This window comes from Nipponia nippon, unplaced genomic scaffold (assembly GCF_047370975.1).
Source record: "Nipponia nippon isolate SJK-2023a ecotype South Korea unplaced genomic scaffold, ASM4737097v1 scaffold_3, whole genome shotgun sequence".
In the NCBI taxonomy this organism is placed as follows: domain Eukaryota; kingdom Metazoa; phylum Chordata; class Aves; order Pelecaniformes; family Threskiornithidae; genus Nipponia; species Nipponia nippon.
In genome coordinates, this window is record NW_028262347.1 from 52529131 (window position 1) to 52772923 (window position 243793).

Below are 243793 nucleotides of genomic sequence, written 5' to 3' on the forward strand. Positions count from 1 at the left end.
TGGCCTATAAGAATGAAAAATTTTAATACATCTCTATTACAATACACTATCCTAATTGGTATTGATCTTCCCTGTGGTACCTGAAATGCAAGAAATTATTTCAGCAAGATTTGAGCTAACACAAATGGGAAATGGAGAGAAAGATTGACACCGAAGAAGGTGGTGGGGAGGGGTAGGTGCTGGCAGAATGTATGGCTTCAGCAGCAAATAAAGAAAATGCTTTTTACAAGGGAGGCAAGTATAAAACAGTCTGAGATTGAAACTGTAATAATAAATAGCTTTAATAGGAGAGAAATAATAGAATAAAATATGGAGTAAGGAAAAAAAAATTAAGAGTCTCTAAAGAGGAAGGACATCTTTTCAGTGAGCTAGCTAGGTGGACAAGCTTCAGGAATGGATTTAGTTGGGAATGTAGTTCATGTCCAGCAAGATCGGATGAGGTGCGACAACTCCCTATTGGCAGGTCAGAGGCTCAGAAAAGCAGCCAATGCCAGAACCCTGCCAAGAAATGCTTCTGCAGGTGGCAGTGTCCTACAAAGAGGTAGGATTAAAGGAATTCTTGAGCTTAGTTGAAGCACATATGTCTTGGGATTTTTCTTTAGTTTGTGTTGCATCCCCTTCAGTTTACGAAGTTCAAATTATCCTAAACTCCATTGTGCCAAACAAGCAGAGACGCTCTCCTCTAATGCAAGCGGTGCTTGACAGCCCAATGGACTGCATACAAGATAATGTTGTTTGCTAATAATACAACCCCAAATGTATTAATCTTACAACAGAGCACCAGGTAAGTAATTAATTAAAAAGTTGATACATACAGCTCTCTTGAGAGAACAGCATTAGTTCTGAAACATAAGATTTGTTATTTAGTGAAGATATTCAATGTTCTGTGGAAAGCCTGGTTAATCACAGTTTTTCAAAAGTCTAGTCCCATCGTCGTAAACAGAGTAATAATGAGGCTCTCTGTCACTGTGTCATAATGGAGCAAAGAGGGCAAAACTTCATTACACTCTTTTGACTCACCTTCCATCAATGTGAGCGAGATAAACACAGGGACCCAAAATAGTCCATCAGTTTCCGGATGTGTAATTTAGTTCCTTGGTTGAAAGTTCTTCATTCTTCTTCAGCAATTGAGGGAGAAACCACTGAGACAGTATAACCCTCAAACCCAAGCAAACTCGGCTGTATATAATTTTTCACAAAGTGTTATGCAACTTTGAAGTGCAGGTCTTAAACAACTTGAACATGATGCACTTTTTTTGCCTGATTAACCTTATTTGCATGTATTCATCCACATTCTTCTGCAGTTGTGCAGCTGCATTGGAGATGGTGCTCCAGCTAGAATACAGGTGCTGAGTTTTGTCTCTGAAACCTTCCTGAGCTGAATTTGGGCACAGCCCAAAGTGACATAGAATAAATTCAGTTCTCAGCCTTCATTCAGTATTCAACAGCATTAGGACATGAAAGGTCTGAATTATTTCTCTTCTTTGCCAGGTAAACTTCAAACTCTCTAAATTATTTCTAACTGGTGTGAATGTAAAGGAAGGGAAAGCAATTTTGGCATGCACACTCAAAAAGGAGAAATCGTGTTTTGCAAAGAGTTCAAAATGATACGGCTCACTTTTTGTGATATTCCCAGGCTGCAAGCAGTGAAGGTGCTTATTCAGGACCTAATTTTCATTTACAAGACAACTGTAACACTGTATTTTGGGATGTCATCTGGGCTCTAACTCTACCAGAGCTTCCCCTCCCCCCAGAAAAATCAATGCAATCCCTGGCTTTGCACGTCCTTGTTTGGGGACGCTGACATCCAGCCAACAGAGGGAGCACTAGTTTAATTAGCAAACCCAATTTCCAGCATTGCCAATGTTGCTGCTGGCTGCACAGATAAGGAGGTCATTATAGAAAAGCTATGCAAGCCTTTTCCCCTAAGAACTGGAGAAAGACAAAACGATTGACAGTTGTACAAAAAGGAAATCTAGTGAGGAATCATTTTCAAGCCATTGTGTGGATTTGACAGAAAAAAAAAGAAGGACGGGGGGGAACAAAAATCTGAAGCATTACCCATTAAAACAAAAGGCACCTCCCAGGGTGCAGCCCAGTCCTGGGGTTCAGCTGCTACCCGTGAACAAGCAGAGCCCCCTGAGCCAGTACAACCTTGTATTGAATCTGGGGCCATCTGTCACCTCATTTATTAGAACTGGTTAAAAAAAGATGGAATTCTTTGCAAAGAGTCCTGCTGGTGAATTTTGGCATTTTTTTCAATGAGGACTTAATTGCAAATCTTATTTATCCAGTCTACAGATCTGTGACTCTCTTTCTACATGGTAATATGGCAGTACACTGCTACTGTGAACTGGAAAACCAAACCAAGCCAAATAAAGTTTTGTATGCTTCTTTGTTTTCTTCTTTCTAAAAAAGGTCTCTGGCATTGTTTTGACAGGGAGTTGTACTCAAAGATTTCATCTCCCGTAATATTTTTTCATGTTCAGGGTTTACTTGCCTGCGTCTTTAAACTCAGGTTTATGCTTTCCATAGCTCTGAAGAAGAAATTAAATAGAACAAATCTGTACTTAAATATATATATATATATATATATATCCTAAGAACTGTGGTTGCATGAAATCAAGAACTTTTAACAAGGCAAACTCTCTGGTCCTGAATCCTACTGTGGAAATGAATACAGAAACTTTTCACAGAAGAGCCCCAGCACTGCAGAGAGAGAAACACGCTTATGTCAAAAGAGCCCTGCGGACACTCATCTCTGCTTGCCTGGCTTTTTTTGTGGTGTAGGCCACTGCACAAAATAACCTGAGTAGGAGAATAAGACCCTGAGATAATAAGACAACTGCAAATGGCCAGCCCTGAGGAAAAGTTAGGTTTTATTTGGATTTTCAGTCTTTCAGAAAAACCTTCCCTCCTGCTGATTAAAGGCTTATATCTCTGGCTTCTCTAGTGTGCCTTTTCCAGTCTTTCCTGGCTGTAAAGGCTGGTAGAACCCTTAAAAATACCTGGATAACACAAAATGAGAAGGAAAAATGGGGGAGTTGCAAACAGACTTCGGTAATGTAGGAAGCAACACCTAAGAACAATGAAAATAACAGAGGAAGCCATGGATGAATTAAAAAGATAAAGTAGTCATCACATTAAATTTTTATTTCTTTTTATCATTTACTTCTTCAAATTGATTCCCTTTCTCTTGTGTTTTGATTACATCCATGTTTAGTCCTGTTGTCTGATCCAACTTATAGCTTCTCTGGCTTGATTGTCTAGAAATATGATCAAAGGACAGAAGTTTGTAACTCCAGAAAGTTTCCTTCCACACAAGTTTATTGCTCTCCTTGGAGGCCAAGGACACAGGAAATGCAGGCTACGTCCAAGCTCACTTTATCACCAAAGGATTTCTAAGAACTGCACGCGCTCAGAAACAAGATTTAGCTGAACTCTTGACTGACAGGCTGGAGCTGCTGTTTGATATCAGTGTATCCAGTTTCCTGCTGATAAACCTGAGCTCTAATGTGGTGCTCTGAAACATCAATATAGGTGTGCTTTTAAATTTTTATTTTATTTTATTCTTAAAGTCTTCTCTTACTCCATTTCTCACCTTACCTTTATTCCACAACAGTTTTGGGCAACAACATACATGAACGAGCAAGCTGTGGCTGCTGTTTATGTAAACTTCTTACACCTTCCCCAGAAGGGATTTTCCAGCATACTTTCTGGGTAGCATGTTCAGTTTGAAATAGCTAAATGTAATGCATGTGAAAATATTTTTGTGACTCTGTAAACATGTAAGTAGAAATCTGTATTCCCAAGGGAAAAAAAAAAAAGGCAGGATTGTTGGGTGGAAGAAGTTTTTTGTAAGGTGCTTTTTATATTCCTGGATCTAAGCATACTTTAGAGGTCCATTTTAAGTCATGCTTCACCAGCATATGGAGGACTGGGTTGCTGAGGGTGTCTACTCCATTATGCTGTACTTAGGAAATGGTCAAAACCAAGGAAGGTCAAGGTTGTGTACCTGGTCTTTCAGTTTTATGCACCAAGCCAATAGAAAGTAAGAACATCAGAAACCAAGACTAGACGTGAACAAGCACTGCTGCTGCAGTGGGGGCAAATGTGAAAAGACACACTTTTGTGCCAGCCATCCTTATCTCCCATCATTTCCTACTGCCAAACTTTTAGTACTTTCTTTGTAGGAAAGCAAAAGAATGCGAGTGTGGAGCTCAGAATGAGTGCTAAGAAAGACTTTACAAAATCCAGTCATAGCCTGCAAACATCTCAGATACAGAAAAGCCTCTGTATTTGAAAAGGTTGTACAGTTACATGGAAATTATTTGATATCTTGGAATTTGAAGACTGCAGGGTTCTTAAAAACACATGACATCGATGTATTATTTAGGAAGCAGTCCATTCCCTAGAGCACCCACCAGCTAACTTCCTAATATGTCTGAAAAACATTGTGAAGGAGTACCCCAGCCCTTCACCCAAGGGACTAGCTTCTCGCCGAACATGAACTTTCCAAGCTGCTTTCAGCTTGCATTGTTGCAATCATATCTAACTAGCCTCGTGATTTTTCCTTCTGTAAGGCTGCTTCATGAATCCTCTCTGTACCACATAAATGGCTAGTGCGAGGGGTTAGCACTCACATATGCTGTTTTGTTCTTTGCCACCTTGTCTGAACTCTGCCATTTCAATGGGCAGCCAGCAGTAGAAAGTTTTTGATCAAACTGAAAATCCCTGCATTTAAGTAGAGCCTGTTTTGTGAAAGCTGAGGGAATAGGCTGAGGAGTTAATACACCCACTCATCATCTAATCTTGACAGTGGTTCATACAAAAGTACAAGTGAATAAAACTGCATCATTTTCTGCTGCTTTCTGGAGGTTTTGAGATCACGGGTCTTGGGATTCACTTTGACACTCTGGCTGTCACTAGCATACTTGTGTAATTATTGTACATATTATCGATTTTGAGAGATTCATATTCTCTGCTTTTTTTATTGATCAGTAAGGGGTGATTTTATTGAAGACAGAACAAGTACCTCAAGCTACTGGAGGAACACGAAAATTAATGCAACTATGGGTACAGGAAGTCTACTGGGTCCTTTATGATAAAGTTGTAGACAGTCAAACCTGGTAGAGAAGGAACTTTCCTTCCAGACTCTGAAGGTAATGAGAAAATCAGCTAATGATTTCAGGCAATTCTTGAAAGCCTTGGAGCTTCTAAAGGTAGAAATATTGTGAAAGATGCACTGACTCTTCTTTCTTTTGCTTGCTTGATCTTTAACTTGATGAGCCCCAAATATGTTCAGGTTAATGAAATTCTGCCCTTGGAACATACATTGTACAATGCAAAGTCAAAATTGCTAATGGTAGTGTAGAAATGAGGTGTTCAGTCTAGCTGCCTGTAAGCTTAATTTCATTTCACAGGTGATTACTGCTAGTCTGCTCTCTGGTTTCTGAGACAGAAGTAGTCACCCATTCATTTAGCTTATAATAATAAGCAAAGTTTATATTTGATGTTATTCAAAATTTGCTTTGAACTGTTAAACGGTCAACAGTTACCATGCAACTGAAAGGCGATAACTTCCCTGTGATTCTTGTTTTAAAGGAAGAGAAATTCTTTGGTTTTAACTTAGTGATGCTGTTTGTGAAACATTCAGCTAAAGGTGTGAGCTATGAAATTCCCTCCCCTGCTGAGGACAAAGAGTCAACAAACACTGCAACCACACAGCCTCTTTCAGTCACGTGTGAAACAAAGCCTCTCTGGCTCTGTCAAGAGGATGTGTTCACTGTTCAAAATAGGTTAAAATAGGAGAAAGAGTTCATCTCATTTTTGGTAGTTCTTGCAGTGGAGCTTAGCATCATGCAATGATGCAGGAAGAGACCAGCAACATGAGAAAAAATATATCTGAAGAGAATTCATGTCTTCAGGCAAGCTCACTGCCAAGAAATGAAAGCAGGCATGTGCACTTTGTGAAGGTCCGGAGGGCCCTTTTTGAAGAATGAATAATGGGGTGACATCAAAAGTAGATTCCTGGAAATTATGGAACACCTGATTCAGGTTCCTGAATTTTGGAGATTTCATTATATTCAAGAGAGATTTTGTATGAAAAGTGAGTTGACACCATATTCATAACTCACCAGCGATGACCTGTGTTCTACTGAGCAAACGCACTGAAGCTAGCGGGCCCTCAGGTCGCCATCAAATTTGCTCATTGGCAGATCACAGAATTACAGAATGGTTCGGGTTGGAAGGGACCCTCAAGGATAATCTAGTCCAACCCCCCTGCCATGGGCAGGGACATCTTTCACCAGATCAGGTTGCTCAAAGCCCTGTCCAGCCTGGCTTTGCCTTCCAGGGATGAGGGATCCACAGCTTCTCTGGGACACCTACTCCAGTGTCTCATCACCCTCATTATAAAAAAATTTTTGCTTATATCCAATCTAAATCTACCATCTTTCAGTTTAAAACTGTTGCTCCTTGTCCAGTCGCTACAGGTCCTGGTCAAAAACCTTTCTCCATGTTTTCTATAAGCCCCCTACATATACTGAAAGGCAGCAATAAGGTCTCCCTGGAGCCTTCTCTTCTCCAGGCCGAACAACCCCAATTCTCTCAGCCTTTCTTCATGGGAGAGGTGTTCCAGGCCTCTGATCATTTTCGTGGCCCTCCTCTGGACCCACTCTAACAGATCCATGTCTGTCTTGTGCTGGGGACCCCAGAGCTGGATGCAATACTCCAGCTGGGGTCTCACCAGAGCAGAGTAGAGGGGCAGAATCACCTCCTTCAACCTGCTGGCCACACTTCTTTTGATGCAGCCCAGAGTACAGTTGGCTTTCTAGGCTGCAAGTGCACTTTGCTGGCTTATACCAGCAACATTAACAGTGGAGAAGGTGTCGTGAAGCTGTGATTCTTTTTAATGAGCTTTGAATGGGCATATTCTCTGAAATTATTTTCTCTGATACTTTCTTTTCTCCCCTCCTTCGAATCTTGCTGCATTTCTACCTCTGCTTTTTCCTCTCCATTCATCACCTCTCCAACAACCTGGTCCCCTTTAAAGAATGGGGTCTCATTTCTTCTGCTTTTAAGGTGTAGCAGCATTTTGTGGTTGTAAGGGAAGCATTTCCCTGCAATGGAAAGTTGACAGATACAAGTAGACTGAGCTGCAGACATACACGGATACGGCTGTTCCTCGTCCTAGTGGCTTGACAGCCACGTGATAGCTCTGTGATTATGTATCACTGGGGCTTTTTGGCAAGACGATGACTTTATCACAATGATGCCATTCCTCTACTTGTGCTTTAAGTCCTTTGTCTCATCCAAGATATGGGGGAAACAGGGTGGACCTATGACTAGAGATCCACCACAAGTATTGCCATAGAGATTAAAGGTTACCACCGTTTTGCTAAAAGGCAGTCCCTTGAGGTTAACTGTAGTTTTAGCTGTGTTCTGGACTTGATGGCTGGGTAATAGTGACAGTGAAATTCTCTGGGAGTCCATCACTGGATTCTTGAGACCTCCTAGAAGTTGCTCAGTCACCCATGCAACCTTGAACGAGGAGGAAAACTCAGTTCATCTAGCAAAGTCACATAGTATGAATGTGGTAAGGCATGCAGTAGGGCCTAGCAGGGAGCCTTCAGCTTTTGAAGTGCTACTGAAAAGCCAAGTCAATCTTATCTGTCCACAGGTAGATATGCCTTGTCTCACATGGAGCTTCTCATCTTTTTCTTTGGAGTGTACTAGGTAGGCCTTAGAAATGGTCTTTGAAAAGTTCCCAGGATGTGGTGACTATCTCCAAGGGAGTATCTCAGATTCAATGACTCAGATGAATTCACCTGCTTGTCTTGGGGGGGGGGGGGGGCGGGGGGGGCGGAGGAAAAGTATTCTGAAAACCCCAAATAAAATGTCTCTGAAAAGACAGTGTACAAGTATGGAAAAAGAAATAAGAACACACCAAAGCTGAGGCTGGATACAAAACCAGTCAAGGGGAGTCAGAAGGGCCTGTCTCTCTATGCCAGCAGAGCAGAAAGGGTTGACAGCGGGGCACATGGTCCTTCCAGGGCAACACCACTGATGGGGAAGAAATGTAATTACTACTCCAAGTTTATTACAGACCTAGTCTTCTCTCCTCCTAGGTATGTCAACACCGCAAAATGGCAAGGGGAAGTACTGGAAACTGCATTGTTTTATTAAGATATTTCACCCAGCTTGATAGACTCTGTTTTTTAGAAGTAAATGAATGGTTCCAGCCAAAATTTTCCGTTTTGCACAAGTAAGTACACTGGCATTCACAAGCATAAGATTCATTTGCACGGGTTAGCTGGCAACATTCATGCTCCTGGTGATTAAATCTTAGCTGTAAAACCCCTACCATTGTAATACACTGTAGCTCGTAATTGTGTCTGGGTGCGTGTGTCAAGAGCAGTCTCAGGCATGTCCATGTACTTTTCATCCTTTTATTGATTCCTTTGCACCTAAAAAGTCACAGCTGCTTCCATTTCAGGAGATGTACTATAGTTCTTCTTTTAAAACAGTATGACACAGTTCAGTAGCTGGAATGTGCCACAGAGCTGGGACTGCTAGATAGCTTGTTTTTAATTTTCTCCACAGGAAAGAGTAATGTGTAACTTCTCAGCAGAGTAACTGTCACAAAGAAAGAGGATAGAATAAAAGGCATATTTTGGCTCATGTCAAGATAAAACTGAACCAAAAAAAAAAAAAAATTCTTTCTCGCAGTTCTGTCTTTATAACTCTGAAACAGAATTTATATCAAGATTTCTGGTTCGAATGAGAAATCAGCCTCAGACACTCATTGGAGACATTGAGACAATTAGAACTTTCCAAGACTTTCAGTCTGTTGGTTTCGAGTATTTTGATTCAAACAGATCTCTAATTAATACTGTAAAAAATTCCTGTAAAGAAACCACTAGCAGCAGAGAGTGCTGATGCAAGCATAGGGAAGAATAGTTAATTGGGGAAAAACTTCATTACACTTTCACATCTTGCAAACTGCCTTTCACAAATACCTAGGTAGCAATCTTAGCACTTGTGAGCAATGGCTAGGGGGGCACTCTGAAGCAATAGGAACTTGACCTCAGTGCTTTTATTTGCTAAAAATGTTTAACAACTGCTTTTAGATATTCTGCTAGCATTGGAAGTAGTGATTTCTTCTTAATTAAAATCTCCTAAAAACTGATGTGACAGGGTTCTCGGAAAAAAGAAAAAAAAAAAAAAAGAAAAAAAAAAAAAGAACTGGCAAATTAATTAACTAAACTAGAAGGTCAGTTTTAAAATCCTACTGCAGACTAATTAAATCCTAGACACTGACATTTTTGGCTAAAAATTGCAACCATAGTAATTAGTGTTGCAGGAAATTTCCATATGCCATTGTGCCAAATAAATGAGAGTATTTCATAATTGTTCCTGTAGGACTTCTTGCAAATAGCTGGGAGGGACATGATCCTATTGTAGGAAGTATGCAAAGGCATTGTAGTACTTTCATTCCAGTAATAGTAGCTCCCCAGGTCAGTTGTGTGAAGGAGGGAGAAGTCTGACCAATGTTAGGAATATTATAAATTACTATTATAGCAGTCTCTCCTTCTTGTTGCCTAAAACTTTTATAAATATTGCTATTTAAAGAAACAACCACTACTTAAATAAATAGGGCAAGCTGTTAGTCAAAAGACTGTGGATAAATACATGCTGAATATGCAATTAAAAATCATCATAGTGAACAATTTTATATGATAAAACAAAAGGTGATGCTAATTATTTTATTTTATTTGCATATATTTAAGTTAACTATGCAGAGAGATTTCTTTTTTTTTAATCATTAACTTTTTCAGGACTGCTAAGGATTTGTTAAATGTCAGGCAGTAAAATTAAAATGTCAGTATATGACATAAGGGTCAAGTAGACTTAATAAACCTGAACTACATCATTCCATATTTATTTCCATATTTTCTTTTTCTACTGGAAAATGCGGTAAAAATGTGAAATGTTTTTTTACAGCCCATGTGCTTTTTGGATACAATAGACTGAGTTATTCAGACCTTTTTCTTTTCAGAACATTGTGCAAACTTCGCTCAAAGGGAAAAAGACTGCTCCTATCTCGAGGGGCATTGATACAAGATGGTGATTTGGGTAGCTTTTTCTTCAATAAATCTGTCTCTTCAAAGAAAATTAAAATGCCAGAATAAGAAAATGACCAATTTACCCAATAATTAAAATGAGTAAAAGATAAATGACTGTTTCAGATGAGAAGCTGAAAGAGATAGTGCTGCTGTGCTGAAGGACCAGCCTGAAGGACTGGGCAGCCTGGGCTCATATACCTTGCATGTGTGCCTGAAATGGTGCTCTCAGATGGGCCAGCTTCATCCTCTTGTTCCAGGGGACTGCTCGTTCCTATTATGTCCCTCTTTTATTCTCCACAAAAGTGTCATGATTAGCACTTGGAAAAATAGTTGACAGTCTCCTCTGTGGCCAGCTAAACTGCAAAATGCTCAGCAGTGCCGCACGATATGAGCGGGGAGAGAAACTTTCAGAGTGTCTCCAAGCCCTGCTGGCCTAATGTCCTCAAGTCTCTGCAGTTAGTCTGCAGTTTCTTCTTTCAAAGACTAATCTGATGGTCTGTGACTGACTGCAGCAATCAAAGAGCATTCAGGTGCATGTAGAGAACAATTTTCTGGTTGATGTGTTCTTTCAAGTGAACTCATTCAGTAAAATGACATTTCATACTTCTCTTAGAAAATTTCAGTATTTTTTATTACAGGTGGAGAATATATGTCTTTCAAGCTATTGTTTCAGGCTCTATGCAAACTTAAGTCCTCTCATGGTAAAACTCGGGGTGAGAATGAATAACAGGGGGATATAATCCAGGCTCTTAATGGCAGAACTTCAGACACATGCAGTCTTATAAAACTGGTCACCTGCAGTGACCAGAGAGCAAGGCTGTTCCAAATCCTGAGTGCCCCGAGTTTTGCACAGGAACTTGAATTCTTGGGGGATTCACACAAAGCCTGCTCCACGGGGTTGTCCAGTCTATCCACTGAACATCAGAGTGCGTTGGCTTTGGGGATGCGCCTGCTAAAGTGATGGGCTTCCTTTGCATTGCAGAAATGTAGTTTGGGGTAAAAAAAAAAAAAAGTGTGTTCCAGTGCTAAATACTGTACAAACATACATACATACAAACAAACATAAAGTAGGAATAAAGATAGAAACATATGATTAAAATACTTTTTTGGGCCCCTCCCGAACAATGTGACAAGCCTGGACAGGTTTTACAAATATGATGGTACCTATTTTTTCTGGGTGCCTCAGCATTGATTTTCACTTGGGGGAACTTACTTCAGCAACGACCTCCCCCAACACCCATGACACACATGTCCATCACATCCTCTGCTAGGTCAGTGGGACATTATCCTTCCACAAAGGAAAAGAAACACTAAATTGTAAGGAAATTTCAAGTGTATTGCTGTAAGGATTTCAAAATCTGAACAAAAAGGGGTTTGTGATCTGCAGGGGCACAGGAGTCCTGTATTCAAGACCAAACTTGTAATAACAGGCATTTGTCGAGTGGCAAATATTGCTGTTAACTTGATTTAGCTGTCTGTGTAGACATCATCACTGGAATGCATTTGTGTCAGCCATTTAGGAATATTTGATTAGGACACAGAGCAAGGAATTTTTTTATAGATCTGCTGCAGAACACTAGGATAGGTACCTCACATCTCTGGGGTTTATTTCCTCAACCCTAAATGGCAATACTGATGCTAAGCCATCCCTGCAACATAAATGGTATGTGTATGATGAGGGTACCTATACTGTTTTCACAGGTTTTGAAGTTTGGGAGGAGAAGACCATGGGAGGGCTTTGTCATGCACAATTTGTCCTTTTGCAGCTTTCAGAGCACAACAGTATATTTTCACAAATGACCTGTTGTCATTTGTGTCCAAAAACATTTTCAGCACAAGTGTATATCTAACATAGGCATGGTGGTATAGCCTCTGGATTTTGAATGCATATTTAAAATTGAAATGGCCTTTCAATATCTTCAAATAGCAGCAGGGTGCTGGATAATTTACATTGTGCCTCATGCAGGCAGGCATATAATCCAGCACCCTGAATTTGTGCATGCCACACACCGAGTACTAAGAAGTTACTTGTGCTCGTAGCATGTTTGAGAGGAGAGACTGGTAAACTCAGCGCTTTTCTCAAGGCAGAATTCATCCTTTCTAAAGGCTTTGGAGCGGATGAAGCTGAGCTAATCATCAAGAAACCCTCTAATCTCTATCATTACTTAGGTTTTCATGTTAGGCATTGTGACAGCTTTTCCCCCTTGTCATCAGGAGGAGAAAGCAGTGGTTGGTGTTCTCCGGCGAGACTGGAGCCATTTATGGCAGGCTGTTTTTCCAAGTTAGTATTCAGGAGTCATACGCAGTCGGTGAATGGAAAGACGATCTCAAAAAGGTGTCGAGAAGGGCCTGGCACAATGGGGGAGCTTACGTCACGTTCCTCTCAGCTGATTGTCAAACAAAGGTAGAACCAGCCATTACCGAAAGGTATTAATTGGTGGAGAAATACAAAAATAAACTGGCTACTTAGGGCACTAACTGTTACAGGCAGAGAAATAATACCATAAATCACTGAAATGAAGAAATGTGGCAAGAGGCACTGAAAACTGATATTTTGTCACTAAATTGCAGCATTAATACTGTTTTGAAGCTTCACATTTAAATTGCCTATTTCTGACATTCAAAATGCACATTAGGAAAATGATGCTTATTTTATAGTTACTCATTAAAAGGAAGGGGATAAATAAGATGGAGTTTTAAACTATAAATCTCTTTCATAACAAACAACCAATAAGAAAGTGTGGGGCAGCCACATAAATGGATAGTGAAAGAATGATTTTTAAAATGCTTCTGTAATCTGGGGTATAAATGAGTAACTGTCTCATTTGATCTAGGATGAGTCATTTTTTGAAGATCTGAGTATGATCCCGAAGGCGGGAGATATTCATATGTTACTTGATAACGAAGAAGAACTAGAAATAATAGAAAAGGTTATTTCTTTTCTGTTGCAATAATTCAAGCATTGTCCAATTATACTATTTGCCTCTTCTTTACATGATTGCAATTCTACATGTATTTCCCCACCTACAGATACATCTTTCCCCAACTAACAAGGCATAACTTCAGATTACCTCATATAGCCTGTATGACAAATTCAAGGGAAAAATCAGAAGGAACTTATACATCACCGTGGCATTTAGTCTTACTGGAAAGGTCTTTCATGATCACCTGTGTAACTTTCCAGCACTCGTTAATGGCTGCTCAGTAGCCTGCTGCTGATCGACTATTTGCATAGCATCTGCATTTCTCTAATCTTTATTTATTTTTTAAAGACTGCAGAGTTACAGCTCATTTGCAGTGCTTCAGGATTTGAGTATTAAACAAAAATGCAAATACAGCAGTAAGCCCTTAATGAGATGTATCCAGCTCATTTTTTTCAGCATTAACTCCATTCTTTATCTTGTTTGAGCATCCACAGTATAAACTATTCATCACCTCCAAAACTTCTTTTTATTATATCATCAGCTGCTGCCATATATTTTACAAGTTTAAATTCTAATTTTATCCACAATAGGAATAATAATGATGTTTCAAACTGGCATTTATAGTCCAAAGGAAAATAGTTGAAAAACTGTAAGAAACCATCTTTTCTTCTGCACCTTGGAGAATTACCAAGCCAAAATGCAAGGATATGCACTCCTGGCTTGGTGGTACTTGATTGCTACTTTGCACTGACTTGAAAGATGATGAAGTCACAAGGTAAGGGAGATGCTAGCTCCACACACTTGTGGCTATAAAAGGAGGTCTGCTTGAGGCAATTTAGATGCCCTGAGGGAAGTTCCTGCCTTTGGAAGTGTGTGAGCATACACCACATTTTAGCTCCTAATTTTAATCTTCTGAGCAAATAGTATAAAACAAACTTTTGCCTCCAAGAAAAGGGACACAGTTCTCTGCTTAATACTGCGGTGTGGACAAAACCCTCAGGTCCAGGCCACTGGATCTCTTGTGTTCCTGTGTCAAAAGCTGTGTCTCACCCCTGGAGCTCTGCTTAGCTTCCAGGTGTGCAGCAGCCCTTCCCCAGAGCCCTCAGAGACCTCCTTCACCTCCTTCACTTTTCAGCTGGATTACCAGGGGTAAGGAGAAGGGATGAAAGGGAACATGGCTTCCTCTCTCTTCAATACTAATATTTATTTTTTGTCACTCCTGAGATATTAACTGTCCTAGAGAGAACAGCCTGCAGTTCAGGTCACCCATAAATATGATTTGTCAGTATCATTAGGGGGCCAGTATCTCCCCAGCCCTGCCAACAGCACCCATCTTTTTTCAGCCCCTTGAGAGCTGTGTGAGAGTCATGGCACTCATAAGGCAGTTTGCTGCCACTGCTGCAGAGTCACCCATGCCCAGAAGGACAACAACAAGTCTTTCATGTCTGGCTTTCTCAGCATTTCCTCTGTGATGATGTGGCCTGCAACAAGGACCATCAATCTCTCCACCAGCTTTGGGACATCAGGTCTGTCTCTGACCATATTGATGGTCCTTATTCTGCTGCTTTTTCCCCCCAAATCGAAAATGAAAAACAAACTTCAGAGCTAAATATACCTGAGTGTTTCATGAATGCTTCTATTGCAGCAATGATGCCAGTAAGCTTCCATGCCAAAGTGAACTCCACTGTGAGCTACAGAAACCCTTATTTTTTCCTCAGAAACTGTGCCCACATTCATTAGGGTTCAGTTTTATCTTTAATTTTTTAAAGACTCCATCCCCATTCTTCCTGTTGCCTCTATGTCTTCTGCTTTAATCTGTGGGTTTGTACATACTGCAGTTTTGATGAACAGGCTACAAGGTCCAGTGTGCATATTGCTCTGCATGCCTCATACCAAATTTCTATTCACATTCATTACAAGCAAAGGCTATAAGGCTCTATAGGTTTTTCTTGCAATTTTAAAAGATTTTCATGTGAGTTACTGAATTTTATGCCCAGGTTGGCTTTTATTGTTAATGGGTTTATTTGGGCAACAGAGGCCAAAACTTTGTCACTGTGACAACTCTTATAGCATCTTTGGTATCTTGCTTGGGAAAGAACAAGGTTTTGCAATAGCGGGTTGTTGGTCTTAAAATCCTCAAGACAAAGACTTCATCAGTGCATCAACTATAAAGCTGATACTATAATATATATGGTAATATAATAATACAATAAATATTGTAACATAAGTAATAAAATAAAGATGGTAATCTAATACAATTCTGGGGGTTTTAATCTTCTACATTTTCTTTGGATGTTACAATGTTTCGGAATTTTCACAGTGGAAAATTTTATAAGTGGCTTGTCTTTATTGTTAGTTCATTTGCACTAAAGAATTATCAGCTTCACAAACTTCTTTGTAGCTCCCAGTGGAACTACTGCAATTATAAAGTTGTGCCAATTTGGCTTCTTAGCAGAAGGTATCTATTGGAAGAAAACAAATCTCTACATTAGATTCCATCATGAACAAACAAATCGTTTTAATTGGCTGCGTAATGAGATGGCCTTTCGTAAAGCACATACTTAGAAAGTTGACTGTTAAAGTGGATCTCAAGTTCTGCACAGGATGAGCGTTACAGCAAAACTAATTGTATGAAGTACAGCATGGCTATGTTTCAGCTTTTGAAATGTAGATCATTCATGTATTGCTTTTTATTATCTGTTTAGCTAATTTTAATAATTTAGCAGGCTCTGAAATTCCACTATTTTACAACATTATGTACTTGGTTTTTATTTTTTTAAGAGAAAATGGTGAAGTGTTATACTGTAGTTATATGTCAGCTTCATTTTAAAAGGACGTTATATTTCATTGATTCTTAAAACATAACTAATTTTAAACAGATAACTTCAGAGTTTCTAAGACATTATGTTTAGACTGCTTATTTCTACTGCAACCTTTTCTTTCTGTAGATGACTTTACTAATTGTGCAAACCGGTATCTTTCTGGTCGCGGAGCAGGGGCAGCTCTTACCTTTGAGATTATGGAATTCATCCACACAATAACTTCATAACCCTTTGTAATATCTTTCTTACTCCCCCCTTGTGGTGAGCATGGCTGATGCCCATGTCAGCATCCAGCTCACAACACAACACAGCAGATGTGGCAGCACACCCACAGTGGCAAACTCCCTGGCTATCCCCAGGGTCACAGATGTGGGCATGTGCAGCTTGGGCTGAATGAAAGGAGGCTTTTAGGATATAATTAGAAGGTCCCAAAACCCCATCTGTCCTGTGATTTTGTTGGTGAGGTAAGTGGTAAGTATTTCTTGTATAACTGAGTCCTTCAGCTGTCAGTGAAGCTGAACAAAGTAGATTAGCTTTGTGTTGGAAAACAAGTTCAATAAACGTATTGCAGAGCTCTTGTGCATTTGTGTGCCTGTGTGGTAGGTAGCCTTTATTGGGCATTTTCTTGGCTGTCCCCAACCTCATAGAGAGGGCCTGTGGCAACTTGGCTGGAGCTTGCAAAGGGGTCACAGAAGAAAGTTAGAAGGGTCTTTACAGGATGTAAAGGAACATTTTGTCCGTTTTCCAAAGTCTAACCACTAGATATTTTTGTCTTGATAGGGTTATCATTCTAATTAAAAACTCTACTGTTGTTTTGTACAACTTATGCCCGTGAACTTTGGTTGTGTAAAGCATATGCACATGCTCACAAACATCTATTACTGTTGAGATCCCCACCAGCTAAAACGTATCAGCACCAGCACTGTGGTGGATAAGCATGGTCTCAGAAGACACAACCACAAAATCTTTCTGAGGTAAAGGCTTAGAAATGTCTAAATAATGAGAATGTGTCAAGGGAATTAAAAATGGAGTTGTACTTTTAATGCAAGTACTTCCATCCAGCTTTTAAAACATTTTCATAAGGTATCTTAAGATATGACGTTTCTCTTTTCATTATGAACAATGTATCAGAAATTTTTAAACTTCTGCTTTACTATATATTTTTTGCTACTTTTCTATATTCAGTTTTAATACTTAGAAGACATTGTCCCTGCTTGGGCTTTTTTGCCTTCTTAAGGAGGTGCTGCAGAACATAAAAGCAGAAAGTGGGAAAGCCATATTTGAAAACAAGGTCTTTAAGGCAGATATCTCAGTCAAGTCCTGATCCACTGAGACACTCAAACACATATATCTGTAAGCGCATGAACGGTCCCATTAACACCAAAGAGCATATGTGTGTGCTTAAGCTTAGTTTGAAGCTTTGCTGGTTCAGAAGCAGGTGGTGTTCGGGTTTGGGTTTTCAGCTGTAGCCTAAGTTGATGTCAACAACAAATTGTTATTTTTCTGTGAATATTTTAGTGCTGTGTCAGAAATGGGATTGCTTGCTTCATATCATTGCAGAAATTGGCTTGCAAAATAAACCCCACTACCACAATCTGCATTAGTTAGTGCCTTTTTAGTAGAAAAGTCAAAAATTAGATGGGCCATAGAAATGAGGAACTTTTATGCCTTCAAAGTTGCTCCAGGTCAGCTGGCAGCACACTGCTGGGTTGGCCTGGCTGCTACCTTTGCTGTATTCAGCTGGCACCTTTGGTGCATTTGTTCTGGGGGGGGGGGGGGCGGGGGGAAGAAGTCAGTTTCCATTGCAGTGTCTTTCAAAAGCATTGTGTTCACCAACATTCAAGATCTCTCTATTTTATTTCAAAAGTACCTGTTCCTGTGGTAACTAAATGCAATACCCATCATCATACTTAGCATTCAGCAGATGCTTGCCTTGACCTCACCTCTCCAAGCATCCAAGGTTCATTCTTCTCCTTTGTATCCACCACACATCTCATAACCTTTTGCAAAACCCCAGCTAAGCTTCTTGCTTGACAAACGCATCCTTTTCCCTTCAGTAGTGGTTAGATACAGGTATGAAGTTTGCATTAAAACTGAAAGATTGTTTGAGCCATACTAATATTGAGTTGCTGTATTGCTGCCAAAGCCAAGGTTGCACCCTGCCTGATGCTGGCACAGAGGTGTCTGGGCCACCAGGACACTTCTTGGCCCTGAAAGTTCCCAGTGAAGCAGCAGTCCCTGTTGCAGCCCCAGGGCTTCAGAAGAGGCAGAAATCTAGAAACTGGTAACCCAATCTCCATTTTGTATGAAATTACTTCTACAGGGCGTTTGGATGTGTTTTCATGAATCAGATATGTTTGAATTATTTACACAATGTGCTAGCTTCAAAGAACCTAATTAGAGTAGAGTAGCATGTTTTAGGACCTAAAAAAGCAAGCTCTGCTCCTGTAAGTAATTACTGCTCTAATGAACAAACTCAGCAGACTGAAATGCATAAACAGATTCTGTGGGATCAGGGCACAGAACATATTTTCAAGTCCAAGGAGTTTGCCAGCGTAATATCTATGAAATGTTACAAATATTTGAGGCAAAAGAAATAACAGTACTAAAACTTTATAGTGCAATATAGTCTATTCAACATCAAAGAGGCAAGAATCTTTTTTCAGTATGAATTAATACAAACCCAGTGTTTACTCACCTAAAATGGAATTCAAATATTTGCAGAAAATACTATATTTGAATTTTACATCAAAATGGATTATATTTAGCCTCTGTGCTGCTGACACACCTGTTATCTCAAGTTCTTTGTCTTCATTTCAGCAGTCACAAACTCTACCGTAAACCTTAAGGACTTTCATATTCCATAATTCAATTTATAGCAGCTTCAGTTACCATAAGAAGTGTCCTTATAAAAATGACATCCAAACATTCCCTACATATTTCTGCACCATAAATTCCATATGAAATTCACTTGGTTTTAAAGTCAATTCAAGATTCTTTGATCAGGAGTGGAGATTCAGCCTGGTAGCTTCGAGTTAAACTGCGTTATTTCTGTACTTTATGTATCATTGCTGACTATAAAATTGTAGAATAAGAACTTAACTGGAAATTCTCCAGGGAAGTGTTTGAGACAGAATGCAGTATGTTCATGTGTAGCTATATTGCCTCTACTCTGGTGACAGAAAGAAAAATATGTTTTTTTCAGTGAACTGAATGCATATCTCTCAAAAGTCTCACAGGGAATGGGTATTTATAACACCAACTTGCCATTTTAAGATGGGTACCTTTTTTTGGTTTTTGACTGCCACCAATAATAAGGATTCCAGGCAGCAAATCAGATCGCATAATGAATATTTTACCACTTTCGTTCTTGTCAGTGTTTTAGAACGTAATCTTGAACTTCTGTTGAAATACTAAGGCTGAAATTTGGACCAGTTCTCGTCGTTAAAAACCCCTGGTCCTAAACATAAGAGGTCTGTAAAATACTGCTATATTAGCGATCAAAAAACCCTCACCTGTGGACAGCTGTAAACCTATTTACTTATTACTGTTCTTAAATCCCTGCAGGGTGAAAGAGAAATGAAAGATGTCATAGCTCTCCCCTTTGTTTTATTTGTGGCATATCTGACCTGTACCTCAGCCCTTCAGTTATGATTTTACTGTGCACTATTTACTAAGCACAGGTAACAGCAGCCTACCTTGTATACTCCCAATCAAAATCAAAGGACCTTCTGTATGTCAGGGATATTCTGTTATTAAACCCCAACGTTATTAGTTTTTCTTTCCTTTTGACAACAGATATAGAAACATGTCAGTGAGAGAAACTCTTCAATTATCTGGATTTTTTTTAAGGGCAGATCTGAGCCTTCTGAACCTTATCCTATTTTTAACAGAGTTTGCTACAAATAGGGAAGAAGTGGCCTGGCTGCTTGCCAAATCCTCCAGATCCAACTGAAACACCCCTTCCCTCTCACTGGCTTTGTCTAGACTAGGATCTGTAGGGGGTTCGTTTGCAAATGTTTGCTAACCCCTTCTAATCTGTGTGAAAATTCAGGCACTTTTAAGGCAAATTGCCTTTAACGATTACTGATCTGATCTGATCTAGCTAAAACTTCCCAGACATCCGTGGCCATGGTCAGCCACTGAAGCAGTGGCTGTGAGGGCATCAGGCATTACTGCCTGGCAGCTGCTTGTTCCTATGCTGCTGAAAACATCACATCAGTGGATTTTTCTCCCTCCGGGTGCAACATCAGCTCAAGGTACCACTAAATGCTGTTCAAAATAAGCCAGCAGATATTGCACTGAGGCAGATGAGAAGCATGGACATTGACTGCACATGACTCAACCAGCAAAAAAGTCTTTGTGTGGTGGCTGTTTGATTAGCCTTGCAAAATCCATAGATCTCAGTGAGGGTTCTCTCTGAGGCAGAACTGCAGGACTGTACCTGAACCAAATATTTGGGAAAAGAAAGCCCTCAAAGAACATGGTGAGACACACGTGTAGCCGGGGAGGAGATTCAGAAAAAGCACACGTGATGCTCTGTCTTGCAATGTGCATGATCCTTGGGGATTCATTTAGGCACCCTTCACGCAGAGCCAGACTGTGGGTCTCCTGAAGGTCATATTCAAAGCCTGCAGGTACCTAGCTTACAGAAACTGTAAATGTTGAGCTGAAGGTCAGTTTCCATGTTTTACTGCGAGTTTCTGTATTTCTCTTGAAAACATGGCCTCGTTATTAAATTCTTATCACAGGTACTTGTTCCTAAACATTAGGGGATGTTTATAGTCTCTGTCCACTACCATTGCCCTTAGGATCCCAGTATATAGAAACAGGCTTTGTCAGGATGGTGTATAAGGTTTTTCTTCCTTATGAAGAATCTCACTGATGTGAGTGGGGAGATGTTTATCACTGCCATGCAGAAACCCTCCTGCCAAAGAGAAAATTGCTCGCTGATTACCAAAGCCGGAGGAACAGGGAGAGATGGATCTATGGAGGAGTGAAGAAAGGGAAAGGGAGATGCCAGCCCCGAGACAGATGTTGTTCTTTTCCATTGTGAAAGACACACTCGTTATTTTTGGAGTCCAAACAGTTACATAGCAGGACATTCTCTTGATCAGCTTTTACCTCATTTTTAAAATACAACTTTGATTACGTGTTAGAGCTCATACAATATTCATAAACACAAGTGTCTGCATTGCTTCCCCTCTGACCTAACCTTCAAGCTGCTGAAGTGGAAATTAGGTTTTGTTCTTGTTGCTGTTTTTAACTTGGCATAATGTTTGCAAATGATACTTTCTGGATTTGCTGAGGTGCAGAAGACTGGCTCTGCGGATCACACCTTCGCTCCAGAATGGAAAGGATGGGCCAAACAAAAGCGGGGCACAGGAAACCTTTGTTTCTCTAACAGACATAATTGTCACTCCAGCATGAAATTTTGGCTCATCCTCTACTTTGAACAAGTGGACAGATTCTTTGAATCCCTGCTGAGAAAAAAACTTACATGATTCTGACTCCTTACCTTGAATTAATTAAGAGTTTTTAAAAATGTTGGAACATATTGAGTTGCTAACTAAGACACATGGTTAAGACTTCAAATATTACACTTTTCTGCTTTGCAAATATATCTGAAAGGTTAGCACTCAGTGAAGCATGCAGGGTCATCTTATAAAAACAAAATCTTAGGTGCATCCATAGAGATTTTTGGCCAAACTAAGACCTGATGTTTAAGCAGGTGCAGCTTCCCCATTTTGTGGATAGCATTTGCCATAAACTGCAGCCTAGAGTTATTGACATTAAAAAGCAGGTGGAATAAGTTTATCCTGGTTTAATTGGACTATAATATTCTCTCATTAGAAAACAAAGCAGCCACCTTGGCATCACAGGCACAGAAATCATCACGACTTTCTGCTGCCCAGAAAGGCTAGAAAGGTGCTGCTTTTTTCTTTTCTTGTCTTTTGATCAGGTATTTAGAACAAAAAGCACATATTATGGTTCTTTCTCTCACAGACCTGGTGACTTTTAATACAATTTTTCCATGGGCTGTGAAGCCTGAGCTCTTTTCTGGAAGAAAAGAGTAACCATTGTCCCTTGGTGACTATTGAGGCATGTCTGCAGATTGTGTTGCTGTACCCAAATTACCTTGACCTGAGATACTGGGCAAATTCTTGAAATACCATGTACTCATTCTCTGAATTAAGAATCCACTGGTGGTGTTTAATTTATGTAGGTGTTTTTTTATGTACAGATATTTATACTTTCTTATACTGATGATATCTGAAAGGCGAGAAATGGTTTGAGTGTGAAGAATATGACTGAGACTCAGGGGATCTGTGTCCTCCTCCTCCCCCCCGCTACTCATTTCTCATCTGACTTTTGAGCAAGTCATTTACATCTCTTTGCATCAGTTTCCCAGTGCACGTAAAGGAGGTTTTACTGCTGCTTCAGAATAATTCATTAATAACACTAATATTATTTCCTATCTTCACCTATATTGTTCCATTGGGATACAGACTCTGTGCCTACACAGTAACTGGCAGGAGAAACCCGGTTGTAATTGGGGCTCTTTAAGTGTTTGTAAGTATCCAATTAGTAAAAGCTGGTTTGCCCAAACTACCCTGCCACATACGCAGATGTGGCACATGATCTGGCAATGAGACACCTCAGAAAGATGGCGATTCTCCAACGTTGCTCATCATTCGTCTGCCTCTGTTCCACTTTCAACCTCCCTTCCAGTGGTAAGCAGGGAGACAACCCCTCCCATTTATAGCAAGTACAGGCTACAGACACAGAGTGCACACATTTCCAGTTTCCATGCTACAACAACTGTAATGAACAACCACTTCTGACCTCCTACAGTGCTGTGTGCTCTCTGCTCCACATGAGGATGGAGAAAACTCAGTGTTTCTGTGGAGTCCTTCAACACCTTTCAGGTTTGTCCCCTTGGCAATTAATGGATGGCTTGAAAGCTTGCTAGAAAATGTGGTTCTTTAGCACTGCAGCAGTTCTTCATTTAGTACTTTGCAAGTGAGTTGTAAAAATTTGCCCTGGAGACAGGGAAATGCAAATATAAATTAGATGGAGCACTAATAACATTACATTACAGAACAATGCAAACCGTTTTGGACACCCCACAGAGAAGAAATCCATGCATTCCTTTCTGAATCATCTTTATGGAAATTTCTGTAAACGTGCTGTTATTAAAACAGAGTAGCAATTATTTCCTTCTTTGGTTCATCAGTTGCAGGGAGGGGGAGAATCGGCAGGGGAATTAATTTTGTTTTCTTCCCTCTTCTTCTCTTTTTCTTCCATGTGCTTGTCGGAGAGCTCTCACACAACAGGAACCGACAGCGCAGAAGCCTCCACTGGTAGAAGGGAGCAAGAAGGACAGAAGAAGTGGTCAACATCGTTACAGATGGGGCTCCGTAGGTGGAAGTAGTTAAAAGAGTAGCAGAAGCAGACAAGGTTGCAGCTAACAAGGCTACTCAGGAAGCCAAAGCCATTAAGATATGTTGACATAACATTTGCAAGCTTCACAGGGGCCATCATTATAAATTAGATTTAGTATTGATCAGACAGTTCAGCATTGGGGCTGCCACAAAACTGGACACAGAGTTCTTTACAAAATTGGCACTTCAGATTCTGCCTTCTGATTAACAAAGAAGAGCAGAAACCCCCCATCTCCTCACTGACCTCAAATGGTGTGACTGCTGTCCTCTTCCTGGGGGCAGTCAGAAAGTTGCAGTCATTTGGAGTCAGTATAATCTTTCAAAATTGCAGTTGCAGTCATAACAAGGACATTTAAAACGTGCCTGTAAGATACAAGTTACATCCAACACGTCTGCAAATGCTAGCAACTCCTTGCTAATGAGGCCTACTGGAGATTTTGCAAGCGTATCATTCAGCATGAAAACCAGCTGGCTGTGTGTTAGAAGGTGTACAGGGGTAGGGATCTGGTGATTTAACGCACAGGGAGAAAGCAGCTTGCGAGGCTTGTTAGATCAATGGGGATTCCAGTCTTATACCTCAAATTATATGCCCTCTCTTCTAACACTCACCTTTTGCTGTGCAATGCCCACGCCTTCCTCTTTTTTTCTCTTTTCTCTTTTTTTTGTCTTCTTTTGTTCCAGCACTGTATTTTCATGCCTTTCCAGTAAGCACCACCAGAGCAGAAAATACCCGAGGTTTATAAGGAAGCCACAGGTAATTCACTGCAGCAGAAAGTTTCTTTGTCCAAAATGAAGGTTTCGTTGCTCTCTATATCACTAGGCAGTGTTGAAATTCCCAAAGAAAATTGCTGCCAACAGCTTGACAAGCTGCTCCGCACCAGCCTCCCGCCCGGGCCCTGCAGCACACAGGGACTGAGTACTCTCACCGTAACGAGCCCTGCATGAAATGCAGCTGGCACGGGGAGATGATGGTGATCCACATCACCCTGCTCTCATCACCCAGTGGCCAAATACCCCTCCTGTGGTGCTCGAGACTGGTTCAGACTTTTTCCCCTGCCCAGCTGACTGGAGTTCAAGCCCCAGATTTCTGAGGTGTGTGCAGGAGTGCAATCATACACCCTCCACTTGCTTCTTCTTCATGAAAGAAAACAGCGACATTGTCCCAGGTGAGAGCACCATGGCAACCCCCTGTCTGCGACGTTTCTGGGTGGTTGGCCTTGGCATCTCACCATCAGACTGTAGGTCTTGTTGGTTCCATTTCTAACACTCAAAGCACGGTTTGTTTGGGGATCCCAAACCACGCTGGCTGTGTAGGGGTTGCATGTTGTGTTCATGGTTGCATGTGCGTCCAGCCCTCCATGGCTTGCTCTTCCCACCTCTTCCCATTCCCAGAGGTGGCACAGGGCATTTCTGGCCCTGAGCAGGTGTTCGTGGTCCCCTGGGCAGGACTGGCGCTGGCTTTTCCTTATGCCTCTCCCCTCACCCTTCTGGACTGCTCCCTCCACACAAACATCCCGTGTTTTAAAACACTTCATGTCCATTGGCAGCCAAGAGTCAGTGTTTGCTCTTAGGCAACTGTGAGCTGCTACTGGGTCCTTGGAAGCAGCTGCTGTTAAAACGGAGAAACCCCAGATGCCATGTCAGCATTTAGCGATTAATACTTAATGAAGTATAACCTCCCTTTTCCTTGCTGGTGAGGAGAGATGAAGCTCTGTGGACAGTGAGTCTTAGCCCCGGTTCCTGGGGATCTTGCCAGGCCACTGGAGCTGACTTTCATCTGCTCCTCCAACCTCTGCTTGCAGGAGAAAGCATCTTCCCAGAGTCGCTTCCCACCTCTCAGGTCTCTGGTGGGGAAGGGAAAGTGGGAAATGCCCTTTTGAAGACACACAGAGGAAACCAGGGCTGCTCTGGGGACCTGAGGGGTGGCTCAAAAGTAAATTAAACCCTTTAATTAGGAGGGACTAACTCTCTGCCGATCCCTACCGCATCAGGCTTCAATAAACCTTATGGGGTATTTTTTAACATCCCCTTGGCTTCAGAGAAGTGCAGGATGCATGGCCAGCATGCTGGCGGCCGTGGCCTGGAGCCGGGGAGGGGGCCAGCACCGGGGCATGGGGTGGCCACCTCCCTGGGGAGCCGGGGAGCACACGCAGTTTCTCCAGAAGTGGAGGAGATCATCTCCCTCCGCCTGCGAGCCAAGGCGATGAATTATAGCTGAGCGGCATGGGGAAGCAGCAGGCAAGCAGGGGACAAAGGCTGGCGGCGGGAGAGGGGCCGCCAGCATCCTCCCACCGCTGCATTGTGGTGGTGCGAACGGGGGCTCGAGTGCCTGACCGCAGAGAGGGCTGGGAGAAAGAGGGTCTTTAAGTGAGACTATTCAAGCCTTTATGTCTTGTCTCTTCACCTGCAGTGCCCCAGTAAGGAGCAGAGACTGCCCATAAATTGCAGTTTAAATCCATAATACCCCTGCACTAAACTGTCATCAAATGGTTACAGGTAAAATAACGAGACAAAAATGAAGGCTGGAGAAGGATTTTTATTGCTTTTAAAAGGTCTTTCTTGCAAGATGCTTGCCTTTTATTTCAAAGATGGTGCTGAAGAGTATTAAGAAGGCGGGGGGAAATAAAGCCCCCATGTTTGAAGTGGGGAAAAAACAATACTTTAATCACCACTCCTATTTATAACGTAATCTTTCCTACATTGTGTTTCAGGGTGTTTTATTCAGTACATCTTTCGTAACGATTTCTCTTTCGACTTTCTGGAAGATTATGCTAAATGTCAAAATGTCTCTTTGGGCTCATAAAATGATGCCATAATAAAGCATCATTTTAACTTAGAATGGGTAAAACAACCTATAAAATAAAATGGAACATTTTGACATTAATTGAAAAAGTTACCTGCTTTTCTAGTTCCAGGAGATTCATGTCAGCATTAAAAAAAATAAATTAGGTTACAGTTTATTACAACATGCGATGACCTTTAAGTAATTTTATAGCACTTTATGGTTCTGTTGCAGTCTTCTAATCAGCATTGTGTCTGAAGGAAATGATAAGCAGACTTTTTCCTTCCTCCAAAGTTCTGTTAATTTTAATCCTTATGCACAGAACAGGATTCCTGCTGCAGCCAGGTGAGTCAGTTTATTTTACAGTTATTTGAGCCTTATAATGTCCTCCTGATGACTTTTTTTTTTTACATTTGTTAACTTTTGAGAGTTTCAGAGCTGTTTTATTGCCAACTAAATGTGAGTAAAAACCAAATGTGGCCACTACAGCATTCAGACCTGTTCCTCTAAATTTGGACACCAGTAAATAGTTCTGCTAGAAACTGTGCATAATTTTCCATCGGAAGACTTCCTTGTACTAGCTGCCATTTATACAATGAATGTACCCTCGAGGTAAATTTATACTGGCAGTCTTGACGCATGTTTACAAAATGCACAACACCACACAAGCACATACACAGAAACACACACTAGGAGGGTGTTTTAATAAGGCTACAAAATTATTTTAGAAAGTCTCTGCAGAAAGACACCCTGCAAGTTTTCCTAAGCGGGTTTTGCAAATTATATTTTTTAAAAAAGGAAAGAAAAATACATTAACCAAATGCTTGTAGTTTAAATTAAAATCTCCATGATACATTGCTTGAGGATAATAAATTTACCCCTTCTGTTTTTCCTGTGATCTAGTTATAACTGTCTTAGAATATAACAGAAGAGACATGATTGAAATTAAAGAGGTCAGAATTGTACATTTTGGATAGTTCAATAAAAAGAAAAATAAAGCGATGATGAAAAACAGCAAAGCAAAGAAACCAGCAACCAAAAAGCCAGCAAGGGTGCTTCTGCCACCTTCTTGGTACAGGCTGGTAGCAGCTCCTAAGCCAAGGGAAACTTCAGCTTACTGCTTAGATCAGTTTTCTTCCCAGCATATCTCTCATCATTTCTGTTCATGTGTTAGATCTATTATTATAAAGCATTGTAATTTCCAGTCATACGACTAAGAGAAAATATTTCTAAAGCTTAGCAGTATGAACACATAATAGTTTAGATTCTATTGTCGTCTTTAATCTGCTGAAGCATTTAATTCCTTTTGTTATAATGAAAATACTATATTTCTGTTATCGTGTCCAGAGAATTCTGGTGGAAATTATAAGTTTTCTCAGACAAAGTTGTGTTTGACTATTTCTCTGACGAGGTGAAAGGTCAATTTGCTTATAGTTTCCATGCTTCATTAAAATTCAGCTTCTGTGCTGTGTAATGTGGGTAATATTAATTTTCTAAACATTGATGTACAGCAGCTGCTAACTAATTTCCATAATGGTTGTTCTATTCTAAGGGCATTAAACCTGAAACAAGGTGGATCCAAATGGAAAAAAATGTAGATGATTACTGGCCATCTGCCAAAAAGACGCTTGGGAATGTGAAATTTCTGGAATCACTGAAGGTTCATTTTGATCAAATATTCATATTCCGAGCCATGTGTCAACAATTTTACTATTTAAAGACAAGGAGGTTGTGGAGGGGAATATTGACACCATCCTTCATGTGGGAGTTTGCTTTCAGACTTCTTATATAAAGGAGAATATGTTGCTAAAGAAGAATAGAGTCAACATTAAAAACATCAAGATGTGTTCAAAGGAAGGTGCAAAAGTAACGGAGACACGAATTTCTTCCCTTGGGAAAATGGAGTGTGGGAGGAGACAGGTCATAGTAATGCACTCAGCTTTGAAGTCAAGCATAACCATATGCATGACCATTTGGGAAATGCTTCATGTATTTTCATTTCCACAGATTCATTATACTAATGCCAGTAGACAGGACTATGTTTTTTAACTGAGGGAGCCACAGTCCTACATTAATAGACTCACATGCCCAGGTGGAGTCCCAGGCTTGGGGGCCTAAACTGGTAAACCAGCCAGCACCTTCTGATTGCATCTACTCTGTAATACTTTACTGCGCTGCTCCCAAAAGGCACCTCCTTCTGGGAAAAATGGCCTACTCCGGCCCATTCAGTCCCATTTTGCTTATTGCCAAACAGTTTACCAAGCTCCATCTGCAATCAGCAATGAGATTTTCCAGCAGACTATTTTTCTATTCCTGAGCATTTCACAAACCACCCCTCATTTTCTCAAGTGTATTTGATAAGCAATGTTACTCAAATATACATCAGCTCACGAGCTATGCATAGTGCGGTTATGCGATTCGTCTTCATTACTGCTCCAGTTTGACTGCACATCTTGGTTATGTGACACCGCACATGACGGAGCGTTTTCTTCTTGGTAAGCTGAGCCAAAATGTTATAATCCAGGGAAGCTCTGTACGCAAATGAAATGGTGATGAGGGCTGTTCTGCCAGCAGAGGATTGATTAGTGCTCCACCTATGCTAGCCCTGCTTTCTTATCACTTCCATGTCCTCAACGTATGTGCTATGAATATAAAAGTGTGAAAAATTTAATAAAAAGACAGCTACAGATGAAAGAATTCCTACCACTGGGAGATCCCTCTGGGCTTACCAAATACCAGTCTAAGTGTTGATTTCTTTGCTGGGAGCAATGGGAACCAAGACAGGGTTAGGCATTTGGGGCTATCCCTAGAAGAGGGTGATGGCATTCCCAGGGCTTATTAGCTTGGATTCATCACAGAGATAACCCACCTTCCACATCAGACCATGGGCAGAAATGCGGTTTTATACCTGCTCCTGACTGTGCAGACCTGTTCTAAACTGCCAGGGGTTTGCATGTGGGAAATGTCAAATACAGGTTGGTAGTGGTTTAATTTTTACCTTTAGTTTCCCTGCTGTCTAGGCTCCCTTGATTTCAGCCTTGCTCCCCCTCCCTTATCCCCATCCCAGCAATGATTAAGTCAGCCATGGTTAGGATTCAGCTGTGTGTAACCCATGATGAGAAAGGTTTAATGAACATCAGGAACAACTACCCAGCCTGTCTGGGAGCTGCACTCACCACTTCTGAATCTTTCTGTGGCCTTCTAACTCACTTGTCAAGACCTTTCCCTGCACATGTGCAGACCTAATGAGAAGTTTCTCCATTGCCCATCTTCTTCTCTAACCTAGACAGAGCTGTGTGTTGCAGTGTGAAACACAGACTTGATACTCTGGGCCTTTAATGGTGTGCCTAGCAGCAACAACCCGGCTCTTCTGACGCAATACATGCCAATGACATCCCCATGACAAATACTTTTAAAAGGTGGGTTTGGTTCCTTGTGCTCTGGTCTTATAAAATAAAAATGCCAAGCTGCATCCCATGGTGCATCTAGACAAGCTCCGTCTGGTCCAAAGCAAGATTAAATCAAGGCAATAACCAAGTGATATTTCAGTTTCCAGTTGTCTTAGTGACTTAGCTTAGCCAAAAACTGAATTAACACCTTTGTGATTAACAGTCCTTGATGGATGTTTCTTTTGTTAATTTATCTAACTGCCTTTTCAACTGCTTTATACTTGGGTCCCAGTGAAATGAAATGGGAAATGAAGACTGTCTTTGCTAATGAGAATCTTCACTCTCTTATTTTTTTATATTGATATCATTTAAACACAAGTGTAACACTTTTTTTAAAAATCTTTCAGAATAGCTCATTTCTGAAATTAGGAGAAACATCACAATTCCCAGCCAAAAAAGTAGTATTTTAGGAAACTGCATGTTGGTGTAAATAAGGGCTTGGAACAAGAGGGAAAAAAAGTATTCTTAGCTTTAAATATAGCACTGTAATGAAAGATTATCACGTAGACAATTAATGACTGCATTTTACCAAGCTGAACTGACTCTCACCTTCTACCCTCAGAGTGGCCATTTGATTTTAATCCTACTAAGAGCACCACATAAATAATTAAAGCTACCTGTTGGGATGAGCCTGAGGAAAGGGCAATGGGCAGGCAGGGCTGGGGACACTGCTCCCGCCCTGTAGGGCTACATCCCCACTGCTCTCTCCAGATATGAAGGGCTTGGGGACTGCTCCCCATCAGCCCTTAATCTACCTCCTCTCCCTCCAGGGTGAGACAGGTCCGGAAATAATATCCTCATTTCAGGTAGGGAAAACTGAGTTTTCAATGTTTCTCACAGGAAAATAAGGAGGAGCCGCGCAGGCATTACTTCGGCAGAAAATTAACAAGCTGGGAATGCCAGCACCCGTTGTGAAAGTTGTGCTCATGATCTACTCAAAATAAAGGTGTTATGAAAGGAGAGGGAGAACATGGTTTTGTGTTCTCCATTAAAAGTGTTGTTATGGTGCTCCCTGTTCTGTTACACATTTTATTAGGATAATAATTTCAGTAAACTACATCTGGCTTTCCTGAGGGCTGTACCCTCAGGTTAAACAGGCTGTCTAAAAATATCTCCCTTTTTTTTTTAATGTTCCTCCTTTTTATCTTTCTTTTGATGGCTTTTCATTTGAATTATTTCTCTTTTTTTTAAGATTACATTAGCACGTTTTCCCCCTTAATTCTATAATCTTTTCAACTCTAGGATCCTTTGTACTTTGTGCTTTTGTACCCTTTTCTTCTCAAGTCCTTTTCATGTTTCCTCCCTTTTGTTTTTCCCTGGGAGCCTTTATTGTCATTTTATCCTTTATTTTTAGTCTTGAGCTGTACAGTAGGAAGTAATGCTAAGAAAATTGAAAAGGAAAAAGCTGCATAAGCCAATGTAGTAAAGAACAGTCATATACTGAGCCATAGGAGAACTTACAAATGAAGGCACAGTGGTGAAGCCCATATACTTTTGGTCTCTGTAGTGCAATGCCCATGAAAAATAAAACAGTGACATTTCCCTTAAAAGCAAAAAAGGCAAGCCAATAAACAAATAAAAATCCCACACCTGTGTGTGTCTATGACTTTGCTATAAAAATGGCCTGGAAATGGACCTCTTTGCGATGAAAATCTGAGCTAAATCCCCCACGCGTTGAGATAAAACTATTTTTAAGGCACAGATGTGAGCGATTTTGTCTGGAGACTCCTACCAAGTGAGCAGAACCTGACAGTGACCGGTTTTGGCTTGTGTTGGAAGCTGACTTACTGTTTTATGAGTTGACAACTTATTGTTTAAATACTTTAATGCTGATTTATGCCAAGATTGCCTGCTTTGTATAAAGAGGTATAAAACCAGCTATCTTTTATATAAATCACATTCCTGATAAAGTCTCTTTTCAACTGAGGAGATAAATGTGGCCAATTAATATCGGGAATTTAACAGATTGTTGCCACCATTAAACTGAACTATCTCTGCGTGCTTCAAATCCCTTCCTCCTATTTTACTTTTCCATGCTGCAACTAAAATTGAAGAAAAATAGAAGTTAAAAAGGGGAGACGCCGAGCAGCAGCTCTCATGGATGAGCTCTGTGTGTACGGTGCTGAGTATTTGTGCAGGCTCCCACCCTCACCTGCCATGCAGACGCAAAGAGAAGCTGAGGGCACCCAGCGCCTGGCCAGAGCACGGGGACTGGTCTCTTGCTAGCTCTGATCTCACCAAGGCTAACAGAAAGACCTTGTTTTCTTTCTTGCTTATTGTTTTTGTGCCCCTCCTTGTGAATTGCGACATTGGTGCTGTTGGTTCCCACCAAGCCCAGAGACGTGGGCGGGTCCAGCCTCCACTCCCCTTGGCAGAGCTATTCCTTTACTCCTGTAGTCTGTGAAGGCCTTTGTATCAGAGCTTATTTTTAAGTATTTGATAATACTAAGTATTGTTATAATATATATGAAAATTTTCTCACTGTTTCAGTATGACTGGGTGCGAAATTATTAGCTGAAACTATGAACTGTGAGGAAAAAACAGAATTGGGTTGTGTGGTAAAGTCAATTCAAGTGTTTTCTCATCAGTGTTTCAGCCATAAAGACCAGCCAGGTTCTAGATATATTTAAAGCAATAGGCAGGGAGTCTGGACTGGGATTCAGCTTCCAGTGTCTAGAAAGAGTCACTCACCAGCCACAGTACTGGCATTTGTAGCCAGCAGGGCAATGTCAAGGTAGAGCCAGTGTCCCATCCACAGGCTTGAGCTGGAGCTCAGGCTCAGGCTTGTAACCGCTCCACTGCTCATCCCTTTTTGCACCAGGCCACTGTGGGAGGCAGGAGGCACAAAATGTCCAAAAAAAAGTCTAAATGTCTGATGCTATGGATGTGTGGGGATGATGTGATTAGCCACCTGCATCCAACTGTTCTACAAATATTTCCCCCCCACCACCTAAAAATCATAAATAACCATCTAAGTTAAAGTCTTCAGTCAGAAGCCCTGGCAAAATGATGCTGTCATAAATTTTTATGGAGACATAACCAGGGATGATGCGTTCTTGTGATGTTTATTAAAGTGTTTATTGGAACCTTGTGGTACAGTAACAAATGATATCATAAAACAAATTGCGCTGTTTCTAATCAGCAAAACAACACAAAACTGGGATATCTGAGGCAGACGCATTTCTTTTTTTCTTTCAATTTCCATTCCATTAAAAATTACTGATATCTTTCTGAAATCTTTTCGATAACGTGGAATTTAGAGCAGTGTACTAGCAAGAATGTTCTTTCTCCTATCCTATATATTTCACCACCTATTCTGTAATTATCTTGGTCTGCTTCAGAGGTGACACATCCCTGCAGACAATCCCTCTGTCTCTGTTTTGAAAGCCTAAAATTTTTAATAGTCATAGCTTATAAACCCAGAGGGGACCACTGTGGATATTTAATATGTCTTAATATTTTATTCAGACTGTAATGTCCTAAATTATTTTTCATTTGAGCTAGGTGTTTAGAGAGTTAAATTCAACCTTTTCGAGGATCACATGGTCTATCATAAAATCTTGGTAACCCTGCTCTCTGTGAGTGATGGTCTCCTAGCCATACCCTGTTCTTTTTGTGATGCAGGTCCATCTTAGCACATCTAGCTCTGAAGACATTACCGATGTCCTCTGTGTTGGGCTGTCATATTTCTTCTCTCTGCTTTCCTGTTTCCCTTCTCACAAGCCTCTGCTCATCCTGTCTGCTGAGACTGTAAATTCTTTGTCGCAGTGGCTTTCATGGCCAGAGCTTTTGTCAGCTTTGCACGGCTGGCATCACGGTGCTGTGGGGCTGCTGCACAGCTGACGACTTTGGTTTGCTCCCCTTGGCCTTGTAGCGAGAGCTCGGGGTGGCAGCAGCTGTGCCAGTGCACGGGCAGAGCTAAGACACAGGGGATCAGAGAAAAGGAGTACTTTGCTCAGAGTTCAGGAATGTTTATGTCAAGTGCATAGGTAGAGGCATGCAAACCCAGAGTGAAAAGGGACAACTGGGTGCAGCGTAGGGATTGTGGGGAAAGGTATGTGCCAGCTGGGGAAGAGAGGTATCAGGGACCAGGAATGGGAAATGCCTGGGGAGAAGGGAGAGAAGGAAGAAGCCTGAGTGGTGCAGTGGGTTGGAACGTTTCAGTAGTTTGGGGAGGTTAGGGGAGACTACGAAAGACTTTTGGTGGTGCTAGGTGCCAGTATAGGTCTGTTCCCTCTCCTCCCTTCTCCCTGTGAAGCTGTGCCCTCGCACAAATGGCATGGGGAAGAGGGGAAAGGTAAAGACATGGAGATTGGCAGTGCAACGAGCCTGTCCCTCTCTTCCAACCCTGGAGAAATCCCCCCTCCAGCACCACACCCTGACCCCAACCACAGGGCAGTGGCACATCCAGCTATGTAGGGAGAGAGAGATGTCCGCTCTGAGGTGGCTCGGGTGGCTCAGGCAGCCAGTCCCCATCCCTTCCAGGAGAAAGAACAGGCAAAAGCAGGCAAAAGAGCCAAAGTTGCCACAGCCAGGGCTGATCATAATTTTACAGCCACTGACAGTTAGCCATCCAAGGCAGCTACCTGCTCTGCCTGTGCCTGAGCTTTGCCCCAGCTGATCTCAAGGTGAAAGGATGATTCAAAATGATAAATTGTGTATGTGTATCTACTCGTAATAAGGGATATCTTTTAGTTTTGGAGACTGATGAGTGAGCTGAGGAAAATAACTTTAGATAACATGAGATGTGGAAGCATATTTTATCTATTTATCAGCATTTAATCTAAACCTACTTATATCTATTTCTGAATAGCTACAGATGCAGAATTGAGGCTTAGAAGGAGTGGTGGTTTAGGTTGAGCCTATTTGTCCTAAAACACCTCATCTTCACCACAAACAATCCCTTCAAAATGTAAATCTGTGGAAAGAAGGTTCATGCTCACCCCAGCATGAACAAATGCTGAAGCTGCTGTCACACACACTGTCACATCTCCAGCCACAGTCTTGCACCGGTACACAGTGCTCATTTTTCAGCCACAACTTTTACAATTTCCTGCCTAACACAAGCTGTGAAAGGGAATATCTTCCTTTGACATGCAGATTTTCTGTTTACATAGGTAACTTTTAACTTGGAGACCAGGGGGGTCCATCCCCATCAGAATTTTATAAATCTTGCTAAGATTTTTGCATTACCTTTCTGCCTTAATAGTAATATAAATAATGCCATGGAGGTAACTACAAGCTTCATTCAAACTTGTTGCAACAGGTAACAGTTTACAGCATGTAATAACTATTATAACATATAACAAAACTTCCATAGTTTTCCTTTTCCCTTTTCATTTTTAAGAGGCTGGAAGGTGTTAGTGAGTTCTCATGAGTTTGTGCACTGGCACAGTAGTCTTCAGTGGGGATTTTGCTGGTTAATCCTTGCAGAGATTAACATGTGGTGACAGGGGCTGAGCATGAAAAGGAGCACATTGGAGAAAGTTAAGATGCTAAAGGCCTTTTTTTTTTTCTCCTCACATATAACAATTTAATATGTAACCTGTAGAGAATGGCTTTTCTTGCACTCTGTGCCAGAGCTCTCTTGAATATCCCTTGAGTTCAACATGCAGACACACAAACACATCAAAATTTTCAGTTGCAATCCCTACCAGCTAAATGTTGTCTGTCTATGAGTCTGCTCTAGTGTGAAGTGAAGAAGATTTACAAAACTCAGGTTGAAACTTGGCTAGAAGGCAGCACCTTGTAACTGAGCAGAGAGGCCAATGCCAGCAACCTCTCTGTGGAGAGAGATGTTTGATTTTTCTTAACTTGGACAACACGTTAGTCAACCAGGAGGCTCAGGGCTGGCCCAGAGATACCATGTGAATATGTCATTAAAAGACAAACTTTTGATAACACTTGTTTTTAGCACTGCAGATAGAAAGACTTGGGAAATCATAGCAATATTGGTACATGTTATTCTCTAAATATTTCCTCACTACCACAATACAGTCGTACCTGTAATTTAATGCCCTCTCCAACAAAAGACAAGGCTGGTCTTTTTTCACAAAATGAGGGCAGGGGATGGAAGGCAGGGACATAGCTTACAAAAATAGAGAAAGGAGAAAGTTGTACGTCGAGTCCAAGACACAAGGCAAGAGCTTGCAGAGGCAATTAAGAGCTGGGGGTTGCAGCATGGGGCTCCCCCGTGGAGGTGGCATGGGGAGAGGCATGGGTGAGCCAGACAGGACTAAACAGCTACATTTGAGATGGTCCAGAGGGGAAGGAGTGTAATCACTGTTAATTAATTACACTGTGTTTATTTTTACTCTGTTATTTGGTGCCCCAGGTGCTTTACTGGTGGAGAGGGAGGGCACACTAATAAATTGGTATTGCTGCTTATTATTATGTACTAATTTGTAGCAGCAGTTTGTGGGCTTTTTTTTTAAAGCAAGTCAATAAAGATAATATTCCTCAAAGGTGATTTCTAGATAAGAAGGCAGTTTATCAGTACTCCCAAATTTCAGCCAGCTGTCATTAAGTGTGTCTCCTCAGCTTGTGAAGGGCTTTGTAGCTGGGTCAGGGCTGCTGGAGCCGGCTGCAAGGTTGCTAAGGGAACCGCTCTGTCCTGAGATTCTTCTTATGCATCAAACTTTCATCTTGCAAAATTTCTGTAGGCAAATCACTGTGAGATGAATGCTAATATGCTGCACAACTGGGACAAGTGGGCTGAGGTAGCTAGAAGGACTGAGTCACATTTGTTTGATTTCATTTTTGTACTAGGTGTGTGCACAGATGCATACCTGAGAGGACATAAATATGTGGTATTACACATGCATTTGTGCTTCTGCTATACTGTACTACAGGGATTGTCATCAATATTGGGTTTGGGGGGACACACCTAGTGTTTTTTCGAAGCTGCTGCACCAAAAAAAATCAATATAAAGGTTACAAGAACAACCTTAATTTTGATGGGCTTTGGATCAGGCTGAAGCGCAGGCAGTCTCACTGGAACATTTCTGTCTCTAAAACAGGAGGCAAGTGACACAGATTGAACTGCACAACTCTTGAATCTGAAAAATTTTGGCCAAGAATTTGAAACAAACTTACCCTTAAGAAAAAGGCAATAAGCCCTTTAATGTGTGCAGAGAGTAGATCACATGTCTCTTTTTCAGGTCTCACCTTATCAGAGTGGTCCATAGATAGTCTAGCACACTGCACACCATTTATCTACCTCAAAAAGTGGAAGGGTTGAGTCAGCCCTGCTGGGATTTAAACCTTTGTTTCCAGGGTGTCTGGATATTTCAAAGGTGATACTTAGACTACTAAGCCAACCCCTCTGGCTTAGTTCATTATACAGTGGAGCAGCTTATAGTGAACTCTGACCTATAGTGAAACTGTTGAAAGTGAAAATCCGGAATAGTTCCAATGATGGTGCTGGCTTCCAGCAAGAGTATAATTGGCTTATAAACAACTACTGAAGTTACAGAATTTAGTGTACTTTAACTATTGCTTGTTGCAATCCTTCTTTAATGCAATATTTGAATTTTACATAAGCCTTCATCTTAAATTAGTCTTACATTGAAATGACATGTTTATGACATGGGACACAGTCCATCAAGAGAGGACTGTGATTCGGTTTTGGCCCCAGAATTTCTGCTGTATTTCCAGCAACTAGCCAATGGGCTGATTTAAGATCAGTAAAAAATTAAAAATTAAATGTTTGAAAAGATTTCTTGTCAACCAAGATCACTAGCCCTAAAGAATACTGGCTTGACAGACCATCTGACTATTATAAATTGCCCAGCTCTGCAATTTCCAGGAGCACAGAAGTCTGCTACAACATAGTCTTGTTTGTGTTTGTACTGACGAGTCTGAGATTGATGCAGTTCATAAAGACAAACAGATAACTTTCAATGGCTGACTTCTTACATCAGCCTTCAGCAGACTGTAAGAGGTAAGTTTTGACCTATATCAGGATTAAGACCTGCAGCATTCCAAATTAGAGTAAATTAAACTTTTGTCATATCATCTGACTCCACTAGAAAATTCAGTTTACAGGCAGAGTCCTCCATATAGGGAAATGGGTGGTAGTGGAAGAGAGGATTATGAATTTTTCTTTGAAAACATGGTTCTTTGAAATTATGTAATTCAGAAAAGTGTCATTGTTGTTGTAGCATGATAATCTATGGATATAAATGAGGCAAGATTTGTGGGGGGAGATAATATCTTTTATTAGACCCAGCAGATTGTTAGAAAAAAACAGCCTTTCAGCTACAAGAGCCATTTTTCAAGGCTGAAATAAAAGCAGCATCTTTGGTGTTAAAGGCAACTGAACAGTTGGTCTAAGTTTAACTTGATTATGTTAAATAGTTAGACTATCTGGGTGAGAAAGTGGTTGGTTCCTGTGGAGCATGAGTGGTGTGAGCAAGGAAAAAGTTGATAAGGTCATTAGCTCCTATCGGGCAAAAAGAAAGACAGGTAATTCATTGTCTGTGAAAGATGAAGGGGCTTGGGGAAGGAATTACAATGTGCCATAAAGCCAATGTCCCTATTTAGTCTGTAAGTTTTAGTGTCCAGCAGGGGTGTGCATTTTAGTTCCCACACTCTTCTTCTGAAGGTGCTTTGTACACCTCCCTGGAGGGTTATGCCTGAGCAGTTGCAGATATAGTGGCTATTTCGTGAAAAAACCTTCTGCTAACCGAGAGCTTCTGTCCTTTACTGATGATCTCTGTGAGTTTTTCCAGCGTGTGGTTATTGTTATTTTACTGCCATGGAAACTGTGTGGTATCTATCTCACTGGCCAGTACATAGCGTATTCTGGGATGTGCTTGTGCAGGAGCCAGAAGTTTTGATGTTTCTGTAGCGGTGTATTTATCATGGTGGTCATGGAGACATGTTGGCAAGTCTTGCATGTCTTGCTCAGATGCAGTATGGTTCACAGAGCCACTGAAATTTTGATTGGAAGAGTGCTCACTTAGTTCAGAGTCCTGCTTAAGCAGGTCTATTGCAAACACTAAATCAGACTTTGTGGCTCTGTCTAGCCAAGCAAGTATGGAAAACTTGCAAAGGCAGAGATTCACCACCTTTCTGGGAAGCCTGTTCCACTGTTGCCCTATGCTCTTAGTCAATAAGTCATTCCTGATGTCCACTCTGAACCTTCAAAGCTGTGATTTGCAGTCATTGCACGTTTTTATACCATCTGCTGTCTACTAGAAGACTTTGGCTCTGTTGGCTTTGTAACTCTTCTTTAAGCTGTTGTAGGCTGCTCTTAGATTTTCCCCTTATGGATCCTCTTTATCAGACTAAACAAACCCAGCTCCTTCAGTCCCTCTTCATTGGCCATATGCCCCAAGCTCAAGACTGTCATGGTGCACTCCACCAAACCTTCCACAGCTTTTTGAAGGTGCATTTTGTGTCATGACCCATGTTGCTGATGAAGATATTGGACAGTATCAGCCTTGTTATCAAACCCTTGGGCACTCTGCTGCTGGCTGCTGCCTTGACCTTGAGCCATTGATTACTGTCTTTTCAGCCTGGTGGCCCAGACAATTTTCAGTTCTTCTAGGAGTCCATTTGTCAAGCTCATACTTCTTCAGTTTCCAGACAAGAATGATACAAGCCTATATTCACCACCATCCCCTCATCCATGCTGTCAGTCCTTTCACCACAGAAAGGAATCAGATTTTCTGAACACAGAATGAGAAAAACATTGAAAGGTTTCAGTTGGAAGTGAATTCAAGGTCATATAGTCGAAACTGCTGCTCAAAGCAGGGCTAACTTCAAAACTGAGATTAGATTGGTCAGAGGTTTTGGTCCAACTGTGCTTTGAATATTTCTGGTCATTCCAGTGACCAAAATTGCCTCTACTATAGCACCTACTTTTGCTACCTGTCTGTCTCTGCCTTCTCTATACTTTCCCATTAGGCAGTAGAAATCAACAATCAGACCTCCCTGTAGCTTTCTCTTCTCCAGGTTGAACTAGCTGTGCTCCTCCCAGTCATTCTGGTGACCCTCCCCAAGGCTCACTTTAATATATCAGTATTTTCTTTATAGTGAGGACATAGGGGAGAAACGTGGTGGTCAAACTGGTGTTCCAGATGTGGCCTCACAAGTGGCAAATAGAGGGAAACAATCAGCACCCCACCTCAATCTGCTGGCTGTGATCATTTAATGCAGCCCAGTACTCAGTCCAACTTCATCTCCATAAATGTGATTTGCTTTGATAAATCTGTTGACTGCTCCTAATTATCACCTGTCCTTCATGTGTTCAGAAATGGATGTGCTCTGCTATTTTTCTAAGGACTGAAGCGGGGCTGATCAGCCTACAGTTCCCTAGATCCTCCTTCTGGCCTTTCTTATAGTTGGGTGTAACATCAGCTCAGTCATCAGGGACCTCCCCCAAACCTCACGATTTTTCACAAATTATGGCAACCTCACAAGCATATCAGCCATATCTTTCAGCACCTGCTGAGGAGTCCCATCCAGCCCTACGGATTTCCTCCTTCCCATATAGCACTGGTGTGTGCAGAGATCTGGGAACAGGTTTTTCTGAGACAAAAAGTCATTGAGTACTTCAGCCTTTTCCATACTGTCCATCACTAGGTTTTTTCTCATTCAGAAATGGGCATGCCTTTTCTCTGAGTTTCCTTTCACTTCTGTCATGCTTGTAAAATCACATCTTGTTACCTTTTATGTTTCTCTCCAGTTTTAGCTCCAACTGGGCTTTGGTCTTTCTGGTTTTGTCCCAACATGTCTGAGCAGTACTTTTATATTTTTCCTTTGTTGTCTGCCCTTGTTTCCACTTCTTATGTGGTTTGCATTTTAGTTCATTAAGAAGCTCCTTGCTTAGCCAAGTGGGCCTCTGTCCAAAAGTCCCAGTCTTCCTGAACAATGCTGTGAACAAGTGGTGCATGTTGATCTCCAGGAAACTTGCTTTGGGCAATAAACTTAGGGAGACTGGAGGGGGTGGAGGTGTGGGAGGGAATGTGCTGCCAATTTATTTTCCAAGGAAGGAAATAAATTCCAACTTTCTTCCAGTATGGATGATAATTCAGTATTATTTTCAAGGCTGGGGTGTTACCCAGGCAGCTGCATACATTTGGCGTGACTTTTTAAATTAAGAGAGTTTGTATATGGCAGTGTGGTGGTTTGGTTAAACATGGGGGTCTATTTTCACAGAATTGCCTCACAGGTGATGATCCTGTTTTGGTAGCTCTGAGGCGATTTGGGTAGATATTGTGAGATTTCCTCAAAGCTCATACACCGGTGTTTCAGGATCTGAGTGTATACCCCAATCTTTGTGTTTTATTTTAAATGATTGATTGGTGATTAAATGATTGCAGATGTAGGTGCACTGGTCTTGGTTCTGGATGTATTCTAGCTATTTTTTATGTTGCTGGTTGTGACTAGGAGATTAGTGTTTGTACAGAAAGTGATTAATGAAGCTGTGGTGGAAATCAATAGGGATTCTAGGTTTTCAGTCCAAATGATGAAACTTTCTTAGGTTTGTTGGTAGTTATTTAGAATCTCTTTTTCATGGTGACTTCTACAGCATATTGTGGGGGCACATTGTTCTTCTACCTGTGAAAATGTCTGAAGAAAGTGATTGTTATTGAAGGCAGAGTTTGGGAGGCTAACAGTAAAATGCATGAGCTGGTCTTGGTGTTGAAGTGCTCTTTCCATCCTACAAATGCTTCTCTGTTCTAGTCTAGGATTCTTCCTTGCTCTGAAAGTACCTACTACCTTTTTCCACTGCTAAATATAAACATGAAATTTAGAGCAATTGTTCTCTACTTGTTTTCTGTTTTGAAGAGCACTACTTCTCTTTCAAACCTAATAAATGATATATCTGTTTTTCTCTTCCAGCTGTAGCAGTTGATCTAGTAAAATGTATTACTTCTCTCTGCAATCCTCCTCTTCCTCTGGCTCAAAGAACGTAGTGGAATGGATTTGAATAGCTGCTCAAATCTGCTCCTTCCTTTGTATCTCCTCTCATTTAGCCACTTCCAGGACAAGAATAGCAAAATCACAGAATCGCAGCATACTTTAGGTTGGGGGATTTCTTGAGGTCATCTGTTCCAATCAATTACTCAAAGCAGACCTAACTCAGGTTAGCTAAAGACCTTGTCCAGTTGTTTTAAATATCTCTCATTTTCTCCATGTTCCACAACTTTCTGAGCAACCTGTCCCATGTCTTATTACTCTCACTGTAGATTTTTTCCCTAATAGCCAGTCAGAATTTGCATTACTGCAACTCATGTCTATTGCTTCTCGCCTGCAGCTAAACACCTCTGAGAAATCTGGTCCGTCTTCTCTGTACACTTCCCCTAGGTAGATGAAGGCTGCACTAAGATCACAAGGTAGCCTTCTTGTCTTCAAAATTGACAAATGCATTTCTCTTAGCTTGTCATACATCATGTGCTCTAGTACCCAATCATCTTGGCAATCCTTCTCTGTCACAGTCTTTCTCGTACTGGAGATTCCAAAACTGGATACAGTACTGCAAATATGGTCTCACTGGTACTAAGTATGGGGAGACAATGGCTTCACTTTCGAGTCTTGCTAGCTACACTCTTGCTAGTACAGCCTGTATGTGATTGGTGTTTCAGGGCTCACTGCTGACTCATGTTCAACTTCTTGTTCACCAAAGCCCACAAGTCCTTTCCTGCAAAGTTGCTTTTTGTCCATTTGGTCCCCAGCCAGTACAGGACTTGTGCAAGGGATTATTCACTCCCAGATGCAGGACTTTGCACTTACCTACATTGAAATTCATGAGGTTCCCCTCAGTCCATTTCTCCAGCCTGTCCAGGTCTCTGAGCAGCAGCCCTGCTCCCCAGCATATCAACCACCCTCCTGCTCCCCATTTGTCATCTATAAACTTGCTGAGGATGCACTCCATCCTAGTGACCAGGTTGTTAATGAAGACATTAAACGGTCTTAGCACCAGTATCAATTTCTGTGGGACTCCACCAGTAAGAGACCACTATTTGGACTTTGTACTGTTGATCACAACTCTCTAAGCCCAGCAGTCCAGTCAATTTTTTATTCACTGTACTGTGCACTTATCCCATCTGTTTTTCACCGATTTGGCTGTAAGGATACTATGGGAGACAACGTAAACAACCTCCACTGCTTTCAGCTCATCCATAGATCTATTCATGTCTTCATAAAAAAAAAAATCAGGTTGGTTAGGCACAGTTTTCCCTCAGTGAATCCCTGCTGTTCTCAGTCACCTTCTCATCTTGCCTGTGCTCAGAAATGACAGAATCCTTCCAGGAGAATTTGCTTCATAATCTTCCCAGGGACTGAGGTGAGGCTGCCTGGCCTCTAGTTAAATGGATCCCCCTTGCCCTTCTTGAAGACAGGTGTGACATTGGACAGTCATTAAGAAGTCCCTCTGATCAAAGCCTTTGAAGGGTGATGGAGTCAGACATCAGACAGACTTCTTGGCACCTTCACTTGCATCCCATCTGGCCATATACCTGGAAAATCACTTCTGAGCATGCTTGTATCTTCAGCTAAATATAAGCAGAATTGAGACAAGTCACTGAAAACAGTCCCTGAGACAATTCACAGGATGATAATGTAGATGTCTCATTGCACACACACATGAAAGATTGCTTTGTCTTAAAGAAGTGAGAACAGTTCTCTGTTATAAACCAAACTACTTTTATTTATATTCTTTAGCAATTTGTAAACTCTAACTGTGGCACTGGGATTTGGAGGGAGAGAGAGAAGGGGTGTTGTTGTTTTGTTTTTTTTTTTTAAGTTAATAATTCAGTGTCTCTTCTATTTTAAAGGAAACCCTATAAGGGAATTTCAGCTCAGGCTAAAAAAGCTAACAGCCAAAAGGAGAAACCTGTGACATGGGTCTGAGGATCATTGTAGCTCATGTTAGCATATAGAGACCCCTGGCATAACACGAGCCTGGATTTTATTTCAGTCTGCATTATCAATATGTTTCTATGTCCACCACTTTTCTGTCTTCTTGACTTTGTGATGTCCTTTCCTTACTGCTAACCACCTCCTCCAGTTTGAGGGCTGCATGAATCTGCCCAGTCCTGCCATGAGGATGCCACAGGTAGAAATGAATGTCCTCTCACTGCGTGCTAAAGCACAAAGTTGTTTTCTCTCCATTGCACCTACACTGCTTTGGAACAGAGTAGAAACCTTTCATCAAGTATTTCAAGGTTAAGCAAGCGGTGGTCTGCTGGCAAGACATTTAAGCTCAGATTTCCATGACCATTTCCTTTTTGGTTCGGCTGCCAAAATTATAACAAAGCCAAAAACTTTGAAGAGGCAAGCCAGATGGCATATGGGCTTACAGACTTCTGCTATGATGCTGGTCATAGCTGATGCCAAATGGTTGTGCCTTAATTGTCTGAAGTGGCTACCTTGCAGAGAGTGTATATGCTCAGTTCCAAACCTTGATAGGAACCAGAAATGAAGGAAATGTATCTCCTGAATCAGAAGCCATCTGGCTTTATTTTGCATTCTGCAATTAGCACTTCAGTGTCTGTCATCCCAAGTTTGGAGGATGACTTCGTCCCATTAAAGGGTCTTCAAGCAGCTAGCTGCAAGATATGGCTGGCACCAGCTGAAAAGTCCCTGGAATCAACTAATTGCTTGACTGTGGAAATGGGATATTCAGTCCCTTGCTGTGAGCTCTATGGTTTGTCCTGCTTCCCATGCCACCCATCCACCTTTGGTCTTGCAAGCCTCAGCGTGCTCACCTGCTCTGATGCCAGGAGGTCAGTGTGGACAGATGTCCTCATTCAGCACCATAGTCATTCATTCAAGGCTGCATAAGACTGTTACAGGTAAGCGTATTGCAGACCACTTACAGACAGGACAAATGCAAGAAGGTCCTTGCTAGCAGTGATGTAAGTGGTTCTGGGATAGATATGAGACTTGTTGGAAGCCCAGATGGCTTGCAGCATGAATACCGATGAGGTACCCCAGAGGCACTGCAGGCCTGCAGGAAGAGCATGAATGATCATCTCCAGTGTGCTGTGTTGGCCATCAAAAGTAATCTCACAGGTGCCTTGGTACCCACACACAAAAATGTCTGCCTGAAAGCACCACCACATACACAAGTGTCCCAAAAAACTGTCAGTGCCTCCATTTTAAGTCAGAATTACCTGAGTATCTAAGCAAAAGCTTACAAATGTACTAAAAGAACATCATGTGTCAAGAGAAATAAACGTCCACTCCAGGTTCATTGCACTTCTGAAATAATTCATCTTTACTCCTCAAGAAGGCTGCAGCAGATTAGCTGTGGTAACACTCCAGGTTCATTTGAACTATGGTGAGTTCAATTAAATTCACAGCTGTGTCCACCTTTGCCATAGTGGCTGGTGCTGGGCAACTCCCCATCTGGAGCACAGGAGAGCTCCCAGGCAGGAGCCCAGGTTGTGCACTGCTCCCCTGGAGAAATTCTCTTCAGAGGACATTAGGAGCCACCTCAGTTCCCATTCAGCCGAAAAGCTCTCTCTGATAGCTTCTCTTGGGGCTGTGCACTCAAGACTTGTTCAGTCCATTTGGTGCTCCTTCTCTCTGCTTCATCCTTTTCCAGCCGTCACTGCTTCTCGCTTCTTCCTCTGCTTCTCATGCAGAGACCATTGCAGCATGGAAGGCTGCAAATCCCTCTTGCCTTACACACGAAGCACGTGCTTTTGTTCTGGCTGATGCCATGTGTTGATGTTTGCAGCAGAGGCTGATGGTATTTTTCAGGCCCTGGGTATGCAGGACAGCTTAGCTGTTCCTTACAATTATCCTCAGTGAAGGCTAATGGTTAAGCCCATGTAATAATATTAAGCAATGACAGTTCTGCAGTTCTGTCTCTTCTCACTTCTGGTTTTAAAAAATAAATAAATAAAATCAAGTAAATGGAATGCAAAAAATTTCCCTGCAGTGTAAGATTGTGCAGTTAAGTTCTCCAAAAAGGCAGAATTTAACTTTCCAGGTTGACTGAGCCCTGCTACACATCTATGTTTCCTGCTTTTTCTAGTACTCAGTAAATATATTTTGTAACATCTACATATGTTTAATACTTCTCTATTAAAATTTTAAGAAATGCCCATGCATTTAAGCATCACAGTTCACCAAGTTATTGCTTATCTACCCACAGCTGCAGTACAGAACATATCAAAATGGTACAGTAAATAAAAAATGGTAATAAATTATCAGTCCCACTGCCACAAATTTAATCCTAAATTCTGACTACATGTGCTCCTCTCTAAAAGTTTATCATATATTCAATCCACAGTCAGACTGCTGTGCCTTTCTGGTTAAATTAAAGCAAAGAAAGATAGTTCATTTCCATCTATAAATTAATATACAAGGCAAATCAGAAGGTAGGATAATGCTTTCTGTTAAAGACCTTGTAGATATAAGAAGCAACAACATATTGAACAACCTGGCTAAAATTCTGTGTGTTTGCCTTCAAAAAGAAGCAAAAAATAATGTAAATAGCTCTCAGTTAAAAGAATAATAGTGTTTGTCATTTATAGTTGTATAATTACCCAGTTTTCTCCAACTTGGGCCATTCTCTAACTGTCTTTCATTGTTTGGCATGACTGACACATTGGATATTGATAGAACAGTATCTCCTGGAAAATCGCTTTAATTGTTCCACAGGTAATGTAAACACATGCCAGATTTTGAGATCATTTACTTGGTTTTCACTAATTTGGTTTCTTTTAAATAGGATTTTTAAAACCCACATCAGAATACATTAATGAAGGAAATCCAAAATTGCTTCTCAAGCTTGTATGTCATTCTGGGCAAGAGATAATTGCTTTCTACATATATTTTAAAGAGCACTGCAAAGCGACAGTGACTGGAAGTTCAGAAAAACTATCTATCTTAAACACACAGACGAATGAAAACCAACGAGACGCCAGTGGCACTCGTAGGGACTGAGTGGTGAAGTAGTGTCCTCCAGGCCCAGCTCTCTTGGATGCTCTCAGAGAAGAATACTGGGGGAAAACATTGAACTGAAAAAGTGATTTACAACCTCATTCTCATAAAATGACTGTCATTGTTCTTGCAGGCTAAAAAACTAGAGCAAGCACAATGGGCCACTGAGCTAAAAATGCAGTACAAATGAATTTCCATAATCACAGCCAGAAAAATCCTGCAGCTGGGAATATCTAACTTAGTCTTGCAAAGTATTAGGCTACCTTTGATATAGATATCATGTATCCATTGAATGAAATGGTACTTCAAAAATAACTTTTTAATGTAGAGAAACCACAGGCAGGACTTGGAGATAAGGGAAAACATTAGAATTAATTTTGTTTGGACTTTCTCTGCCATTCTTCTCCTTCTCAATGACTTGGGCACTACAAACCAGTGTAGTAATTTAGACTATTTTGGTATGGTTTCCATAGATTTTTTCTCCCCTCTATAATCTGCATGTCTCACAGACAACGCCTGAATCCCAAGCCTTTCCTCTCAACAGCATAGTTTGAAAACAAACCATCAAACAAAACAATTACTTCAGTATTGCTTTATTGTATGTGTCAATATGTTTAATCCACTGCCACCCATTGAACTGCTGAATCTGGGCTTGGAAAAAAATTATAAGATTATCTGGTGTAAAACATATGAACCAAACAGTAACGATAACAAAAAAAGAGCATCAAAACCACCCCAAACCAAATATTTCCTTGTGGTCCCTATGGAGCTTCTGCTCCTCAAGCTTCACCAGAGATTTTTTCTTTGCATCATTCCTGCAGCCTATCCCAGTTTACTGTTTCAGTTCTTTCATATAACACAGCTATTCACATTGCTTCAGATCCTGCTGATTTCTTATTAGTGCACCTGCAGATCTTTAAATCTGCCATCACAGAGACCCAATGAGCAACTGATTGCTTTGCAGATTCGTAGATAGATTTTTATTTTAGGTGCCTAAAAATGCAGATGGGTATCTAGTGGGATTTTCAAATGCCCATTGTCACCTAGCTCCCATAGCTGTTATAATTTCTTCTGTATTTTCAGAAGACAGTTTTATTTCTTTGGCAGGCCTCCAAGGTCAAGCTGGTACACAAATTAAAAACACAGGGGGAAATTAAAATCCATTTCTGCAAAGCTGATGATATTTGAACTTTGGAGCTTCTATTTAGGCACGGTTAAAAATGGAAATGCCCTACTTCTATTAAGCCATATTGTTTGCCTAATAAATAATATGCAACTTCTGGTTTTAGAAGAAATTCCAATTTTCTTACAGTTTCTCATAATATCTGACTTTCTGCAGAGCTGCTGCATTGTTCATCCAAACACAAAACCCACATAAAGCAGCAAAAGAAAACATAAATACATGAATAATCAGAACTGCGCTTATTAAATCACTAGAAATTGTCCATCTGCTGATGACAAAGAGTTGATGTAACTTGGAGGGTTGCACTTTGGCATATATCATGAGAAGCCTATGTTCTGCAAATGTGTAACTGGAACTTCTTACAACAATAGAAAAAAATCCATGAATAAATTTCTGCAGATTAGGACCATATAAAATGTATAAAATGCACAGGTTTTTGTGAAGTCTTACAAAGGGACGTAACTAGCTTGTACTGCAGTCTCTCAGCTACTGAAGTAGGCAGAAGGTTGAACATGCTTTGGACCACCAGACCTTTACAACAATTACTGCTCTTTTTGTAGCATGTCAGGATGGTACCTGGCAAACCCTGGTACTTAACTAATGAATAGCAACCACCCCATTTAATTTTGTATAGAATCCCTGAAACATTGTGTTAGGTCCTGGGCACAGTTTCAGCTGACAGGTCTTTCCTTTGACATCTCTGGGTGTCAGCTCCTTTTTCCTCTCCAGCCAGTCAGTGAGGAAACTGTTGAGCTTGGTAGTAATTGAGCACTGAATGAAAGAGATTAATACAATCAAGCATGAAATATCAATGCAATTGAACAGAGTGGTCTAATTTCACTCCTGCCTTCAAACATACCAAGAATATGCAATATTTAAGTCTGAAATTCTTCTTTTTAGCTTGGTTTTCCCAGGAAATGAAGCTTCTGCAAATACACTACATCTTCAAATACATTTCCTCCTCTCTCTCTCCAAACAATGTTGAATCCCATAGGCTAAATTTACTTAATAATAATCATATCTAATAGAAAGATAGTGATCTCAAAACATTCAGCTTTGGTAAGAAGAAAGACTCCACTATCAACTCTCTGGGGAAGGACTGCAGTGAACCTGCTTCTCCCTATGGACGGGGGCAATCCCATGCCTGTGGCAATCCCATGCCTGTGGTTCTTTCCCTGGTCCTCTGCCAACGTGCCACTGGGCCAAAGTTTACCTGGAAACCTCTCCTCTCCAATGGGTTTGGATCACCAATAGTTAAGGAGAAAGATTTTCCTCAGACCTACCATAGGAGTTTTCTTTTCAATTGGCAATTTCATTTTCTGGAAATTTCAAACGAGTGAAAAGATCAGTATTGGACTATTTTCTGCCAAAGGAATGCAGAGAATGTAAGCAAAACAATTCAGACAGGGTAGAAAATACTGCTATGTTAGGCACATTACTCCCAGGCTTCCAGGAGCATTAATTTATTTTAAACATGGTATTGCAAAATAAGTGTACAGGAGCTCATTCCTAATGTTTCTTTTGCCTCTTGGCTTGACTGCTCCTTGCGTTGTCCTTCAGTTTCCTTGCACCATCACAAGACGGAGTGCAGCAAATTACATCCACCAACAGACAGTCAATTCCAGATGCTAACAGCTACTAATTAGTAAGGGAGAAAGGGAGAATGCTGTTTTGCTACCTGTTGCCATAGTATTTAATAGACTCTGCTCCCTCGAACCCCACAGTTTTCCATCCCTCCTGCTCCCCAGGTGCCATTAGTGGAGAATAATGGTTCCCAAACTGAGGTCTGCAGATCACAGATGGGCTGCAAAGCCACACTTTGAAAGGTTTCCTAATTGGTAGCACACACATCTTTTCCTGGCTGCAGCAGAGTATTGATGCTCCCTCCCCGGCTGGGTGAAAGCAGGTATATTCTCCAGCATGTGAAAGGCCCACGTTAGGTCCAGCTGTTACTTACTGGTCTGGAGAACTAACAACAGAGGAGTTCAATAGATGAATTTCTTGTTGAGCAGTAATATGTTGCTGCAATACAAAGTTGTATCTAGAGGCAGTACTTCAAAAGTTTCCCAGTTCCTGTTATAAGCTTTCAAAACTATCAAACCAGGACAAAATATTTATGTTGTCACATACTTTTAAAACACACTCAGCATTTCTGAAACATACAACTACTGTTTGTTCGTGCGTTTGGGTTTTGACTTTGTGTCTGTGTTTGCTGAACATCCATTTGTACCCCGGGAAAGTGATATTTATTTGAAGAAAGCTTATTGCTGAAAGTCAAGGTAAACCTGCCAGATGGTGAGACTTCAAAACAGAAAGACGTAGCTATTACTGCCATGTCCAGCGACACCATGAAATCTTTCTTCTACAGAATTGGTTTACATGGAAAAGATTAATTCAGTTATGTGTTAGGAAATTCAAAGGCTGGCCTGTTTTCCGTATTTATTCACTGGCACTAGTCCCTGCTACTGTTTTCTATACAGAAGATGGAACATACCTGTTTCAAAATGCTTACCTTAATTGCATTTGCACGGTAGCAAGAATTTTGTGAGAAATACTAGCCACAAAGTAATACTAAAAAAGACCAGGAAATCCTTAACAACTTTTATCACCAGGAAAAAATGGACAGCATGTAACTTTATCTAATAAACCTGTTTTATTATTCTGAAGACATATCTATTATAAATATAACTGCTATAAATGGAGTGCATTATATTCATCACTTTGCATGAAGCGATTTGCTTCTCTAATTTTTCAGTGCATCAAATGCCTAACTTTTCAGACTATATTTTTATATTGCTGTGACCAGGTAAAATTTGCACCACTTCAAAAGAATATTTTAAAGAAAAGTTGTTGATCGAGACAGTATCATCCTCTAAAATCCCGCACAAATTTTCCTTCTATATTAAATGGGTAATTAGGGCAAGAAATGGCCTTCTTCCTCCAGTCCCTACAACACAGTTTGGATATGTAACTGCAGCTTTCCCTGTTACTGCAGACGCAGCAGTGTTTTTGGCAGTCACAGCAGAGGACAGAAGGATTTCCATCTTTTCCCATCCATTCTCTATTCTGCTTTTATGTCTCCAGTTCCCACTTTGTTGCATGATAATTTCATCCACTCCCCTTTGTCTTACTATAACCATTCATTCTCTCATTCTTTTCCCTTTCTCCTGTTCCTCTTCACCTGCGTGCACCTTCATTCACTTACCTTCTTTTTTTATCATAAACCTGTGGGCCCTGGGCGGTCCAAGCTCCTCTCATGCCCTCTGTGGCTTCTCTGGTCTCTCGGCACATGTTCGTGCAACATTGAGGGCACAAACAGTCACCACACATTGCGGGAAGCTGAGGCACATAAGCACAGGAATAAACAACTTCATGACACTGATTTTAAGAGTCAGCTGATAACAACAACTGCTTGCCTTCCCCAAATCTCAGACCCAAGTGCCAGCTGTGATAATTCTGGTTTTTAATCAGCTAACTTTGCTGAAAAGGTTAGCTGAGTCCAAGACAGTTGTTCAGGAGAAAAGGATACCAGTGCTACCTATCTTAACATCGGAGCTGACAAGAAAACACTGGAGTTTCAGGAGATGCCTAGGCTATTACAAGTGAAAACAAGCCCCACTCATCGCAGCAGTGAAATCCATTAAGGAAAATCTTATGCTATAGCTTTTCACTGTGTTGCAAATCTCTTATAAACATTATGGGGTAGGCTGATGACCTGTGAAGAAAGAAGGAAACAGTGTCAAATTTGGATCATGTCTCCAAATTCCTGTCTGCTGGGAAGCTTTTCAAGATGATGACAAATGGCCACTCTGCACGGAAAACTAGCCTCAGCCAGTATCTCACACCCAGGTTTGGGACAAGGCACGACAAGAAAGAAAAAACATCACCTCCATAAAGTTCAAGAGCCCTCTTTTACCCACTAAATGCCTGCATTCCTGCTGAAGGGTGTGGGTGCAAAATGGTGCTGGCTGACTTGGGCATCAGCCCCGTGGGTTTTCATCCCTAGTGAGCAGCAATACAATACGGCTGGAAACATCTAGCAATTCAGAAGGCAAGAGCTTTTTACCAAATCTCTTCATGTAGGTTCCAGGACATTAATCTCTTGGAGTCCTTCCTTTCAGTAAAGCAACACCCACTCCCACCTGACGGGACGCTGCAGAAGGCCATCTCCTAAAGCCGCAATCAGGCAGTCAGCAGTCATCCAGTTTCACAGGGCTGTGTTTCAATCAATGTAATTACCCTTCTCACGCCAGGAGCTCCCACTGCATCGAGTAGTTTAAATCTAGGGGCCAGCCTCCTGTGTTGCAGGTGTTGTGCTGCCATCCCACGCCCTGAGGTTCAAAAAGAAGGTAAACATCCAAAGTTGAGAAAAAAAAATTTCTAGAGCATTGTGAGTGGATGTTATACACTGAGGAACAAAAATCAAGTCACATTCTCAGAGAAGAGGAGAACACTTTTCATCATCTGCTGATGCAAAGGAAACATTTTCTGCTCCCTGTCTTTTTTTTTTCTTATGCCAAATATACGATCTCAGTTTTCAATTAAAATGTTTCACTTATTTCTGCTCACTGCTTAGAAATAAAAGCAATGCATTGTATCAATTTAAAGGGGGAAAAAAAAACAATGCTTGACAAGCACAGGACTGTCGAAATTAGTTCATTAGGCTCCATTCAAATGATGTTTCTTGCTATGCTGAGCAACCAAAGTGGTTTAAGGCTTTTGAAATAAAATTGTTAATTGTTTGCTTCCCCCCCCCCCCCCCCTTCTGATACATTTTTGCTTTGATAGTTTGGGAACACGATGCTAATTGAAAACTTTACAGAGGAACTCAATTCTACTCTATAGTCTGCGAAGCTGAGACAGACATTTAAACAAAGTGAAATGGAACACATCCAGTTGGGGAAAGGCTGTTATTCATTACAGCAGGGACTTCAAGCACCACATGACCACCCATCTCCAAAATCCTCATTATCTGCCTGAAGTATCTGACAAAGTATGTTTTCTCTATACAAGTTACTAGGAAAGGAAATCACAGGGACTAATCACATACTGTTGTTGTTGCAAAATTCTCAATAGAACAGATAGAAAGGAGAAATTATTCAAGAAGCGGGTAAAAAGAAAAAAAGGAAAGGAATAAGTACCTGGAGACTATTGTTTAGGAGTTACAGAAAAAGGCAGAGCAGAACACTAAAGCTGAAAGGCATAACCAGGATGGTGGTGATGGCAACAAAGCGATGCACACAGAAAGTATAAAGTGTTCAGTGTTTTGTTGGGGGAGCAAAAGAGGAGAGATAATGTTTGGAAGAACATATAAAAGTGTGCTTCATAAAAAGCATTATGGGTTCTTAGAATTAAAGACTATTGACTCTTTCCAGGGGCTAAAAGGCTGAGTTGCTTCTCTGCAGTGTAGGTCCAACAGTTAGGGTTGGGATACATAAGAGACTTTCAAAGGTGAAAATTTGGAGCAGCAATACTGAAAACATAGAAAAACTCTTGCTTTTTTAACAACTGTGTGCACCCATCGTGGCGCTGTGCATCTACCTTGTGTATAAAATAACCCAACATGCAAGGGCAGAGAGTGTCTGTGCATAATGAGGGAGCGGGGAGAGCATAGAGACAAAATATCTGTGATTCCTTCCCAGCTCTGGAAGCACAAACATATTCACTCCATTGCATAGCACCAGAAGCACCAAACCTGGCCATTCTGACTCCGAAAGCATCCTGGAATTACAAAAAGAAAAGAAAAAAAAGTAAATTGTGTATAGAAGGAAATCTTTTTTTAATTGTTTCAGTTTTAATTATTTCCAGTTGCTGTGACTAACCCAAGCAAATGCAATTTAGAAACATTTTCCCCTTTAACACAGTGTTTAATGTTAATCTGCTATTCTCGTCACTATATGGTGTTAATGGATACACCATCTAGTGTGTTTTATGGTACATTTAAAGCAGACATCTGGAGAAATAGCCATCAGAGTACTTATCTCTAACACCTATTGTAAAAACAGACTTAATAAAATGAGAACAAATAACAGTGCTGGCAATTACCCTTATCGTGTGTATTCTGGCAAGAAAGGTCAAAAGGTTGTTGGTCTGTATATATATGAACTGATTTTCTCTAATACAGTTTCTCACCTGATTTCCCATAGGTTTTTAGAGGCTTTTTGTTTGAGGGGAAAGAGGGAGGGAAAGTTGGGTTAAGCTACAATATGCTAGACAATAATCGTGTAACTAATATGAGAATCTGGTCCCCCTACCAAGTAGTCATTTATGTTAACAAAGAGAGAAAGAACCTGTCAGAGTCTCAGAAGATAAAAGATTCAGCAATTTCATGGATTTCACAGATATGTACAGTTGTGGACAGGGAAGTCACAGTCTCAGCTGCCATGCACTACTATCACACCAAACTTCAGCTATGATTTTAATATTATTTTTTGTTATAGAACTGTTCCAGGGAACATAATTTTATTGTTTTCACTTATTTTTTTTCTAATGGGTTCAGTGCAGAGCTTATGTCTGTTGTATGCAGCTCCAAGCATCCTGATGCTCAGTAACTCCAGAAGTATAACCAGATAGGAACTGAAGTAGTAAATACAAGGAAGTAAGTTTAAATCAGTACACGGGTAGTTTTCCTTTTCTCACAGTTCAGACCCAGGTTTAGAGGAACTACTATGAAGTCCTTTTCCTAAAACCAAAAAGAATGTTTTTTTCCAGGATGCCTATAAGGAAATGAATCTGGATTAAATTCAGGCATGAGCAGAATGTGGAACAAGTTTGCGAGACTATTTCCCTTATGTATACACTCTAATTCTGCAATAAGAATGCCCTTTTTCTGTTTGATATTAACCCAGCATCTGTGTGGAGAATTAATCCAGAATAGCTATCGTAGTTAGTTTCCCCTGGTAGACATGTCCCAAACAAAAGAAATTATCTTTTCTTATAAATTGCACGTAAAGAGAGAAAGAATAGATCCTTTTTCCATATATTATATCTTAGAAAACTTAAGCCCTCCATCTAATTCAAGTTTATTTCTCTCTAGAACCCATCTAGAATACAAATACTTCTCTGCATTCATGCTAATACTTCTTTACCTTTGTTTTTAAAACAATACTATGAACATCACAGCGCATCCTCATATTGCACGGGCTAAGAAATATCTTACGGCCCCAGGAAAATAGAAACTAGTTCTTAAATAAATATTCCAGCAGACTAGCCTACAGGTACACAAGGTTTAATTGCAAGTTTGATGAATATGTTGGTGAACTAAAAAAGAAAGCAAAGCAAAAAGCTCTTATCAGATGAACTTTGTCTAGCATTTACACTACTCTGAACTTAGTGCCTAAAATGGTCCGGAATTTCACCAATGGATTTTTGAAAGTTATAATCTATTTTAATATCCCTTTATACAAACCAACCCAAACCAGGATGTTATTACACAGCAGCCTTATTCAGATGATGTTCATGTTTCCTGAATTTTTTTTTCCTTGATTTTACAGAAAAGAAGCAAAAGAACTAGATTAAATTTGGGGAGAATTCTCATTGTTGCGAGGAAACATCCTGGAGGACGAATGAGCTATTGACATTCTCTCCTCAAGCAAGAAGCTGTCCCAGGAGATCCATAAGAAACAAGAAATAACAACAAAGACTGAAAAACAAATTGATGAAACCAGAGATGGCTGCAGACCTGTAAATAGCTTTTCACACTGTCGCAGTTACTGTTTGAATTGAATAGTTTAGATTTGCAAATTGATGGAGAAATCCACTCACTTCTTAAAAAAAAATCCTTGTGAAGAACAGATTTCACATTAAATCCAATTATAAAACAAATACCAATGCTTACATTTAGTCTGCAAAATCATACCTAGTGTAATATTAAGGAGTGTTGAGAGGACAAACCATGGCAGAATTTGAAACATTGTTTTTAATACTTCAGCTGGGATTCATTGTTTCAGTGTTCATAAGTTTGGTTTCCAATGTTTTGTATAGGATTAGACTGTAAATCACTCACGCATGTTAATTAGCTTCTCCTCTAACCTGCCTTACATCTATTCCATGTATCAATACTCTTTGGCTTGGTTTATTAACCTCGCATCAGTCCTATTTACAACAGCGAAAAGTCTAATTCATTACACAGAGGATCAGCGACATTAAAGATCATTATACATACAGATGTATTTAAACATACATACCATTATAGCAAATTTGGGAAATCAAAGAGCATGTAACTATTGAAGCCTTTAGCAGACATTAAAAATGCAAATATTTCATGAAAATTATTTAAAACTGAGCAGTGATTAAACTATATCAGGATTTGTCCTTGGTGAAGCCTGCTGTCGCAAGCACCCCCCTTTAATTCTTTGTTGCTCTCCTCACTGCAGGCTGCTGTCGATGTGCAGGTTCAAGTCATAAGCTTCAGCATCACTATGAATATTTCCCTCCTCACAAAGGACACCTTCACGTAAGAAATCTTCTCAACATTCCAAAATATTACAAAGACACAATAATTATGGCTAATTACTCACTCCCAGTACACTTATTTGTGGTCTACAATTTCAAAAGAGTGAATAGAAGACAGGTGCATAAAATAAGCTTAATGAGAACACTAGAAAATAGTTGCTTTAGCTGTAAATTACTACTTTTACATGCTGCATTTTATTTTTAAAAGTGAATGTGTTGCTCATAAAAGATATAAAATTAGTAGGGCTAGAAACTGAGTTCTTTTATTTCACCCCAGAAAAGGCATAACAGTGGTACTGAAAGCTTGCTAATGACATAATATTAATATTCACTAATACCTGGTGGGGTAAATTAATATTGATTGGCATCAGCTGTAACAAGCACTGAGTCCCACTGTCTCTCTTAAAGAGTTTCATTCACCTTCTACATTTAGTGCTTTCTGTTATGGTGCAAACTACACTGTTTCTCCCACTATGATTATTTTTCCTTCCCTAACTGAGAAACTCTTTCTTGGTCTGTCTTTCCTTTTGGTCTTATATTCTAAGCAGGGATACCACTCTCTTCTGCTTTTTCCTTCCAAGGAAATCCTTCATTCAAGATTACATTTCTGCCTTTCTCCTGGCTCAGATGGTCCCTTCCTTCACAATATATAATTTGACTTCCTATTCTGTGGCCCCTATAAATACTGGACTTTTTCACAAGGCTCCCACCTTCAGGCTCTTCCTCTTTTACCTAGCAAGGGACAAAGCCTTCAGACCGCATGCTCATGCCTTCCTCTCCTCCCTGGCACTGAGTGTAAGCTACCGATGTAGAGGGAAGCGATTCCCCTTTGCCTCCTGGCTTTGTTATGCCTCATTTTGAAGGGTGTCTCTGACTGTCAGCTAGATGCTAGATCAGACAACATGAGATGAGAGACAGCAGCTGAAAGCAAAAAAGCTTTAACCTGTGTTGGGAGGCTTGCCTTTTAGCTGCAGATAATTCCTCCTTGCCTTCCTCGTTCTCCTGTTTGAGCACTTCTGCAGCCTCAGGTCAGATCTGTAGATGCAAAAACCTAACCTTCGTCATCGAGCAAAGGCCTGAGACAAAAACATTCTCTTGCCTTCTGAGGATAAAAATGTATTTTGACCACTGTTAATCTGAGCCAGACTCAAAAACTCTTCCCAAAAGACAGAAGACTCTTCAATTTTATCAGCTATACTGAAACTCTCTTAACTTTTTCTTTTTTGCTTATGTAGTTACTAATAAGATAGATTAACTTTGTCCCCCTTTTGGGGGAAGGTGCTAACATCTCCTGAAATCATCATGAAAACATTGCATAGCTGAGTGCCTACTTAGTGAGCTGGAGATCCCAAGGATATCCCCGGCTCCCAGCCAAGGATGAAGGATCCTAAGATGTAGGAACTACTGCCTGAAATTCCCTGCTTATGGTCCTGGTGTTGGCCTGGGTGACCAGAAAAACACTACACTGGTCCCCAGGTTTATGCAGGTAGGTAACAGTCCTTGATTAAAAAGAAGCAATGAATTACCAGGAAAATTATGAAGACTGCAGCCTGGTTTAGTACCTCCAGCTGTGTCCCATGCACTCCTGGTTACTTGATGTGGCTGCAAGTCTTCCCCATTAATGTTGATGATGGATTATCTTTAAAGCTTCCTGTATTTTATGTATATATGTATAAGTATGTATCTGTGTCTGTTACTTTTTCCCTAAACTAGATTCTCTCTCAGAACAGTAAGCACTTGAGGTTTAGTTTTATTACAACACTCATCACATAATACCTCTGAACTTTGTTAGGCAACCAGTTAGATTTAGGATTCACTTTTCTCTCTCTGCCATACAGACCTGGCATTGCTTCTTCAACATTTCTATCCCTCAGCAAAAGTAGCAATGACTTATGTCCTCTTAAGTATAAGTAACCTTTCTTAAATTTTTATACATAATTCAAAATTCTAGTCTCTTTTAAATTGTAGTCTGTCTGGATATTTAATTGGTCCTAGATTTTAAAGAGTTTATCTTCAACATTGGATATTTGATAGATCCCAAGAGTCTTGTTGTTGGCAGCAAGAACTCTTTGCCTTGTGTATACTCAGGCTTAAATAATATCTTTCTAATTGTTTTTTTCCTTTAACTTAACTTCTATTGAAGAAAGTCTGTGGCGTAATTTGGAAAATAATTTCCTATCTTAATTCCTTATGGCCAGCCTCTTGCAGCTTACAGATTAGTGGTTGTGGTGGGTTGACCTTGGCTGGATGCCAGGTGCCCACCAAGCTGCTCTATCACTCCTCTCCTCAGCAAGACAGGGGCAGGGAGAAAATAAGATGGGAAAAACTTGTGGGTCAAGATAAAGGCAGTTTAAGAAAGCAAAAGCAAAGGCCGCGCATGGAAGCTAAGGAAAACAAAAGATTTATTCTCTACTTCCCATCAGCAGGTGATGTCCAGCCACTTGCTGGGAAGTAGGGCTTCAATACGTGTAGCGGTTGCTCTGGAAGACAAGTGTCATAATAACAAATGTCCCCCACCCCCCCTTTCTCTTTTATTGCTGAGCAGATGTCATATGGTATCGAATATCCCTTTGGTCAGTTTGGGTCAACTGTCCTGGCTATGTCCCCTCCCAAGATCTTGCCCACCCCCAGCCTACTGGTTGAGGCAGGGGGAGTGTTGGAGAGACAGCCTTAATGCTGTGCGAGCACTGCTCAGCAGTAGCCAAAACACTGGTATGTCATCAACACCTTTTCTAGCTACCAGTACAAAGCACAGCACTATGAGGGCTGCTATGGGAAAAATTAACTCCATCTCAGCCAGCCCCAATACAGTGGTTGAGCAATAGTTTGAATGTGTTAGAAATTCTCAATACAATGAATAAGGAAAACAGAAACAAATACTGTGTTCCCAGCTGTTTCCTAGATTAATCTGGGAAAAAAGTGTAATGTCAATATATTTTATGGTAGTTGTATAAGTCTATCTGAAACAGATCCTAGAGGATGAAAAACATCATGTAGGTGCAAGTACTGACAACATTTCAGCAAAATTCTCTTAGTTTAGGTACTATATAGCTGTTCTAGACCTCTAATACACTCCTTGCCATAATATCTCATTACTAAATACATACCCTCTCTCAGTTTCCCTTGCAAAAGCAAGCCAAATACAAATTCTTCTGGAGTTCATTTCAGAATGCATTTTCCAGATGTCATTGTCACATGCTCCTCGTTTCTTCTATCAGCCATTGCAGATAAGAGGGAAGTCTGTCCTGTCCTGAAGGTTTCTGCATGACTGGAAAAGGATACCAGAGGCCCCCAGGCTTATAAAGGTACGTATGACTAGTCTGAAGCATGGGGATTGTCCCAGTATGCTCCAGAGGACCAGTTAACACAGATGTAAATACTCGGGAGGGTGTATCGGGATCTCAGCCCAAGTGGCATCAAGTTTGTGCAGGGCGTCCTCAGCAGTCTTGGCTTCCCTGCACGCTGCTGAGGTGCAGCCAGTCAGGACCTGATTATCTGGAACATCTTCTTTCATGGCATCATGTTTCACTGTCTGATTTACTTTACTGTGCTAAGGACATTTCTTATTTTTTTCTATTTTTAGTACCGATATGACCATCAGGAGGGAGAGTTTCCTATAAGGAAGGATAAAGGTTATAGGTCCGATAAAAATTAACTCCAAATGCTGCACGAGGCTCTCTGATTTGTCCTTATGTATGTTGTGACCTATTAAATGTCACTCCAGTAGCTTGTAAAAAGCTCATAGACTCTAGCTTTACATATCCCACAGAAAGCCATACTGTGGGTCACAGAGGGGAGCGGCTGAGATTTCCCGGCTACCCAGGACTGACAAGAGCAAGGATGGATTCAGAGAAAAGCCCTCATAGCCACAGCTAAGCCAAGCCCTAGGCTGTAAAGAGAGGGTCCTCCACTCCTCCAGCCTCCCCAGAATACTCCTTCCCAGGCTTGACCTGGCCATTGCAGCCACCCAGATGAGCGGGCGGGCGTCTGGAGGGAGGCTGTGCACGCCTGCAAAGCAGCAGCCCCTCCATTTGGGTCCTGCCTCCAGCACGGCAGGGTGAATAATGAGCCATGCTTCACTGCAAAGGCACACCAGAAACCAAAGAACAAAAATATTTAAAGAATTCAAATGTAGCCCAAGAGGAAAATTTCCTTATTTACCTTGCAGGTGAGCATCTGAACATAAGCTTTTCAAAATTATTTTTGCCTGCACGTGGAGCTGTAAGCACCGGTGCCTCAAAGGGAGGGGAGAAACAGAGGGTCATGTATCCCCAGGTCCCAAGGCCAGGAATAAATAACCAGCCCACTTCTGTTCCTTCATAAAAAAATCAGAGCCAGGCATTTTAAAATTTGGGATTTTAAAATCAGATGATCAATTTTAAACAGCAGCTTGAGCTCGAGGTAGTCATGTATAGGAAAAAAAGGGAATTCATTTCTTTCTTCCTCCTCCATGTGCCACTCAGGAGTTGTTTCAAATAGGATTATTTTGTCATTCAAGTTTCAAGGTTAATATTTGCTCCTATTTATGACTGCAACTCTAAAATCCTTCAAAACAGTAAACTATCACAGTAATTCCAGAAACAAAGGATGCATAATGAAAAAACTGAACTGAGAATTGAGAATCCTGTGGGCCACAAGAAGTGGAATATATTAACATTCACCTCTAAACGCTTTCCTTGGTTGCTTATATATTAAAAATATAATAATAAAAAAAAATCCTTGAAGCATCTATGAGATTGCGTGTCTCCTTGTGAGAAACACAAATTACTCTCTATATTTCTTCTCTGTGAGGGTTTGCAGCAGAACAAAGGCCCAGTAAACAGTGATGAATGGCTCTTCCTTCTCCCTGGGGGAGCAGCTTTGGAGAGCCCACATGCTAATCCTGCCCTTACCTGGCTGAAAGATAAATCGCGGGGTGAAATTCTCTGACTTTCAACCCTACCAACCTCCTCTGGCTGCATGAGCCGCTTCTGTTCACATGTGAGTTGTTAAAGCATTTTGTTTTCCTCTTTCATTTTTTTGCCTTTGAAGAGGGAGTAAATTGCAACTACCCATGCCTATTATTAAGACCTGAAGAGAAAATGTTTAAATTAAAGATTGTACAAACATTCAAGAAGCAGTGTAATAAGCTCCATTTGGGAGGCAATGTAGCAAATTCTGTATTTTTTATTTGGTTCATTACTTAAAACTAAATAACAATTGCTAGTTTTATTGCTGCCATTTAACAGTGCTGGGATTTTCTCTGTTGGTGTTGAAACATAGTATGATTTCAAATTTTTTTGTCCTTGACATTTTACTCTACTAGTTTAATATTGATCAGCAGATACATATTGTAATCCTTGCTTTCTGCAAGCTGTAACAAAGCAAGAAAACACAAAAAAATACCCTCTAGAGGAAGCCTAACCACATTGTTCTTTATTGTAAAATAAGGCTTACATCTGAGACTACTATATCCCTCAGGCTTTATCTCACTTGTTACCTTGAGTGAATTACTTAATGATGGGAGGCAAACCTTTGCTAAAAGGTAATGTGGTGATTAAATAGTTGGACCAAAATTCTAGCAAACTGCACTTATTATTTCTGAAAAGGACTGTAAAAGGAAGTGCCATCTTCCAAAGCTGCTATTTTGAAATATGTTAGAAACAGATCAGAGTAAAAGACCAATTTTATCATCCACCCATTTGTCTGTCTATACATTTCTGTCTGTCTGTTTACTTCTCAGAAGTAAACATTCATTCATTCTAGTTCTCAGAAAGAAAATAACATTTGTTCACTTAGAAATGTTTTTCTTGCACCAAACACTTGCCATGATCCCAAACATTTAAACAGAGACACTGACAGAGATGCAGGATTACCTTGGCTCGGGTTATGAAATGGAGTGCTGTGAACGGCTACCTGGAATAGCCCCTCTTTCATGCAAGATGCTGCAGGTGACCCAAGGGCGGTTTGTGCCTGCAGTGACTCTCTGAGACCTCCAGAGTCAGCAGCAATTTTATTACTTTCATGGATATTGTATAGATGGAAAAGTGAAACTTCAGCACAATGCAAGCTAGCTAGGGGATTGGGACAAACTAAAATATTTCTGGGTCTCTTTCTTGCTTTCTTTTTTGCTAGGACCATAGGCAAGACACTAGGTGTGCGTGGCAAAGCTGGGGGATGTTTGAGTGCAGCACCCAGCAGGAGAGCCAGAAGGAGGGATGGTGCCAGGAGGTGTGGACTGGGTGCTCAGAAGTAGCACTCATTTAATGTAAATTACTTAGCAGGAAGGAGATGGTTCTTTTGGGGTAGTTTGTTCAGAAGTCAGAATTCCTGAAACCTTGCAACTTCGGGCAAATATTCTAGAAGGCTCGTGGAGTCCTTCTTACCATTTTAACCTGCTTGTTGAAATATCAGTGCTGGTAATACCAGAAATCATCTGAGACAAAGTCAGTTTGTTTTTCCAAAACTTTTGTTCAAATATAGCACTACCAAAATTTCTCAGAACACATTCTCTTCCTGAAGCCTTCAGTGGAAACCACCGTAGAAAGCACTGTTTGATGTGGTACAAGAGACAGTGGTTTGGGAACTACTAGAATAAGTGATTTAATTTTAGGCAAAGAGGGAATGAATGAACAATGGCCATAACTAAGAACTTGTTGTTCTAGTTAGAAGGCAGGCAGGCTGAGAGAGACCTAGTGCTCCTCTGCCCTAAGAACAGCAAAGTCATTCCTTGCAGGACTTCTCTGGACTGTAAATCGTTTTATAAACACAAAATGCCTCGGCGCATTCCCAGAACAGAACAATTCTCACTACGAGGAGCTATCAACTTGCTTTGCAAAGAAGAACTTGACATCTGGGATAGTCTATAAACACCAAGAAGAACAAGCTGGGAGTGCAACCAAAAGCACAAACCCATTCTTGCGAAGTACAGATGGGGCCTACAGAAATATCAAAGCAGAAGGATTGAATAAGTAAGTTACTCCTCTCTGTCACCCTCTCCCCCTCTATCTGTCTCTGTTTTTAACAATCCTGAGCTTTAGAAATGCCAGCTTTTTTAATCTATAAAACCATCTGTGTAGCTTTTCTCAGTGGTATCCTTTCACTTACAGCCTGTGTCATTGGTGTGTCTGTCTCTCTTGATGTTGATAATGTTGTTGGCAGCTTCTCTTGAAGTTTCCTATGAGCATACTTTGAATGACAAAGGGGGGGGGACAGGCAATGCAAAGTGAGTACAGAGCTGATTTTTATAGCCTTGTGCATATAGAATAGGTTTAGTTCTGTCTTGGTCCATTTTTCTTCAGCAGCAAAATTTTTAAACCACAGAAAATTTTGCAAGAATGGGCAGCTTCCCCCCAGCCACTTCCCCTCTGCCCTGCAGCAGGCTCCTTGGGGAGGACCTCGAAGCGCTGCAGAAGTCTGGTTATTGTGATACCATTGTCGGTTGTGTGATTATTTGACAAGTAAGTCTCCACGATGCTTTCACAAGCTTTGTAAGAAGAGGGCCCTTTGCTAACCACCTGAGGCAGGGGATGCTCTTAAAATCAGGGCGGTTTCTTTTAAATAACAAATTAACTGTTTAGTTGGCATGTAATCCTGACATTTAAATAATACTTCCTGAGCTACCCCTCTATATGTCAAGTCTTTCTTTTTGCACAGACTAAGTGCCCCAAAGCCACTTAACTTTAGCCTGAAGTCTAAGGGGGCTAAAATCCCTTTATTTCCCCCACCCTGCCAGGAATTCACACTAGCACTTTTCTTAAAATCACTCATTTTGCTGTTTATGTCTCTCTGGTGCAGAAACTGTGCTGGTTGTGTGAGGCGTAGTTAATTCCACAGTTAACCTCTCTTGCTCTTTCTGCCACAGCAGAGGAGTCGGCCTCAAGATCAGGAGGCCAGGGAATAGGATGGTGAAGCAGCTATCAGCTTTAAAAATATACTGTTCTGTTCAGTTCTGTTCTGTTCTCTTCACACCATGCCATTTCCATGCCATCCAGTCTGTATCATCAGCCCGGTGACTTAACCCTTCCTGATCAATCTCCCTTTAGCCCTTGGCAAAATTAGTAAGTCAGACAACTGCAGTCGGTCCAGCAACTGTGTCATGGCTGGGCAGCCTCATCCACAGAGAGGCAATAAAACAGGAATAGTGAAGCTGTCCAGAAGAATAGCTGGGCATCTTTATCACTGATAATCCCTGTTTCAAAGAATAATAGAGGACAAGACCCCTTTGCTGTCTCTCATCCCAGCACTGGGAGGTCTGTGCACCCCTGGAGCAGGACTGAGCTGCCTGGGGCACCGGCCACAGACAGGCAGCTGATGGCAGGTGTCCTGCCCAGCGCCAAGCCTACAGGCAGTCCCTCCACTTACTCTCCTGTCCCTGCAGCACCAGCGTCTAGGACAGATGTTCACTGCTGGACATGGACATTGCTCCAAGCCCATCTCCTTGCTGCTCCTGGCACATGTGGAGTGTGTCTTACTGTGTCTCAGCCTGCATTTTCCCTGCCAAGAAACAGACACTTCTTTGAGGAAATAATAAAATACCTGCTTTCTGTGTCTTCAGCTGGCTACATGTACATGAAAACATAGACAGACAAGAAAAGATTCGGCCAGTGTTTTCTCTGTCTTGGGTATCTCCCAGTCTCCTGCAATGTTCATGCTGGCTGTAAGGAGTCTGAGACTGGACAGATAGGCAGAAAGACTCCTCACTCTCCCTCCATCTTTACGGTTCTCTCCCTATTTTTTCCCTGAGTTTTATAATAAACTTAGGAAACTGTTTCTACTTCATTGGCTAGGAAATAAGATCATTCTCATGGGAATGACCTACCACAAGGTCTTCAAACTCAGCAACCCAGGAAAGTCAAGATTGGCTTTCAACAGCAGGGACTCACAAAGGGTTTTCTGAGTCCCCTTCTGCAATGGCAGAAACTTGGGAAGTCACTCGGGAAGTGATTTGGGGATCCTCATCCGTCCCCCTGCACAGTTGCTCGTGGCCAAGAGCATGAAGGAAAGGAGGGTCTCTGTGGGGTGCCTATAATTCACAGAAAAAAACACTTTGCTTGTCGCACATATCCACAAATTCAGAAAGCTCAGGAACTGTTCTCCAACACGCAACAACAACAATAGCATGGCTGAAGGTTATTCAAAGCCGCTGTGCTGTCCTGAAGGATAGGTCTCCTGATGGACAATTGCACATTAGCCTACACCACAGGAGGCAGACTGGTGGGATGTATTGCACACATCTTATCCATGCATTGCCAAATGATCTACCAAAAGAGATCGGCAAAAGAGTTTTGGCAAATGAACAGTTATACTCCTTGTTTTTTATCTCAGAAATTGCCATACAACAGGGCAATTTCAAAGGGTAAGAAGAATCTGGTCTTTTTCCCTGAAGAAGTCTAAAAATAGGCAACTATTCCTCATCCTTGCATGTCCCAAAGTAAAAAGTAAAAAAAAGGTAATTCAAATAATGCCACAGCAATCCTGAGTTATTCTCTGAGGCAACAGATGCCACCTTCTTATGCCCTAACATTTAGGAACATCTCCTAAAATACAGTGTTCCTCTTTGTCCTCAGCTGGAGCAATCTGTACACTTAACAACTTGCTTCCTAAGAAATCTTATCCAAACAAGATAGTTTAAAGTTGCAATTATTGCACACAGGGGCTGATGCTCTGTCTCCACAGTATTCCATAATGGGAACACACCCTCTTTTTCTAGACCTAGGGACAAAACTAAGGCCCTGAAACCTTGCTGTCCTGGCATATTTAGAGTCCTTGCAACCCTCCGCTGTCAGAAGTCCATGGCCTTTTTCCTTGGTTCCCATTCACCCCCACAGTCTAGGTTTTGCAGTGAAAAGATCCAGCTGTCCTCACAGGCATCACAGAGTGCAGAATTTCAACCCTCACGTTGCCTTCGTGCTGTGTCTTCAAACACCTGTCTGATCTTTCCTGGCAATACTGTTGTTACAAGTCTCCAGTCGTGTAGTTATCAGCCATGTATTTAATTAGAACGTGCTGGTTTAAATTCAGCTTCTATCTGCATGCCTGCCATTGTACTTCCACAACTAATTGTGAACACAAATACTGCTGCTCAGCAGTTAACAAAACTGATTGCACCAGCACAAATTCATTTTAAAATTCATTAAAAATCAGGATCATTAATGTGTTGCATATTTTTACACAGCCTGGAAACCTCCTGCTGGCACAACGTTGTGCTGGGCAAAACAAACCCCATGCAACAGCTTCTGTAACTTTGCTGACTGGTCCTTCCCTCCCCCTGCAAAACTGTACTCCTAGCTCTGATGCGATGTCCTTCAACAAGAAGAGCAGATGAGATATCTCATATTTGTGGGTGCAGAAGGGAGGGAGATGGAGGGTTTTCCTGTAAAAGGCAGATATTTGCAGTTGGTTCTTGACAATGATTTCAGCAATAGTTTTCTGGCAATAATTTGTCTAGTCAAAAAAAGCTGAAAAAAAGAAGTGCAGAAAAGCAAAAGTGTCTGGCCTGCCCATCTGTAGATAAGCAGCAAAACTCATCCTGGTTTCAGCAGTGCAAACTCACCCTAATATTACTGATTGTAGGATACAGGCTCTCCTCCACTGACAGAGTCCAAACTCGGAGCTCTTGCTTCCCCAAAATGGTATTTTATCTGCTAAATTGAAATTCCTCCCATTTGAAAGAATTGCTCCAGCTTAATGTGACATTGCGTGTCACTCCCACAATGCTGTGGGATCCAGTTAATCCAGTTAATTCCCTTCTTCGGTGGAGAAGGATGGAGGCAGATGGACAATGAAATCCAAGGAAGCAGGGTAGGGCTGTGGTTTTCCAAAAACTATGTTGCTTAATGATAATCTGAGAAATGAGCCAGGTCTTACGTGTCATAGTAGAAGGTAAATACCCTGTTCTTCAGGCAAGTAACCAAAAAGAAAAAAAGGGGATAGAGAGTCTCCCCTTGGGCACAGTGACAGTACAGGGATGGCCTCAGAAGCACAGGACAGAGTTAAGCACAGGCCAGAGGCCACAGTTTAAAATAGCTTTGACTCATCTTCTCATCATTCCCATTTTGAGCTTTCCAAAAGCCAGAGGGACTTACCTGGGGTGCCATGGTGAGACCCCAGTATGATCCCTGCTGCATCACGGGCTCCCAAGCACTGCAGCCCCATGCCACCATGTCCAGCCTGGACACTTCACCCCTGAGCAACTTGCATCCACCACTCTTTGGTCATCTCAGAAGCAACGCCAACTGCTTCGCTAAACAACACCCGGCTCCTTGAGCCCAGCTGGACTCACGCAGGGGAGGCAGTGGCAGGCACAATGCAAACTTATGGGTAGCCATAAAGGAGCTGTCGGGACCTCAGTGTACTCTAAGCCCAAAGAGGCTTTTGAGGTCAGTGCCTGTGACCAGAGTGCTGCTGACAGGCTCATCAGTCAATAAACTACGTGAAGGGCAAAAGCTGTTATCATTCTGCAAAAATAAGGCTCCTAAAAATTAATGATCATGCTAGGAAGATAAGAGATGTTGTGTCAGGATCTGGTCTTCCTGCCTTGCGTTTGCAGCCTGTATTGCTCACCGTCTTCAGACCCAAGGGTCTAGTCTGCCTTTTTAACTTGTAATTCCCTAATATACATACAGCTCAATGAATATTTGAGATCTCCTATCAGAATTTAGTGATGTTATCCTACTGATGTCTAAACGTTGCTATAACTTGTATATGTTCATCTGCAGGAGGTAAAAGCATACAGGCACTTAGCAGTGAGAGACACTTGGATTTGAGAGCATCTCAACAGTTCTCTGCATTGAAATCTCAGAGCTGCAATCCAAACTAAGGTTTTAAAGTACTGAACAACTTTATTATTCTTCAGTTTGTTTCATTAGCAGGAAAATGCAAGTTCTTTCATGTAGAGTTACTGATAACAAAAGCTGGCTAGTGCCGAATGCCCCGCTGAATTCACAGTGGGGTTTGTGGAACGGGATTGTATAGCAACAAATGCCAACTGCTTAATGTCTCACTGAATTATGGATTTTGGAAGACTGTTTAATAAGAAGGAAAACAGTTAAGATCGTTTCCACTGAATTTTACACATGTATAAAAAGTATGGGACTGGCATTGACAATATATCTCAGGAGGATTAAATTATTGTTTCACACTTTGTAAATTTGAGCCCTTACTGATACACACATTACCCCCACTTAGATTATGTATAAAGATACAATTAATATACAAAACATCTGGCAGGTCACTTTTTTAAAAGGCCTAACACCGTTTTTTTTCATAGGCAAATGATTTTTTTTTTCTCCATGTCTCATGATTTTTCCTCCAAAGGTGTTACCACGTTTCCAAAAGAGGAATGACTGCAGTGAGTTCCTTCACTTTGTACTAAAGATGTTTGTATGATTCTGTGTTTACCATTTAAATTCAATTAATTTGAATTAGGCCACAACATGAAGCTTTAAGCCATTCTGCATTGGTGAAACATGAGGAGGTCCCAGCTCGTTCAGGATCCCATCCATCACTGGGGTGGGAGTCACCTTCTGCCGCAGTAGGTATGCTCAGCACGGTGCACAATTAATGCCATGGTATTCCTCTGGATTTATGCAGCATTGCCTTTTGATGGGTTCTGCTCTCACTGGATGAAAACTTACACCAATTTTATACAAACTCCTGCCGTTTCCATCCGCTCAGGATTAAAGCAAACTGTCTGCAAGATTAAGCTCTACAGAAAAGAACAAGTAAAATAAATGAGAGGGCATCCAGCGTTGTGCTAATTATTGTACTTGTGTATGCACACGTAGTCTGTGTGTGGGTGCATACATGCGTGTATATGCCTTCTTATTAGCAGCAAGGCCACTACAAGAACTACTCAATAGTAAAGTCATCCAGGATTTCCCTGCTTCATCTTGCTAACAATTTTGCTAGACTTTAACCTGTTGGGCTGAAGTCTTCTAGGCAGATTTCCCTGCAGGCTATATACTTAGGGAAAGATCCAACTCCACACTGTTCATGTTTTTTCTAAGAACAAGTTTAAGGAAAAATACATACCCTGGCCTTGTCTTCTTGAAAGGTTAACAGGTCATTTGCTACTCCTGTGCAAATCAACCCAAATTTGCCTTCCTAAGATCACAGTCAGAGCACACTTAGCACAGGAAAGCAGTTAAATTCCTCAGTCTGTGCTCTCTGGGCATGGTCCCCTCTGGAGTGCCTCGGTATCGCCCAGCAGCTGCTGCCCAAGGCTGCTGCCACCCAGCTGGGGACAGTCACCAGGGCTGGCAGCAGAGTCCCTGCTTGGCTTCCTTTCGGTGGCACAGGGATGAAACTGCCCTCTTCAGCTGCAGGCAAGGGTGGGAGTGGGGGAGCCGGCTGCCCACAGATCACTGTGCTGTGGAAGGGACCAGCAGACAACCCTGTGTCTGTCTACAGCACATGTGCCTCAAAGGGTTTGGGAGGTGCTCAGGGCTCCACTGCCTCCCCTATCAGCAAATAGCTGGGACAGGCGCTCATGAGGCTTTGTTAGCACTGGACCATATAAAGGCTATCAGCTTTCCAGAAGGGAAATTAGCAGAGATCTTTGGTGGCTGAAATTAGTGGAACCTCTGGACTTTAATCTTCCTGCGTCTTTTTGTTCCACCTGAAAAATGAAGATAACAATGTCCTCTCATCTCAGAGACAGAAAACAGAATTCACCGCTATTCGCAAGCCACTTGAAAACAATAGCAGTGACTGCCACCAAAAAGCTGCTGATGAAATTAATAATTATGTATCCAGAGCACAGCTTGAATAGAATGCAATACCCGAGACATGGGGCCACGTGCTGAACTATGAAGATAAAACAGAATATTGAAAAGCTGCCCAGCAAGTGATCCTAATCCATCCCAGGCACCTGTGGGTAAAAAAACATGTAGCTGTACAATCAAACACTCATCGTAATGCAAAACCAGAACAGAACTCAATTAAACATGCACAGGCAAACTTGATTCTGGCATTTCCTAAGTTTTAAGAGCTTGATTTTGTAAACAATCATATCTTTTCAACACATATTTTTGAGCATGATATATGTAGAGGTTTTGTGTTGTGTAAGCACACTTACTTCTCTGATTTGGCTTCTACCTCATTCTGGAAAAAAATATTGCCTACAAGTTATTCCTATGAGAGAGACAGAGAGAGAGAGAGACACAGAGAGAGAGAGAAAGGAAGGAAGGAAGGGAAACAAAGAAAGAAAGAACGAAAGAAAAAGAAAGAACGAAAGAATGAAAGAACAAAGAAAGAAAGAAAGAAAGAAAGAAAGAAAGAAAGAAAGAGAGAAAGAAAGAAAGAGAAGAAAGAAAGAAGGAAGGAAGGAGTAGACGGTACTACTCGACCTATTAAAGTGAACAGTACAGCTAGTGATCTCCAGTGCTTTAAACAAAGTAAGGGATTAACAAGAGTGCTTATTTGCATGTTCAGCCTCCTTCCAAAGCCAGACATATTACGTGCCTGGGCATATACTTACTAACCTGATTATCATAGCAATCTCAAAATCTTGATCACACACTAAATTGGTGCAACTGTCATGAATATCCTTGGGTGCACAGTTGCTTATGCCAGTAATTCTGAAGTTCAGCACATCTTTAATTTCAGTACACTGAAGACCACCAGGACAATCACTTTCAGCTGTAGAGACAGTTCATCCTGTCCAATTGAAACCATCTCAGTAGATTGTGTTTGCAGCCCTCCTAAAAATTCCCCAAATTGGGGTGCTTGTTTTAGCTACTTGCAAAATCAGTCTTGGGAGAAATTGAACTCTTCTCTGGGTTTTGCTGCAGGGCAGCAGTGGCAGATTAGCCATCTGCAGCAGAAAATTGCTGGCTATTGTAGCTAAGGCAGCAGTAACACAAAGAGAGAGAGTTTGAAGGAAGAGTCCAAGTGTGCCTGCAGGGGTCCTGAAGTATGTAGATCCACTGACTAAAAATCAGTAAAGCATTCGCTATTCACAGTCACTGCCACAGTGGTTTTGCTGGGTTTCACAAGTTGCAGAGGAGGGATTTATTCTTGACTTGACCCCACTTCTGTCAACTCTGCAGAATCCTGGTTAATGTATCCTGGCTACGTATCTCATTAGTGACCACCCCAAACACTATGGGGACATCCTTGGTCTGCTGCCCACAGTGTATTTGTGGAAGAGGACACCTACAAACATACACCAACCTAAAGGACCACACCTGTGGGAACTGAGAAAATACCATCCTAACACAACTTTTTCCTTGTCAGAATCCTCTAACTGGCTGTAAATGAAACTGTATTAAGGAAAATGGACCAAAATAAAAATTCAAAGTAATTATTTTGAACATTTTAATCATTTAGGATTACTAAGAAATTTGGACAAGATGAGTTCATTGGAGGCAGTAAGTTAAATGCAGTTTTCTACTACTGAAGCAAGCCAAACCTTTTGGTCAGGAAGAATTCACAAATACCCATAGCAACTACATACTGCCTTGCAATCCTGATGTTCTCTACAGTACTGAAATATCTAGCACTTGAAGCAGAAGTGACATGGCAGTGCTGTCCTTGCTGAAAATTACTGCCTGGGTAGGTTTGTCCAAAGATTCCCAGTGAAACTGCTGACCATCCTATAATCCAAATATGTTTGCATTAAATCCTAAAGCCGCCTTCATTATTGGAAAAAGAAGAAATCCTTCCTTTTTCTTTTAGACAGGAATTAAAGCTTACCTTGTAAACACCACTGAGGATTTATTATCTAAATGAGTTCTACTGTGGTGAACTTCTCAATGACCTGCCTGTCAATACTAATGAAATCAACCCATCTTTCTAGTTTTGAGCAGTGGCTTTAAATTCCTAATGGAGTCCTTACGGCCATGTACCATGCCTGACCAGTCAAAGCTCCTCTCTCTAATGAGTTTAGACCATTTCAAACTTTGAAAAGGGGTACAGTAGCTACCTCTGAACTTGGTGAAGGCAATAAAGTTGAAAAAAAATCTAAAATAAATCTGGTTATTTTACCTGCCTGAAACGATTCTTGATATTCCTAGCATGAATGTCACAGATATTTCAAAGGTAAAATATAGACAAATCATTGCAAGATTCCTTATCAGGAAGCTAATACTCCATGCTAAACAATGGAGCAATTTTTACACCTGAATAATGAAAGTGGGTAGTGAGAACACTTACAAATCAAGAATATTTTCTTAAGCAGACGTCTTCTGATAAGGTAGAGATTACACTAGTTTCTGGCTTCACTCACTATACCTAAGTATAAATGTAATGTGAGGGTATCTGATTTACAGTTATTTGGGTCTATAATTGACACCCCCTCCAGAGAAGGATTAATATATCAGAAGAAAATGAAAAGACTCTATTGGTTTGTAAGTCGTTTGAAATATAATGATTTTTCCAAGTTGCCCAACTCCTTATTCCATATGTTGCTATTACAAAAGCATGTATAATGTGAATTAGAGAAAGAAAAAGAGGGTTGTATTCACATCCAGACTTCTAACTGCTACCATTTAAAAGAACCATGAGGTACCTGTAGGTACAACTCATTCTTTTTCCACCAGTGCATTTAGCAGTTTATTCATCTTGGGGAGAGTTTATTTGTTATTTTGCAGGCTGGACTACACTGGAACTTTGCAGGTTGCTATTCTGAGTGGAGTTTGATTTCCTGCTGTCTCTTTTCATCACCTCTGTCCTTTTGTATATTCCCCTGCCATTCTCCCGCTTGTACCTCTGAACAGTGGGCATGCTTTTCATTTTAAAAATTACTCCTACTGTGAGCTCACTTAACGGGATTGAACATTTGTGATTTCACTCTTCAGAAGGTCTTTCCGCTTTTGAAGAAGAGTTCAGGGCTAGCCACTGTGTTCTGGCCATTGCTGCTTCCCTCCAAAATGAACTTCATTTACACTTTTTTCCCCTGCTGCCTCCTTGTCTCATCGGTTTTGAGAAATGCCAATGTTTCTGGTAGGCTGTACATGCAGGTATTTGTTTTGCCTTTTAATTCTGACTCTCTACCCAAGAGACCCCCTGTTCGTGGCAGACACCTGCTGGGCCTGGTAGCCAGCAGCACGGGGACATCACATCGGCAGTCCTGTGCAGTGGAGCCTTTCCAGGCTTAGGACTGCTATGGAGACAATGATGTAACTAGTTTTGGGTTTTCTCACCGCAGCACCTGGGTGCTCCCACTGCGAGGGAGCGTGGTTCTGACAACCCCTGGCGTGGCACTTCTTGCCAGGTATTGTACTGTAATCCTGCTGTACAAATGTACTTTGATGCCCTAAAAAACCATGTACTGCTGCTCTTAAGAAGCAGTATCACTTCTCAAATGACAGTTTGTGGTCATTCCTCGTTGAATGCAGTATTAGGCAGTGAGAGCTGGCAAAATTGCTACTGTTTGCTCTACCTACTGGACTACCACTCAGTGCCATACTGGTGGTAAATACAGCCTGGTAAAGCACCTTAGTCCTCTGTGAATAACTTTTATTCTGCTCTTTTGGTCCTTCCTTCATTCACTGTAAAGTTTAGCACATTCCTTAGTCAATGCTCAGTTGTCCTCCTCAGCCTAACATGCTTACATAGGATGAAGTTTTTGATGTGCTGCATCTCTTGAAAGAAATATCGGAGCCTTGGAGCAGAGATATTATCCTTTCACCGCACCTTTTACTTATTGCATTGCAATGCTATTTCCATGGGGGTATTGCAGTGTTCTTTAAAATTCAGAAATGTGGGTTTCCTTTCGGACCTTTCAGAGTCAGGAACATGCTCCTGGGAAAGCAGAGGTCTCACAGGGAGTGCAATGCACAGGGAGCACTGTGATTAGGCAGGTTTCAATCCCAGGTATAGAGAGCTCTGAACTGTTATGCCCAAGTCCTGAATAGGAAATTAAAATTATGGTAGCACTATGCCAAGTGGAACAATTTAATTCTCTTAAATATCCTCCTACTGTACCTGTGCATTTCCCTTCTTTATGAAACAGAAACCTTTCCTAACAGGAAGGTGAAGAAAAATTAGAATGTGGAAGATGAAGGATAACAGAAGAAATCTCAAATAATAGTTTATCCCTTTTCATCCTCATGGAGTGATGTGTTCCCTCATGATGAAGGCGAGGGACTGTTATTGCCCTCGTTTGCACGAACGTAGGTGGAATAGCATGGGTAAAGTCCTCTTCCACAGCCGTAGTGAGGCATGAGTTCGGGGGGTTCTGAACTATATTTAGACAGCACCTCTCCTAAATAATGTTCGTTATGGGAAGAGAGTTGTCAGCTACCTTATCAAGTACCACATAGTACAGTGGAAAGAAATAAACTGGGAACTGTGAATTACATGTTACTTGTCACCTCCAGGCCACATATTCAGGCAGTTCTTTAGCTTACCAAGCGGTTTCTGAAAGGTCAAAATTAAGCTGGATGTTTCCACCCCTTTTACAGCAATATTACAAACTTCAGTGCAATTTAAGGGGATCTAGCCCTGCTCTCTGCAGGCTTAGGATGTAAAATTACAATATTTTGACTTTTATATGCCACTTACATTAAGAGTAACATTGGGGTACTGACACTATTTTTGAAACCTTCTACTGGAAGGTCTACAGCCTCAGTCATCAGGCTTTTACATTACCCAGGAGAAAGTAACTACAAATGCAGAGGTATGAGTTGTGTTAGGGACAAGATCAGAAGAAAAGCCTCTGCTCTTCACTGCATTCTCAGCTGCTGACTTTAAGCAGCACCTATGCTAAGGGATTGCTCCCTGGGGCTCCCTGGCATGTGGGAGCAAGAAAGATGTCTGAGGATACACACTTCAGAGAAACAGCAAGGAGGGGTTTGGGACTGCAAATATAATGAGCTGAACTTGCCTTTGTTACACCAGTACAACTTCCTCGGTTGCACAAGTGTAACAGGAAGCTGAGCACTGCACTTTGCACGTTAGCAGTGAAATTTGTTGCTCCAAAAGGAACTTGTAGGAAGAGAGGATTGGACAAGGTATAAAGCTTATTTTGAAAAGAGAGGGATTTTTGAAAGCTAGGCTAGAGGTTACCACAAATAAGAGCGGTATCGAGACGCAATAGCTATAGAAAGATAAAGAAAAGCTGAAGATGTGATAAAAGAAGATAGATGTACAGTAGAAAGCTGACTCCTAGCACAGTGCCACATGAGGAGGCTAAGAATATTTTACCGCACAATTAAAGTTACAAAGGATAAGGCAAAAGTAGTTTAGTGTGCTTCAAGTCAAAGCTAAAGATGGTGTCCATGATCACAAATGATATCACTCCTCCTCGGAAATAAGATTTAGGGGAGACTTTTAATAGGTCTGCTCTGGAGCATTCTGCTAAAATAAGCACAGAAAAATCAGGTTGTCCTGTTTTTTTCAGAGGTGCTCTTGTCTTTTTACAGAAAAGCACTCCTTGTCCTTCCTCAAATTGTTATTGTCTGTCATTGGCCACTGCCATTTAAAAAGCAGAGTGTTTCTCTTAAGTGCTCTTTGTTCCCAGAGCACCTTGAACCTAAAAGAAACAGAGGCCTTTAGAAAGCTAATGGAAGTTTCAGGTGCTCAACACCTGTGAAGAGAAGGCTCTGGTTTTCTAGTTTCTCTCAACTCCCCTTTAAGCTATATTTTTAATAAAAACATAATGTTGAATTGTTCACACTAATGTACACACACAGCATCCCTGGTTCAGCCATGATTCTTGTCTTTTGTTTCTGATGTTTGTGATACAGCCCTTTATTTCTGTTTCAGAAAGCTGAGGGGCAAGAGTGAGACTTTCTGTAACAACACAGAAAAGACAGGAATGTTAAAAGCTGTACAACAGATTCAAAATAGACAGTCACCTGATGCCTGTTCCATTCCTGAATTTATGCTGAAATATGAGGAAGAGTGCCAATGCATTTGTTGAATGCATAAAATCTGTGAGGCTGTCTGTCAGGTGGGAATCAGTCAGGAAGCCTGGAGCAAGGATACCCATAATTATGCCGTCAAAAGGCTTGCAATAAGCAGCAGAATATTTTATTTGCTGTCAATCCTACAAAAAGTCTTTTATAACATCTGTGTCAGCAGATTCCAGGTCCCAAGAGGTGCCACTTTTTGAAAGCAGCAGAGAGCTCAGTAAGGGTTTGTGGTGTGTTTGCCAAGTACATTCAGTGGAAAACCTCACTGGTTTAATGAAGTTACAGGTGGCAGAGGATATCTCAGTTTTTGCCTGCATTTGAGGCATTAATTGTTTCTCAAGGTGAGCTGGACTTTCACATTGATTGATACTCAGTTAATTTTCATTGTTAGTGACTCCTGTTATCTATTACTTGTGCTTCAATAGCAGCTAAACCCTTTGGTCAACCCCCTCTCACCCCAGTGCTCTGCAGTGTGCAAACACCTAAGAAAAGACACCTCAAAGCTTGAGAAAGAACATGCTAGCGGGGCACTGCACCATATGGTCATTTCCCCCAGCTAGCAGAGTCCTGAGCCAAAACCTCCACATGGGGATGCTGTCTATATTTACCAGCTAAGATTATTTCCGTGATCTGCAGCATGGCCTACCTACATCACCTCTGGGTGCAAGGTGGCTCGCATATGATGAGCGTGCATCCCTCTGTATGCCACATCCTTCTGCATGTCCAGTGCTGGAGATAGCCCAAAGGAAGGCAGTATTTCCAAATTAGCCATGCCTGCTGAGATGCTTTGCCAGAGTAGAGTGCTCTAGCATAGGCACCATGAAATAGCCTGAAAGTCCAGTTACCAGCACTATTTACCAGAACATTGGTTTTGGCACACAAGACCGTTTGTTGCCCTTTCTCTGTCTGGTACTGCAAGGTGCATCTGCATTAGTAAATAGGGATTGTTCTCTGGCCCTGAGGTCCACTGGCACAGTACCGCTCTGATCCATATGGCTAAACTGCTTTTCAAAACAGGGGGCCACATCTGGCCTGCAGTCGGGCAGGTCCTTAGCTTGTGCTAACCCTTGGGCTGTGTCTGAAACCTGGGGGGGACGCTAACTGCCCAAAACCATGTCAGGGACCTTGCGATGCAACTTCCAGTATGGATGATCCCAGGCCAACACACAGACCCATGCCCTGGCCTGGTCTGCTACTGTAAACAAAGCCATATAATGTCACTTGGTGAACCTTCTGGCTCTGCTGTGCTCATGCACAACAGGAGCTTGAAAATCTGGACCTTCCACTTTGGTGACTGTAAATCAAAGCATCCCACCTGATCTTGAAGAAGTTGAAAAGAAGTTGAAAACCACAGCTTACCGTTTGCATTCAGAGTACTCGTATCTCTCTTAATTTATTTTTCCTGCCTTGATAAACCACTCTGGGGTCAATAGTATCTAATTCAGCTAAATTGTGTTATAAAACGTCTCTTATGACAATTTGTAGTTACGATGCAATTATCTTAATTTTGTATCTGATGAGTCTCTTTCACCAATTGAGATTTTGATCGACTGTATCCATGCCTAAAAAGAAAAAAAACGCAGCCATGCCTTGCTGAAGCTTTTTTCACTGGCTGTTTCATATGGTGCCTGCTCACTGGAGCTCTGTAAGTGATATGTGAAGCAAAAGATTCTGCTTGTCAGCCTGCTTCACAAATCCACTGAAAATAAACACATCAGATGCTGAGCTGAGCTAATGGCACACTTGCTTCTGGTTGCTCATTTTTGTTTCGGGTTAATGTCATGCCCCTGCATGTACCATCTGGAAAGGGGAAAGAAAGATTTAATCAAAAATAAAAATCGCTGGTTTAGGTTTAAGTTTTTCTTTTGTACTATGAAGTGCAGTAAGGGAAAATGAAAGGGTGTCATTTGCTGTGACCACTGAATAGAATAAGAGCTGTGAATGCCAGCAGGTCTGCTTCTCACCCATGAATCCAGCACTTCATTTGTTTGTGGGAAAAAGCACCACACATCTTTCCACTGAACCTCAGCAGTGCTTCTCGGTATAAACAATAGCTCATATTGTTGAGGAGGCTTACCGAGAAAGTTATGTCAGTAATGATGGGGATTTTCAGCTGGCATTCCCCGGGATTTGTGAAGCATTTGCTGCCCGTAAGTGTGCTGTTAAGCTGTTCGCTGATTAGAATATTCTATCTGCAGAGCAATTGGGCTCCTGTTTCTCTGACATGTCTCCTCTGTGTCTTAAAAATACCACTAGCACATCAACAGCTTATCACAAGAAGCTATATGAATTCAGAACATGATTCTTTTGCAAGATCATTCAGGTTAGGTGTCAGCATAGACCGAAAAAACAAGGCGCTAGCAAGAGGTGAACATAACAAGCATATCCATAATCTTTCAGTGTTCTAGCTCTCATTCCCTCATTCCTGTGCGTTTTGAATATTTGTAGCCTTCGCTATCCTGGTGTCTGCTTTTGACTGTAGGCTCCTCAGGGCAAGTGTGTCTTTGTGTCAGTAATACACTCTACCCACTAATGGCACCGCATGAGCAGTGATGAGTGAGGCCACTACAAGCAGCTGCAAATACAAGTAATAGCAATAGTCCGGATGCTCTGCTCAGTATCTAGATGCTTAAAACAGGAAATGAATCACCTGATTGCTCATCTGAATAATCACACGGAGGACCTGTATGTTTAACAAGTCTAACGCAAATCCACGAGCAGTCGTGCAGGAGACTCTCCCCTCCTGATGATGGTGTCTAATGACAGAAGAGCTCTGAATGACTGCAGAGATGACTCCCGCAGGGAAAGCTGCCGTGCCTAAAATAATCATCACTGTCTGAGTTCACTGGGACGTTGTGGTGGACACTGCTGGGCTCTTGAAAACTTCACTGCTTCTTTTTTTTGTAGGTGTGGAGAAGGCCAAGGAGAAAAGGATGTGCACACCAACACACCCTCAGCACTTGTCGATGTCTTTTTCAGTTGCAAAGATAAAACGTTCCCAGTGTTGAAGCCCTCGTCTCAGTAGCTAATAGCTGCTCGCTGTTAGGGCTTTCATTCCCTCTTTTAAAATTGGTAGAATTTTGCTTCAGAATTGAAACTGTCATAATATCTTTGTCAAGCGAGGGGCAGCGTCTAGCAACCAAGCTTTCCTGTGTTGTCTTCACAGCAAATGTCTTCTTGTACAAATCTAGTTAAAATACATTGAAAACACTCATTTTAACCACATGTATGTTTAAAAACTCTGCATTTGCCATGTGTGTGTACAGAAAAACAGATTGGCCCAGCCAGATACCTAAGGTTCCATTTTATCTGCTGTATTTTATCTGCTATATTTATATTTTATATAATTCCTGCAATTTTGGGTATATCCAGGTTCTCTGGAGCCTGTAGGGTGAGGATTTACCTCACCCTTTACCTCTGAGGGCACTGAAGTCCTAACTTGGATATGTGGAATAGCCATGGGGTCATGTTGTAACTCAGATAACCTCAGTTCAGTTCCCTCTTTGTCTTTTCCTTCAAGCAGAGGGACCTTGGGCCAGCCCTGGAAGCAGTGAAGAGGATTTCCCGTGCCAGACCAGCAGGGATAGCTGCCTTGTAGCAGCAATACAGAGCGAATTCCCTTCTCTTCCCAGCCCCTGTGCAGAGCCCTGATGAGAGAGCTGCCTTCCTCCAGCCAGTTATATGAGGGACTGAGAGAGGAAGAAACACCCTGATATGAAGAGCCCACACAACAGAGGAAGAGATACCCTATTTCTTTCTCAGTATAAGCTGAAATTTCTTCAGTATTTTTTTTTTCCTCAGACTGCTCAGGCCAGAATTTCCGTGAATTGCAATATGAATTTTTATTGTATAAAATACTAAGGGCCTGTCTCATCACTATTTTTATGCCCATTAAAGCACTTGTACAGGAAAAACATTTAAGATGGTATCTCAAAACTACTTTTAAATTATTGGTTCTGTTTTTGAAACGCTTTTAAATAGGCTCTGTTTTAGTGTCATGAAGACAAAAACCTTTGAAGAAGTTTTTTTTCTGTGAAAAGTGTGTTTCATTTAGCTAAGGAAACCTTAGAGCTTCATTTATTAGCGTACTTGTTAATGGCAAGCGCAAGCACCTGTACCTGCAGCAGAGCTATCATGAACAACAGCATTGATATACCCTAAAGCAATTTAGTTCAGCTGAAGTGGAGTGGGGGAGGAAAAGTCATCTCTGACTGATACGTAGACTTCTTTTGTGAGAATGAAATTAGGACGCCTTGACTGCACAAGGAACAAGACTGGCTCCCTGTGTTAAACCTTTTTACCTACTCAGTGGCTGTAAGAAGAATTTAGGCTGTTCCCTATGCTCTTTTCTCATCTTGCCTGAGGTCTTGGGAACTTCTGCCCGGAGTGGAAGTGGCCCAGGTATAAATGAGATGCTTAACCATCAAACCCTTTCTTCTTCCCTTTGTTTGTAGCTGTAAGATCAAGGTAATCTTTCCATTAATGAGTTACCCCTGCATTGGAACAAAAAAATCCTTTTATTTTCCAGAAAGCAGAGGGATAGATCTATACAAGCACTGAAATCCTGCTTCCAAAACTCAGGTCTTTGTAAACCCCGTTCCTTTTACTCCAGAAGCACCTGAAGGCCGTAGCTTTTACGGTTTGAACATCACCTTTTTCTAGTCCAGTATCTGACTCTGCCTCTTCCCAGAGAAGCCTCTCTCCCAGCCCTGGTGAGCAGCTCAGCTCTGTCTCAGACAGGGGTGCAGTTGGAACCCCCAAACTAGGGGCTGCACTTTTCTGCAGGGCTTGCTGCAGTGGAGGTTCCCAGGAGTGTTTTTTCTAGCAGCACCAGTGCCCTGTTTCAGGGATTCAGCTGGGTTGTTGCCATCACTCACCTGTACCAGAAGGGATTAACTCATCACACTGCCCAAAAACCCTGAGGCAGCCCTAACCACAGGCAGTTTGGACTAACTAACTCTGCTCTGGGCAAGTTGTGCTCTGCACAGAATAATCAAATACTTGTTGGAAATGGGAGAGGTGGTCTGAGGTCCCAGTTAGGGACATAGTATTTTATAGTCAGTATCCAAGAAGAGCCTGGGAGCAAGCCATCCTGCTATTTAGTAGCTTGAATGCAGGTTTCACGAACAGGGGAGACTCGACAGCCTCTCTCCAGAAAGTAAGAGCCTTCCTGAATGCTCAAGTTCAAGGGAGGAACAAAATTTAGACATGTGCACTATTTGTTAGCATTTGCTGTTGCCTATCTTCATCTTCTCACAGCAGAGCAGCCCCTCGGACTCCATCTCGAGGCAAGCACTTCTATGCATGTGCTGTATAGGGAGTCTTACACAGATCTAGAGGATGCTACAAGGTGACTAGGAGCAAGGCAATACAGTACTTGCGCTGTGATTCCCAAGTACGCCTTTTGGCACCAGAAGTACTTATAGTGTTTTGAAAGCTTGTCCATGTTATGTGCATTTTCACAGTTTCCTCAACCTCAGTAAATGCTGGATGACATTTTTATATTTCATTTTTCCTGTCTATATGAGAAGGTGATAATTTCTAGACCCACATGATCATCAGTATATATTGTTAGATTAATATTCATGCAATATGCATTCAACGAAGCAGTTATCTGAGCTCTGAAATATTACCATGCACGCAGCAATCATTTTTAAAAGAATAGAGGGCTTTTAGCTTGAATCTCACTGAATCAAAATTACTTATCTGCAAAACTGGATACTATTTTTCAGAAAATGTAATTGCAATTGCAAAACTATTTACAAAAAATTAGAACTGGGTTTATTTTTCACAATGACTACATGACTTTAGCTCTTGTTTTGTGAATTGTTGGCAAACAACATACAAGTTTTTCACCTCAATGTAATTCACTGCTAGAATTCATTTGTCATATAATTTAAGCATATATTCTTGATTTATAGTTTGTTCAAGAGAAATTTACTGCAGCATTCAACATTCTTTGTTGAGCTGTGTTAGTTAATATTGATTGATAGTGCATATCAGATGACAGTTTTCTGTTCCCTGATTAGATGACATTCTTATAGTAAGAGTTTTCCAATGCCAACTCTAATGCTTTTTAATTCCAAAATTACTTTTGATGAGAATTCTCTTGTAATCATTCAAAATGTCACTTGTTTCCCCTGTCACTCTTGCTAGCTAATATATATCATAGAGTATTCAAACAAGGAAAATAAAAAGGGAGCAAGCACATCTGAAACATGCTAATGGAATTTGCTGCATTTTTCACCTCTACTGAAAAAAACCACTCCACTTATTCACATCAGTGTACACATTCATAAGGTTTCAGAATTCTGGATTTAATGTCCTCCCAAAAAACCTCTACGTGGAGAAGAACAATTTCCCCTTCAACTCTTTAAGAAAGGAGTACTTACTTATAAGGGGAATTACTCATGAGCATAAAGAAGTTCATATAAACCAGAGATAGCAGTTTTCACCCAAGAGGGCATGAGTTGGGTGTGAAGAGTCCCTGAATCTTAAATGCCTGATCAAACCCTAAACTAGGAGGGGGGGGAGAATTCTGGCTCTGGTCTGAGCACAGCTGAAAACCCAGTGAAAGGAGGATGCTGCATGTGAAGTTTTAGCCCAGCTTGGCAGTAATCGCATGAGAGAAGCTGATGCAAGTGCAAGCTGATGCAAGGCGAAACATCTTGCAAAACAGCACTGTAAAGCCACCGATCCCTAAATCCCACGCAGATCACGCCCGAGCCTCTTCCCTGTACGTCTCCCCAACTTCGGAGGGAGAACACCATGGATGCGCTAGGCTCCCCGCTGAGGACCGGGAAGGGAGCTGGGTTTCACGGGGATGAGTGCTGTCGCATTACCTCAGCAGGTCGTTTCAGTGATCTGGGGGTTTTGCTTCATTTTTTTATCCATCCCCCCCCTTTCCGGAGGTACGGCACCGGCGCTGCTCGGCCCCGGCCGCTGCGGGCAGCGCCGCCGGCTGCGGGCGGGGCCGGGCGCGGCGGCCGGGCGGGCAGCGCCCCCTGCTGCCCAGCGGCCCCGCCGCAGCAGCGCCGCCCCCGGCCCCGCCGCCCCGCCGCTCACGGCGCCCGCGCAGGTCCGGCTCCCATCAAAGCCCGTTCCCTTTTGTCCTCTACAAACGCCTCTTCCTGGCGAACGGGTGCGTAGGGCTGAGGTGCGACAGATTCAGCCGAGGTTCCTCAGCTCCTCCGGGCTTTTTGCGGTGGGGAGTACCACACAGAAACAAATTGTTTCAGCTTGTTTAGGCTTTGTAGTTTTGCTTGCGTTGCTGGTTTCAGTTTGTGGTAATGAATGGGTTTTTAACTGCCAGCTGTGCACAGTCCCACATCGATCTTTTCTGAATGAGAGCCTCATATGGCCATGATAAACTTGACTCCAAAAGGTGATTTAATAACTAACCTGTTCTGCATGTTTGCCAGCCTAGAAGGCAATTTTAAATAAACAGAGTCTTTACAAACAGAGTGGAGGTGGTTTTGGAAAACCGTGGTCCCATCATGCAACCTAATAACCTGATCGTATTGAGTCCTGAGCAGCTCATCCCACCTCTGGAGCTGGGATGGAAACAGAGTCAGGGCTGATGAGGGCCATGAAGCTACAGAAGGCAGCACAGCCCTGCAGAACCGCTGTGTGTGTCCGTCCGTCCCCTTTTTACCCTCTGTGCAGAGTATTGCAATCTGCATTGCTACAGGCAGCAGTGGGTGCACAGGACTGGACCAGCCTGGCAGAGGGTAGCTTCTGCCGTGACAGTCACATGGAAAATCATCATTCAGGGACAAATGGCATAGGAGCCCTGCCACAGGAACACAATGCCATTTCTCCTCAGGGCTGGAGATGAGCCTGCCTGAGATGGTCCAGATGCTGGACTTTGTCAGCTAATGATGCCAGACCGAGAGTGGGGCATCAAAAAGCGAAGCATGGAAGGAAAGTGGCCTGTGAAAGGGCAGTCATTTGTTGGTCAATCAGGCAGCTGAGAAGAGGGAGACGAAAGACTGCTGGAAGTTAGCGTGTAGGCAGATGTTTCACATGTTATTTGTACAGCTGAACCATTGATTTGCTGCTGCTGTTGTTGTTTTTCCCTAAATTAATGTTCCTTTCCTCCTCCTGTTAAAATTGTCTTTGTTTCAAACACAGGCTTATCATTCGCAAAGGGGAAAGTGTTTCTCAAGGGACACCAAAGAAGATACTTGTTTTTCCCAGTGTCAGAATTTGGACGTCAGGCTGAAGACAACTGTTAACTTTCTGAGGCCAGCTCTACACTGCTGCTGCGTGGGTTACCCTTGTCATTCAGCCAGGGTCATCCTCCTAGAGGATGGGCTTCTGCAGCAGATCCCTCCAAAAGGCCTGATGGGCTGTAGAAAAATTGCCAATATCCAAGGACATCCATGTGCTGTGCTGAAGCCATATGCTGTGGTTGTCTCCATGCAACAGTTCACTGCCCCTTTATAGCCCTTTGTGCTTAAGAAACCTGTTGTCATGGGTTTCCTCTCACAACCATCCTGAGCTTTCTGCCAAAGTTGTCCTTGTTCTTGACTCTAGGCCATGGCTTTTTGCCCATCTAGCAAACTCCTTAAACAGCTCCCAGTTTTCAGGCATTTTTTTCTGCCTTTTATCCACCCTCTGGTCAAATTCTCTTAATACACCTTAATGATGTGAAGTTCAGTTCTGTGAAGCTCCAAATATAAATATTACTAGTTAGGACTGTCCTTTGTTTGTCCATAATGAACCTAACCATAAGCCTTAGGCAATCAACAACTCATAGTCCCAGAATTAACCTATTATTATCTGTTAGAATGAGTCTCCAAATAGATAGCTGTCAAGTGCAATCTCCTTTTGTGGAGATAAAACAAAAGGAAAAAAAAAAGATTTAAATCTCTGAAACTCATAATGGTTTACTACCAGCTGCATGAGATCTTCTAAACTTAAGTTCCCTACAATAATGCACTTTTCACTCTACAGTGCAGACAGATGCTTTAGGAGTAATTCATCCTACTTTCTGGTTTGATTCAGTGTTTTGTAGCAGACATCATCTCTTCATTCCCCTTCACTCCCTCAGCATCCCTTCTGGAGTTTATCATTTGCATGTCTTCACAGTCCTCCAGCTACTGATCACTTTAAAAGGGGGTAGTGCAGGGTGCCATCCCTCCCCCTCAGTCCTACCTACAAGAACTATACCCTGAGATGTGAACATTTTGCTCACATGAATGACCCTGTTAATGCTCTGCAATGACAGTTACATCAGACCTCCTCTCGTCAACGAGTCCTTTTGCACAACAACTATCCAGCTAGTATTAACGCATGAACTATTCAATTTCTTCCCTTCCCAGCCAGCCCCATCACTGTTCAATACAAACGTGACTTCCTGAGACTGAACTACATTTTTCTTCCTAGTATCCTTCATCTTTCACGCCCTCCTAGTTGCTTCCCTGGTTAGACTATCCCTTTCCCCTTTCTTGCTATATTTTCTTGTCTGGGGAGGGAAAGTAGCACTGCAGTGCTGAGGCATGATAGCTGCTGTGGGAGAGCAGCTCTATAGCTGGCGGGGAAGGGTTGCCCATGTCCCCACTTGTAGATTTTGGGAGGCTACCCGACAGCAAAGCTAGTGAATACTCTCTTTTGTCAGCGCAGGGCAAAGCTAATAGCTGTGCTTTCCTGCTGAGGCTGAATGTTGTGCGTGGCACACATGGTATGCTGGGCTACTCCACTGAGAGTAAAGCTGTGAGAGTGCAGTGTGGTTATCTGTATCTTTGGGAGAGCCTCCAGTCCCAGAGCTCAGACTCTTCCTTTCGTTAGGCAGTGCATGGGAGGAAAGGGAAAGTGCAGCAGCTCGTCCGTTGCGCCCCAGGACCCCGAGTCTGCTCTGCCACTCTGGGCTGTCAGCAGCTCCCTCCGAGGCTGCCGACACCAGCTCTCTGCTCTACTTCCAGTCTTTGTAGTTTCTGCTCAGGAGGCCATGGGGGAATTAATGCCATTCCTGATACAGCACTGCCCAGGGCTAAGCAGCCTCTTGCAACATGATGCAAAATTATCAATTTGCAAATATACATTCAACTATAAACCGCTTGTGGTTAGAGGAGTCCCCTGAGAAACTGTGGAAAGTGTGTAATGCCTTACATCCTGCATAAGCAGGCAATGGGGGAGCTTGTAGGGAGCCTCAAGGCAGCTGTGTAGAGAGGGATCAGGGACTCATCATGAGAAGGGAAAGATGGTGGGACAGACCTGTGGGGAAGACCATGGGATTCAGTCCACCAGCCCCCTTTTGGGAGAAAAGGGCTTTCCTTTCCTCCCCTCCTTGCCACCTCTGATGCTCCCTGCGCAAAAGAGAGCAGAAAGGCTGCCTCCTCAGCAGAGGCACATCGAACCTATGGCAATTACATCTTCCCGTCGGAGGATCCCAAAGGGTGAGTGACATTTAGCCTGAGCAGCACAGAGCAAGACTAAACATGGCAGATGACAAGTCGTTTTCTCTACACACAGCTTCTCTGCTGCTGGGGTAAACAGGGTCTATTTGGCTTCCTAGGAATCCGAGTCCTTCTGAGATCCCCAGAAAATAATGTTTTGGAGGTTCCTGGGTAGGCTATTGTGCCCTCAAAAAGGCAATTCTTCAAAGTGATACCCATGTCTGTTTCCTTGGCTTTTAGTAGCCGGTACTCTATAGATAGGGTATGACCAAGACATAGCTAGTGCCTGAGGGACATTACTGTTTGAGCTGCAGTGGTGGCAGCACAGACTCTTGGATTGAGTTTGACACTTTGCATCCTCAATATGATCTATTATATTCAGAAAAACTTCCTTGAACTATTCAGTAGTATTTTAAAGTTTAGTTTAAAGGTTTATTTTAGACTTCCATTGAAAATATTTCACCATGCAGGAAAGAGAAATTCAGAATTCATTCATTTTCCCTGTCCTGGCTGTAAGTCAGCTCTTCTGCAGTGGGATTTTCAGAGCCTTATTATGTTTCCCTGTCCTCTTCTCTGTGGTCACTTAACTGAAGCAGCTCCCTAGCTTCACATTTACATTTTTCACCTCTTTAAATAGAGTTCCATTTGCCTTTAATTAGCTTCATGGAAACACTGCAGTCTTCTGTGAATGTACACAAGCAATGATATCTAGTAACCCCTCAGAAATCTCCAAGAGAAATGAGCAAAGAGGACAATTTAGATAATCCAGACTGTGGATTTAAGGCCATGATGGATGAACGCACTACAGTTGGCGGTGTAGTAAATCCTCCAGCCTACCATCAAATTGTTTTGTATCCTATAATGGTTTTAGTTTCTGACAATCTGGGTGTCCAGAAGCTTGTTATTATGAAAAGAAGATATCTTCATTTGGTGCAAGTGTCGATACTTCTTGAAAGCTTCCCAGTGAAGCAAATGAAGGCCCTAACCTTCTCTACAGGCAGTTTTATTTATTCAGCTATTGTTTTCTGTGGTGTCTGACTTGGAAGAGCTGAGAGGACTTCAGCAGCTAACGTCTCCTGAGATTTCTGAATGGATGAAAGCATAGTTTTGTATCAATAGAGACTAGAGAGCTGGGACTCCTGGGCCCCACTTCTTCCTGAGGGAGGTGAAGCATAGGGGTCGAACAGGGAATCAACATTATGCTTTATTTTTACATCTGACAACAGTCTGGATCTGTTGATCTGAGTGACTTTGTAGCTGGTCACCCTTCTTTTCTGGGCATCAGATAATGGCAATAATAAAGACACTTCAGAGGACGTGTTAATTAGCACCTACTCATCTTCCAGCAAAGCAACCTCTTATGACTTCTGCTTTGGAAGCTGAATTCTGCCCCACATCTTCATGAGATGCAGCAGCTCTCAGGATGGTCCACGTAAGCATTTGGATTTCAGATCACTTTCAGAAGTTGGCTGTTAACAGGCTACTCTCAGACTTAAGTGTGGAGCTGTTTGTTACTGCCCTGCTGCAGGACTAAAGCTTTAAATAATGAATGTACAACAAAACACACACATGTCCTTGGGTATATGCAAAATAAATACAGAAAATATCTGACATTTTCATGGTAATAGGACGTACGTGAATACCACTCCACAATAAGATGACTGCTGCTGGTTAAAACATGCATTTTTTCCCATAATATTTTCCTAGCGTTTGATAATTCATTTTAAGAGAAAAATATGTCAAGTGAATTTGGATATGTTGGAAATTTGCATTTGAGCACCATTCTACATAAAAGTCCTTCCAAAGCCCTTGAATATAAATGAACCTAAGTTATTTCCATAACACGTTGAACCATTATGCCAATGAATGAAAAGCTCCTCCTAATGCTGTCAATTTATGTTCCAGATTGTGTAACAGGAGAGTAATCATACTGCAAAAGTTTCTGAAGCAGGAATACCCACATACACAGTGCTGTATGTTAGCCTAGTTTAAAATGGATTTTACTTATTCTTGTGCTGATAAAACTGCACCTCGCTGTAAATATTTCTGCAGTGATGGAGAATTTCTGTTAACCACTTTATGATCAGTCACATAAGATTCGGAAGATAGACTATTTCTGATTTTTCCCATCCAAAACAATAATCCTATCAGGCTTATCAGTAAATATTTTGAACATTTTTTTTTTTTTCAGAAATTCCCTGTGACACCTGAAGTATGTTCTCACGTATAAGAAGCAATAATATTGTCACTAGAAGCAACTTATTAATAGTGCTTCATGTAATGCAGAGTTATATTTATTACAATTTTGTGATACTCTCCTATCCATTAGTCTAAAAGTAAAATCAGGAAAGGTATTTAAAATATATCTTTAGCTGAAATAATCTGCATCCTGAATTATTAAATGCAGTTTTCTGAATAACAATGCTAAGTCCAAGCTTGTTTTATAGCCTCTGGGGCTATTCTGTCAGAAGTTCAGCTCTGGTAAATCAGCTTAGCCTACTTGTAGGTCCCAGGGATGAAGAAAATATAGGGAACTTTGTTTAAGTCTGCCAGCACAAGACCAGATATACTATCTTGTCCTGCAACCTCAGCTCTACTATACAGCTTAAGAAGCTGGGATTAGGACTTTGTGTTAGGAGACTTGGGGAAATGGCAACTTTCTAAACGTTTATTGATTAGTTCACTTTAACCTTCCTTCCTGCAGATTCTGTTTATGTTCCCAATAAATTTCTTTTCTCCATTAAATCTGGTTCTCTGCTGAGACATCATTTCTCTTCAGAGATTTATTTCACTTATTTGACTGTCATTAACTTTGTTGTTCATTCACTTTATTACACTGTTTTCCAGTTTTTTCTATTACCATTAAGTCCGCAAAGCCTAACACTCCAAATCCATCTTCAAAGACTCATTCCTGAGGCAAATGACAAATCCTATGGTCTGGAAAGTCATTTGATCAGGACACCGAGAGCCATTCCAAATTTACCACTTGAAAAAGATGCGATATACTCTTCCACCAAGTGGCTAAGGAAATTATTACCTCCAGATGCCCCCTTTGCGGGATCTGGTAGCATGGTCTAGCATGGTCTCTTTGACCATCTATGATTTACCCATTTTTCATAATTACCATAACAAGTGAGGTTACTAACTTTTTAAATAATCACTGCTGGACCCCAAGAGGACTTCTTGGGCAAAGTGAGGAGGGTGAGAGGCTGAGGGCTAATGAATCCAGCAAGGATTCTGCACCAGAGCTTTCCCATACCAGTTTTGGAGGCAGCTGCCCATCAGCCAAAAGGCCAGTTCTTGTCTCTCACTTCTGGATGCAGGGTCAGCTGTCTCAGCAATGCTGCCCTCAGGGTTTGACCATGATTCTGCTCTTCACTACAAGACTGCAAGTGGGAGGCTCTGTTGACTCTCTCCTGTCACCATTCTCCATTTCCTGCCTGACCAGGAAGACACCCATCCCCAAATCTCTCCTCTTTTCCCTTTAGGACAACACCAATGAAACAAGACTACAACCAGCCTGTCTTCCCAAAGGGCATATGAGGAAACTCAGTTCTGCTGTCACAAAAAAGCCTCCAGTAGCCAGTATTTTACCAAGAAGAGTCTTCTCCTTCAGTCTGAGATTTGTATAATCTTCTTACTTATCTTTGTACACATAAATCTTTTGGCATAAATCTATTTGTATGGAATCTATCTTCCATGGGCCAGATGGCCTTTGTGTGTATTTTAGCACTAGTGCCAACAATCTCGGGAACTGGACAGAAATGAAACTCCTTTTCACAACTCCTATCAGTGCATTTTAATGATGTAAAGCTTCTAAAAAGCATCTATGATCAGACGGAACAAGGTTGGTTGGAGTTTTCTGAAGAAAAAAAGAGCATATGCATGAAGAGGAGGAAGGTACATGACACCCAGACTGTGCACCATCTATCATTGCTTCTGGTACACTTTCAGAAAGGAAATTGAAAATGGGCTTACTTTTGCATAAAGATTTTTCAGCCAGCATCATGCATTAGTCCCCAGGCTAGATCATCATCAAAAAACCTGACTATCAACTGTAATAAATGTCTTAAATTAGGATAAAAATATCTTCAAGAATATTTGGTTTTCCTAAGCTTTAATATGTCTGAAAGGGGCAGGTAGCAATTCTGATGGGTGCAGAAAAAACGATGAAATCAGAGAACAGAACTGAATTAAAGCCTTGACTACCTGAAAAAAAAAACCCAACCCTACAGTACCCCAGGGTCTGATTTGTTAAAACCATTTCAGTTTAACACTAAATTTCCTAGATTTTAAAAAGGCAATACAAATAAGATACGATCAAGAATAACAGGAAGAATATGTTTGTTTCGGATATTAATGTAGACATTTCCTGCAATTCAGCGATTTGTGAGCAACAAAATAGGTCCCATTTGCATTGAGCTTCTGACCTGCAATATAGCTATAAAGATACCTTTGAGATTTGTCTGTTCTCCTGGAGCTAATCTGCTGGCTTGATTCCTGAAGTTTGTTAAGGAACATGATATGTATTGCATGATAAACACCACATAGAGGGTTTCCTGAGAAAGCTCTGTCTCAAAAATAAAATAGTGACATTTTAAATGCCAAGGATTATCAACAGGTGGGAAATAATAAGTTAAGATATCACTCTGTTTGGATTTCTTTAGTGCCTTTAATCCAGCAATGAAAATTCAGGACAGAGGTATATGGTTGGGTAAAAAAGGAGAAGCCTGATTCTTTAGCAAAAAATCTAGGTGAATCCTTTCTACATGCCATTCTTCTTGAAGAATGTTTAATATCCATTTACTTGATGTGCAGAGAAATCCTAAAGTACCTGGGGAAAAAAAAGGTTCTTATTTCTAACCTGATCGGAATTGGAATTACTAGGAATGCTATGAGAGAGCTTGTACTCAGGAGATCTGTGGACTAATGTCTTACCTGAAGAGGTCCAGAGAAGAGAATTAGGATTAGCCATACACCTTCTGAACACCTGCCCAAATAAACCTCCAAACGTTTGGAGATTTGTCTATTCCTGTTCAAATATGACAAGACCTGCAATGGAAAGACATATATCAAGGCAAAAAAAAAGTCACAATTAATACTAATTAACATCACGTTTAGTTATCTGAGCAGATTCATTAGAATCTGACTAATCTTGGAGAATGAATTAACTTTTCACACCAAGCATTCTTAGTCTGTCCAGTTTTGAGAAGCTTTCAGACCCCTGCACTTCACTCATTCTTGGTCTGGACTAAAGGACTTCAGACTGCAGGGTGATTGCCTGGTTCCACCAAAACTGGTGGCAAAGCTCTCACCGATTTCTGTGGAGCCAGAATTTCAGACTAGGGATCTCTATCACCATTTATGCACAGCATACTGCTGCTTACTTACATTTACAGACACGCACACATGCACGCGCGCACGTAGACGCGCACACACAGCTGCACTGACTTTGTACAAAGGTGTACTACAGATTGGAACATTACTGGCCAAACAGAAAAAACCCTGGGTTTCTAAGGCAGCAAATTTCCTGAAGTCCAGCAAAAACAAAATACTGGCATCCTGAAACTGTTGCTTTTGATTTGTGTTTCAGCCAAAGCTAGGAGCTGCCTTGTTTCCTGGTTAGCTTTTAAAATGGGAAGCTTGAAGGGCAACAGTATGTCTGCATAAGAACCCAAGGCAGGGCTTGTCACAGTAAGGATGAGAGTCCTTCTGCCCTGCGACAATTTCCCACATCAGTCAGTGCTCTGACTTCAGAGATCAGCCCCATTAGCATGCATACCACCTGTACACGTTTTATTTGTAGAAGTAATGTAGAAGCAGAAAATGCATAGGTTCTCTGGTTGGGGAAAGGAGGGGGTGTGCTCTTCAATGCATTCAAATTATACTGCCTGTATGGACAGAAGTCCTACTTGTGTGATAAAAGGCAGGGCATTTATCAATGTTCCTCTTTCCTATTGCTATTCAATCCTTTATGAAACTCAGCCTGGAAACATCTGCTGAAACTTTCTCCCTTTTGCAATTTACCTGTTTTAACTAAAAAGAACTTTGGATAGAGCTAAACCATTTTCTTCTTTCATTGTTAATACTGACTTTGCTTTCCAATTGCTGAAATCTGCAGCTCACTGCTTTCCTTTCTGAACATCTAGTTCCAAGACCTCCTTTTTTAACCAAAGAAGATTCACCTGGGGACTGTCTCCTAGGAGATTTAGATGAAGATTTAAGCAGAACATCACATTTTAATCAGATTTCTGCACTTTGCATACAAATAAATTGTCATGTAACAATGAAGGTCTTTCTATTAATAAGAAAATCTATTAATGTTAAAATGGAAAATACTAGCACAAGAGGCTGGCAGACATTTAGATCTTATTAAAAATTAAAGCAATCAACAAGTTCACAGTTATTCCAGAGTGGGAATCTGATTTAAATCGAGTTTTGATCTAATGCAATACCACTAATGTCATTATGTGCAAAATAAGCCAATGAGTAGTATTTATAAGAGAGTCCTGTATGCAACACTTTGGCCAGGTAAATACAAAAGAAACTAATTGAACTAAACTTAATATTCCTGGTTATTTAGTGTTTTTATTGTATTTGCTGGGTTTTATTTCATTTTCCATTTGACAAAAAATTCTGTTAGTTAAGTAAAAGACTCTGCTGATGGAAAAAATATTAAAATAGCACATATCTGTGAAAAGGGTTTTAAAAGACGCTGGAGGTTTTGTTAGTATGAGGGTAATGAAGTTGCCGTTATAGCTTTTTTACCTGTTTTTTTATGATCTGCTCATAGCTACAGTTGGATTAAAAAGGGATTTTGCTTTGAATTGCCTGTTTTTCCCTCTGCAAAATTGGCTCCCTATGCCTCTGCAGTCTGAAACAAAACCCCTTCTGAACAGGAATTCCAAATCTTCCAAATCACATTAGGAAGGAAGAACTTGGTATCAAAAGGCCAAGCTGCCACTATTTCTTCCTGATGACTCTCATTTAACAGCCATTAAAATGCAAATAGAACTATGATTTTCAGATCACAAAATTAACATTAACAGCTGGAATGATTGATTAAAGGTCATGGCAAACTGTATAACTTAATTTCTTATATAATTGTGTTCAGTTTTCTGCAGATTGTTTGGATTTGTGAATTAATTTTAGCTGTTGCTGAACACTGACAGGTGCATTTATTGGTCTCTCATTTTTGTTAATATCTTCCTGTGTGAATGATTCCCTTCTTTCCAGGAACCAGAAGAGTACCCAGAGGGGACACTCCAGAATTACTATCTATCTTCAACTAACAGGTTTTGCAGCGTATTAGCAGATCTCTCAGAAGTTTTTTATTGACCCAGACAAGACCAAAATGACAATTCATGTGTAGCTAACAAGTTACTCCTCCAGGAGCTTTCTCATGCATGTGTTTACAGAACTGAATAAAAATGGCACATAAGTTCCCAAGAGGCTTTGAGCTAATGGCTCAGATCCTATCTGAGCAGACCATCTTAGATCTGGCTTGATTTAATGGATTAAATAAGCCACAGGTAGACCAACTTTCATATTACTTTTAAGTCAAGACATCGATAGGATGAGAAAGGAAAGATTTCCAGCAGCACCTGGCTGTACTGTTCCTTAGATGTGCAAAAATGAAACTCAGCTGTAATTCTTATTCTACAGCAAGAGTCAGAGTCATTTTTCAAAAGCTCTCAGAGCAAGATCTGCAAATACTCACCACCCACAAATGCGGCCAGAATTTCAGAATAATCCAGCCCAAGAGGTTGAGCTTTTTTGAAATCTACCTGCTTATTTCAGTGCTCAACTGGAAGCACATCTAAAAAATCAGATCCCAGTGACAGGTGCTAAGCATTTACAAAAATATGACCCTAGTGAATATGACTTGAGGCCAGAGAGAGTCTAAGCTAGCATAACTTGTACCTGATCTGACTCCCACACCCCAGCAAGAACAGGACATCGGATCCAACGCCCGCACCTCTCCCCAGTGAGAGCTCCGTTCACCCCCTTCGGTTGCTCAGTCCCAAGTCTGCCTGCTAAGACATGCAGTTGTTGTGTCTGTTGGGAGCTAGAAGAGATTACCAAAATATTTCAGCATTTGAAAAGATACGGAGAGTGTGTCAGTCTGAAATCAGGGCAAGACAAAGTGGTGCGGAGATAAAACATGACATATTTTATTTTTTATTTCCCTTGGTATCGCTGGGGACAGACCTATTTCAGGAGCATTCAGACATTCTCGCCTGACAAACTCCTTGGTTTTGGAAACAAGCAAGGCAATGCTGATGCGCCCGCTCCCTTCCTGGGGCAAAGAGTAGCTTCGGAGGCTTCTGCTCTTTCTACTGAAGCTTGCTATAGAGTATTGGAGAAGGATTATAGAGCGCAGGGGAGGCAAAGACCCCGGGCAGTGTGTGCGCCTGCAGGTGACTTCTGATCCCATACTGGGCTTTTTTAGTCTTACGTCTTCCTGACAAACTCCCTCTCACACCCTGTCCTTTCAGAAGGAGAAAAAGCAAATCTAGAACATCTGCATCAGGGCAGGGAGTGTTGCAACAGCAGTAAGCTAAGCAATCCCCCAGACAGGGGAAGATGCTGGATAGCTTTTATTTTTGTAGGCTTCCGCAGCCCTTCAAGTATGCAGGTTTAGCTGTAAAAATCCAAGCCGCTTCAGCAATGCCCAAAGGTCTAATTGTTGTTAAAATCAGGAAACGGAGAGCCTGAAATTACCCTGTTCAGGCAAATGAGAGCAAACAGGAATTAGAACGGTTAGTTTTCCACAGGCAGACAAAAGGACTGAAATGAAATTAGCCTTTAAAGTTTTGTCACAGACAGCAGGATAATGAGTCCTTTTCTGTTTAAATGAACTGAGTGTTCTCACAGCAAAAGTCTCGTCTCAAAGCCACATCACTGCTCTCATAGTCATTATTCTCTGCTACACACCTTCTGAGATGGCTCATACATGAGGGAGAACAGAGTATCTTGACACGTATGAGAAGAGGATTTTACCTTGTGGGTTTACAACTAGCACATGTAAAAACCTGAACTTTTGCCCTTGAAATTCTTTGTTTGTCAGTCAAATACAGATTGCATGAGGAGCATGGCAAAAGCAGTCCCGTAGCCATTGTCCACGTAGCATTATCCCAGTACAGAAGGACTGTCTCTAGTGAGGAGAAGGTAATTATTTTCAGGCACACTAAGTCTTGACTTCTATAGCAAAATTGCCAAAGGGGGGCATCAATATAGCTTATAATGGGCTTGATGGCTCCCACATCCCATCTTTTACGTATGCTATTCAACAGCTGTCAGATGGGATCCTTTTGGGTTATACAACATTATCATGGATAAACCAGCCTCTCTTCACGTGAAATTCAAATAAATCAGTCACATTTTTCAGGAGTTCATTAACATATAGAAAATTCCACCCTTTTACAAAATTAAATGTTATTGTTGTACATACTTTTCATTATGCAGCTGTCAGAGAATGTTAGTGAAGTACCATAGTGGCTTTAGCTCACATCAATGTAGTTTCACAGACATATCTCACATTACACCTTTTATATATATATATAAATTGGATTTTTAAAATTATTTTTAAATTAATTTTTAAAATATCAATTATTAATATATAGGGAGAATTGATCTGGATAAAAATAGCTTTGAATTTTTACAGTACTGCAATTAGTGGACAAAAGGACGTGTGCTTTTGCCTGCATGGAAATACTTGGCAAAAATACACTTGTGAAAAATGTGCTTACTGGCCCAAGAATATTTTGTGTGTAGCAAGCAAAAGACAGTGAGAGCACCTAAAAACATGCCTGAAAAGAGATGGTTCAGCAACACAGAAAAACTTAAAGAAAACTGTCATTTCAGGATATGAGATCAGTACTGGATAACATAGAATTTTCTCTAAGTGCAGAGCAATGCTTTGCTCAATATCAGTACGATTGTAAAATACAGTTTTAAGAATCATCCCAATTCAATGAAAATGTCCTTTTGGCTTAATCCGTCTGAGTAAATGATTCCTCATTTGCAAAAATGGTAAGGCTAAAATTATGCAAAAAGGTGCAGTTATATATACATATTAGAACAACTGCAAGGATTAATTAGCTGTTAGTAGAGCACTCTTGTGGAGCCAGAAATATGGATGATTCAGACTCAGAAAGGGAAGTTTTTAATATCCTAATATGAAATCCAATAACCTTTTGATACGCATGTTGACAATGCTCCTTTTTCTTCAGCCACAATTTTGCTAAGCTGCACTAGCACTGAGCCCTTGGCAAAAATGTTTCCTTCGTTATGTAAGTGATAAGTAGTCATATTATTATTCATTGAGATTCCCCAAATGGTTTTATTTTTGCAAGCACCTGCTTGCTTTGAAATATGCTTCTCCCTTTGTTTTGCCAATATATTCAGTACCTGTGGGTTTTCTGTGTATGTGGGGGAAAGTTTTCATATGGCAAGCATTTGGGCTGTTTGGATGTTTTATTGCTTTTCTTTGGTACTCTTACATATTTCATCTACACTCCTGCAATATCTCTCTCTCTAATTGAATCTATAAGTCGGAAGTTTAAGTGCATTTATAGTACACTTTATACATATCATCATCTTGCTGCTACTTGCTTTCAATTAAGACAAAAAGCCCATATCTTTGTGTTGTTGGTATTGGTTCATGTTTCTGGAATTGTACATATTTTCATTTAAGGTTTTGACACTCTTCTGAAACACTAACTGAAGCCTCACAACCATTCCAGAAAGAAATGAAGACTATAAAGTAGAAATACCTTGCCCAAATTTACAGACTTGAGATTAGATGCCCTGGTTTCAGTCCCATGCCACCGAAGCCTGCAGATGACCTGCCATTGATTTCCTTCGGCTTTTGACCAGGCTTTGTATCATCTGTCTCTTCTCACTCTGATTTCATATGGTTCATTACTGTAATCTTGCTAGGTGTTATGAACTTCACTCTTTTCTAACATTGCAGTTAGTGCATGCCTGTGTTATGAGTCTTCAACTACTGGGTAAAAAGAAAAAAATTTTTAAAAATTTAAACTGGTCCTTGCATGGATGGAAACAACCCTGGCTTAAATGGAGGGTACCACAACCACACCAGGTAATGTAGGAGTGTGCATTTTACTAGCCACTGCTAGCGAAGGCTGTTGAAGCTTTCTTTGCTGGTAATTCTGAAGCTGATCCCACCTCTGAGCACCAAACTATTCTTGCAAGTGGAGAAGATATATATAATTTTTTCCCTAGTTATTATTTGACTATGGATTTCTTGAATGTATGCATCATTTCAAATGCTATATACACTTCCTCAAAAATAACTCCCTGTCTGCAGTTTATGCTTGAGTAATCCATAGAAGGGATTCACTGTTTGAAATGTCATGTTCTAACTCTTTGGAATGAGCATATAGTTTTCTTGGCATGATTTTATGCCCTGATTACATATTATAATTTTTAGACTAGTATTTCTACTTTAAAAGCTCACACTTTTTAAATCCAGTATTTTTTTTACTTATGAATTTATTTGTCAATTTATGAAAATTGACTTAAAATATGAGCTTTCAATAAGCAATCTTGAAGGAACGTTCAGTGGCCAAAGTTTCAATTTTGAATGATTATTCCGGCTGTAAGGTTTTAAACAGAGACTAAGGAGTTGAATAGTAAGGTTGCTAATACACATCAAAAAGTTTTAGGGACATTTACTCAACCCTCTTAGCTATATAACGTACCAAAACCACTATTAGAGATGATAGATTTCCATGCTGGCTCTAAGAGAGAGGACTTTTTTTTTTGCAGCAGATCCCTCTGCAGAATGAATTATAGAAGTGTATTAGAAATAGAACTGAATCTTTTGACATCACAGAAATGCGATCAGAGTGATTTGATTCCTCTCTTCTGTCTAAAACAAAGCACTTGTAGAAGTCAGAGAAACTAAAAGCTTTATGCAGCCCTATCTTGGGGAATATATAGTGGTAACATTAAATCAGTTTTTTCATAGTGGTTCTTATAATTGGGAAAAGAGAGTATTTCTGTGTGAGAGAGACAGGAGACAGGGAGAAAGGAGGGAAATTCTGCAAACATTTGTTCCAAAGCCAGTAAACCCCCCGTGTTTCATGCTTATATTGTAACTTCTTTGAAGTTCAGACTATCACTTAGTTGTATGTTTTCACGATATTTTGAACGCTGAAAGAATATTAATACAGTCACACAATGAGTTATTATTAACAATAATAAGCAAACCCAAATTTGATTCATATGATTTGCCAATCTGACATCTTTGCTGTCAGTAAATATTCATGCAGTCAAGCTTCACTTCCACTGATGTTCAAAACATTGATTTTCACCTTTGCATTCTGAGATATTCAGAAAACGAACAAAAACCCTACATGTAAGTTTGATGATTGTCAATTTTCATTGACATGGTTGATTACCTAAGTCACTCAATCAGAGAGCAGACACTATGCATGTGACCTACATAATTAACACCAGGCTGGATAGTAGTAAATGTTTGTGACACCTCTTTGTAAGCTAGTCCAACACAGAAAAGATTTTGGGAAGAAATTCTTAACTATTAGAAACACATGAAAAGTAGACCCCACTTACTCCCTTTTGTTCTCTGATCTTTCTCTGGATTAACAGAAATGCTGGTAAAGCTAGCCATGAAGTAGTCAATCACCCTTCTAATTTGCTTCAAATTTTTAAAACAACAGGGTTTCTCCACATTGCTTAATAAAGACTGAGCTCCCAAAGGACCCTGTATCTCAACCTTGCAATTGGCAGGGGCTAGGAGCCACTAAAGCTGTTTGAAAAGAGGCAGCTGCTGGCATCACATAACCTGCCATGACCAGCTGCTTCCATTATGCAAACAAGAGTGTCCCTTGGCAAAGCAATCCAACAGGCTCCAGAGTGTATGGCTGTATTTCAGCTGGTAGCTTTGAATGAAAAAAAAAAAAAAAAAAAAAGTTGTTGAAAGGAAAAGGTGCTGTGTATAAGTAGTTTTCACCTATACTCTCTCCAGTGTTGGCGGGTGAATGTGGCTCCAACCTTTTGCTGGAAAAGAGAGCTATTAATTACAGGCATCAAAGGGTTGTCCTGCAAAGCCAGCATGGACCACACGCTGGTCTGAGGAGTGAACCATCTTTGGAGCACCTTATCTGTGACTGTAGTCACAGTGATCTGTTAATTTTCTCATGAAAAATACCTTAAAACCATTTCTCTCTCCTGTGAGGCTCTTACAGAATTGCTAACGAGAAGTGTGAATGTGTGATGATCAACCTTCCCCAGACCCACCAAACTCCAGACAAGCTGATATAAAGGCAACATTTTAGTGGGGCAATAAGACACCCACTGATCCCCCTTCTCAGTTTCCAGCATACAAATTAAGCAAATACTGAAAGTCATGGTGGCAATAAACAGTGTAGTTTGAATGGAAAACTGAGAAATACAGGAAAAGGAAAAGCAAAAGCAAGATGTAGTAGAGGTCTGGACTCACTGAACAAGATTGGTTTTTTCCTGCCTAGAATAATCTAATTTTTTAAATGATATTTCCCTAACAATCCCCTAACCCCACAAGTACGATTACTAGAGCTGCCCTAGAGAGTTATCCAGGCAATCCCCAGTGGCTTCAACAGTCCTGTTGGCAAATCCATCATCAGCATAATTTTGTACAAAAAGATTGAGTTGCTATCAAGAACCAAGGTGCAAATTCCTTACACAGAGTAGGGCTAATCAATAGAAGCTTTTCCCTCTTGATGCTTTGCCTTAGACCACTCCTCAGACAGGCTAATGCTGGTAATGCAAAAGAAAACTCGTTCTAGCATTTCAGTGTTATCAACATGCATTGTTACCTCTCGCTGTCCTGATCAGTGAAGGTGTTTTGTTTGTTTATGCAGCACGACAGGCATGTGGCACCTCACAGAACAGAAAAATAGAATCAAAAGATCGAGATTCCTGCTGATGGAGCATTCAGGAACCACTGGAGCACTATCCTCTAGCTCTCCCAGGGCATCAATTCAAATTCTGTTGCCACTTAAGCATCCCAAACCAGGCTGTGTTTGTGTACACTGAGTATGTCTAACACTAGGTTCTCCAAAGAGTGTATCCTCTTTGGTTTAAGAAAAAAAAAAATACTGACTATTCTGTTATGAAAATAACCAGGTGTATTCTAACACACACATTTCTTAGACATGATATAGTAATTTTCCCTTCGTTCATATGAGAAATAGTTCCTCAGATCCAAAATAAAGCCTTCCTAAATATATGAACCTCTTTGCTTGTTCTTTCATCTCTCATCATCATTCATAAGTCATAATGTAACAGATGCTGTTCCCTGTAGCTCCAGACTTAAAGATGTTTTCCACTTTCACAACAATTTTTTAAATTCTGAAAATGCTGAAGCTGGTGATTTTAAATCTCCCACTTTCAAAGTTGCTGAGGCTGCAGAATCAATCTCTACAATGGTTACCTTCTTCAAGTCTCTCCCATTTTTCAGCAGAACAGGTATACAGTCTTCTCTTTAGTCTGTTGAGTCTGGAATTAAGGTGGAAATTAGGCTTTCTTTATAGATTTACAGCTAAAGTCTTTTTCAAGATGTTGTCAAACAAAGCTAAGAAAGAGTAAAATTCCACTGGGTGTTTAGAGAAGCCATTTATTGTATTAAAATTTAAGGGATTGTTTTAAAAAACATGAACTGCTAAGTGGTATCACAGCTAGAGATTATGCCACTGCTGGAGATATACTACAGCAAAACAGACAGCAACTAGAAATCTTCTCTACTCTGAAAACTGGATGCAAATCCAAAATCACTGGTATAAGCAGGAGAACAGCAGTGAGAGAGGAGACGCAACCATTTAGTGTTTGATTCTCTGACACTTTTCAGAGAAACTGCTTGAGCCACCTTCTCTTTATAAACCTGACAGAGGTCCTCTGCCAAAAAAACATTTTTGTAGGTTCATTTTGCAAAACTGTGTGTGAACCAATATCATGAAAGCAGGAAACAGCAAAATAAAGGACAGTTTAATGGACACTGTTGCAAGGATGTAAAAAGAAATGGATGAAAGCATTTTGCTAGGAAATGAAGATGCATAAAATAGCTGTGAATGTTTTTGTTTTCTAGTAAAACACACAGTTTCTGCTGACAAAATAACCAAATCCAACAATATTCCCTTTCAGCTTTCAAGACATTTGGTCTTTGGCTTACAAAACCCAAAAACATCCTCTCCATTTTAAAAGTTTTCTAAGGAATCCTTCTCTTTTTTCTTTCCCATGGGGAAAACCAAGCTTCTGCCAAGGCATAAAATATTTGATATTTCCCACGTTTAATTTGCAGTGCAACTAAGAAAACAAAAAGCCAGCTTCCTTGTGAATGCTTTCAAGCTTCCAGCTCTCTCTGCCTCCCATTCTTGGTGCAGAAGGACTGGCCTCATGGGATTTCCTGGGAAATTTGCCTCTGACCTCAGTGTGCACAAGGTTTCACATTCCATCTCTTTTGCTCCTCTGTTCACAAGAATTTTTGTCTTCCCCATCTCCTTGCGAGGTGATCTTCTTGTTCCTCTCACAGCTGTCACAAGGCAGGGAAGGGACGTATTTCTGACATGTTCTCATTGCCCACAGCCTCCCTTTCTGGTCAAAGAGAAGAAAAGCTGCAGAAAGACTTGTCTGTCTGCATCAGTTTGACACTGAGTGGTGGATGGGACAGAGCGCCTTGTGGTGGGTGGCATCACGCATGGGATGAAGGTGTGGGGCAGACCAGAGGGCCCAGCGGAGGAACCACTGCTGCCCAGCTTTGAAGAATCATAGTCTGGAGTCCTGCTGACACCTTCCAGCCCTTCCTCAGCCTCAAAGCAAGGGAGCTGGGCTGGCATTTGCTAATGACAATTCCCTTCAGTCAGCTCTTCCATTAAAAGGTCTTTGTAGAAGATACTGGTGTCAACATCCCTGACACCCAGAGGTGTCACACTTTGAGGAGAGAAGCACCATTTTCCTAAAGCAGCCTGGAGGGGAAACACCCATCCTGCATTAAAGAGGATAACTCTTTTCTAATCTCAATCTTTGTGCAGAGCTGATGAGCCAACAGCTGATGAAGCAAAGGAAGACCTTTGTCTAGAAGGTCAGTCACTCCCTGATTATCACATTTCTTGAAGCTTCCCTCAAAGCCTCAGGCATGGAGTAGCTGTCAGGTCCTGGAACAGCTGAGTCTCCATCTTGGCAGTCCTTCTGTCCACCCAGCTCTACAAGCACACAGCACTAAACAGTATCCTAGGTCTTATGTGTCCTCCCGTGCAGTCTTGTTCTTCGTTCTTCTTTTCCCATTATTTGATGAGCTCTTGGATTTGACAACTATTATCCCTAAACAGATGTCAGTACACAGAAAATTAACAAATCCAATGTGGAGAAAGTATCAGGATATTGTCATATTCGATAGGAAAAAATTCAATCTCTCAAGTCACTTTGATGTCATTAATATTGGCAAAAAATGTTAATGGTGACAATTTATATGATGATTTCACTGCATTTTCAAATCTGTCTATCTCCCCTACATCTAGTTGACTTCATAGCACAATAAAATTACTACACTGAAAAATTCCAGTCTCGTTTTACGTACTGCTTTACAGTGCCTCTGGACCACTTCTGTGTTTGGTGACGATGTACTACAGAAGGTTTCCCTCTAAGAAACTCTGAGTACTGCCTCTTAGAATATTTATACCGCGACATTAATTTCCCAAAGTTGTTTTGATTTTTGTAATTCCACAGGAAATACAGTGCTTATATCCAGAAGCTTGTCATAAGTGAGTAGAAATGTTTTCCAGATATGTTATTTTAAGTGCCCTCCTTCTAAATCACCCCCAAGTTTTACTTCTGGAAGTATTGTTCTTCATTGTTCTCTGTGTTTCCTTAATTTCATTTTCTTGCTGAGAGCTGATTATGTGCTGCTGCAGGGAGGGTATTTTAGAAATGTATTCTTTAATGACAGGAGAAAATTACCAGTTTGTTTGCCTTACTACAAATAGTGGGAAAAGTCTTACGCTCTTTATTCAGGAAAAGTCCTGATGACTTCAGTAAGAGGTTTGCTAAAATGTGAAATTGAAGGTACCATATTTTGGAAGTCTGCCTAATCTGAGCCCACCACAACATACTGAAAGAACTCCACTGTTGACATATAAGCTTGATGCTGAAGACTTAAATCTGCATGATTAGCTTCAAGCATATGCATAGTTAATTCAGGAACTATTCAATACTTGAAGGGATACACCGGGACAACTCTCACTGTGATTTGTACCCACATGTGTCAATATGCAGTCTGTCCTGATTTAAGGTCCCAAAATAAAATATTCCATTTTGATCCAGAGAGGCAAACTTTGATATTTTTGCAAAAGAAAAAAAATTACTTAAATCTTTTGTTATTTCAGTAGCACAAAGTATTCCCCTTTCCCTGCCAAAGAAGTCCTATCTGATTTTGGGCAGGGCATTTAGACTAAAATGTTAATAAATGATCACTATTTGTGTGTTCCACATAGACAGAGTGTGTAATCTGAATTCCTGGGGCCACATCTGCATGCATAGCTGCAGCTTTATATTAGACCTATGGCTTGAACTCACTCATTTCAATAAAATCATACACTTAAAAAAGTCAGGCCCTGGGTATTTTGAGCAGGTTATGCAAATGGCTGTTGAGTGCTGTTGAGACTTACCCTTTCTGTATGACTGACGTACTGCATCAGCCAAGAACCTGAGCTCCTAGGCCATCAACAGATGCTTGTTAACAAAACCCTCTTTATGATATACCCTGTAAAACATATTTGGGTAAAGTGTTCAGAGTTTTAATAATCTGCTTTAATTGCATGAACACTTAAAATTATTTTTAAAATATTTCCTTTTTTAAATAATTGACTTAAATATATGCAAGCTGATGAAAGTCCTGTCAAAACAAATATTCACACTCAGATTACTAACACCTGAAGCAATAGTTCCTTAGAGAAATGGTGAACTTATTAATGAATTTCAGTGACGCAAATGGTATGACTATGCTACTGCTAGGACTAGGTTACATCATTTTCTCAGCAAGGGCTAGGGATTGTAAGTCTAATTTATTTTCTGCCTTACTGCCTGGCCGTACCTCAGTTTTGTGTTATAACAGTTTATGTACTTTTGTAGCATGTCATCATTCATGATTAAAAAAGGTGGAAGTGCCAAGTTTGAAATGGCTTGATCAAATACAGATTCACCTTCTGAATTTAGCTCTACACAGCAGCAAAGAAAAAGAAGTGATGCACTTCCTAGACACAAGTTTGTGTACAGCATGAGAATGCCTGTCAGTATCAGAAAAGTAAAATACAAGAGCACTTTAATTCTCTAAGAGAGCTATTACAAAGTTAGGGAACACATTGTAAGACTAAACTGAGAATGCTTGAAAGTGGAAATGATGTTCAGGTGTAGTTCTAACCTTAGCTCTCTTCCACAGCAACACTAGGCTTTCAGTCCTCTCTCTGTGTACCTTTTTATCTGTTACACAAAATCTGCTAGGAGCATTCTCTATGATCCTTAGAAGTAAAGCAGAGGATTCAAAGGCTGTGCCAATATAGGAATGAGATTGGATTTTTCCCATATAGAGCAATTCGGAATTCTCTGAGGACAGGTATGAAAAGCTTGTTGCTCAAAACCAGTGGCAGAGTAGGAAACGTATCCATTCCTGAATGACTGCAGCATCGAGAAGTATCTCAAGAGACGATTCTCCTCCAAAGGAGTCAGTTTCCTCAGACCCGGTGAACACCATATTAAATTGGCCCAGATAGGAAGGAACGTACTGTAAACATGATTACCACAATTACTACTGAAACCTGGACTGAAACAAGAAACAAAGATTTATGAATAATTTCCTTTGAACAGTGATCTTCTGTTTTCTAGCCTGGTATATGCCATACCTGTCAGGTATGTGCTGGCCGGCAATAGATAATAAAAGTAGATGTATGGCAAGAAAGGAGACTTTTGTAACATGGTAAGTGAAGCAAACTAAATAATATCATCAGTGATTTTTAGTGTTTTGCTTTTTCACAATAAATACTTCTAATGATCAGGATTCTTCAACTTTCTGATTTCATATTGCCTCCCAAAGTGTTACACTTTTCTTTTCAAAAGAAAAAAAAAAGTGGATGGATATGCCACCTTAGTTCTCTAAGCATTCAGCATTTTCTTTTTGAGCCATGTTGGTCAGCTGTAATTTGCCAGCCAAGTCACCCGATTTGTGCTGTGCTTGTTTCCTAGCCGAATCCAGGTGTGAGCGCTCTCAGCATGAATACTGACAGATGAGTGTAAAAAATTGCTTCCTGAGAATACCTGCACCTGTCACTGTGTTACTTGTCACTAGGTTTTCATTTTCTGAAAACGTTCAGAAATGTTAGGTGAATTTCCACTGCAGGCAAACATAAGGAAAGAAGGGTGAATTCAGCTGGAGGACCTTCACTTCCCATTTTACCTGAGCCTTTCAGCCCCAGCACATGATGTCCTCGGGGTCTTGAATTTCACAGAAAGTTTCACAGAGGAGACACGGCAAAGCGTGGCAAAATAAGTTAAAACATATTTTAACACCTGAGTGTCCATAGACCTGAACCAAATGGATACCTTGCCTAACTTATCTGAAATGTGAACAAAACATCTCTCTTTGCTACTCGTTGTGGGCCCAATATGTGAAAGAGGAATGGTCTTTACTGAGAATTTCAGAGGTGAGGCCAAGATTGAGTTTATAATGAAAAATAAGTTTCGACCTTAGCTACGCAGAGCCAGTAGCCTCTCCATAATACAACTGTCAGTTCAATTTTTGTCACTGATATAAACACGGAATTGAAATAAGTGTTAGACTAGGATCTGGATGAAAGTTTTAATCAGACGAGCACCTGCACTCAAAATTTTATTAAACCGTTGAGACTGAAATTGTGTGTGAAACATTGCCATCCAGTGGCTGCTCATACAATTTCCAACCCTACCAAAAAACATTTGTGGAAGAGAAAAACGTTACAGATTATGGCATTTCTCCTCTTCTCTTTTATGAACCCACAGTGGTCCCTGCATTAGCACCACAATTCTAGCCAGAAAGTTCAAATACCGAGGGTCTGCAGTTCTTTCAAGTTGTGCACTTTTAAATTAAACATTCATTTCTTATAGCAAAGCACTGTATTGACATTTAGGTCTCAGAAAAAATTTTTCACTTCTGCATCTACACTGTATCCCTCAAAAGAGGAGTCTGCAACTGAGGGGTGAAAGCCCAGAGGAATGAAGTGGCCAGCCAAAGGCCATGCAGCCCAGATCGTGAAATCACAACAAAACATCGTTTTTCTATCTGAATGTCATTGCTCACTCGCCTTTATCCCATCCTGCCAGTTCTGTGCCTTGGGTCCCCTGGAGTTTCCTCCTTCCTGAAAGCTCCACCACTGATTTTTCCCTCTTATAAGGGATTGAAACTTTTGAAAGCTCCACACGCTGCCCCTGGGAACTAACTCTTCTGCTTTACCAAAGGACATCTACAGCATGGGCAGATAGTGACTTTCCTTCTGCCACCTTGTCACCCACACTCAGCACTAATCTGGAGGGACCACATTTGGTCTTTGTCTCTAATAAGGCCTCTGTCCCTCTGTGGAGCTACCCTGGGATTTTCATATGGCCAGAGGGAGTTAGAGGCACAGCTCCAGAAATTCAACCAAGGGCTTAATTTCTGTGGAGCACACTGCTGGTTGTTAATAAAAGCATCAGTAGCAGTAGCCACATCTCTGCAATGGAAGCGCTAATCCATAGGAAATGAGATTGAGAATAGCTGTGTTAGTTATTACTATGACTCAGTTCCTTTGCGTCATGGCCCACATTGGGTGGAAATTAAGAAGCTCTGCTCTTCTCCCAGGTCCATAAACCACCTGGTTCTACTTTCTGCTTATCATCACATTCATCTGTGTAGATCTGTTTTCTCATTGCACACCGACAGTCATCATGTTGCTATTTCTGGTATCCCATGACAATGAAGTCCTGATCCCCATTAAGGAAAACTGATGCCCACAAGTACAGCCATCAAAGCAGTCCTTGTAGCATAAGATTAAAGCTTGTTCCTCAGCTCTATAGAGTTGCAGTATTTGGACTGGATGGTACATATCCCAAGGGACACAAGACCTTTGAGGGTAAATATTCACTTTGTCTGTGGTATCAGGCTGGACTGTATATGGCAGCTAAGTTAAAGGTCACACTTATTACTAAAGATAAAAGGGTTAGTACAAAAATGTAGTTTATTTTGTTAAAAATAAAAGTAACTATAGGATTGCAATACTCAGGCAAGTAAAACAAAGAAATTAAAAGCTTTGAAATAGGCCTATACTCCCAAACTTTTTCAAGTTTTTCCTTTTGGAGATCTGCCCTGGCTAAGCCAAACTCAGGAGCAGTCTGACAGTCCTACTAAATGTTATGTTCATGGAATAAATCAAAAGGACACTAAATAACATGTAGCTCTGGGACTGATTCATGAAGCATTACCCTGTCTTATAAGTACGCCTTACAGATTATTCAGCTATGCATCTAAAGAGTCAAAATCACCAAGCAATAACCCATCCCCTACATTCTGCCATAAAGAAGAGGGATCCATGAGTCTCGCTGTAAATCTGCAGAACATCAGAGGATTATAGTATTTAAACAAATCATCAGAGCCTTTGTAGGCTCTCTGCTTTCTTTGCTTTGCTAATTAACTTTTATGTAACTCATTGTATTACCTAGCTGCAACAGGGAGCTGGCACACTAATCCATCTGCAAGGTGACCCCTGTTGTGTGCTATGCAGATTGGGATATTGATATGCTGTTGTGGACCGCAAGACATATCTCTCTCTGTCCCTTGCCTGTCATTTGTAGATACAAAGCGGGGAATGGTTGAGAGTCTAACAAGAGAGCTTGATCCTACCATATCTCTAGACTAATGCAGGGAACAATGAGACTGGGATAACCATCCTCACTTAGACATTATGGTGATTGGCTTCGTTACCGTGCCTATGATTGATCTGTACTTTGAGAGATTTAGTCAAATCAAAGCTCTAAATAGATACAGCTTTTGTGATTGTTAATTTTAAGGCAGGATTCAGTGCTTTTTAGCTCCTGGGCTTATCTTGCTCTCTCTGCATTTGAATCTATATAATCAAAGCCCCTTTGGGAGCTGTGACTTATTGCAGTCAGACTCGCTGCAGTTACGGAGGCCCACAGAAAAGATCAACACTTTTTCTTAAGTCCCCTGGACTTATTGTAAAGGCATCTGAAATGATGATCACTATAAATATTTTTCAGCAGGATTTACTCTGCTGTGAAAAAAAGGCAGGTGTTAAAGTTATTGGAAGTACGTCAAAAGTTTGCCACTTAATACCAGCCTAGACGTATGTTTACCAATGATAACACCAAAAATGAGAAAAAAGTTCTACAGGAATTAGGATTTGTCAGGTTATTTCAGAAAGTTTGGGATCATTTTGGGAAAACCAATTTTTAGAAGAGAAGGCTGTATGAAAGCAGCATTTCAGCAATCAGGCTCTCTAAATCCAAAATGTAGGAAACCTTTCTTGCATGAAATAGTGTGTTTCAGTTTCTAGCGATATCTTTTAAAGAGTCAGTCAAAGATTATAGAGTTTACTTGCCCTGGGATCCCCAGGTGACAGCAGAAGTGTGGACAATGACTTTTAAAAAGTCATCTTTCACCTGCACAGAGCCCCTGCAGCACCAAGACTTTCCTGCCATTTCCAACACACCAGTTAGAATATGCATCTGAACCTCCTCCTTGCTCGTACAGCACCCTGCATGCTTTTATGCCTGCCAAAGAAACACGAGTAATAACAGATTTGAGAGCCTGTTTGTCATTACATACAAATTATTCCCATATATATTATGTCCCATCAAAACAGTACTGCATATTCTTCTGTCCCCAGGCCAAAAAAAAAAAGTGTATTAATTCAAAAAGAGCTATGCGCAGATTTCTAGTGGTGTTAAGTTTTTCTGCTGCGATTGCTACAGCAGTCTTTTGAGCAGCCCAAATTTTGTAACCAGTTGCAGGAGGAGGAGGTTAAAAGCCAGAGAGATGTAAATTAATTGTCTGGAAAGTTCCTCAGTGGGTTTTTGAGTGTAGATTTCCAAGAATGTGCTCTTTTAGAGAAAGAAGTGATTTTTGCTGAGAGCACCGAGTGTTACTGATTTACTAAAGTTGATATTGGCTAGCTGCCTGGTTACAGTCCCAGGCACAGAATTATTTGCCTTCCAGGCTGCCAGCATTAAGTCCTTCAGCTCATCTCTATTTACTTCAGACACAGCCCAGGAGGTAGGAAAATAGATGCAGGCTTTCAAAAAGGAGTCAGGCCGCAGACAAGCTGGGGAAACAATGGTTACATTCACTGGCAGCCCCAGTTTTCACAGATTTGTTCCAGCTCCTGCAAGTCCATGTCCTGATCCTATGGAAGAGAATACAGGGGAGTATTGCTGTGTCTCAGAGGGAAGTGGGGTGTGATGCAAGCAGCTCTTTTTAGGTTGTGTTTATCATGGGAACTAACCTGGTAGTCTGAAAAACCTTCACAACCACCAAGGATATTAAAACTTCATAACATGAAGGTATTCCTGCACACTGCAGTGGCCCATATCAAGATGAGGACCTGATAACACCATGCACTGATGAAGATTCAGAGTTTGAAGAGGCTTTTGTCGCAGAGGTAACCCTGCAGTTCTTACTGACGTTCCTACTGTAGGCTTGGAAAGGATCTGATGACATTCCCTACAGCCTCCTGTCATGAAGAGGCACGCATTTATATACCCTACTCTGAAAAATTTTGGTAGACGACATAACATCCCTCGATAGCCTGTTCCAGAATATTAACACCTTTATAGCTGATATTTTTTCCTAATATTTAGCCAAAGTAGCGTTTGCTGAAACTTCAGCTGCTATTTTCCTTGGTCTGTGCTGATGAGCACAGAGAATGATTGATCACTGTCCTCTTTATAACAATCTTTTAAATTTTACAGGGTTGAAATGTTATCAGCATTGCCTCTCCCCAATCACAGTCATCTCTTTTCTGAAAGCAACAAATCCTTTCCTCTTTCATTTCTCACAGGTAATGATTTGTAAATGCCTCTGACTATTCTCATTGCTTTTTGGCAATGTCTTCCTTTTAACCTGTGGTGCTTTGACCTCTCCAAACGATGTCACACCAGCACTGCAAAGAGTAAATTCTGTTCGGTTCAGTGACACTCTTGCTAATACATCCCAGAGGGAGACTGATTTTCTATGCAGCAGTATCTCACTGACTGATTTTTTTTCAGTTTGTGATCCAGTATAAGCCCCAGACCATGTTCTGCATCTCTTCTATCTCACCAGGAATTGGCCATTTTGTGCTTGATTTCGCCTTATTATCATCTTCTACATTTACTTCTACTAAACTTCACTTTGTTGACTTTAGATCTTGAGTTTCTTCACTCAGGCTGGTTCTCCAGTTGGTACAAAGCCACCAATTACAGTTGCAGGCACTGTTTTTACCTGTAGAGACTGCTGGTCAGCAAGTGTCCCAGCAAAGTAGGACCAAGACTGGAGTGGAGCTCTCCAGGGTTAGGGCCCCTCATTAAGGAAGGCCCCCCAGAAGCATGCAGAGGAGAAACAGCAATAATGTTACAGATGCAAGACTTTCTATCAATGTATTATTTCCTTTTGTTGCACCTCTAACAGCAAAAAAAGAAAAAAACCGCAAACCCCACCTTCTTTCTTCTGCTGGTAACATCCCTCAAGTGCTTTGGTCTTTCAAGTATTAGCATCTGCCTACAAACAAAGGGCTGGGTCCCATGCATGCTCAGTAAGTCACAGCTGAACTGATCCCTTTTAACTGGCAGCCTTCTGAAAGCAGTTCTCACGCTAATGCAAAAGAATGTCATAGACCAGGAAAGTCTTTGTAACTCGATGCACCTATCAACTCTTGAAAGCACACTTTATTGCACTCATGAGTGGAACGGGCTGCTTTTAAAATATGACTGTTGTTAAGACCTGTAGATACCAAATTAGAGTTAATGTACAATGCTTTTCAAAAGGGTATAAACCAGCAGATGCATAAATTAAAAATAATATTGATGCATGTATTCAGCAGATCTTTGGATTCTAGGAGAATGGAGCTTCCATCAAAGAGCAACAGTAGAGAAAAGATATTCTTGGACTTTGTGAAAAGACACAAGTTGAATAATATTACAGTCATAGGCAGGAATCAGCCTAGATTACTGTCCCAGTGGCCAAGTGATGATGCTTAATAAAATGCCTGCATAGATACCATGTCGTAGCAGATGACATGAATATTTCACAGTGCCGAATGTTCTCTGTTTCCACCCCACACCAAAAAAAGATACTGCTTACTTAGGTACTTATTACATTTGAACTACGCTCACTCAAGACTAAAGGAAAGCCTTTTTCCTCTTCTGACTCATCCTAACCTCCTTGTATTGTCTTTAATAATAGCTACCTTCAGGCATGTCCTGTACATAAGTACTTGAGCCAAGTGCGTTTGACCAAGTGGGCAGAGTATTCATTTTGTGAAGAAAATTCATAAATAAAAAGTTATGCATATGTTTCCTTTAATTTATAAAATGTGCCACAATTTAGTCTTTTAGGACTGTGTTACACTGGCCTAAGATTCTACAAAGTGAAAAACTATCCAGAACTGCATTTTACTTTATCACAGAGAATATACCTGGTATAAGGAGGGGATTTCCAACACTATCTCTGTTCCTCATGACTTCCTTTCATTCACTGTCTAGGATAGACAGGAAAGTATCCACGCATAGTACTGCTCTACTTTTAATTTTCTATAGCATGCTTTGGAGTCTGACTTTTGTTTGGATCATAGACTGAGTTCTCTGCATCTGGTAGCAACTGAAATTCCAGTGCAGCCAGAGGAGAATACCTGCTTTTGCACCAGACAGGGGCTTGATATGCCCCATGAAACAAGGACTCAGACACTTCTTGATATGCATGCTCTGCACACACACCATCACTCCTTCTAGTTAGAATGTGTATTAAGAATGGCATGAATTTTATTTTATGGATCAATCGTTATTAAAAATAATTACACAGCATTAGGCAGCAGCCACTTTCAAAAATGTCATTATCACAACTGCTGGATTCATCTAAAAAGGAATACCAAAGTGATTCATTTACATTATGGAGGAATAGGCTGCAAGCTTTGATTTCAAAAATCAATTTTTTTATACAGAGAAATAAAACAAATGTATTAAAGTGCAGTGGCTTGTTACAAAACAGTTTCAGACAGTTCTGATGACACATCATTAACACAGATGAGAAGAGCCTGGTCTGTGGTCCGTTCCAGCCATCAGTACCCATGCAGGCAGTACTCTGGGACCAGCAGCAGTGGCAAACGTTTTCCGAAAAATCATTGTGCAGATTCAAATACGCCAAAGGGCTCTGATTTGCAATTTATGAGGAGTTTCGGTCTCACAGATCTCCATCCCATAACCTTCTGGAAGATTCTTTCCCACAGGTGAGACAACAGAAGCAGCTGTGTGATGGCTCTCAGCCATTGCACTTCAGACTCTGGTATAGCAGCTTAAACTATTCCTATCATTTAACTAAAACTGTGCAAACTGATGTATTAGGCCATGAACCACATCAGCTGGGAAGCCATAACATACCATATCCTGAGCTACACTGTGCCCACTGATCTGAAACAACTGCAACAGCTATGTCTGCCACAGCACCGGTATCACTTCATGCTTTACAGTCTTGTGCTATTATGGTGGTAAGGGGTGGCAAAAGCTACAGGATGGATATAACAGAAGTCAGATTAAAGGTGAGCTAAATCAGTGTAGTTATCTCCTTACCTGTAGGGGATTAGCAGTATAGTATGAAACACCATTTTTCCTGTGAAAGCACATAGACTCAAACCACATACAACTGTACGCTGCAGACATTTGAATGCTGTCTAGTTTTGATTCATAGGCCAAATATATTACAACATGCACAGAATCTGTTATACAATACCTGAGACAGAACTGTTAAATTTTACACATTCCTTTCAGTATAAATGTGCAAGACACAAAGAAAGCCATTCCCTAATTTTAGTGGGACATAAGATATACCTAAAGATACATTTGGGCCATGACTGTGCAAAATAAGTCTATTTTCTGTTGCAAATGTGATTAGATATGTGTTTAAAACGTGGATATTGATAGATATGCTCTGTATGTCACTAAGTCGGGCAAAAACAGACTATCAGAGAAGCTACTGTTCCCTGCAACTGGAAGAATTTTTGTTTCATTGCAGTTTGGTCTGGTTTCACGTTTGTTTTTCTAGCCCCTATGGTTGCCCTTCTTGCCTTGGCAAAAGACCACCTGCGGATTACTCTTATTTCGTCTCATAATGAAATATACAATATCTCACGCTGAGGAGAGAAATGTATACAACCTGCTCTAGAAGCAAACTGTGCAGACTGAAACAAAATGGTTTAAGATATAGACATTGGAAGAAGAAACTAAAAACAGTCCTGGAATTTAAATTATTTCTCATCATTGAGAAAAATACACATGGTTTTGGGGAGCCTACTGAATTATAAACAGAGAGGACTAGAACTGAAATAAGGCCAAAGGGCTTGTTAGTGGGAGAATCTTTCCACCTGCAAAATAAGCAAAAAGATTCTAATTTTAAAAATCCAACTCAAAGCTTAATATTCAAAGATCAAAGACAAACCAAGAAGAAGTTGCATTTCAGTATTATATGAAGAGTTCTAACAGTAGAAAATGGGTATAATATTAAAAAACCTGAAACAGGAAATAGAAGAAAATGCAGCCATAAAACAAAATTGCCCATGTTCATGTACGCATACCAGTATTAAAGGCAAATCTTGTTTGTCTCCCTTAAGCTAGTTCTGTTTACTGAAACTGAGTCCTGGATGGAAGTAGGCTGAGCAGAAATTTTCTTTTCATTGGTATTATTGTGCATATTTTTCCAGACATTAATAACAGCTCCTACTTCTTCAGCAGCTGAGCTACATCTGTACAGAATTCTAAAGAAATGTTCAAGTTATTTTAAGCTGCAAGGCTGAAGATTTCAAGGTGGTCTCTCAGGCAGCAGAAATCTCCATCAGAAGACTCGCTTCTGATTTCTGTCCACAATTCTCAGCTGCACAATGCAGCAGGAGCTGGACATGCTGCTAAGGGCACATCATGTCAGCAAAACTCATGACCACTAAGTATATTACTGGTGTTACTGTAGTTACTTCTGCCCCACTGTGGTAGTGCCTGTAGCCTCGGGATCTCATTGCGTTAGGTATTGTATAAGAATATGAAAATTAGATGGACAGGTGTTTACATCATGTTATTACAGGTGGTGACACAGGGGAGTGCAAGGAAACAGTTAGATGGTAGTACTCACTGAAATAAAAGGTGTCCATAGTACAGTGGATGTCTGCCCAATCTTAGGATTTGCAGCAAAGAGCTTAAGACAGGATTGTGGGGTAGAATTTTAAACAAAATGCCTTTGGACAACAAATGACCTAATGTAGCATCATCCCAACAAATTTATCTCTATTATATTGAGCTGATATATCAAAATAAATGTCTGATTGCAGTGATTAAAACAGTCAAGTGTGCATCTGCTTACTCCATGTATAGAATTCAATTGAGATAAAACACAAGGCTCTGCATTTCTTCCATATTTGTTTTTGTCTGATCCATAAAAAGCAGACTTTACCAAGTTCAGTCAGCATGTCCTTCATGTGACTGATCTCACCTTTCTACACTAGACTGTCAAAATGTGGCAGCTGATCATTCTTAATCTATTTTTGGAAACAGATATAAAATCGATAAAAAACAGCCTCATTGTGGTAGACTTTGCACAAACACAATGCAGATACTCCTGGACCCAAAAGGGCATATGAAGAATGGAGAGAAAGCATACAGACAGTTAAGTGCAGGTTTAGCTAATACCTTTTAAAGCACAGAGCAGGGCTTTCTGTTACCTGCCCCTAGAAAAGCCCAGCATGCTTTTCACTGCTGTTCCTTCATTTTGCTCTTTTCCTCCATCCTTCTCTTTTCCCTTTGGACATGTTTACCCAGTGGATTTTGAGGATTTGCTGTATTTGTTTTCGATTTCCATGTGTCAGGGTAGACAGAACTGGTGGGACATTGTTGCACATGGTCCAAAAGGAAAGCTGTGAGTAGAAATCTTAGTGATTTCCCATAGTATGAGTGTACTGTGCCGGTCCCTGTGCAACGTCTGTGCAGCACATGTTCAGTGTGTCTGACATGAGTAGCAATGGTACCTGCAAACCTCTTTCTGCAGAGGACATCCCAGGCAGACACACGACAGTCCCATCCCTGATAAATTGTTGCTTTTTTCTTCCTGTTCCTGACGCTGCCAAGTGCCCGGAGCATGTTGGTGTGGGGACAGCAGGCCGAACGCAGAAGACTGGTGACACCATTAGCTCTGATGGGACTTTGCAGGCAGGCAGCCTCGGGGGCTCACTGCGCGGGCCACCAAACGGCACTGTTTTCAGTGTGGCCCAGTGCCTCCTGCCCCCGGTTACCCCTGCAGCACCTGAATGGGGCCGTTCAGCCTGGTCCCCTTTCGGCCTGGCCCCGTTCAGCTCGGTGCCCTGCAAGGCCAGCCTGGGTAAAGGCTGTGTGACCACGCCGCAGGCCCTCTTCTCGGTTCACAGTCATAATCCCACTAATTAGACTGCGATTATTGAATGCTAACAGCGTCCAGCTCCAGAGGCTTTGTCCCACTGCCCTGCCCCGGTTACATTTTCAGGGCAGGTTTTTATCCCTGCGTCCTGATGCGAGCTGCAGGACTGCCTGCTTCCTCGCTGACACAAAACGCCCCCCACACGGAGCAATTTTGTTCAGGCTGATGGCTGCGGCTCCCAGGTGTACGTCAAGGAGCGAATAAATCCCTGTCAATGAACAGTGATCGCAGAAACGCAATTTTTCAGAAGCCCTGGGCACCTGCAGCTCCCTGACCTCAGCTGGGAACACGGATTCCCAGCTCGCTTCCCTGCCAGCCTCGCTTCACCAAGCGGACACCAGCGCCAGCTGACTGGAGGCTGCTCCTCTCTGTCAAATGTGGCTGAGCGCATTTGGGGGCTTCCCAGTTGCCAGGCAGGGCCCCGGCGAGTGTCTCGCTCGCCGGAGGACGCGGAGGGTTGCCAGCCTGCTGGGAGAGGGCGAGTTTTCCGCGCTGACCACAAGATGTCCTCCCTACCCCAACACAAGCCCTGCAACACCGCGCCAGAACGCCGGCCTGAAAGGGGTTTTCACGCAGAGGCGGGGAGCTCTCAAAATCGTCTTAGAGCTGGACTAACTCTTCAGTTTAATATTTTTGATGATTTTTTTTTTCTCTACTGTAGTCCAATCTGGGTTTTCGTATGCTGAAGACACGGGTAGCCTCTAGCTGGCGGGTTGCAGGCCCGGTTGCCGGTACTGCATGCTCCCTAGAGTACCTCAGGTGCTGTCGCTCACTTAAACAGTGTTGCATGGCTTTGAACATCTAATCAAATAACAGAAAGACTTTATACTAAAAATAATAAACAGATAGAGAGCAAATAGTATATTTGCAGTACTAACATTTTGGCAAAATGTTAATCGTGTTATTAATTAACTCTGATATCCATTCATCTCCAGAGTTTGCCAATAAGGCTGGTAAGCACCGTGCACGCTGTCTCCCTTCCCATTCCTCCACGCTGACTGTCAGCACCGGCCCTAGCCACAAAGGTGAAAATTTCAGTATAAAACCAGAGACAACCTGTGACAGGCAGAGGGGACAGCACAAAACCAAGAAACACAACCACTCTGTACATTGGGTCATCTCACAACTACCACATAAGAGTGACAAGAAAAGTAATGAGAGCGTGCTGAAGGTCAGTGTCAACGCAGGCCACCATCTGTTTTAAATTCCAGTTTTAAGTTAACACTGCTTGGCTTCTGTGCTCAGCAACCAGACTTTTCTGTCCCCGCAGGCAGATACAAGTAGGTGGAGGAAAGTACGTCAGTTATTTTTGGATATGGTCCAGTGAGTTCAAGCCCAAAATGGATGACGTCCGCTGACTGTGAACTGATCAATTTTATATATTCAAACAAAAAAAAAAAGGTAGTTCTGCCTAACCTTTTTAGATGATTCTCCCACATCTACGGAAATGCCACCGCATTACATTTAGCTCCAGTGCAGAGATCACATGTCGTTACATGACATTCACAGCATTGGCTTTCTTTGAAAAACTTATTTGCATTCAAGGATAGAAAAGGGAAGATAGGTGATACTTAAATAGTAAAATATGCCCAACTGTTTTATAATTTGGGAGTCAAATATCATTCACTACTGAGGAAAATGCAGAAATATAGTTCCGTTATCCCAAATTTAAATGCAAATTTGAATACGACTGACAATATGTCAGCTGTAAAAGCCCAGTAGTAACAACACTTACACAGATGTAGGAGTATCATGGGCAATATGAAAATGAATCATTTAATTACTAGAAAGATAGAAAGGGGAGTTATAAAATTTAAATTCACCTTTGAACTTTAAAGGGCTTCATTCTAGCTCCTGCTATGCCAGTATTAAATTCCACATATAATTAACCTTTAAGGACCTAATAAGATATTTTCTGAATAAGTACTTTCCAAAATCCTGGTTGAGAGAAGAACCTCATGGTCTGACATGGACTATGGAAATTTTGATTCCTATTAAAGAAGCAGAATCTAGACCAAAAGTGAAGAACCACTATATACTCTTCCGCTTCTCCAAACAGGCTTCTAGGTTCATGAAAAGATAGGAACACTGCTCATTTTAAACACCAATACCATGCAAACTCTGTCTTTAGACATTCATAAACTTCGGATTATCAGAAGCCAGGATCATGTACTGGGAACTACAGTTCTTCATGTGCACTTTTATCACATTCCTTCCCAATTTGCCACTGTACAAACCAGCATTTTTTGGCTAATCAAGAATGAAAATTCATATGTTATTTCCCAGCATACTTCAAGGAATGGCTGATAATCATGGCAGGCTTTTCAGTATGACTGTGTGGTGTTTGGGAAAGCAATATGAAATTAGAGTAAACCAATGGCCAGCAGCCTCAGGAAAGTGAGCGGCCCCCTTTTGATACTTGTTGCTCCTCTTCTGAGGTTACCCACTACAGTCTGCCTCCTGGCACTTTACAGGATGTAAAGGACCAGGTCCTGAAGCATCTTGAATATAGACACCAAGACAGCAGACTGGGCTGAACACTATGGAAAGTGCTTGTAGGGACAGGAGGACAAGTCTGAGAGGAGGCACTGGTCCATTCTGTATCAATCAAATTTTCACTCTTTACTGATCAGAGTACCTAAATACTGAAAGTTTCAAGTCCTAGCAAACACAATACTGTAGTCTAGCCAAGCCTTACATCATCATGTTGCTTTAAAAGAGATATAGAGCTGCAGGGGAAAAAAAGAAGATACTCATCCTGGGTGAGTTATACAAGTATTATCTTAGTGGTATAATTATACTAGTGTAATTATGTAGACAAGTACTTAGGTTGCCTTTGTCAGTGTCTCTTTTCTTTTATATAACTCCTCCCTATAAAACACTATTCAAATCAATGCTTTATATTTTCAGAGTATGTTGAATAGTAGGAGGTTGTGGTTTGGCTGCCAAGCAAATTAGAGAGATGAGTACTCTCCCTGGGTAAGAACAAAGGAGTCAGTTCAATAGCAAGCTTGTTCAGGGAACTGAGAGTAGTTATTTCACAGCTTCTGACCCTAGATCTTTAGAGTCACTGTTCAGGGGAACAGAGCAGATGCTCTGTTTGTGCTTTGTCCAAAAGCAAATACAACAAGGTGAAACTGCAAGTCTTAAATGCAGCAACCCAGAGCTGGAAAGAGTGGGACAGGGGTGTGTATGTACCCCAAAATTCCCAAGAATGGCATCTACTAATGCATGCATTCTTAGATTCCTTTCATAAAGCAGTGTAACTGCAATGTGGGATTTCTATTTGGCTAGTTCATACCATGCTGCTGCCTTAGCATTTTCCCTTGGTGACTGCTGCTGTGTGTCTCAGAACCTGTATTTCCATGTTTGAAACAGGTAGCATTTAAGAAGCCCTGTGGAGACAGCTTAGGAAATGAGAAGCTAATGTTGTATACATACATTTGCAGGTATTATTGTCTAGAGACAGGAATTTTTCTGCTGAGAGAATGTAGAAAAGCCTCTTCTCTTTCAGACTAAAAACTCAAGTTGTCACAGCAAAGAAATTCTGAAATCATGGTTTTCAAAAGTACAGATCTCTCTGTATTTTTATCTTTCCACAAAGTTCCCTTATGCTTCCTAAGACTTTCTACACCAATGTCTAGGGCTGAACACTGAGGGTTTCCCCATTGCTGGCTCCTGGCAGCCCTGAGGTGAGATACTTAAAAACTGAGAACAGAAAAGCTGAGTTTGCAAGGAGCTACAAGCCTGGCTCCAGGGCTGCGTGCTCTCAACTTGCCATTGCCCCTTGCTTAGTCAAACTGGCAGGTTCTCACACATGCCTCCTCAGCAGACAGCTCTATTCAATTTTTGCTAAAACATCTTCCCACAAAACACTTCAGTTTTGATAAGTCAGCACTTTCAGATGAAAAATAGTTCTACCTAAAAATAAACAACTAGCTTCAGCTTTGAGAGATGTAGATTAGTTAATTGTATCAGCGAGTGCTGACTTTGAAGCTTAGATATAAACACATCCTTAATACCCAACCAAGCTCTGCTAAGAAGAAAGGATGATTTATAGAGCTATGCAGAAGCTGGCAGAGCCTGAGGCTTGAGATTAAGCCCTAGCTTAATACTTGTTGATATTACTGCATCCTACGCCTCCCCGAAAGGATGATACAATACAGCAGAGAGGGACTAGCTTTTAGTCATGTTGTTTTCTGTTCCTGTTAATTATCTCCCAGGTCAAGGTGTTCGTACTCCTCACATGTGTCTGCTAATGACAAAGGATCTGTTACAGTCACACTAAAAACATTTAGCAACCTGTCCTGAGTAATAAGCTAGAGAAATGTTTTGTCTTTTTTCCCGAAGAATGTGCTTCAGTTCAGGCTCACTTTACAAATTACATTCTAAATGTTTTTATCACACTGTTTTGATCCCTAAAAGTGAACTCTAAAATTCATAGCTGTTTTCCTCTCCCATTTCAACTAAAATGCTTTCTTCATATGCCTTCTTTGTATGCTGTCTTTGAGCAGGTTTCATGGGAAACCGTGACAAGCTATTTGTATTAGAAACAGTTAAAAGAACACCTGGAAGGTTTAAAGTTCATGCCACCTGGCCACCGTGTGGATTTTATTCTTAACATCATGAACGTAAGGTAGGGAAAATGCATCAAGAGCAGCTGAATATCTGATCCAGATTCCCCCCGGTTTTATGCAACCCTGCACAGAACAGGGAGCACAGTCAAAGCCACTGCAGCCCTTCGCTCCAACAGACACCAGTGCCGAGAGTATGTGAAACTGCATTGGCATCATATTGGCTCAAAAATTGGAGGTTAGGCATATATAGCCCTATGACTGTGAACATAGAGAGAGTGCTACTAGGGCAGGGGTTGGAATATAGATTTATAAACTCTGGAATATTTCTGTCAACTGCTCTGATCCCATAACTGCAAGTTGTGCAGCTAACTGGCTACATGTCCAAGTGCTGGCATTTTCTGCTTGGATAGTAAGCAAAAGTCAACTTTTCCTAATCATCCAACATTTTCAACTGTTTTTAATTTCAAAATAAATACAATTAAAATTGAATTTGGCAATATCATATAAGGTTGTCTTAATCAAATGCAACATCTATTATATACATTATTCAATGTGCGTAATCTCTCAGAGTCCACAAGCAGCATACCAGAATCTCCATATTGCAAACAGCAACCCCCATGACAGCTGAAGAGAAGAGACATCCAGCACCAGTCCATAGACAGGTGGTTACAGTAGATACACAAGGTTCCACCGCTTCCTTCTCCCAGTTGAGGCTGGATTAGACAGACAGCCAAATCCTTCTGTGGCCCAGGATTGTCTGTCCCACCATATTGCTCCAGTGGCTGAGGGTTCAGGTCACCACACAGACTCATTGCCAGTGCTACCCCATAACTCGCCACAAGACATAGCAGCAGCAGAGCAACTTCACTTCAATAGCTCATGAGCTGCCCAAGGCTCAAAAATCACATTTGGACAGTCTGGACAGAGGATGTGCATTATGAGAAGTTTGGGAGCTTAAGCTGGTGTTAGTACTCACTAACAAGCAATTTCCCAGCTGAACACTAGGCAAAGGACAGAAGGAGAAATTTTCTGTCCCAAAGCATCCTGTAGTTCAGCCTACCCACAGAAACTGAGCCAGTCTAAAGGCTGGAGTAGTCACTTTGGTGACATTATTTCTTTAGAAAAATCTCAAGGAAATTTGATAAGCCTCTCTGGCTGCCATCATCCTCAAGTTTGTCACAAGACTATCTTCTTCCAATCCCTGTAAGCTATGGCAAGGCAGTGTGTGCTGCTTAGGTGACACTCATATGCCAAGGCCCTTTGGGACTGTGCACAGTAGCCTATCTTATCCTCATTGCACAGCAAAGCTACATCACTTGCTGCACCTGCTGCAATCAAAGAACAGCTTGCCCTGAAGCATACTTTGATCTCTGTTGCTATTTTTTCTTTCTTTATTCAGAAATTTGTTTTTCTTTCTCCCAGATTGCAAATCTCTCCTAACTACTGTCTGCAAGTGTAACTACTGAACAATTTAACTATCCCTCTGCAACATTTTTGAAGCTATTAAAGAACGCAGAGATTCAGAAAAGGGAAGAAAATCTGGTCCAGGAAATGGGAGGACTGTTGGAATTACAGTGTCATATTTTGAAATTCTCCTTGGAGAAAATACATTGTTGAGAACCGCAAATATATGTGCTAGTTATTTAAGAACTCCCCCCTTACATATCTTTCCCCCTGCCAGTTAATACACTCAAGTTTAATTAGATTCTTATTAAACATTGCTACTTTCTTGCCCAAATCATATTAAAACTTAATTGGCAATGCTTCTTTCCTACATATTTTTATTTATCCTATTTTTCTCTTCCTCCAGGCCAGCTGGGTTTAGCCATAGAGCCCCATTACCCTAACCTCAAAACCAACCAATTCCTTTTTACGTCTTCATTTTTTCCTGTTATTATGCACTTTTATCCTGTTGTGTTTTTATTCCTCTCCAGCTACGTGCAATTTTTCCTGAGCACCAGCATTACACGGGCTTGATTCTTGACAGAAATGTAATAACTCCAGAGAGTTTGTACATGCAGATCTGTGTTCTGAGGCTTTAATCTAGAAATGAGCACCAAATTTAGAACAAATAGATTACACAAATCAGCTGTTCATATAACCTTTTCCTAGTATCCTGAGACAGTGGTGCCATATGCAATCAGTAGAAGCCAGTTATCTCTCTGACACTCGCTGCAGGTGAATAAAAAACAGGAGAAACACACTGAGATCTCATTTTCTCCTCCTCATCATCCATGTCAGTGGCGAAGAACTGGTTATAATTAGAACCCTTAGATCTTCTGAATGTAAGTGTTGAAAGACTCTTTAGAGCTTTGGAAGGAGTTGTCTGGAAGGATTTGAGAAAGAGCTGGGGAATAGTCCTTCCTCCCTATAGCTTGTTAACTACTACCACTACAGAGGGAATGCATTCCATGCTGGTAAAGATCTATATGTACCTTCTGATCTCCCCAGATGCCTGGGTGAATATTGAAATCCTGACTCAGCCACACAGGGGAATTGTGAAATTCTTAAAACATGTCTGAAGCCACTGGTACCTGAGGAATTAAAGGCTTTTTCCTGACCAGAACCAAAAGTAATTACTTTAGTAAAACATTATATAAAAAATATAATATATAAAAAATAATTAAATGCAAAACCTTAAGACATATTTATGATAGAAAGCAGGGACCCACATCCCTGTACATAGGTGACATTATTAAGTTTCCTTGTTAAAACTGCAGTTTGGTTCAATCCAAGTTATTTGGGTCTTTCAGTCTACAGATCTTGATTACAAAGCACTTTTCACCAAAGAATGCCTGACAGTGCTTGATCATTTTTTTGCCTTCCAATAATCTTCAAGGTCAAATGAAGAGCTATCTGTTTCCCTAAGTTAAAAATCAAAATTGTTCAGTCTTGGTTCAGAGTAGAATATTATTGATCTATCATGTCACGAGAAAGATGCTGCATGACCTCAAACCCCTCATAACTTGGATCAGATGAAAGGGTTTTGGAAGTTGACCCAAATACCCACCAATAAGTATATGTAGGCTGAATGTATACTTGGATTCGTAATGGCTGAACATGGATTGGCTTCCTTATAATTTGTCTTTCTATCATTTCCATTAACATTTTCTGTTTGTCAGGTACAGCATTCGCATATAGTGCCCTGTAACACATTTGCAATATAATGAGGCTAATGTACACCGAAGTACTTTAGCAACTTCATCTATTGTGCTTTCACCCTTTGACAGCTAATTGCCATAATGGAGCACTTTACCATTTTGATCTTGTAAAGCATGAAGTTCCATTACAATTGTACACTAATCAGGGCTGTCTATCAGTCCTTGCTCACATGAATAGCTGTTTACAGACTCTGTTCCAAAATACTTTGACCCATGCTTTCTCTTCCTGTGGTTTCTGCTACTTCCGCCTCCCTTTTCGTAATCATAAGATTTTAATGTGATTTACTGAAATGAAACATTAGTTTCTTCCTATGCCGTACCTCTCTTCTCACCCCCCTTAAACAGTCTTCAAGTCACCCAAGGAGGGCAGGGGAGAGGAAAGTTTTCAGAAATAACTTCACAGGATCAGAGGATAATGCAGATTGGAAGGGACCTTCAGAAGCTCTCTAGTGCAACCTCCTCATCAAACAAGGGGCAGCTGTGAGATCAGACCAGGTTGCTCAGGGGTTTATTCAGTCAGGTTTTGAAAACCTTCAAGGATAATGACTGCACAGCCTCTCTGGGCTCCTGTCCCACTTGGCTGTTTTCACAGGGAAAATAGCTTTCCTTACGTTCAGTCTGAACCTCTCTTGTTTCAATTGACAGCCCTTGTCTCCTGGCTTTCCACCATCCACTGCTATGAAGATCCTGGCTCCACCTCCTTAATCACGTCCTTGTAGGGAAGGCTGCTTTTAAGTCCCCTGAACCCATCTCTTCTCCAGGCTGAACAAGCCCCATTCCTTCAGCTTCAACTCACAGGGCAGGTCCTCCAGCCTGACCGCCATGGTGGCATTTTGCTGAACTTGCTTGAGTTTATCAATGTCTTTTGTTTTGAAGAGCCCAAAACATGTACTATCTAGGTGTGATCTGGTAGAAAGAGATAAACACTCTTCAGTCTGCAAGCTGTGCTCCTGTTAATACAGCTCAGGATGCTTTCTCTGGTGTTAGGGCTCATGTTCAGCTTTCTGACTGCCAGTACCTTCAGGTCCTTCTTGCACAGAGTTCCTCCCAGCCTGTCAGTCCCCAGCTTGCATTGTTGCCCGTGGTTTGTCCTTCCCAGATGCAGGACTTTGCACTTGTCCTTGTTGAGGTTCACAAGGTTCCTTTTGGTCCATCCCTCCAGCCCGTCAGAACAGCGGCCCAGCTCTCAAGTGTACTGAACAGCCCCCTCGGTCTGGTGTGATCTGCAAACTTGATGAGGATGCAGTCTGTCCCCTCTACAACTCTGAAACGCAATCTGAGGACATGGCTGGAAATGAGTACGGAAAGATACTGCTGGGAAAGGTCTGAAGAAAAGCCATGAGACTGAGAGAAGATTTTAGACTTTGGGATATTTATATCTAATTATTATGTTCGGGACTCCTAAGGACTACATATACAAGGGGGCATGGCAGGATGATGCAGCTGTTTTTCTGAGGACTAACATATTTTGCTATGTTTTTCTGGAGATTTATAGCACTGTAAGTAGGTGGAGTCCTGCACCAAGAACTGTTTTGTCTCAAGAAATCAGTAAAATCACTTGAGGAGACACTGAGCTCGTTGTTCTTAAGGAAACAAGCAAGACTCTGTATTTTCTGATCACTTCAGTCTTGTGATGTTCATTTCAGTATCGTGGACTAACACTTCAACTTTGTTGTGACCCCTCAGGAGCTCTGACTAGAGGCCATTTGTCAATGATTTTTGTCAATACTCTGGTTCATGCACCTCTTTCTTCTCATTAAGCATCAGCTTAGCCTCTCCCAAGTACGTCAGGAAGATGACGCAGAAGATTTGGGGAACTGAAATTCATATTTGCAGAGAACTATCTCCCTAATGTTTCCACTTCGGAAGTACTGTGGCAGTACAATTAAAAATCAATGGCTAACAACAGAATAAATTTCACGAAATGTACTTAACCAATGTTTCAGCCATGGAGAATTTTCATATGAGGCCTCAAGGTCTCATGGTTTGTAATGAGAGATAACATCTTTTATTTTTGCAATTCATATAGCTGGAAAAAATTGAGACATTTTCAGAAAACATAAGCCTTTCTTTTGGTCTGAAATCATGTCGGCAGAAGACCCCCTGTTGTTGCCTGATGGAGGTATTCATATTTAATGACAAGTTAAGTGTATTTCATTCACATCTTTGACTTCTGGCACTCAGGCCTCAGATCTCCTCAGTCTCTGTTTCAAGTTAATATTCTGCAATAACGCAGCTTAGAAATAATTGAAGCTTACCGTCATGTTCATAAATCACTCCTTTCTTAATCTCTCTCTCTCCTATGAAAAGAATGTGATCAGTTATACTTGAAGACCAGGAATCTACATCAGAAAATCATATAATCATTCAGACCCAGCAGTATTCACCCAAGGGGAGTGGCTGGGTAGTTAGATTAGCAGTGTATGTTAGACCCCTGTCCTGATGCCCGTGGTTTCTCTGAACTTTTTGCCCACTATTAGCCATTGACTAACCCTGTGCTAGTTTCAGCAGATGTAATGATGCTGCTTCTTTTCAGTCTTGGTGTTTTCTCCTTCAGTGGCTGAAACGGGGCTGAACAGAAACTCCGCATTTCAGATGTCTTAGCTGCAGAGCAGGAGGGATGAGGCACACAGACTTGCTCATGACCTGGAAGCCTGTCTTTACATTGTGCTAGAGCAATCGTCCCGATGACAATGTCTCCTCACCTGCTCTGCAGGTCTTATACAGCCTTCATGACCCTGCTGTAGGGTATGGTTCCTACCTGTCAATTGTTATAAATCCTGTGATAAACTCTCTGTTTCCTGCTGACACTGTGTTTCCCCACTTGTTTTGCAGTGCCTTTATTGAGCATATCTCTAAGGGTCCTTGAGTGCATCCTCCCCCCATCCACAGATCTGGCAGTGGAGCTCAGGGCCAAGACAGAGCCAGCGCAGCCCCTTCCCACCGGTGCCCATGGGGAGAGGCCCTGGCCGGCCATCCCAGGCATGTGTCTGACCCCAGAGCTCCTCACCAGGCCTGATCCTGACCCACAACCATTGGCTGACGTCCTAGCGCGGCCTCGGCCCATCCCCACAGAGGTGCCCAGAGCCCAGGGCTGGGGCTGCCCCAGTGCCCCTGGCTGCCCTGCTCCTGGCTGGTGCAGCGGGACAGGCCTGGGCTGCCAAGCAGTGCTCTGCCACATCCCCAACCCCCACAGGGAGCCCCCAGCATCCTGGACCCAGGGAGCCACCTGCCCTTGTGGAGCACAGACAATATCCACTCAAATACAGCTTCTTATCTATATTATCTTATCTATATCTGGTCAAATACAGCTGTTGATCTATATTGCAGGGATGGCTTTTCCACGGAATCCACAGTCTGGCTGATTGAACAATTGAGTTCCTCTTCTTCTGCACATTCGGATACAAATTTCACATTTGGTGGAAGTTTCAGGTTCAATGGAAGCATATGTGTCCTCAGCCACTGCAAATACCATGAATGGCAGTAAAATGTATTTGCTGTCATCTTCTCATCTTAATTATTCATGGCCATCTCCAAATACAAAGTCAACTGCTGCTCATGCCTCATGCTGCTGTCAGTCCAACACTGCTGGTGATCTGAGTTCCATCACACTACTCTGCTCTGCTGTTAGCAAATACTGCTTTACTGTTCTCCTCCTTGCTGCTGGCTTCACAAGACTGAGTTCAGTCCCAGGGGTTGATGGGCTTTGTGCAAGCCAATAACATGAGGAGCCCTTAAAACTAAAGGCTCTTAAAACTGAACTGTAGAACTGTTAAATATTAGTGTGAGATTTGCTTATTTGGTAGATCTTACCTTAGTGCCTGAATTTCACTGTCAATACAGTGCTACAACCTCTCTCACCTTCTGCACTCATGTAGGCAAATGCAGTTCTTTGGTGATCTCAGTTATGAGCTGTATTTCAGGCCTGGGGTCCTGGAAAGAAAAAGATGCAACAGTATTGCATTGTAGCTCCTATATTCCTTGTCCCTGCATCGAAATTAGGCCCTGACAAGCACTGGCAAATGCAGCACCTCAGCTCTTCCTCTGTAAAATGACCAATACACCCAGCACATGCGCCATGTCATGTGCTTCCATCCCTGAGCTCTCCATCACATGCCACCTTCTGTATCCCATCCCACACCAACATGGAGTTTAACAAACACATTGGGTCTGCAGGAAAATGAGAAAGGGTTTGTAGGACTACTTAAAGAAATGTTGTAAATGGAGTACTCTTGCAGCACACCAGCTGTCTGACTTTCCCATGCCTTCTCCAAACCCTTCCTCCTCTAAGACGTACTCCTCCTGTGAGTTCGTCATAAATGGCTATACCTAGGAGAAAATGATGCTGTCTGCAGAACAACAACAAAATCCTCTCCCATTGCAGGCTATAGAAAAGCAAATAGTGGGCATATAAAAGGTTAACTATTTTAAGGCACTTCAAAAGACGACGAAAAATCTCTCCCCTTCAGAAAAATCTAGGAACCATCGCTAGATGCATGATAGAAGAACTCTTTGTAATACAAATACCTCTAAGACCTTTTAGTCTTTAGTCTTTCTTCTCATGTTACCTTCTGCTACAAACTTTTTCTCTATTCCAGTTTATCTGCATTTAGAAAGCAAGGAATAGACAGCCATGTAATGAAATTAAGTCATATCACATCTTCAGTTGCTTGAAAGCAGTCTCATCTATGAAAAGCAGTCTCATTTATGAAAATGTATTTGTACTCTATAAATTTATTTTTACAATTTGCAAAGATGGTGAGATGCATGCATCTTTCTGAGAACAATGCAGTTCAGTGACTCTTCAGCGGCTGCTATTAGGCATCTGCTGCACAAATGACACTATCACTTGCATAAAACAATCAGTCCAGCAAGCCAAGAGTTTCTATGTCCTTTGGATAAGGTCTTTGATGAATAGACCCTCTTATCCTTCATTTCCAATCTATTATTAATAACATTCTCTGTGATCATCCAGACACAAAGAATTAAGACAATAACTCAGTAAGTGAATACCAGAGCCTTAGCTTGCCCAATGGAATAACAGTCATTAAGTTTCTGCCAGAAGACCATTGCTTCAGACATAATGATGAGCAATTACCGTACAGGCTTGGAAGGTGTTTATACATAGTATATTAAGTTAAAATATTCCCTTTTCTTGGGAATTGCCTTGTGGTAGCACCAAACCTATCAATTAAATTACCTAATGAAACACATTTCAATATAAAACAATCTTCATTCCCAGTGTAACAATCTGTTTAGCAATACTATAACAAGAATGTAAATTAAAGCTTTTGTCTATGACCATCTTCCTGTAGACAAACTTAATGAAATAAAAAAATGGGTCAGGGTAGATAATATTTCTGTGTTGCTGAAATAATGAACAACTTCTGGAACTAACTCCTTGGGACAAGGAGGGGGATATGAAACAAGCAGGAATAACAATTTCCTAGTCAAACAAGCTTACCTTTATCCCACCTGACTTTGGACACTGTAGGCAGCCCAGAATAACACTGTGCTAGCCTAACACTGAAAGGATGACTCTGTCTCTCTACTATGTCATGGTTTAACCCCAGGCAGCAACTAAGCACCCCACAGCTGCTTGCTCACTCCCCCCCAGTGGGATGGGGGAGAGAATCAGAAGAGCGAAGTGAGAAAACTCATGGGTTGAGATAAAGACAGATTAATAAGTAAAGCAAAAGCCACGCACACAAACAAAGCAAACCAAGGAATTCATTCACTGCTTCCCATGGGCAGGCAGGTGTTCAGCCATCTCCAGGAAAGCAGGGCTCCTTCACGTGTAACAGTTACCTGGGAAGACAAACACCATCACTCCAACCGTCCCCCCCACCGCCTTCTTCCCCCAGCTTTTATATTGTTGAGCATGACGTCATATGGTATGGAATATCCCTTTGGTCAGTTGGGGTCAGCTAGCCCAGCTGTGTCCCCTCCCAACTGCTTCTGCATCCCCAGCCTCCTCGCTGGTGGGGTGGGGTGAGAAGCAGCAAAGGCCTTGACTCTGTGTGAGCACTGCTCAGCAGTAACTAAAACATCCCTGTGTTATCAACCCTGTTTTCAGCACAGATCCAAAACATAGCCTCATACCAGCTACTGTGAAGAAGATGAACTCTATCCCAGCCAAAACCGGTACAACTGACTATATAGGGAGGGAGTGTTCACAGTACTCTCCGTAAGTATTGCAGTTAGGAGTTAGGAGGTAAGTGATTGCAATTTGGGCACAGCCATTATGTGCATGCAGAGGGAGAAGATGAATGTAGGCACAACAGCCTGGTGAGCTGCTGAGTTCGCTGACCAGTAAACTTTTGGTAACGTGTATGGCATGCCTGCTGTTGTTGGACTGCCCTGATACCATCACCCATCCCCATCCTTTCTTTGTACCATATCCAAGTATTTAGGACTAGCCATGAAACTGCCATTCTTGATGCGTAACTTCATGCTGTTTTCCCTTTCAGAAAGTGACCTGGCAAAGGCAGAGAGCACACTGCACAATTACTGTCTCTTGGCTGTATCCTTTGAACACATGAAGAAAATGTTGTGGTTTATGGGCTGCAGAAACTGTAGTCGCAGCCTTCCAAATTTCATATCCTCTTTCCATGAGTTCTGTGCATATTTTCCTCTATAAGCATAGCCTTCACTACCTTGTCTTTTCAAAAGCCATGAATTCTCTTTATTTCACTCACCAAAATCTCAAACTAAGTAATTGTTTTACCACAGAGGAAGTTTAAATATGGAACTAGCACAAGGCAACACCCAAATTCTGAATGCATCCTGAAACACAAAGGTATTCAAATCTGAGATATGTATCTATCCACAACATCCTTCTCCCGAATATCTCAGCTGAAGTTCTGCATCCGGTCTGCAGAACTGCAATGCTCTTCTGTCCCTCCTTGAATTGTAGGCAAACTCAGATCTAGATCTAAACTTTACACACAAGCATGTCTCTAGTTAAGAGAACAGGGAATATTATTAATTGGCCCAGTAGTGCCCATTTTTGAGTACAGTTGTTCTTTCACTTCCAAATATAGGGAAAACAGATTGCTACACTCTACAGTTACAGGAGGTAGCATATGAGAAGAATGGATGTTGTGATAGGATATCCAAAATTCATTTACCTAAAAAAGCTGTATCATTTTGGTATCTTAATCTTTCATCCTATGAAAATACAATGTTATTCTACAGGGATGGTCAGACTTTAGGAACTCTGTCACGTGCATACTAAGGGTTTTTTTCTGAATAAAAATGATGACCAGAAGACTGATCGATTAATCCATCAATCTATCTTCTGATATATCTTCTGCCCTGAATATACATCTTTTGGTCACATTCCCAGACTGATCTAAATAGTCTTGCAAATCTGCATCCCCTCAACTTTGAAATCTTCTAGGGAATTGTACCAGATGATGGGCACTGTAAAAGTGATTCCATTCGCAGGTTTAAGGATTGACACACCGCTAAGGGCTGAATGCCTTGGTGCTTGCCAATTATCCTGAAATTATCTTTAATATAATCCAGATTAAGACAGAAGCAAAACTAAAAAGCTTGGTTTCAGCATTGTATTGGAACGGAGCCCCTCTGCAAACTGTTTGCTTTCACTCCTTTTTTTAAAAAAATGCCTTCAGGAAAATATACATTCTAAATGTATTAATCATTATTTATTTAACAGGGGGGGGTATTTATTAGTAGTAATTAACTACTATTAAAAATACTAATACAATTATTTGTTAGAAGTAAATTTTTAAAGCATTATGAGTTTACATTTTTAAGTCTCTATAGGAAGCAGAGTTGCTTTACAAGTAGTTAGAAAGTTAAAATTTTACCTGCTTTAGCTCCTTTTGCCCCAATTTTACAATTCTGTATATCTCAGCAATTTGAACATGTTTTCCGGCTTCTAAATATTATCTTCACTCTTCATCCCTTTTCTTGCACTGTACAGGCTTCATTAACATGCACCTAATCTAGGAATGTACTAACAGTCAGGTTCTCTCATCAACGCATATTGCTCTTGACAGTGCTTAGCTATAAATAGTCAAGCTCAGCTTTTAATCATATGATGTAGAGTCATGAATGACTTTCTATTCTTAATGCACAGTTTCAATCATTTTTGCCTTTTAAACACGGCTGAAATTTCTTATATTCTTTCTTGGCTTAGAAGCCAGCTTTATTTAAAAATTGGTAACTTTTATTACTGGTTGAATTGATTTTAAAAACAAAAAGGCATTATCCAAAACTAGTGAGTTTTGTAGATGTAAAACAAACACACATTGTGGAAATGTCAGGTGAAGAACTTGCTGAATAATAAAGGACTTCCTCATATGAAGAAATAAGATTTAGTAATACTAAAGTTCATATTAAATGTTTTAGAATAACATGCTGACACACGCAATATCTGACTTATCTGATGGCGTTTGTCTTACAGGTTAAAGAAATGTTCCGAGAACTTGCAGGTGTGCAGAATTATGTAAATAGGCCTTAGGAATGCCAAGCTATTATGCTTAAATATACTAGTAAGTGAATCATAGAAAATTCTTCATTCTGTGGTAGACAAATATACACTATTCACAGATGTACAGCTCTTATTCATCATATTGCCAGTTGTGGGTTTTTTTGAAAACCTGAAATAACCTGTCTGAAATAATTCTGAAAAGCTGAAATTTCAGACTCAGTAGACCAATAAGTTCATTAAAAAGTTATATAATAAGTTTGTTTAAATTCTTTTGCTTAAGCAGAAAAGTTTGTAGGATCAGGATTTTGCCCATGTCAGACTGGGCAAAATGTTGATATCTTCAGCTGAATTTTGTCAGAAGTACAAAATATTATTGGTATTTAGCACTGAAGTCCTTTCAAAAAGCTTAGTCTTCATGCCATTTAGAAAACAATTGTTCTAAAAAATATCTTTAGCATTTCCCTTTTTACTTTTCTTAAACTATGTCAGAAAAGATTGTGGCCTCCTCATCCATTTAAACAGAAGATCCTAGACAATTTCTTCCAATAAAAGTAGTTAACCTACAGAAAAACTTGACTTTTTCCTGTTTTCTTCTTTTCATGGTTTCTAAAGTGCTATAATTAAAAGTATATCAGTGTATCAACCCAAGAATGTTCATACAGGAGAGTCAAACTGACCAAAAAATACTGTCCCTCTCTGGTTCCAGGCAATAGTCTTTGAACTCTCAGTTATTATTAAGTAAAAGAAGGGGCAAGAGCATTCATTCATTTGGGACACCTACCATGTTCAGTTATGAGGACTTAAGCTGCAGAGATAGGGGACTGGGATGCAGTGATGATGCAACTTTAATAACTTTCTTCCTCTCGGTCAGTCTTGCTACACTGAGAGTGGGCAACTGCAGTTACCCCACTCTAGGTGAAAGGGTTAGTTTCATCTTTTGCAAAATCCCCAAAATGTGGGTCCTTCCCACATGCATAAACAAGGGAAATGATCTAACTGCTTCCCCATTTCCTGCTCCTCTTTATCCTTTCTTTCCTCTCTTTTCTATATTCATTATTAATAACAAATGGACAAAACCAGGCATTAACTGCACATCTGGTTCAGCTCTGGCAAGAACTCTCAGGATGCAAGTGACCATAGCTGCCAAGCGCCTTAGTTTCAAAATGGAAATTCTCCTATTAAAACTTTCTGTAAGAGACTGATTGGTTTTTGCTGCCAAGTGAAACAGGCCAGTCCCATAGTTAAGAAATTGTTGTAACTCCTCTCCTTTCCAAACACATACTAGCAAAATGCTATCCATGAATTCAGTTAAGAGAATATGAGGGAGAGGAAATGAACGATGTTTTCTCCAGCCATTTTGACCCAGATTGCTGGAATTTCATTTTATGAGCTGATTTTATGTAAGCTGAATTGGATTTAAGAGATATGATTATTTGTTTCTTCTATTTTTAATGTAACAATTACATAAAATAGTAACCTCAAATTTCTGCTATCAAACTAATTTTGAATCAGTAATTTTACTGAACTATAAAGTAGAGCATTTCAGAATGCCACCAGAGGGAGCCAATGCAATTGCAAACTTGAAATTCTAGTTCTTTTGGAGAGAAAAAACAAAACAAAACAAAATAAAACAAAACAAAAAACACCTTACGGAAAGATCATTATCCTGCAAAATAGCAGACAGCAAAGAAATAAAGATTATTGTTCTGAAGCCCAGTGTTCGTGCCTTTTGAAGTAACAATCTCCACATTCCAATCACACATAATGAGGAACACTATTGTAAATGAAAAAAAACTTGCTTATATTTTTTTCCCAGGAATAGATGCATTATTTTGCATTGCATTGCACTGCACTTTAATAACCCCTTAATTGTTGTCACCTTAACAATATCTCCCGTCACATTTTGCCTCACACCAATTCCTCAGCCTTTTTCTCATCTCTTTAAACTGACATCTCCAAACCAGTGATTGCAGGTCACCATCTCCCATCCTTATCAGCTGTGAGAAAGCTGTAGAATGTCCTGTGTTCTCTGAATCTGACTCTACCTAGGAATGCATCTGATATTTTTTCTCTTGCTGCTTTTTCTTGGATTTTACTAGAATTAAGAGTAATTTTGTGATTGTCAGGCAATGTATTGCAGATACACAGTAGGGTTAAGCTCTTACTTCAAGCAGCTGTGCTCTAGGCACATCATTCTCAACAGTTCCTCATTTGTGGTTTTGGCTATTCAACTGACTTTAAATATTCATCCCTTATTTCAAATTTAAAGTGCACTGTGATTCATTCCTGCATCTTTTTTTAAGTGTCAGGCTTTTACAGTTGAGCAAGATGGTTAACCATCCATCACATCTTGAACAATCTCTGGTGAATGTGCACATTTGCTTTTCTCTATCGTGAATAACATTGGAAATGGTAATTAATTTCTGTAAGGGCTTTTTAATGTTTTATTTTATACCATCTTCCTTCTTCCATCTCCTAAATCTAAAAACCTACCCACTTCCCTTCTATTGCTTGTCCACCCACTGAAAATTGTGTCAGAGGGAAAAGAAGCCAATCCCAGGACCTTCTCCTGTCACTGCTGAACAGGACCAGCAGTTTTCTCCAGCCTTCAGGTCACTCTTTTGCACTCCCATAACTTGTACAAGACATGGGGCATCCTGTTTTTTCCTCAAGGAGAAGCAGTAAAACAAAAAAAAAGGGAGGGGGGGAGGAAGAATAGTGAAAAGGAAGACAAAAAGACTGCAGAGTGGAGAAGCCAGAAGTAGGAATAATAGTACAACACATGGCAAGGATAAAAACTAACTACTGAAATGAGAATTAAGCCTTACTAGTTTTTGTTAGTCACGAGGACCACTTGGGGTTTCTCAAGGTTTCCCTGTGCACATGGATTACTGCAATCATTGGAGTACACCCCTGAGTAAGGAAAAGAAGAATGTGGTGTCCATGCCATGTGGCCCTTGTATCCTAAGGAAAGGAGAAGGGAGGAAACTATTACCCCATCAACCCATAGTTTTGTCTAGAAAGGGAGCTATTCTTTTGTTCCCCATGCACAACAGGATGAAGTAGTAAATGGTGGTGACTGGAGGACCAGGAATGCACAGTGAAGCCAGCACTGCAACAAATTGCTAGAGTGCTGGTAGCTTTGATCTAGTGCTTGGTTGTTAAAATAAATGAGTTGTCAACTTCATCTTTTGCTAAGACTATTCTTAGCACTTTTGTTTTTTTAACATTTATCATTTTTCTTTTTTCAAAACATTCATCAAGCTCTGAAGGTCTTCTCTAATTGAACTGTTAGAGGAAGGTTGCTAACAGACATTATATTGTTCATATAAGCTTCAGTAACTCAGATGCCATTTAGAAGATTCCAAGCTGTCATTTGTTATGCTCTCTACTTAATACCAAATGCTTTCACAGACCAAATGTACCTTGATGATGCACTATGATGTTTCAGTATCTGCTCACAATGCTGCTTTCTCTCTCAGCTACATTGTTTTCTAAACTCTGGATTTTGTGAGTCATCAATACATTTTTCAGTGATGCATATCTGTCTGTCATGCTGACACTTCTCAAAACCTTCACAAAAGGAGCAAAACATACATAAATTTCCCTATATACTTCCATGACACATTCTGATAGTGTTTTCAAGGTGAGGTCAGTTTCCCTTGTGTTAACTACTAGATAAAAACTAAACTGACTTCTGTTAATTCTTGGCTCAGCACACTGACTTTTTTTTTACCCACTGATTTTTCAGTACTACAGCAGTACAATCCGTCAAACGTAGAGAACAGCAAGCACTATTCAAGGTCTGGGGCATTAGTGAGTTCTGATGTGGGAGCATACGATTTCTTTTCAGGTCTTCTGCAGGATCTTTTGTGTATTTCTAATTTCATACCTTAAGCAAGCACAGAGGTTTTGGTTTTAATAGCACCTCCTCCCTATGCTCATCTTTGGTTTTGATGTGTGGTTTCCCCATCATAATTACTTGGCCTGCACTTGTCCATGATGTCTATATTGAGTAAGCATTGGAATGCATAAAAGAAGTTTAAGATGATCAGCTTTCTAAGATAAAGTTAAATTCATTGCATATTCCCTCATTTATAGTTTTGTAAAACCAATACCTTTAAATATCTCCCTATGCTCCTTACGGTATAATCAATTTCTTTCTGTGATGCCTTTATCTCATGACATCTTTGGTTTGGACACCTAACTTCAGTCTATGGTGGTTTTTCCTGTATTACTTTCTGTGGGTTTTCTATCCCATGTTTTTCCTGTCTCTACACTTCCTTTTGCTTTATTACATTCATGATCCCTTTTTTTTGAATGACAGTTTTTTATTCCTAGAACTGATATGATGCGAGAGTCAGACCTGATGGTTATATTATAGCTGTATATGACAGTATTTGATTTTTTCACGTTTGTCTCTAGAATTTTCCTTCTTAGGCACTACATGATTGGTCTCTTTTGAAGCAAATTATTGACAATTTCAAGATTCTAAGAAATGCCATATTTCAGACCAAGTCAGACCAACGGTGAAATTGTTTGGGTCCACTGCACAGCTAGAAAGTTAAGACTATTCTTGTAGTCATATGGCAGGCATATTCTAGTATCAAGAACTGCGTTACACGGGAATACTTAGATTACTACACAATCTATTTGGGTTTTGGAGTGTCCTGATATGTCTCTAGAGGCTTTGCTGCATAAACAATCTTTTGAGATCACTCCGAAACAATATATCTCGTACACCAAGAGAGGTGTATTCTGCATACAAACTTGATCAGTCTTCTTCCTTTTAATTACTGAGTCCTATCCTCTGATTTCTAAGCAGGACATCTCTCAGTTTTTGCTGTTCTAAAGTTGAAATTATTCATTAAAACCAGCCAGACTCCACTTTTCCTGGTTTGAATTTTCCAGTTTTTTATGGTATCTCTTTAGTACATTTGCTTGGCAATCCCTTTTGAGGGGAAAAGTGATCAGGATGCAGATTCCCTCTGAGAAGGAGTTCATTCTTATTGTGAGTATCCATTGGATTTAAACCATGCTATAGGAATAGAAATGGCTAGATTCAACTATTCAACTTTTCTTTCAGAGTGCTTTTTACCTGAACAGAAAATGCAGTTCTGCCTGGGCACTTCTTGTCTATTTTATTTCACAATTCTTAGGACATAAATTTTCAAGCCCTGAGATTCCTCCAACAAGTTTTTAAAAGGCTCCATTTATTAGACAGTTCACATGATGCAACATGGAGAGGAAGCTGCCCAGCTGTGTGGCTGCATTTAGTCCTGTATAAACTATACTAGGCATGCTAATAGGGGAAAGCCCCTTAAGTCCCTCCTCCCACTAATCCACCAGGCACTGATGTACAATGTCACAGTCCCCTTTACCTTGAATTTCTTCAGCTCTTCAGCTCTTGATTTTACACAGGATGTCTGATCACTCATTCCCTGAAGTGATGTAAATTGATTTTTCTAATAACTTCTAAAACTTTGGTTTAGCTTGATCAAAATCCATTAGCACAGAAAGAGATCACTAAGTCATACAGACCACACAACAAATCCATTACACTGGACAGAAATCGTATAAGGCAAAAAAATACACAGAAAGAAGTCCTGTAACTTAATATGCCATTTGATAACTCATACATTCTTACTGAAAAGCTCATTAAATCCTGTGCTGCAAACTTCACAGGGTGAGGGTCCAGACAAAAATTAAATGGAAAACAGAATACAAAGAGCAGACAGTGTTGGAATTGTGTGAATGGGCAGCCATAAGAGCGTACAAAATAGCTAGGAAGAGTAATTAGAATCAAATGTATTCAATTTGCAGCAGCTCTTCTGGACTGGGTCATCCTAAAGACCACACCAGTGAAGGGCTTCGCTTCTCAACTAGGGTTTGTGTTTTTACATTGATTTAGAAGCATTAATTTCTGCAGTTATAGAAGGCTCTCCCCCCCCCCCCCCCCCCCCCAAATATAAAATTACAGTCATTGGGCTGAAATGACTTGTGCCATTTTACAGTCTGGCAAGGAGATGAGGACCTGACTTACTGATCACAAAATGAGGACTGTCCTCATTTCTTTCAGGGCACCTGGATCATTGTGGCAACTACAGCTAGGAGGGAACTGCTGGTGTGAGGAGCTGCCCTAACAACATTTCATCCTACACTTAGCATATTCCCCCTGCTGACACCTTCCAGATCACTCCATAAACTGCAGGAGAGGCAAAATCACTTCTGTAGCTTTTAAAATTTTCCTCAGTGTGGACCCCTAACAGTTTTCTAACGGGCTTATAGAATTCTGTACAACAAATCTAAACGCAATGACAATTGGTTTGCTTTTCCTAGCTTCCTTCATGGACTCTGGTTTCAAAAACCCAGAAGGTAACTCTTCTGTATCAGGGCAGTTCTCCAGAAGGCTGTAGTGCTTTGGGGGTGACACTGAGCAGGTGTCACTCAGTACTCACCTTGACTCATCTGAAGCAGATATATTTTTAAGTATGAATATATTTTAAGTTAACCAAAAGCTACCTCAAGAAAATTGAAAGTAATCACAATATTACATAGCTTCCTATTTGTATAAAATATGGTCATCAATACAGTTGTTTAGGTGAAAGAGAAAACTTAACATATTTAATAGAAGGCATCATTTTGAGAGTATGGTTCAACATGCAGTTTATACTGAGAGACGCCCTAGTGTAAGAGGCTTGATCTAGTTCAAGACATTGTTAACATGGCCAAATTTTAAGCGGCTTCTTCAAATTAGCGATAGTACCTTGACTTTGTACCAGTGTGATCCATGAGCACGTTGCTGGTATCCTGCATTGCACTGTGTCAAATCCACTGCTTATGGCCTCTGGGATGCCAGCGCAGCTGCACTGTGAGGATACTTTGTGCAGCCCAGCCTTCTGCCCGTGGGACCAGGCAGTGCCTCCAAGGCAGCACTGCTGCACTTCACAGTTTGCATCTCCGATCTGCAAAAGGAAACCACGGCCTCAGCATCGCGCCTCAGCAACCAGAGTGCTAGAAGCATGGGTAGTTCTACATGGCAGGAGGAGTATGAATAGCTGCCATAGCATGGATCCATCCCAGATCACGCTGCCAAGGATATCAATCAGCTGTGCTGAACCTCAACATGCCAATATCAATATATGTTCCTTGTCAAGGCAAATAAGTATCAGCAGGTGACACAGGTGGATGACATCAAATTGAGGGATGTGACTGATACACTCAAAGGCAGGGCTGTCATTCAGCTGGACTTTGAAAGGCTGGAGAAATGGGCCAACACGAATGTCTTCCAATTAAATGAAGGCAAATGTAAAGTCCCACACCTTGGATATAATAAACCCATACAACAGCCAGAAGCTGACTGGGTAAACAGCAGCTTTGCAGAAAAGGTCCTGGGGTGCCAGTGAAGAACAAGGATGGACTTGAGTGAGCAGTTGCTGTCATAGCAATGAAAGCTAATCGTTGCTTTAGTAACTACTGCATTAGTAACAGCATAGCCAGCAGATCAAGGGAAATGATTACTGCCCTTACCCCTATCTGGCACTTGTGAGACTGCCTATGGAGTGCTGTGTGCAGTCTGGGGCACTGCGATACAAGAAAGACATCAACAAACTAGAATGAGCCCAATGGAGGGTCACCAAAAGAATAGGGAGCTGGAGCACGTGGCAAACAAGGAGATGCTGAGAGAGCTGGGTTTGTTGAGCCTGAAAAAGAGAAGGCTACAGGACAATTGTTGTCTTCAGCTACCCAGTGGTAGGGAATAGAAAAGATGGAGCCGGACTCTTCTTGGAAGTGCACAGCAAAATGACAAAAGGCAACTGATGAAGTTGCAACACGGCAAATTCCAAGTCGATATAAGGGAGAGAAAAATTCTTCACAGTGAGGGTGGACAACCTGTTGTGGCAAAGAGGTTGTGGAATCTCAAAACTCAACTGGACAAGTTGCAAGCTGAGCTCCAGCTAAGCAAGCTGAAGGAGAGATAACTAGCTTCCAGTTACAGTGATGCACTAGATCCCAGCCCTACTCCTGCTTGTGGTCATAAAGGGCCTCTTGCAGATGGCTGTTGCTCCAGGGAGGAGGTCTTTAGTGGCTGCTGACCACAAAGCTGGTGCAATGATGAGGAAAGCATGGAACAAGATCGTTAGGACTGGACACGTGGAATAGCTGTATGTGAATCCTAAGGAGAAGGCAGATGCTTCACAGATTTTGGAACACTGATACTGGTTCCTAATACTTGTTCTGCTTTGTGCTTACATGTCTCTGTGACAAATCAACAGGGAATGCATTTGATCTGTAACTGCGAGTCACTGCAGCCCTATAATAGTCCATCCACTTCAAAACAGCACTTTTGCTGTGCTGACTCATACCTCAATGTCTCTTCTTGCTACCCTTCTTAGACAGCTTCAGATAAACCATCTTCTTGGTTGGGGTACACAATGATGTCTTTGAAAGCCTGGCTTCAGAAATGCATATAGGCTTCACTGAGAAAACAAAGGTGGTCATTGTTTTCACCATAGCAGGACAGCTGGTTAACCCTTCTTTAAGGTTGTTTAAGAATTGCCATCACCAGCTCAGGTCGTAGTAGGTATTTTCAGTAGATACGCTTGCTCTCCCTGCCAAAGGGGGAGTGGGAGGAGGTTGTGCAAGAGCATGAGCCAGCACATTGGCTGGCACTTTTGGTTCAGGGTTGCCCTGGTGGGAAAAAGGTGTGGAGAATGTACAAGATGGCTGATGCAGTCAGAAGTAGCTGTCCCAAAATGGGAGTGGGTGTGCAGAGGCAGAGCAGTGAGTTGAGGCATAACCAAGGACTGTCATTACTAAACTAGTTGCTTTCTGATAAAAACACCCTTAGCAATGTACTGAGATACTGAAAATGGTGCTTCGAGAATCTGTCACACCATAGGCTTTCCCCATATCTCCAGCAGGTCCAGAACTCCCAGCCAGATCTGCTTTTGCCCTCATGGACAAAGTGAAGAACACAACAAAATGTCTACACAACTTATTGTGAGCCTGGCTTCGGTATTGTGAAAGTGCTTAGCAACGCCAAAAATTTGCAAGAGATGTTATGGAGATAGCAGAAGTCCTGTTCCAAGAGAAGACAGCCCAAGGATGTGCAGAAACCTGAGGCAAAACTAGCTCTGAGGGAAAGGGCAGCAGCTAAGGAAGGTCTGACTGCAGCAAGCACCACCACTTAGGCAAGCGGTCACATCTCAGCTCCCTGGCCACAGGGGTCAAGGAACAGACGCAACTGAGAAGTGACTGGCAAAAAGTTAAATTAGCTAAGTGTGAGTGGTCCCACAAAATGCAAACAGGCAACGTTTCATCCACCAGAAAGTCTCCCAGCTTAAAGTTAACCATCAACATCTTTTGAATGAAATTTCAACCTGCACAGCAGGTTTAGACCAGCCTAGCAACACGGGTTTTGATCCCGCTCTGGGAGGTTTAAAGCCTATCCCCTGATCACGGCCCTACCCGTTCATCTCATTACACTACCTCTAAAGTAATGAAATTGTTTACGAGACTTTAGTTGTTATTTGTCACTTGTCAGGACAAAATTTGAATCTGTTGCATCCACTGAGAAACACATGTTTATATTCAAATGCTTAAACGAGTAGGCCAATTTTTAGAAGTGCTTCGCTTACAGGTCACTCATATTTAGATGTTCTGTACGTAGACGATACAAACAGCAATCTATTTGCTGTTTGTTCTTTAGCTATGTTCTTTAGCTATGCTTGTCTGAAAAAGCTAAGTTGGGGTCCTTTTATCCACAGAAACATTAGCAGTAGCAGAGACCAACAAAAGAGAACACCGTTTGTTCCAATCGCTTGTTTATTGTATGGCATTAATTCTTCATCTAACAAGCTAGCAAATTAAATACAGTTTCCTGTCTAAAGTCACTGCGGTACAAACTTACGGCCGTGTTACTGCTGACCGAGTCAGCACCAAGCCATACGGTCAGTATGTGTCCTTCTGCCTTTTACTCTCAAATCTCAAAGTAATTGGTTTCCATTTCTCTCGTTCCCTTTTTAGGTCGGCAAGAAGCAGGTGCTCGAGTCCCTTCACCCCAAGGACTGCTGACTCCGGGGCTTCTCAGGTTCCCGTAAAAAGAAACTGGCTTGCGTGAACGAGATGCAAAAATACAAACGCAAAGACATCCGAGCCGCCGCTTTGCTCCGCACCGCCTGCAGCCGCGCAGCTCCCTTGCACCGCAGTTTTCACGGATCGGAGGGCGCAGGTCGCTGAGGGGGGAGGGACGGCAGGGGCGGCCGCCACACCGCTCCCTCCCCGCGGCAGCGCCCGAGGTCCCCAAGGATCCAGGCGCACACGAGCCGGGCCTGCAGCACACAACGCACGCCCTTGGGCTTCTGCACATCGTGCCCGAGGCCCGGCGAAGGGCGGGAAGGAGGGCGCGGGGGGCTCAGGTCGCCCCCGAGAGCCTCCGGGCAGCTGGGGCCGGCACCGGCCCCCTCCCCGCGGAGCAGCGGGCAGGGCCGCGGCCCCCGCGGCTCCTCGTTAGTATAGTGGTGAGTATCCCCGCCTGTCACGCGGGAGACCGGGGTTCGATTCCCCGACGGGGAGAGGCGCGCGTGAGCGCGCTTTTTTGTTTTCCCGCCTTCCCCGGCGCGAGCAGCTCCGAGGCCGGCCGCGGGCTCCCGGCGGCAAAAGGCTCCCGCCGCGCCTTTCCGGAGGGAAAAAGGTTAACATGTGGTCTCCCCGTCGGGGAATCGAACCCCGGTCTCCCGCGTGACAGGCGGGGATACTCACCACTATACTAACGAGGAGCTGCCATAATAACCGTTTTCGTGGGGCTGCCTTTATGGGCCATCCCACGCACCCCCTCCCCGCCGGCGGGCAATGGTAACGGAGGGGCCCGGGCGGAGGGGGCGATCTCCGGGAAGCGGGATCCGGGATCCACGAGCCCGCGTACGGCGGCGGTGTCGCGGGAGGCAAGCTCGGCCCTTGCTGCCAGGGGCCAGTAGCGGGTGTGTGGGTGGGGAGAGTTAACCTGCTTGCGCGGGAAGGCGGGAAAAGGAGCCGTGGCGGCGGACGGGGGCCGGCGCGGGGGGTGGGGTTTTAATTGGTGCGGTTGCCGTAGCGGGTGGGAAGGGTCCTCGCCTGCGCTGCCCCTGCCCCCGCCCCCCCCCCCCAACCCCCGGTCCGGTCCGTTGGGGACGGGCGCGGCGCGGCGCCGCCGGGGGCCGGCGCTGGGCGAGTTCTAACACCGTGGCTGAGGCTGCCCAGCAGGACCTCGTGGCGCAACGGTAGCGCGTCTGACTCCAGATCAGAAGGCTGCGTGTTCGAATCACGTCGGGGTCACTCCCTTTTCGTTTTGTTGCCTTTGTCTCGCTTTCAGCGGCTTCAGCTCGGAGGAAACGGAGGGACGTTAATTTTTCCTTCCTTCCCTACAGGTTAGGGTCCCTTCTTTTTGCTTGAGCCTGAGAGGGAGAGCGGAAGTATGAAACGGGGTCCGTCTGAACAGTGCCACCGACGAGGCAGCCTGCGGAGAGAAACACAAGAAACAGGTGTTTGGAAAGCATCTGGCTTTCAGATGTGGGCAGCAGCGGTTTGGGGAAGTGCTGGGGCGCAGCAGAGCCGGGAGGGGAGAGGAAAGGAGGAAACGAGGCCGGGCGTGGGGGGCCCGGGGCGGCGCAGGGTTACCGCTGGGTCGGAGTAATCGCAGAGATCCCGCTGGATAAAGGGGACGCGCCTTTGTTCAGGGTGTTTGCGTAGAGAGGGCTTTCTAACATCACGCTTGAACACAAAAGGCAAGAAGGTGTCAAAGATCTACTTTTAGGTTTTACAAAGACAACCCACTATGTGGAAATGATGAGAAAAGGTCAGAAAGGTGTATAGAAAGAATAACTTTGAATGAGACAGAGGCCCAAAAAATGGCAGGGAGACCCTGTTTGCAGTAGAGAAGCTCGCGTGAATAGGAGTGGAAGTAAAGGCAGGGGAAGCAAGCGGTCCGGGGGAGCCGAGGGCTTGGACGGACGCGGTGTTGAGCGCCCTGAAGGCGAAGGAAACCCCGGCGGGGAGGGTGCGGGGTGCGGGGAGCGGGGTGCGGGGAGCGGGGTGCGGGGTGCCGGGCGGGCGCCTCAGAGGACAGGGGGTTCAGGCTGTGGAACAGAAGAGTTTTCTCCGAGTAGCCGTTTCCCCACGCTGAGGTGCCGGAGGCAGAAAGGCACAGCAAGTACTTAGTTTTGATCTAGGTACGAGAAAATGAGTCCTAGAAGTAATACTTTAGTTATTTGGATGGACTGGAAAATTTGACAGATGTCAAATTAAATGAAATTTAATTAGGAGGGAAACAGAATAGTTTGTCAAGGGCCTGAATTTGAGGGACAGAGAGAAACATGCCAGAGATACAATTCTAAGTTTGTCAGAATTGATTATTAGTGTTGTAAACTATGGCAGAAAATCAAGAGAATACAGAAGTCTTAGAAACCAGAACCAGCAGAGTCATCAAATTACATGGGGTTTTTTTAAGATAAATATTTTTCTTTTTACAGGCTAATATTTGTTCCATACACCCTTAAAACCTTTCAAATACAGAAATTCTGCATCTTCCTTAAGTGCTCTATTCCAGTGCTTTGCTATCCTTACAGTTACGAAGCCACTATGTGTAGTTTAACCCTGATGTCTCTTTTGCTGTAACTTAAATCCAGCCCTCGTGCTATTGCACTGGAGAACAGTTTATTCCCTTCCTTTTTATAGGTACTTCTTACATATTTGAAATTCGTTATGCCTCTCCATAGCTGTTCTAGAGTAACGGACGGTGTTTGCTGGGCCTCTGATTATTTGCGTCGCTTGCCTCTGGAGCCTTTCCAAATGAGTTGCATTTTTAAGTACCCAGAACTGGTCACAGTATTTCAGCTGACTCAGATTTTCTATGATTCTACCAGGTGTGAATCGAAGAGGAGGACTGCCTCACGTGCTATGCTGACTGAACTTCCATTTATGTGGTTAGTCCTTTTTTTTTGATGCATAATCTGTTAGATGGATGCATTTTTTTTATCGGATGCATAATCTGTTAGATGTTTCCCTGGTCCCACATAATATATATATACATAAATATCTTATGTCCCCGCCTTACCATCCATCAGGAAGCTGGATGTAGGAAGCGGTGGCAATCTGCTTGCATTCCGGTACCGCTGCCAAGGCAGGTGCGCTGCTCTAAGCATTTCCAGCTTGTTGCCAGACAACATCTCTGGCTTGCAGTAAGGGGTTCATCTAATGACGATACAGAAGATCTGTTAACAGGAGTCGAAGTTTTCAGGGTGTGGTTTCACACTAATACACCTAACGGAACGTGAGCGCAGGCTGTCACAAAATGGTCAGTCTCACTCTGCCCTGTCCATCCCCGCCTGTGTGTTTCCCCCGTTCCACTTGGCTCACGTCTTGCAATTGTGCAGGAGCAGCTGCTGGCTCAGCAGGCAGATCTGGCGGCACAACTACTAGATCCAACACGAGGAAAGCGTCAGGAACGCATGGCCTGGGACAGGACAGAGAGCAGGATCATCCCTTTCAACAGCAACCACAGCTACCAGTGGTTCGGTTAAATTTTTTGTCACTTGTTCTTTGGAGGGAAAGCTTACTGTCCCTAAATCAAAATAATGTAGTGATGTTTCAAAACTAGATGAAATAATTAAATGCACCTTAGCTAAGTGCAAACTCTCCCTCTCAATTTCCTGTTCGTAAAATGGCGATAATAATTCTTTTTAATTCCACAGCTGTTTTGTGGAGTTGACTCCATTAATTCCAAGGCACTCAAGTATGCTGGTGGGTATTTATCTCTCACCAGCACTTCTACAGTACATGTGCTTCTGTGCTTTTGTCCCTTTCTAACTTTTAAATACTTAATTTTGTAACCTGACTGATCTCTTAACACAGATGTTTTTTCTTATGAAATTGTTACCAGCTAAGTACAAACAATAACTTAAATCCACATAAGGTTCAAAAATCTTGGAGCTGAAGTAATAGCTTACATATGGTAAATATAGCTTCTGCAATATCTCTGTCTGTATACGGTAAAAATAGATATCCAAATAATTCTTGTTTGGAAATGATTCGGTGTGGGAAACTGCCTGGTAAATTGTCCTTTTCATTTAATTTCTGTCAGTTACTTCTGTTTTCAGTCCTTGTTGGTACCGGCCTTTGTCTATCACAATGTCAGCGGCAAGAAGTTTTAAAACAGTTGTACCACTCAAGTTGTACACCTTTTTTTTCCCTGCCTGGGGACAGAGTCGTACAGACCACCCACAGCCTGGGCTCCCCTGTATTCACAACAAGGGCAACCACCCCTCTGTTTGCCACATCAGGCGACACAGATACAGCAGCATTCCCCAGCGAGTGCCAGTGAGAGCCCAGTCACCTGGCCTGTCCCCCTGGTGAAACTACACCCATTGTCAAATTCAGCAGGAGATATAATTTTTTCTGTAAGAGCATTGCTCTAGAAGCGTGCTTTTTTCTTATCACTTTGCCATTTCAACTTGCATTATGCTTAAAAAGACATTTCTGATAAGCTAGAGCAGTTAAAAAGCCACCTAATTTTTCTAAATCAAGAATGTGAAGAGATGAGTGATTCTAGAAAGTACAGTTACACTGTGCCATAATGATTAGGCAACTGCTTATTTTATTTATAGTAACGCTTTCCAGTTTCTATTGCCTTTCTGAGAGGGAGTAGTAGTTTGAAACTCACTGTGCACCAAGACTGAATTAATACTTCATATAGGTTTTTTACATTTCCTTTAGCTAAGAAGATTTCCAGATCGGCTCAGTCTAAGACAAGGGCACAACTGTAGCACTTCCTTAAATGCCATTGCCATGAATGGATTTATAGCCTTCACAATTTTACTATGTATTATGAGGCAAATATTACATGTGAATGCAAATCATACATCTATACTTCATTATGGATTCAATGTTATCCAAACTCTCCACTGAATTTAGGATACTTTTTTGAACACATAGATATAGAAAAGTAATTTTTTTCAGTGTAGCGCAACATAAACTACCTGTCTCATTTTTATGGGTGGCATTAGAAGTTAGGAATCCTAAACTTGGGGAAACTCAAAGCTAGAAATCTGAGATAATTTAGAAGGCATTCAGTGTTTTCACGTCAAAGACGACTGTATGACTGAAAAGCTCTTCCACACACTTAAGGAAAGCTAACAAATTCCAGACATTTGGGAGGGTCCTACAAAGGAAGGATTTTTGGCTTCTGCTTTCAGCATATTTCACATTTTTAGACAAGCTTACAGCAGTTTTTCAACCACTGAAAATGGCCACGGTCTCACACCATTTGCACTTTTTTCCTAAACTTTCCTTTTGTTACTGTTTATACTGACAAGAGGTGAAATGTGACTACCTGTTTCTCAGGTAGAAGCAGGTATTCTGGTCTTTGAAAACCAGAACTTGCTGTTAGGGATAAACATTTAAGTACTGGAATGCTTCACAGAAGGCAAGACAAAACAACAGTTTTGTACTCCAACCTTTAAGATGCAAATAGTCTAATAGGCACATGGACACCTCGTGGTTTTTCTTTCCCTGTAAAAACATTAGAAAGATCTTCTGAGGTCGTTGTTCCCTTATCCCCCTTGACTGCTGCGTTGGGCTACAAAATGCAAGCTTTCTTTCCTTCAAACAAAAAAAACAATAAAGGTGCAGATCCTCAGCTGTATTACGGTCTAATTGCGGTGATAATTGCACGTTTGCAGGTTGCAGCGTTAATCATTTTGTATATGCACACTTTGGCGCTTTCTCATATTACTTTCCCTGTCTTTACCTTGCCTGGAGAATGCCAGTTGTTCCCAAGGAGCAACAATGAAAAGCGTAGAGCCAGGGAATAAAGGACAGTTTTGTGCCAAGGATTTTTTATGGACTTTGCTTCCCAGAAAAGTCTACTGCTCTGAAATAGAGTGACACTCAAGTGTTATATGATGCTTTTTTAGCTTTTGTCACTTTGGAAGCAGCTAAATGGAAGCCAGTAAAAGCCCAGTGTCCATGCAAGGAAGTTATGTCAGTATAAAAATGTAACGGAGAAAATCATTCACGAAAGATAATACATATTTCTATAGTTGGGGGAATAACTCTCAAAACGTAAGTGGACTGTAAATATGAACTGTAAGTAATGCCAACCTGAGGCTGTGGCTCCGCAACCACTATATTGGATTTTGAACAATGAGCCAAAACATACGATGCTGAGTTTCTGCTGTCTTTCTGCTTCTATGCCAGTTTTGCCTGACAGCAAAAAGACAAAAAATACAGATCCAGGATAAAGCCAGCTAACCCATCCATTTGTTATGACCAAAGCTGAGCTCGGAGTGTTCACACAAGTGTATCACAAAAGTGTAATTTTGTAGTGATTTACTACTTCATACCATACTGCATTTTTCATGCTACCCTTAATGCATTAAAACCAGACTTAGCATCAAGGTACTTATATTGAAAGGTGTAAACTGACTTCAAGCTCAAGTTTTTGTTCCTTCCACTCCTAAGGGTCACTCACAAGAAAAGCGAACACCAACTGTATTGCAAGTTCTGAACAGTACAATGGGTTGTAAATGGAGGCTGCGCTCCTCTAAGAAGCTGTGACAGAAAACAAGCTTCAGGCCTGAAGTATGATATTATTGTCCATGGGGATGTTAGATGGTGTCTGCACCAATTTTTTAGATGGCATTTCCACTGTTAACTGGTTAAAATTTCCCAGACCCAGTTCCCCCTTACACTGCTTTAAAACATTTTTTACTTGATACAAATTGAGGTTGTTAGTTTTTACATTAGTATGATAGCTGGAGAATCTCTCTGCTGCTGCCTTTCTGAAGTATGCTGTGTCTGTCTGCAGCTGGTTTCATATCTGAATAAGATGCAAATTCTTAAAGGTGGGTGAAGGATCTATTTTCCAAGGCACAACACACTATCTACACTTTAAATTATTACTATCAAATTTGGAGAGGAATTCAGTTTCCTTTAAGCATTTCCAAAACACTTGTCACGTGATGCCCAAGTTCCAGGAAAAACTTTGTGTAAGATATGCTGAAAAATAAACAGAACCGTCTGATTTGTTCTATTTGGGCTTACACGTGGTAGCCAATCCACATTGGCATAGGAATATTTGCTTTGTATGCATATGCTATCAATGGAAGGAAGATGTTTCTATCCACCGTTCAGCACCATTGCCTAACAAACTGAACAGGTAAAGTATATACAACACCAAGAACCAACTACTTTCAGATATAAATTGTAATGAACTGCAGATGATGGCCACATCACATCACCACTTGCACTACAAGGTAAATTCCCCAAGCTAAGCTTCTCCCTTGTATTAATTACTTTGTTACACCACACCAGTTCCTCAGTTGGAAGCATCAGGCTTTTTGTGGGTGGGTTCTTGATTTGCTTCGAAATTACCTTCCACAAAAATAGCCCTCCGCACCTTCATCGAGCCGATACACTGGTAATGGCTAGGTAAACAGGAATGACAGCCACGATTTTCAGTGATGGAGCAAATCAAAGCAGAGGAAATCCCTTTCCTCAACAGCAATTTAAAACTCTTTTTGGAACATAAAGAGCAGTGGGTGCAAACACTTACAATCCTGTTTCATGTCCCTGATTGACGGGCAAATTAAAATAGTCACGTTAATATCTCTGATACTGTAACGCAGTTCTCAAAAGCATAGGATAGCCAGATCAAAATATTAAACTGTCCCATCATAAAATACAGGAAAATTTTTAGCAGTGTATGTTCCCAGCAAGCAGCGTGCAAACACAGAGATTTAACTCGTTTGTTTAAAGACCGCGCAGTCTTAAACTCAGTCCTACTTCCCGAGCAGGGACACGCTTCTGAAATTTTTGCAGTCAGCTCAATAAAATGACTATGCGCCTTTCAAATTTTGCAGTACTATAGAAGCGATATTCTTTTTTTTTTTTTTTTTTTTTATTTAACGTTTAAGCCATCACAACGGCAGCAGTTACACTACCAGATCAGCTACCAATTTCGCAGTTGGGTTTCTTCTGAAGCCTGCTAACGCATGCCGTGAAGGGAGGCACTCGGTCGCAGCAAGTTCGGTTACCCTGGGAGAAAACTCCGGTCAGCGTATTTGCGAGGCAGCCGCCTCAGCAAACTGAAGGAAAGCCCGCGCAAGCTCTGCGAGCTGATCGCGCCGGGGAAGCCGGTGCCCGAGGCGCAGCGGCGGAGACAGAGCCGGTGGCGATGTCACGGCAGGTCACGGGGATCACAGCAGGTTACGGGGAGCTCCTTAACCGCCGCCATCCCCCCGCCCCACGATGCCGGGCCTGAACCGCCACCCCCGCGGGGCGCTCCCGCCAGAGGAAAACCGCCCGCCGCTTCCTTATCAGCGGAAAGGGCGGCGGGGGGACGCCGAGAAGACCTTGCCGGTGGCGTTAAAAGGAGAAGCGCCGTTGCGAGGGCCCCGCCTCGGCGGGCGGAGGAGGGGGCAGGGCGCCGGCGGCAGCCGCAGCCGCCGCCGCCGGGGGCAGCACCCCCTCCCGCGCGCACGAGAGCCGCCCCTCGCGCCTCTCCCGCCTGAGCCGAATTTAAACTGCGTTACTCTCCCTCGCGCAAAGCACTAACGCTGGTGGGTCCCGCGCGCCTCTCCTCTTTTCCGCCCGGCAGCCAATGGAAGGGCCGCTTCGTTCTCCTCTCCGCCAATCGGGGCGCGGCTTATTGCTGGCTGGGAGAAGCGGTCGGTGCGCGCGCCTGCCCGCTGTGGAGCTGGGTCCCTGGCGCGGGGCAGGCGAGTCCTCCCTCCTCCTCCCCCGCCCCCTCTCCCTCTCCCCGCGCTTTGTTGGTGCCTCTCCCGGGAGGGCGGCGGCGGCGGCCGGCGGCGATGCCCGAGTTCCTGGCGGATCCGTCGGTGCTGACCAAGGAGAAGCTGAAGAGCGAGCTGATCGCTAACAATGTGAGCCTGCCGGGCGGCGAGCAGCGCAAGGACGTGTATGTGCAGCTCTACCTGCAGCACCTCACCGCCCGCAACCCGCCCGCCGCCGCGCAGCCCGACTTCTCCAGCGACGAGGAGCGGGAGCCCACGCCTCTGGGCGCCAGGAACCGCGGCTCTGCCGCCGGGCGGGTGAGTACCGCCGCCCGTCGCCCGCGCTCCCTCGGCTTCCCGGCGGCCTCGGGCCCGCTTTCCCGCCCGAACGGGTCGGTCCGGCCGCGGCTCGGAGGCCGGCGTGAGGCGCTGCGGCCCCCCGCACGTTCTCCCGTCTGGCCCCGGGGACGGCTCCGCCTCGCCTGACTTGAGGCGCGGCCCGGCTCGGCTGAGGGCGCGATCGTGCCCGGCGGGGACGGTCCCTGTCGGCTGGGGCACAGGGCAGGGGCGCGCTGCAGGCGTCCCCCCCGGGAGGCGAGCCGGGACCCGCCGCGTCGGTGCCGGGCAGCCGCCGGCTTCGCCTCCGGGTCGCGTCCCGCATGTGCGCTTCTCGGCGGCGGCGGCGGCGGCTCCGGAGCGGCTCGGCCGCCGGGGGGGGCGGGCTGCGCGGTCGCGTGTGGAGCGTGAGACACATCCCCCGCCTGCAAGTTGGGAAGCCTTTACTTTGATTTGGCGGGAGGTCGCATAAGTGAAATGCTTAGGTGTTGGAGGAATAAAGCAAGAGAAACTCTGCACGAGGCTGCAACTTTAGAAAGACGACTGCCATCAGCTGTCTCAGTTGTACTGAAGCAACGCTACTCTGTGTAAATACCTCCGGAGGAAAGGATGAAGCTGTGAAGGAACGGCTTGTTTGTTTCGTTTAGTGAAGTGGACTGCTTAGTGTAAAGAGGGTCTGCTTAATGTAGCTGTCTCCCTCATACCTCCAAGCGTATGTTTTATAGCAAAGTGCCTCTGCTGCATGTTCAGTCGGTCCACTGTTACTTGCTTTCTCAGACATGCTTTCTTTTATCGTGTAAGGAAAGAGGGGGGAAGCTGATGCCACTTGGAATTTTTCCCTTTTGGAAAATGTGATTTCCTCTTTAGTTTTTAATAAGTGGTCTGTAAATTTGCATATATTGAGAAAGCAATCTTTTCATTCATAATTCTAAGCTGTTTGGTCTCGCGTGAAGACTTGTATGATGATCGCCAGCTACCGGAGTTGTAATGTGTGTGTGATATTACAACTATTTAATGATAGTATCTGAAATACTGTCTTTCAAAGCTCATTTGTAAAGAGAGTTAAGAAAAGTGGACTCCTTTGAAGGTCTTTGATACTTTAATCTTTAAAATACCCAACAAACAGTTCTTGAATTAAGAAACTGAAAACTGCAACTAAAAGAGGAAAAGATTTCCAACCAAATTATTTATCTCTTTTTAACGTTTGTCTAATTCAAATACTTAACTGGCATTCGCTGGAGAAACTTTACCGTGAACGAGACACTTCTCTGATTATAATGGTCTGCCTGTAGCATTCGTAAAGTGCTTTTGAGTAAAATAGGATGAGCTTGAATCGTGTTTCACGCTTGTAGGAGAAGGAAAGTCTCATAACTGCTGAAGTTCCTAGATCTGATTTTTCCTTTCCCCAGTGCTTAAGTTTAAACGATTACGGGTGACTTTTTTTTATGTTTACAGAATGGGTGGTACTCTTACACTTTTCTTAACGGTGTCTGGAAGGCTCTGGCTCTTTCTGCTAGTCTTGTGCGTTACTATCAGAGCAGTGTATCATCATAACTGGCAAAACTTCAGCGAATATTTTAGTGACAGTTGCTTGGATTTGGGTCCATTGTGCGCCCCCCAAAAAAAAGCTCAGTTGATGTATGCTTGTTGTCTGCTTAGTACAACTTAGGTAGTTCTGAAACTGCTTGTAGCCTAAGTAGCTGTTGTCTCCATTAATGCATTCTGGCGTAAGGGTGCTTCTCTGATCTGCTCTCCTTCCAAGAGAGTAACGTATAGGTCTCCAGAGTGACTTGCCCCCAAAACAGTTGGAAGGGAGAGGCAGAGGGAAGGAAGTCTGACATCCAGGGGAGTGGGATTCTGGTATGGAAACAAAGTGTAATATCTTGGTAAGATTAAGAGAGGACAGGAGGGAAAGCACTCAGGCCTCTGAAAGAGAAGAAACTAGAAGTAAGCGGCAAAGGGAGGGAGCTGGGACTGCAAGGCGTTACGGGAAGGAGGAATAAAATAAAGGAATCCTATATTTCCTGTAAGTCACTTTGTAGGCTCTGGAAACAAAGGTGGATTCAGCAACCTCTGTCTTTTACTCCTCTGTGTAACTTCATTGTTTTATCTTAAGTATTTCTTTTATGTGTATGTTTAAAAGGACCAGAAAACAATTTGCACTGGGTGCATAAAAGTGCTTTATAACAGGTACTGGTATAATAACATGGCTCTTTTCTGTTGTTAGGTGGAGATCTGAGTAACAAAATTGCAATGCTTTATTAGTTCTGTTTTTATGTACGTGACAGGTCTTAGAAATTGTAGTATTGGTTTGTGTACATTGGGGGGGGTGTAAACCAGCTGTTTCAAACTTCTAGGCAATCAACTACTTAATGTTTCTAGAACACCAAAATACCTTACTATGTTACAAAGGTATCTTCTGTGGGATAAAAAAATTTGGGCTGCTCTATTCTGTGTTTCCTGTATCACTAAAAATTTGAATACCGCTTAACTTGAAAATCGGAAAAAGTCTCTTCAATCCGGATGACTCAGTCAAGGCTAGTATTAACTTGCACTTAAATAAGTTTGCATTTTGAAGGGTTCTGTCCCACTGTGCTTTCTGCTATTCCTTATTTTTGGTATTTCTTTGGTATAGGTTTATACTATATGATTCTTTAAAACAAAAGAAAAAAAAAAAAACAACTCACGTTTTCTGGGGAATGATTTGGGAATGAAGACTCACTCCCACTGCTGGGATGAATGAATGAATGCTGGATGCATAGAGGAAGAGGTAGAAAAGGGCCAGAATCGCTCTTGGAGCAAAGAAAGGGGTGCTTTTGAATAGAGACGAGCACCACAAGTGAGAGATGTAATCTCTTTCTTCTTAAGTTTGTGCTTATTCAGTAGTAATACCAACACAACAGTTGAGTGCTGAACTTTTTGCGTGCCTGCCTGCCGAAGTCCAAATGCCCCGAGTGAGCAGTCGTCTCGGTTGCTCAAGTCCTCTGAAAGGATTGGGATCACAGTCAAAAGGCAGGCTCTCCTTACGTCGTGGGCACAGGCTATCAAAGATGTGCAAAATACGTTGTTTAATATGGCTTTCAGTGTGAAAAATCGATTGTAATCGGGATACCACGTTGGCCTGAGCGAGGGCGGCGCTGCCTTGCGGTCGCTGGGGGCTTTACTGGCCGCTGAGCGCGGGGTGAGGGGCCGGGCTGGCCGCCAGGGGGCGCCGCGGGGCCGCCGCCTCCCCCCGCCCCCGGGGGCGCGGCTGCCTCCGCACCCTCCGAGTAGGGGGCGGGGGGTGAGGCGGGGGGCTCGGTTTGAGGGGGGAGTAGCGGGTGCTCCTGTTTTTGAATCGATACCTTACTTGATCTGTCAGCTGACTTACGCATGCTGAAGGGGGGGAGAGCGGTGTTTTTCTTAAAATGGGCATGAGAAACGAGTTCAAGGGAATATACTATGAATATCCGTGTTGCAGTCATTGAAAAGACAGTAAGGTTAAACCAGGTCTCTTGGTACTGACAGTTAAAGTTTTGACATTGCTGTAGTCATTAGTAATTTTAAACTGTCTACACTGTCATTTTAGTGTTCTTTTTTCTAAGTTCTGGGCATTTTGTAATGCATTTAGGTGCACATTTTCTATTGATAAAAGCTGTGCAGTGATGAGACAAAGCTCCATAGTTTTAATTCTACAAATTGTCTTTTAAATCCATCACTCTTCCAGCACAGCTCTATCAATACTACATTCAACCTATACCTCTCTCGGAACGAATAAAAACCTTAATATGCTAGTGATGTAAAGTTGATGTATTGTGAGACAAGTGTCATGCATCCATAGTGATGCTGCTGCTGTTTCATTTATATTTGTGTGGGTTTATTTTGACCCGTTTTTTTTATTCTGATACAGTAGTGAACATACAGATGATTAACATGCATGTATGAGCAGATCAAAACTTACAGGGGTTTTGTTCTGACTGCATTGTTTTCAGGCCTTGAAACCATCATGCTTTGAAACAGCAAATTCTTTAGGCAGTGAGCATTTTTTTTGGCACCTAAAGCTAAAAATTAAACTATTTTACTGTACTAAGATCTTACTTCCCCTCGGTGAAACTCTGACAGCATTTTTGTGCTTTGTAATTGATGCAGCAAAACCCCCTCCTGTTGTATAAAGTGCAGTCTGCTTTGTAGAAGACAACTTCAAATGCTGTCAAATACATAAAATTCACTAAATCAAAGTAAGGTTAAATGTTAGCCCAACTTTTTTTTTTTTTTTTTAAAAGAGCTTTCCTGTGAAATATTTGAAAGTATCACTTCTCTAGATGTAATACTTCTTGGGGGGGGGGGGGGGGGGAAGGGCTCACTTTGGCTATGTACTTTTGCCAGGAGAGGAAAAGCTTTTAAAATCATGCTTGTTTGGGCCTCAGTCTGATAATATTGTCTGGAAGAGCCAGCTTCTCCAGCTCACTAATGTTTTTGAGCAACTTTTTTTTTTTTTTTCTATGCCTATTTAGCATAGTGGTGTGGGAGGACAGTGACTTGGTATGTGAGACACCTTTTTACTGCAGGGGGAACCATCTGCATCTGGATGCTCCTGGTCCTGGTCAGTTATGGGCTGAATATCAGGACAGATAGCTCAAGGGAAAAATAACTATGAAATGGCATTTTTGCCTCTTTAGGAGCATTGTTTTAAAGCACATACCAAAAATATCATCTTGACACTGTTGACAAACAGGAGCTCAGAATGTGTAGGGTTTTATGACTTAGTTTATTGGTGCATTTCATGTCCTGGAAGAATCTCTTCTAAAACACCGAGTGATATTTTTTACCTTCAAAGTGCTGATTTGAAAAAGATCAGTCAGCTGTCTCCTCCTCACTTCTGTTAATTAAGGTATAATGAGAGCATCTGGACCCAAAAGGCCTGTTTGAAAGTTTATAGAAGATACCTATCAGGTAAAGATGGTTTTTGGGTTTGTTTTTTTTGTTTGTTTGTTTTAATCAAGTAGCTAAGTAAATTGAGAGATAGCTGCAGCTCTTTGTGGTCAGAATGGTGTGGTAGTGATAATATCTGTAGCTGAGGTAACTGTATGGTTTCAACCCCTTCCCTGTTGGAAATGGGAAAGTAATAGTAAAACTGGTAGTTTATGAAAATTAGGGGTGTGGAAGGTGAAACTGCATGCTTGGATAGGTGAGAGAATGTAAAGCATATATGCTACCTGCTGAAGGAAGAGAATCTGTGCAGTGTTTTTTATGATGTGCTGTGGAAATGTGACCCAGAATACAGATTAACACCTTTGTGGCCTTTTAAATGGCACTCATCTGCTGTCTGAGTGACAGCTGTGGGCAGCAGGGGTGAGGTGACTGAGTAATTCCCACTGCAGTGAGAGGTCCTGCCATGCTGTTCTGCACCTTCAGACTTTCTGCAGTTCTAGACTCATGAACTAGGGAGACATGCTTGTTAGAGTGCTGGTGTAATAACGGTCGTTACATTTAAATAAAATAGTCCTGTTGAAGTAATTTTGGTTTAGTAACGCGTGTCAGTTGTTCAGCAGGGGCACATACACAAGCCAGATCTCCAGGTCAGCATTCACTTGATTGAGCCATGAGACCATCTGTTAGTTTGGTTTCTTGATTTGTTTTTTGTTGTGAATTTTTACTCAGGTTCTCTGGAAACAACTCTTTATTATGCGGCATTCATCCATTTTCAGAATGGGTACATTTCCTTCACTGAGTACATGGGATTTAGTGTCTGGGAGGAAGGAGGGGGTGGAAGGGTTAATTAGTCCCTGATCTTATAATTTAGGACTGTTACTGTACATAGGCTTGGAAATTCTAAGTCTGGCACTTACTAACTAAGGTTAAAAGGTAGAGAATTCTTGATGTTGAGTGTATCAGGATCTCTGAATTACTGCTGCATAATTTCCTTTTCATTGTTTATTTTGTCTGTCCTGTAGCTTTTGGTAAATATTCTCTGGAGGTGTTTGAAGTTAAAAAGTTCAGTAGGACTCGGTTTTAAAAAAAAAATAAATTCTACTGCAGGAAATGTTTGTGTATGATAGAATAAAAAGTGCAAGGGGAATAAAGACTGCTGTATTTCACCGTGTAAGTCTTATTATGGAGACTTGGCATGTGCAGTTCCTTATCTTCCCTTCCCCTAAGAGAAATACTGTTATTTGTTACCAGAGAGGACACTGTACAAACCAGAGAATTCAAGAGCATTCTGTTGGTGTGATTTGGGCTTTCTTAGCCTGTCTTAACCTCATTCAGAGAAATAGTAAAGAAGCCCTGAGCCTTTCTGCTTCTAGTGATGAAGCTGCACCTGTTTGGGATTAAAGTCCTTGAATATCCTAATGTAAGTGCCATTTAACTTGGGATTTGAAAATGCTTCTTTTGGTGATATCCAATAGTTATCATGTTATTTAATAGCTTCTTCAAGATGTTACTTATGCTTGTGTTTGGTGGAGTAGTGCTAGAACTAGTAAAGGTAGCCATAAAGTTAGTCTGATAAACTGGTCTGTGGCTGTTGGATTTCTGTTCAGCAGGAATGCCAAAGATGAGGTAAGGGATAGCTTCCAGGTCTGAATTCTCATCACTTGCATTTTCTGCTCCTCTCATTAGTGAAAGAAGGTGAAAGCTTTTTGCTGTGGAGAGATGACACTCTGAGGTGAACTTCTCTTGCACTCTTGTTTTCCTGTGGCCCTAGAACTGAGAATGCTGTGTGGGAGCCCCATGCTTATAATTCACTTCACTACTTGTTTGAAGGGTTGGGTCCTAGTTGATCTGAAACAGAGCCTGACAGACAGCACTACCAAATTGCCATCTCTTTGGTGTGAACAAATCTCTCAAGTGCAGTATGCAGATCCTCTTGTATCTTCTGTTTTCTAGAAAATGGCAATGACTAGAAACTTTTTTTTTTTGGTACCGCTAGCTCTGGATGGAATTAGATGATCTTCAGATAAGGATTTAGTGGTCTGGGTGTAGTGTTGCAAGAATATTTACATTACATGCAAAGTGGCCAGCTGCACCACCTTACTTCAGCAAATCCTGGTGTTTGCCACGATTTCATTTTAAGCACTTCATCTCTGCACCACAGTAAGACAACTTCAATTTTACTGATGGTCACCAGATCAGGAAAATGTGGATGTGTTTGGTTTTTTCTTTTTTCGTTGTTTAGTTTTAATTTGCAATGATAAATTTTAAAGGTAGCTCTTGTGATCTGTCTCACAGGGTAGTCCCATGGATAAGTTGTGATGATGCACAGAAAGTGTAGTGGTGTGTACTACGATAGTAGTGGTAATTAAAGCTAATGTTCTTGCTGAGGTTAATGCTGTCATACCACAGCCAATGTATGAGAGAAATTCTTTTCTCCTGCCTTATGCTTCTAGGAACTGATCTTGTGTTCCAGTGAGTGGTTACATGGCAGCTTTCTACTTGTACGAGTGAAGTAATTTGCTTCTGCTTTGAGGAGAATAGGTATTCAAAAGTAAAAGTTGGAGACCTCACAGAACACAAGGTAATCAATGCACCTGGCTATATTATTGAAGAACACAGATTACCTTCAACTTTTCATTCCCTCCCTGCCCTTTTTTCTCTGCTGAAACTGATTATTCTCATGGTATCAATGTGTGGTAATAAAAAAAAAAATAAAATGGTACTTGAGAAAAAAAATTCTTCTGAAATATGGAAGTAGCATCTTAATTAACCTGCTTGGTGATGTGTGCAAACACCAGAGCTGTCAATAATCTAAACAGAACCCAACAAGAAGACGTGTTTTGGAACTTTTTTCCATTGTTTCGACAGTTCAGTAGGCCAGAAAAAAATGCACTGAATATGAAGTTCTTGTTAATATGATACTTAACTTGAAATACTGTTACGACCAACATATTCAAAAGTAAATGCAAGTCTCCTACGGGAGAGTAGGAGTTGGTTGTTTTTTATGTACTAGATAAGTAGACTCAGTTGCTTCAAAAACTGTTTAGATTTTTATGTGATGAAGGAATGGAGTGACTGATAAAGTGAGCTGTAAATCTGTGACTAGTCAAATCTGCCACTTTAGTGATCCTATCCTTTCTTCAGACTGCTTGGAGTCTATTTCTTAGAATTAAGAAATAGCATAAGTTCTTGGAGATCCTGTTGCTTTTCAACAGCTGATAAGTTCATCATGCTGGTTTTTTTTCACAATCCAGGAGTTAGAGGAAAATCTAATTTAATTAAGGAGTCAGTTATATTTGAGAAATCCTCATGCAGTCCCTCTATAGCTTTTAAATATCAAGACACTTGAGGCAAGACAAAGCTTGCATGCAAACCAATATTGAACTGGCATTAATGGCTAGCTAGGTACTGTTGACTCATGTCAGTCATCTTATAGTCTTTTAGTACTATCTTACTAAAGACAACAAGAAAAAAACCTGTTAATTGTGACCGAGTGTTATAACATATTTGTATTTGGAATTTTAGTCTTTGGTAGGTACCAGAAAACCCAGATAGGCCCTCTGGGCAACCAAGCTGAGAAACATGTTAAGCATAGAAGTTGTATCTGTTTATATCCTACAACTTTGAGGTACAAATATGACTTATTTAAAAGCAGTATCAAGATCTTTCTTAGTTGAGAGCAAGCAGATCCTAAGCATATTTTTTCTGTCTTACCTCCTCACTCTCTTGCAGATCTTGGAGCTTGAAATGTCTATTGTAGTAACAAAGGCTTCCCAAGTTGAATAAATGTTATGATCACTCTGTTTGGATATAGTGGAAACTGCTAATTTAGGAGTAGCATCTTGGCAGATTATTTTGATAACCATCTGTATGTGGTGGTGGTGTGTTGCCAACTGTTCAAGTAGTGTTGCCAGAGTTGGGTTTAAGATTTGTTAGAGCTACAATAGCAGCGGCCTGAGCAGACAGGCAGGATTTTTAAAATGTAAGGGTGCTTCTAGTTTTGCCTTTCCTGCACTCGCTTTGTAACATCATGTAATCTTACGGAGAACACCAGGATAAGTGGGAATGGGGATTTTGGGAACTTGGCTCAGAAGGTGTGGGTACTGAAGAACTTGTTCCATATCATTAGAGGAAAGAACTATTGACCTACTGGGTAGAAGAAAAATGTGAAGAAATGCCAATGGAACGTATATGTTTGTAATTTAGAGTAGTGATGGTGAAACAGCTAGAAGCTTACCTCTCCAGTCATAAGAAAGAGATCCTCTCCTGTTGTATACTTGAACTTCAAATTAAAACACAGGATCAGAATAATGAGCAAGGTTTTTTTTTTTTTATATAGAGGAGGCTTGTAATGGATATTTCCTTATATAAGTAGGAAGCTCATGTATGTTTGTTTAGTAGGTGTAAATGTTTGCAGTGTTTCACATAGGCATTACAGTGGGAGGGATGGGGAGAATATAATTACTTTTCTGGTTTTGTATGTTTAGGACTCTCATATCTTCCAGTTCCCTTAGAAGAAAAAGATGTGTTCTATATTAACTGGAAACGCTCTGTCTCTTGTTTGTCCCTCACACACTCACAGAAAGCTACGAAGAAAACTGACAAACCCAGGCCAGAGGAGAAGGATGACCTAGATATAACAGAAATGAGTAATGAAGATCTTCAAGAGCAACTTGTGAAGTACGGACTAAATCCTGGCCCGATCGTAGGTAGGTCAGCTGACCTGGCAAATATTCATCCGTTCAACATATTTCTCACTAAATCTCAGAACTGAGTACTCTAAGCTTCTCTGGTGCAGTTGCTTATTAAGTTTAGTACCAATACTGTTACAATCCTACTTCCCACTCTACGATGTTTTCATTGAACTGTTTACATTGAGAAGACTTGAAGCATTGCAGGGTAGGTAAGTCCACAGTTTGTTCCTTTTGTGTTCTGGGCCAGCTGGAGATGTTCCAACTTCTGTTCTGAAGCTGTGTAACTGTTAGTTAAAAGCTCAGTGCTGGGGTAATTAGGTCTTCTGATACAGAGGTTGAGGTCTGGGGCCTGCTTAAATAGAAAATACATCTTACATAATAAGCTAATAGCATTGAGAGCAGAATGAGAACATGGAACTTCCCCTTCCCTAGAGCATTTCCTACTCACTGTATTGCGCAGTAATGTTTTCCTTTGCTAATTTTTTTTTCTGGCCCCTTGAACCTAGTGTTCTGTCCTGCATGCTAACCTATGTCAGGAGAAGTCCTGACCCCAGCTTAATCTCCTGCCTTGGGCACTCACCTGTGATATGGGATCAAAGCTCCTTGCCTTTCAGATTGTGCACTAGCCTAATGGCAAGGGACTTTGATTTCACAGCACTTCAAAGAAAGATGGTCACATGTAGTGTGCTGAGCCTGCTGTGGAATGTTCTTGAACTCCTGGCTGGAAGTGTCAGTGATGGAGCCTGGAGTCCTGTGTGCAGTCAAAGTCTTATGCGTAATATTTTCTGTTAGCTGTTTCTGTATGTCTTCCCGTTCAACCTGTTCCTCTTGGATAGCACTCGAGTCTTCTGAAAAATTCAAGTACCTATGCAGTCCGCTGGGAAGATGTTCAAATTTGGTCTAAGTAAAAAGCCTTAGTTCTTACAGAGTATGGATTCTGTTTCTTTTGAGAGTCTGCCACTTCTTTTTGAGGGTGGCTTCCTCTTACCTGAAATCTTCTAAGGTTAGACTTTTCTGCAGCTAAGAGCTCAGGCACCAGTCACCTCTATAGATTTTTGCCAGCACAGTAGTGATGTGGAAGTATGTGCTAGACTTGATCTAAGGGGACAGCTGTTCAAAGGTATCAAGTGAGCCAACCTGATGGCTAGATGCAGCAAATGGGAAGTTCTGTTGTTTCTGCTTACTTGCAATGCCTTTCATGCTGCTTATTGGACTGAATTTGCCAACAGGGCAAAGGTTAAACTACAGGGGAAGGGGTGTTAATTCCAGGGTAAATCGATTAAGAGGATAATAGTTGAATCTGCCTGGAAACCATTGCCCTTGCAATATCAATCTCACTAATTTTTTTGTGAGGGCATAACTTGTGTATTGCAGCATATGAAACAAAACGTCTAAGAAGCAGGTAAGTTCCCTTTCCATAGATAAATGCTTGTAACTTCCAGTGTATTAACAGGTCGAAGTTTATCTTAAGAATTCTCTTAAACCAAAAAGTTAGAAGCCTTAGAGGCAGAGTTATATACCTAGAGGTATATGGGCCATCCAGATGGATTAAAAATAAAAAACATATGTTCAGAGATCCTAAGGAATATACAACAGCCAAGTTCCAACAGTCATGTCCGGAAAGATGAAAACTGTATCTTTAGCATGTATCCTTCCTTGTTCTAGCTACTACTAGGAAACTTTATGAGAAAAAGCTGTTGAAACTGATGGAACAAGGTCCAGAACCGAAGGCACCTGTGCCTCTCCCAGCAATTTCTTCAACTGCTGAGAACACAAGACAGAATGGAAATAATGATTCTGACCAGTACAGTGACAATGAAGAAGGTAAGACTTAAGTGGAACTTGCCCGTGAACTATTCAAATTATACATCAGTAATACTTGCAGTCGAAGAAATATCTAAAGAGGGCATGATCCTGCTGTTAGCTGAGGCTTTAAGATACTGTTGTAGACCGTGTGAGTCATGTACTTGATCATGCAGTTACTAGCACAGTGATCCAGGTGCCTCTTCTGGGAAAGGAAACTTCTTGCTACTGAACTGTTCCCTTTTGTCCATTTTTCCCATATTGGAACCTGTAAATCTGATAGGTAGGAGAACTGCGTATGAAGTGTTCCAGTGCTCTTTATGCCTCATCTTTAAGTGCAAATGCAATTTTGTCTTATGGTGCTTACAGTAGTTATCTTTACTATAGGATAGTGTATGAATGTTTGTTTATTAAACTTCTGTACTTTTTAAATGCTGTTTAATGTCTCTCATGTATGACTCAATCCCTTTTATGCTCTATTTCTTGTGGATTTAGTTTGGGGTGGGTTGATGTATTGGTCTTGGGTGTGGTTTTTGCAGTTTTAGTATCAAGTTTATGTAAAAAAAAAAAGTATAGGAGTGGGGGAAGTGGAACCTAAAACACACCATCATACATCTTACAAAAAGTAAAAACAGTGTAGGCTTTAAAGAGTGTCTTAAGTGGAATGTTAGAAGGTGCTTATTTTGTGTGGTTTTGTTTCAGGGGTGGTTTGGTTTTGTTTTGTTTTTACAAGAACTTCCAGGTCAAAATATGGCTAGGAACTCGATGGATCTCCCTTGCATATTTGGGCTTGTTTTTGAACTTTAATCTCTTGCACTTTTGGAGCAGGGAGGGATGTTAGAGATCTATTAATTTATTTTTAGGGTAGCTAAGAGCCCAGTCACAACTGATAGCTGTCTCCTTATATTTACATATGCTTCATCTAATTACAAAAAAAACAAAAGCAAACAAACACTCCCCCCTGCCAAAAAAAAAAAAAATTCTATAAATAAACTCTAAATATGTTAGTGTAATGCTATTAGAATTTTAGAAAGGGAGTGGAAAATAATACATCCTCTTACTGGTAAGATGAGTGTTAACCACTCACCCTTCTTCTGCATCAAAAAGGAGTTTTTATATAAGAGGACCTATTTTAAAGGAAATGAAACTAACAGCCTAAACAATGTTGAAAAGCTTCATTACCCTTACTACAATCAATAGTATAGTGGTACTTTGGTTAAAGGAATTGCAACTTGATACCAGTTTCTAAATGGAACTATTGGATTGGTCAAAGCTTATCTGAAATGTAGGGTTTTTTTAGGACAAAACTGAAATAGTCGGGTCAGTGATTAAAAATATTTTTTTAAGGTTATTCTTCAAAAGTCTCTTTGTTCTTCTACATTCAATGCAGAAACTTACCTGTATCTCGCAACTTTTTAAGGAAATGGTAACTCAGAGTTATGTTGCCTCTTAAAATGAATTTTTATTAAAATACAATTGGTTTAAACTAGTACAACAACCAGTAGTATTATAGAAACTAGTTGTATTAAAACCGGTTACAGATCCGAAGACTGAGCTGAGGCTTGAGAAGAGAGAACCATTGAAAGCCAGGATGAAGACTCCAATAGCACTCAAACAAAGAAGAGCTGTTGAACACAACCAGGTATGTTTAGTGGCATCTGGAATTGCTACTAACTGCAGGTGATGTGCTCACTAAACACTGTACTACTTTTAACATAATCCTATTTGACTAAGTGGGCTATACTGTTTTTTAAAAGTTCTTTCAGAAAGCCTCTTCTAATACAGCATGAAAATCTTGTGAACTAACTATAGTTGCTGGTTTTAGCTTGTTTGACATTCAAAATTATGGTCTGCTAAAAGCTGTTTGTCTGACTTGCCAGCTGCTCTAGTGCCTCTTAGAGAAAAATAATAGGCAACCTTAACAAGTTTAGTTTTGGAAACCTGACAGGTTTTTAAGTCAGATGGGCTGATGTCATCCTGTTGGATGTTTGTAAACAACTTGATTCAATAAAAGAAGCAGTTTCTCAAAAAAAAAAAAAAGTTTGGAAAAAGGTCATTTTGGTTTTTTTTTTGTTTTTTTTAAGAATATAGACACATAGATTTCTGTCTATCTGGTTTTATATCTATAGATGTATATATGCATTTTAAATACATCTGTTTAATGACTGTGATTTAAATATGGTACATGAAGTAATGTACTTCTATATATGTCTATATATATATATATATAGAAGTGTGTGTATATGTGTACACACATGCACTAGCTATCTATGTAATATTTCTTTCCTCAACTATGCTTGTAGCTGCAGTACTAGAGTAGACATTAATTTGTTGGAGAGCTTCTCCTAAGAAGAAAAATAATAATAGGTTTAAATCTTGCTGTATGTATAGCTGTCTTGTCCTTTACTTATAAATAATATTAGTTCTCTTGTCTTGGTGAAAGAAGGATTTTACAGAAGCACCTCAGGTTTTCAAATTGCAGGCTGAATACTGGATTCGGTAGTTGGTGGCTGATCTGTCCTTATGATGTGACAGTGTCACGAAATAGCCTGTTCCCCAGCTTAGGTTACTTAGGATCTTTAGTGTTACTTATCTGACCAATAAGTAGTGGAGTTGTGGTACAGTAAAGGACCTCTATATAAACATTCAGTGACTCAAAATCTGACCTGCTAATAGCTTGATGTATTTTAGCAGATCAGTGACTTTTCTCACTACTCTATAGTATGGTAAATGCCACATACTTCCTATTTGGATAGTATGTGTGTATAAACATGCTTTTGCTACGGATGTCTCTTAAAGCAGGTAACACGCTGCTATGTGAGCTTGGCTAACACAGCACAGTTATGGAGATCCATAACTAGTTCTCCTTATTTTTAATTGGATTTTTAGGGTACAAGCTGAACAAATTTCACTTCTGCAGAACAAAACACACAATTCACCACACAAAATATTCCTTAATTTATTCAGGCAACTTCTGCTCATGATGGTCTTCATAATGGGAATCTGAATCTTGAGGTTCTTGTATTTCAAGGATTATTGTTTTCTAAATTGTTATTCACCCACAAATCCCTGCCAGCCTCAGTGTAACAGAGGTATTTAATTCAGCTATCAACAAGCAAAGCTTCCGAGTCTTTAGGAACCTACGTATAGAATAAAAAGGAAGAGATACAGTGATGTCTTTTTGTGTCATTTTCAAGTGATGAGTGCTTGCTCAATTTTTTGTCATCCAATTTCACTGTAATAACATTAGGTCATTACTGTGTTTTGTCTTGCAATCTTTTACATGTGCAGTATAGATGCAATATTTTGCAGCTTGCGTATTTTAATTGCAGGTAGTTAATAAAAGGAATATCCCTTGATTAATGAAAAAATGATCTAATTTCAAAATGATGCCAAATTCTTCAGGAGCTCTAACTGTGTAGCTTGTTAAACCTTTTATCTTTCAACTTTTGACTGCTGTGATTAAAAAAAAAAATAATCCACCAACAAAAATTTACAGCTGCTTGAAGCCAAGAACAACTCAATGTTTTTGGTTAGCAAATGTGTGTAGTCATATATTTTGCTGAGAATAGAAGATGGGGAAGATGTTATCTTTTTTCTTCCTTCGTCCTGTGAAATTAGATCTTGAGTTTGCAGCTGATGTGTTAAGGGACCATACTGATTCTGCAGAATTATATGCAACTGTCATGCACTGTGTGGTATTGGCTCAAAGATTATGAGGCTCTGAAGAGTGGTGGGGCTGAATTGTTTGGTAGTGTGGTGTGAGCAGACTTGTTAGTCACATCTGGGTCCTATCCAATGCTAGTCTTAGTCCAGATGTACACAGCTGAAAGGATTGTCTGTCATTTGGCACAGATGGGTGTTGCTGCTCTCTTAAGAAAAGAGTGCAAATAGATAGTCTTTAAGCAGTGTGGTGCAAAAGAAATTGGGTGGGGAGGTTGAGCAGCCTTATGGGTCTTATCAGCCAGTTAGCAGTGGAGGGCTAGATGAATTTGAGCTTGGCTGTTTGTGCTTAATTGTCTCCTCATAGAACTGGAAAAGTTGGAAGAAAACCCTAATTTGAATGCCCCCTTCCAAACAGGTATGTGAATATAGAGTTAGAGTTCAAAACTGAGCCTAAGGCCTCATAGTAGATGGCACTGAACAGAAAGAGGTGGGCTGAACAACATAGGTGTTAAGGACTCCTAGCAACATAGAACTAGTCTCTCTGCTTGAGACTTTGTATAGTGACATTCTGCATATGCTATGGTCTTCTACTCCTCCCTGCATTTTTTGACTACCTGTATATCTGGGCTTCTTAAAAATAAAACATGCAGCATTGCAGCTGCTGGCGTACCAATTTCATGTGGCATATGCCCAATAAAAAACTTGGTAAGTGATAGCTGAGGTAAACTCATAATCTGTAGCTTCACTGCTCATGAGTAATATGACAGCTAAAAGCACATGCTGAATAGTACTTGTGTACCACACCATTGTAACTTTCTTTGGTTATATACAGGGTGTTGGTATACTAAAATGTGAGTATTACATTTTAATAGGGTTTATTTAGTTCAGAAATTTCTGTGATAAGCAGACAAGGCCTGCTCAGTTGACAGTGAGGATAACTATAACTGTAGAGAACAATATGTTGTTTTTGTTTTGGGTTTTTTTTTTAATTTTGTCTGCTGAAGTCTGGATGGGTGTTAGGCAGTAGATTCTGTGCTTTTCCTAGACTTTTCATGCAAGAAAAAACTTGAAGCTTGGTTCTTAAAACACATAACTGACAAGCATCCGAAGAACTAAGGAGAGAGGCGGTTATTTACTGAAGTACTTCTAACTTTCCATTAGAATACCTAGTCAATACCAGTTCCTAGTCAAACAGCAGGGGAGCTCTCCATTAGTAGGATGAGGGAATTGCCTTACTGCTTTCTTGAGTGGAATGTGTTTGAGTGGAACCACTCTGAAATTAGTGTTTTTCTCTAAGCTTGTAAAGAACACCTCTCAAATAGAAAGTGTATGGGTGTGAGGTGGGGAGCCATGATTAAGGTTGTGGGTTAAGCTTTTCTTAATAGGGAAGAGAAGCTAGTGTCTGGTGAATATAAAGGGGTTGGGAGATGTTTCATCAGAAGTCTGTTTAAATTGAAAAGAATATTGGAGACTTAGGCTGAAATCTACAATTCTATTCGAAACATCTGAATCTGTTTGGACTTGAGGTCTGCGCATAAATATACATCATTTGGTTTTCAAAGTATGTCAGTGACTTTGGAGTAAAGCAAAACACTTGTGCTCCCTCTGCTGGATATGTAGCAGCTGTAATACAGAACTTAAGAATCATAAAGCTGCTCAGCTGCTAGTTTCACTGGAGTAACTTTGAAGATACAAGTGGGAATGGATAAGGGCATTGTTAGACTTTTTTTTTTTTCTTCCCTTCTCAGTAAATAGTTGCTTTCCTGCCTGCTCTCTTAACACATTGTTTTGGGGGTAATACTGTTCCAGTGAAGTTATTTCTGCTGTTAGACCTGTAATTGACAATTGCACCGGTCTATATAACTTCCATCAGCACAGTGTGTTAATTTCCAAAAACTTGGTAATACATCAATGCATAAGGTGTTAATGTGCAAAGATTTCAGTATTAACAAAGTAATAATTTTTATTTTTATTTCTAAACTTCACCAAATAAAAATGAAGATCTTGTATATAATTTAGAAGAAGCAGACCCTCATCTCCCTTTCCCTCCAGGTCTATGTTTGGAATTAGTTTTGAGGAGGTTTTTTCTTTCAGTATGAAACTTGCAAGAAGGCATAGGGAATGATGTGTGTTTGTTAATTGCTATAAAAGTTTGGTGTTTCATGTTGTTACTTAGATTTGTAACGATCTGTGTCAGGCTTGATCGTTTAAACCCACTGTTATGTGAAAATTGTGTGAATTTCATCTCTTTATGTGGAAACTTCTAAGATTATAAAACATCTCCCCCTGCCCCCTGTGGCTGGAGATTAGTTCCTGTTGAAATGTAGGTGGCTGTGCCTAAACTATTCCCATCTCTGCTCGAGAGAGTAGATCCCTGTCTGGGTAGAGAACAAGGTGATGCTTTCTGCTTATGCTCATAGATTAATATTTTTTGTGTAGGCAGGTAATGTAATGGGCCTGAAAACTAGCTTATCTGCTGTCCATGACTTGCTGTAACTACTTGTGGCATTAGTTATTTCACGCTATTGCAGTGAGCAGATTATCGGTTTTTACTGTTGGGCATTGTCTAGTCAGCTCTGTATTTGAAAAATAATGTGCTCTAACGTAAGTATTGTGGTCAACACTACTAATCTAGCTAGCTATTCATTACTGAATGTATTCGGATTCAAAACTTTTTTTGGATTGTAGACACACTGCTTCTGGAGTTTGCATGCTATTCTGGCTTTTGGTTGTGGGTATTCAATGTTGAGAGCTGGCTTTCATGTATTTGATCATGTGTTTGATGCTTAAATAGACCTATTCTCAAGATGGCGTTACTGAGACTGTCTGGACAAGTGGATCTTCAAAAAGTGGACCTCTGCAGGCATTTTCTAGGGAGTCTACAAGAGTGTCAAGAAGAACACCAAGGAAAAGGGTGATGAGAGGCTTATTATAATTAGACAAGCTTTTTTTTCTCACTGTTAGGGTCCCAGTGGCTATTTTATTCAATTGTTTTCTTTTGTTTGTTTTAAACAAACAGGTGGAAGCTACAGCACAGTTGCCTGTAGATGATGCTGTATTAACAGAGAGTACTCCCATAGCTGAAACTATATTGACTGCAAGCAACGAGACCCTAGTAAATATGCTTAGTAAATATGTTTAATAAATCATGCAAGCGGTATTCTTCTGTAATATATCTTTACTGACAGAATCATTCTGTTTTGAACAGATAAGATAGTCTTACTTTCCTTAAAAGGCTGTTCTATTCAGTAGTCTTTGAAACCATATATTCAGTATCTGTATTAGTACCTAATGCTGTTCGCTTTGAGATGGGACTAGATAGACACCTATGTACTATCTAATGTCTTTTTTGGGGGAGGGTTGAGAAGAACCACTTTAAAAGCTCAGATCTTTATTTAAGTACATGCAGAATATCTGCTTTTAAGTTTGGCTTTTCTTGCAAACTAAATAGCCTTTATGTTTCTAAATGGCTTAAAAGAAACTAGTTGGAATGATAAGCAATGTGTTTCCTGTGCTTATTTCGTAGTATCTGTTACATAACCTTCTTGAGTTAACTCCTAACATGCATATATGCAATGCACATAAAGGGTTTGTTGTTTGGTTCTGCCCCCTTCTCCCTTTTATTTTGTATTTTGGCTGATTCTGAGTTTGAACAATTTTGAATCTCAGCAGGTTGTCAATAGGGTGCCTGGAAATTTCAAGCATGCAGCTCCTACACTGTCAATCAGTGAACTCTCAGACATGCCCAGAAGAACACCAAAGAAACCATTGATGACAGCTGAAGTAAATAAATTAAAACTTAGATTGCTATTGCTTACGCTCTGTAAACAAGATTCTTGTGTGTATGTGCTTACTTATTAGTACAGAAGGGGTGGAGGATGTCACTGCCCAGGTGGCACTAGTTAAAACAGACTAGCATAAAAGAGAGAATATAAACTTATTTTTATTTTCTCCTTTCAGATTTGGGAGGGGTGTGTGTGTGGAGATCCTGCTTTTCTCTCCCCCCCCCCCCCGTTTTGATTTGTTTTTTATCCTTGTGCTGCTATTTTTCTGTACAAAATGTAGAGGGTTTTTTCCTTTTAAATTCTTTGAATGACTCAAAGACAGAGCAAAATTGGCTTTTCTATCTTTGGTCTTGTAAATCCTGAAAAACCACAATGTACCTTAACTTAGGGAATCAGAGAGTAGGATTACTTTAGACCAAAAGCCTGAATTTAAAAAGCATCTGTAGATTCCTGTCAGTTATCAAGCAAGAAAATAATTCTTTTACTGTTAACCTATTCAAGCTGTCAAAACTATATACATCTTGGAGAACTGCCTAAAGCACTTGCAAGTATATGTAACGTATTAACGTAGTACTGTAATATTGTGGAAATTTACATTACAAGATAATACTTGGCTGAATTTAAATGGAGTTTATTGCTTCATGTAGTTACCATAGATAAAACTTGTATTAACACTTGTGAAGCCTACTCTACCAGTGGGTCTGAGATATATGAAATGGGCTGCTTTATTTGCTTCTAACATGACTGCAATGTAGACTTAGTTGTCAAATAGAAGGCTGTGGGAAAACTTGATATTCTATTTCAGAGTGCGTAAGTTTTTTTTTCAGTTAGTATTCTACTGTACTGTGGCATTGTTTATTACAGCAAGAAGAAACAGATTGCCCACATCAATGCTTTTTTAATCATGTTGGCTACAACCAATCCTGTGATCTGCTCAACACAGCCATGATAGAGGTGATGGTTAAGTTTTTTTGATCATCTACATTATTGGCTGGCAGGTGTATTATATTTATACAACATATTCTTTATCTTAAAGGAAACTGAGGAGAGCACTGAATGCTTTAAGACACCAAAAGTGACCAGACAGCTGCCACTAACAAAGGTTAAACTAACATTTAAAACCCAAGAAGTAAACTTCTTGAATGTCACTGGGTGACTCATTCATTCTTACAAGTTGCACATGGTTGTGGTCGCTGAGATAGCTATGCAGGAGCTTTTTGTTTTGCTGTCTGTTAGGCCTATAACTGTGTTTTGTTTCCTAGGTGCTGGAGGGAACTCATACAGAAGAACGAAGAGTAGAAAGAGATATTCTTAAGGAAATGTTCCCTTACGAAGTATCAACACCTACAGGAATTAGGTATTACTAAGGTTTTGGGGGGCTTGTTTCTCGGTTCTTGTAAACCTGTTTAGGCTGAGAAGTATCTTTTGATTATATTGCTAGATTTGTGAGGAACAGTTTTTGCACTCTGGCTCAATGACAGTTGAGATGACCACCTAGCTCTTTTGTTCTATGTACATAGTTTTGTTAGCCAAAACAGTCTCTTCTTTCTTCAAATGGGATGTGGGAAGACAGAATAGTATTATAGTAGGAATTAGTACTGGAACTTCTGGAAGGGGCTTCTCTGTGGTAATGGCTCACAATATTTAAGTTTTTGGTGAGATGCAACTGCTTTAGGTCTGCTGTTAAATTAAGGAAAGATCTTCCAGCATAGATTTGCGCTTTCTTTTTGAAAGCAAAAAAGAGTTTTTGAAGGCCCTATTTTTTCCTTTAAGTAGCAGTCTTGTTGTAGTCAAAGATTACCCTTAGCATGAATAAGGATGGCATCTAGGAAGGGCTGTTACATTTTTTTTTCTTTGCAAATTTCTATTTAAACAAAAATTGAAGCAACCCTCTGGATAATTAAGCAATTCACAAAACTTTGTCCTGTTTAGAGAATATGAGGAAAAGTTAAGATGTGAAATCAACTCCTGTGCTTTCAACATGTTTATTATAGCTTCAGTTTGAACTGCAATTGTATAAAGTCTTACCATAAGGAGAATATATGGTACCAGTTACTACTACTGTGGTGTATCTGCTTACCACTTAGCTTGCTTCTCTCTTGTTTTGAGGTCTATCAGTATAGATAAATCTATGCCACTTTTTAAAATAAAAATCATGCATGTGTACTCCTTGTATATAAGAAACCCACATACATTGCCAAGTCCTTAACCCTTACTGCTTTGTCTTCTGGCTCTGTGTGTTGCCTTAGCCATCAGTAGATATTTTAATGTCCAGGGACAGTCTTAGGTTTAGAAATCCCAGTGGGGCTGCGTAAGTGATCATTAAAGATGCAGACAGAGAGAGACACTTCCTAGACTTTTATTGCCAGTTATGATCCATTGATTATGTGGATAGGGTGAAGTAAAGTGGCTTTTGAGTTTTTTTTAAGGGGTGTTCAAACAAACACCGAATGATTAACTTTAAAAATAGAAAAAAATAAAAATAATAGCCATGCTGGAGTTTGAGACAGATATTTCAGGTACTGCATTCACTAGAAATAACTTTTAGTTCTTCAATTATACTAAAATTTTCCTGTACACCTTAGATTGCTCTTTTAAGTATGCAATATTTTAATTTTTTTTTTTTTAAATTAACAGTGCTAGCTGCCGTAGACCAATCAAAGGAGCTGCTAGCCGGCCTATAGAGCACAGTGACTTCAGAATGGAGGAATGTTTCTCTAAGTATGCTTCAAAATATGGTACCTCAACTGACATCAAGTCAGAGAAACCACCAACAAAAAAAGAACGCTCCATTCCCCTGTGGATAAAAATTCTTCTCTTTGTTGTCGTTTCGGTCTTCTTGTTTTTGGTTTATCAGTCTATGGAAACTAATCAAGGAAATCCTTTCTCTAAATATCTGAGTCTTGTCTCTCAGGACGGTGCCAAATGAGTATCTTTCTGAAAGGCACACCCGATTTGATCTCCTATTTTTAATTGTAGAGAACTCTTCTGCCCTCTCATTGGCTCAAGGACTTCTTACAAATAATGTGATTGGAACCTGATAAATTGGATAAATGAAGCAAGATAATATTAAATGGACATCGGTAACTTTCTGGACTTTGGACTAGTAGGAGATCACTTTGCCATAGGAGTAACATTTTTTTAGATCTTTGAACTTTTTGTAGGCTTTATTTTTTTAATGTGGACATCCTTTAAATTCATTTTTGAGAAACTGTATATTTGTTTTTGCAAGAATTTGGAAGCTGAGAAGGGCAAAAATGTAGTAAAATGTGAAGCTGTGTTTTTAAAGCTTTTTCTTTGTACAGAAGAGAAGTTGTACTTTTGTCTCTATAGATTATTGTGGAGAAGGATTTTAACAGGTGATAAAGGGAAATGCATTTTTGTATGCATTTTTTCAGTAACAATGTAACTGAATTTGATCTCTTTTAGGATGTAGAGAGAGTACAACGACAACCTTTTCTGTAGTTTACTGTAACTTTTTACTAAATGTAACTGTAAACCTGTTTGCATTTCTGTAAAAGTCTTAGTATCATATTAGTAACTCCGTTTAAGCGTAACATCATTTAAATGTATCCCTTCATTTTAGTGCTTACAGTGTTGTAGGAGCTGAATACAAATCTAATTGGCAAGAGATGTCTTAGAGGAACTTATTTATTAGTAATATGCGTGGAAAATAAAAATTGCATCAATATAATTTGCTACTAAAATAATTTTTTGGGTCAAGGTTGTTATCTGAAGTAGTCTAAATTCTGACTTTAGCAGTGGTCTTTTTTTCTTTTTTAAAAAAGCGAGGTCTTTCCAATACAGCTTTATGTGATTATCTTTGAATATTCATGTAGAGAAGTATTCTCAAAGCGTGAAAATTCCATAATGAAGTTTTATTCTTGTATGAAGAGGGCATTGCTGCATTTTCTGCTACCGTTTCATCTTCTAAGGTGAGATATACTACTTTCATGCAGTTGAACATTTTTCTCAGTGGAAGCATGCTGAAACACTCTATTGTGTAACTTAGTTGAGCAGGCAGCTGACTTCACTACTACCAATGAAGAGTGATAAGCAGCAATTTTTTTAAAGTGAATGTATACATTTTGGTGTGCTTAACTCTGCAGCATACAAATGTTCAGTCTTATTGCTTGGTACAAAATCGCAATAAATCATACTACTTATTCTTTAAGTGCTACTTATAAAAAGCCGAGAACATTAGTTAATAGTCAATATCTTTTTACTCTAGGTACAATTATTGTGTAGACTATAGCTATGGGGAAGCTTTACTTTCTGTGAACTTTGGGACAAACATGATGATAATTTGTAGCAAAGCAATAGGGGTTTTTTTTCTGTTAAGATTAATGTTTTTTTCCTTTTAATCTGCTTTTTTGAGTAATCCAAATCGCTAAACTTGTGTCCATCCTATAGAAAATTGTAATGTAAGACATTCACTTTTGGTGTCAAAATGCAGAAAAATAAAAATGATTTTAATGTGTGTGGATTTTCCTTATCAAAATAAATGCATTGCTGAAAAGCAGCAAAAGCAAGACAACTGAGGTATCAGTGGTGTCATTTTGTGCTGCTACAGTCTTCCATGTTTAAAAACAAACAGAAAAATCTTGACAGTAGAAACAGAGCAGTTTATGTCAACACTTGGTAGGAGGAGTATTTGTACTTGCACTATAATAATAGTTTTGCACCATAATCCTTTAGGCTATGTTAGGCCTTTAATTCGGATGGGAGAGAAGCTACTCTTCATTTGCTTTTCAATGCTTCAGGAACTTCCTTTTCACTTTAAAGTATTTGTCACCCCACTTTACTATATGTTTTAACATGAAATATATCTTTCTCTTCTAGTTACATGAAATACTTTCAGTTGACCTCCTTCAGGGATACTATTAGCATCATTAAAAAAAAACAAACCCCAAACTGAACTGCAATGCAATTAAATGTCATCATTCTTTCATTTATGCACTGTTTTGGAGAATCCTCTCAACTTCAGTGTTACTTCAGAGAAGGTAAAGACTTTTCTACGTAAGTCCTGAAAGTAACCTACATGTAGCTCAGTTGTACTTGGAAGACAATGCATCTTAGAAATGAATGAGCTTCTTATACTTGAGGCAGTGAATGGTGTGAGGTAGCCCTAAGAGTAATCTCTTCCTTCTTTATTCCCTCTCTTCCTTCCTCCCCCAGCCCCAAATATGGATTTGCCAGCATTCTTAAAGCTATTCACATTATTCTAACAGTAACACATGTAGTAATAATGCTACTAGCTGAATAGTTGCATGTGCTTAAAGCCTTCTAAGTACTGCTGTGTAAGTTACACTGAAGTATACTATAGTCTTTGTATCAAAGTGCTGAAGCAACAGGAACTGTTTCTTGTGTTGTGGGTGTTTTGTTTTTAAATAATCTCACTCTGGTTCCATTAGCTTATCTTGGCTTCTAGACAGAGCCAGGTTAAACTTTCAGAACCAATCACAAAATAAAGCAATTTTGTGGACTGATATTAGTATCCAAATTCCAGTTGCAAAAATTAGTTGAGTTCTGCTATAGTAAATATTGCTTAAGTCCCTTTCAGGGCAAGGGCTACAAAAAGTCTGGAGAAAGGCCTGTGTAAATTAATAGGCGTGACAATGTGTTTTGGTTTCGGTGGGTTTTGTTCTCATTGGTCATACTGCTGAGAATGCTGTGCTGAAAACATGGCAGATGTTGATTTGTCTGTCTGAATTACAGCTTTCTAACACAGAGCTTGCGCCTTTCCCTTTAACTTGTGTGCTAATCTTTTAACATGAACCCAGGCTCAGGAGCCTGGTATCAGGCTGCGAGTCACTGGAGGGTATCACTTGCATTGTTGAGACTTAATTTTATGGCACCTGATCCATGGTAAGGCTGTGAGAGCTTACCTAGTGTCTGAGACAAGAAACTCTCAAGGAAGATCTTAAATTTAAATTCTGTGTGTGTTTTGAAACCTTGATTTGTATTTAAGTAGGAAACAGTGTGAAGGAACTTTTTCTTCTCCAAGTTTGCTTGCTAGCAGTATGCTCACTACTGCCCTACAGAATGCTTTCAGGTCCCTCCTAGGCTTGATATATGTGCGTTTTTGTTTGTTTCTTGTGGCACAACTTATGAAAATCTTTATGGTATTAAAATCCTTATTTCCTGCTAATTACCTTCTCAAATGGTTCTGTGGACAAAATATCTTAAAAAAAAAAAACAACAAAAAAAAAACAGCTAGTTTGTGCAGAGTTAAATCAGAAAAGCTGAGTACAAAAAGAATGCCTTTAAATAATAGAGCTCCAAAAGGAGGCTCTTCAGCAGAAAAAAATGTATAATTGCAGATGAAGCTTGTAAAATTGCGTGGCATGTCTTGTGCATGGTATTTCTGGCTTGCTTTGATATGGCTGAAGTTGCATATTGGGCTGAAAAGCTTTGTAAAAAAAAAATAAAAATTAAAACCTTCATCTGACTGATCAAAATAGATACAGGGGTGGGTTGCGATGTATAATTTTTAGATCTTGTGTTTACAAACTTGGGCATTTCAGCATACCCTTCATTGTTAATAGAGCTTTGACTGTATGTTTGGTAAATTACCTATGTTTGTCTAAAACCTTCCTATGACTTTTGCTTTTCTTTTTCTGTAGGGAGTATACCAGGTTGCTTTGCACCAGTGCAACAGCAAGCTACGACAGATGTATGCATACATGCATGTGTTCATACAGCACCGGGTCTACAAGTTAATTCAACTTGTAAAATAGTCCTAAGGTGCCATATATGCTTTTAAGTAGTATGTATATATTGATAGCTAAAAGAATAATTCCTCACATTTTCTGTTCTGCCTCACTTTGAAATTCTTTTTCAGGATTGGTAGTTTGTGGTTAAAAAGTATATCTGCATTGCTGCCTTTATTTAGGAAAAAATGTGATGTTTTATGGAGGAAAAACATGTAATGTCTGGGGAGAATTTAGATTAGAAAAGATTATCAGACAAGGACATTTATGGCAGTGACTAATAAGAATAGGAGAGGTTTCACTGCTTCCTGGGTTCAGAGGATGCGACTGCTGTAGTTCAACCTAGTTAGCTGGGATCCTGTTGAAGGAGAGAGATGCTGCAGTGTTAAGGCTTCCTTTGGGCTGTGAAACCTACTTACAGCTTGAATTGATCTGTTACTGATGCTCTAGAATCACGGTCTAGTACCTCTGGCGTTGATACAATGAATGAGTACGTATACGATACGCTTACAACAGGAGCAGATGCTACTTGGGCTAACCTGATTAACAAAGGTGTGGATGGTTGTTTCACTATCTCATTGTATATTTTTGAAAACAGTAAGTCACCTGGAGAACAAGCTTATAAGAGCTATGATTTTTACTTGGAGGCTTCACCAAAATGTTAGAACAGTGAAAAATCATTGTAGGACAGGAACTAGTCTGCTTGGGGGTGGGAAGGGAGGGAGAGGGCGTGTGGTGGGTGTTAATAGCAGAAGGAGAGATGTAATTAGGAAAACTTTGGAGTTACCAAACTGACCTTTTCCTAAACTCCCAAAATTTGAAAAGCTACTGATTAAAAAGATGGATTTAATTTACAATAGCTCTTTTTACTGTGAATCTGACAGAGGTGGACACCAAAAGGTAATGTCTTTCAAGTCTTCACCTATTACTACCTTCAGTGTGTGTCAGAAGTCAGATTAATCTAGATGGTTTGAATTACAGGCTATTGCTATTTTATTCTTTCACATCTGGGAAAAGTGGAAGATATTTTCTATGTAAAATGATATGCACACAGCAGGAACATATTATCCCTGTATTTTCACAGGGATATGTTAGACTCTGCTGTTTAATAGTACTTAGTAGTACAGCTGTTGTAAGTTAATTGTCAGCTAAAACCAAAGAAACAGATTGTTCCACAGACTGTAACTCTAAGTGACAGTACTAGTTATGCACACAAATTGCCATTAGATGTATATAAATAAATATAGTCACATGTTAATCCTTTGTAATTGGAAGGAGCAGAGGTTTTCTGTATGTTAAAAATCAGAAATATAGCAAGTAGAGCCAAGCCCTAAGGCTGGTGTAGCAGGTCGTCCTCCAGGGAAGTTTGATAGGAGCCACTGAGCTGACCGAAGGGGTGTTCCTTCAGCGTGGTGGTGTAGGTGTGCTATCGCTTGCGTTATGGCTCTGTGCCCAGAAGTAATAGCTGGGATATTCAGTATCGTCCATATTCGGTATGTGCCTCCTGCTTTGCCGTCTTCTGTGCTTACGTTGTTATGGAGGACGGCAGTGGAAGGGATGTGATCAAGATGGTGAAAACTTGGGAGTTCTTACCTCTTCAGGAACTGGAGAGCTGAACTGTGCTGGGTCAGTTTTGTACTATGTAAATCCACTAAAATGAGTGAACTCACACTATGTTAGAAAAGGCGTAGTTTAAGGTAGTTAAGACCAAGCATGGGTGCTGTGTTAAATAACATTCTACTTTTAACAAACCAGTAACTAGCAATTCTGTGAGCAGCTGCAGCCGTTGTAGATGATGGCCATGTCAAGATGCATTGCAAGCTTGTCCTCCCAAGGTGAGAGGCAGCTGTAGAGGCTGCAGCCAGCGCGTTTGGCAGCCTGCCTCCCGACCACGCTCGGTCTTAAACCATGCTGGGGTGGGAGCCAGGTGAGAGGGGTGAACCTGTTGTTAAGAGAGTTGGTCTTGTGTTTACCAGTCTGTGAATAGAAAGTATTACTAGATGCTGGTAAACAGAACTGGAATCCGGGGCGATACTGAGGACGACTTTAAACTCGTCTTAAAAACTGGGTGTGACTCAAAAGTACAGCTGCTGCACAGCCGGGAGCAGGCCGCTGCCGGGAGCGGGCTGCCGCCACACGGGGAAGGTGCCTGTAGAGCAGGAGCTGGGGCGCGTCGGCGGTTTGACATTGCCCGGGGCTGTAACAGCTGCCGGAAGGCTGCGGGAGGCACCCGGAGACGGGCGGCAAGAGGGGTGAGAAGCCCTAGGCACCGGGCTTGGCGCGGTGACGCACCACCTGGCTGCCCAGAAAGAAACGCCTCCCCGCCGCCGGGCCCCAAGCCAGAAGTCGCCGCCTCTCTCCGGCCTGTCGCTGCTGAGGCGCCAGCCTGACCTCGGCGAGGGTGAGGGCAGCCGGCGGCCGGACCGGGAGCCGAGGGGCAGCCGTGGGACGCTGACAGCGCGCTCGCACCGGCCCCCTCCTCAGGGGCTCCGCTCGCCGAGCCCCCGCCCGGGGCGCGGCCCGGCCCCGGGGACGGGTGGTGACCGCCCCTCCCCCAGCGCGAGGGCGCGGTGCGCAGGCGCGGGGGCAGGGCGTTGGCTCGTGGTGCGCGCGCGCGTGGTAGTGCCGGTTGGCAGCGCGCCTCCGCCAATCGCCCTGTAGCTTCTTGGGCCGTGGCTCCGCCCCTTGCGTCGGCGAAGGACAAAGTGACGGAGCGGGGCCCGCGGTCAGCCTCTGCGCCGAGCTGCCGCCCGAGCAGCGGGTCCGCGCGCTGCCGCCATCTTAGGAGGTGAGTCGGGGCGGCGCAGGGCGGGGGACCGGCCGCTCGCCCCGGAGCGAAGGGGCCGCCTCGCGGGTGTGGGGCCATCACGGCCGGGCCCGCGCGGGCCTCTCCGTCCCACGCCGCTCTGCTCTTCTCGCCCGCCCCAGGTCGCCATGTTCTCGTCCATCGCGCCGCTCGCCCGGCTCAACCCCTTCTACGCGCCGCACTTCCAGCTGGTCCAGGACGGGGTGAGGAAGCGCGCGGAGCCGGCGGGGGCGCCTACCACGCGGCGGAGCTTGGCGGCCGCGTCCGCCGCTGAAGGTGAGAGCGGGATGGGGGGGGGGGGGGGGCGGCGGAGGCGAGGCCGGTGGGCGGTGGAGGCGCTGGTGCCCGCGCTGCCTCCGCTGGCGCGGGCCGGTGCAACGTCGGGGTGGCGGAGGGAGGGTGGGGGCTCGGCCGGGCCGGGGAGGAGCCGGCGCCGGGCCTAGGCCCCCGCTTGGAGGACGAGGAAGGGCACGGGCGGGGGAGGCGCTGGCAGCCTCTTCCGCTCCCCGTGCGGTGTGTGCTGAGCGGCAGCAAGGAGCCGGTGTTAGCGGGAAAGGGCACGGGAAGGTTCTGGTTCAGCGTAATTACAGAGGCCCCCCCCGATGGAGTCTTGTGGATAAGAGCCTGCTTTTTCTGGCTCTGCGGGGCCTGCAGCCTCGGGGACTAAGGCTGTAGGGCCGTAGTTATTTCTTCCGTGGTGAAGAGCAGCATGTGAATCTGGATGGATTTGAAAGAAGATATCTCCCATCTTTTCGTCTCTTTTTTTTTTTTCCCCCCCACCCCCCTCCTGTTCATTCACAGCTGGGCATCTGAACATCCAGACACATTAGTGGTGCCTGCAGCTGGTTTTTTTTTTTGGTTTTTTTTTTTTCTTCTTTGTAGTTGTGGGGCATACACCAGATAGGTCTGCTGTCTAAGGTGCAGTGATGCATTTTAGATTTAAGTGCAACTGCTTTCCTGTAATTTTTCTCATCACTGTCATGACTTCCAAAGGTCAGACCTTGATGATACTCCTAATAGTGGAGGTAGATGTTAAAATCCTAATTCTTTTAAGCTGTCTATAACTTAAAAGCACCTTTCTGTCTGTATTTAAAAAAATGAAGCGCTTTCAGTAAGATACATCTACTGAAGTATGTTAGTGCTCTTGCATGAACATTTATGTAATATGTGAAAGAAAGACAGGATTAGTTTTTAAAATCCAGTGTTGGATTTTATTAAGTTTTCAAGAAAGTACTTCTGGTTTTCAGTGTAGTAAAGTAAGCTTGTTGCTAGCTAACTAAAGCCCTGAATCACTCTTTGGTATGCTAAATATGTTCAGTAGGTGCACTTATTCTTAAAAGCATTATGTTAAATCTTCATCCTGTTTGTAGGCAGATGCTGTCAAATGGGACCAGAGTTTCTTAGTCTTTGTAGTTTCTTCTGCTGTGTTCATTATGTCACATACCAGTTGGTTCCCTGGCCTTTGTGTTGGGAGAGTAATACGTTGCAGAAGATATCTGAGCTTATGCAAGGTCACACAAAGTCAGTACAAAGCACAAGGCCTTTTGGGTTCAGCTCAGGGCATCAGCCATAACACAGCTCAGAGGCAAAGTGTTTTATGATCAGCTCATGGAATTTGTCCTTGTTAACGTGTCAGATCAGAAGGAAAGAAATAAAATAGTTCTGTCTTAACGGAGTAGGTGTGTTTTTTGTGCTGTGCATTTATATTTGAGTAGCTTCAGGGTGTCAGGGTCTAGGTATGTTAGAATAACTTTCTTGCCCTCTGTACTCCATGTTTAGCCAGTTCTCTTCTCAGGTAACAGTTTTTAGGAAATTCAACTCTACTTCCGAAATAGAAAGTCTGGGATTTACTATGGCTTTTTTTCCTAATACTGCTATATGACTACGAACTTAAGTACCCATAAAGAGCTCAAGCCTAATTGATACTGGCTTGCTTTTCTTAACTACTGTTTTTGAACACCTAGCCGACAGGTCAGTCTGAATACCATTGTAATAAAGCAGACACATAAAGCTCTACTTTTCTGTGGCTTCTACAAATGTCTGTCTCTGTCAGTTGAGGAGTATGACTTCTAACAGTAAGTTGTTGTGAAAAAGGGAGTGTGAACAAATGCTTCTGGTATCTGGGCAGCATGGTAACTACTGCAGTACTGTTGTGCTGCAGGCCAAAGATGCAGCGAGACAGAGCTGCCCCACTGTAGACTCAAAAGTCTGTTCTCTGATTACACCTGCATAGAAAGCCTTGTTTGTGTTTGTTTAACCAGTCATTCTGGCAAGTTGTAAACAATATTACTGCGGTCTGCAAGCCTGCTAGCATAACCAAGCTATTTTAGAGGCATGTGTAAGTCCCAGACCAGCGTATTTACAGTCTTGAGCAGTATCTCAATTAAAAAAATTCTCATAGGTTATGCATTATTCTGACTGTTAACTGATTCCTCGCTTTAAGTGTAGGCTTAATACAGTGTATTTGTTATTTTAGAATAAAGAAAAAAAATGACATTTTTATTGTCTTGGTGATGAATTTTGAAGAGTAAGGTGAGAAATGTGAATGTAAAATGCACTGTAAAATCTGGAACATTTGGGGGAAGAAATTCCCTTACAATAGTGAAGTTATGAGCTGGATAAGCCTGCTAGTGCTAACTGGTGCTCTGTAGATGCTGTTGAAATTAAATGTGATCTGAAAGATTCTGTAACAACCTTGTTTATGAGCATCGAATGCGATGATTGATTTAATAAAATTCTGCAATTTCATTAAACAAGCTGTATAAATCTGAGTTCTGTATTTGAAAGAAAATTAAAAAAAAAATCTGTATAAAGAAATCTAAAAAATTCCTGAATATATATGTATACACATAAAGAAGAATCCAACACTGATCTCGTAGATCTGTGTGATCTCTACTTAAATACAGAAGTTGCACTATCACAGAATATTTAACCAAAGAAGTTGTGTCTCCAGAATGCTAGAGAAACACTCTTCTTGCTTAATTAATTCCTCAATATAGGAAAATGTTGGATGTTGCAACTTTGAGTCATAATTTCTACTAGCAGCTTCTGGGAATCATATTCTATGTTTTCAGTGTGGTGTGACCTAAAACTTGAGTGTTTCTTCCATTGCTTTTCTTAAAGGAGCAAACTTGATTCGGAAGGCCTAGAATCAAATCTTGTCAGTCCAAAAGGTATTAATTTAAAGCAAGGGAATGATTTTTGAGTATAACACTACAGTTGAATAATACAGCGTGGGAGATTATTTCAACTTAATACTTTTGAGAAAGTAGCACTCAGTCAATTGTATTTCTGTTCTGATCTTTGTTACCATTTATGATTGATCCTATGTATGTAATTTTTTTTTCAATTAACTAGAATACAGCTGTGCATATGGCTCAGGCAGATTCTTTATGCTCTGTGGCCTTGGTGGGATTATTAGCTGTGGAACAACGCATACAGCACTGGTTCCTCTAGACCTGGTTAAATGCAGAATGCAGGTTGGTTCTGCATGTTGGTATGTGGTGACATTTGACAAAGCATGTCTAGTGTGGTATAATTAATCTACTAATGAATTGGAGGCATAAACTATCCCCTGGACATCATTGTCCAACAGTGCATGGAGTTTATGTAAAAGCATGGTGTGTCTTTATTTTTTGCTGCAGAATACAGTTGCGAATATGGCTCGCTCAAGTTTTATGCTCTCTGTGGCGTTGGTGGGGTCCTAAGTTGTGGCTTGACACACACTGCTGTTGTACCTCTGGATTTAGTGAAATGTCGTATGCAGGTTCGTATTAACTTAAACATTTCTTAAACTTTTTCTCTATGTAGCTAGCCTATTAAGAGTTTATAGTAGGGATGCAGTCTTTTCTGGAAGACAGGAAGTGAGTAAATTTGAATGCTACTTGATCAATTCTACTGCCGTGAGACTCACAAAATACCACTTTCAAGAGAAGCAGAGGCATTTAGGATAATCTGGATGAATTATTTTTGACTACGTTTAAGGCACGTTTGACTGACTATATTTGCTAAAAGGCACCCACCACAATGTTACTCTTTGCTGTCTGGTAGGCTATCTAGCACTCTTTGTGTCCTTTTGTAAGAAGGAAATACATCTTTGGTGTTTTCAAGATCTACGGTTTTTAGCCTGGAGTGACGTGCATGTATAATGTGAGCCATTAACATTGTGGATATCACTGCATGGCTTATGTATTGGATACTTTCTAATGATGCCACTTGAATAGAATGGGTAAAACTTGAAATGGTCTTGGTAAGGCCATCAGTGCTTGTGGCTAGTCTCCTTGAAGTGGTTCTTGATTGAACTGAAAGGAGTGTCGTTACATTGCACTTAATTTGCAATACCAGCTTCCGCATTAAAATTATCTAGTGAACAGCCACGGGTAAAAACGTACTCATGGATGTATTCAGGCAAATCTGTGCCTCAAGAATTAAGCAAATTAAAGCACACTTCTAAATTTCTGGAAATACAGGAGTTAATGACTTCCCGGTTGCATACGCTGATGCTGATTATAAAAGTGGTGATTTCGTAATGATAGAACTCCTGAAGTTAGGAGGAAACTATGAATTAGTCAGACCTACTGGTCAGACTAGGAGTACTACATGTGATACTCTTTAAAATTGTGTTCTGGAAGGCCTTTATTTAGTATTCTTTACAAGAGAGGCTTTTTCACATACTTGAGAACGCCTGAAATTCTGGTCTCAAACTAGTAATTCTGTAACACATCGGACAAACACAGGGTGCATCAAATGAGGGCAACGTGCTGCTTTCTACAAAATTTGCATTGAGACCAGGCTAACTGTGTAGGAATTCCCTATTTCTACTGGTAGGGAATAGCAGTATCTGAGTATGTGTTTTATTTCCGAACGTGTAGCTTAAGTGCACTCTTCTGTTGTTAAGGATTTCAAGATTGGTAGCTTGACTACCCATGCCTAAGTTGAGTTTCCTGAGAAGGAGGAGATTGGTCGTGGGTAAAGAGGATGTAGTATCCCAAACAGTTCTTAATCTAACTGCAAATTGGGTTAATGGACACAAGGCCTGAGAGCTTTACAGTGCTGCGTATGCAACTGGGAGCAAGGCCTCAGACTTCCCAGGCTTCAGCTGCTTGGTAGGTATGTTTGGCTTGGGCTACCAGTCCTGGGCTTCTTATGTAGTAAGGGTGGTGATACTTCCCCTTCCTTCTCTAGCACTAAGAGGAAAGTGCAAGAGGAGGGTTCCATGTGGATTCCAGGTGCGACCTTGTAGAACCTGTCAGCATTTATCTCTTTACGGATCTAGTACAGAGCATGTTACTAATCCTTCCTAGGTTCTCCAGGAAGAAACCTGTTGCCTGCCCTCTCATGTCTTTTTAAGAAGAGGTCACCTTTTATGTAGATAATTAAACGTGGTTCTGACATGAATATAGTCTCATTTTACAGTGCCTGATTTAAATATCCAATTTTCTGAAATTCTGAATATTTTAAAATTGACATGTTTAGGTGAACTAGTTCTCAAGTAGGTTGTTGCCAGACCGCAAGACAAAATATCAGTCAGTGCAGTTTGGCATGCATGTCCCATAGCTCTTTCTGAAAGCTTTGGTTGACTTCTAATTTGATATCTTTCTTCTTATCCCTCTGAGGAAATGTTGGATGATGTCAAATATGAAAAGTAACAGTGTGATGTGACTTTAAAATTTGTCAGAATGACCTGTTTAAGAATTTCTGTTAAATGGTTTCCTTTCACATGAAACAAAATTATTCAAGTTTGCCTTTTTTTAATTTCTGGCAAGTTATTAATGAAATCTCACTCTAAGTTCTGTGTGCAGAAAATATTTTGTATGTAGCCTTTACTGTGAAGTCAGAGGACAAGCGTAGAAGTTCTTGAGTACTCTTTGATCTCCTTTGCTCCATCTGCCTTAGTCTGACTGTGTGGAGGGATCAAACTAACGGTGGACGAATAACCTTTTCTGATTAAGAATCAAGTGTATCATCAGGTTTGGTTTGTGATGACACTTGGTTGTATGTAGGTGCAACGTGTAGAGCGGATGAGATTGCTGACAGAGGCTGTCAAATTTTTAAAGAATCTGGAATAGTGATTTCAGTAAATCTTTTTGATAGATAAAGTTGTATTGTTGATTTGGAGAACAAATGTAAAGCAAAATTCAGACAGTTTGGTGGTTCCCGAGTATTGAGGAACATACTGGCTGTTAAAATAAGAGAATTTGAGACTAGCAAGTGACTATTACAGTTACATTAGTGTAACCTTGTAGTGAGTACATTGTGTGTGTCCAGGGAACCTTAGGAAGCCAGCTGTATGAGGAATTTAAGAATATTGTATTTCAGATGGGGGTGTGAGAAAGGAAATAGTAAGCTATGTCAAGCAATTAACTGCCTATTCTGTTTAGGTTGATCCACAAAAATACAAGAGTATCTTCAATGGATTTTCAGTGACAGTCAAAGAAGATGGTGTTCGTGGCTTGGCTAAAGGATGGGCTCCAACCTTTATTGGCTATTCCATGCAGGGGCTTTGTAAATTTGGTTTCTATGAAGTTTTCAAAATCCTATATGGCAACATGCTGGGAGAGGTAAGCCTTAAGTGGTTTACACGAGGCTACATGCCTGCAACATAATGGTATTAGTAACGCAGGGTAATCACAAAAGCACAATTCATTAATAAAAATGTATGTTTAAATTCACTTCAGGAAAATGCATATTTGTGGCGTACTTCGCTATATTTAGCTGCATCTGCCAGTGCGGAGTTTTTTGCTGACATTGCTCTGGCTCCAATGGAAGCTGCTAAAGTTCGTATTCAGACACAGCCTGGATATGCTAACACTCTGCGGCAGGCTGTACCTAAAATGTTTGGAGAAGAAGGCATCTGGGCGTAAGTATCTCTTGATTTTTATTTTAATTTTTATTCAGGTTCTTGATGTGAGTATTTTTTCCTAATGAAAGACTGTTGTTAAAACTAATAGTGGCTTTAGCTTTTAATACTCTTTGGTCTTTGTACTTTAAGATAACAACTTAACATACTTTAAGGAATCTGTGCTGAACTGGCTGTTAATTCCACATGCTCCTTAGATCCATCTTTGTGAGTATCTTTGTACTGAGTTCTGCTGGATAACTTCAGTTTCTAGCAGTTCCAGTCAGAGATATTCAGCAACTTTTTGGTTGTACAGTCAAAGATGCTTGAGTCATTGGCATGTAAGAGTAATACAACTGCATGTTAGCTTTCTGTTCTGATAGAAGTGGCTGTAAACGTACAAGTCATTTATCACTATCAGGATTTGGCTGGTATGCAGACATGTGCCTTGCTGCACTTGTAGTATCAGTACTACATTACTGCCACGCGTTGTAATCTGAAAAGTGACTACAAAAACAGTTGTGCAGCATAGGGATCAGGTAAATTCTAGTTTGTGTTGCTGTTTTAAGTTAGTACTTGGGAACTAATAAAACCTAAATTTCTGTTCTGAAGGTATTGAGACAGTTAAGTCTTACAGTGTCGGTATTTAGAAGTTGTATTACTGATAGCAATAATAAGCTAATGTTTTTTCAAGTTAGAAAGGTTCCTTAAATACTGGAGAAAATGAAACTGAGTTTGTCTGTTCTCTGGTTAAGTTTCTATAAAGGTGTTGCTCCACTATGGATGAGGCAGATTCCATACACAATGATGAAATTTGCCTGCTTTGAACGTACTGTTGAAGCTCTCTACAAGTACGTCGTTCCCAAGCCACGAAGTGAATGTACAAAAGCAGAACAGCTGGTAGTCACATTTATTGCAGGCTATATTGGTAAGGAATCTTTAAGTCCTATACTTCATTAATGGACTACCACAACTCTAGAAGCCTTTTCAGAATATCAAATAGATGTACCTAGAATGGGAGAATTTACTTGTAACTTTAAAATGTGCGGGGGGGGGGAAACTATTCAATCTGTAAGTGGACAGTGGGTCTGTAGGACAATACTCTTAATTGTTCCTATGTATTACCAATGTTAATGTCCAAGTTTAGAAACTGCAGCTGATTTAAGTGAAAAAACTTGCATCTTTGCTAGGCTGGGGAAGGTTGAAGGAAGGAGAGAGAAGTCTGGATGGAAGGGGGATTTTCAATATCCAGACATTCAGAAGGAGTTTTAGTAGAAGAGGTGCTGCAAGAGCAGAACCCAGGTGTTTTCTAATATTCACGTCATATTATTAGTATGTACCTGCTGTCCTTTTAGGATACCAGGAGGCTTGGGGTAGGTTCCGTGCAATTTATTAGAAGGTGTGGTTTCAGTTGTTCTTGTACTTAGTGTACACAGTAATGGTACAGCTAAAACGCCACCAAACTAATGTCAAATTATCCTTTCAGCTGGAGTGTTCTGTGCAATTGTTTCCCATCCTGCTGACTCCGTGGTGTCTGTGTTGAACAAAGAAAAGGGCAGTTCTGCTTCACAGGTTCTTATGAGGCTTGGATTCAAAGGTACATCCTTACTTTTATGTATTTTGGATCAAGTGTTTGTGGTGTTTTGAGGAGGATTTCTTTTTTTCCTGGCTTTTGCGCTACTCATGCTTTATGTTTTGCTCTGCAGGTGTATGGAAAGGTCTGTTTGCTCGTATCATTATGATTGGTACCCTGACTGCACTACAGTGGTTCATCTATGATTCTGTGAAGGTTTATTTCAGACTCCCTCGTCCACCTCCACCTGAAATGCCAGAATCTCTGAAGAAGAAGCTTGGTCTAACTGAATAGACAACTCATGGACTGACTATGCTGGCTGTCCCAGTGATGAGTTTCATGAAACTTTTATATATTTGACTATGTAGAAAACAAACTCTATATGATTTCATTATTGGCTGTGTCCTCATCCCGCATGAGGGTTTAAATTCTACTGCTGTCATTGCCTGAAATAAATGAGAAACAGAGTGCTTAGTGTCTGTTTACTAGTTTACTACTGCATATGTAAGCTTCATTTCACAGCAGCAAATACCTCAAATACTTCCTTTCCCCCTCCCCCCCGCCCCCCATTAACCTATTCTACACTTTAGGAACTAGAGAATTATGAAACAATTGTAACAAAAATAGACTTTCACTGTTTCCAGAGAAGTGCCAAGAACCTATCCTTGCAGAACTGCAGTTCTATGCACTTTGAGTCCACTGTTTTATTTGCCTATAATAAGCTGTTACTGTAGAATAGCTGAACTCTTGAATGGCTGAGGTGAGACTGCAGTTTGATAGGGCATCCTAGTGATAATATAGGTGTTCTCCATGGAGATAAAAGGAACCTTATGCATAATAGAGCCATTTCTGCTTCGGGGTGGTCATCCCAACATAATTAACTTATGCTTACTTGACTGATTTCTGCTTCTGTTGGCTTTGAACTGCACCAAAGAACTCAGTCCTTTTGGTTGTACTGTGGAATTAAACAGTAGCTGCTACCTTAACAAAAGAAAAGCTGATCTTAATAAAGATTCTCAAAGATACCCGACCACTAAAAGCTTACTACAGCTTTAGAGTAAAATAAAAATGGCTTGCTTCTTGTAGAGTTTGACGAACTTGCCAGTTTTTCTTTACATTTGGTACTTCTGTAGTTTGATATTTTTTTAATTTTTTTTTTTTCAGAATTAGTATAACTAATGCTGAGTTTTGGTTGAACCATGCACTTATGCAGTGCAAGAAGCCATACCAATTTTTTTGGACCTTACTTGATGTGAAGAAATCTAGGCTCCTAGGTGTGCAAGAGGAGACAGTCGTGCAATGTTTTGTTAAGGCAATGAATTTGGTTTTTTTCCAGTCTTTTACAGAAAGGCAAGCATGCTGCCTTCTGCGTTTTGCCTGTTCAAGAACCCACAGTTGATAATCACATTGAGAAAAATCCAGAAAATGCCTAGTAGTATATAAAGGGTTCACTGTATCCAGTACTACTTTGTTCAATCAGTAAAGCTGGAGCTTAAGTGTCTTTTGTGTAGAACTGGATATGCTGCCTTTCAGCATCTGAGCTAATGAGATTGAACTTAGCTTGGCGTTCATGTATGTTGTGCTGCTCCTTCCTCTTTACTTGTGTCCTTCATAGTCAAAAAGGACAATTAAAGCAGGTGCCATGGGAGTAGCATAAATATACTGACCACTGCATCTTACTGGAGTCTGATGTTCCTGCTACCATTTTACGTAGCACTGAGCTTCTCACCCCCTGGGAAAATCCTCCAACTTCCAAGATTTTGGATGGTTAAGCTAAACAAGCAAGCTGAGCCTTACTTTGAATGGCTGCCTTTCAAAATGTGGAGTAAAATCTAAAACTGCTCTATTTCCCTGTCACCATGACACCAAACACACTCTTAGAGCGGTTGGTGTCAGCTGCATTATACAACAAAGTCAAATTCTGTAAGTCTAAATAAAACATTTGTACAAGTACTTTGGTGTTGAATTAAATATATTTCATGATGTAAGTATTTACATCTTGTTGCGCCATCATGAGTGGGAAGCTTTGAAATTATTTAACGAATCATTAAATGCTCCTAAGAGCTTCCTTTGAGAAGAGCATTAACTATGACTTGATCTTGCATCAAGACCGTTGATGTTAAATCAGCTTTTGAAGTTAACTTTTGTACGTGGTTCAGCTTGTTAGAAAAAGCAGTATCGCTTTTGTGTACTGAATATCATAGCTTCTTTAAAAGGTGTATTTTAACTCAGTAGACTTTTGTTTGCTAATCCTGGGAAAGTGAAGCACTTTTGTCAACTTTTAAAGGCTGGCAGAAGAGTGAGGAAACTCAGCTCATACAGTGAGACTACAGGTAGTCTGATTGTCAAGTAATCCAGTGATAAGCTAAATTTCTCAAGACTCTTGGCATTCTATGTGTGGAGCAAAATCACACCATTTTTGTCTAGAATTGGGTCACCTTTGTGCAGCTGTTTTAAACGTGTGCAGTAAGTAATAAAAGAATCTTAAATCCATTTTCTTACTGCTCAAGGGTAGACCTGACACTGTCTTAGGTCTGAGATAAGACTACAAGGGGCAGCTAGCTGTTCTTTTGTAACTGAGAAAGGGAAAATGTACTTAGTGCTATTTCCAGTGTTGTGTTTTGGTGGAAAACCCGAGAGGGGGAGAGAATTGCCTGGCAGCTGCTGACGCTTCATTGACGTTCAGCCGTAGGCTTGTTCGGATGCTTGAGCTGAAGGGGTTTAACGTATAAAATGCTGTTGCTTAGAGGGTCGGCCGCTGGTATTTTAAATACGCTTCAGCGGGAAAACTAGTATTAAAATGCATTTAAAAGGCCAACTTTGTCATTGATAACCGTGCTTTGTAGCACGATGCGTGGTACGTTTTCTGAAAGCTGAGAACGTGGGGCAGGGGAGCCCCGGTGCTTCAGATGGACTTGCGCTTTCACTGCCAGGAAGGTCCTCTATCGAAAAGGAGGACTCCATTTTGAACCAAATATAACTTACGTAACTCCAGACCAGTCGCTAAACCTAAAAGTGCTTTGTAAAATATGGATTATGTATATGCTGCTTGCGTGTATTGTTTTATGAAGGAGAAAACATCCTTTCTTGCTATTACTGGAGCGGAGATCAGCTTTCTGGTTTAAAGCATACTGTCTATATAAATTTGGAATAACAACTCCATTCACACCCTGTGTTTGTATCAGATTGTACTACAGGTCAAATATGCTGATGTTGCCGATACTTGCTGAAATGCTTGTTACATATCCTTTTAAAATGAGCTGTAATAATACAAATAGTTGTAATTCATTTGTATTTCTACATAGAAATTATGTAGTTCACAGTGAAAACAATAAACATCCTGCTTTTTTATAGCAAAGATGAGTACCTTGGATAGCTGAGCTTAGTAAGTACCTGGCGTTGTTACAGGATATGATTTCTGTGGCTCGAGTGATGTGGGAGAAGGATGTCGCTAGCAGAAGCTTCTTGGTTGAGCTGATGATCCAGTGTCTAAAAGTAGATTTTAACATGCTGGGATTACTTAACTTGTGTCATTTTTCAGCACTGATCAGTTAATGCTGTTGCTGGTTTTGGTTTTTTGGTTTTTTTTTTTTTGTCCTTGTGAGTTGCTGGCTAGGATATAATTGGCCAGTTCTGTACCTGCATACTGAGTTAAAAGCAAAGATGTCCTGAGTATCGCTACAAGTTGGGCTGCAAGGGGTGATATGGTTTAAGTAGCATAGCTGTAGTTTTCTTTATTACCTGAATCTCTCAATCACTTAATAAAATTGTAGAGAGTATCGTTGAGTGCCCCTAGAAATGAACTAAGTAAGGGGTTGTAGTTTTACTGGGTTGATATTCTCCCCACTGCTGACAGGAGGCAAGGTTGGTAGTCTGCTTTAAATTTATGAAAAATACCTCACTCTCTGCCTCATCCACTGTAGAAAGAGCTTTTCCTCTGTCCTTAGACCACTTTAAGTACAAAACAACTCTAAAACGTGCATTTAATTTTTTAGCACAGTGGAGGTGTGTGCTTGATTCCCCCCCCCCCCCCCCAGTAAACTTTGCCTCTGTGACTTAAACTTTCTCTCTTGCTTGTAGCAACGAAGTTTGTGAAAGGATCATAATGCTTTGGAGCTGCACTTCCTCGGAAGGAAGGGTGGGTGGTCTGTATACATCTATAGATAAATTAATGGTTCTGTAACATTTTTCATGTACTTAACTTTCCATGGAGACCATGAACAGGACCGTATACTCTGCTTTTCACTGGTAGATGTATCCTAAGATTTAGAGGTTATTGATTTGGGGGTTGAAAGTGAAATCAACAGTTGTTTATCCTGGCTTATTTCCTGGTTACTGTTCCAAAGAGAGTGTGCTCTTTTCATCCAGAAAGACCTCTTTACTGAGTCATGACTTCTCTGATTAACTGAGCACCTGGAGCGTATTTTCCACTTCTCTTCACTTGTGTAGATCGTGCTCTACTGGTTCTCTAGTTCTGCCTCTCCAGATTCTTATTGGCTACTGACTGCAAATGATTCATTCATAAAATTGAAAACAGAATAAATAAAATTACTATAGCCCATGATGCAATCAATCCACTGGTAACTGTTAACTCTGTCACATGGGCCATAGTGAAAGATTTCTCGCACAGCTGTGTCCATGTTCTTTTGGCAGCCATGTCTGTTGTGCCAAGCGCTCTCCCTGACGGGACTAACGTGAGCTTGCACACCCCTCCGCCCCCAGGATTGGAGTCAGTGAGTATCAGGCTTTACTATACAAATGAGATGTATTTATTATGTAAACCCCAAACTCTTATGGTGTACATATCTGTATATGTGTATATATATATTTTCAGGTCTGATACGCAACACATGCTTTAGCATGGCTGATCGTTCTGGATGTTCTTTAATTTTTCTGTCTCCTTCAAATGCCATTTGGTTATTTTCAGGGGCTTGCTTAAGAATTGTGTGAAAGAGCAAAGGGAAACTGGTTGGTAAATAGTATCTGTGGATGCTTTCTAGGAAAACTTGTCGTTTGACAGGTTTATCCTTGCAGTCTGTCAGGTGGACTGGAAAGGGGTAAAAGAAAATTGGGAGGTAGCAATGGACCTATACCAAAAAGAGAAAAACTTGATGAAACAAAGCATTTGAGGTTGACCGAGGGCAACGAAGCAAGCAAGGTACGGAAGACCAGCAACATAAAGCAGGCCAAAAGATACAGAATGCTGAATGAGGAGGAGAATAGTGAGGGAGGGGAATGGTTATACCTTCCATACGATCAACAGTCTGGCAGCTGCAAGATGTTCAGGTATGACCGACTAAACAATTGAGGAGTTATAAAGGCCTTACTGTATGCTTATACTTCTTGATATAATTTCATTTATAGGGATTTTCTTAATAGCTGTATCTCTCCTAATTGGTTTTTATAGTCATTTTTATTCCTATTTAATGCACTTTTCCCCCTTTACTCTGCTAAACCCATTCCCATTATCTTGTTACTTCAGTCTACCGCCTACTGCATTTAAGATCCCTTAAAGTCTCGCTCTTCACCGCAGAAATGCGGCCAGTGGCTCCTGTCAGTCTAACCTTTTGGGACCTAAGTAGCTTCTCTTTGCTAATTCTGCTGCTCACTATAGTATTTTACAGGCTAAGAAACAATGAATAATGAATAACACTGTTACGATTCCTCAACAGATACTGTGACACTGAGTGAAATCCATCAGTAGGGTCAGTAGGTCTTTCAAAGCATTGTCCCCATGTAGAGTTCTGTGTTTTAAAGACATAACGGTGCTGCACAGTAATTATAATTTACAATTATAAAGCCTCACAGAAAACCTTATACAAATTATTCCATCTAAATGTGCAACAAACTTTCTGCAAGGCATCAGCAATATTTCTGGGCATTGTTTACTTCACTGCATTTACCTCTTTAAATACTGATTATTAAAAAAAAAAAAAGGAAAGTGCTATAGTTTACAAAAATCATAGAGTGAATATATTGAGACAAATATTAAATTGCTACTGCAGTTTGACTAACTATTGTTTAACTCTATCTGGAAACCACAATTTTATTCCTTCCTTTGGAGCAGGAAAGGAAAGCTGAAGATCTGTCAGTCTTCGGTCCTGCTTTCTTCATGAAAGCAAACTCTAAAGGTAAGAACATTTTAAGCTTTAACACTGTTTTATTGTACAAAACAAACGATTTATTAAATATAGCACGTTATCCTTCAGAAAGACAAATACACGCAGAGAGACCTGTTTTTTGCTCACATTGTAGCTTGTCCCTTGAAATCGGTATGCCTTTTCTGTCCTTTTCAAAGGAACAGGACAAATCTCTAGTTGAGTTTCAGTGTGCTTCTAAGTGAAGCCTTTAAATATTGTCTTTTTTCTCATTACTACACATGATGGAGCTAACACTCCTCAAACACTACTATTCTTTGGGTAGTGACATTTCACAGTGATCAATTCATGTCTGAAATCTTGGTTATTTCATCTTTCATACCTTTGATCTCAGTTTGAACTCTTGTTAGATTGGCCAGTTTCTCATTCAGTAAAGCAATTTCCTTCTCCCGTCGTAATACATCCTCCACTAATCTTCCTATTCTCAGTGTTAGGTCATTTATTAATGGCTCCAAGATGGCAAAATCCTTTTTAAGTTTGTACATCTTGGGTTTTAAATCATTTGCAAATGTAACCGTCTTCAGAACTTTTGCTCTGTCACCTTCGAGATTCAAAAGTCTATCCGAATGCTTGTTAAAATCACTCCTTAACTCAGATAATGCTGTCTTAATTTGCTCAATTTTTCTTGCATTACTGGATGCCAAGCTTTGTAGTTTTGTACTTCGGTCAATGCTACTGGTAAGCAGGTCACCTATATTTTTTACTGTCGTCTTTTCACCTTTTTCTACTTTATCTTCTAGTGTTTGCAAAGAATCTGTCAACGCAGTCACATCCGAGACTAGGCCTGAAATGCGCCTTATGTCAGTTTTTACTGTCACAATTGTCAAAGTTATGTTTTTTACTACAGAAGCTGCATTCTGTTCAACACTTGAAACTGCATGAAAGAGAGTTGTTAAATTCTTCTGCAGTTCTTCTTGTTTTTTAATTATGCTGCTAGACCATGTTTTCATTGTATAAATATCTTCCTGCAGATGTTTAATGTGAGAAATTATTGGAAGATCCTCCAGCTGTTCCATTAAGTTCCAAGTCTTTTCACACTAGAGGGATACAAATAAAAATATTTGACAACATTTCTAGCTTAACAACTCGCATCAAAATTAAAGTAATGCTCTACTGAAATATCTTACTATTCTGATATTGAAATTGAGCGCAAACTCTGTCTTTAGGAAATAAACTTCTGTTGAAACAGAAGCAAAAATTTCATTCTTTTTCCTTTCAGTATACATAACAAATTCAAATGTTACTAGTTTTTCTATTATAACTATTTCTATTATAACAAAAATCACAGGAAGATGCTATATGACTTTCTGAAAACACAAATCATCAAATGCAATCTTCTTCTGATTTACAGGAATTTTCATCTTAAGTCTATAATCTGCATGACCCAGAAAGACACATGTAGAAAGATGCCTACTTTAAAATTCTCTTTGGTAACCATAATATGTATTTTGAACGTGACATTCACAGAAGAAAAAGCCAAAGGAATTAGGCATGGTTCCCTTTTGTTTAAACAGCCACCAAAATTTCACAGGAAAAGCATTACTTAAACAGCCTGCCTCCATAAAACCTACGTTAATGTTGGATTTTTGGCTGAATTTTCTAGTTCACTTTTTTTTGTTTGATTCTTGGTTTTCAAATTTGAGAGGAAGAAAGGAAAATATCCAAGTGATACTATTCTGTTCAATTCCCAGTAAGTCAGTGCAGAACTTGGAGAAAAAGCACCAAATGGGCGAGCTGAAACACATTCTAAGAGGCTATAATTAGTTTCATACTAATCCTTTTCTTGATACTAGTAGTAAAAATATCACCAGAGAAACAAATGTTTTTAACTTTTTGATAGTGTTGGTCATTCCTCACTAGCACAAAACTGCTTGGTTAAAAACAGAATCCCAAAATTTACATTGTAGAGAGTTGTGCTGGTTTCCTAGGTAATGCCCTCTAAGGATGAGGATTACCTGTTCAATCTTGTCTACATTCAGCTTTCAATAGGGTTGATGAAAGACATTAAATTGGGGAGCATACCACTGGTAATTTAGCCACCCTTCCCCAAAAATATACGAAGTAGAAACACACTGGAACACACTTGTGAAAAGTAAACATTTCTGTATAGAATAGTATTTCTTAATGGAACACTGAACACTCAAGTATTTATTCCATACCCTTTCTGGAAGAACAATTTATTTCGAACTAGATTATGCACCAGGACAGGGCAATCCACTACAATATATTTTTATTGAAAATGACTGTAAACAGATACAAATCTATACATAAGTAATAAATATATGAAACTGACAGACTTTGTAACATTGAGAAATGATGGTTTATAATAGTCTCTTGAATGGGCAGCATAACTGTTTAGTGAAGATTTTAGTAGCGTTCTAGATAAATGAATATATAAAACCAGAATAATTTAACTTAAGCCTGATTAAGTCATAAATCTTGTGGGTTCATACTGTCTATTAAGCAATCTCCTTTTCTGAGTTCAGAAATCAGGCATTGGAAATTATCAAGACATAAGTCTGTAGACACAAATTTACAGTGGACTGGAGATCCAAGTTTCAATGAACACCTACCAGGCCTATTAGGTAGTACTATGTCCCGTGTAAGCAGATCTATTAGATCTATGGATAAATTAGATATTCCCTGCCCCCAAGTATGTAACTCCATGGCTTTCATTAATTGCTTTTGCAGCTTTTGGTTCACCAAACTTTGGGAAACAATGTCAGTGGCACTGTTTTTTTCCCTTTGAAATGCAAAGCAATACCAGACATGCCATGTAATGCCTAACAGAGAACATTCTCCAGAAGAAAAGGTTAAAACTTGTTTCTAACAGCACCGAAATAAACAAACAAACCCACCCACCCACCCAAACTAATACAGTGACTGATCACACCAAACTTGCAAATTAAATGATGGAAGAATCGAACAGGAATATCTGTTAGTAAGAACTTCAGTCTCTATGTAGTCCAATGACTTCAATGGCAGAACAAAACTACGCCAGTGATTTTACAAAGTTTGAAAAGGCTGGAAATGAGGCCTAAGGAGGCTATTTGCATGGGGTCAAAGAAATAAAAGATAATGCTCACTGCTATGAAACCCCCTGCATATAAATACCAGTACAAGAGAAGGTTCTCAGTAAGGGTTACTTTACTACTGTTTTCTGTAATGCAGCTGTATATAAGCTTCAGCTGTTAAAGGTGTACTTGCTGCTTTCCTGCACATAAAATATGTAGATCCCAGTAACAACTCTGACATTGACAAGTCTGTACCGTAAGCACAAACACATTATGGTATATAATACATTAGAAGCGAGGTACATGTATATCTGCCTAGAGATATGAACTTAATTGCTCATTGTGTTACAAGTCCATAGAATATAATACAAAAAGTAAAAATATAGAAAAACATAGCGAGAACTAAATATAATTTTTAATCTGATGTCTCCAGGTTTTTTGTCTTAAATCTAAATACTTTGCTTCAAATTCCATTTTAATAAAAACGATCTTTTAATAAATAAGCTGAAAATAATCCTGAATTTATTATATTATTTTTAATTGATTATATTATTTAATAATTATTTAATTTATTATATTATTATTATATTTATTATTTAGAAAATACTCCTTGCCTCCTCCAACACAGTATTTCTTGCTCTCTATCCTCTTTATTCTGAGTTTGCCTTTCAGTCTGATCCAATGCCTATTTAAATTAATGACAATATTTCAGCTATCCTTAACATACATTGGAGTCACATTATTTATAATAAATTAAAGTGCTCTTTCATAAATGAAAACCTTAAGTCCAAATTCATTTATCCCCATTCTGGTCATTTTCAAAGTTACAGCGTTGTAAAGTTATTTCTTTTGCTTTTGAAGATACTTTTATGTCATGCACTACTTCTTCTAAAACCACTACTTCATTTTGCACTTTCAATATGCTGTCATTGTACTGTACGCCTTCAAGAACTTTTTGCATTGCCATTGTATCAGAAACAGTTTTCAGCATATCATTTTCCACAGTATATAGCTGTGTTGTCAAGTCCTCTATCTTTTTCTCCTTACTTAGCAATTCACTTGATAATCTAAGAATAGAGTGAATAGCATTTTCAATTGTTGGCAAATGGGTCTTGCACTCCTCAATTTTAGGTTCATAGTTGGCAAGTTTCTGATTCAGGTCTGCGTCCTTGGCTACCAGACTATTCTGTTGTTCTTCTAGCTTTTCAACTGCCTTTGCATGGAAGTCCAACTTTTGTTCAACTCTAGAGAATTCATCATCTTCTTGCCTTTTTAGCGTTTTAATATTTCTGGCTGTACTGTCTTCCAAATCTCTTACTCTTTCTGAAAGGGATTTAATTCTTTGGTCAACTTCATTAATTTGGGAAGTAACTTCTGTATGTATGAACTTCGCTTCAGATTTTAAACCACTAGTGTTTGCGTTCATTTCATCCAAGCTGCTTCTCCACGAATTGGTAACATTTTGGAACTTCTCATTAATGCTCTGCATCTTTATAGAGAGAGTCTGTTCATTGTTCTGAATATCATTTATGATGTTATGAAGAGAAGATATTTCCTGCTCAAACTCAGTCATGACAGAGATGGATGAGGCAGCTTCTCGTAGAATACTTTCAGAAGACTCAAGCTGCATTTATAACACAAAACAACGTCCATGTCTACTTAACGAAAGTAAGAACAGAAAATCACTTGCATTTATTGAACAGAGAATAAAGTCCCTTAGAAGCCACTTTACTTGTTACAAAGCTCCTATAAGATCTGTTTTCATATTTTATCTTTAAAATATTGTTGATTAAACTAGCATGAAAAAGTCACAGAAAAGGGTGTGTTTGTTGTTGGTTTTCTATAGGATACATGCCATTTTCTTTGTTGTCAATCCCCTATTTTCCATGGTGGTTTTGTTTCTGGGGTTTTTTTTGTAAAATATATCACAGTACCTAGATCCCATGCAACATTTTGCAATCTATAGTATATAAATATCCAAATTACATCATGTATAAATGACATAATTATGAGATCAGTGCTAAAACAACATCACTGGCATAAGCCATGCTGTACTCCCATTGTTATCTGTAAGATATAGGGGATAATTCGGCAGCCAGCCCAAGTTTTCTAGTTGATATCACACATAAATAAGAAACTAAAATAGCAATGAAAAAATATTAGTATCACTTCATTATGTCTTTTATATTATTAGAACAGGTCTTCTACATAAAAATGCCTGTAAATTTTCTTCAATATATATTAGACTTATACACAGAACAATACTGGTAGAATGAAGTATGTGCATAAATGTAAGTTTTTAAAAACAGTTTAGCATCTAAAAAATAATACTGAGATACAACCACTACATTCACATACTCGAACAATGGTATGGATTGACACATTTAGTCACATGAAATATTCTCCAAAAGTCTATTCACAGGGAAGTAGAACACATTATGAAAAATTATTTTAAAACAGTCAAATTTAACTAAATGACAGCAAAGTAAAACAACGGCAAATGTTCACCAGAGATTATCCAATTAAGATGTTAATGATTACCTTTTCAGAAATTAAGTTAACTTTATTTTCCATGTCCAGGAATTTTTCAGCTTCTTGCTGTAAGAAATCGTACTTTTTTTCCATATCAGCAAGTTGACTTGACTGCTGAAATAGGAACCTGCAAATTGCAAGTAAATAAATAGTAAACATAACTACATAACATGACCAGAGTCACAGCAATCTGTTACTGCAGTGATTTGCATTCACAGAATTTGCTAGATCAATACATGAGAGAAAAAAAAAAATTAGGATTTAATGAAGTTGATCTGTCTTCATACTGCAGTTACCTTCTGATAGAGATGGAAAAATAAGGAAACATCTATGGATGTGCTTTGTTTTTACATTGTATGCCATTCAAACAGGAAAAACTTCCGATAAGACTGCTGACATAGGGAGGCTGTTACATGCTTGTAATGCATTGCCTCACAATATATTTTATGGGTAAAGTATTATTTAACCGGTGGAAATAAAACACAAAAATATAATTTGTACTTTCTTGCAAAGCATCACAAATCATGCATAGAAGCCTTTGGATTTAGAAAGGCTTGTTAACTCTAATGTTGTTTAATTGTAACCATTCAAGAACATACAGTGCATTGTGGCAAAGCTTGCATAGCTACTGTTATGATGATGCCAGCTTTGTGAACAGACAGCAGAGATCTCAATCCTGTACTTTATGTACATTCTAGATTTATTTACAGTGAACTTGGGAGCTTTCTGAACTGTAAGCACTTCATACAGTTAAAAAGGAAACGAGACAACCAAGCGAGAACCCTGAATTTTGCTCGATGTTTATTAATCCCAAAACAAGGTTTATTGTAGACTATGCAGGGGTCCTCTCGGTAGTAAGAACAATTTTATCTAGCACAACAGAGTTTATTTAAAATATTTGTGTTTTCATGAATTGATATTTATTAGTATATTGCATAGCAATTAGAAGTTTCAAAAGATCTACAACAGTCTATACAGATTAAGTTAGGCAATAAAAGCTAAAATGCTAGCTATAGATAGATACATGCAAACCAGACATAAACAGATATACATAAAACAGTGAGCAGAAGCATCACTAAGCATTTTATTCTATTATGTTGCTCTGTTTCTCAAAGATTTAGATAATGAAATCTGGGTGATGTTAAAATAAGAACAAATTTTACCTCAATTTTCAGATTGATGTCTAGAGTGTAATAATCTGGACTATTTTCTTGCACTAGAGTTCTGAGAATTTCATATCATTTCTGCAAGAAGCTCAGTTTCTGATGGAACTAAGGTACCGATGCTGCTAAGATATTCTAAAACGTCTTTTACGAAGCTATTTGACCTTTACTTGAAGACTCCACCTGATGAACAATTTACCACACTGCTGAGCAAATTATTTACAGAAAACTCTACTTCACTTCTGCTGTTATTTATTTATTACCTGCCAAATGAGCCTTGTTGTACTTGTGAGATTAAGTTGCTCTTCACAGTCAGATATAGTCTCCAAAGCAGGTATTTGTAATTCATGAGCAAGGTACCTTTTAAACTTTCAACATGAGAGAACAGATTAAGCTTCTATAATCCCTCACTGTATGCCAACGTTTCCACATTTGTCAATACTGCTATTCTTTTCTTGATCCTTATAGCTTTCACAAGTTTCTACAGTCACTTAACCCAAACGCTATATTCAGATGTAACTAATCATATTGCCTGTGACTGAATACAGCATAGAATACAAAAGAAAATATTAAAATCCCCTTTAGAGGCTTACCTACCAGGTCAGCACTAGGCAAACAGCAAGGGAAATTATGCTCAAGCTTGTCCGCGAGTCCACCCCAAAGGAACACTGATTATTGTTGGTCCTAGGACTTGCCAGCTTCTCACAATTACTGTGCTTCTCAACCTTTTGTGAATCTTCACTGATCTTGGATGAAGACATACCTTTTTTCCTCTGTTTAACTTCAGACATTTTGTGTTTTTAAAAAGCAGAAGCAAAAGAGAGAGCTAGGGAAAAAAACCAACCAAACAAACCAAAAGAGACTAGTTACTTCTAAACATCCCCAAATATAACCTTTTGCCCTTTAGTTACACAAATACACGCCCAAAAATGTTTCCTTCAGTGTTTATTATGTTTTCTAGTTATGTGAACTTTTGTAAAGTGTCCTAATACTTTCATAAGATTTTGTGAAAAATTGTTTTCTATACTATAGAGCACTGCTTTCCTATTTTCTCAAACTGAACTGACTTTTCAAACTGTAGCTAATTTCACTTTTCCAGAAATATTTCCTCTGTTGTACAATAAGCCATTTTGAAGATATATTTAAAATCACAAGGACTGAAAGAATATTTCTTTTTATAGCTGATTATTGTCACAATTTCATCAGCAATTTCACTATCCTGTTTTACTGTTAGATTTTTTTTAAATTATTACCTACTCCACATTAAAGGGGAAAATAAATTTTCTCATTTTAAAAAAATGGGATTGCAAATCAAGATTTAATTTAGCAATAGTTCTGTTGTAATGATTTCAGGTCATCTGTAAAACCACAGACATCAGTTAATAGGAAGCCATTAATAGCAAAATACAGAAGATTAATGAAATAATGCATCTAGATAAAAGAAAAGCTGTAACTTGCTCTTTGCTAAAATTAAGCTCAGAACAGATTCAGGCAAAATGAATCTCCAGTTTCAAAGAGTACAAAAGCTCATATTCTAACCAAGTGGAAGTGCAGAGTGGAATTTTTAAGCCTAAAATCTTCCACCATACTGCTCAAAGTAGACTAGATCCTTGGTGGATTCAGTTTAGCACAATGAGTCAAAAATGTTGTGCTTCTCACGTGCCAAAATATAAATATTTAAATATTAGAGATACTTACATAGTCACATACATGCGTAAAAGGCATTGTTTAAAATCTAAATCTGTCACAAGAGCATGAAGCTTAGAGCTGTTTGTGAGTCACTAGGAAGCATGCCCTGATGAAGTATGTAGGAAAAAACCACCTCTTGCTCTCCAAAAAACCAGCAAAAATGCTATTTTGTAACTTTTAAAATGCCTTCGGGATTGAGACCACATATTATGAAGTTAAAATAAAAAAAATAAAAAAAAAAAGATATCTGAGTGGTAGTTAGGGAAATAGTTTACTACAGGAACAACTCAGCTCTAAGAAGGACAACTTCAGAGCGCAGGCCGGCGCGGCACAGCGCAGCGGACCGAGCCGCAGCTCCCCGCAGACCCTCCCGCACCCTTCCTCGCCCCTCTCCCCCCGGGACGGCCCTGCCTGCGCTCGGCCCGGGGTACCGACAGCCACCGCCTGCCCCCTCCCCTGCAGGGCACCTCCACCCCCCTCCGCCCTCGGGGCTCCCGGGAAACCCCCCGCCCGCCCGCCCTCGGAGCAGGCCTACGGGCCGCCAGCCGGCCCTGGCGATACCCTTTCTCCCGCCGCCCCGTTGCTCCAGCCGCCCACGGCGCCACCGACCCCCAGCACTTCGGGCCGCCTTTCCCCCTCCGGCGGCAGCCCCGCACCCGCTCCAGCCGCTGCCGCGCTCCTCCGCCGGGCCACCCTCCCTACCCTCAGCGCTGCCTCCGGCCTCAGCTGCAAGGCGGAGGGGGTGGGGAAGGCCGCTACCACGTTTACACGCCGCGGAGCCCCACCTCCGGCCCGGGCCCGGCCCAGCGCCTCACCCGTTGCAGCCGTTGGCGGCTGCTGCCGCTCCCCCAGCCTGCGGCGCAGCGCCCCACGTCTGGCGCTGCTGCCTCCACCGAGGCGGCCGAGGCTCTGCGCCGGCGCGGGAGCGCCGGGCTTTGTTCCGTGCGGCGCAGGCGGGGGCCGGGCTGCTGCCGGCCGCTGGGGAGGGCAGCGGGCCGCCCCGGCCCGGCCCGGCCCGGCCCTTCTCCCGCCCCCGGGGCCGGAAGGAGGAAGTGCTGGCGGCGCGCCGCTTCCCCGGTGCGGGGTAGGGGCTTCTCCTCAGGGCGAGGCGAGGACTTGTTGCCGGCGGCTCCTGGCGGCCCCGCGCTGCCCGCCAGGTGAGCGGCCGTGGCGGGGGCGGGGGCAGGGGACGAGGAAGGGCCGTGCCCGGGCGGTTTTCCCGCGGCGCCCCTGAGGCTGACTCCAGTCCGCGGCTCCGGAGCCCTCCGCGGGGGAGGCGGCTTGCGCCCCCCGCCTCGGGGGGAGAGTTGCGGAGGTGGCCGGGCAGAGCCCCCCGGCCCGGCCCGGCGGGGTGGGGGTCGGCGGCGGGCGGCTGCTCTGAGCGCTCCGGTTTCTCTTTCGTTCTCCCCGCGGCTGGTAACGGCGGCTCCGGTGAGGCGTGGCTGGGGGTGAGGTGGCCCTTTGTTTTGTGTGTTGGTGGCTTGTGTTTGTGGCGTGTTTTCTTTTTGAAGTTGCTTTACCTATACGTTATTATTATTTTTAACGCGGACGTTTTTCGACTGGGAGTAGTGGAGAGCTTTCACGTCCCCTTCCTAAGCGGTGCGGTGGGGTGAAGGTAGGGTGGAAGACTTTCCTAACCACGTACTTTTCAGGGAAAATAGGAAATTCTGTCAGTACGGCAGAAGAGGCGCTCCACCGCGGGCTTATCCAAAGGCAGCTGTTGTGCATCGACCCAGCCTCTGAAGGAGGGGGTGGAGGAACAGGCGAGCGCTCCTGCAGAGCGGCTCTGTGGAGGAGCTCGCCGTTGCCCGCGGAGCCTTCGGTCCTTGCGCAGGAGCGTGATCGCAGAGGTCGTTTTGATACTTCGGGGCTCCCAGGGGCAGCTGATCAGTACTGAAAAACCTTTACATGGGAGAGAATAGTTTTCACCTTATGTCGTCTTCAGGCAAATTTTTTTTTCTGTGATGCGGAGGAAGAATGCAGATTTATAGTTGTCTATCAGATGCTGACGAAGGAAGGTATAGCTCAGGCATTGGCTGTGTTGGGTGCTCCATCTTCCATCGTGTGTAGAGATCCGAGTGTACTTGTGCGGAGTCCTGGAGTTGGAGGCAAAATTGAGTTTATCTCGTAGGATCTGGCACATGGGGAGTTTATTTTCTGTTGTTATTCTGTCCAGCGCCGTTGGCCGAAAGACTGATCCTCTTTCTCGTCCTGTTGTCCCAATCACATGATCCTAGGATTTCAAAAATTTGAGGGATGTAGTGGGAGGGGAGAAGACTTTTCATAGAGACATTTAGCAAGTTCCTAGTATAGGAGAAGCTTGCACAGACTGTGATTCTTTAGTTCTGCAAGTGTTCATCAGCATAAATTCATAGAAATGTGGAAAAGTACTCAGATTTTTTTTTTTTTCCCTCCATAAATTAGCGGTACATATCTGCTTTTTTAATGAGAACTTCCATTCATGTAGTGAGCACAAGAGTTTTACTATGAGTCTAATTAGTTGTTAAAGATTTAAATTCTTTTTATACCTGCTTTATATGCCTCCAAGTTTTTATTAAACATAATAGCATATGGCATCTAAATAATATTTCAAGAATACTATTCACATTCACAGTAGCTTGTGAACTATTACAATTTAACTATTAATATGCCTTTTTTTACTCTGTTGAAAATGAATGATATTAGATTGTCCCCGTGTTTTCGTGATGATACTGTACTGTCCAGCCAAGTTGGACTAGTGGGTCATAAACAGTGTAAGTAAATTCATATAGCAATAGTATGAAAGTCTCTTTATAAAGACAGAAAGTAAAAAAAACAATTAAATTTTTTTGCTTTCTGTAGTTTGTATATGAGCTTGCCTGAAACTTCACTGTTGTCCACTAATTCAGCTGCCCTGCTACTTTTTCTGACTTTAAAACCAAAATTCATAAGCTATTTTAAAACTCTTTTCGTTGTAAGTTATGTTCTGATTCTGCCTTGACTTTTATTTTAAATGCTGAAGAAATATGGATGTGAAGAGTAGGAATTATTTACTTATGAATCGCCAAGCATTGGAAAAAGACATCAAGACCTCTTATATTATGGATCGTATGATTTCTGACGAAGTACTGACATTACAGGAGGAGGAGAAAGTGAAACAACAGGTAGAATTGTCTCTCGCTGGTTTTTATTTTCCTAGTCTGCTCACGTGTTTTATCGTTCTTTTAAAAAATAATACTTTCTGTCTATCTCATTCCTGGATTCAGCAGATTCTTAAGCATATGCCTAGCATGCAGTTCTTATCACACTTGGTAAGGTCCAGATAAGGGTGTGGTCAAGTTGAAGGCTCTTTCACAGTTGAAGGCTATAAACACAGTCTGTAATTGACAGAGTGATAGATTAGATGATTCCTAAGGTCCCTTAAGTTTTTTATAACATCTCTTTTGATGTTTTTTCTAGAATACACAGAAGGAACGAGCAGCTATGCTAATAAACATTATTCTTACAAAAGATAATAATTCATATAGATCTTTTTATAATGCACTACTTCATGAAGGGTACAGAGATCTTGCTGCGCTTCTTCAGGACGGCATCCCTGCCATCTCCTCGGGTAACAGAAAGAGTTCAATGGATGGAATGACTTCATATGGTCAGTATAACTACAGCAGCCCTGTGCTTGAAAGTAAAGACGAGTTGTAATTTTTATTCCTTACTAAGTGACTATCTATAATACCTGTTCCAATGAAAAAGGAGTAGTTGGTGCATTCACTTGTTTTGGTAGTGTAGTAGTCAGTATTTCTGTATTTCATGTATTTAATATGGCAGGAGAGTTACAACAATTATGACTTTCATAGGTCATCTTGGAAATGTTTATATTTAGTAATGTTTATTTTAAAAGACAGGAAATGTGAAGTTCTCAGAGATTTCTCTAAATTGTAACATTTTTGTTGTATGTGAAAGAATGACTCTTATTTGTATATATTAAAGAAGTTGAATCTAACATAAAAAGTTGTAGCCTCCAAAATTCTGACATTTCTCTTGAAGAGTAATCTGTAATCTCTTGGTCTATATTTCAATAGCTGATCTAGTTATTAGGTTGCTTAAGTCTCTCCACCAGATCTTTTAGTTACCCTGTGTAAGTTCCTAACCTTTACCTACATTGTCATCAGTGTCATCTTTAATTGACATGAAATAAATTGGTAGTTTCTAATGGGAAGAACCTTCTAACTGCATATGACTAAATGCCATATTTACTGTCACTCTACACTTTAAGAAGTGTCGTAGACATGGGGAATTTTGCTTACTTGAGTAAGATTTCCCAAAGCTTACCAGTATAATATGGCACTGCATATGGCCGCTTTGTGGCCAGCAGTGAACAGATGAAGTGCACATTTTCTTTCCTGCTATGCTTTACCTGCTCTATTGCAAGTCATGCTATCTTAGCTGAAATCAAAGGAAGTCTTGCTTGGACCACAATGCTGTGCTGTTAACTACAAAGTAAAAGCCTTACACAGCATGCTTTCTTTTCTGCTGCATCCACTGGGGCAGTAACTTATGGCTGAGAAAGTGACTTGACAGTTGGGTATCATAATGTTGAGCTCCTGTGTTTCTTTGCCACAGTTTCTACTGGAGCTGCTAATTATCTTTTCACTTCTAGGGACTGATGTAACTAGCTGGCAGAAAATGTAGTCATTAATTGGGACGCTATTTTAGGTGGGAAGCTAGTTACCTGTTAAGTAATTTATTTCCGAAAAGTAGTATTTTTTCGGTGTTGTGAGTCCAGTAGTTTTTAGAGCCTTTGTATGGGACACAAGTCTGGTGGGGGAGCCCACTAGTTATTTGGTGTGGGGAGTTGTTTGGTTTGAAGAGACATCACATTTACAAATTACTTTTTATTTTTGTGTTTCTTGTTTTTAACTTTAGTTAAGATGATTCTCTGCGAAGGAGGTGTACCACAGAGACCGGTTGTGTTTGTCACTCGGCCAAAACTGGTAGATGCTATTAAACAGAAACTGTGCTGCTTGGGAAGTGATCCAGGCTGGGTCACAGTTTATGGAATGGCAGGTTGTGGGAAGACTGTTTTAACAGCAGAAGCTTTAAGGGATCATCAGCTCTTGGAAGGTACTTTTAGAAAGACGTCTGTATTTTTAGAAAAATTGCTACAGATACAGGCATATTGAACATATATGGATATATGTCTTACGTCATCTTGAAAGTAATTTAGGATATAGGTTTCTAAATTCCTTAGGTGCTTCTGAAATATTGGCTTGCAACTCATAGCTTTCATAACCACTTAGTGCTGTAGTGCCACTAAATATTTTACTAATGTATGGAAAAAGATTCTCAATAGCTTTTCACCTTGGAATCTGCTTTGGTTTATGAGAGTAGATACATCCTAAATTAACTTGAAATTGTTATTTCTGTTAGTGCAAAATAATCATATTTAGTTTATATTTCTTTTGGGCATTTCTTGTTAAGTCCTTAGACTCCTCCCTTCGCTATGTGTGTTTAAAAAATCTTGCTCTAACTTTTGCATATATTTTAATCGCAGGCATTTGTGGAGTGATTACACTAGTATCACTTTAGCTTAAAGCAGATCATAAATTAAACCATTTAATGATTTTCCCTCCATCCCCCCGCATAGGGCACTTGGAGGCAAAAGTGGGACTCGGGCATTGGAAAACATGATGTAGGGATAGAAACTACAGCATCCTCTGCTGCAGCTGACTCTTCTAGATGCCTTCTTGTTCACTGTTTTGGGATAATTTTCACATCCCAGACTCTGAACTCCTGCAGTAGTACATGGTGAAAAAAAGTAAATGTTAAGTCAGGCTAGCAGGAAAATGGATGCAGAAGGGGTTATTGAGGGACAAGCAGGAAGGCATGTAGAGGGGAGGGATGACAGCATCAGTGGCAGTGTGAATTTTCTGTGGGAACTTGCCGTACAGAGCCTGTTCCTTTAAAAATGAAAAATAGTGGTCTTGTAGAACCATCCTTCTGTGTTAATGGTAGAGTTGCAAGATTGACTTTACAGTTTTATATTTTAATTGAAATTGAGTTATTGATTGCTATTGTAAGCGGCTATTAAATATTTCTGATTTTAAATGTATAGCATAATTGATATTGCTTTTCTTGTTAGATTACTTTCCAGGAGGAGTTCACTGGATCTCTGTTGGAAAACAGGACAAAGCAGGGCTCCTAATAAAACTTCAGAATCTCTGTAGTAGATTAGAACATGACTCTACTCTTTCACAAAGGCCACCACTTAACATTGAGGAGGCTAAAGATCGTCTTCGTTTGCTGATGCTACGCAAATATCCCAGGTGATGTCAGTAAATTAAATGCTGTTCTTTTAACTGACAGACCAAAGATACTCTGCAAAGTTTTAATTGTCTAAGCTGTCTGTGTTGTGGTTACATGTCTCTGTGGTGTGGGGGTTTTTTTTTTGTTTGTTTGTTTGTTTAAAAAACAACTTCCTAACTCTTCCACTTTTTACTTCCCTTTTTTCTGTTTTACTGTAGATAATTAGGAAGTGTTATTCAAGGTGAAGCTAAAAATACTTCTAGAATTTTAATTCTTGTGTGGGGGTTCCTGTTAAAATTTTCTAAATTACTGACTTGCATATGATAAAAGAATAAATAAGTTCAGGTAAGTGTACAAAAGCTGAAGGGTAAATAGTTGCTAGAGGTAGGTGTATAATATACATAGTATAACTCTGTCCCTGTTTAGATTTTTTTTTTTTTTTTTAAATGGAGTAACTTAAGGGACACGTTGTAGGCTTGTCCTGGATATGAATATATTTAGTAGGCTAATAAGGCTACTGCTAACAAAATACGTTTAACCAGCTGTGCAGGTGTCACATTCGCTTGAAAAGTTATTAGTCACTGAATAATGAAGGTTGGAAGTGAACAGCTGGAAGTAAGAATTGCTCTAACTTTCAATGTTCTCATTGTGTACATAGAACGCTTCACTGATGCGAGGATCATACAGCAGTAAAAGGATGTGTATCACTGCAGAAAATTTTTCCTTTCCAGAACAGCTTATGCCTTTTTAAAGTGTTTGGTCTCAAGTTATCAAAGCAAAAGCAAGTTTTTGTGATATGATCAATTATTGCCAAGAAGCCAATTGCTTTCAGACTTCAGGAAAAGTGACTTGATTTAATCAACCAGTGTCTCAGTCACTGCATGGGTTTTTTTCATCTTTGAGGGATAGTTGAAAACTGAAAGTGCAGGTTTCCCTGAAGTATGTTAAGTGGTTGTCTCCATTGACGCAATTCTTATTATTTTTTGTTCATTAACAAACAAAACAAAACTCTTCAATACAGAAGAATTTGGGTGTTTAATTCATGCATAACCTTACAGTCTCTTCTAAGTAGAAGGGAGAACTGTGTGCTATTTTCTGGTAAGATGTATCCCTATGGCATCATGAACTGTTCCAGAAGTTGGCAGCTACTGTATAGCCAACTATCATGACAACCTAACATGGTTAATATACTGTGCTATGCTATATTGTTTGTAGTGCACAAAGTGAATCATTTGAGGGATACTTACTGTGTTTTGTCAAAAGAGCACCTGTATGCTGAGGAAACTAAGGGGAAAAGAGAAAACGCCAGCTTTGGAAACAATTAAGGACTTGGTTTTATTTGAGGGCATTTCAATGCCAGCCGTGGCAGTGTCTTCCTTATAGACTGCCAGATATCTCATGTAGGATGCTGTTGACCTGGCAATGTTCATTAATCTGTTTCAAGATAAAGTAACAGATGTTAGATAGGAGTATTGCAGAGAATGGCTGCACCTCAAGGAAAAGGGACAAGAATTGATTATAAAACTTTCCTAGTCTGACTGCTTTTTGTAATTTTGAAACCATGTTAATGTGATCACACTGTTCATCTTAGTCCTGTTTATCCTTTCCCTCCTCCTCCTCTATCCTAGACAGTTTGAGCATATTGCCAAAAGTGACTCTAAAGGTAGGAACTTTGTATCTTTGAAAGTTCTCTAAGTTTAAGAAAATTGACAGTTGGATAAAGAAGAGAAATCCAAGTAGGTGCCTTCAGTGGCAAAAAGGAGTATACAGAATGAATTGAAGGGAAACATATTTTGTTGTCTTGCTAATTGGACAGCTTGGATACGTGAGCTGGGAACAAGCTACAGCCTGTGCTGCATCCTGCCCAGTTAGGTATATGTGAGAATGTTGTAAGAACAAACTGAAAGTCTTGCTGATGATGGGTTGTCTGGGAAATCATAACTGGCATGGGAGGAGGTAGAGGGGAACGTACTGGAGAGTGAGGTTCATATGGTGCAAGTGTATTGGAAACCAAGCTTCAGGAGTTCTGCAGCTTGTGGAACTTGCTCTGCACTGGAGTTCTCTTTGGTAACAAAAAGTCATTTCAGCTGTTTCCGGATTCAAATAGTCAACCCAGTACATTTCTTGGGAATAAAGTATTAGTCAAAAGATTCAAATTGTGAATTTCTTGGGATTAAATGATTAGTCAAATGAAAACTTTCAGAGCACAATAGCATTATGTATTTTGTTGGATTATGGTTGAAGAAATTGAAGCTATGATATTCTTTAAACTAAGAAATTTCAGATTTAAATCTCCTGTGATTGTTATCACAGTGTTTTGGGGTTTTTGTTTTGTTTTTTTGGGGGGTTTATTTGGTTTTTTGGGTTTTTTTTGTTTTTGTTTTTTTTAATAATCCTAATTAGGATTTAATATTTGTTAGTGTGGTTGAGGAAGAAAGTCACTGGTACCAAAAGACTGGGAGGACTTTGAAGTTCTCAGACTAATTAAAAACATAAAATCAGGCTGTAATTCATGGTCCCCAACATATTTTCAAGTGTGAAAGTACCACAAAATCAGTAATTTATGGCTATGATAGTATTCTTGTAAAACCTCTGATTTATCAAAAGGGTGTTAATAGAGGAATTGGATAAAAATGAAATATAGGTATCCAATACTTATACCACATTTTCAAAGTTGCATATAATGTGTATGCACTTGTTTATGAAGGATAAAGTCCTTATTTGTAGGCATTGATGGAATAAGCATTATTTAGCTGAAGAAAAATGTGAAAGTCTTGGCAGGCTTCAGTGGGAATTGGGCAATTTAACCATTGATTAGTGTAGCTGAAAAGTCCATCCCTTTTTCTTTTTTTTTTTTATATTTTTTAAAAAAAAGACAGTAAATGTAAACAATTTACAGGATTGGATTTCAATAACTTTCTTTCTTCCACAAAACACACAGAATGCAGACAACTGGTATTTCTTTTCATAAATCTACTTGCCAGCCAATCTTTTTGACTTCTTGCTCCCTTGGAACCAACCTTTTAAAAACAGTTTTCAGTAACTTCTTTGTCAGATATAGGCAGGGGTAGGGAAGTCTACTATGCATTATTCTGGTGAGATTCCATGTAGTAACCTACAAACATGACTAGCCATAGGATTTGAATACGTAGTCATTATAAAATGCTGTTTATGTAAAAAGAGCCTCATCATCCAAGACAATTCCTTCGCAAGAGGATTAATCTCATATAGCTTTCCAAAGATACAAAAACAGAACTGAAAACTCTCGAGTCAAAAGGAAACTTAAATGGTTTCTCCCACAAAGCTTGTCACTAGCCTGTGTCAAGCAGAGTTATTATCTAGTCCTATGCAACTTTTTCTTCCTTTATGGTATCTGATGACATGAAAAACAGAGTAAATATTTCTGTTTTTCCTGGCACCTACTAATGGAAATACTTCTTAAAACTTTATTGTTTACAATTCAATTGTAGCTATAAAGCAATAAATGGTAAAAACTTATTTTTTTGAGATACTTGCATTCAGCTTTCTTGCACAGTGTTTAATGCCCTCTTAAGATATTTTACATGTTAATATAAAAAAATTATGCAGTGATACATTTTAAATTCTGAAAACATTCTTTCATTATTAAAATTAAATACTGTATTTTAGCACTAATAGCTGATCTGAAATCTGCAATATTTCTTCTTGCACTAGATCTCTTTTGATCCTGGATGACATTTGGGATTCCTGGGTATTAAAAGCATTTGATAATCAATGTCAGGTTCTTATCACCAGCAGGGACAGGAGTGTAACAGATGCTGTGGCTGGTAAGGAACAGTTTCCTCTCTTGCACCACAGATTGTGTGTATACGTATGCAATTTGTTCCTGTGAACTTTTAAAAGAATCTGATAGAATCTATGTCTATTAACTTGTACACAAGTGACAAAGTTTTAGAATTGTGCTCTGTAAGACTTTATGCTCTTCCTGAAGTAATGTTATATGTTATTCTGAAAGTTATATGTCTAAATTGAAGAGTGGAATGATTCTTAACAGGATAAATTAATGTGTGTGACACTGCTGCTGTTAGACTGATTATCTCTATGCTATTAAGCAGTCACTGCTATGACATGCCCATAATGCATTTTTAATTATTAGATTATTGTCTAATTTTTTTTGTCTCTCTAGTGCAAACTTGATTCTGATAAGTAGAATTTATACTCTTCTTAGTACTAAGCATATAAAATACTATGCATAAAATAATGAGCCAGGTCCTTTGTTCCAGATTTTACTTGGAAAATACTCTCAATTTCTACAGGATTTTTCACATTTTTTAAAATTTTTTCCATGTTTCTATGTCTAGGCAATAAATATGAGGTTCATGTTGAAAGTGGACTAGCACATGAGAAAGGACTGGAGATTTTATCCCTATTTGTGAATATGAAAATATCAGAACTGCCAGAACAAGCTAACTGCCTTGTAAGGGAATGCAAAGGTATACTTGCCAATCTTTAACGTACCATTTACCACCTAACGTATTTTTTTTTCTTCTAGGTTTTGACCTAGAAAGAGGAGAGAACATTCTTCAATACTGTATGCCTTAAGTAAAACACAAGTGTTTGTCAAATGCTTTTTGTTTTTTTAAACTAAATAGAAGTGTCTCATGTTGATTTTTAAGTAGTTTTCTTCAGTGTATCTTCCTCCCACCTCCCTGTTAGACTTATATTTGGTGAGTTTGCAGATGTCTACGTGGATGACATGCTTTGTTTGTCTGTTCTCCACACCTCAAGAATTTAATCAATGTATTAGGAAATTTACCTGATTTATTCAACTGCTTGACTAAACTATTGGATCGTGTTTCTTGAAAACCTCTAAGATTAATTTAATCTTTTCCTGCAGGTTCTCCTCTTGTGATATCCTTGATAGGTGCATTGTTACGAGACTTCCCTAGTCGTTGGGAATACTATCTCAAACAGCTGCAGAATAAGCAGTTTAAAAGAATAAGAAAGTCGTCATCTTATGATTATGAAGCCCTTGATGAAGCAATGTCCATAAGTGTTGAGCAACTGAACGACAATTATAAAGACTACTATAAAGACCTCTCTATCCTCCCAAAAGATGTTAAAGTACCTACTAAGGTAATAACAGCAATGCAGAAATGTCATTGTTTTTAGTGAGATACAAGCAATAACTTTAAAGAATTCATAAAATTTATAATTTTTGTGTGTAACTTATGTTGTATGTAACTTAGTGGTAATTGCTAGATTGGGTAGGTCAGGTCCATTATTGTAACATGACTTTTATTGTAGTGAAACTTTTTAAAAATTGTAACTGAATAAAGGTATTCATAATGTTAGTTTAATGTGCATTCCGTATATAGTTCTTTAATTAGATAGTAATTGAGCTCTCTGAAGGCTTAAAAACTGTCATGTGAAATTTGTTTCCTTTAAGAAAAAGGTATGATCACCATAAATCAGCACAAATAAAGAAAAGATGGGATAACTTGTATTATCTGTCCTATAGTTTGGTAGGGAAGAATTGGTAACTTACTGAATTTATTACCATTTGTAATATGTCTGTATTTGTTAGCATGTGTTTTGTTGTCAGTTAATTGGTAGCCTTTTATGATATTCATACAATATGTACAGTTCTGATTCTTTTCTGTCTTAATGTGTGCTTTTTTAGGTTCTCTGTATTCTTTGGGATATGGAAACTGAAGAAGTTGAAGATATACTACAGGAATTTGTTAACAAATCGCTATTGTTCTGTGATCGTAATGGGAAGTCATTCCATTATTATTTACATGATCTTCAACTTGACTTTCTTACAGAGAAGAATCACAACCAGCTTCAGGTAGGGTATTGACTAATCTACTTTTAACTTTACTCTCCAGAGCTGGGCATTCTTCAGAAAATACTCCTCTGTTAAATAGTATCCAGAATGGCTTCATAGAATAGGTCCACAATGCAGTTAAATTTAAGGTTGACTAATTAAAAACATTTATTTTCAACTTGAAACTGTGGAGTGATTTCATGATGGTTCCATTTGGAGCTAAGAAACTAAACTGAGAGAAGACTCTATATCCATTATTTCTCAAAGACAGCAGGAGGTGGAATGTTCCACTGATGATTCCAAAGGCATCAAGACCCTACCAGAACAGAAGTTTCTTCTTTAATACAGAGAAGTGCTTTCTATTCCTTTTTTTTTTCTTCAATTTAAGGCAATACTTGCAGGGAGAAGACCTATAAGTTGGGCCCAATAAGTCTATCAGTTCTGAAGGACTGGGCAGAAAGAGTAGATATGAAGAAAAAGCAAGTTTTTAGACTTGCTTTAGATCTAAATATGTAAGGGTCTTTTTTTGTTGGCTGTCCACATTTAATGTGAACAGTGATTTGATAGTTGTTCTCAACTTAAGAAGGAAGTTTAACAGCTTGCTTTTCTGTCTTTTAATATCCAGAGAATGTTTCTGGAGAAGTTTTAAGCAATAAATTAGGTTAAGTGTACAGTTTTGGAAGGTAAGCTTTTCTTATTTCATTTGTTGACATATAACGATTGAGAAATAATAATATTATTCCTCAATACTACGTACAATATAATATTAATAATAATTATAATTCCTCAATACTGAAACCAGTCCATATCTTGGTATAGTATGAACTGAAAGTGCGTTTTGATTCACATTGCAGGAGCTACATAAAAACATAGTAAAACAGTACAAGAAATATTACAAACTTAGTACGCCTGTTCCATCTCAAGAGGATTGCATGTACTGGTATAACTTTCTTGCGTATCACATGGCTGGTGCCAACATGCAGAAGGTGAGTTCTGACTAGTGTCCTGTGTTTCTCTTCTTGACCCACTCTTACCCCTGCCTTTCCCCCCAGGCTTCTTCCCATTTGAACCTCTCTTCTCCCAGGCTTTTGTGCAGATAGGTAAACACTCGACATAGAGTCCTTTAGGGACTCCGCTGGTAATCAATGTCTGTTATGAAAACTACTTTATTTCTACCCTTTGTGTCTTGTCTTTTCAACCAGTTCTTGAGAAGATTTCTTATTTTGTATCATAATAGCTTGTGTTTTTCTTTTCCTTTTGAAGAAGCTTTGATAAGAAATCTCTAAACTTTTTTGAAAACCCAAGCTTGCTTTATTGTATGATAATAGAAGTAAATTGATTTCTTCAGAGAATTTGAATGGATTAGTTACTTTTTTCTACAGAAGTCGTTAGTTTTTTTTTTCCTGTCATACTGATTTTATGTGTAAAAGTTCATTCTATGTATTACCAGATTTTAACAGCAATAAACAAATCTAGCAAGAGTTAGATGGGCAAACCTCTTGTTCCTGGGATTGCCTTGGTGCCTTTAAAAAATCGCTGTCATTTTTTACCACCTACTGTTCTTTAGGTACTGAGTTAGTATAAGACGCGAATCATGCAGCAAGATTAATACTTCAGTAGTTTCACTTGAATGTCTTTAGAATTCTTGCCCTGAATAGCATTTGGTCCTCGTTGCTAACTGCTTTATTTCACATGTACTTGAACCTTTTCAGCTGAACCTCTTTTGAGATGGTTTGTCTGACTCATCATATAAAATATACTTTGTGTACTTATATCTTACAGGAACCTTCATAATTAATGTGGGCTACAGATCTAGGGTTTTTGGATCATACTTATTTCATTATCTCAGTCTCTTTAATTTCAAAGTACTGGAACAATGTTTTTATTATCAGCCTTTCTACATTTTGTAGAATTAGCTTCTGAGAGTTCTTTAATCTGTCTCATTATGACTGTATGCTTCCCAGAGTTTACACTCTTTATATTACTTATTTCTCATTATTTAAACATGATTTCTATTTGTTGGAAGGCTAATAAAGACAGTAGGTATTCTTTTTATTTGGTTAACCATGATAATCTTTTAATCCTTCTGGTATTTACTGATTTTAAATTGTAATGTACTTTGAGCCTGTGTAGTGTTGTCTTTAAGCAGTTTTTCTGATCTTAGCAAGTATGTTGGTTTTTTTTTAACAAGAAAGGCTTTTTTAAGTATGTTAATAGCAAGAGGAGGTCTAAAGAAAACATTGGACTGATACTTGTTGAAGATGGCCATCTGACTAATAGGGATGAAAAAAAGTGGAGGCATTCAATGCTTTTTTTGCCTCAGTCTTTAATAACACTGACAGACCTTGGGCTGCCCTGTTCCCCTGAGCCAGAGGGCCACAAGTGTGGGAACAGTGACTTTCCATTTATGGACACTGAAATTGCAAGGGACCAGCTGTGTCAGCTGAATGTTCACAAGTCCATGGGGCCTGATGGGATTCATCCCAGAGTACTGAAGGAGCTAGCGGATGTTATGGCAGGACCCCTCTCAATCATCTACCACAGGTCTTGGGAGTCTGGGGAGGTCCCCGCTGACTGGAAGTGAGCCAGTGTTATTCCAGTCTGCAAAAAGGGTGTGAGGGAAGACCCAGGAAACTACAGACCTATTAGTCTAACCTCAGTTCCTGGAAAAATTATGGAGAAGATTATACTTGGTACTATTGAAAAGCATTTAAAGAATAATGCAGTCATCAGGCACAGTCAACATGGGTTCACAAAGGGAAAGTCCTGTTTAACTAATTTGATATCCTTCTATGGTCACCCTTTAGTGGATGAAGGGAAGGCGGTGGATATAGTTATTCTGGACTTCAGTAAGGCTTTTGATGCTGTTCCTCACAGCATCCTTCTGGACAAGTTGTCCAACTGCGGGATGAGAGGGCTCACGGCACACTGGGTGAAGAACTGGCTGAATGTCAGGGCTCAAAGGGTTGTAGCAAATGGGGCTACATCCAGCTGGCGGCTGGCCACCAGCTGTGTTCCTTGGTGTTCAATTCTAGGTCCAGTTCTGTTCAATATATTTATCAACTATCTGGATGCAGGAGTTGAATGTGCCATTAGCAAGTTTGCTGATGATACCAAACTGGGAGGTGCTGTTGACTCTCTTGAGGGACAAGAGGCCTTGCAGAGGGATCTAGGTAGATTGGAGCATTGGGTAATGATTAATGGGATGAAACTTAATAGGTCCAAATGCCAGATTCTGTGCCTGGGACGGGGTAACACCGGGCACAAGTATAGACTGGGAGAGGAGTGGCTGGAGAGCAGCCCTGCAGAAAGGGATCTGGGGGTGCTGGCCGACAGCAGGCTCGGTACGAGTCAGCAGTGTGCCCTGGCAGCCCAGAGGGAAAACCGCATCCTGGGGTGCATCAAACACAGCGTAACCAGCCCGTCAAAAGAGGTGATTATCCTGCTGTACTCGGCGTTGGTGCGGCCTCACCTGGAGTACTGTGTGCAGTTCTGGGCCCCACAGTTTAAGAAGGATGTGAAGGTCCTTGCATGCATCCAGAGGAGGAAAACAAAGCTGGTGAAAGGGCTGGAAGGCATGTCCTGTGAGGAGTGGCTAAGGACTTTGGGCTTGTCTAGTTTGGAGAAAAGGAGACTGAGGGGTGACCTCATTGCTCTCTTCCTGAGGAGGGGAAGTGGAGAGGGAGGTGCTGAACTCTTCTCCCTGGTATCCAGTGATGGGACATGTGGGAATCGTTCAAAGCTGTGCCAGGGGAGGCTCAGACTTGATATTAGGAAGCATTTCTTTACCAAGAGGGTGGTCAGACACTAGGGCAGGCTTCCTAGGGAGGTGGTCAATACACCAAACCTGCCAGTGTTCTGAGGCATTTGGACAATGCCCTCAATAACATGCTTTAGCTTTCGGTCAGCCCTGAAGTAGTCAGGCAGTTGGACTAGGTGCTCATTGTAGGTCCTTTCCAACTGAAATAGTGTATTCTATACTAATAATTCTGTTTGCAGTTTCTGATTGCCTTTTAAGTAGCTTTCTCATTTTTAACTTAAACACAACTATACCAGATTTTTTGCTTTCATTCAAATTCAACATCTATTAGGAAGAACAACAGGTCACTATTAGCAGAGTGATCTTTGACAGACTGGACTAGAAGAAGCTTTTTCAGAGTTGTATCTTAAACCAGGTCTTGTGTGCTATGAAAGTCAAGGTTTGCTTTGTACCTCCATCCCTTCTTTGACTAGCTGTATCAGAGTAGTCCTTTGCATTAAACCAACAAGCTTAGCCTTCTATACCCAGAATTTTCATACCTGATCAAGTAAGATGGAGGAAACAGAAAATTGCCTAAGACAATTGTCCCAAAGCATATTAAATACCTAATGTATTTCCTGTGCTTTTCTTTTTGCCTTTAAGTAGATTCTGTTGTGGAACTCGTGCTCTGAACTTAAATTTGTATTTCTTGTAGGAACTCCATGATCTTATGTTTTCTCTAGATTGGATTAAAGCTAAAACGGAATTGCTAGGGCCTGCTCATCTGATTCATGAATATGTAGAATATAGTTCAATCCTGGATCAAAAGGTATGATACTAAAAGGTAAATGATTAGTCTGTTCAAAATATATTTTTCCATGTTTAATTGCATTTTGTTGGATGTATTCATATATAAGAGAGATATAGGAACCTTAAAAAACTGAAACATAAAACCAGTACCAAGTTAAACTTTAACTTGGAGAAGAGAAAAATGAAGAAAACTTAGTTTTCAGTTTAGTTGTAACTTCAGTGTGTACCCAAGTAATTGACCATGGAACTCAATTAACAACAATAGCGAATGGTGGGTTCATATGGTACTCTGCTTTTGAGGAGGGGCAGAATTTTGTTCGCCACTTGGAATAGTCTTTCTGATATGTCACACTGACTGCTTATTGAGTCAATTGCTGTTGCCAATATCCTTTATTTGAAAAATTAGGATAATATGCTTTCCTGAATAGGATAATGAAATATTTCGGTCTACGAGATGTACTTGCTAGTAGAACTAAATAGAAAAATAGAACTAAGTGCTTCTGTAAGAATATTAGCTGTATAGAAAATTTAAAAAGCAAAGAGCACTTATGAAATAAAGCCACTTTCTATCTTATCAAATATTATCTGCTCTGTACATAGAATAGCACAGTACGTGAGAACTTCCAGGAATTTCTGTCTTTAAATGGGCACCTTCTTGGACGGCAACCGTTTCCTGACATTATACAGCTGGGTCTTTGCCAACCAGAGACATCAGAGGTGTATCAACAAGCCAAGCTACATGCTCAAAGAGAAAAAGGAGCATTTTATTTGGAATGGATGTAAGTAGCTGCAGTCCGTCTGCTGATATGCTGATCCCTTGATCCAAGAAAATAATTTAATGTACACCTAAATACAGTGTATGTCTAATATAAGGACCTTTTTAAGAACTGCTGTGTTTTTTCTGGGGAAAGAAAGTGAAACAATTTTCAAGAGCTTATGGGAGGAGGGGAACTCTGGATATGTAAGGCCACAAATTAGTAATAATTACATAGAAATAAATAGAGGAATACATTTACTTCTGTACTCAACGATTGTTCCTTTTAAGTCACTATACAAAGATGAAAGTAAGATGCTTTGAAACTTCTCTAAATACATGGATTTTGGGGCGCTTTTTTGAAAGAAGTTAGAATTGTAGTGCAAGTATTGGGTATGTTAAAGTATGGTTTTAGGTTTTCTAGTAAAATGTACGCTTTAAAAAGGAGAGCATTTGTGTTAACTTGCAAAGTTTTTGAAAGTAGCAAGATGGGAAATACTAAAAGGCTTTGTCATCTCTACCCAATCTTGAAATTTCTCCTATTTAATTAATTGTTTGCTGGTTTCATGTTTTTGGAAGTTTTTTAAGGAAAAAATATACACATCAAAACATTTTTCCAGCATAGTTCAGTAGCCATTTGATCATGTAACTGTCTCTGTTAGATTCTTCTGTTTGATGTTTCTGTTCTGATATCTGCAGTACTTGGTGGTTAAAAACCAGAATGACTCGATGTCAGGTAATTATGGTAATAACCAGGCAGATTAATCCAGGCATACTTGAATTCAGGTCTTCTCTTTGAATATTTGGCTATTTCATTTTGCATAGATAACAGAATTCTAACAAAAATGCTCGGCAGTTGCACAACTCGGGAGAGTCAATCTCCAGGTAGTTCAGGGCTATCACCTTGGATGTGGGAGACTTATGCTGAAGAACAGGGTGAACTTATGACTGAAATCAACAGAACAGACTCGTATGTTTTTGTCTCCCATCCTAGGGCAAGTTTCTAAAAATGGTTTGTAGGATATGTAGGTGGATACACTGCTCTCTTGACCAGCAATTTTAGCTTTATTAAAATACGCAAGAAAAAATATGTTGTCTTAGATGAGTCAGTATTTTGCAGTGAAAAATAGCTTTCATTCTAAAGCGCAGCTACTTTGAGATGTTTTACCCATTATTTAAATGCTAAGCCTGAAAATTGAAACTGGTGATGATCAAAACTTGAAGTACATTGTTTCATTTTGACTCTAGAAAAAAATTAATCTTGTAACAATCTATTCATCACCAAAAATCATCTTATTACAGTGACAGCTTTCTGTGTTACGATCTAGCTAAACAGGATGATTATGATTGCTACTAATTCTAATTTTTTGTTAAAGTGAGGCAAGAGCAATCTAAGGTGTGTTAGATTCTGTACTTAATCTCTGATTGAAATGCAGTGATAGTCATAGATTTTATTTAAGTATCTAGTGATAAGAATCGAGTCATTGCTGTGAAAATTAAGTAAATTTACTAAGATCTAAACAAATTTACAAGTATTTTTGAGTAGGCTTGAAAAGGAACCTGCAGGAGAACAAGAATTCTCAGGAAGAAATTCATTTTTGGAAATAGTGCATATCAGATCATAAAATGTCATTAGGAAGTCCGTGTCTTACTTTATGGGCAAAGCTGTTGCACTGCATCATGTTAATTTCTCATGCACATATTATCTTACTTGATCTCTAAGCTGTAATATTGGAGTGCAATAAAAACTCTGAGTGAATGTTGGAATTTGTTTCCTTTATTACTTCAGCGGAAAGGCTGAGAAGTAAGGTATAGTCAGTTGGTTTGTTATAAAGCTGGCTGCTCAAGGTGTGTGAAAAAAATGTTATCTTTTTATAGAGGATTTTGACTAATAAAAAGACACTAGGAAATCCTGCTCATCTAAAATCAACTGTCTTACCCTGTAGAAACAAAAAATCCTTGAAAAACCTCTACCGTCTGGTTGTTCGTCCACATAGAGATGCAGTTTATCATGCCTGCTTTTCTAAGGATAGACAAAGAATAGCATCATGTGGAGCTGATAAAACACTTCAGGTAAGATAGCTATGCATGAGTGAAAAGAGATGCTGTGTACTATTTTGGTAACATTTGTTAACAGTCCTGTCGCTTTTCTTGTGCTGTTATGTAGAGATATAAGGGATCTAGAACATATTGGAGACAAATGATTGATAAGGATGTATTATTACACAAGCATCAAGTTGCGTGTTTAGAATAGTAAGCATTATCTTCTAGTTCAAAAGCTAAACTGTGTGATTTCAGGGTTTATACCCTTACCAGTGTAATACATGAATGTGAAACGCCTTTTAATGATACAAAAAAGCTCACAGCCTAAGTAATGCGCCCCAGCATATTCAATACTTGCCTGCAAAAATGTTATTTCTAGTCACAGTAGACCTTTTACAGAACTGAGAAACAGTAAGACGTTTTAGTTATAGCTTTACTATTTCCATGGAATGATAATGGACATTATGCTACTTTGGTGCTTAATTAGTAAATTGTCAGATGCAAAAGAAATAAATCCGGGGAGAAAAATGAACCCCTGAAGTTGAGGACAGTATTAGATTGGAAACGGGCCCAAAGTGCTTAGGAAATGGATTAGGGGAGACAGAGAGGAAAGTGACTAATATAAATTTGCCAGCAGTCTGCCGGGAGGGGAGCCAGCCAGCTCTCAAGAAAACTAGCAATCAGCCAGCCAGTAACCTGGTAAAGTATCCATATTCCAGACAGCCAAAGGTAAGGGAAAAGAACAACTTTTCTGCAAGCCTTTGGTATTGTTTTGGGTGCTTGATAAGTTGAATACTAAAGTAATAATATTAGTGGTGCTTAGTTGCTGTTCATTTGGCTACTTAATGTGGTGTTATTGTGTTTTAGTTTATTTATTTTATTTGCTGGCTTCTACAATATTACGATCATGGCATCCACTTAAGGACATGCCTGGTGGATGTACCCGTTTTATGCTGTGCTGAAGTTACTGTGCTGGGCTTCTGTATTTAATGGCCTCATTATTGATGCTGCAGATTGCTTATTTTTCCCTTCATTTTCTGGCCAAAAAAAGTAAAATCTGTGGATTGCGGTTGCATTTAAACTAAACTTTTGTTGAAGAAGTAATAGGAAAATTAGCAATAATCCTTTTTCATTGTTTAACTTTGAACTTATTCATGTTTTTTCTAATAATGACCTAAGCTTTTCAGTTTTCAAGGCTACTTCTACTGTTTCTGTAAAATAAAAAAATAATGATTGCTACATTAAGAACAGATATTCTGCAGAATTTACTGTAAATGTAGATTTCCTGTTACTTCAGTATTTATGTTCTTATTTGAACAAATACCAACCATTTCATGGTCATTGATATTCCCATTCAGTGAAAAAGTAAAGGAAAAAACGGGGACTTCACAATTGTAGTATCCTGAACGCTGCTGTAAAGAACACTTTGTGATTTGTTTTAATAATTAAGAATATGTAACCTAAGGAGGAAAGGGAGACCTGATTTCCCCCCTGCATCACCCCACCATTTTAAAGTTAAATCCCAGAATTTTGGGAAATCGATTAATATGTGACACTTTTCCCTATCTGCGCTTTTATTGCCTATGACTAGCTCAAGACTGAGACTTCTGTCATCCTGTATGACTTTTCACTACTTCTTTTTTCTGGTTTGTCCCCCATCATCAATTGGTGCTGAAATTCTTACTTTCCACAGAAGGATATCATATATATAAACCTGGAATTGGTAGTTTTAAGAATAGTTTAGATTTTGTTAATAGATACAGTGGTTTACAGTACTATTAAAAAATACTGAGAAAGGACATGGATTTAGGCTTGAAGAGTGAGGGTAGAAAAAGTCGTTAATGAAACGCACATTGCATACAGAAATATTTTTTTAAAAATCAGTTTTCACTATTTCTCTCCCTAACAATTTCTATCATCCTTACAAAATTGAAGCTCAAATATTTTTATAATTATTGTGTTAATTTCCCTGAAATTATAAATGCTTTCAAAAGTAAACCATTTTTATGAAGAGCTTATATAAAGAGAGCTGTTTGAGAGAAAACGGACTTATATTTGTGTTTTAAAATTGTATGCGAGTTACAAGATTTTATTGTTTATTGTTTTAGGTGTTTAAAGCAGAAAGTGGAGAGAGACTCCTGGAAATAAGTGCCCATGATGATGAAATACTTTGTTGCGCTTTCTCTGCAGATGGTGAATTTGTAGCAACTTGTTCAGCTGATAAAAAAGTGAAGGTAAGGAAATGGGAAGCAGACAATATTTTTTTCAAATTAATAATCCTAATTTCATTTTTAACCAACTCAAGCAGAGCAGATTTATTTATTTATAACATAGTAAAGACTAAAGTTTTTTTTAACTGTCTTAAATCTTATGTGGATACTTCACTACTTAACCAATCAACAAACAGCAAAGCCCCACTTATTACATAACGTAAAAGGTGCTTAATGTTAACATAATACTTACAGAAAGAATTACCACTTATTTTACTTGTATTATCAGATGATTCTTTTTAAGTAGAACATGTGTGAGTCCAATCCTATCCATCACGAGATGAATGTATCCATAATTCTTTTTTTATGTTTTTTTTTTCTGTTACATGTAAATTATTTGGAATTTTTAATTCCTCGGTATTGTAGCAAAACCTTGGTGAAATTCCAGTATTTATCAGATTCTAATCTGAATTATGACCTTTCCTCTAATAACTTCTTGTAAGTGTAAATAAATATGCTTTCCTTTTTATCTTCAAAACATTTTTGAGGTGTTATTAAGAATGTTTTAGGCCTTTATCTGTATTTCAACATAGTTTTAGATTTTTTAAATTAAGTACTTTAAATACATTTAAAAGTCTTTTTTCATTCTTCAATTCTATCTAGATCTGGAATTCAAGAACAGGCCAGTGTAGGTGTGTATATGAAGAACACACAGAGCAGGTCAATTGCTGCCAGTTCAATAACAGAAGTGGTCAGTATCTTTTAGCCACCTGCTCAAATGACACTTTCATCAAAGTAAGTGGAAAAGGTTGAGATTATTCTCATGCTGCTTATCATAACAGGATAATTATTGATGTATAAATATATTTAAAGACTATAAATTAAGTTTTTTTTAATGAGCCTGGTAGAAGAGAGATGGCAACAGAGTAAGAGTACTGACTACAGCTCTGTAATCAGATTTCAACAAGGCAGACCAGGAATGTTTGCGCTCAGTGAAGGAGAATGGGCGAGTCCTCTATTGGTAGGGCATGAAGTTGAGGGCTTTGGCAAAGCTTTTGGAGGGTGGAATGGGAATGGGAGCATATGGGAGTGAAATACCTGATTAAAAACAGCATAAGAAAAATGAAGGCAGAAATTTAGGGTTGAAAACATTAATAACATAAAAAACTGGATGTGGAAAGATTGGGGGGGGGGGAAAGCACTATGGAAGTGTAGCAGGTACATTTTTTTATTAAAATGATTGGACATAGTAAAGAAATGAAGGTGGAAGCCAACAAAATAACAGTAATCAAAGCAAGAGGTTTGTCAGGTTAACCAGCTGGCACTGTTCAGATTGGGAGGCAGTATGTATACACAGAAAGAGCAGAAACCAGGCAACCGAAGTCTGCATCTGAGGGAAGGGGGAAAACAGAAGAATCAAGTAAGACCTAGACTGTGGCAAATAAGAGTGCAATTTCACAGTACAACTAAGCAAATCATGTAGTTAACTGGCACTGAAGATGATGGTCCTACTGCCCTGGCTGCATATTCTTGCCTTTGTTGCAGTGCATGTGCTGATCTGCAGTGGTATGGTTCAAGGAGCCAACTTGGCAAAACCCTCTGTTTGGTGGGATTGGTTTTCTGCTTGTTTAGTTCCCTGTAGTGGCTGAATCGTCCAGTTCCAGTGCAAGAGAACTGCTGGGAGTAGATAGCAAGGAGTGAGATTGTTAGTGGGGGGGACAACTGTCTCTTCCAGCTGTAGCTAGCAGGATGTGAGGTGTTTTAATTGTAGTGTGAAGTCTCATCTGAAGAGTTCTTGCAAGAGCTTGTGTTTGTGTGTAAACCAGAGGTAAAATACAGTTACGATCTGATGTCAAGGTGGAAAGAAGAGGCTTTCATGCTGACCTCCTGGATGTCTCAGGAGATGCATTTGCTGTCTGAGACTGACACCTTGGAACAGGTAGATTTAGAAGGGACTTGTTTAAAATGACAATTTTTATTCTGTAAATGTGGTTAAGATTTTAGACAGTGTTTGACACTTTCATGAGTAATGAATAACAGAACTGAAGTATGCACAATAATCCAAAGGGCCTAATTTTTTTTCAGAGAACACCGTACAAGTGACTATTCTTGTTGAGTTCTCATTTGAACAGTCAAATGCATGATTTTTTTTTTTTTCTGTAGGAGAAAGGGAAAAAAATTCGAAACAGAGAATGGAAGTGTGGGCTATAGGTTTGGAAAACAGTGTGTGTGAGAGGGGTGGGGAGGAGGAGCCCTTAACAAAAAAACATAGGGAATGTTCTTTTAACTTTGTTAGTATTGATGTGGCAGGAATGATATTCAGACTGTCCAAGACTAACCTGAGGGACTTCATTTTTATTTTCATGTATAAGCCAGATAAGTCTGAACTTCAAAGTTGAAAGGGAATAGAGGCAAGAGGAAGCTTCTTCCTCAGTCTGAGGAAACTTTCAGTAACTTTGTGCCATTCAAGGGCCTTGTCTGCACTGTACAGAAAGTTTAACTAACTAGTTCTATGTAATTCTGATGTTAATAGTTTTCATGCACATTAGCAGATGGAGGTAAATTGTGGGGTAGCCTGGGGCGCAGGAACAAGTCCATGAGCATGTGGGTAAAACTAAGAAAAAAAAAAAAAATTGAGGTTTTGGTTGCCAGTGCATGATTTTGAGAAGAACATGAACAATTTGTCTTTGAATAATTCATGAATATGATGATATTTATATGTTTATTTCTCATGCAGCTTTGGGATTTGAACAAAAAGTATTGTAGAAATACGATGATGGGTCATGTAAATTCCGTCAGTCACTGTAGATTTTCACCAAATGATGAATATGTTGCTAGCTGCTCAACAGATGGAACAGTAAAGGTACACAGTGTATTTTTGAATCAACTGTTTGTTTTGATGATGGATTTTTTTTTTTTTTTTTTTTATAAAATGCAAAATATGTATAAGAAAACTCTGTGTCTGCATGGTCAGTTTTAATTAATTAAATACTGAAAGCGTTGATTATTGGTCCCATTTTTAATGCAAGATTTTGAAATGAATTGTCCAGTACCAGGGAAAAAAAGTTGGGTGCCTGTAGTTGTAAATAAATCCTAGCTAGCGTCATTTTGAATCCTTTACTTTTCACCATCTTTTTTTTCCCCTAATGTATTTAGGGGAAGAAACTTGGGGGAGGGAATGAAACTTGTTTAAAAAAAAAAAAAAAAACAAACATTTTTAGATTAATTGAAAGTTCTGTCATCTCTGAAAATGAATATCAGTAGACATAAACGTTAAAAGCAATTTCTATGTGCCATTTTTCACATATGCACTAGAAGAGAATTGAGAGGTTTATGTTTTGTTTTTCCTCAGAAAGTAAATATTCTTTTTATTGCCTTTGGTTGCAACAGAACTATGCTATTTCAGAACTGCAGTTCTTAAAACACTGTTATCTTTCTGTAGAGTTGCTAAATCAGGAAAGAAGGGTTGCTGTAGTTGTCATTCAGAAGGAAAATTGTAGTGGAGGGAACAGAAATATTCAGTAGACTTTTGACAGGTGTCTCAATGAAATTAGGGTGCAAAGTTAGATGTATACCAGATTTCTCATGGTGAGCGGACTTTTAATAGAGTTGCAGAGCAGATGTTATTTTTGGTTTTATTCTTTTGTTAAGAGACAGTATTGTAGCTGGAATGATAGGAGGGAAAAACCCAGGGAGAGTGCTACAGTGTAATCCTCTTTGGTTTTTTTTGTTTTGTTGGGTTTTTTTTCTTTGTTGGTTGGTTTTTTTTTTTGTTGTGGGGAGTTTTTTTTGTGTGTGTGGGTTTGTTTTGTTTTGTTTTGTTTTGTTTTGTTTTTTGTCTAAGCTGTCTGGGCTTGTGAATATTCTAATGCTATTTCTTGACCGGGAAAAATAGCAAAGGGTTTTTTGTATTCTATCCCCCGTCTCCCTTCTTCCTTAGAAGTGGTTGGGAGTTAGCTCTTCCCTGTTGTATTCTGTATCCACATCAGTAAAAAGAGGTTTTGTGTATTTCCTTTACTTTTTATTGCAGCTTTGGGAAGCGCGCTCAGCAAATGAACTGAAAAGTATTGAGATAAAAGATTTCTTCAAAAATGCAGATGAGTCACTGGATGATGTGGATGTTTTAGTAAAATGTTGCTCTTGGTCCAGAAACGATGACATGATTTTGGTAGTTGCCAAAAATAAGCTTTTGGTAAGTACCTCACTTTTAATAATTTTCTTGAGGTAGTATAGAATCATAGAATGGTTTGGGTTGGAAGGGACCTTAAAGATCATCTAGTTAGAAATTGTGATTAAAGATAAAATTCTAGGCTATTAAGATGTTTCATATAGAAGGTGCATGGTTTCAAGTGTGTGTAAAGTAAAAATATGTGGGCTACAAACTTGTTGACTGAGAGAAACACTTTCTAAATTCAAGAATGTACGCTGTTGAGCATATAACCTATTTGTGTATAGTGAAGTCATACAGACTGGCTGCTAACTGTTGTAATTATGTGTTCACAGCTTTTTGATGTTAAAACATGCAATTTGTTAACTGAAGTCATTGTAAGTCATCACAGTACAATCCAATACTGTGACTTTTGTCCTGGTGATGAGTTAGTAGCAGTTGCTTTGTCTCACTGTTCTGTTGAGGTAAGTGATTGTCTTTGCTAGAGTATACCAGGAAAGACTATTTGTAATATAAAATGTTATGTTTGTCTTAATAGTTTCTTGTAAATGAAAATATCAATTGGGAAATAACGTTTCAAAGTTGTACGTTCGTTCTGAACAGCACAACTCACATTTACATAAAGAGACTAGGCTACTAAATTTCTTTAAAGTTACTGTTGTCACTCTCATGAGTATAGGCCTTCCCATTGCTTAACTCAAACAAAACTCCCTCTCCTTCTATACACTGCTGCAGAATATGGCAACTCACTACAAAGGAATAAAACAGCTAGAATGACTTTGTGACTAGCACAGCTAGAGTAAGCCTGTACAAGTATCAGTTTTGGGGTTGGGTTTTTTTTGTTGTTTGGGTGGTTTTTGTTTTTGCAATCTACATGGTCAGTTGAACTTTTGTGTGGTTTTTTGTTGTTCTTGTTGGTTTTTTACTGTGATTTTTTTTCTTTTGTTTTTTTCCCCCCTCATCTTTTAAAATTATAGCAGTCAGAGGCTGCTGATTCAATTTCCCTGACCATCGAAATGTGATAAGCAGGCACAATTCTTGTTACACCTGATTTCAGAATGAGAAGAAAATATTAGAAGAAATAGTAATTAAGTATGCTACTTGTTTTGCACTGTTTTCCCTGTAAATGCCATCTAAATCCATTTGAGTTCTTCCTTCATATTTTTGTTGTAGTTATGGAATATTAAATCTTTATCGAAAGTAGCATATTGCAGGGGACACATGAGCTGGGTTCACTGTGTGACATTTTCACCAGATGGATCTTTATTTCTAACATCATCTGATGACCAGACAATACGCGTAAGATGACATCTTTCTTTTTCGAAAAATGTGTATTTATATAGATATTATTAAGTTATTCATTTAAGGAATAGGTTATTATAAAATTACATAATATATTATGTTTATATTATATATAATATATACTTAGTATTTATGTATGTTTGTAAATTTAAATATTTTTTATAAAATTATATATACAGTAAAATGAACTGGCTTTTTCACTTCATTTACTGTATATCTAAATTTACTGTATATTTATATGATCTTATTAAGTCCAGTGACTGTTCAAGAGTAATTGTAACCTTCTATTTTGTTTTAGATTTTATCTGAATCAGGAATTGTGAAGTTTTTTGAGGATCCTAGCAGATTTGATATTACTTTCATTGTTAGATATATTTGCATGTTAATATTTAGGATAGATTTCTGTAATTGTAATGCCTCATTAAAACCTGTGAAAATAGAACTATCGTTTACCGAAGTAACCTTTCCTTTTCTCCCAAGTTAATACTTATATTCTTGGAATTTTGAAAGCAGTTAAAGTATAGAAATCTGTACTTTGTATTTTTTGTAATTGGATTTTAACACTGCTCTTTGGATGAGAAAATTGTGGACTTTATAGCTATGACCCTAAACACAGGGAAGTCTGCTAGTCAGCCTGGAAAAAATTAGTTCTGTTTCATCTGTTGGAATCACTATAGTAATTGCACAACTTTCCCTAGTAAATAAAAATAGCAGAAGCATAATTTTCACTGATTTAAAAAATCAGTGTTACTTGCAAGCTTAGAAGACTTTGGTTTACAGGTACTCTTAACTCAGTAAGTTTTATATCTTGTTCTGTAATAAAACTAATGAAATACTGTGTTCTTTAACAGATTTGGGAAACAAGGAAGGTGTGCATGTCTTCTGATGCAGTGCTAAAAAGTGAACTAGATGTTGTATTTCACAATGGTGAAGTGATGATTTTAGCAATTTACAATCAGAAGCATTTACAAGTAAGCCGTATTTCTGAATATGTTAGTACATTTGAACGTTATCTGCAAATCTCAATAGGAAATGGAGGAAGCACTGAAAGAACTGCTTGTTCGTGGCTTTCAACAGTTGAATCTGTAGCAGATGACTCTTAATGTATGATAATGTTTTTATATCTAGAAACTCTGCCTGGTTTAGTAAGCAAAAAATGAAGTTTGAGGGGAAATTTCCACATAGATGCCAAAACTAAAGCTGGATGCAGAGGAACAAAACTGTTTTGTCTTCACGACTGGGGAGGCTGTGTGCCCTCCAAGTGGCTTAGCTATGCGTAGCAGTGTGTAACGTGTGCAGCGCGTATCAACCAGGTGTTACACAGCACATGTACGTAATGCATCAGAGCTACTGTGTGATAGCTGAAGGAATCGTCTCAAATTGGGGGAATGAAAGGTGTGAGCCAAGGTCTACCTATAGCCTAAGGAGAGCATGGGGTCTTTTATATCCTAAAGAAAATACTAATAGTGGATACACTCTTACTACTTGGTGGAGTGGTCCACAGTAATAAGTACACTAACATGCAAAATATATTTTTCCATTCTATGACAGCAAATGCATGCACATCTTTTTTTGTATCGTGATTCTCTAATACATCAAATAAAGTCAGTTGAGAGGACTTTCTTTGAAGTGAAGGCAATACAGTTCATTCAGATTACACTTCTACCTGATTGTAACTGTTTAAAAGCAGAAACATTTTAATGTTTGTTGCAGAATGCTGCTTACGCAAACAGATTGCATGTTAACCCACAAAATGGGCAATGCCATGTCTTTGGCCATAAGGTAGCTATTGCAGGTGTTTAGCCTAAAGCAGCATCTGAATAGGAATGAACCTTTGTTCTGGACTGTGAAAGCAATGAATTCTTATTGCTGGATGTATAGGTGAGCGTTGGAATAGATTCTGCTGCTCTGCACTGAGGGACACTGTGCAGATAATCTTTTTGTGTAAGGTCATGTCCCTTCTCCTAATTTGGCCGAAGGCAAACATGTAAGCTATATAACCCTGGCTAATCAGCATGACCGTTGCCTTTATTTCTAGTCCTAAGAGATGCTCAGCTTTTCCTAGGCTGCTATTAGAATGAGAGCTTCCTTTGCAGGAACTTTTCTTCTTGTTTGCCCTGTACTTCCTGTTTCTCTCTTCCTGATTGTTTTCTGTCCTCCTCCTTTTGTCTGTCCTGTCAATAAATTAGCCTGCTCTTTACCTAAAAATCATATTAAAAAACACCTTAAGTGGAATGGTGATGATATTTGAATAGTGGGGAATATAGATGTGGAAATAGCTAGTGTCTCCAATGGAGCCTTGGCAATAAAAAGATTTCAGACTTTGAGCCAGCAGAAAGCAGTCAATGTTGAAACTAAAATTTATGTGAACAAATAATATGTGAGAAAAGAGAAGCTGCATCTCTTGCAGTGAAGAGATGGGAGAAACCACAGCAAAAGGAGTTCTACCTATTTATGTGTGGGGAGCAGTTTAGGATCATCACTACTTTTTAATGTTCCTGAATTGTAAAATCTGTAGCGACTACTATGTAATGGTGTAGTTTGGCTCTCATTTGAATTAGTAGACCCAATCTGTTTGTTTATGATTAGTATGTTTCTATTGTAACTTTACTTGAACCATTTCCTAGAGAAAGATGGTGCTCAGATTTTCTGCCCTAAATACAGTATTCTGATATCCTGTAGAGGTGCAGTCATGAGAGAAGACTCCGTTGTAGACAGAGAATAGATTTTTTTCACTCTTGTGCAAGAAGGGAAATTGACTGAAAAGACAGTTCAGCATGTGTACTGTAATTTAACAGTATATCTCTGCTGTCATATCTCTAAAAGTAGTTTTTCTTGCAACCATGAGGTTTTACCCTTGGTAATTTGTAATCTCTCAGAATTGGGGTCCTAGTCGCCTTTTGATGTGCAGTGTGTTCATTTTTAGAAAGCTACCAGTGTGAAGTGTTTAAACTTAAACTTTGTTTGTAAATCATTGTATTCTAAAGATTTTTTTTCTCCCCCCCCCCCGCCCCCGGAACTGATTTGAGGGCAATACTGAGTTGAGATTTAGTGTATTGTGTGTGCTAATAAGTTTAAAGTCATGCTTACAGGATGCACTTAAAGTATTTTATGCTTCATTTGAATTGAGCTGTAGAATCTGGCTGGTAAGGTAAATTTGAGCGTGGAGCTCGCTATATGGCTTTTGAAATTTGGGAGTAGCATTTTGAGTTACTGTTTTCTGTAGTCAGACAAACTTTAAAATGCCTTCTAATACTGAGATATGTTTCCTTCTGCCAATTTGTCCTGTTCAGAGAGCGTTCTATGAAGATAGTTACACTGACCTTCAAAGCAATTGGTTCATGAAAGTAACTGATCCTTATAACTCAAAGTTTGAAACTGATACACTGTTCTCTTTAGCATTTGTAGCTCTGTACTGTAACTCATTTAAGTTTAAATTTTAAAATATTGTAATAACTTAGTTAACTTCCAATCTTGCAGCTTATCAATGGAAATACAGACAGTGTTGTTATGCATACAGCAGCTCAAGAATCCCCCATTTCCTGCTGTTGCTTAAGTGGAGATCTTAAATTTGCAGCTTTTGGACAGGAGAGTGGAACAATAAAGGTATTAAATCCTGAATTTGATTTTTAAAATAGTAGGAAAACAACCTTATTAGTGCTTTTTCTTTTTAAAGAAATGTCATTTGATTGACTTTGTACAATAATATTCTTCAACATAGTACATTAAAGTTTTTACATTTGTGAGTGATGCCTAAATGACAATAATTTAAAGCTAATGCTAATAATGTAGCTCTGAATTTCATTTTACCAAGGACTAAGCTAATATGAATTTTTAGTTGTTCCAATCCATTTACCGAGAGTCATGTATTTACAATCTCGTGTTATTTCAAAAAGAATTTGCATGTTCTTTTCTTCCTTTTCCTCAAGTATGTAAAATAAATGTAATTATTGCGTTCTTCATTGTAAAGGTATTACAGTTGTCGGATGGGAAAGTTCTGAAGTCCCAGGAGGCCTACAGGATGTCTGTGCAGCATTGTCGATTTACCTCTGACTGTCAGACTCTCATTTCAAGTGCTCATGATTCAGTTATACAGGTTTGGAAGATATTTAATAAGATTATGTTGTAACTTACTTATAATTTATAATTTATTTAAAAAGATCTTATATACTATAGGTAATGTGAACTTAGTAAATGACTACTGTATTCTGTATTGCTCCATCTTGGGCCAAGGGACTGTAGAAACTGTAGCCTCTAATTATACCTTATGTGATAATGAATATTACACCATTTCAATTTCTAATGCTGTGGATTACAGAAAGGCACCAACTATTTTAAGATAGAGGAAAGGAACGTTAATTTTCAAACCAGATAACAGTTCTGAGTGCATAAGTGAGGGGTTTGGGATGTGACCCAGCACTGGCTCTATATGGTAGGTCTGTCAGTGGGCTTGCTTACACTGTCTGAAGGAATGAGGTAAAAAGACCTGTCTCTAAGTGGGCTGGTGTGTCTACCTAGTCCAGTACAGTGCTGAATACAGATACTAGCTAGAAGTAGAATGGCTGCACTAATGTAGTCTCAAATTAATAAGCTCTGCCTCTCAGCAAGGTAGATTGGCTCCAGAGAAGCATTCCGGTGTGTCTATATTAGCATTTTAGCTCACCTCAGGGATGGACTTTTGAAGTGGATGTCTTGGTCGTTTATGCTTACTGTGCTTTAGTTTGCACTGCAGAGCCGTTGCAGGCATGCTGACAGGATTCCTAAACTAGAGCACATGCTCCAGCTACTAATAAGCATTCAGTCCACACAACGAAACTTGAGCTGGTTTGAAGTAAAACCTTCAAAACATATGTGGGTGCTGGTCCTCAGCACTGTTTTGCTCACCAAATCTGTTCCAACTTAAATGTTCTACCTACTTGCTGATATAAATGTAACCTATGCTGCATCCCACTTTGGTGTTTGTTTCGCTGTAACTCTGCATTGAACTCGTGGATCTGAAGCTAGCTTGAGTGCCATCACTGTGGTCAATTAAGCAGTACAGACAGCTCACCAGTTTATGAGCTTTTGGATCCATCTTTCAGGTCTACCGTGGGTAGCTTTTCTTCTGGGTTCTCAGCTCCCTCTAGTGGACAGTGCCTCAGTTAAGCCTCCAGATTGTGATCTGAACACCTCTGCTTTCTGTTCTTTCTTTGATGCAGAAAACCTATTAATTTGAAAACTATTAGATCATTGTCGTTTAAATTGATGCTCAATAGCTTCTGTAACATAAAATGACACTTCTTCAGTTTTCAGTGAATAGTTGAATTAAAAATAGAACTATCATTTTGTTATGAAAATGTGAACCAAAATGGCATTTCATTAAAAATACGCTTTAAAAATATAAAATACAGTTAGTTAATTTAAGTATGGAAAATATGAGGTCTACCAGATGACGGAAGTCTATTTGTTGCAATAATCAAAGGTTTAAAAGCCAAAACTTCTGGGGTGCCTAGAAAATTATTGATTTGCTTTTTCTTTTTAAATTAGCAGTGAATTTTAAGCATCAAATTCACTTTGAAGATCAGATTATGTGTGTATTATAAGGAGCTCTCTCATAGGTTGACTATTAAATACTATGGCATTCTCAATCTTCAGCATCTCTGCTATGGCTATCTTCAGTATCTAACCTTTTAATTAGTTGTCATCTCCATAAGAACGTTTTATTATTCCTGTGACTTAAAAATCAGTTAGTTCATTCTTCTTAACTTATGTTTGCCGTTAAATTTTTTTTTTAAAAGTATTCCATCTTTATGATTAGGTATGGAATTGGCAGTTGAACGAATGTGTATTTCTAAGAGGGCACAAGGAAGCAATCAAGGATTTTAGACTTCTGGAAGATTCAAAACTTCTTTCTTGGTCGTTTGATGGAACCGTTAAGGTAAATAAAAGGCTGTGAACTGACAAATTGCATAAAATACATTTTGCTGTCCCTTCTAACATTTGGTATTTCTTGCACTTCATGTTGACTCACTTTTTATTGGATTGATCCTAAAGTATAAGCTGACTTTTAAGACACAATTTTGCATTTTCTATTTCTATTAAGATTTACATTCTTCTTGTATTTTAACTATGCCAGTAAGTATAGCAAGATGTTGGCCATGTTAGAACCGTGTAGCTGAGTTTTGTCTCCTATATTGTGTAAGAGGCAGGTTTTTTAACCCATTTACAGTGTTACAAAAGTAACCTGTTTTTCCTGTATATTTGGTAGGTTTGGAATATCACTGCTGGAAACGTAGAAAAAGATTTTGCTTGCCATGGAGGTGCTGTTCTTTCCTGTGCTGTTTCCCCTGATGGTAGTAAATTTTCATCTACCTCTGCTGACAAAACTGCAAAGGTCGGTTACTTTCTGTACAAATATAAAAATGGTACCTTATTTGTGCTGAAATGTATGCTATATTTTTTTATTATGAGGTAATTATTATTTAAGTTATCCTGTTGTATTTCTCGTGTTAAATTTCCTGTATCTGTGAACATGTTTCTAAAGCCATTAGTCATTCACAGTTGATCTTGGATATAACTTGAGGCTGTCCTGGTGACTTCTGTACAAATAAAATGCATGTTTAATGCACAAGTTTGTACAGAACACTTTGTTTAGTTCTCTGTATTGAGTTGTTAATAGCCTAACATTCTTAATTTGGAAACCTAAGTTAAGAAAAATTTCTGGAACTTCCAGTGAAAGTGCTGTCCATAGTTTCTGGTAATCCTGTTCAGAAGCAAGGTGCAAAAATAAGTGAACTGTTTAATATTCTGGGGCTGCCCCATTAGATTTTTAAAATATAGCTTTAAATTGATTGATGAATCCTTTTTCTATTAGCAGCTTTAAACTTTATTGTAAATGAATCAGTTTCATTACAGAGTATATTCCAAAGAAAAAAATACACTCACAGTTGGTTCAGTAATTTGTAGCAAATGCATTCTTGTGTGATTCAGATAGTAAAAAGACTACAGTATAATACATACATAAATCCACACACATATATGCATATATACAAAAAGTCTCGTACTTTTGAATACTAATGCCTTTTTAGAAAGCAGTCATCATTGTTCTTGAACTTTTGTTTTTCACTCTTCTGTAATGTTTTCCATTTAGATATGGAGCTTTGAAAGTTCATCTGTTCTTCATGAGCTGAAAGGTCATGAAGCCTGTGTGCGGTGCTGTACTTTCTCTCCTAATAACAAGTTATTGGCCACTGGAGATGACAAAGGAGAAATAAGGGTATTGCTTTAACCTTGCTGTTTATTTTATAATTCAACTGATAGTCAGTTCACAGTTAGAAGAGTTCTCACAGTTTGTGTTCTGCATGTCTGATTCGTTAGCATTGTGGTGAACATCAGGGAGTTGAAAATAGCAAAGTTTGCCACATGAGACAGTAGTTTGTAACCATATTGATAGATTTATGTTCCACGAATGCTCAGGAACTGATTCACATGATTTACTAATAATTTTACTGTGAATTGCATGTGTGATTAAATCCTCCATATATGATACAGTTCTAAGAGGAGAATTAATTTTTTGGATTATTCTGTCACTTCAAGTAGAATGCTTATTTACAAGGCTTTTTTTTTCCTCTAATATAGAAAAATACATTTCAGCTTTCCTTACTGGAGATTTTTTTTTCCCCATTAAGTTTACTTATATACATAATCTTCTCTCTCTTTTAGATTTGGGATATTTTAACAGGTGCATTACTTCACTTCTGCTCCCCAGTTACAGTAGATGAAGAAGAACCAACACATGGTGGCTGGGTAACAGACGTCTCCTTTTCTCCTGACAGTGAAATGCTTGTGTCATCTGGAGGCTATCTTAAGGTAAGCCTTGAAATAATAAAATATCTTAACATACCTAATTAAATGGCAATACTCTGATAATTCTAAAGGAAAATGCAGACTAATTCAAAGAAACAAACCTGAAACGTTTTACTTCACACAAAGCTGCTCAGTTTTCATGACTGTCTAGCAGTTTTCACTCCTTTTCTTCCCAAATATGAAAGCCCCCTGAAAAGGTCTCTTAAGAATTCAGACTTCAGGCTTGGAGTTTGTTTTTGAACTCCATATATTCCATTTTTTATTAGCTTCAGATTTTTATTAGCAATGTCCTTAATTAATATCTTTAATATTAAAGATCCCAGTAATTTTTGTCTTCCTTAATATCCACACAATTTCAGCAGCAATTGTGTTATTTATAATGAGCAGAAAAATGCTCTATGTCAGGCTTTTATTTTTTTTAAAGATACTGAGTTTTAAATTTTTTCATAAATAGAAATGCAGAAGGAATTGCAAGTGGCAGTTTTCTGCCTGGAAAGACATTCTGTAAGTAATCTTTGGAAGAGGGCATGTTGAAACTGCAGAAATCAGCCTTTTCATCAGTCTTTCATAGGTTCAGATATCTACTGGGCGTATGTTTTTTGGGAAGGGGAAGAGGCGGTCTTTCAGTCTGTGAATTGGTTCTTCATAATTGTAAATTTCTCATGATCTTGTGGGTTTTTTTTTATTTGTTTGTTTTGTTGCTTCCCCCCCCCCCCCCCCGCCCCTCATGCGGTGGCTAATATCTGTTAGTAGAAACTGTGTGTGTATGTGAAATGACAGGTTGTGGAGTTCTCATCTCCTGAGTGCTGGAGGCTAGTTGATTGTTGGTCAGTGTTTAGCTGTTGGACATGCTGCCAGACTAATTCTTTGAAGTCAGTTAGTAACCATTTAACAGACTGTTGAATTTTCTAATTTAGCATTGAAAACATCTTCTGACGTTCATTTCATATTAAAGACAAGACATGCATCCTATTTCTAGCTTCATTCCCATTTTGTCTTGTGGTTACACAGTATGGTGTTGTGATGCTTCTTAGAGTCATAGAATGGTTTAGGACATTACAGACTTCTGGAACTCATCTAGTCCAGCCCCTTGCTAGAAGCAGTTTGCAGAGTTAGGTGAAGTTGCTTAGGGCCTGGCCCCATCAAGTTTTGTCCCCCACTCCAACAGGGGTGCCTCTGGGCCCGGAGAGGACAGTCGGACTCTGTCATCTGTAACCCTCTTTTTGGTAGCTGAAGACAGCACTTAGCAGCCTTCTCTTTAGGCTAAAGACATTCAGTGCTCTGTCTGTCTTCTATGATGTCTGTTCTAGGTGTCCAGCCATCTCAGTGACCATGTGCTGGACTTGCTCCAGTTTGTCAGTGTCTTTCTTGTACTAGGGTGGGGCTCAACACAGTGACTGAACTGCTGACTACTACTTTTTGAATCCAGTGGCCCACCCAGTTTGTTAACTACCTTGTATTCCACCCATCCAGGCTTTATCTCTCCAGTTTGACTATAGGTACACTATGGGAGACCATGTTGAAGGCTTGGCTAAAGTCAAGGGTAATCACATCCACTGCTTTTGCCATGCTGTTTGCAGAGCCACCATTATTGTCAGTAGAAGTCAATCGGGGGGTTCAGCATGATGTACCTTTGGTGAATCTGTGCTAGTTGTTTGTGATCACCTTCTTGTCCTTCACATGACTTGAAATGGCTTCCAGAAAACTTGTTCCATAATAATCCCAGACACTGGAGTGAAGATTACTGGCCTGTAGTTGCCAGCATATTCTCTGCCCTTTGTGAAAATAGGTACGCAATTTGCCTTTTTCCAGTCATTGAGACCAGATTCAATCACCGCATCTTCTCAAAGTGTTGTATTTCTACTTTTCTTTCAAGATCTACAGATGGATGTGTATGATATGCATGAAAACGCACACACACACACGCACCCTTTCCGTAGGGAGATACTAGTCAGTGAAAGTCTAAAACATTTCAGAAGTTTGGACCTCTAGAAACTGGACTGAGTTGGATTGTAGAGTTACATGGAAGGCAGCTTTAAACAAATGAGTCATCTTATTCATAGATGAGGTGCATCCAGCTATGTACTGTTGAACTTGCTGTGTGAGTGGTACTCACTGGCCCAGCACCTGATCATTTATCCACCAAAAAAGGTTCAAGAGCTAATTAAGATCCTCCCTTCCCCCCCCTCCCCGGGTGTCCATTAAATAACAGACACTTTAGGAAAGGTGTTTTTAATCAGAACATTATAGCTGTGTAGTTGTACATCTGTATTATGCACACAATTATGATGATACATATTTCATGGGATGAGTAAGCTAAAAAGTAGTAATACCACCTGTTTTTATATGTGATCAAAGCTAAAGGTAATCTGTTTCGCTGTTTTGCTACTGCACTCGGATGTTGCAAGAATAGAGGGTAGACTTCTTATTGAAACAATCAAGTAACAGCTTTGTGCTGGGTTGCGTTTGGTTCAATTTTGCATTGGTCTACGTTTTTTCTGAGAAATGTGAAATTTCAGTCTACAGTCATGGACTAAACTGATGGTCGAAGGTTTCTCTGTATCTTTGTTATTACTGCTTACTGTATATTCTAAAAAAAAAAAAATTGTAGTCTCACTGGAAAAAAGTCTGTCCTCCTAACAAAACTGCAAATGGTTTCAACTGTGTACATCACTGATCCTCTTAGGAGTCCAGCTCTTTTTTTTTAATCCAGCTATAGTTTAAATTATATTGTCTGGCAATGTGTTTCATGTATTCATTTGGTTATATAAAAATACATATTTTTTTTGCATTTTGGACGTGTTACAGTTTACGTCTGATCTCATTTTGTGATCAGGTAAGGGGCAGTACCTGAATTTATTATTTTGTATGCTTTCCTGAAATTGAACAGCTTCAGTCTTTTTGAAGTTTCTTTTCATCTGAAAGTCTTACCTCTCTAGTAACTGGTCCTAAACATTTTCTGCTTAAGATTGCTTGTATTTTTATTTTTAATTCTACCTCTTTGGGGAAAGCAGTCAACTGGGTTTGCCATGCTAAGCCTGTTTATAGAATTTATTCTAAGCTTCTTTCAGCTAATTGAAAGTGTGTTGTTATTTTTTTATAGTGGTGGAACGTAACTACTGGAGAATCCTTACAAACCTTCTACACAAATGGAACGAACCTCAAGTCGATACATGTGTCCCCTAATTTCGAAGTGTATGTGACTGTTGATAATCTTGGCATTCTGTATGTATTACAGAAGTTGTGATTAATGTGCTGAACACTGCAAAGATAATTCATTTTTTTGAGCTGGAAACAAAATTCTGTTAAATGTTTGTCTGACACTCGTTAAGCTGTGAATTATATTTCATTGTTGAATTCATGATGCTTTCATGTATATTTATGTACATTTATGCATGTTTTTTCAAATGAACTAGGATTTAATCTTGTTTTTAATAAGCGTTGTTGTAATCCTTAAGTCTTGATTTGCATCTTAAGTATGTTGCTTACAATTATGTAAAGAAATGATATTAAGATTTATTCATATTAGTCGAAATTAATATTAATAGCAGTAAAGAAATAATAGGGATATAATACTTCGAAATTATATTTTTTGCTAAGGCTGATGGCTAAATGCTCTCTAGCCAGGCTGATGGCTAAATGCTCTCTAGCCATGAACACAACTGTGTAAGGTACAAAAAAATTTTTTTTTTACTGTGATGCAAGGATTTTCATTTAGTACAGAATGGAAAGAATCAGGAGCATCAGGTTAATTTGAAAAATGAAACTAGCTGTCTTGGTGCTTAACGTTCAAAGCAAATCAAGTAGCTGTCAGTTTACAGCAGCAGTGCTTCCTGCTTGTGGTAAGAACGTTCATGCTTCTAACGCTGTGGAGATAAAGTGCGTTGTAACACGTATGAGCTATTCTTATTAAGGGGAACATCTTGAGTCTTGTTTTCTCAAGGCAAGATCTGAAAGGATGTAGCAATTGAAGTGGAAGAGATTGTGCCACATTTGCAATCAAAGGATGGTAATCAGCTAAGCTGAGAATGGAAATAGTTTAAAAGCTATATATTGAAAAACATAAGAAGGTGTGAATTTTTGTTATTTTTCCTTTTGGAATTTACATTCAGTTTATACTATGGAGACATGTTATTGTCATCAGCTTTGTTTACATGAGATTCTATGCACAGGGATCTCTTGCCTGGTAATATGTGATATTCTGTTTGGTTTTTTTGTTTTTCAGGGGTTTTTTTACAATATATTTATAGATTCAATATAAGGTTGAAATTTTGACTTTTTGTACTAATTATACTTGACATATCTTTTGTGAATAATTAGATAACAATTTTTCTTAGGTACCTAGTAAGTCTTGTTCTAGTAAATTGCCTGTCAACTGCTATAAGCAACTGCACAAGCATTAATATCATGGTTTTCATGTTTTTGTAGTTTGCAGTAGAACACTCCAGGTACTTGATTGTAAAAAGCACATTAGCAAGTGTCTCAACTGATATCGAATAATGAAATTCTCACTCTGAGTGAAGATTTAATATGCATTCTTAGTATTCCTCTGTTTTTGACAATCACCAGTTTTTCCTCTTTTTTAACTTGAAATTCCACGATTTCTAAGGTGCTATTGAATACGGGTTGGTATAATCAAAGTACTGCTGGCAGAAATATAAAGAGAAGAAATTCAATAGAAAAAACATGATGTTTTGTATTCTAAAGATGTACAGCATTCAATAAAGGTAATCCAGGCAATATTGGCCAAAGTTGTAAATGAATTTGAGTTATTGAGTGCTTTTTTTACAGGGTAGAAGGGAGGGGGGAGTGCTGCCTCTTTTATTGTCTTTTATTGTGGTTTTATTTTCAATCTAAACATAATGCTGCTTTACAAACTACATCAAAAATACTTTCACGGGTAAGCAACAGTATTAAATATGAGGATGGAGGAAAAAAGTGAAAAAAGGGAAACTGAAGTCTTGGAACATGTCCTGCAGTGTTCAGGACAGAGTTGCTTCAACTGCCTAATTTGTGCAGACCTCATCAGTACCTGCCCTGAATAGGTGGAGATTCAAGGAGCGGGAAGCTCCTCTCGGCCAGTGGCCCCTGATTGCATAGGCTGTGCTGTCCTTACTGCACAGGACCACGTTGGTCTGAACGTACACACCCAACTAGGTAAAAAGACATAGGATAAACGTTTCACGTGAGGAACCAGGGCAGAAAGTTGTCTTTTGTGACAACACTAATGAAACTCTGCTGATAGGAAAAACTGATCGTGGTTTAATGAAGAAAATGACCTGTGAACGAGTGGAGTTCATAGACTACTTCAATTTTGAAGCGACTAGGAAGCAAGTAGCACAGAAGCTTGAAGAACTGTGAGATAAATAGTGCATTCTTGAATTATTCTGCAAGAATGACAACACAGCACCATTATACTTGTTGCTGGAACTGAGGGAGCTGTGCTTCATAGAAGGTGGTGTTAATGGAGTCAGGATTGTTGCGTTCATGTGCAAATGTATGGAGTTGGCTGTAAGTCTTTGTAGCTGAGGTGGAAGAAGAGAAACAGTGATGAGAAAGTCTGAAGAGCCAAAGAATAGATATGATTCGCAGAAAGAGGATGACAAAATTTAAATGAAAAATTGTCAAAATAGGGGCCAACCAAGACAGTAACTTCTTTAATTTAAAAGAAGGTTAAGCAGTTTACTGCAATAAAAAATAAAGTCCTGCTGTATCATTAGATTTAGCTGTTCTCTTTGGTGTTAGATGTATTTTAAAGGAAACAAAAGAAGTTTAGCCAGAAGCAATTTTTATGTAGATTGAATATTACTGCTTCCATTATCTCTTGTAATGCCAAATCAAATTGAGTCAGTCTGCGTTCAAATTTAACTAATGAGCGTTGCCAATTTTATCTAGTTCTTTAACTGAAATTATAATATGCTTTTGTGTAAACAATTTTTAGGTACACTTCCCATTAACAATGCCTATCAGTTTCTGTAGAAGTTTTGAGTCTCTTCACTTTGGCAATTAGACCTACAGCTCCTTCACAAATCTCTTTTCCCTTTACTAACAAGGAATTTTACCCACATGCAATACAGCTGCTGAAGAGGATGCCTTATATTGCCTTGAATTGTACCATTCC

General features: G+C 40.3%; 4 protein-coding genes, 4 long non-coding RNA genes and 4 other non-coding genes across 38 annotated transcripts; 7 read left to right on the forward strand and 5 right to left on the reverse strand.

Annotated features, from left to right (window-relative positions):
- Nucleotides 1-21667: 21667 nt before the first annotated feature.
- Nucleotides 21668-24193, reverse strand: LOC148054594 (uncharacterized). The gene is made up of 3 exons (XR_015706771.1): nucleotides 23928-24193; nucleotides 23563-23681; nucleotides 21668-23234 (listed from the first exon to the last, which is right to left on the reverse strand). It is a non-coding gene; the product is annotated as an uncharacterized LOC148054594 (long non-coding RNA).
- A 67121-nt stretch (nucleotides 24194-91314) lies between these two features.
- On the reverse strand, nucleotides 91315-131755 carry LOC148054595 (uncharacterized). 2 transcript variants are annotated; one of them, XR_015706705.1, is made up of 4 exons: nucleotides 131634-131755; nucleotides 129506-129606; nucleotides 127612-127731; nucleotides 91315-91387 (listed from the first exon to the last, which is right to left on the reverse strand). It is a non-coding gene; the product is annotated as an uncharacterized LOC148054595 (long non-coding RNA). The 2 variants fall into 2 exon arrangements; XR_015706706.1 differs by lacking the exon at nucleotides 91315-91387 and adding an exon at nucleotides 126069-126098.
- An 11010-nt stretch (nucleotides 131756-142765) lies between these two features.
- TRNAD-GUC (transfer RNA aspartic acid (anticodon GUC)) lies at nucleotides 142766-142837 on the forward strand. The gene has a single exon. It is a non-coding gene; the product is annotated as a tRNA-Asp (tRNA).
- A 131-nt stretch (nucleotides 142838-142968) lies between these two features.
- TRNAD-GUC (transfer RNA aspartic acid (anticodon GUC)) lies at nucleotides 142969-143040 on the reverse strand. The gene has a single exon. It is a non-coding gene; the product is annotated as a tRNA-Asp (tRNA).
- Nucleotides 143041-143503: 463 nt separating this feature from the next.
- TRNAW-CCA (transfer RNA tryptophan (anticodon CCA)) lies at nucleotides 143504-143575 on the forward strand. Its single transcript has one exon. It is a non-coding gene; the product is annotated as a tRNA-Trp (tRNA).
- A 51-nt stretch (nucleotides 143576-143626) lies between these two features.
- LOC148054599 (uncharacterized) lies at nucleotides 143627-150378 on the reverse strand. The gene is made up of 3 exons (XR_015706338.1): nucleotides 150238-150378; nucleotides 145353-145489; nucleotides 143627-143756 (listed from the first exon to the last, which is right to left on the reverse strand). It is a non-coding gene; the product is annotated as an uncharacterized LOC148054599 (long non-coding RNA).
- LOC148054600 (uncharacterized) lies at nucleotides 143690-145780 on the forward strand. Its single transcript, XR_015706339.1, has 3 exons — nucleotides 143690-143781; nucleotides 145162-145221; nucleotides 145672-145780. It is a non-coding gene; the product is annotated as an uncharacterized LOC148054600 (long non-coding RNA).
- A 574-nt stretch (nucleotides 150379-150952) lies between the features above and the next one.
- On the forward strand, nucleotides 150953-174761 carry TMPO (thymopoietin). Of its 10 annotated transcripts, none has more exons than XM_087764655.1 (11): nucleotides 150953-151347; nucleotides 160859-160985; nucleotides 162636-162794; nucleotides 164315-164415; nucleotides 169234-169353; nucleotides 169459-169554; nucleotides 170109-170222; nucleotides 171089-171178; nucleotides 171261-171326; nucleotides 171487-171581; nucleotides 172862-174761. In XM_087764655.1, exons 1-11 carry the CDS (start codon nucleotides 151108-151110, stop codon nucleotides 173151-173153), a joined length of 1500 nt encoding a protein of 499 aa, XP_087620781.1. In that variant the 5' UTR covers nucleotides 150953-151107; the 3' UTR covers nucleotides 173154-174761. The 10 variants fall into 10 exon arrangements, with proteins under 10 accessions (XP_087620781.1, XP_087620782.1, XP_087620783.1 ...); XM_087764656.1 differs by having other exon boundaries at nucleotides 170112-170222; XM_087764657.1 differs by lacking the exon at nucleotides 171261-171326.
- A 4643-nt stretch (nucleotides 174762-179404) lies between these two features.
- Nucleotides 179405-188622, forward strand: SLC25A3 (solute carrier family 25 member 3). 2 transcript variants are annotated; one of them, XM_087766837.1, is made up of 8 exons: nucleotides 179405-179725; nucleotides 179866-180019; nucleotides 183101-183222; nucleotides 186124-186303; nucleotides 186421-186602; nucleotides 187337-187509; nucleotides 188068-188178; nucleotides 188288-188622. In XM_087766837.1, the coding sequence occupies exons 2-8, from the start codon at nucleotides 179872-179874 to the stop codon at nucleotides 188446-188448; spliced, it is 1077 nt and encodes a 358-aa protein (XP_087622963.1). In that variant the 5' UTR covers nucleotides 179405-179725; nucleotides 179866-179871; the 3' UTR covers nucleotides 188449-188622. The 2 variants fall into 2 exon arrangements, with proteins under 2 accessions (XP_087622963.1, XP_087622962.1); XM_087766836.1 differs by lacking the exon at nucleotides 183101-183222 and adding an exon at nucleotides 183388-183509 and having other exon boundaries at nucleotides 179474-179725.
- On the forward strand, nucleotides 186786-187025 carry LOC148054601 (small nucleolar RNA SNORA53). Its single transcript, XR_015707139.1, has one exon. It is a non-coding gene; the product is annotated as a small nucleolar RNA SNORA53 (small nucleolar RNA).
- Nucleotides 188623-194260: 5638 nt separating the features above from the next.
- APAF1 (apoptotic peptidase activating factor 1) lies at nucleotides 194261-242435 on the forward strand. 5 transcript variants are annotated; one of them, XM_087766818.1, is made up of 27 exons: nucleotides 194261-194285; nucleotides 205712-205853; nucleotides 206149-206338; nucleotides 207613-207810; nucleotides 208829-209012; nucleotides 212686-212798; nucleotides 213333-213464; nucleotides 213869-214107; nucleotides 214655-214822; nucleotides 215656-215787; nucleotides 219256-219369; nucleotides 219951-220129; nucleotides 222051-222177; nucleotides 224256-224381; nucleotides 225021-225152; nucleotides 227095-227220; nucleotides 228388-228549; nucleotides 228861-228989; nucleotides 229699-229824; nucleotides 230679-230798; nucleotides 233308-233433; nucleotides 233798-233923; nucleotides 235625-235744; nucleotides 236075-236200; nucleotides 236957-237082; nucleotides 237529-237675; nucleotides 240776-242435. In XM_087766818.1, exons 2-27 carry the CDS (start codon nucleotides 205716-205718, stop codon nucleotides 240917-240919), a joined length of 3750 nt encoding a protein of 1249 aa, XP_087622944.1. In that variant the 5' UTR covers nucleotides 194261-194285; nucleotides 205712-205715; the 3' UTR covers nucleotides 240920-242435. The 5 variants fall into 5 exon arrangements, with proteins under 5 accessions (XP_087622944.1, XP_087622946.1, XP_087622943.1 ...); XM_087766817.1 differs by lacking the exon at nucleotides 194261-194285 and adding an exon at nucleotides 203735-203867; XM_087766820.1 differs by lacking the exons at nucleotides 194261-194285; nucleotides 205712-205853 and adding an exon at nucleotides 203729-203867.
- On the reverse strand, nucleotides 194296-203651 carry IKBIP (IKBKB interacting protein). 12 transcript variants are annotated; one of them, XM_087766835.1, is made up of 5 exons: nucleotides 203526-203651; nucleotides 201619-201847; nucleotides 199868-199985; nucleotides 198645-198950; nucleotides 194296-195349 (listed from the first exon to the last, which is right to left on the reverse strand). In XM_087766835.1, the coding sequence occupies exons 2-5, from the start codon at nucleotides 201810-201812 to the stop codon at nucleotides 194594-194596; spliced, it is 1374 nt and encodes a 457-aa protein (XP_087622961.1). In that variant the 5' UTR covers nucleotides 201813-201847; nucleotides 203526-203651; the 3' UTR covers nucleotides 194296-194593. The 12 variants fall into 12 exon arrangements, with proteins under 12 accessions (XP_087622961.1, XP_087622955.1, XP_087622957.1 ...); XM_087766829.1 differs by lacking the exons at nucleotides 198645-198950; nucleotides 203526-203651 and adding exons at nucleotides 201285-201389; nucleotides 203320-203447; XM_087766825.1 differs by lacking the exon at nucleotides 194296-195349 and adding an exon at nucleotides 201285-201389 and having other exon boundaries at nucleotides 196526-198950.
- Nucleotides 242436-243793: the final 1358 nt, after the last annotated feature.

Excerpts from the sequence above, each read along its gene's own strand:
- TMPO (XM_087764655.1), top strand. The coding sequence starts at position 151,108 with ATGCCCGAGTTCCTGGCGGATCCGTCGGTGCTGACCAAGGAGAAGCTG. Across the intron at positions 164,416-169,233 it reads GAGCTGTTGAACACAACCAG|ACCTATTCTCAAGATGGCGT; the intron begins GTATGTTTAGTG and ends ATGCTTAAATAG. Across the intron at positions 169,354-169,458 it reads GAAGAACACCAAGGAAAAGG|GTGGAAGCTACAGCACAGTT; the intron begins GTGATGAGAGGC and ends TTAAACAAACAG.
- SLC25A3 (XM_087766837.1), top strand. The coding sequence starts at position 179,872 with ATGTTCTCGTCCATCGCGCCGCTCGCCCGGCTCAACCCCTTCTACGCG. Across the intron at positions 180,020-183,100 it reads GGCCGCGTCCGCCGCTGAAG|AATACAGCTGTGCATATGGC; the intron begins GTGAGAGCGGGA and ends TCAATTAACTAG. Across the intron at positions 187,510-188,067 it reads ATTTATTGCAGGCTATATTG|CTGGAGTGTTCTGTGCAATT; the intron begins GTAAGGAATCTT and ends TTATCCTTTCAG.
- IKBIP (XM_087766835.1), bottom strand. The coding sequence starts at position 201,812 with ATGTCTGAAGTTAAACAGAGGAAAAAAGGTATGTCTTCATCCAAGATC. Across the intron at positions 198,951-199,867 it reads TTAACTTAATTTCTGAAAAG|CTTGAGTCTTCTGAAAGTAT; the intron begins GTAATCATTAAC and ends TTATAAATGCAG. Across the intron at positions 195,350-198,644 it reads TTAAATCCCTTTCAGAAAGA|TGTGAAAAGACTTGGAACTT; the intron begins GTAAGAGATTTG and ends GTATCCCTCTAG.
- APAF1 (XM_087766818.1), top strand. The coding sequence starts at position 205,716 with ATGGATGTGAAGAGTAGGAATTATTTACTTATGAATCGCCAAGCATTG. Across the intron at positions 215,788-219,255 it reads CTGGTGCCAACATGCAGAAG|GAACTCCATGATCTTATGTT; the intron begins GTGAGTTCTGAC and ends TATTTCTTGTAG. Across the intron at positions 236,201-236,956 it reads CTGCTGACAAAACTGCAAAG|ATATGGAGCTTTGAAAGTTC; the intron begins GTCGGTTACTTT and ends TTTTCCATTTAG.